The 268,528-nt window shown below is 38.6% G+C and overlaps 3 protein-coding genes, 2 long non-coding RNA genes, 1 other non-coding gene and 1 pseudogene across 8 annotated transcripts; 4 read left to right on the top strand and 3 right to left on the bottom strand.

Moving 5' to 3' along the window:
• The first annotated feature begins 3,028 nt into the window (after positions 1 to 3,028).
• On the top strand, positions 3,029 to 3,519 carry LOC110208593 (ubiquitin-conjugating enzyme E2 L3 pseudogene; annotated as a pseudogene).
• A 33,089-nt stretch (positions 3,520 to 36,608) lies between these two features.
• On the top strand, positions 36,609 to 74,051 carry CLN6 (CLN6 transmembrane ER protein). Its single transcript, XM_020982513.2, is given in 8 exon segments — positions 36,609 to 36,891; positions 55,505 to 55,619; positions 58,914 to 58,949; positions 58,951 to 59,013; positions 62,945 to 63,133; positions 64,107 to 64,162; positions 69,357 to 69,479; positions 71,306 to 74,051. Coding segments are annotated over 8 exon segments (921 nt in total). The 5' UTR covers positions 36,609 to 36,823; the 3' UTR covers positions 71,577 to 74,051.
• Positions 74,052 to 76,795: 2,744 nt separating this feature from the next.
• LOC144456313 (uncharacterized) lies at positions 76,796 to 82,858 on the bottom strand. Of its 2 annotated transcripts, XR_013485343.1 has the most exons (4): positions 82,690 to 82,858; positions 82,108 to 82,242; positions 80,395 to 80,480; positions 76,796 to 78,533 (listed from the first exon to the last, which is right to left on the bottom strand). It is a non-coding gene; the product is annotated as an uncharacterized LOC144456313 (long non-coding RNA). The 2 variants fall into 2 exon arrangements; XR_013485342.1 differs by having other exon boundaries at positions 76,796 to 80,480.
• Positions 81,170 to 96,625, top strand: CALML4 (calmodulin like 4). 2 transcript variants are annotated; one of them, XM_020982538.2, is made up of 5 exons: positions 81,181 to 81,386; positions 81,535 to 81,565; positions 84,248 to 84,388; positions 88,783 to 88,971; positions 96,333 to 96,625. In XM_020982538.2, the coding sequence occupies exons 1-5, from the start codon at positions 81,384 to 81,386 to the stop codon at positions 96,428 to 96,430; spliced, it is 462 nt and encodes a 153-aa protein (XP_020838197.1). In that variant the 5' UTR covers positions 81,181 to 81,383; the 3' UTR covers positions 96,431 to 96,625. The 2 variants fall into 2 exon arrangements, with proteins under 2 accessions (XP_020838227.1, XP_020838197.1); XM_020982568.2 differs by lacking the exon at positions 84,248 to 84,388 and having other exon boundaries at positions 81,170 to 81,386.
• Positions 96,626 to 99,441: 2,816 nt separating this feature from the next.
• On the bottom strand, positions 99,442 to 253,272 carry PIAS1 (protein inhibitor of activated STAT 1). The gene is made up of 14 exons (XM_020982527.1): positions 253,178 to 253,272; positions 202,184 to 202,628; positions 164,407 to 164,491; positions 164,099 to 164,146; positions 160,935 to 161,025; positions 159,826 to 159,960; positions 146,370 to 146,475; positions 129,891 to 129,964; positions 120,590 to 120,750; positions 118,450 to 118,580; positions 117,472 to 117,652; positions 105,965 to 106,107; positions 104,138 to 104,175; positions 99,442 to 103,533 (listed from the first exon to the last, which is right to left on the bottom strand). Exons 1-14 carry the CDS (start codon positions 253,199 to 253,201, stop codon positions 103,240 to 103,242), a joined length of 1,956 nt encoding a protein of 651 aa, XP_020838186.1. The 5' UTR covers positions 253,202 to 253,272; the 3' UTR covers positions 99,442 to 103,239.
• Positions 231,073 to 231,175, bottom strand: LOC144456470 (U6 spliceosomal RNA). Its single transcript, XR_013485558.1, has one exon. It is a non-coding gene; the product is annotated as a U6 spliceosomal RNA (small nuclear RNA).
• Positions 252,789 to 259,734, top strand: LOC110205785 (uncharacterized). The gene is made up of 2 exons (XR_002323694.2): positions 252,789 to 253,118; positions 259,383 to 259,734. It is a non-coding gene; the product is annotated as an uncharacterized LOC110205785 (long non-coding RNA).
• Positions 259,735 to 268,528: the final 8,794 nt, after the last annotated feature.

Here is a 268,528-nt window from a genome sequence, read left to right as displayed (position 1 = left end):
CATAGCGCTTGGCATATAGTTAACACAAACGCTTTTTCATTCATTCATTCATTCATTCATTCATTCATACCAGGCAGGACATTGCAGTTTAACCATAATAATGGAAACACCGCAGTTCAGAGATACCCCTTGCCCCTTCCCCACCCCCCAAAATAGCAAAGTTCTCACATGTCTTCCCTTTTACTAGCCCCAGACCCCAGTGTTCTATGATTAGGGCAGGATCCAACAAGGCAAATTTTGTGGCCCCACTACTCACTTTTACACCTTGTCCAGACCTCTGTACAAAGAGAATAGGGAATATTTTCCTGCTTATAAAAATAGAAAGAGAAGTGATGGTCAGTGACTCCTAATCTAAAAATAAAAGGTTGGTGTTGCTGAATAGACCTAGTAGACAAGAGGGGAGACTGGGTGAGTTGAGGACTTGGGTTCATGAGGTTAAGATAGAACTGTTTTTGACCAGGGAAATTTGTTTGTCCCATGGCCCTAAAAGCCACACTTTTGCCCAGTACTTGTCTTTTGGATGGACTTTACTGGATTGTTTCCATAGCAACAACCCAAGCTTAGAGGCTTTCACCCTGTTTTCTAAGTTTGGGTCAGTTTTGACTTCCTCAACAAGAATTGACAACCATAGACCTCTTAGATGCAAGGATCTCAACCCTCTTCTGGAAAACTGACCAATGGAACAAGGTACAAGGTTCATCCCTATATTCATTCCTAAAGGAAACTGATTCAACAAGATACCTAGTCTTCTCTTCCTCTTGCCCTTCCTCTTCCTATTTAGTGGTATAACTATGCAGGTGCATGAAGAGGTAGTTGTACCAGGCACACAACAAAATGGGTCTTCTCACCTCAGCCCAATTCCCTTTCCCAGATGTGAACGTGCCTTAAAGCTTCAAGCTACCTAAGGGTAGTCAATTCTGTTTCATTTGTATCTGGTCCCTGGGTGATACTGAGTAAATGCAAATAAACTGGAAATTTGGTCATTGTATTTTAGTCTTGGGGAAACAGTTGTTTTCCAGGCATCTGGGTTCTCTAAATTCAGATAAATATGGAAGCAGAGGACAGGGCAAAAAGCAGCTCAACTTTTACTAGATAAAGAAATACTTCTAATTTTGCCTAAGGTCCCATCCCTCCCTTCATTCCCTTCAAATTTCAGGCCTGACCTGATACACAGAAACTAAGTCTTAGCAATTGAACCCTGCTCAAGCCCTGTAAAAGTAAAATGCATACCACAGCTTGGATAAATGGATGGAGTGTGACAGGTTAGTGGCCTCAGCTGTGACAGCCCAGTCCATTGTAAAGAGGAATATTGCTTCCCAGGTGCTTCCCTGCCTGACCACAGGAGGCAGAAGTTGAAGGTACCTAGGAGAGGCATTCATTATCCATGAGGTATGAGGCATAGTTTGCCCCAGTTTACAGAAAATAGGTAAATGTCCACAGTAAAGGACTATATGAGTGCTTTTGAATTGTAAATTAAGTATGGCTACATTATGCAAATGATATGCAAATTATTTGACAGAACAACAAATCAGACTTTTTTTGTAACTAAAACTGTTTACAACATTCCCAAACCATCCCCTACTACTAATCATCCCTATCCTTTTTGTTTTCCCACCATACTATAAGGTTTTTTTTAATAGGAAAAAAGCTTTTTCCAAGCTTCCTCACTTGGGAGGTTCATAATGGATGGATATAAATATATACATATATATGCATATATACATATGTATGTATTAGCAGTAGTTGGAGACAAAAGGGATCAGGAATGAGGATTCAGAAGTTCCAACAAAGACCCAGAAACAAAGACAATCTAGAATTGAGGTGGCTGCCTAGATGCAGGTATCTCTTACCAGGGATGTGGAGGGGAGGGTAAAGATAGATAGGAGCTGATAGAAATTTGCCTGCCCTGTATTTCATCCCCTTTGGGCCAGCCTTTGGGTGCCTTTCAAGATGGTAATTAGCTAATCTCATCAACTAGCCTATGCTAATGAGAGGGGTTTAATGGAGATTCCCCCTCCTTCCTCTACCTCTACCCCCCAAAGGATCTCCCTCTCTAGTTACCTCTCTACAGTCCCTAGTACCCGCCCCCCCCCACACACATCCTTTGTTGTGTGACACAAAGGAGTGACTTTCCCTTGTGGGTATTTCTGGTGAGGTACTGGAGAGCATGACTCCCAGGGAAAGCCAGAAATTAGATTATTTGGGTCAGGAAGGGGGCTGTGGCACTCCTTAAATCATATTATGTAAATATCATCGTTTAGGGCCAGCACAAAATTTAATTTTACATGCTACTTCTGGAGATAAGGTCATGCCCAAGATGCCCATAAATTGCAGGCCACTCCTCATCTCTCCTGTAACCCTGAGTTTACCAACTTCTAAAGCGTTTATTATTAGTACCGACGGAGTAGGCAATATTTGACTCAGAGCTTTCCAACTTGGTAGAGAAAGACAGGCCCTACCCTTCAGAAATGCATGATTCATTCTGAGGAACATGACCAGACAAACCAGAAAAAGAAGAAGAAAGGGTTGGGTGGTAGAGACAGGAGAAGGAGAACAAATAAATGAGTAGTTTACCTATGACTGATACACAAGCTTCACATTCCTGAATAACAGGAAGCAAGAGGGGCTAAGGTGTGACTGGGAAGTAGCTTTAATTTGGGGGATGCCCCTTTTTTATTTTGCTACCTATGGCCTAACTTATTTTAGCCCAGTTTAATGTATTAATTTAAATGGGAATCTGATAGTGTTTGCATTCAAATTTAAATTCTGATAGAATGTAAGCTTATTGAGGAGTAGCCAGGTGGAACAATGCCAGGCCTGAAGTCTGGAAGACTCATCTTCATGAGTTCAGATCTGGCCTCAGAGACCTACTAGTTGTGTGACCCTGGGCAAGTCATGTTACCCTGTTTGCTTCAGTTTCCTCATCTGTAAAATGAGCTGGAGAAGGAGATAGCAAATCATTCCAGTGATCTCTGCCAAGAAAGCCTCAAATGGGGTCACAAAGAGTCAGACACAGGGACTGCAGCAGCACCAGACCCAAGATGGCAGCCAGCAGGAGGCTGATGAAGGAGCTGGAAGAAATCTACAAGTGTGGGATGAAAAACTTCCATAACATCCAGGTTGATGAAGCTAATTTATTGACTTGGCAAGGGCTCATCATTCCTGACAACCCTCCATATGACAAGGGAGCCTTCAGAATGGAAATCAACTTCCCAGCAGAGTATCCATTCAAACCACCTAAGATCACTTTTAAAACAAAATTCCACCTTAACATTGATGAAAAAAAGGCAGGTCTGCCTGCCAGTAATTAGTGCTGAAAACTGGAAGCCAGCAACCAAAACTGACCGAGTCATCCAGTCCCTCATAGCACTGGTGAATAACCCCCAGCCTGAGCACCCCTTTCAGGCTGACCTAGCTGAAGAGTACTCTAAGGACAGTAAAAAATTCCATAAGAATGCTGAAAAGTGTACAAAGAAATATGGGGAAAAGCGACCTGTGGACTAAATCTTCTGTGATTGATTCCAGCCAGGGCGAGTGGAGACCTGAAGCAGTGCATTTCCAACACCAGGCAACCAGGACTCTTTGGGAAATTGACAGAGGCCACTTCCTGGCGTTAACTTGTGGCCGTTAATAACTTTCTACAGTTTTCTTAATCAAAAGTGGTCTAGGTAAACCTGAAAAGAAAGGATTAAAAATTTAAGATGTTCTAGTTCTGATTTCTTGGTTTTAAAAATCACTGCTTCAATCTATCTTAAAGGATGGTGTGTTCTTTTCTTGCGCAAATCTATCCCAAATCTTCAGTTTCTCTTCAGGTTTAAAACGGAAAGTTAGTGAGTGGTACACACTCCTGATCCCTGCCTTCCCCTTTGTAGGTCTTATTTTATTGAGTTTATTTTAATCACACTCCCAGTCCCCAGAACAATGCCTTGGAAACCCCCTTCCATTCAACCTCTTCCCTCCCCCTCACCCCAAGCCCTGAAAGAGAATGGCCTAAAACCCAGCAGTCCTATTGCCCTCCCTCCCTGTGGCTCTGTGCTTTGTGAGTTTGTAACATCTCCGAAACCCAAATGAGGCCAAACCCCAGGGTGAAGTCTGTGATGAGGATTGAGCCTGGCTGTTGTGTAAACCTGGCTGATGTTACCAAAATGATGTCGATTAAATGGGCAAACCCCCCCCTCCCAAAAAAAGAGTCAGACAACTGAACAACAACAAACTTATTGAGGACAGGGTCCTCTTATTTATCTCTGTATCCCCCTCAGAGCATCACATACTTAAGAAATGTTGGATGAATTGAGGTGGTTTTTTTAATGTATTTCTAAAGCAAAGAGCAACAGGAAGAATAAAAGGAATACTGGGTAGCCATCCCTTTCATTCTGATGCAGTAAAGCCTTGATTTATTAGAATGTTTAGGAAATGAAGGGGTCAAGGGAAGAGGGTTTTCTGGCTACCTAAAAATCAAACAGAAACCCTTTGGGTTTAATTCCTATTGGGGAAAATCTATCTAAAATGTTTATCCTTCAGTTTCCTGTCTTACTAAGTCAAGAAACTAGTTCTTTGCTGATTGAGAAACCCTAAGGATCTTAAGGTAACACTATTCTAAGTATCATTTTTTTCTACTGTACAGGATACCAGATCAAGGTTTTTAACCTGGGCTTCAAGGACCCTCCTGTGGTTATCGGGGTAATTGAACTTCGATGGGGGGAGGAGGGGAATGACATCTTTATTTTCACTAACCTTGATCTCCTTTATGTTGGGGTGTATTTATTTTGTGCATTTGAAAACTTTATTTTTAGAAGGTGTCCTAAGTTTGATATTGCCAGAGGGGTCCATGATACACAAAAGGTCAAGAACTCCCCATGTGGAGATTTCTAAGATGGAGGACATTTGCTTTATATTCAGTGGACCCCAAGCCATATGCTCTAGAAGCCATTTTCTCAAATAATAAAATTCCTATTATAACCTCAATTTTTTTTCCTTTTCAGATCAATAATTCCTTGAGGGCAAGTACTGTGTCCTTTGTATCCCCTACAACACTTGCTATAATACTTTACATAATAAACATTAGTTGAATGAATGAAAACCAACAAATTTCAGTTATCTGAAGTACTGATTAGTTGAAGTTTTAATAAATATCAGTAACCTGGGTTGGAGAAACGAAGTGGGAAGGTAGTAAATAAAATATGATCCAGCAGGTGCAGTACTATTTTTTAACTTAAAAAGAGTTTGCCCTCCTTCCCTGACCACTCCCAACTTTTTGGGATCTCTCTCAGGACACTAATTAATTGTCTGTGCCACTTATTTTGGCTTTTAGCTCAGTCTCGTATTGGGAGTTATCTTTTCATATGCAAATTTCACCAGAGTGTAACCTTAAGATCAACACCTGTGTATCACCTAGTACAACGTCTCCTGCATTCTAGGCGCTTGGTAAATGTACTTACCCACAAAGTCACTTGGTAGTGGTGGTGAGTAGGGGAGGGAGGGGTTGGTATGTTTGTTTGCTATTTGCTTGTTTTAAGACTGGGTCTCCCTATCCTAACCAGGCTAGAAATGCAGGGGCTACTCACAGGCCTGATCCCACTACTGATTGGCTCAGGAACTTTAACCTTGCTCTATGCCACTCCTTGGGCAGCCTGAAGCCCACTGCCCCCATCCCCAGTTCCAAGGCTCACCAGATTTAGTGTGGACCCCGTATTAGCTTAGCCATTGTAGCTCAGAACTCCTTGGTTCAAGAGATCCAGCAGCCTCAGCCTCCCTGAGAGCTGGCTCACTTTTTAAAAATTAGTATTGGAAGGATTTGAAATTATAGGGAAGGGAGATGGGATTTATTTTGTTTCAATTGCATAAATAAAGCGAGATAGTTCATTTCAACAAGTATGGCCCAAAGAACAAAGGGTGCGGGGTCCAACAACCCAGCTTCAAATCCCACCTCTAACACACTATCTCTGAAACATTGGAAAAATTACTTTCCCTTCCTCAATTTTCTCAAGTGTAAAATGGGAGAATAGGAAAGGCACCATTATAGATTAGGCAGTCTTTAACATCCTTTCCAATCCTAAAATCCTTTGAGTTTCAGTATTTACTGAGCACTTACTATGCCCTTTTGTCCTAGGTGCTACGAAGGACACAGAAGTATAACATATGGCCCCTCCCTGAAAAAAGGTTACAATCTCATTGAAGACTCAAGCAATACATTCAATTCAAGACAACCAGCATTCATTAATTGTCTACAACATGCCACTCGAGGTGCTAGTCACTGTAAGATTAAATGCTATTGCTGGAAATTGCCTGCATTGCTACATTATATGCTTTCCCAGTTTAGAACAAGAAAGATCACTGTAAACCTAGAAAGATGCTGAGCAAAATGAGCAGAGCCAGGAGAACATTGTACACAGTAACAGCCACATTGTTCAGTGACTAATATTGATAGACTTAGCCCTTCTCAGCAATACAAGGATCTAAGACATCTCCAAAGGCTTCATGATGGAAAATGCTATCCACATCCAAAGAAAGATATGGAGTTTGAACGCAGATTGAAGCATACTATTTGCTATTTTTTTTCTTCTGTTGTGTTTTGTTTCCTCTTTCTGGTGGTTCCTCCTATTGGTTCTAATTCTTACAACATCACTAATGTGAGAATATGTTTAATAGGAATGTATATGTATAGCCTATATCAGATGGCACACCATCTTGGGGAGAGAGGGGGAAAGGGAGGGGAAGAAAAATTTAAAACTCAAAAGCTTATGGAAGTGGTTGTTGATAATTCAAAATAAATTAATTTTTTAAAAAAAGATATTTAAAAAAGAGAAAAATCACTGTAGGTAGAAGTGGTCAGTGAAGTGATCAACTTCTTTATGGAAGAAGTAGAAGTTTTAAAGGACAGATTGTATTTGGTGGTGAGAAGAAGGAATGGCAAGACTAAGGCCAGAAGCCAAGTGTCCAGGAGGCCAGCCATGGAACCAGAAGGTAACTTAGAAGATAATTCCCAGGACTCAGAAGAATTAGCTTGTAACTACCCAACAGAGAAACCAAACCTACTAGGACAGTGCTGTGAGTTCACCCAAGAGATTGTAACAGTGGCACTGCTATCTGGCGTTACAAATTCCTGGGTAGATGTAGGCACAGAGATTAGTACACACTCTTTAAAGCCTAGGACAATCCCAGAAAAGGGCTGACAAGGGAAGTCCAGAAGATCTTAGATAAAGGTCCTCAGAAGAATGTAAACTCCTCCCAAGATCTCTGCAAGACTGGACCTCAGCCTGTCCTACCCAACTAATCCAGTGGTGATACCTATTTGTGACCAAATGGCCTGATCTGATTCCACAACCCACCCTATAAAAACCCTGCCTGTGTTCACAGGTAGTCTGTAGTTCTTATGACCTTGGACAAGCCTCTTAACCTCTGTTTGCCTGCAGTCAGGAAGACCTGATTTCAAATCCACCCTCAAATACTAACCAGCTGTGTGACCCTGGGCAAGTCACTTAACCTTCAAGGCAGCTAGGCGGCACATTGGTTAGAGTGCTGGACCTGAAGTCAGGAAAGACTCATCTTTCTGAGTTCAAATCTGGCTTCAGACACTTACTAGCTGCCCCTGGACAAGTCAATTAACCCTATTTGCCTCAATCCCTCATCTATAAAATGGAGAAGGAGAAGGCAAACCACTCAAGTATCTTTGCCAAGAAAACTCCAAATGGACTCATGAAGAGTCAGACACTACTGAAGAAGTGGTGTTCAATTCTGCCTGTGATTTTAATGATCTCAATCCTTGCCCCATCTATCAGACCTGACACTTGACATGCCAAGTTCTGCTCCCTCTACACCTCAACTCCAATCTGCCCCATGTTTCCTTCTCAACTCAAATCAGAGGATCGCAGAAATGTTGGTTAGCAGGGATTTTAGACTAACCCCCTTCACTTTAAAGGCAAAGGCAAAGAAACTCAGTCCCAGAGGGAAAAAGTGATGAGATAAGGGAATTTCAAAGTTCATGAACTTGTAAGTGGTACACTTGTGTGTCATAACAAGATCAAGAGTATGGCCATCTTTGTGTATAGCTAAGGTGGGAAGAAGAAGGGATTAAGAAACTGGGAGGTCAAGGTGTTTGAGGGAGTATCAATGTGTAGATTGAAGTCCCCTAATATGAGAGCAAGAAAGCTAGGTGGTACAATGGATCCTGGGTGGTACTGGGCCTGGAGTCAGAAAGACCAGAGTTCAAATTTGACCGCAGACACTTACTGGTTGTGTGATCCTCAGTAATTCACTTAATACCTGCCTACACAAAACTAGAGAAGGAAATAGCAAACCACTCCAATATCTTTGCCAAGAAAATCCCGTGGACAGTTGGTCCAGAGTCACAGAGTCAGACACAAATGAACAACACATATGATGGCAAGAGTTGGACAAAACAGAAAAACTGTGAGCCACTAAACTCATTGAGAAAGGACAATGTCCTGACGTCAGTAGAAAATAGCTATCGGAATCTTGATTGGGTAGTAAATACGAAAAGTGCCTATACTTTGTCTTCTTATTTTTTCGCCCTACATTTGCTCCCTTGAAAATCTCACTTACTCTTCTTTTTTCTTTTCTTTTTTTGGGGGAGGCACTTGGGGTTAAGTGACTTGCCCAGGGTCACACAGCTAGTAAGTGTCTGAGGTCAAATTTGAACTCAGGTCCTCCTGACTCCAAGGTTGGTGCTCTACCCACTGCCCCACCATTCACTCTTACGGCTTAAAATACCACCTCTCTGCAGATGATTCTCAAATCTCTAGCTTGTAGACCAGATGTGGTTCCAGGCCTGCATCTCCAACTTCCCTCAGAACATCCCCACCTGGATGTCTCACTGGCACCTGTAATTCACCATGTCCAACACCAAGCTTATCTTCTCCCCTAAACCTGTTCCTCCCTTTGACTTCACATCTATCTGTGGTATCACTCTTCACCCAGGCTCCCATGTCCAAAGTGTTGGGGCTATCTTTGTCTCTCTCTTTCCCTTGTCATATCTAATTCTCTATTAATCCATTTCAACTCTGTAACATCTCTCACTTCTGTTTCCTCTCTGTTCCCAGTACCTCCACCCTAATATAGATGTCAGGGTATGTCAGTTTCTGATTTCTAGGAAGCTGAAGGTCTGGGAGGTATGGGCATTGAGATGTAAAGCTGGATGCCTTTCAGATCGGAAGGAAACATTCCACACCAAGAAAAAGGTCTGAGACTTGACTAGTAAAACTGCTTATGGAAGAAGCCAGGGAGACAAAGAATTTGCCTTAGGGCTAAGTAACCCCTTCAGTAACTTTGTCCCCATCTATCCATATGCATAAGACCCATCTAGGGTCCTGGTAGGGACACTGGACTGAAAAACTTAAGTTAAGGTGAGGTCTTTTCCTCAGGGAAAGCCACCCGTGAACCTGGAAGGTTTGTCCATAAGGAGAGGCTAGACTTCTGTCTCCACCTGGAGGTGGCAAACCACTCTCTGAAGGAGTCAGGAGAGGAGAGGTTGTTGTTGTTTTTTACAAACCTAGGCTAGGGACCATTGCCCTTACTGAAAAGGCCATTGTAATACTCCACCTGGAAAGAGAGTTGTAATGCTTTGCAAAGCCAAAGGCTGATGTGATGAAGACTGCAGCTGCCCATCAAAAAAAATGAGATCAGGGTATGCAGCAGATCATTGTATCCAGCAGACACCATGCCCTGTGAAAAGACTAGTAGTCTTTTCAGTGTATGGATTGGTGGTGCTACTTTTTTTTCCCTCTTCTTTTTTCCTTTCTTTATTCTTCAAAAGTTTTTGTTATATGGAATAACTCTCTGAGAGGGGCAGGGGAAAGATAAAAAGGGAAAATTTAGTTGATATAAAAACGAAAGATGCCAATAATAATTTATTGGAAAAAGTGAAAGTCTAGCAGTGATTTGTGGTAGTCCAGGTTGACAGCCATAGCCCAGTTGCCAAATGACTTGCTCATCCCAACAGCAGTCAATACTGCTGAAGAGTTATCATTGTACTCAAGTGATCTTTTTGACCCAGCCCCTGAGAAGATTGATCCATTCAGCTGAAACTCTGCACCCTGCAAGAAGTCAGCACAGCCTAGTTGAAAGCAGGTTATCTGTCATTGAAGCCATGCCTAGGAGCAGAGTTCATGAGGATCCACTAGAGAAAGAAAAGGCATCAAAGTTTTGTTCCGTAGTTGTGAATTTCCTTTGCCACATATGTTCCCTACACATATATTTCAGTGCCATTGTACTTGGTAAATGGTGCCCTATCTATACCTATACCTCACTAAACAGTTTACTTAGAAGTTGTACTTTTAAATGCATATTCTTCTACCTACAGATTCTGTGTGTATTTGAGGGAGAGTGCACACAATGTTTGGGGGGAAATACTCTGTAATTCTTGCTATGCCATTTGAGTAAATGACTTTGATGAAAACAAAAATAAAATCAAACTACTACTGAGTGATTATTAAGAGGAATCACACCAGCAAGGCTCCTGAACTATAGTGTTTGGACAGCCACCCACAGGATTATCCCCAGAACCCGAAGTAGAAGCTATCCTTCTCACTTGCCAGATTGGGTAAATGAGACCAGAAAGGGTGTTAATTATCAATTGCCTAAACTACTGTATAATTTTCTAGGGACATGAATCATCAGCTTTGCAGCAGGGTTGTCTCTCTCAGCTACCAGCTATCCCTCTTATTCTTCTCAGAGACCTTTGGAGAAGCAGCTTAGTCTACTCTATATCACCTGGTCTGCTACCTTGGAAGAAGATGGCAGGCAGAAAAGAAAATAGAGGGGGGAAATGTATTTCAGAATTATCATCATTATCATGGCCTAGCATTGATAGAGCACTTTATGGTTTGCAAAATGCTTTACAAAAATTATCTCATTTTATCCTCTTAACAACCCTGGGAGGTAAGTGCTATTATTATCCCTATTTTATAGATGAGAGAGCTGAGGCCAACAGAAGTTAAACTTGCCCGGGTCACACAACCAGCAAGTGTCTGAGCCTGTATTTGAATTTGGTCTTCCTGACTCCAGGTCCAATGCTCTATCCACTTTGCCCCTAGTTGCCACATAATAGCTAGCATTTAAATAGTGCTTTAAGGTTTGTAAAGTGCTTTACAAATGTTATCTTACCCTCACAACAACTCAAAAAAAAGCTCCCAAGAGAAGAAAGCTCCTAAAAGAATTTGAAAGTGGAATGCTGATGGGAAGCCCATTGTCTGGGCCTTAGGAAAGAGAGGTTATAAATAGGAGAGATCCACCTTTTTTGGAGCAAATTAGCAAAATCAGTTCCCACAGCTCCCTTAAGAGATATTTTGTGTGGTAGGGGATATAGATGAAAAGAACAGACTTAAAACAGGCATTCTGGGACATTCTGACCCTACACTGGAAAGAACCCAGCTAGTACTTCAATAGTAAGCATTCCTTGGGGGCAGCTAGGTGGCGAAGTGGATAGGGCGCTGGCCCTGGAGTCAGGAGGACCTGAGTTCAAATGCAGCCTCAGACACTTGACACTTACTAGCTGTGTGACCCTGGGCAAGCCAGTTAACCCTCATTGCCTAGCCAAAAAAAAAAAAGCCCAAAAACTAAGCATTCCTGGCAATTAATCCAAATCCATAAACATTAAACACCTACTATGTGCCAGGCAATGTGCTAAGTGATGAGGATATAATTAATAAAAAGAAAGGATATAATTAATAAAAAGAAAGACAGTCCCTGCCCTCAAGGAGTTTACAGTCTAATGGGGGACACACACAAGAGGAAGCAGGAAAGAAGGTGAGGGGTACCAGTGGTACTGACCTTGTTCTGTTGCCCTACCTGGTATCAATTCCACAGAACAAGGCTTAAATACAGAATAGAGAAAAGAAAAAGAAACATATATCATAAACTTAAATATATAGTAAGAAAAGAAGGGGGGGAAAGCATGTCATGTGCACAGCAGATCATGAGAGGATTCAAAATATGTAATGATAAATTTTCATTTCAAGAAAGCCTGTATGATAAATACGAAACATTGTGTTGAGAGCTGTCCATCTCTTCTTTGCTTCCTTGTGAATTTTCTTTTGTTCTCTGCTGTGCACTTTTTGTTCTTTTTTTTCCCCCTTCTTTTCCCCCCTCCCTAAGGCTACAATTGGATATATTTATATATAGACATAGATATATACATATTCATATACATATATACACCTGCATGTATGCATGCATGCATACATACATGCATAGACATATACTTTCCCTAACAAATTCTACTATTGATCTTTGTTTCTATGTTTGCAAGTATCTCTTATTTCCTATTCCTCCTCACTCCTCTACTTTGCTTCTACCCGCTATCTTGCCCTCCTATTACTTCGCCTACCCCCCTCCAAAGATCCCTTTCCTATCCTTCCATTCCCATAAATCTAAACACCCTTCTATACTCCCATAACCAATTCCCTCACCTTTCCCTCTAGTGATCCCTCCCTTATTCTTCCCCCCTCCCTATCCCCTTACCATTTTATTTCTTCTGAATTTAGAATACTTTTATACTCTTTCAGATATATATGTATTGTTCCCTCTTGAAAACATTCTTGATGAAAGTAGGTTATGAGAAATACCAGCCCTCCTCCCCCATCTGATTCCTCTGTCAGTTCTTCTTCTTGCACCTCATTTGTATAAGATAATTATTCTTTTTAGCTGTTTCTAAAGGGTTTTACTTTTTGAAGTCATATCATACTCAGGTCTACCCCAATTTTTCTTATGGATGACCCAATTACTAATGACAATCTTAGACATATGTTTTACATTTTACATATATAAAAGGTAATCATTCTGTCCTTATTGAATCCCTTGTGATCAGTCTTTGGGATGTACCTTATGCTTCTCTTTGGCTCTTGTATGTCAAGTCTTCTATTAAGCTCAGGTTTGTTTTGTTTTGTTTTTTTAAACAAAGTCCTGAAAGTCTGACAATTGATCAAATGTCAGTTTTTTAAATTTGGGATTATGCTTAACTTTGCTGGGTATGAAATATTCAGCTGGAACCCCAGTTCTTTTGCTCTTCAATATACAGTGTTCCAAGACCTGTGGTTCTTTCTTGTCTCTGCTGCTAGGTCTTGTGTGATTCTAATTGTGGCACCATCATATTTTTTTTTCTTGTTGCTCTTAATATTTTATCCTTGATTTGGGGGTTTCAGAATTTGACTACAATATTATTATGAGTTTTCCTCATAGGCTCTCTTCCAAGTGGTGATCAATGGATTTTTTTCTATTTCTACTTTCCCCCCTTGTTCTAATGTTTCAGGACAATTTTTAAAAACTATTTCTTGTATTATTATATCAATATTCTTTTCTTTTTATCATAGCTTTTAGGTAGTCCAATTATTATTATGTTTTCTCTTCTTGTTCTGTTCTCCAGATCAGTTGTTTTTCTTATAAGATATTTCACTTTCTTCTATTTTTTCATTCTTTATATTTTGTTTTATTATTTCTTGATCTCTTAAAACTTCACTAGCTTCCCCTTGCCCAATTCCAATTTTCAAGGTTTCATTTTTTTCCTTAAGATTCTGGATCTCTTTTCCTAATTGGTTGACTTTCTTTTTGTAATTTTTTCATTTTTCTTGGATTCTTTTTTTTTTTACTTTTTCTTCAATCTCTCTCATTTGATTATTAAAGTCTTTTTTAAGTTCTATAAATTCTTTTTGGGCAGGTGACCATTTGACATTACTCTTTGGGGTAGAAGAGGGTTTCTTTGCTTCAATATCCTGATGAAAGTGAACCCCAGTCTTCTCTATTCCCATAATAACATTCTATGGTTGGATTCTTTCTCTTTTGCCTGTGCATTTTTTTGTAGTAATAACTTAATTTTTCTAATCACCTCTAGTCCTGGGGTATGGAAGATGATGCCTCTTGCCCAGATCTTCAGGTCTCCCCTCTAGGCTGTGTGAGAGATGATCTCTCAGAAGCAAAGCCTCCTCAAAGGGTCAATAGTTCTTGTTAATACTTCTTGATTGTTGCTTTCAAAACCCTCCCCTGCTCAGACTCTGTTTTTAAGTACTTAGCAGAAAGAATAGCCTTGCCCCCAACCTGAGCTGCTTGCCTTTGAAAAACTTCCCTCCTTTTCTTGTCTCTGGGCAAACTTGTGTCTCCGTGAATAGATTGTACCCCCTGAAAGCCCAGCCAGTGGGATAAGGGGAAGGGGGTTAGGGAGGAGGAACTCTAGTTAGGGTATAAATAAGCCTCCATTTCTGTAACGGACTCATACTCTCCTGGCCGGCAATGGCAAGCAGGGGTGGTACCCTTCCTTTCTACTTTCAAGGTATCTAAGTCTTTGTTTTTATTTTTGAGTAAGTGGTCTCTGTCCCACACAGCTGGAACCAAAGCCAGACCTCCAGCCTCCCGTAAGTGCCCACAGCCTGGGGCATCTCTGTCCCTCTGCTTCTTCACTTACCCAGCATGTACTGGCTCCTTCTCACCCCCAGCACCTCTCTGAAGCACAGCTAGGTCTGGCATTCCTTGTCAACAGAGGTTCCCTTGATCTTCCCAGGCTTAGCTGCCCAACTGTTCTCAGTATCTCAGGGTAAAAGTTCCTGTGGCTGGGGCCCAGGCAGCCTCCCAATCCAGCTAACCCCAGGACTTGGTGCTTGTAGTTAAAGTAGACCCTAGCCTGGAGGTATTTACTCTTCACCAGGACCAAACCTAGTGCTGGGATTTTTCATCTGATCTTCTCAGATTGTCCAGGGAGGACCCAGGTTGTGCCTCTATTCTCATGTTTTCACCTGGACTTTGTTCTCCTTGAGGCATTATTTTCTCTCTTTTGTGAGGGAAAATCTTGAGGGCCTAGAATTTTCTGACCTGCTCCACCCTTTGATACATACTCACTTTTAAGTGCATTGGGGGTGGGGGGAGGTGGGAAGGCTGAATTTGCATAGCATAGTTATTCCCTTTTCTATAGGACCTGAGATTTTACTATTTTAAATTATTTCAAAGATTTTACCTAGCATGTCATTGAACAGCAAACAAGGGATACCAGGGAGACATATGTCCCCTAAGGAAGGGCTACTTAACTTGGGTTCAGGAACTTGGTTTTGTTTTTGTTTTTTAATGTTTTGATTACTGATTTCCTTTGCAATTGTATTTTGCTTTATGCATTTAAAGGCATTATTCTGAGCATGGTTCCATAGGTTCTACCAGACTGCCCATAGCACACAAAAATGTTAAGAAGTCCTGGCCTAAGATAAGGCTTGCCATTGTTATGAAGTATGTCCCTTGTAGGATCCAAATGAAAAAAGAATTCCCTGTTGATGACAAGGCTCTACAAAAGTTCTGCAATATCATCAACGACATTCTCCTTATCATGTCAACGCCCTAGACTCCTCATTGAAAATCTTTTTTTTTGGGGGGAGGCTAGGCAATGGGGTGAAGTGACTTACCTAGGAGTCACACAGCTAGTAAATGTCAAGTATCTGAGGCTAGATTTGAACTCAGGTCCTCCTGACTCCAGGGCCAGTGCTCTATCCACTGTACCTAGCTGCCCCTTATAAGAGAACCGGGGGTTTTTTTGGGGGGGGAGTGTTGTTTGTTTTTTGGTGAGGCATTTGGGATTAAGTGACTTGCCCCAAGTCACAGAGCTAGTGAGTGCTCTGGGTCTGAGGCCGAATTTGAACTCAGGTCCTGCTGATTCCAGGGCTGGTGGTCTATCCATTGTGCCACCAGCTGCCCCAAAATTCTAAATAATTCAAAAGAAACAACTATCCACACTGGAAAACCAAAGTGGATAAAAGATGTTATTCCCCAGATTATAAGGACATGCACTGTGACAGCTAATTTAATTATTCCATTGAAAGAAGGAAGAAGAAAGCTTCAGTTATAGTGGATAGAAAGAGCTGGCCACAGAGCCAGGAAGCCCAGGGTTCATATTTTGCCTCTGACACATGCTGGCTGTGTGACCCTGGACAAGGTGTTTAACCCCTCGGTAACTCAGGCAAAGCTTTAATACTGTACGTTGCAGTTTAGTCGCTGATCTGTATCGGTAGAAGGAGTTTCTTCACAAAGATTTCCCCATAGCATGAAATTATGAATCTGAAGTGAGTCAGATGAAGCCAAGTGACAAGATGGATCACATTTGGGCCTCCCCCACCAAAGCTGCCTTGTACCTTGTTTATATATGTCTTCTTTATACCTACATATGTGCATGTTGGGTCCCCCATCAGACTGTAAGCTCCTTAAGTGCAGGGACTATTTTACTTTTGTCCTGGTAAACAGAGCCCTTTAGCACAGTGCCCGGTACTTAGAAAGTCCTTAATAAATGCTTGTTGATTTATTGACTCATTGATTGGGCAAATATGCAATGCTTTCAATGATAACCTTAGTGATACAAAAATCTACCTCTTTAACCCCAATCATCTGCCAGTGATGCTATCTGCCTGGAACTTATGGTACACTATGATTTCAGAAAAATCAAAATTGTAGATGACTTCAAGAACATTGGAATGATTTATGGGTGGCATAAGCAGACTGGCTAATATAACTAATGATGATCTGAACATAAGAAATGGTGTAAAAGAGGCTAAAATTGGACATGTAAACCCAGAAAAAGAATTGGACTAGTCATGTAGCAAAAATGAGAGAAAATTGGTAGACAACCCAAGCACTGCAATGATACCCTCGAGATATTAAAAAGAAGTAGAGGAAAGCCTTCAATGCATTGCCTGGATCTTCTATGAAAGAATTATGGAAAACTGGATGAAAATTACATAGGATGGGAAGCCAGTGAAGGGTTTCAATATATACAAGTGAAAGATGTGCTCCTATGGACAAAATCACAGATTCTGTAAGTACATAAGTATGGAGGCAGCTAGGTGGCGCAGTGGATAGAGCACCGGCCCTGAGTTCAAATCCAGACTCAGACCAAATACTTGACACTTACTAGCTGTGTGACCCTGGGCAAGTCATTTAACCCCAATTGCCTAAAACAAAACAAAACAAAAAACTAAGTACATAAGTAAACAATTACAGAAGTTTATATTTTGAGTGTCTTTTCTTTTTGACATGTTATTTATGACTAGTAATGTCTATGAGTTATATGATTATAAGTCCTTGGTCAAGAATAAAACCCCTTATATTGCTTCTATGGGGAAATATGATTCATTCTACAGTGATCCACTTCAGAGGACTGATTTCAGGATTCCATTTTGACCTGAAGTACTGGGATTATCTTGTTATTTAATTGGGTATGCTCATAAATGTTTAATAACTGACTTTTTAGCAGAAAAAAAAAAGCAAATGTGATACACTTTTAAGTGTAACTTGCATCATTAACATTTCCTCTGATGTAGGTACAGCATATGGTATCCTAGGGGTTAAAGAGAATATTAAGGGCTGTTTTTCCTATACTTTGTGAGATCCCTCCTGAGGTGGGGCTCATTCTGTAACTTGAAAGCATCCTAAAGTTCTTTTCCCCTTATCTTGAAACATCATAAAACTTCTTCTTATCTTGTACCATAAAATTACCAAAAAAAAAATTCCTTCTGTCTCCTTTATCCTGGATCATAAAATTCCTTCTACCTCTCTCATTCTGTGTCATAAAATTCCCCCTATCTTCTTTATCCTGTCCTTATCTTTAACTACCATCATCCTACCATTTAACTATATCATCATCCTGAACATTTACAGGCTGTATGTATAGCTTTCTGTCAGAATTTTGTTGTATAAGCCTAGCTCCCCAAATACCAGTCGCCTTTACTCAGCGCTGTTGCTACAGTCTAAGTCTGTGTGCTTTCACTTAATAAAGCTCCCAATGGCTAAAGAGAATGTGTAAGTGAATTCTTTCATGCCCAAACAGCTCTCCCAAATCTGACCTCAACACCTCCATCACTTTCTTAAGTCTAAACAATCAGTAAAACAATAAATCAAACTTGGATTTGTAGGGTTTGCCAATTTCCAAGGTATAAATGACCATGTTGAAAACTTAACAATCCAGCTCTCTCTTGAGCTGACATGAGCTGGTTCCAGCATCCCTCTGCATATGTCTTATCTCCCCAACTATTTTGTAATCTACTTGATTGCAAGGAAGACCTCCTGAAAGAGGTCACATTTGGTCCAGACTTTTAAAAATGACAATTTCGTGTATTGGGGCTGAGGGGAAGTGGCAGTAGGAAAAGATGAGAATGTGGGAGGTGGAAGGGGGAGGTTGGAGGAAGGAAGGAAATTCCAGGCATAGGCAACAGTATGAAAAGCTGCACAGGTAGGAAAGCAGGGGTCATTGAACCAAGGGTGGGAAACCTGTGGCCTCAAGGCCACACGTGGCCCTCTAGGTCCTCAGGTGTGGCCCTTTGACTGGATCCAAACTTCACAGAACAAATCTCCTTAATAAAAGGATTTTGGACCATCCAAAATGCTGAAATACAGATGGGGATGATGTGAAATAAAGATTGAGAGGTTTGATGATACCAGACTGTGGAAGACTTTGAATGCCAGAATAATGAGTCAGAACTTTATTCAGTACCCAACAGAGAGCCACCAAAGAATTTGGAGCATACGTACCCAAGGTGTCCCAAAAATCTTAGTGCAATTTTAACCTATTCAGGCTTAAAAGTAAGACTTTTGGGACATCCAGTAGAAGGAAGAAAAATCTAGCTGTTGTATGGAGGAGCTTAGAGGAGAACATGGAAGAGAAAAGACAGAAGACTCCTGAAGTATGGTTGGAAGGTGATTGCAGAGGGCGAATGTGCAGGAATTTGTAACCAACTGAATATGAGAGCTAAGGGAGAAAAAAGGGTCAAAGCTGATACCAACTTTGAACGAGACCATCCAACCAGGTCTTGTTTGCAGGTAATGTTTAAAATGTTCATTTGTCCCTCACTCTATGGCAGATTCAGTACAATGGCAAGGCAAAAGAAGGGATGATTTAAAGACAGACAACTGAAACCTTGACTGTATGGAAACTTGACTGGAAGACAATACATACATTATGTATAGAGTTTATTGGCCTGATTCTCCTATTGGTATTCATGGATGTGGTTCCAGTATTGGAAAGACAGCACAAAATGTGGAAGGGTTAGGAGGAGGTAGAAGCGGGGGGGATGGGATGACCCATTTTATGATTATCTTTCTTATCTCACAGAAATGAAGAACCTGTAGGCTATGGGATGGATCTGGCTTGTGGACTGATTTCATCTGGACTACCAAGGTAATAATCCCTCCATCTTGCTTGGTAGTTATTATCTCATTGAGGACAGGGCTTCTGAAAGTTTAAGAATAACTAGAAAGTGGGGCAGCTAGGTGGCGCAGAGGATAGAGCACCAGCCCTGGAGTCAGGAGGACCTGAGTTCAAATCTCGTCTCAGACCAAACACTTGACACTTACTAGCTGTGTGATCCTGGGCAGGTCACTTAACCCCAATTGCCTAAAAAAAACACCAAAGAATGTAAAAGAATAACTAGAAAGTGAAGAGTCAAAACTGTTGACTATTGAATTTATTCTCATTTCAACTCCAGTGATCATACTAGAATGGGATCAGACCTGTGTGTTCATTAATACCAGAAACTCCCCATGAGGAAACTACTGTTGGCACTTTCTCTGCAATTTATGAGGCCATTCTTTGCTTGCCTCATGGAGGAGAAAGTGAGGCTGGTGACTTTGCACAGCTCTCCCTCACTTAAATCCAATTCATTTGCATGTCATGGCATCACCTCCATGATGTCATGGTCCTCTTCGATAAGAAGGACAAACAGCAACCTTTGTGAGTAGAGAAAGAGCTGCCCACTAGAGACCAAGCTTCTAGTTGGGCAACACAGCTTCCTTCCTTCCTTTCTTTTCTCTTAAAGACCAGCCTTAACCCCAAATCACTCTAGTCTCAGACCAAGCCCTACTTGGTCACTGTTTGGGCCCTGATTGCCTCAGAATGAATTATAAATAATAATTGTTTCTGTTTTGGCCAGAAACCCTGAGGGTCTTCCTCTCCCAGATCTATTTTTTTCTAAAAAGCCCATTCTTTGGGGCAAGCGGAAGCTAATGACTCTAAGAGAGAGCAAGAATCAGTCAAACAGAAACAAAAAAATGAAAAAACATAAGAAAATATAAAATACCTCATTGGTAAAACAACTGACCTGGAAAATAGATCCAGAGAGACAACTTAAAAATTATTGCTCTACCTGAAAACCATGATGAAAAAAAGAGATTGGACAACATCCTTCAGGAAATCATCAAAGAAAACTTCCCTAAGGTCCTAGAACCAGAAGGTAAATTAGTCATTGAAACAATCCACCGTTCACCTACTAAAAGAGATCCCAAATTGAAAATGCCAAGGAATATCATAGCCAAATTCCAAAATTACCAGATCAAAGAGAAAATACTTCAAGCAGCCAGAAAGGCACAATTTAAATATCATGGAATCACAGTCAGGATTAAGCAGGACCTTGCAGCTTCTACATGAAGAGATCAGAGGGCATGGAAAACAATATTCTGCATGACAAAGGAGCTTGGTTTACCAAGGATCAACTATCCAGTGAAACCGAGCATAATCTTTCAGGGGAGAGATGGAAATTCAATGAAATAAGGGATTTCCAAACCTTCCTGACGAAAAGACCAGAGCTTAACAGAAAATTTGGCCTTAAATTCAAGACTCAAGAGAGGCATAAAAAGGTAAATAGGAAAGAAAAAAATGTTATTAATAGGGGCAAACTGTTTACATCCCTACAAGGGAAGATGACACTTGTAACTCTTGAGAACTGTAACATTATTATGACATTTAAAAGGGGTATACTTAGATAGTGGGCATGGATATAATTTGACTTTGATGTGACTGGTAAAATATCTAATTAAGTGGTGAAAAGGGATTGGACTGGGAGAAGAGGAAAGGAGGAAGCAGACAAGGGTAAAGTACATCACATGAAAAGGCACAAAAACCTAATACAGTAGAGGGGAAGAAGGGAGGGAGATAAGCATTGTTTGGTTCAAAGAAGGAATAACATAATCGGTTAGGTATAGAAATCTAACTTACCATATAGGAAGTAGGAGGGGAAAGGGAAAAGAAAACGGAGATGGCAAATAAAAGCGAGGGAAGAAATAGAAAGGATAAAGAGGAAGAAAAGGGAGGTGGCTAATAGAAGGAAGGAGAGATCGAGGGAGGCAGTGGTTGAAAGCAAAACTTTACCGAGGAGGGAAAGGAAGAAAGGAGAGAGAAAAGCATAAAAGGGAGGGAGGGGATAGGATGGAGAGGAAGACACAGATAGTAATCATAACTGTGAATGTGAAAGGGATGAACACTCCCATAAAATAGAAACAGAGAGCAGAGTGGATTAAGAACTATAATCCTACAATATGTTATTTACAAGAAACACATTTGAAGCAGAGGGATACACATAGAGTAAAGGTAAAAGGCTGGAACAGAATATATTATGCTTCAGCTGAAGTAAAAAAAAAGCAGGGGTAGCAATCCTGATCTCAGACAAAGCAAAAGCAAAAATAGATCTAATTAAAAGAGATAAGGAAGGAAACTACATCCTGCTAAAAGACACCATAGACAATGAAGTAATGCCATTACTAAACATATATGCACCAAGTATTATAGCATCCAGATTCTTAAAGGAGAAGTTAAGGGAGATACAGGAAGAAATAGACAGCAAAACTATACTAGTGCGGGACCTCAACCTCCCCCCTCTCAGAACTAAATAAATCTAACCGCAAAATAAACAAGAAAGAAGTTAAGGAGATGAATAGAATTTTAGAAAAGTTTAATATGGCTGACCTCTGGAGAAAACTGAATAGGGACAGAAAGGAACATACCCTTTTCCCTATGGTACATGGCACCTACACAAAAACTGACAGTGTATTGGGGCATAAAAACCTCACAGCCCAATGCAGAAAGGCAAAAATATTAAATGCATCTTTTCAGATCGTGATGCAATAAAAATTACATGTAATAAAGGGCCATAGAAAGATAGTGTAAAAATTAATTGGAAACTAAGTAATCTAATCCTAAAGAATGAGTGAGTCAAACAACAAATCATAGAAACAATCAATAACTTTATCCAAGAGAATGACAACAATGAGACAACATGTCAAAACTTATGGGTTGCAGCGAAAGTGGTCTTTAGGGGAAGTTTTATATCTCTAAATGCTTATATGAATAAAATAAAGAAGAGATCAATGAATTGGGCATGCAACTAAAAAAGCTAGAAAAAGAACAAATTAAAAATCCTCAATTAAATACCAAATTGGAAATTCTGAAAACCAAAGGAGAGATTAATAAAATTGAAATTAAGAAAATTATTGAACTAATAAATAAAACTAAGAGCTGGTTTTATGAAAAAAGCAATGAAATATGTAGACCTTTGGTTAATTTGATTTAAAAAAATAAAGAAGAAAACCAAATTCACAGCATCAAAAATGAAAAGGGTGAATTCACCACCAATGAAGAGGAAATCAAAATAATAATTATGAGCTATTTTGCCTAACTGTATGCCAATAAATTTGACAATCTTAGTGAAATTGATGAATATTTACAAAAATAAAAATTGTCCAGATTAATGGAAGAGGAAATAAAATACTTAAACAACCCCATCTCTGAAAAAGAAATTGAACAAACCATCAATGAACTTCCTCAGAAAAAATCTCCAGAGCCAGATGGATTTACAAGTGAATTATCAAACATTTAAATTATTAAATTTAAATTTGTTACTTAAATTTATTTAAATATATCCACTCCATAATTATTAAATTTAATAATGTTTGTATAGCATTTTAAAGTTTACAAAGAACTTTATGTATATTAATCTCATTTGATGCTCATGACAGTTCTGTGAAGTATTTCTATTTATAACCCCCATTTTTACAGATAAAGAAAATGAGGCATCACAGGGTTACACAGCTAGTGTCTGAGGGATTATTAGAACTCATATCTTCTATGAACAGACAGTTCTCAGGTGAAGAAATTAAAGCCATCTATAGTCATATGAAAAAATGCTCTAAATCATTATTGATTAGAGAAATGCAAATCAAAACAACTCTGAAGTACCACATCAACCTATCATATTAGCCAACATGACAAAACAGGAAAATGATAAATGTTGGAGAAGATGTGGGAAAATTGGTGGAGTTGTGAAATGATCCTACCATTTTGGAGACCAATTTGGAACTATGCCCAAAGAGCTACAAAAATGTGCATACCCTTTGACCCAGCAATACCACTTCTAGGGCTATATCCCAAAGACATCATACAAATGGGAAAAGGACCCACATGTACAAAAATATTCATAGCAGCTCTTTTTGTGGTGGCAAAGAATTGGAAATTTAGAGGATGCCCATCCATTGGGGAATGGCTGAGCAAGTTGTGGTATATGAATGTAATGGGATACTATTGTGCTAAAAGAAATGATGAACAGGCTGACTTCAGAAAAACCTGGAAAGAATTATATGGTCTGATGCTGAGTGAAGTGAGCAGAACCAAGAGGACTTTGTACACAATAATAGCCACGCTATGCGATGACTAATATTGTTAAACTGAGCCCTTCTCAGCATTACAAGGATCTAAGACATCTCCAGAGGCCTCGGGATGGAAAATGCTGTCCACATCCAAAGAAAGAACTGTGGAAGTCGAATCACTATCACTTATTTTTACCTTCTATTGAGTTTTGTTTCCTCTTTCTGATGGTTCCTTCTATTGGTTTTAATTTTTACTTACAACTTTAGTAATGTGAAAATATGTTTAATAGGAATGTAAATGTAAAGCCTATATCAGATTGTGCGCTGTCTTGGGGAAGGTGGGGGGGAGGAAGGGGGAGAAAAATTTTCAATTCAAAAGCACATAGAAGTGATTGTTGATAAATCAAAATAAATTAATAAAATTTAAAAGAAAAAAAGAAATGTGGAAAAAAAAGAACTCATATCTTCCTGACTTCAAGTCCAGTGCTCTATGCACTCTATCATCTAACATCCATTATGCTATTCTGTTACTGTTGTCATCATTATAATCATAATCATCATCACTATCATAGTTCTTTTTATGTTGCTTGAAGGTCTACAAAGCACCTTCCTCATAACAATCCTGTGAAGTTAGTAATGAAAGTATTATTATCCTCATTTTACAAATCATACAATCATAGAATTTGAAACCAGCAGAGACCTAGGCATCATCTAGTCTAAAACCCTCATTGTAGAGATAAAGATGTCAAATCCCAGGGAGAGGAAGTGATCTATTCAAGGTCTCACAGGTAGGAATTAGCAGAATTTTGTTCTGAATCTAAGTCTTCTGACTCTTAAATGAGGAAACAGACTCAAAGGTTAAGTGACTTGCTCAAAATTGTTGCTGTTTAGTTGTTTTGCTCATGTCCAACTCTTCATGACCATATTTGGGATTTTCTTGGCAAAGATACTACAGTGGCTTGCCATTCTTTTTCTGGCTGGTTAGGACAGATGAAGAAACTGAGGCAAACAGGGTTAAATGGCTTCCTGATTTTGGTCTTGGCCCTCTATCCACTGTGCCACCTAGGCAATAAGTACAGAACCAGGTTTCAAACTCAGGTCCTCTGACTCCAGGTAAGGAAACTGAGGCTCAGAGAGAAATCATGTGGCTTGCCCAAAGTCACACAGGTAGTAAAGACCAGATCCAGGTTCTCTGAATCCAAATAAGGAAATCAAGGCCCAGAGAGTTTAAATAGTTTGCTCTTCACACAGCTAGCAATTATCCTAACTGAGAAAGTCCAGTCATCTTCCATGCTATAATATAACTCATTTTAAGTGATAACAAGTAAAGCCCACAGCCAAAGTGAAAAAGAGAGCATGAAGGAAACCAAGATAGTAGGGAACAAAAGCCATGCCATGCCATGCCATGCCATGCCATACCATTTGAGAATTAGTCAAAGGAGTAGGAGGTAGTTAGTACAGAAAAAAGACAATGGTGATGAGGACAATCAGATATATGTCTTTAAGTGTCTTAAGGGCTATCATATGAAAGATGTAAATAGGTAGAAGCTGCCAAGTAGCAGATTTCAGTATAGAATTCCTAAAAATTAGGGCTGTTCTAAAGTGGAATGAACTGCTTGGGGATGTCTAAAGTTCCTCATCACTAGAAATCTCCAAGTGGAGACTAAATGCTTATGTATTGGAAAAGGGAATACTCTTTAGCTAGAGGTTGAACTAGATAACCTCAGAGGTTCTTTTCAATGCTGACATTCTATGAACTTTATTTGACAACTAATAGGGAGGTATTTGAGAAGGGTGGGAGTCAAGGGGAGAAGAGAAGAAGTATGATAGGATAGAGAAAATACATAATTATCAATCAAAACTGTAAGCATGAATTGGGTCTACTCACTCTAAAATCAAAAGAAGTTAACAGAATAGATAAGAAAAGGGGCAGCTAGGTAGCACAGTGGATAGAGCTTTGGAGTCAAGAGGACCTGAGTTCAAATCTAGCCTCAGACACTTACTATCTGTGTGACCCTGGGCAAGTCACTTAACCCCAATTGTCTAACAATAAAAAATTAAAATTAAAAAAAGAATAGATAAGAAAGAAGAATCCAATATGTTATTTACAAGATACGCATTTGAAACATAAAGATATATATATAGTTAAAATAAGGGCCTGGAACAAAATCTAAAATGCTTTAAGTGAACTCAAAAAAAGCAGGGATATTAATTGTCATCTCAGACAACATAACAATAAAAAAGATTTGTTTAAAATAAGGTTAAATGACGTTATACTCAAAGGTATATGAGTTAATATTGACGAAGACAATGAATTAACATCAGTACTTAATACATATGTACTGAATTATATAGCATCTACATTCTCAAAAGAAAAGTTAAATTATTCACAAGAAGATACAGTAAAACTGTAATGGGAAGACACAATGTATCCCTTTCAGACCTAGACAAATCTAAACACACACACACACACACACACACACACACACACACACACACACACACAGAGTAAAGAAGCTAAGTACCTGAACAGAATCTTAGAAAAATTAGCTATGATAGACATCCTACAGCTACTAAATGGAAATAGAAAAGAGTATACATATATAACAGAAGTTCATGGCACATTTATAAAAATTGACCACATACTGGGGTATAAGAACCTCACAAAATGAAGAAAAGCAGAAGTATTAAACACATCCTTATTAACCATAAACATTTAAAGAAAGTAGTAAAGTTATTTGGAGACCACATCACACCTATCAGATTGGCTAACATGACAAAACAGGACAATGATAAATGGAGAAGATGTGGGAAAATTGGAATACTAATGCATTATTGGTGGAGTTATGAAATGATCTAACCATTCTGGAGAGCAATTTGGAACTATGTCCAAAGGCTATAAAATTTTGCATACTCTTTGACCCAGCAATGCCACTTTTAGGTCTGTATCTCAAAGAGATCATAAAAATGGGGAAAGGACTCACGTGTACAAAAATATTTATAGCAGCTCTTTTTGTGGTGGCAAAGAATTGGAAATTGAGGGGACATCCATCAATTAGGGAATGGCTGAACAAACTGTGGTATATGAATGTAATGGAGTACTGTTGTGCTGTAAGAAATGATGAGCAGGTAGACTTCAGAAAAACCTGGAAAGACTCATATGAACTGATGCTGAGTGAAATGAGCAGAACCAGGAGAACATTGTACACAGTAACAGCCACACTGTGCAATGATTGACTGTGATAGACTTGGCTCTTCTCAGCAATGCTGAGGATCTAAGACAACTCCAAAAGATTCACAATGGAAAATGCTATCCACATCCAGAGAAAGAACTGTGGAGTCTGAATGCAGATGGAAGCATACTATTTGCTCTCCTTTTCCTTTGTTGTTTTGTTTTATTGCTTCATTCTCATGGTTCCTCCCATTAGTTCTAATTGTTCTTTCCATCATGACTAATGGGAAAATATGCTTACCATGAATGTATATGTCGAACCTTTATCAGACTGGACACTGATGGGTGGGGGGGGGAAGAAATAGGAGGAGGAGAAAATTTAAAACTCAAAATCTTATGGAACTGAATGTTGAAAACTAAAAATAAATTAATTCTAAAAAAAATTACATGGGAAAAAAAATAAAGATCCGATACTGCTAAAAAAAAATATACAAGAGTGAATAAGATCTTTCCTGAGAGCAAGATGAAATCTCAGCCCAAACCAAGAGAGAGGGCCCAATTTCACCTAAAGGGAAAGTCTCTGAAGTCTCTAGCCAGGTGAGCTGGAAATCAGGGACATATTGAGGAGTCAGCTTCCCTTACATGTATGTAGCTGCCAAAGTCTTTCTACTCATCTCGTGAAGAATGTCTCTCTTCCAATAAGTTCCCATGTCCTCTTCACCCTTTTTGCAGGTACTCAGCATTATATCATGCTTATGTGTGTTCTCTCCACCAGTATGAAGTCATGTCTTATATGAATTAGTACAACAAACAGCACAGACTTAGATGAGAGCCCGGTTACATAGACACATGGAGCAACAATGGAATGGGATGAAAAATTATTGATAGAATATAATCTGTACCACTGGGGGAAGTACCAATAAAATTCCCAGTTTCCAGTGCAACAGATTTCCCATCAATGGAAAAGCCAAAAACCTTGAGCAATAAGTTAAATTCAACAAATTTTTAATAAATGTAAACTAGTATGAAACATTTTCTGGACACTGGAGATATAAAGATAGAAATAAAATAGTCTTTGCCCTCAAGGAGCTTACTTTACTTTGGGAAAGTAAGACATGAATGAATGGAAATAAGTCTAATACGAAGTAGGCACTGAAAATAGCAAGGGAGATCAAAGTGCTCTAGGAATATTCCAAGAGAGAAGGCTAACAGTTTAGGGAATTAGGAAAGGCTTCATGTAGGAAGAGATACCTGAACTGAGCCTTAAAAGAAAATGAAGAATCTGAGATGTGAATGTGAGGGAAAAGTTCATTTCATGTATGGGATGAGCAAATATAAATCGATGAGAGGTGGTCTGAAGTAGAGTTTATAGTATAGTCTGCTTAGAACATTGCAGACTTGAGAATCAGGTTGGAATTGTAGAGAGTCTGAAATGCCAGCTGAAGCACTTTGTATTTTATACTAAATATGATTGTAGAGTTAGGGGAACACTAATGGTTTTGGTGAAAGTAAATTACCTGGTCAGACCTATTGCTTAGGAAGATTATTTTGGCAGCTATGTGAAAGATGATATGGAGAATCTGTTTGGCATCTAAAGCCCCTCATAACATAGTTCCCTCTTACTTTTCTGATCTTCTTACATATCCCCTCTGTGCTTTGTGATCTAGTGACTCTGGCCTCCTTGCTATTCTTCAAACAAGACACTCCTCACTTAGAGCATTTTCACTGCCTGTCCCTCACACCTATAATGCTCTCCCTCCCCATTTTTGTTTCCTGGCTTCCTCCAAGTTCTCAGCTAAAGTCTCACCTTCTGCAAGAAGGCCCTCCTAGCCATCCTTATTCTTAGTGTCCTTAGTCTCAGGCTACTTCCAATTTATCCTACATAGATCTTATTTGTACATAGTTGTTTGCATGTTGTCTCTGCCATTTGATTGTGATTTCCTGTAATATAAGGTCCATTCACAAAGTAAAACTGATTTACCATTATATACGCATGATTATACTTGTACAGTTATTCTCATAAGGCATCCAATCAAACTTTATTCATTATTCAGCAATACAAATATCAGCCTCTCTAGAAACAAAGCACTGACCTGATTCCTAAAGATCCTGGTAAGCATGTCTCATGCTGACTGAGAGTCTTCCTCTCTGCCCAGCTGTAGGCCTGTCTCCTGAGGTGACTCTCAGACAAGTCTCTGTCAGTTGGGACTGCTCTTCAGAAACCCCAGGATGCTCAAAGAAGTCTGTTCTAGTGGAGACTAAGGAGCAAGCTGATGGCTGTGACCTTCTGTGGCGTTTTATGGTTCTGGTGGTTACATCTAAGTCCTGATCTGCAATTGATTACCTAAGCTTATAATGAAAGAAAACTATCAAAGTTAATGTCATTAGCAAGTATTTAATCAGTTATTTATCAGATTTGGGGGACATGGGCCTACCTTAGTAGTTAGTTTACTAATTACTAGTAAACTATTTAAGAGTTTACCAACTATTAGTATTAGAAAATAACTATTGGTAGTTATTAGCAAATCTGGGGGACACATATCATTAGTAATTGCTTATCAAATTTGGGAGACATATATCATTACCCAATTGTATTGCTCAAGTGCTTAACTTATTTCAGAAAAACAGGTTATATAACTACTACTTACAAAAATGGAGGCTAACTTAACATACTTATTCCTACCACAGCAGGGACTGTTCCTGCCTTTCTTTGTCTCCCCAGGAGTTACCACAGGGTCTGAAACATAATAGGAACTTAAATGCTAGATGACTAAGAATAGAGATACAGGAGGCAGGAAGACCAATATGGGAGAAAAACTTGACATTCTGCTCTTCAGGCAAAGGCACACACTTGTCAGGAAAGATGTTTATTAATTAAACCCAAGCATTTCTGCTGATAGAGACACAGAGACAGAAACTGAGACAGAAAGATAGGGAGAAAGTATAAGAGCAAAGTAGACAGAGTTGATCTTGTTTATGGAAAATCTTTCTGACCCAAACTATTTCTAATTACAATTTAGCCTTAAGAAACAAAGACAAAACTCTACTGAAAGAGTAAGAAATCTAGGTTAGAGTTTATGATTTGCTTAAGCAGAACAACAGTAAATTGAAATGTCAGCTCATCCTATTCCTAAAAACATTCATTCTAGTCAAGGATGAAGAAAAAGATACTGCTCTTAACAGGAGTAATGAAAGTATTGTCTTGCTCTAAATCTGGTCTGTATCCTAATCAATTACAGAGGATATGGGTTACTCCCTAAAGTGATCAGGCCTCTTCCTTTAGAAACTGATTAGGTTTTAGATAAGAATGAATCAAAAAAAAATTAGGTCTAAATATTGTTTCCTTAAAATTCAATTAAGTCAGCAGTCAACAAGCATTCACTAAGTACTCTCTTCCTGCCAGGCACTGTGAAGGACTGCAAAGAAAGGCAAAAAGAGGGTTCCTGCCCTTAAGAAGCTCATATTTAAATAGTAGTGACAATGTGCAAATAATTCAGTAAATGTATATATACATATACACACATATACAGATAGATAGGTAGATAGATAGATAGATAGACAGAGATAGATAGATAGATAGAGAGAGAGAGAGAGAGAGAGAGAGAGAGAGAGAGAGAAGATAGATAGATAGATAGATAGATAGATAGATAGATAGATAGATAGATAGATAGATGATAGTAACTGGAAGATTATCTCAAAGGGAAGGCACTAACAGAGGGGGTCAGGAAGACCTAGAAAGGACATGGCCATTGAGCTGAATCTGGAAGGAAGTCAAAGAAGCTAGGAAGCAGAAATGAGGATGAAAACCATTCCAGGTATGGGGAACAGACAGCTAGGGAAAAGGAATGCAGTCAAGGGAGAGATTTAAACAAGGGTAGGGAACCTTTGGACTCCAGGCCATGTGCTGCTTTCTGTGTCCTTAGGTATGGCCTTTTGACTGAGCCCAAGTTTTACAGAACAAATTATTTTAAGGGAATTTGTTCTGTGAAGTTTGGATTCAGTCAAAGGGCTGCATTTGAATTAGGTATTCACATCCCTACCCCTGGATAGAATGTTGTGTGTGAAAAACAGCAAAAATGCCAGTTATCAATGGATCAGAGAGTACATAGAAGTGTAAGACTGGACACGTAGGGAGCTGGACGTGTTGTGAAGTGCTTTAAAAAATCAAACTTTTTTTGATAGCTAATGATTTCCCTTCTAATCTTAGTTGTATTGGATTTTTTGTGCAAACCTTTTAAATTTCATGTAATCAAATTCATCCATTTCATCTTCTTTCTATCCCTTGTTGGGTAATGAACTGTATTCCTATTCACAATCTCCTTTCTCATTTCTCTTATTTATGAGTCAACCTTTTAAATCTAGATCACCTATCCACTTGGAGCTTATCTTGGTATAAGGTATGAGGTGTTAGTCTAAACCTAATTTCTTCCATATTGTATCTAAGTTTCCCAGCAATTTTAATCAAATGGTATTTGATTACCTCAGTAGCTGGGATCTGTATGTTTATCCAACACTAGATCACTACATTCTTTTTCTTCTGAATGCTGTGTACGTAATTTAACTACTGATAAATCTATTTTTCAACCAGCACCAAATTGTTTTTAAGAATTAATACTTTGTCATACAGCTGGAGATCTGGCACTTCTGGGTTCTCTTTATTTTCTATTATTTCCCTTGAGATTCTTGACCTTTTGTTATTCCATATACATTTTATCATTTTTTTCCCCTAGTTCTATAAAGTAATCCTTTGGTGGTTTGATTGAGATGACACTGAATAAGTAAAGCCATTTATATAGTATTGTCATTTTTATTTTATTGGCTCAGCCTACTTGTGAGCAATTAATATTTCTTTTATTATATAGATCTCTTTGCTTCTGCAAACAATGTTTTATAGATGTATTTATATGTTTTTTTGTTTGTATCATGGTAAGTAGACTTTCAAATATGTTATACATTCTACAGTTATTTTAAATGAAGTTTCTTTTTCTATCTTTCCCTGCTGGGTTTTATTGGCATTATACAGAAATGCTAATGAATTGTGTGTTTCTATGTCCTGCCACTTTGCTTAAGTTATTTCAATTAATCTTTTAGTTGACTCTCTAGTGTTCTCTAAGAACATTTTATCTATCATATTATCTTCTTTACCTATATTATTCCCTCAAATTCTTTCTTATTGCTTCTTGGTATAGCCAGCATTTCTAGTCCTATGTCAAAATGAAGTGATGATGATAGACATCCCTATTCTATCCCATTCTTTTTGGAAAGAACTCCAGTTTATCCTTGTCTCATGTGATGCTGGCTCTTGGTTTTAGATATATTTGTTGTCATTCAGTTGTTTTCAGTTATGTCTGACTCTTCATGACCCCATTTGAGTGTTCTCGGCAAAGATACTTAAAAGTGGTTTGCTATTTCCTTCTCCAGATCATTTTACAGATGAAGAAACTAAGGCAAACAGGGTTAAGTGATTTGCCCAGGGTCACAGAGATAGTGCCTGAGGCCAGATTTGAACTCAGGAATGACTCTTCCTGACAGTAGGTCTGGCACTCTATCCACTGTGCCACCTAGCTGCCCTCAAAAATGAAATGACCCATATGAACAAACTTGGGACCTTGGCGTTATTAACCACACGCACACATAATCATGTTAAAAAAGGGCTCATTTACATGTTTTCTAGTGTTTTTTTAACAGAAACTGATGTTGTGTTGCTATTTTTTGTTATAAATATGCTTAAGTTTATAGTTTTCCTAATATTAAGCCATCCCTGTTGTAAATCCAACTTAGTATCATGAATAATCTTTGTGATACATTGTTGTAACTTCTCTGCTAATATTTAGGTTTTTTTGTATCAATGCTCAGTAGGGATATTTGATCCTGCACATAATAAGGAACCACTGCAGTTTATTGATTAGGAAAGTGACATGATTAAATCTGAGCTTTAGGAAGATCCCTTTGGTAGCTGAATGAAGGTTGAATTGGAATAAGGAGATACTTGAGGAAGGACATCAACCTGGAACCCACTGGAAGTCTAGGTATGAGGTGATGAGGCCCTGCACCACGGGAGTGGCTGTGTGAGTGGAGAGAAAGGGACATACATAAAAGATTTGAAGGCAGAAATGACAGGCCTTGGCAAAAGAGCAGATATGTAAGGCAAATGCAAATGAGGAGGTGAGAATGACACTAAGGTTTCAATTCTAGGTGACTGAAAGGATGGTGATACCCTTGACAATAATAGGGAAGTTGGGAAGGGAGGGTACGTTTAGGGTGAAAATGAGTTTTGTTTTAAATACATTGAGTTTAAGATGTGGCATCCTGTTAAGAGATGTACAAGAGGCAACTGGTGATCTGGGATTTCCAGTGTTCAGGAAAGTGACTTTATTTGGATAAATATATCTGGTAATCATCTGCATATAGATGATAGTTGAATTCATGGGAGCTGCTGAGATCAAGTGAAAAAGTATATAGAGAGAAGAAGGCCCAGCACTAAAAGCAAAGTCCAGCAAAGAAAACCGAAGTAGTAGTCAGATGAGTAGGAGGAGAAGTAGGAGAGCAGCATCAGGAAAATATAGAATGAGGCAAGTATCCAAGAAATAAGGGTGATCAACAGTGTTATAGGTTGTAGAGAGGTCAAGAAGGATAGGGACTGAGAAAAGGCCATTAAGAGATGACTGATAACTTTGGAGAAAGCAGCTTCAGTCGAATAATTTTTTTTTGAGAGGGATCAGGGAGTTTTATTTTTACTTTGTTCCAAATTCTCTCCCTCTCTACCCCCTCCCCCACCCATTAAGAAGGTAAGAAATATACCTGTTATACATATGAAAGTCATGCAAAACATATTTCCATATTAGACAATGTTGCAAGAAACAAAGCAACAAAAATAAAGTAAAAGAAAAATACTTCAATCTGCACTCAGAGTCCATCAGTCCTCTCTGGAAGTAGGTGGCACTTTCTTCATGAGTCTTCAGGAACTGTTGTAAATCACTGAATTGATCAGTGGCTAAGTTTTTCACAGTTGCTCATTCTTACAGTATCGCTGTTACTGTATTCAATGTTGTCCTGGTTCTGCTCATTTCACTTTGCATCAGTTCATATAAGTCAGTTGAATAATTTCAGTGAAATCACAGGTCCAGTCCCTGTCCCTACCCTTTGATCCTGAGATCCCACTGCTATGTATATATCCCAAGAAAACAAAAAATTCAAAGTAATTGAAAAATACACAAAAATATTTATTGTATCATTGTTTTTGTAGTAATTAAGAACTGGAAATAGTTGTCCATTGATAGGTAATAGTTAAATAAATTCCAACATATGAATAAAGTATAATATTACTGTGTTGGGCAGCTAGGTGGCAAGGTGAATAGAGTGTTAGGCCTGAAGTCGTGGAGACTGAGTTCTAATCCAGCCTGAGACCCTTACTAGCTGTGTGACCCTGGGCAAGTTACTTAACTCTGTTTGCTTCGACGGTAAAATGAGCTAGAGAAGCAAATGGCAAACCACTCCACTATCTTTACCAAGGAAACCCTCAAAACGAGATTGTAAAGAATAGAACTGAAACGACTGAAAGGACTTAACTTTTTCGAGGAACTGCTCTATCAGATGAGGCCCTCCCTTCAAAGAGTTTACAGTCTATTGGAGCCTAGATAAATAAGCACAAATAGACATACAATAAGTGCAGTGATTCAGGGAGGGGCACTAATAACTGGGGAATCCAGTTTCTTCAAAGATATGACACTTGAGCTGAAGGAAGCTAAGGATTTCAAAAAGCAAAGGTGAGCACTCTAGGTATGGAAAAGCCAATGCAAAGAACAAAGGCAGATGAAATCATGTCCCAGGAATAGAAAGTAGGCTTTATCTATCAGTTTCTCTGAAGGGCAGAATGCATGACGGGGAGTAACATATAATCAGATTGGTTTATTATGTTGCCTCATAGACTGGTGCAAAAGGACACCCACCGAGACAAGAGTCCATTCTCCTGCAACACTGCAGCAGTCTTACAGTTAGAAGCTACTCTTCAGGAGTAGTCAATTGTTCTCTTAACAATACTCCAAACCACATGTTTATATTCAATGCTGGGAATGTGTCCCTAACCTCAAAGACTCTAGCTCCTCTTAATACATATCAAATAGATTCTAGGGTTCAAGAAATTTCCCATACTCCCCTGATCAACCCCCCTTACACTACTAAAAAAAATAATTGTTTCAGGGGCAGCTAGGTGGCGCATCAGCCCTGAATTCAAGATGACCTGGGTTCAAATTCGGCCTCGGACACATAACACTTATTAGAGATGTGACCCTGGGCAATGTGTGACCCATTGCCTAGCCAAAAAAAGAAAAGAAAAATAACTGTTGAGTGTGGGAGTGGCATGCAATTAAATTAAAAACCCTAATTTCTGATTTCCCCCCCTATTTTATCTGGAAATCCTTCTTTTCCTCCTTCTCCTATCTCCTTTAGCTTTTCCCACCCTCTAATCTCAACACCTCCTCCTCCTCCCTCAAAGAGATCTAGGAAGAGTTCTTCAGTCATCAAATGCTATTTTGTGATTACTTAGGAGGTCAAGTAACCCCAGCTACTGCTTTAAATCCCCAAATGCTCAGTATGGTACACACCTGCAGCATTTCAAAACCAAACCCTAATCATTTTTATTGGATCATTCCCCACTACGCCCTCTCCTCTGGGCCCCTTTCTAGCCTTTCCTCCCTCATCCCTCACCCCGCTATCCTCTATTGTTTCTTCCTTCCTCCTTCCCTTTATCTGGCTCCTCTTACCCCACTCCCTACTTCCCTCCTCCCTCAGCTCCTTTTCCCTCCCCTCTATCTCCTCCTTCCTTCTCTCCCCCCCTTGACCTCCTCTTCCTCCCTCATTCCGTTTTTCCCTTCCTTTCCCCTCTGCCTTCTCTCCTTTATCTCACCCCTTTCCCCCTTCTCCTCTGCCTCCCTTTTACCTCACTTCTCTTCCTCTGTCCCCTAAGCCTAGATCCTCCCTCCCTCCTCTTCTCCCTTTTCTCTAGCTCCTCTCTCCCCCCTCCCTTCTCGTTTATCTCATTCCTCTTCCCCTCTCCCTTCTTTCCCCTCAGGTCCTCCCTCCCTCTCCCCTCCTCCGTCTCCTTCCCTTCATCTCGATTTTCTCCCCTCCCCCTCCTCTTCTCCAGTTAATCCCGCTTTTCCCCCTCCTTTCTCCCACTCTACATCCTCCCTCCTCTCCTGCGTATCCTCCCGTTTATCTCTCTTCTCTTCTCCCCTCTTCTCCAGTTCTCCTCTTCCCATCTTCCCTCCCTTTCCCTTCCTCCTCCCCTTTATCTCGCTTCTCTTCTCCCCTCCCTTCTTCCTCCTCCCTCCTCTCCTGAGTCTCCTCCCCTTTATCTCGCTTCTCTTCTCCCCTCTTCTCCAGTTCTCCTCTTCCCATCTTCCCTCCCTTTCCCTTCCTCCTCCCCTTTATCTCGCTTCTCTTCTCCCCTCTTCTTCCTCCCTCTCCCCTCCTTTTCTCCAGTTCTCCTTTTCCCCCCATCCTCCCTCCCTCTCCCCTCCTCCGTCCCCTTCCCTTTATCTCGCTTTTCTCCCCTCCCCCTCCTCTTCTCCAGTTAATCTCGCTTTTCCCCCTCCTTTCTCCCACTCTACATCCTCCCTCCTCTCCTGCGATTCCTCCCTCTCCCCTCTTCTCCAGTTCTCCTTTTCCCCCATCCTCCCTCCCTTTCCTTTCCTCCTCCCGTTTATCTCGCTTCTCTTCTCCCCTCCCTTCTTCCTCCTCCCTCCTCTCCTGAGTCTCCTCCCCTTTATCTCGCTTCTCCCCTCTCTTCTTCCTCCCTCTCCCCTCCTCTTTTCCAGTTCTCCTCTTCCCCCATCCTCCCTCCCTTTCCCTTCCTCCTCCCCTTTATCTCGCTTCTCTTCTCCCCTCCCTTCTTCCTCCCCCTCCTCTCCTGCGTCTCCTCCCGTTTATCTCTCCTCGTCTGCTTCCCTTTATCTCGCTCCTCTTCCCCCTCCCTTCCCCCCAGATCCTCCCTCCCCGGCCCCCCCTCCGCCTCCTCCCCTTTTTCTCGCTCCTTCCTCCCTCCCTCCCATTGTCCGCGCAGCTGCCGGGCCCTCGGCGGAGCGCGGACTCTCCGCTCTCCCCTCCCCCTCCGACCCGCGGGATCGCGCTCCCAGACCAGGCTCGGCTGGGGTCCAGCTCGCCGCTTGCCGCTTCCCGGCTCTGCAGGCCGCGGAGCGGGAGAGGGAGAGGCCGCGGGCGGGGCGGGGAGCGAGTTAGTGAGGGCCCGAGGCGGGCCCGCAGGCCATGGAGCCGTCGGCGCGGAGGAGGCCGCACGCGGGCGCGAGCTCCTCAGGAGGCGGCCACCCGGGCAGGTAGGAGGCGGCCGCGGCGGCCGGGGAGCGTGGGCGGGGCGCGCGGGACGGGGCGCGTGGCCGGGGGTGGGGCCGCGGGGCGGGGGCTGGGGGCTGGCGGCTGGCGGCTGGGGGAGAAGAGAGGGAGAGGCCGGGCTGCAGAAGCGGGGAGCGCCGAGTCCGGGATAGGAACGACTGCCCCCAAAACAAAACAAAACAAAAACGCGTGAGCCAAGCCTGACCGTGGGTGTGGAGCGAGCTGGGGAGAGAACAGGACCCCCAAGGTCCGGGGGTCCTCCGGCGTGGGGGAGGGGAGCCGGGGGTCAGTCAGACCATTCATCGCCCATTGACCACGTCCAGCCCTTGCTGGCTGGGAGAATGGAGTGGCGGACGACTCTGACGTTTTCCATTTAATAGGGGCCAGGGCCGGTTTAGGCAGGCTTTTTTTTTTTTAAACTGGCCTTGTGATTTCATTAGCATAGGAACCTTCTCCTACTCACGTAGATCGTCGCCTTTGGTGCATCTTCCAGTCTTAGAAGGAGCCTAGACCCAGAGGTCAAGTAGGAAGGAAACATTCGTTAAGCTCCCACAGAGTGCCGGGCAATGTCCAGTCTGGGAGGTAGTTGCTATTCTTATATCCCTTTTGGGTTGAGGAAACTGAGGAGGGGAGGTTAAGTGAGTTGCCCTCTGGGTCACACAGCTAGTAAGTGTCACAAGGGCAGATTTGAACTTGGGTCTTTCTGATTCCAGACCCAGCACTCTGTCAGTTGTGCCATCAACGTCCTTAGGTCATTTAGACAAGTGGGGCTTGAACCCGTGTCTTCCTGACTTCTGTCTGTCCCCCCTCTCTTAGGCAAAACAAGGGACAAAAATAACCTTTTCACCCTTTTCTACATCTAAGTCCCTTAACAGATGAGACCAGGAGGGATGTTCCACTTTACCCCAAACCCTTACATACGTCTTGGGGAAGTCTTCGTCTCCTTGCCTCAGACCGAAGGTCTAGGCCTCTCTTCTCTTACAGTGTCATCTTCACCTTCTTTCCCTGACATGGTTGTTGCAACAGAAATGCTTTGTAAATCTTAAAACACCATGGAAATATGTTTTTGTTGTCATACATATAATTCTGGCCTAGACAATGAATGCAATCATATTGACAAACAAGAGACCATCTGGAATATAGCAGGTCCCAAGCAGTGATTACTAGATGTCTGACAAGTCAAAGTATATCAAGCATTGGCATTTTGTCATTATATTCAACAGATAGTCATGGTACATCAGTATTATGTGTGGTTTTAACTCTAAAATCGACCTTTATACTAGAAAAAGATAAGAGCCACTGGTTTGTAATGGAAGACCCCTGCCTTGGCTAAGAATCTATGGAGCAACTGTGATTCCATGAATTAACCATAAACCTTATACAAATATGTGTCTCTTCCTGTCCCCATTTGGGATTTTCTTGGCAGAGATATTGGAGTGGTTTGCCATTTCCTTCCCCAGCTCGTTTTACAGATGAGGAAACTGAGGTAAATGGTGAAATGACTTGCCCAGGGTCACTTGCCCAGCTAGCAAGTGTATGAGGCCAGATTTGAACTTAGGAAGAGATGAGTCTTCCTGACTTCAGGCCTGGTGAGCTATCCTGTGTAATACTTGGCTTCCCTCAAGAAGCCTCTCCTGTTAGAATAAAAATAGAATGGATATAGAATAGGTATTTATTTCTCAAAAATGAAAGGAGCGAGGAGAGGTACTTCTATGTAGGCATTTAAATGTGTTTTTGATGTGGCCTTAGAATTTGAGGGCATTTTTGTTTCTGTTCATAGAGAGAAGCAGTTTTTAAAATGAGAGAGCTAGAGTCAGGGAGGTTTCAGCAAAGCTATCTTTTTTCCTCCCAGCTAGTTTTTAAAATTAAGGAGGAATGAATATGACACTGAAGTAAGCATTGTTATTCCCATCTTATTTCTTCACTGACCCTTTCACTGGCTACAGACTGTTGCTCAGTCTTGCCTGTCACGTATTTCTATTTCTCCTGTCAGATGGCTGTTAGAGAACCTGCCCATCCTCTGCTAGCTAGGGATGTGAGAAAGATTGAATCTCTCTTAGGCAGCCTGACCAAGTGTTAAGAACATTTAACTTGGAGCTCAAAGCTTTGGGTTCTGTTCTTGACCCTACAACCTAACAAGATGAGACTGCTTATCTAAATAATTTTAACTTTTTGCTTGACTTCCACATCTACAAAATGCCTCACAGGGTCATTTTGAAGAAGTACATTTTTGGGAAAGAGTGCTGGATTTGGAATCAGAGGACCTGAGTTCAAATTCTGACTGTCTCTTCTTCCTGAGTAATTTTGGACAGTCACATAGCCTCCATGGACCTTAGTTCGTCTTCTGTAAAATGAAGACTAGATGCTTCTCAAAGGTTACTTGCTTTAAATCTTTACTCCTTTGAACAATGCTAAAGTTTTTCTGGCTCAGAGGTGAACCTAGGTCCTAATAAGCTAGAAAGGCTTGAAGCAAAGCCCAGTGGGTAAAGATATCTCTTTGTCTGATGACTGAACTTTTAACTTATCACCAGGTTGGTTACTGGGTGATGAGGTTATCTATTAAATGAGTAAGATCTAGTGTGTAAAGGTCTAGAGAGTACCCACCCTGCTTCTTGACCAATTGGAAAAGAAGTATCATGAATGACAAACATTTATTAAGTGCTTAAGTATCTGGAACTGTGTTAAGCTTGAGGATTTAAAGAAATAAGGCCAGGAACAATCCCTGCCCTTGAAGAGCTTAACTCTAAAGAAATGCTTGAGGCTCAAGGAAGTCTTCCTTCAGTAGCCTGGCCTGATAGCAGTCTGTAGCCTTGGTTTGCCCAGGTTTAAATGTTACCAAAGTCTTCTCTGTTCCCAACTTTTATCCTAGACTGATCCTAGAGTTCCCTGAGGTAAGGAACCGCTCTCTCAGTCCCTCGTTTTCTTCCCACACCTGCCAGGACTAAGCTATCTGTCCTCCACACAGTGGACACACATCTGAGTAAATCTTTCGTTTTTATGGTGAATTATACCCACCTGACTTGAGTAATATCAGTTTTCCCTTGGTGGCCAAGGAGCCTTTTTAGATCTTCCATGGAGTGGAAAGGATTGTTTCATATCAACTAACAAATTGTCATTGCCTTCCTTTGTTCACTGCCACAGTCACAAGCTACTGAGCTGCTGTAAAAAGAAGATACCAATGACCTCATGGGGAACACAATCCTGTTTCCTATTGTTTAAAAGTTCAAACTCCTTTGGCATTCAAGGCCTTTCAGAATTTGGTCACACTGTAACTCACCACTAGCCTTAATACAAACTGCTTCCCCTTGTGTGGCCACATTCTAGCTCATCTAGTTGGTTTACTTTCCTCTGTATGTATACCACAGTAGCCTCCTTTTCCACAGGCTTTTCTCTATATATTCTTCCCTCAAAAGCCAAAATTTTGGCATAGAGGAAAAGAGCCCTGGTTTAGAGTCAGAGGATCTAGGTTTACTTCTCACTGCATCCCAGTTTCCTTATCTGTAAGTTTTTTCACAACTCTGTTGAAAGTCTACCATTCCTTTAAAGCCCACATCAAATGATACATCTAGAGATCACTCTGATTCCACTCAGTCAGTAATGATCCCCCCTTCCCTACCTTTCATATATGTGTGTGTGTGTGTGTGTGTGTGTGTGTGTATGTATATGTGTGTGTATATATATATATAAATATAAATAAAACATATATATATATAAAAATCCTTTGGTTTACACACTATGAGCTTATGGTTCATCTTGTGTATGTTATGTCTCCCAACTGGATGGTAACCTTCACAAGGACACGTTATTCAATCTTTATCTCTCCTAACACACCTCACATAGTACTCTGCACATAGCCCCTAATAAATTGTTGGTGGTTGAATGAATTGCCTGTCCAGGTTTGCTCAATTGTTAGGCTGTGATGATTATGCTCATATTTGGAGTTCTAGAGCTCAGTTGGGTTAATTAGTTTCACATCACAGCTACAGATTGCCTCCTAGCCAGTTAGCCGTCTTGCAAATGTGTGCCAGTGATTTCAGGGGTGACCAGATGAAGGAACATGGGTCAGGAAATGCAGCCCATCCTTATTAGATTCACAACTTATATTAGGCCAGAAGTATATTTTCAATATACAGAAGGCAGCACATAGATGGCATATCCTTCTGTAGACTCGCTGAATGTTAGAACTTGTATGTTAAAATTTCTCTAGTTCAACACCCTAATTTTACAGATGTGGAAGCTGATGCCCAGAGAGGTTAAGTAATTTTCCTCAAGCCAGAACCCAGATCTCTTGACTATCAGTCTAGGTTCTGCTGCACTGTAGAAGCTCCTGAGAATCAGTCAAATTTACAAGCATTTATTAAACACTTAATACATGCCAGCTACTGGGCTAGGCTCTGGAGATACACATAGAACCGAAAAGAAAGATGGCCCCTGTCCTTAAGGAACTTACTTTCTAATGGGGAAAAAAATAACACATGGAAGGAGGCTGAAAGAATTGAAGAGAGGGTGCCCGGGAGAAAGAAGTTCTGAGAATCATTAGCAGGGCCTAGAAAGGAAAGAAGGAAACAGTGTGGCTGCTCTGGGGGACCCTTCCTTGAAGTGAACTGACAAATGAGAAAGTTCAGTCCGTAGTGGAGCCTGGAGAGGAATGAAGACAAGGCTGGCCCAGACACTTTCCTTAAAATGGAGCTTCTAGGAAGAGCCAGCTTCTTAGAAGAAGGGGCTGTAGGGGCAGAGGATACTTCCAGGATGAGCAGGCTTCTGTGGCCTGGCAGAGAGCCAGGGGCCTGGAAAGGAATGAAGATGTGGCTGGCTTGGGCCCTTTGAAAAAAAAGGAAAGGGAGGTGCATATTCTTATCTTTTCTTCAGGGTCATACCTGGTCATTAAAATTATAAAGTATTTAGTTTGGGTTGTTATTGTCCTTTCCATCTAGACTGTTGTAGTCATTGTATATATTGTTTTCCTGGTTCTGCTTATTTCACATTGCATCATTACATGTCTTATTTCTACCCGCAGATGATCTCTCTCCAGTCTTACCACTCCATAGCACCCTCAGCATATGCCCTCATTCTTGCCAGGCTGCTCATCTCACTGCCTCTGCAGCTGGCTGTTCAATTAAACTCATTCCAATAAACATTTATTAAACAGCTCCCATATACTAAGGACTGAGGATACAAAAACAAATGAAACGTTCCTCGCTTACATTCTGCTAGTGGAGTATCACGTGTATACAGATTAGTAAAGTAAATGCAAAGGGGCATGGTCCAGTGGAAGAGAGAGATCAGATCAAAATGTTCCAGGAGGATGAGGCCCACGTGCCTGATGGATCATGGAATGCTTCCCAGGGTAAAGGAAGACTTTTGGACTTGAAGTAGGTCTCTGTCACAAGGAGAGGGACAAGGTAGGATGAGAACTCAGGTCTTTTCTTCACCAGTTATTTGTGGCCTACTCTAATTTTTCACATTTCTCAACTCCTATTAAATTTCAAGTAGGTAACATAAGTTAGCAGTTTTAAAAAGTAGTATTATTGGTGCTTTGTGTTTCCTACATCATAGTTATTTCCCAACCTACTCCTACCCCACAGAATCATAACCATTCATTTTATGTGGAAGAAAAGAGTTAATCTTATAACACCAACCAACCAGTCAGCAGAATTGTTATTTAGTGATTTTGTAATGTCTTTGCCTCACTAAATAGACTGGAAGCCTGCCTCAGGCAGCATCGTGTCTTCTTGCTCTTCCTATTTCCCTAGCCCAGGACTGGGCTTGTGGTAGGCACTAAAGCATACTTGCTTTTAGTAGATTCCAGTGATTGGAGAAGGGTGAGAAAGAAGAGGAGGAGGCAGAAGAATAGTCAAATACAGCATGGTTTTGGTAATTCAGGGTTAGAGGATGGTGGCATCTTTAGAAATCAGTCAGTTCCTGCACCCTTGGTTTGGAGCCAAGGCTATAACAGCACCCCATGGGCAGTGTTATTCATAGGTGGGGGCTGTTGGAAGGCTAGAGGCTGAGTCTGAAAGACTAAAGGTGTGTTGATTCTTTGAAGAAAATGGGTAACATCCTTATGGTTGTATATGTGTGGGGGTTTAAAAAAAATCAAGTCATGATTATAATTTGCCTACAAGAGTCTCAGATAATTTACTGGTATAAGGAATTCCAGTCAAGGAAGCTCACTACCTGTGCAGGGTTGTGGCTTTGACAGGGGAAGTGACTTGCTTACCAGCACCATCCTTGTGTCAGAGACAGGATAGTCTTTTTGACATGGAAGTTGGTTCCCTCCCCACTATACCAGGCTTCATCTTAACCTTCTGCAGAGCAAATGTTTATTGAAAATGAATATCTTCAGTGCTCGAGTCTGTCTGGCATGTGAATTTCTAGTTCAGTTCATGTTTTCTTGAAAAGCAGGGCCTAAGAGTGGGAATTCATTTTGCTCTAATGTTTCTATTTGTTACAAAGGTTTTATGCTCCCCACACATAACTCCACCAATGGTGGGGGGAGTGGAAGGGAAAGAAAATAAATTTTTGTTAATTGAAAAAAATAAAATTCTTTTAAAACTGAAAAAAGCCAGGCCTGTTCTGGATAGCAAGTGGATCTCTCCTGGCCAACCTCCCACCTTCCTGACCCCTCCATACCCACACTTTTTTCTCTTGCTTACATTAACCTTCATTAGGTATCAGGTGACTTTTTCTTCTGCCTTTGTGACCCTGAGAAACTCTCTTAACCTCTCAGTGCCCTAAGCCAATCCCCAAGATATGGTTTGTAGAGAAGGTACATTCCTAAAGTGAGTACTGGAACACCCTACTTGTATCAGTGACCCACAGATCTGAGTCACATACCGACATACAGACATAGGTAGCATGTTGTCACTGTCTCGCCCTCTCCTCCCCTCCTGCTTTCCCCATTTGTCTTTTGATCTCATTCTCTGTCTCTCACATTCTCTCTCTTTAGCTATAATTAAGTGAAATAATATGTAAAGTTCTTTGCAAACCTAAAAGCACTGCATAAGTGCTATTTTACTCTTTATTTGAAAGCAGCATGGTATAGTGCACAGTTGTCAAACCTGGCACATTCCAGATTGTGATAGAACCAGATTAAAGTGTTAATTGGGAAAAATTTAAGTAACAACAAAAATAAAACATAGAAAACATTGATATGTGGTTTTTAAGTCAGTATATGGCTCACAGAGATCTTACCTATGGTTTAGTGGCTCTCATTTCTACCTGACTTTGACACCTCTGGGGTTGTAGATGGAGGGTTGGCCTTTGCATCAGAAGATCTGGGTTCAGCTGTGACCTTTAATCCTCACTAGTTGTGTGACCCTGGGCAAGTCACTAAGTAACCAACCTCTCAGTGCCCCCCCAGGCAATTTCCTAAGAGAAAGTCATCTGAAAGATGGGCTGCATATCTGAATTGGTGGAATCTCTGGCTTCCTTCTAGTCTTCCCTCAAGGGCCACTTCCCATAGGAAGCCCATCCTGTTCTTTTCCCCCAGTAGAATATAAGCTCCATGAGGGAAGGGGCTGTTTTGGTTTTTTGTCTTTGTATCTCTTGTACCAAGCAAAATACCTGGCACACAGTAGGCATGTGACAAATTCTTTTTGTTGTGAAGGGAGAAGGCTCCCATACCTATAAAATCACAAGTCTAACCCCCCCCCAAAAAAAAAAGCAGGTATGCTTTGCCACATTATACCTTTTCTGCCCCTGTGGAGGTATAGAAGTATGTAATAGTCTCTGCCTTTAAGGAGTTTCAATCTGACCAACTTAAAAACCAGGCCACTCTCACAGTAAAACTTATTATGTTTTTACTTTATTTTTTTTTGTTTGTTTTTTAGGCAGTTGGGGTTAAGTGACTTGCCCAGGGTCACACAGCTAGTAAGTATCAAGTGTTTGGTCTGAGGCCGGATTTGAACTAAGGGCCAGTGCTCTATCCGCTGCGCCCTAAACCTTATTATTTGTGAAACTACAATTTACAGAGAAATCACCACGGTCATTGATTAATTCGTCTTCCCAGCAACCTTGTAGTTAGGAAGGGCAGGTCTTACCCCCATTTCAAGGATGTGGAAACCAAGGTCCAGAAGAATTAAGCACCTTGCCCAGATGGCTCCCAATCTAAGGCTATATAACATGATGAGGATGGGGAGGGACTGTGGTTTTTATGGTAGCAGGACAGGCCAGCACCTTCCCTACAGCTTGTTGAATGAGAGCTACCTCAGGGTCACACAGCTCAGGTGTGGCAAAAACAGGACCTGAACCCAAACCTTCCTGGCTCTTGCCCTTTCTCCTGGGCATCCATTAGGTTCTGTTGTTTCCTCTAATATTACCTAACTGATATAATCAGTTGTACAGTACAGACTAGTGTTAATTATTCTTTGCAGATGAAAAATGATTTAGAGAAACAGGTGCTAGCAAAACAGGAGGGGGCTTTCCTGAGGAACTAGAACCATGTCTTGAAAGTTGTTTGGTTTCCCTAAGGTGATAAAAGCTAGATTTATATAGAGTGCTTTAAAGTTTACAAAGCACTTTACATGGATTACCTCATTTGATCCTCACTAAATAACTTTTGAGATAGATGCTGTTATCTCATTTTAACAGATGAGCAAGCTGAGCTTGAGGTTTGTTAAGTGACTCATCCAGGGTCAAACAGCTAGTTAATGTCTGGGCAGTCTTTAAACTTAGGTATTCCTGACTCCAAGCCCCATGTTCTATCTGCTGTTCTTCCTAGCTCCCTTAAGCTAAAGTTGTCATGTGATAATAGTTGAAGGAAGGATGTAGTTTTTCAACCCAGGCTTTTAGTGTTGGCAGAATGTTCTTGGGTTAAATCTAGGGAGCAGGGTTGCAGCGTTAGGGATTTAAGAGGAAGCTTGGGAAGGCCAGAAGTGGAAGAAAAGCCCCTTGATGTAGAGAGAAAAACTTTCCAGCTTTTATTTTGTTTGAAGCTCCTTGGAAGGGGATGGGAGTGCTTTGATATGGCTGAGGCAAATGTGTATAGCTGCTCTTCCTTGGTAAATGTATTTTCTTTTCCTTGGTATCTCTTTCACTTCCATAGCTTTAGGCTTCGAGCATCACCTCTCTGAAGATTACTCCAAATGTCAATCTCCAATCCCAATCTGTCCCTGGAACTTTGGGCCCACATCTTCAGCTAATAGAAGAAATACCCATCTAGATGTTCCTTTCACTAGTACCTCAGCCTCAGCATGTCCTAAACCAAGCTTCTTGTCTTTCCCCAAAAACTGGAGCTAGTTTTTAACTTTCTTTTTCTGTCATTGGTACCACCATTCACCACTCAAGGTTGAAACATTGGTGTTCTCTTTATTTTTTCCTCTCACTTCCCAACTTGCAGTAAGTCACCAAGTCTTTATTGAGTCTTCCTTTTCAACCTCTCTCACATCCTTTCCTTCCTATCTATCCACATCATCACTATTCTAGGACAGTTACTCTTTATTATTCCTACCAGATTTTCTACCTCCATCCTCTCCCCCTCCAATCCATTCATCCTAATAGCTTCAAGCTTAATGTTTCTTTTTTTAATCTTTCATTTTTCAATTAGCAGGCATTTATTTTTCTTCCTTCCCAGCCTCTCCCCTTCCAATTTAAAAGAAAAAAAAATCTGGTAACAAATATACATAGTTGAACAATACAAATTCCCCCCGGTGTTCGTGTCCCCAAATGTACGTCGTATTCTACACCTTGATTCCATCACTTCTCTCTCTGGAGGTGAATAAACGTGTTCATCATCAGTTGTCTGGAATCATGGCTGGTCATTGCATCAGTCAGAGTTCTTAAATTTAGCAGCGTCCTTTCTCTTTACAGTGTTGCTATTTTGCAAGTTGTTCTCTTGGTTCTGCTCACTTCACTTTTCATCAGTTTGTACAATTCTTCCCAAGTTTTTCTGAATCTGCGCTTTTCATCATTTCTTTCATGACAGTAGTATTGTATCACATCATCTACCATTCTTTTTTCAGCCATTCCCCAGTTGATGGGCACCCTCTTATTTTCCAGTTCTTTGCCACTACAAAAAGAACTGCTCTAAATATTTTTGTACGTCTGAGTCCTTTTTTCTCTGACCTAAGATGAATGTTTTCTTATGCATAGTTCTGATCTTGTCCCTGCCTTCTAATTGGCTACCAAAGTAAGTTCAGACACCTTAGTTTGGCACTCAGTGCTTTGCACAATTTGGCACCAGTCTACATTTCCAGTCTTAAGCTATGTATGAGTGAATGAATAAACTATTTACTGAGCAGCCTACTTTGTGCCAGGCACTGTGGTAAGAACCAGGGAGTACAAGTATAAGAGAAGCTGTCCCTGCTCGTGGTGAAGTGGATAGAGCACCGGCCCTGAAGTCAGGAGGACCTGAGTTCAAATCCAGCCTCAGACCAAACACTTGATACTTACTAGCAGTGTGACCCTGGTCAAGTCACTTAACCCCAGTTGCCTTAAAAAAAAATAAAGTTTATGTTGTCATGAGGGAGACAACACATAGGGGAGTAGTGGCCAGGGAAGGGTATTTTGGTCTGGACAGTTAAAGGGATGGTGAGTAGAGCTGTACAGCAAATTATTTGACCTGCCTTTCCAGAAGCAACGTTAGTGTTGATTTGATTATTGTTGTCAAAGCAATAGGTGGAGAAGGGGCTGTGGATATAGGAGTGTGCACACAGGAGCTGGCGGCCTGGGCTGGTGACACGTAGTGAACTCTATCCCATCAGGACACCAGGACGCTTTACACTCCTGCCCCCACATGCATCATCCCATGCAGTAAAATGTAGAGGGCAGTGCCTTTGTATTCAGACTGCCTCTGTCACTTAGCAACTACCTTTTGGCCTTGGGCAAATCACTCACCTCCCAGGGCCTTAGTTTCCTCCATCTGCAAAATAAAGATAATAACAGCACCCACCTCACAAAAATGTTCTTGAAAATCAAGTGAGATGATACATGCAAAGCACTTGGCAGACTTTAAAGAGCTGTATAAATTGTTATTGTTGATGATGATGGTATATAGAATGCCTGTCTCTATGTCCCTCTCGATGAAATCTTACCTATCCCTTAAACTCATCCCAGATGCCATCTCCATGAAGTCTTCACTCATCTCTGAGAGGCAGGAAGGTAGAGTGTTGGACTTGGAATAAGGAGACCTGCATTCAAATCTTGCCTCACACATTTACTAGCTGCATCATTCAACTAAGCTCTCAGTCTTTGTTTTGTTGTCTGCAAAATGGAGATAATACTTATTATACTGTCTACTTTACAGGATAGCTGTAAGAAAAGGGCTTTACAAGCCTTAGAGCCCTATATAGATGTGAGTTATTACATTGCCAGTTAATCATGATGGCACATTATTTTTTTCTTGTGTACTTATGTACTGTTATTATTTGGGTACGTGACATCTCTTCCTACTAGACCTGATCTTGTTTAACTTTGTATTCCCCAGAACCTAGCCCAGGAGTTTATATGCAGGAGGAGTTTACTGAATATTTATTGAATAGATGGGTGGATGGATGGCTTCAGGTTGCACAAACCAAACGGATGTGAGAATCGAGGATCAGCTGGGTAGAGGGAAGAAGAGAAACTCTTTGATTGTGTTGGCATTTCTACAAGACATAGTAGAGAATCTCAGAAAATATCAATTTGTTATATATTGTACAGCAGAGATAAGAATTCCAGAAATTTGGAACACAGCCCCAAAACTTCTAGGTAAGAATGGCCACTGAAATCACTGTTTCTTCTTTGTACTTTCTCTTTGGAAGAAGCCCTTACTCTGAACCTTTTGGCTGTTTGTTAAAACACATTTCTAACAAGCTTAGTTTTCTGGTTTTCTAGACCTTGGAAGATTACTAGTTGCAAATTAGAAGGGGATGAGGAGCCTGTAAAAGTCAAATACACCAGTAGCAGTAAGAGGTGGTTACATTTGAATGTAAAGGGAGAGACAAAGAAAGAAAAAAAAGAAACAGACACCAGAACTAACAAAATAGAGCAGTTAGTAGCCATTTGGTGTTCAAATAAATAGATGTCAAGGAAAGGTTCTCCTTTAAGAAGATGGGAAAAATGCAATATATTTTAGAATGATTTCTGTCCCAGATAGTTAAAATTTTAAGTCAAAAAGCTTTAGTACCAAGTGGGATTAGTTTTGAATATCTGGAAAATCTGCTATTCCAGGAATAACTCCCTATCCAACTGAGTGAGATAAGTGAGGTGTTAATGATATTATTATCCCTGTTACCTCCACATCCCTCTTACCTTGGCTGATATGACAGATGGAGAAGTGTGAAGATGCATATGTGTATGTGTTCACATGATCACAGATCTAGAACTGGAAGACATCGCAGAGGTCATCTAGTCTAACCTCTTCGTTTATAGGAATGAGATGAGGAAGTTCAGACAGATTTCAGCCAACATCCTCTGAGTTCCTGCTGCCATTTATTGTCAGTTAGGGAGGCATCGTGGTGAAATAGAAGGACCTTAGGACTGGACATAAGGATAAAGTGGGGGGTCTAGTGCTGGTTTGGTCACTAACACTGTGTAACTTAAGGCAGTAAATGTTACTGCCTAGCATTCCTATAGCAATTTATGGCTTATAAAGCACTTTTGCATCCCTTGTCTCATTTGATCCTACCTGGATATCCATGAAGGAGACAGGCCAAGTATCTTACTTTGCAAATGAGAAAACTTGAGTCTCAAGAGAAGTGACTTACCCAAGGCCACTTACTACTGTGGTCTTCTGAATAGTCCAGTGCCCTCAGTTTTTATAGACTCTGGTTTCTTCATCTATGAAAATAGTAAACCCACACAAATCAGTGGCATTTCCGTATATTACTAACAAAGCTCAGCAGCAAGATATAGAAAGAGAAATTCTGTTTAAGATTACTGTAGACATTATAAAATATTGGAGAGTCTACCTGCCAAAACAAAACCAGGAACTATATGAACACAATTACAAAACACTTTTCATACAAAGTCAGATCTAAATAATTGGAAAAATATCAGTTGGTCATGGGTAGACTGAGCTAGTATAATAAAAATGACAATTATACCTAAATTAATTTACTTATTCAGTGCCATACCAGTCAAACTACCAAAAATTATTTTATAGAGCTAGAAAAAATATAACAAAATTCATCTGGAAGAACAAAAAGTTCAGAATATCGAGGAAACTAATGAAAGAAATGCAAGGGAAGGTCATCAATCTGTACCAGATCTTAAATTGTATTATAAAGCAGCAGTCATCAAAATTACTTGGTACTGGCTAAGAAATAGAGTGGTGGATCAGTGGAATAGATTAGGTATGCAAGACACAGCAGTCAATGACTGTACTAATCTGTTTGATAAATCCAAAGACTCTAGCTTCTGGGATAAGAACTCACTATTTAACCAAAACTGCTGGGAAAATAGTAAAAGAGTATGGCAGAAACTGGGCATAAACAAACATCTTATACCCTATACTAAGATAAAGTCAAAATGAGTATAGGATTTAGATATAAAGACTGATGCTATAAGCAAACTAGATGAGCAAGGAATAGTTTACCTTTCAGATCTATGGAGAAGGAAGGAATTTATGACCAAACAAGAGATAGAGAACATTATGAAATGCAAAATGAATAATTTTTATTACATTAAATTGAAAAGATTTTGCACAAACAAAGCCAAAGTATCCAAGATTAGGAGGGAAGCAGAAAACTGGGAAATAATTTTTATAACCAGTGTCTCTGATGAAGGCCTCATTTCTAACAACTGAGTCAAATTTATAAGAATACAAGTCATTCCCCAGTTGGTAAATGGTCAAAGGATATGAACAGGCAGTTTTCAGAGGAAGAAACTAAAGCTATCTATAGTCATATGAAAAAATATTCTAAATCACTATTGATTAAAAATGCAAATCAAAACAACTCTGAGGTACCACATCACACCTATCAGATTGGCTAACATGACAAAACAGGAAAATGATAAATGTTGGAGAAGATGTGGGAAAATTGGAACACTAATGCATTGTTGATGGAGTTGTGAAATGATCCAGTCATTCTGGACAGCAATTTGGAACTATGCCCAAAGGGCTATAAAACTGTGCATACCCTTTGACTCAGCAATACCACTTCTAGGTCTGTGTCCTAAAGAGATTATAAAAACGGGAAAAGGACCCACATGTACAGAAACATTTATAGCAGCTCTTTTTGTGGTGGCAAAAAATTGGAAATTAAGGGGATGCCTATCAGTTGGGGAGTGGCTGAACAAGTTGTAATATATGAATGTAGTAGAATATTGTTGTGCTGTAAGAAATGATGAACAGGTGAACTTAAAAAAAAAAAAGCCTGGAAAGACTTACATGCATTGATGCAGAGTGAAATGAGCAGAACCAGGAGAACATTGTACACAGTAATAGCAATGACTGACTTTGATAGACTTGGCTCTTTACAGCAATGCAAGAATCTAAGACAACTCCAAAAGACTTACAGTGGAAATTGCTATCCACATCCAGAGAAAGAACTTCAAAGTCTGAATACAGATGGAACCATACTATTTACTCTCCTTTTCCTTTGTTGTTTTGTTTTATTTCTTCATTCTCATGGTTCCTCTCATTAGTTCTAATTGTTTTTTATGTCATGACCAATGGGAAACTATCCTAAATATGAATGTAAAAAAAGAAAAGAAAATAGTAATAGCTAACAGAGTCTTTAAGGTTAGTGAAAAATATTTTACATACTGTATCACCTTTTATCATTACTGCATCCCTTGAAACTAGGTACTCTAGTTATTCCTATTTTACAGATCAAACAACCTAAGAGAGGTTAAATGACTTGCCCATAGTCAAATTGTCAGAGGTGGGATTTGAACCTATGTCTCTCTGGATTGCAAGTCTAGCTCTTCTTCCACCCAATCATACTACCTTTCCAAAATGAAGAGGCTGGATTAGATGAACTAAAATTTGTTCTTGTGTATTGGGGATAAGAAAAGGACCAACAAAGAGATTGGTGTAAGTTCAGTACTTGGGATGGATGGGATGGATGATAAAGAACTCCCAAACACATTATTTTGCTTTTGTTTTTTTGTTTGATTGCCAAGGAAAATTGTCTTGATTTTGTAAATAACAGAATAAAAGGCAAATGGAGAAAATGAAGAAGGCTAATTAGGGGGCTAATAAGAGAACACTTAGGCACCCTTAATGAATTTAAGTCACCAGGCTAGATGAACTATATCCCAGGGTGCCAAAAGAATGGGCAGATGTGATTGAGAATAGGAGAGAACCTATACAATTGGGGAAGTAGATACGTCCCAGTTTTCAAAAAGGGAAGAGAATGGAGAATGCAAACTTCAGGCTAGTAAGCTCCATTTCTCTTCCTGGCAAAATTCCAGATTCTAGAACATATTATTAAAGTGATAGTTAATGAACTTCTAGAAAAGGACGATGCGATCCCCAAGAACCAGAATGATTTCTTAAGAACAGATAATTCCAGATTAACCTAATTTCTTTTTTCTTTTTTTGGACATGGATGCTAAAACATATCAGGGGATGCTGTAGATATAATTACCTAGATTTTAGCAAAACATTTGTCAAAATCTCTCATGCTCCTTATGGAAAAGATGGAAAGGTGGGCAAGACAGTAGTTAGGTAGTAAGGAGTTCATTAGGTATCAGGTAGGTGGATTGGGAGTGGGCTGAAGGGCTATTTCTAAAGATTAGTCTTTAAGGATTCCATGTCAACTTGGAAGGAGAACTTGATTAGAGTATCTTGTGGATCCAGGCTTAGCCATGGTTTTTTCCATTGAACTTCTCAGGTTGCGGGGATATTTATAAATTATTTGGATAAATGAATGACTGAAAAAGCATTTATTAAGCATGTACTATGCATAATCACTGGGAACACACATCAAAAATCAAGACAGTCCTTGCTCACAAGAAACTAATTAATACTCTTAACTGAGAGACAACACATAAAAGAACTAGGAGTAATGAATACAAGGTTTAGGGAATCAGGTTTTTAAGTGAGGTCTTCTGCCTCCAGAGCCAGGCTCTTTCCACTATATCACATTGCCTCTCAATTTCAGCATCTTGGTAAAGGGAAAGTAATGCTGGATTGAGTATCAAGATGTTTGGGTTTGCTTAATGTTGGAGAAAATAACCTAATTGTTCCAGAGCTGTGCCAGAGTAGAATGAGCTTTCCCCAAAGAGCCTGGGTTTCCCTTTTAGAGAGGTCTTCAGTGTTGGCTATGACAAGATTCTTTTTCAGGCGTGAGTTGAACCAGATGACCTTTCAGGTCTTCTAACTGTGACAGTCTGTGATTCAGTGATTTCTTAGGTCTTTTCATTTTGAACATTATACTGCTTCATATTTATCTTTCCATAAATACATGCCTTGTCTTCCCAACTAAGGTGTAAACTCATATATCCTATTTCTTTGTATTCCTCATAGCACACTCAGTTCAGGGCTTTGCCTGTGGCTAACACTCAATAAGGCTTCTTAATAGTAGTTGACAAACAACTTTGAAAGAATTAGGGACTCTGACCAAGGTAATGACTAATCACTATTTCAGAGGACTAATGATGAAACAGGCAGCCCACCCCCTGACTGAGAAGTGAAGACCTCAAGAATGCAGAATGAAACCTGTTTTTTTGGGGCGTAGCCAATGTAGAAATTTGTTTTCTTAGCTATGCATATTTGTTATAAAAGTTTGTTTCCTTACCCTCTTTCTCTTGTAGCAGGGATTTTTAAAAAATTCTCAATAGAGTTGGGGTAAGTGAGCAGTAAAAGAGAGAATAGGAAGAATTTTTTGCTGATTAAAATATATATGTATATGTGTATATGTATATATATATATAATTTTTATAAATAACAGCTGACATGTATGTAACTCTTAAACTTTACAAAGTTATTTATATACCTAATTTGATGATTTAACAATGATAATAATAAATAGCAGCTAGTATTTATACAGAACTTTATTGAATCCTTACAACAACCCTATGAGGTAAGTACTATAATTATCTCCATTTTACAGATGAAGAAACTGAGGCAGATAGCCGTTAAATAACTTTCATAGGATCACATAGCTAATAAGTATCTAAGGTAGAATTTGAACTCAGATTTTCTTAATTCTAGGTCCAGTGCTTTAGCCAAGGAGTGAGGGTGGAGGGTAACTCAGCAGCATGAAATCCGCCTGTTACATATATCCTCTGCTTCCTTATGTTCAAGTTTATCTTTCCCCATTTGATTGGTTTCATCTAAGTTATGATGCAAATAGATCTATCCTGTATACGTCTGATCTTACCAAGGAATACCTGGCATAGAGATGAGACATGCTTAGTGGGACCATACCACCTGTGTGACCTTGGACAAGTCATGGTAGACTAATTTTTCTGGGCTTCAGTTTTCTTCATATTATCTAAAATGGAGGGGGTGGACCAGATGGCGTTTAAGTCCTTTCTAGATCTAAAATCTTATGATCCTAAAACAGTGTTTTAATTACTAGCCAGTCTATAGACTCCAAAATTTATTTTATTTCTATGATAAATTTTATTGAAATGTCATGATCATTTCTGACTATGCTCCTTCTTCCTCTCCTCTCCCACACACAAAAGAAATCTGCCTTCTAACAAAGAAAAACAAACAACTAAGCAAAACCAACCAATTTAGTGACATAATATGACAGTACATACTGCATTCCCATGCATGGAGTTCCCCCTGCCTACCTCTGCCTAAAGGAAGAATGTGTTTCCTCATCTCTTCTCCAGAGCCAAGATAACAGTTACTCAATTTTCAGCTTTGTTTACGTTATTGTAGTCACTGTGGATATTGTTCTTCTGGTCTTGCTTACTTCAGTCTGCTTCCGTCATACAAGTCTTCTCATTTTCCTCTGAAATCCTTACAATCATCATTCCTCAAGGTGTATTAATGCTCTATTATATTTATGGATATATGAATGTTTATGAATATAGTGATTTAGTGAACCATTCCCTAAATCTGTGGTCATCTTCTTTATTACCAATTTTTCTGTGCTTTTTTTTTGCAATGTTTTACACGAAACATGCTACTATGAATATTTTTAGGGGTGTGTGTATGAGAAAGAGAAAAGAGAGAGAGAGAGAGAGAAAGAGAATCCTCACATTATCTTCATATGAGCCCTGTGATGTGAGTCATGGAGGGTATAGATTATCATCACCATTTTGACAGATGAGAAATTTGAAACCCAAAACCATATGGTGAATTAGTGGCAGGACTAGAACTAAAGTGTTTTTCCTCTCAGGTTAGTGCTACTAAGTTGTACAGCAAAAATCTCCCCCCACCCAAATTTAAAAGACCTATATCTTTTTGTGTGTCTTTTGTCCCTTTGAGAATGAAGGGGGGTTGGGATCCAGATCTAGTATTTCATTGATGTGAAGAGCTCCTAGAGTGTAAATTCCTTTCATCAATGTAGTTCAGCAACTCTTAGGGATTTATCTTGGGGCACTAAGAGGGTATGTATCAGAGGCAAGGCTTGAGCCCAGGTCTCCCTACCTCCAAGGCTTAGGTTTCTGTCCACCATACTAGGCTGCCTGTAAAAGTCAGCTAGGTGGAAGGGGAGGCAAGAAAGAGAAGGATGATGATTTAATAACCCCTCTTCCATTTCTCCCCAGGCATCCCACAGGCAAAGCTGAAGATGGGTCTCGAACCTCTCCTTTCCATCTTGACCTGTGGTTCTACCTGACATTACAGAACTGGATTCTGGATTTTGGCCGCCCCATTGCCATGGTGAGTAGGAAACTATGGAAGTTTGTATGGAACAAATTGTCTGCTGTCAGTGTCAGAAAAAAGAGACATTAGCTATGACTGCTTATAGAATTGTCTCATTTTGCTTCTTGGCTTGGTAAGTTGGGTTAAGGAGAATGTGTGTGTGCAGGGGTATGTATGGGTGAGTATGAATGTCTCTGGTCATGTGATTGAAGTTAGATAGTGATGCCAGTAACACTAACAACAGGTGAGTGGAGAAGGGGGGAGGATTGGATATTTGGATGGGTGGGGGTGGGGGGATGATGAGCTCAGTTCTGATGAGTAAGAGCTGCATGTCTAGAGGACTAGAATTTGAGGTGAGGTAGGGAAGACCTTCGCCATGGGTTGGGGACTCCCCCCTAAACCAGAGCTTCTTAACCTTTTTTGTGTCATGGCCCCTTTGGCAATCTGGTAAAGCCTTTGTACTCCTTCTCAGAATAATTCATGAAATAAAATATATAGGATTATGAAGGAGACCAATTATACTGAAATAGAGTTATCAGAATAATTAAAGAAAAAGACAAAGACAGCTCCAGGGATCCCATGGTAAGAGTCCTTGCCTAAACCTCGGTTGCCCTTGCTGTCATTGGGAGCTGGGGGAGAACACCAGACTGGCAGTCATCATCAGTAGACATTCACCAAGCAGGCGTCGCTTGCTAGGGTTGATGGATGTGCAGAGAAGGGACAAGGCAACTTTATTCTTCTCTGCTGGGCAGCAGGTAAGGCTCTATGGCCCTACACAGTGTGCCCACCTATGTGCCACACTCGCCAGTGGAGACTCTGGGGGCTTCACATATGCCATGGAAAACTTAAAACCTTGTGTTTATAAAATGTGTTCTTTATAAGAGGCATCTTGGAATAGTGGATAGAGCGCTGGCCTTGCCCCCAGACCTTTACTGCCTGCAAAATTCCCATATGCCTGAACCAGATTAAAATGTAATTGGGAAATATCTAATAAAATAATGAAAAGTAGAGCACAATGTAGATAATGTTGATTTGTGGTTTTCTAAGTGAATGTGCAGCACGGGGATCCATTTCCTAGGTAGTTCTGTAAGACTCTTAGGTTGTAGCTGAGGCGCTAACCTGCTTTGGTAGAGGGAGTTCCCTCATCTGGGAGTTCTCTCTCTGTCGGTGAAATCACATGTCTTCTCTCTGTTCCCCTTCTTCCTAATATTTAAAAAGTGTTTCCTACTCTGCTCCCAATATTGTGAGCCCCAGGCCACTGCCTGCCTTGCCTTCCCCTGCCCTGTACTGTGCTTTGAGACGTGCTAGGCTTTAGTCTGTTCTTATCCGCTACTGACTGACCTCGGCCAGGTCAGTGTCTGAGAGGCAATAGTCACTCAGCAAGTAGTTATGAAGGACCTGCTGTATGCCAGGCACTTTTGATAGGCGCCCAGGATCTACAAGTTAAGGGGACAAAACTTGCTTTCCATTCAGAGAAACAATACATACACAGATAGGGAAAATGCAAAATATATATAATGTATTGTGGAATAAGGGCAAAAGCACTAACAGCTGGAGAATCCAGAAGAGACTCATGTAGAAAGTGACCCTTAAAAGCTGAGCCTTCCAGGAAGCTAAGGAGTATAAGACGTGAACCGAGGAAGCCCTGCATGCCGGCTATCAGGGACAGCCTGTGCCAAAGCAGAGACAGGAGACCCAAAATGTCACATTTCAGTCAAGTCGGCCACTTTGGCTGGATACAATGTAGATAATAATAACTGTTCCCACCAACCTCACAAGATTGTTGTGGTTTTTTTAAATTATTGATATCTTTTGTCTTTTACAGAGCCTAAATTCTTCCCTATCCCTCTTCCTCCCCCTCTCAGAGAACCATCTCATATAATAAAGAATTTTTTTTTACAGAAAACAAGAAAGTAGAGGAAAAATTCAGCAAAACTAATTGATTCACTAAAAAAATGACAATGTATGTAATGTTCCTTACCACTGGAACTGGAAATTACCTCTGCAAAGGAGGGGGTTCACATCTCTTTTTTTGTGGCTATCCTTGTTCTTTGTCATTTTGCAACATTCACCTTTTTTTAAAGAATAAATTTTATTGGTATCTTTTATTTTACATTGCCGACATTTTTCTGTGTCCTTCTCTGTCCCAGAGAGTCATCATATAACAAAGAATATATTTTTAAGGTGGGGAAAAAAAGAGTAAGGAGAGGAAAAAAAAATCAGGAAAATCAATGTAATGCATTACCCCCCCAAAAAAATCTGCCAATATGCAGAGTTCCACACCTGTGAACCCCTTGCCTCTATAAAGGAGTAGAGGGAGGTACCATCTTCTATCTCTTCTTGGGAGCCAAACTTGTTTTTTTTCCCCCCCCAAGGCAGTCAGGGTTAGGTGACTTGCCCAAGGTCACACAACTAGTAAGTGTTAAGTGTACAAGGCTGGATTTGAACCCAGGTCCTCTAGGGCTGGTGCTTTATCCATTTCGCCACCTAGCTGCCCCCCAAGCTATTTTTGTAATTTTTCAGCATTCATTCCTCTTTTTTAGTAGTAGTAGTAGTAGTAGTGGTTCTTTCCATTTACACTGTGGTGTACTCATTGTATATATTGTATTTTTGCTGTTCTGGCTTCCTCCATTCTGCATTCGTGTGCCTTGTCCCATCCTTCATCGTATCCATCATATTCACAGTTTCTTACAGCACTCTAGCATACCATGACCTTCATGTACCACCGTTTGCTTAACCATTCCCCAGCAGATTGGCATCTCCATTGTTTCCACTTCTTTGCTACTATACATATTGGAGTGTATATGAGACTTTTACTCACAAGGTATACGTGTGAGCACTTCGGAAAGTCAATAGCAGCTCTGTTTACTCTTGCCCTTCCTTAGGCCCATAGTGTCCTTCTCCACCATTGCTTATTGAAAGGAGAAGACCATCCTACAAACAGTGGCATGATGTACAACAGAGCAAGTTGGGTTAAAGGAACCGACTCGGAGCTCCAGCACTGACATTTATGAACTCTGAGCAAGGCACAAACTTTCTAAGCCTCAATTTCCTCATCCATAAAACAAGGATTCGTCCTACCTCCTTCATGGGGCTATTGTTGTACTTTATAAACTCTAATGTGGCACCAAAATGGGATTCAGTAATAACTTAAGTAATCTTATTTGTTTCCTGCTCATTGGGTGGGGGGGTGGGGCAGTTTGGCCTGGAGCAGAGAAGCATTAATGAGATCTTTGACAAGCTTTGTGCATCCTGTTGCTTGACTTAACAGAGAAAACTCAGAAGTCTTATGGACTCTTTTCTTCCCTGCAGATAATTTTCCCTCTAGAGTGGTTTCCACTGAACAAGCCCCAGCGTGGGAGACTACTTTCATATGGCTTACAATGTCATCACACCATTTCTCTTACTCAAGGTAAAACCTAGAGACACAAAGTTAGTCTCCCCCTTGGAACAGCTCCCAGGCTCCTCCCTCAACTGCTGAGCCCTCTCTGTGGGCACAGTACCAATATGGAAGCTTGGAAGGAATGATGGAACTGTCTAATGCCCGCTGCCTGGAAGGTTCCCTGGTATTGTAGGCAGAGTTCTGGGTGTGGAGGGCTCTGCTGGGTTTTGGTTTTTGGTTCTGCCGCTGACGCTATGTAATATTAGGGAGGTCACTTCACCGTTCTGATCCTCATATTGTTCACCTTCCAAATGGAGATGATGCCCTGTGTAGTTCACAGGAATGTTTCACACACGGTGGGTGTGAAAGCACTTTGAAAAGCTAAAAATGTTATGCAGAGACAATGAGATTATTCCTGTTAGGTGGAGGGAGAAAACACATAGGGAGGAACATAAAAACAGTAAGCTTGTTCTTTAACACAGTCTTATTTATTATTTTGCATACTATACCAGGAAGTCCAGAGTTTTACACACAGCTCCAAAGACCAAGCTAACTCTTTTGTTTGCATATATTGCTTGACTTTTGGTGCAGAGAGCAGAAGTGCTGAGGGAGATGTAAAGGAGCAAACAGGTCTGGATGGATCGGACAAGAGAGATTTAAAAAGATTTTCCCAAAGAAGGGCCCCTGGAGCCTCGATTTGGACTGAGAGGACCTGATTTGAATCCCAGTCCTGCTCCTTACCACCCAGGCAAGTCATATAGCCTCTCCAATCCTCATTTTCCTGTAAACTGAGGGGCTAGACTAGATGATTCCTAAGGTCCTTTTCGGCTTTAGATCCGATACTCCTGGACTCCCAGAATCTCACACTTGGAGGGACCTTGGACCATTTAGTCCAACCCTTACTGACTATGAATCCCCCTGCCACTTTCCTGGCAAATGGTGGTCTAGTCTTCAGTTACAGACCTTTGGGGAAGGCAGGCTACCCATTCCATCCTAGGACAGTTTTCATTGTTGGGACAATTTTCTTTACATCAAACCTGCATCTAGCTTCTCTGGAACTTCCACATATTGCTTCTAGTTCTGTCTCGGGGGCTGAGCAGAGCAAGCCAATCTTGCCTACACCCAGCAGCCCTTTGGATCTCATTTTGTCCTGTCATTCCATTCCCTGCACTGCTCCTCACATCCTCCAAGCCGCCCTCAGACAAGTCCTTTTTCCAGATGAAACACCTCCGGTTTCTAAATCAGTCCTCATGTGGCATGGTCTCAGGTGCCCTTACTATCCTCTGCAACCTCCTTTGGACACATTCTAGGTTATCAGTCCCCTTCCCAAAATGTGGCATCTAGGACCACACACAATACTGTGTCAGACAGTAAACCTTTGTTAAGAACTTACTGTGTGCTAGGCAAAAACTCAGAAGACAGTGACCCTGCCCTCAAGGAGCTCACAAACCCCTCATTAAGGGGGAGAGAGCAAGCAAACAGATATGTACAAGCAAGTCATATACAGGATACATAGGAAATAATTAGGAGAGGGAAGACACTAGAATTAAGAGGGGTTGGGAGAACATTGTTCTGAATACTATACCCTTTTAGCAGAGGAGAAGATAAATGGCATTAATTTTTTTTGCCACCATGTCACACTTTTTATTAAGTGCCTGCTGTGTGCCAGGCAGTGTTCTAAGCACTGGGGATACAAAAAGATACAAGACAATTCCTGCCCTCAAGGTGTTTACACTCTAGTGAGCTTGTGGTCCACTAAAACCTCCAAATCTTTTTCACAGATCTTTTTCCATGCCTGCTGTATCCTATACTTCTGAAGTTGCTCCTATTTCTGTTCTAGTTAACATAGAACTCAGAACCCTGGTTTGAATTCTTATCTCCATGGCAAACAAGTAATACTTGGGATCTACTCCCAGTGAGTAGAGGGGAGGGCCAGCTTCAGTGGCCCAAGTTTCAGACGGACTCTCCTGGCGACAGATGTCCCTGGGGAGGACCAATAGAGGAGGCTGATGTAGCAGGTTAGACACTGACCTAAGTGCAGGCTGGGTCTCTTAGTCATGAGGTGTACCAGGGAGGCTGTCACCTCAGCAGATGATCCAGGTTGAGTCAGGTTCTAGGCCCCAGGGACAGAGTGACCAAACAGCCCCTGCCTTCCCTGTGCACATGCTTGGGAGGAAATATAAACATGAGATGCAAAGTGGCAGCCGCCCCACCCGCAGACAGCCAAGGGAATGGCTCCCTCCCTGCTCACTGCTGGGGAAGCTTCTCAGTGCAGTCATCTCAGAGTGCTTGCTTGTGCTGTGTGGTCTCTGTCACATTTGGTGGTTGGCTTTCCCTCAGGCTGAGAACTCCTTGAGATCAGGGACTGGGGGGGAGGGGGAGTCGGTTGGCTTGGTTTTGAGGGATGTTTTTCCCCTCTCTTTGTGTGCCCACCACTTAGCACAGTTTCTCACACAGAGTAGGCAGAAGGTGAGGGAAGGGCTGTAATGCTGCAGATTGACATTTAGAAGCATAGGTTTGGGGGAGGAAAAAGGGTTTGGCGTGTGGTCTAGGAGCCCCACTGCTTAATCACTGAGAGAGAGTTGGTCTAGACAACTTCCCCAGGAAATCGGGCCCCAGGGCAGAAGATTTGACCTTCACTTCCCTCACTTGTCCTAGAAAGGGTTCAGCAGAGGAAAGGGTCTGTACCAAGACCCTGTTATGAACCCATACTCTATTCACAGGCTCATTCAAGGTACTCAGTGGGTACGGATGTACACACACACACACACACACACACACACACACACACTGCGCGTGCGCGCTTCTGGGTCACGTGCCTTATTAAGAGTACAACCCATCCTGGAACATGGGGTTAGAGGAGATGAAGAGAGAGAGAGAGAGAGCACCCACTTCCTCCTTACTCTTAATGCCATCTCAGCCTGAAATTTAGTTAAATTGCCTTTCATATCTGTCTTTGAACCTGTTGTCAAAAGTAATATATAGTCCTTGCTTTCCAGAAACTAGAAGGGAAAACAAGATACAAATACACATATCTGTTTACTTGAAGAATTATTAGTGAACCACACAAGACAATACAGAATCAGTCGTAAAACTGAATGTGATGGAGGTAGGCAGTTATTCTGGTTAAGTGGAAAGAATGGGAGATTTGGGACTGGAGGAGCAGGAATCAAATTCTAGCTGTGCTGTTTACTGCCTGTATGACTTTGAGCAAATCCTTTCACTTCTTGCCTCAGTTTCCACATCTGTGAAACAAGGGGTGGGGTTGTTGATTTATTTTCTTGTTTGTTTTTTTAAAATTAGGTTTTTTTCTCCATTAACAAGCATTTTTTTCTTATCCTCCCACTTTATCTCCTCACATTGATAAGGAAAAGAAAGAAAAACAAAACCTTGTCTTGTAACAAATTTGCAGTCAGGTAAAAAAGGGCTCGATTTCAGAAGTCCTTTCCAAAGGGGGACCTAAGAAGGGAGAGTTAAGGGTAAGTTGAAGCCTTCAGGAAAGGCTTCATGGAAAGGGACTCAAGCTCTGTCCTGAAGAATGTGAAGGGTTTGGACAGGCAGAGGCCATTTGGGTGGTAGGGTAACCCCATGAAACATGGTTTAGAGGTAGAGATGAGCATGGCATGTGCTAGGGACGTATACTTTGGGATTTTAGAGTTTTGGGTATTTTTTGTTGTTCAACTTTAAAAAAGAATCCATTTTTCTCCCTCCTACTTTCCTCCCTTTGAAAAAGAAACAAAAACCAAACCCATGTATGTTATGCATAGTAAAGCAAAAAGAAAAATTCCCACGTTGTTCATAGCCAAAAAACAAAAGAAATGTTACTTTGGAAAGATGGGAGGTTTTTGAGCTTTGAGTGAGAGGGGAGTAAGAAGATCAAGGCCATCCGTCAGAGGCCAGAGCCGGCTCTTGGAGGGTGTTTTGGGTCAGGGTGTGCTGAGTGCCTGGTTCTAAATTGCAGCTCATTGAAAGGTCCCCCAAGACCCTGCCTCGATCCATTGTGTATGTCAGCATCATCACCTTCATCATGGGCTCCAGCATTCACCTGGTGGGAGACTCTGTGAACCACCGTCTGATCTTCAGTGGCTATCAGCACCACCTCTCTGTCCGAGAGAACCCTATCATCAAGAACCTGAAGCCAAAGACCCTGGTAAGGAGGGCTGCCCTCTGCCCAGGTCAAGGCTTTCCCCATTGCAAGAAATTACCTCATGTACTATTCAGTATTTCCTCATCAGAAGTACTTTCACACACAACATGTGGATGGAAGTATGCTTTATTTCCTTTACTTTGCTCCAAAGTCACCCTGATGGTCCTTTGTCCTAAATGGTACACCATACCCCTAGACCGCCTTCCAGACAACCGTTTGTGCTATGTTTCAAGCAGCTAGAGGGGGTGGCACAGGCCTTTTAGTCCCTGCTTCTGGGGGTGCTGAGGCTGGTGGATCACTTGAGCTTAGGGGTTCCAGACTGCCATAGAGCTCAAGCTGATGGGATGCCCTCACTAAGTCTAATGCCAATATAGTGATCCCTGGTAGTGGAGGGCCACCAGGCCGCCTAAGGAGGATAGAACCAGCCTATGTCAGAAAAATGGAGCAGGTTAAACTTTTGTACCAATCGTTATGAGGATTGGGCCCATGAGTGACCACTATACCTTCAGCCTGGGCAAGGTAAAGAGCACCAATCTTAAAAAACAAGAAACTCCAACAGCACAACATAAGAGAGAGATATGTGCATGCATTTTGAGCCCCAAAACATTCTGTAGCCAAATTGACATTCAGTCTCCATAAATCCTTTAGAATTATGTTTTAGGAAAAGAAGCCATCATCTCCAAATTATCACACTTGACCACAAATGGGCTTATCAGATTAGAGGAGAGTGGGCCCTGAGAAGATGGAAAGTTCAGAAAGGTAAGGTTCCCCAGAGGGAAGCTGGAAGGAAGAAAAGATTCATAGTCATGCATGGTATAAGGCTGTTGGGTCTTTTGGAGTAGGAGGAAGAGATGGACACTAAAAGGCACAGAGGTACTCCAGAAACCCATCATGCTCAGCTTCCCCATTTTGCCAAAGAATGAGCCTTTAGGGGGCCTGACTGTGTTAAACAGGATTTATTTCCTTTCCCTTGCAGATTGATTCCTTCGAGCTACTCTACTACTATGATGAATATTTAGGGCACTGCTTGTGGTGAGTGATTATAGCTTTGTGGTTTGGGGGAGAAGATGGGGTTCACAGTATGTAGGTAGCACAGAACCCCCAGAAATGTCCCCATCCCTCAGAAAGGTCCTTCACTTCTGAAAAGGTATTCTCGATGCTGCTCCCTCAGTACCTATGGGTGGTCACTAGAGGGCAGCAAGAGGCTTTCTTGGCTGTCCCAGGATTGGGGCTGGTGACTGCCTCTCCGTGTATGTTGGGGGGGAGGGGATTTCATGTGCCTCACTAAAGCGCTGCTGTCTCCCTCCCACCATCAGCTTTAAGATTTGTTCTTTCATAACATTTCACAGAACATTTGAGTGTTCTTTGATAACATTCCACAGAAAATCTCCTGCCCTGTTGGACTAGGGACGGTGATGGTGAATAAGGGTTATTTGACTATAACTTTATGTGTGTGGTGGGTGAGTCTAGCCTGGGCCGTGCTGTGTAGTGAGAATACACAGAACCAGATTCAGCAGCCAGGAAGGCTGGGGCCCACAGCTAAGTAGTGAAGGCCGAGGTGGGGCAGAAGGCTCCTTTCTGCTGTTTAGAGCTGATTATCTATGACAGAGGTTTCAGACTCAGAGGGCCACAAGAGGGCAACTCTCCCACCTGTGGCCTGAACAGATTAAAATGTAATTGGGAAATGATTAACAAAATAAATTAAAAAGCAATATGAGACAGGTAATGCGAATTTATGGTTTTCTAAGTCAGTGTGTGACCTACAGGGATCCATTTCTATTTAAGTTTGACACCATTAGTCTATGCTATATAACACCCACTGGATCTTCCTCCCCTGCTGGCTTAGCAGTCCTTTTACTCAGCTGTCCTTGATTTCCTATGTCATCCCCCAAAAGCACCACACTCCTCAACCTTCTACATCTTTCTACACCCACCACAGGTAATTTGGTTTTCTACTGCTGATAAGATTGTTGTTATCCATTATAAGCATCAGCTCCTCCATACCACAGACTTCAGCCACAAAGAGGCATCACTGCTCTACCTCTCCATCTGTGTTCTTGATCCTCATCCCTCTTTGCTCTGTTAGTCATTCTCTTGCAAACATATTCAGTCTTTCCATTTTCAGCGGATCCTTCACATCTTTGTACAAATATACTTAGGTCTTATTCCTAATCCTTAAAAAAAAATTTCCCCGAACCCTTCTATCCTTTCAAATTATCATTTTCTTTCTCTCTTGTGAGGCAATTGGGGTTAAGTGACTTACCCAGGGTCACACAGCTAGTGAGTGTTATGTGTCTGAGGCTGGATTTGAACTCAGGTCCTCAGGACTCCAGGGCCGGTGCTCTATCCACTGTGCCACCTAGCTGCCCCTCTTTCTCTTCCCTTTTACCCCTAAAGTTTTTGAAGGACTAGTTTCCATCTGATGCAGAGACTTCTTCACTGCCATTTCATTTTTCTGTGCCTTGCATTCAGACTTCTTTTGCTACTAGTCTCCAGAAACTTCTGACTGCAGTCAATAGTGTCCTCTTTATCACTGGATCCAATGGCTTTTCTCAGCTCTCACCTTCTTTGACCTGACTATGGTGTTTTAGCTCTTTATTACCCATCACTCTCAATACTCTCTTTCCTTTGCTTTCCTGACTCCTCAGACTCACTTGTTTCTCCTCCTACCTCTTTAGGTCTCCTTATGCCCACTTTTCCTGGCCCTCTAATATAGGCGTTCCATGGTTCTCAGCCCTCTTTCTTCCTTCTCTGTATTCTGTTCTTGGCAGTCTCATCCACTTTCACAACTTCAGTTGCCAACTATATATGGATACCTCCCTTAACCTTGCTCTCTCTTTGGAGTTCCCATACATGAATTTCTTGCTTCTGCACTTGAATCTCCAATTGGTACCTCAAACCCAACAGCTCTAAAACAGAATCTGATATTTTCCCATATCAAGACCTAAACCTTTCTGACTTCTCTATTTTGGTTGATTGAACCCAAGCTCCAGTGTTCCAAACCTCAGTATTATCTGTAAGCTGTCCTTCAGATCCCTCAAATCAATGGCTAAGTTGTGTTAACCTTACTTCTCAAAAACCCCTTTCTCTCCCTAACACCACCACTGCAGTGCATTCTTCATTATGCCCAACTTGAACTGTTTCAGGGATGTACAGACCCCTCACCCAAATCCGTCCTTCAAGTGGCTGGCAGATTAGCCTGACATGCTGCTGGTCATCTCGCTCATCTGCTCAAACCTCATTGCCTACTGAATATAATCCAGGGTAATCTGGCATTTAAGGCTCTCCACAATCTCGTATCCCCTCACTTTTTGCATTATCTCTCACTTTTGTTCAACCCAACTGGGTTACTCTCGCCATCCCTCATAAAGGTCTTGTATGCCTTTGCACATACTGTCATGTATGCCTGTGATGCCCTCCACCCAGCCTCTATCTGTTGAAGCCTACTTTTCATTTAAAAGAGTTCTTAATGTGGTGTCTGTGATTTTGTTTTTTAAAATATTTTGGTAAAGTGTATTTCTATATAATTGGTTTCCTTTGTTATCCTATGTATTTTATTTTCTGCATTTAAAAACATTCTGAAAAGGCATTTTAGGCTTCACTAGACTGCTAGAGGGATCTGTGCCACAAGAAAGGTTAAGAACCCCTGCTCTGAAGACTAATACCTTTTCTACCTCCTCCATGATGCCTTCTGATTCCCCTTGGCTTGGCACTGGCTAGCTCTCTCTTGTAGTACAGTTACTTGTCTGTGCTCAGTACATCTCCCTCCTGGCTTGTAAGCACCATTGAGATCAGGCACCATCTCTTGTGGACTTGATGCATGTGCTGTGCTACCTCTAGTGGGCGCTTAATAAATGTCTCTTTAAATTGAGTGGCCAGCAGACCTCCCTCTGAGTCCCACCCCACCCCAGAAGCACAGTCACAGGATGCCATTGCTCAGTGGGTCACTGGTGAGTGGTGCCAGAGCCAGAACTGGACTTCTGAGGTGCCCAGCTCCCCTCCAGTATTCTTTCAACTGGGGAAGCTAAGATAAATAAGTCTTGTGGTACTTCTGAGCTAGTAGGGGATGCAGAGCACAAACAGAAGTCATCATTGGTTCAATTGTACAAGTGCACAGCTGTTTTGAGTGCTGTGCATTTGTTACAGGAACTAGGGAGCACAGGAAGGTGTTGGGATTTTTGTTGCTCCCAGCTAGGGGTCACATCTTTGTATTCCCTGATGCCTATGGGTTTACAGATTCTCTGCACATACCACCATGTGTTTCTGGAGGCCTGTTTTGGGGACATTTTGTGTAAATGCCTTTAACTCCAGAGCCGCAGCAGGACGTTGAGTAGGCATCCTCCCCTCTCCCCTGCCTTGCTGGGGCTTTCAGCAGTGTGTTCTGGAAGGATACAGAAAGAGACAGCATGAGAGGGGGAGGGAGGGAAGAGAAAAGTCGGGGGAGACAGAGCCAGAGGCCAACCATGTGAGAGGAGGAGATCGAAAGGAAGTGTGACACACTGCATGAAACAGGGAGATGAAACTAGAACATGTGTGATTGTGGGTGTGTGAGGGAGAGGTTGTGTGGGTGTGCTAAAAAGGAGAGATTGTAGATCACAGATTTCCGTACTGGTCCAAATATAGGCTACACCCCTGACGTAAATGGCTTCAAAAGGAATAGATAGATATAGATACATAGATAAAAACACCCATACACATGTATACATTGAAAAATGATTGCACCAAGTTACTGTTTTGTTTTTTTATCACATCAGTATATTGGAACGGAAAGCAGGGAGATACTAGGACCCTGGAAGCAGGAAAGATCTGCTTTCTCCATCCTGGAACACTAGCAGCAAGGGGGACATAATGAATGACAGGTTGCACTTAGGTTTTATATAAGCCAGATTGAGAGAGAGAGAGAGAGAGAGAGAGAGAGAGTGTGTGTGTGTGTGTGTGTGTGTGTGTGTGTGTGTAAGAGAGAGAAGGAGAAAGTGAAAATGGGGGAAGGGAAAAGCAGGGAACGGGGAGGGTATTAGAGAAGAGACTACATGTGAACAGGCACAGCATCAGTTGGAGGCTGCCCACAGATCTTGCTCCTCCTTTCAGTTTGTTTTTGCCCTGGTCACGGCCCTGCATGGCCCAGATCCCCTTTCTTCTTCCCACTGTGGGCCCCTGTCTTTCCAGTCAATTTTCCTTGCCAACATAGGGCCAGGGATCATTGTTGGGGGGAGGGGGGCAGGGAGTAGGGGAGAGGAGAAAGGGGGAAAGGAAGAGAGGGACAGAATGTGTGCGTTTGTGTTTGATGTATGTATATATTTATGCTTGGTTTGAAAGAGAAATATATGAGGCACTATTCAAAGATGAGGTATTGTGCTACCTTTTCTGAGCTGTATAGGGCTTCCCCAAACTTGTCTGGACCCTTTCTTATAAGGCCAGGTCATTTAAGTAGTGGTCTCCAAAATGGCCGTGTATCACAGCCAGTTATGATCACATTCCCTTCAACATTTCCTCATTGTTTTCCCTTCCACTTCTGGCCTCCTGTGTGGCTGCCCTCAGACTGGAAAATCTCCAGAGGTTCAGACCTGCTGAGACCCAAGTACCCACAGCTGTCTGTGCACAGGGCCCACTGTCCTAGTGACAGGATCTTTTTGGATACTGATTCTGCCATCCATTATATTAGCTCTCCCTCCCAGGCCTTTGTTATCTGGAAATCTGGATAAAAAAGCCGGTCACATTTTCATCCAAGTCACTGATAAAAATAGTGAACAGACCAGGGCCAAGGACAGAGCTGTGTTCCTCACTATTAGAGACTTTTGGTCAGCAATCTTTGAGCCCAGTCATTCAGCCAGCTTTGATTCCATTTAACTAATATGTCTGCCCATCTTATCCACAAGGATATCGTAAGAGACTTTGTCTTATGCTTTGCCTGATCCAGGTATCTCATTTCTAGGGCAGTTTCCTGAAGGGGAGGGGAACTTAGAATCCTACCCTATGTGTTAGGCCCAAGAGAAAGGAAGTGGCTTGATTTTCTGTTAAAGGGAAAGGGAAACCTTTCTTAGCTCTCCATACTGGAAGAAGCCAAAGACATTCAGAGCCTGACACCCCCCCTCCCACCTCCCACTGTATTCCTGGGCCTTCTTCATGCTTGAGCATATGCAGGGGCTGGGGTTGAGGAGTAGAGGCCCAGGGGGGAACAGATCTGGCCCAGTGTGGGGAAGGCTCTAAGGCTCTGTGTCTCTTCCAGGTACATACCCTTCTTCCTCATCCTTTTCATGTACTTCAGCGGCTGCTTCACCACTGCAAAGAAGGAGAGCAGGATGCCTCGGTCAGCTCTGCTCTTACTGGGGCCCAGCAGCTTGTACTATTGGTGAGTAGGGCAGCTGGTCTGCTGGTGATGAGTGGGGACATGCAGGGAAGAGACTTGGGAACGTGGGCAGAGTTGGTTCAGAGGGGGCTGGCTAACGTGCACACCTGTCCAAAGGCATGGACCAAATGACCTCTCAGTACCCCGAGTCAGTGAAGTTATCATGTGTCTAGCTCTGTGCTGGGGTCTTGGGGGGTTATTGAGGAAACACAGGGACTGGTCCCTGCCTTCAGGCAGCTTAATCACTTATGAAAATAACATAAATGGAACAGTTAAGCAATAAAGCTTAATGCAGCACTGGCCATAAGTGTAACACGTTCAGGGCTTGTGGTGGTGGAAACTGGTGCCCAGGGGAGAAGCCATGGTCAGTGGCATCTCATGTACTTTGGTGGTGTGAGGGTGGGGGCTTCCAGGAGCTGGCGTGGTCTGAGGAGCCTTCCTACAACAGCTGGGGCTTGAGCTGGGCCTTCATCCCTCAGTGAGGATTTAGGGTCACAGAACTCTAGAGTCTGCCCAATTTTTTTTTTTTTGGTTGGGCAGTGGGGGTTAAGTAACTTGCCCAGGGTCATACAGCTAGTAAGTGTTATGTGTCTGAGGCTGGATTTGAACTCAGGTCCTCAGGACTCCAGGGCTGGTACTCTACTGCATCACCTAGGTGCCCAATTTGCTGCCTGTGTGACCTTGGATTGGTCACTTAACTGCCCTAAGCACATTTCCCTGTATCTGTAAAATGTGGGATTGTCTTCAATCTCTAAAATCCCTTTAGCTCTAAATCTGTGAGCCTCTAATTAGAATTTAGATAAACAGAGAAGGAGGAGGAGAAAACCCTCTGCTCAGGGACACAGCCAAGGAATTGTGGTGGGAATGAGTGGGGTTCTCCAAGAGCCTAGCTGGGGAGGGGAGAAGGACGGCTTGGCTAGAGCAGAAATTGGACAGAAATTAGGAAAGAGGCAGATGGGATTGGAGAGAGGGTGGAGGCCTCTGGAAGCCAGGCAGAAGAGAGCAGACTTGGTGCAGTGGGGCTACCTCCACTCTGTAGTCCGGTCCTTTACAGTTTACAAAGTCTGACACGTACACAAGATTCTTTTTGACACCACAACTCTGTAAAGAAGGTGGGGCAGGTTGGGGCCCGAACAGGTAAAGTAACTTGCCTAGCATCACACAGCTAGTGAGTAGCAGAGCCAGGACCTCATGTTGTCTTGATGCCAGTTGAGAGATACCCTAAGTTCTTTTCTTTTCTTTTCTATTCTTTTTTTTTTAGGCAGTTGGGGTTAAGTGACTTGCCCACAGTCACACAGCTAGCAAGTCAGTGTTTGGTCTGAGGCTGGATTTGAACTCAAATCCTTCAGACTTCAGGGCCAGTGCTCTATCCACTGTACCACTTAGCTGCCCCTACAACCTAGGTTCTTGAGGAAGGGAGAAGGTTGAGTGAGCTCTGAAGTGTTCTAGAGCAGAGGGGTCAAACTCAAGGCCCTGTGCCATCCCCATCCCCAAATGCTTGTGAATCAGATTGAAATGTTTAACAAACTAAATACAAATACAGTGCAGCATAGATAATGTTAGTTTGTGGTTTCCTAAGTGGCTGCAGGATTCTTTTCTCTTTGAGTTTGACACTACTGCTTTAGAGCATCACCTCCTGAGTTCCAATCTCCAAGGGCCTGTAGGCAAGTCTTAGCTCCCTGGCCTGAGTTTGCTTTTCGGAAAATGTGGGGGACTAGATGCTTCTGAGGTTGCCCTGACTCTAGAGCCATGATCCTGGCGGGGGGGGGGGCGCGGGTACAAAGGGAATAGCCTTCTGACTTCCTGTCTGTCTTCCTGGGAAACCTAAGGTACCTGGTCACTGAAGGGCAGATCTTCATCCTCTTCATCTTCACCTATTTTGCCATGATGGCGTTTGTGATGCATCAGAAACGGAAGCGCCTCTACCTAGACAGCAACGGACTCTTCCTCTTCTACACCTTCTTCTTCACACTCCTGTTTGTGGCCCTGTGGGTGCTGTGGCTGTGGAATGATCACACCCTCAGGAAGAAATACCCCGGGGTCATCTACATTCCAGAACCATGGGCCTTCTACACCCTCCATATCAGCAGGCGCCCCTGAGTTCCTCAGGGCCCACAGCTAAGAGGGTTTTCTTGGGAGGGATTTTGTGTGAGCATTATGTGGGGAAGAAGCCATCCTCTTCCCAGTCTGTCCCCAACAAAGCAAAACATGCTTCCCTCTGCCCCCCCCCAGTTAAGTGGGCTTGTGGTGTATGTGTGTATTGTTAGGTATCCACATTTTGTTTTGGTCTTTTCAGGCTTGGGTTTAGTTTTAGGAAACACAACATCACAGGGCTGAGAATAGGCCTTGTGCAACCGTCTGCCTTGTACAGAAAGCCTTCCCAGGCCCCATGGGTTTGCTGTGTTTGTGTTATGTGTTGTGATTGTAAAACCAGCCAACAAGAGGCTCCTGGGTAGGGACGCATGGCCACTGGCATCTCGGGTGGCCTGATGTAAAGGGACTGGAGGAACCTCAGCTGCAGAGCCATTCTCCTTCTGCCATGCCCCATCAGACCTGGCCCGAGGAGCTCCAGGACATCTTCTCCATAGGCTCATTTCCCCTACTCATAGGATGGTAGAGAAGGACTGGCCAAAGCTGAGGTGGTGCCTTGGATTAGCTCAGCCCTGGTGGTAGAAGTCCTTGGGCCTGAGGGAGCTGGAAATGCATAGACAGGGTGGAAGCTGGGTGGGCACAGATAAGTAAAGAGGAGGGATGAGGTCCCATCCTCAGAGATTGCTTAGACCATTTCCAGGATTCTTGTCCTGGTCTCTTATGACAGGAACTGGGCAGTCTGCCAGCTCCAGATGACCCATGAACCAGTTCCCTCCAAGGGGCCAGCTCTTCCTTGGTTGGGAGTAGGGTAGGGGGTGGATAGTAGGGGTGAAGAGGACACTGTAGAGTTGCTCCCCAACCCCATGGGCATCTTGGTCCTGTAATATATTTCTTTTTAACCATCATGGTCTTTTGAGTTGGCAGAAGAAGAGAATTCCAGTGCCTCATTACTAGTATGGAGGTGACCCTGGGTTCTTGATGACTCCAACAGGTTCTACCACACCAGAAAGGTAATGAGCTGTGCCGCCAAGTCTGAGGACCAGCATAGAGAGGGGCTCATGACCAGAAAGCCACTCACCAGGTGGTTAATTGGCTTTGGCCACAGCTCCTAGTAAATATAGTCTGCTAAGGGGTGAAGGGGGTGGAATGTGGTAATGCTGATGACATTTCACATCTTTGAAAGTAAATGCTCTTGAGTTCCAGGAAAACAAGTGAGCCTTGCCTTTGCTCCTCCTGCTGGGGGAAGCTTGGGAGGCTCTGGGGGCTGTCCCTGAAGCTTAGAGACTGCTGATACCTGAAGGCCTCTGGTCCACCCTAGAGCCAGGGCAAGCAGGGATAATTAACCCTTCTTTCCCCCTCTGTTCTGTGGAAGCCATTATTTTTTTTAATATCTTTTTATTTGATTTGATTTGATTTATTAACAATCACTTCCATGTGCTTTTGAGTTGAAAATTTTTCTCACCCTTCCTCCCCCCCACCTTCCCCAAACGGTGCACAATCTGATATAGGCTTTACATTTACATACCCATTAAACATATTTTCACATTAGTGAAGGTGTAAGTAAAAATTAAAACCAATAGGAGGAACCATCAGAAAGATGAAACAAAACTCAACAGAAGGTAAAAAATAAGTGATAGTGATTTGACTTCCATAGTTCTTTCTTTGGATGTGGACAGCATTTTCCATCCCGAGGCCTCTGGAGATGTCTTAATCCTCGTAATGCTGAGAAAGGTTCAGTTTAACAATATTAGTCATTATATAACATGGCTGTTATTGTGTACAGAGTCCTCTTGGTTCTGCTCACTTCACTCAGCATGTGGAAGCCATTCTTGATTCTTTTACTTGAGAAAAGTGGTGTAAACCCTCTTCAACCTCAACCAAACTTGAAGATATGGAATGTCTAGTCTAAAGACTCAGTGCTCACTCTTATGGGAAAGTTGGAGTAGAGAAACCTTCATCATTCATCCTGACTCTCTTCCAGGACGTATTTAGGCAGCTACATATCATGCTGAGAAATGGTAGAGAGGGAATGGGGGGTGGAGAAGGGACTTGATTCTCAGAAGGGTGGCTTTTCAGCTAAGATGAGGATTCTCCCCCTCCCCCACTACTCATAGCCTTGGCCCATCCTCTGTGCTGTGCACCCCGTGATCAACTCAGTGGCCTCAGGCTTCCTCCCTGGGAATCACATCCCATTCTGAAGGCAGAATCCGTCCTTGGCTTGTTGGTCAGTCAGGCTCTGCCACACCTTGTTCTTCTCGCTCAAGGCAAAGGCCTGTCCCAGGTGCTGCAAGGGCTCCCCCTCACACTCCTAGTCTACTCAGGTGATCATGCCCTGTCAGGGTTCCCCTTATCTAATGGCACATCTGGGCCCCAAGACTGGATGATTCCTCCCCTATATATAGACTCACTACTCCTGTCCCTAACTAAATATCTTGGCAGCCATGGCTGTGGTTAATGGGAGTCTAAATAAATGTGTGTACTTGAGTGAGGCCTGGGAAGACTGGTTTTTCTTTCTGTGAGATCTCAGAAGTGGTGGGGAAGGGCTTCCTGCCTGTGGGACCCTTCCTCCCACCCCCCACCCCCAAAAAAGAAAATTGACAATGGATTACTGAGACAAATTCCTTTTGTGAGGAACATACTTCATTCTACAATCCTAAAATAGATTCTTTCCTGGGAGGAATGATTCCCATGAGTCCTCCAGGGTGAGATCCCAGGATTCTCCCTGGTTCTGCTGCAAACCAGAGAACCCAAGACCAGATATAAAAGCTTGTACTGGAGAAGTAGAGTCGATGCCAGTTTTGCAGAAGGGGCTTGTATGGTTTCTGTGCTGCTGAAATAATGAGGGTCCTGTCTGCGCCCTCCCCCTTCTGGCCTCACTGAGGGCTCACGAAAGCTCTGGACTGGGAGGAGGCTCATCTCAGCCTGGAGGGCTCAAGTTATCAGCTATGGAGAAAGAGCAGTGCTTCCCCAAGGGCCTCAAAGCCAAACGCTGATATCGAGGCTGAGGAGAAGCACCATCACAGAGCAAAGCCAAGAATGCCCAGCTATGTGACGCAGAGTAAGTCAAGACCTCTTCAGACTCTAGGCAGAATTGCAGGGAGGGTACCAGCTTTAATGGGTTGCAGCAGTTCCCTCACCTACACTACAGAGCATTTAATTCTGGAAAGGACCTTAGGTTCTCATACTCTGAATCTCTCATCCTATGGTCATCTAGTCCAACCCCTTCATCACAGATGGAGAAACTGAGGCACAAGTCCTGAACCTGGAAGTGAGAAGACCAGGGTTCCAAATCTTGGTTCTGACACAGGAGTCACACGAACAAGTCACTTGTCTGAGCTTAATGATTTCTTACCTTTAAAATTGGATTGTTTTGAACAAAATTCTTTTTCATATACAACAGCAAAGTGCTGTTGTAAATGTGAGGCATTAAGGTTTGTAAAATGCTTTACTATTCAATAACACAATCCTCACAACCACCCTATGAGCTAAGTGATATTTCTAATCCATTTTGCAGATAAGGCTCAAGTACTTATTGCCAGACATCACAAAGCTAGGACTAGAGTTCAGGTCTTAGTGATGTGAGTGTAGGTATATGGGGGGGTGGGGCAGGGGGAGGAGTGAAGGGATAGGCCCTCTACAGAAACCACTTCCATTCTTCCAACAATCATCTGACTAGGCTGACCTCATGGTCTCCCATCCGTCCTAGCAACTCCTGGTTCACTTTGCTAATAGCTAGCTGGTCATTGAAAAACAATTTTCTCAAGAAAAAAACCAGTGGGGTCATGGCCTGACCTCAAGAAGTGTGTGATCAACAATCGCAGGAAGTGAAGATGTGTGTGGTGTCAGAGGCGGGCTGCTTTCTGCTCCAGGTGATGATCAGCTAGTAAAAGCCCAGCCCGCCTCCATTCTGTTTGGGACAGAGTGAACAGTGATATCTTCATCCTAGATCACATTACATCATCTGTTATCCTACCTGTGCCTCTTCCAAGTTTCCCTTTACTGTTAGGGACACCACCATCCTTTTAGTCACCAAGTTACAACGTGAGCATCATCCTCAACTCTTTTCTGTCCCTCACCCCACGTATCCACCCAGTTGTCAGATCCTGTCATTTCTAGCATCTCTGCCCTCCTTTTCTCTATTCTCACAGCCGCCTTCAGGCCCTGATCGCCTGTGCACACACTAGCCTTCTAAGTGGCCTCTGCTTCAAGGCTCTCCTGATTCCAATCTATGCTCCACACAATTGCTAAATTGATTTTTCTAAAGCACAGATCTGACCATGTTATCTGTTGATTTTAGAACCAAATACATTTTTATCTTAGTCTTTTAAATTTTCTAATTTTGCATAAGGTCTACAACATATATAAATGTTTATGTGATTTGTAAGTAAGCACGCACACATGATTGGGGGAGGGGAGAAGGTGCTCACCTTTTACTAATAAAGGTATGGGTTGAAAAACTTCGGAGACCACTGTTCAAGGGTAATAGAACCCCCTCCAAACACCAAAGATCATTGGACAAGGAGGCACAAGTGACAGACAGCTTCTACACAACCCAACACTGACCGTAGCCTTGGGAAGAGTCCCTGAGACCTGTCCTACATTACAAGCAAAGACACAGAACTGGGAAAAGTAAATCGATACTGATGCTGACCATTGGAAAGAGGTTGGATTCAACCCTTAGGTGAATGGAATCAGACTGAAGCATGCCTTGGGATGACCATTCATGAACTGTGCACAAATAGAGTCTTTCCAGTGGTGGATAACTGACCTTAATACCTTATCCCATTTGAGCCTCGTGGCAATCCCTGGATTCTTTCAGTCCTTTTACAGGAAGCCGTTCCCAACCCCTCTTCCTTGTGGTACCTTCCACTGGCTAATTATTTTCCGTTTATCCTGTACATAGCTTGTACATATTTGTTTCTAGTCTCAGTAGCAGAGAACGGGGACCAGCTTTGCCTTTCTTTGTATCTCCAGTGTTCAGCATGGTACCTGGCACACAGTAGGTGCTTAATAAATACTGAATGACTGACAAGAAAACAGACTCAGTGGTTCAATGACTTGCCCAGGGTCGCAAATACAGTAACTGTCAGACACTGTAATTAAATTTGAGGCATTACTACCCCAAATTCTCGAAATCCAGATTACTAATGAGCTCAATGCTTCTCAAACACTCGTATCCATTAGCTCATTTCAGTAAGCGCTGTTGAAGACCATAAACAGCTGGCATCTACTGTATGCAAAGCTTTATTTTGGAGAGGAATAAGTCTTAACACTTTTTCCCAGGTTTCATGGAGCTTACAGGCTACTAGGAAGGAAAGCAGTAATAGACATCAATATACAATAAATGCATCAGAGAGGAGCTAAGTACCACGTAGGGTCCAAGGAGGATGGAGGAAAGCTTTTGTGGTAGAAGCAATGGCCTAATCCTGCCCACTGTGCAGGTTAGTCTAGTTTTTCCTTAGAAGGTATTGAGACATTCCAAGACAATAATAAAAGCTAGCATTTACACTGCATCTACAATGCACTTTACAAATATTACCTTACTTGATCCTCACAACAACCCTAAGAGGTAGATGCTATTTTTACAGATGAGGAAACTGAGGCAAACAAGCTTAGTGACTTGCCCAAAGTCACGTAGCTAGCACCTGTCTGGGGCTAGATTTGAACTCAGGTCTTCCTGACTCCAGGCCCTCTATCCACTGCATTGCTTAGCACATAGTAGGTGCTTAATAAATGTGTATAAAAATGTAGAAAATGTAAATATATACTATAAATATAACATGATAGCTTTATATGTATACATTCATGTATATACAAATATGTACATACACATACATGGGTATATACACATTGCATATATGTATTTTTGCGTGTATGCTCAGTTTCTTGCTCAGGATCACAAAACTTGCATCATAAATGGGCTTTGCACCCTGTTGTGTGCCCAAACTCATCCATCATTCTATCCACTGTAACTTTTATAAATGTGCATTTATTTAAATTTTTTAAAGCATACCCTCCTATCTCAGGGTACTCACCTGCCTGAGGTGGTAAGGTGGTGTGGTGGAGGGAGTGCTGGCCTTGGACTTAGGAAGATCTGGGTTCAAATCCTGCTCAGGCATTAACTTTGTGACTCTGGGCAAGTCACTTGTCTCAGTCTTAGTTTCCTTATCTGTAAAATGGGGATAATAACGGCACCGACTTCATAGGGCTGTTGTGGGGATCAAATGAAATACGTACAACGCACTTTGAAAAACTTACAGCACTATTTAAAGCTTGATCTATTATTATTATTATTATTATTATTATTATTATTTTGCTCTCTAAGTGGATGCCTATAAGAATATAAACTCCGTGATAGGACTAATTCATGTCTGATTTTCTATCTCTAGTTTCTCACATCACTATGTTAGAGCCCTCTCTGTATATAGTAAGTGCTTAATAAGTGTTTGTGGAAGTGATGCATACTTTGGCCAGTACCTAGTTCCTTCTCTGATCCCCATACCCAAATAGAAACAGCAGTAACATTTTCCCACTGGGGAGCCTCCTTTTTCTTTTGGGCTCGTGGTCATGATGGGTAAAATAAGCCCCCTAGATGTTGTGCTTCCTCGATTTATAAACCACGACTGTACCGAGTGTAGCCCCGGGATGGGGATGGGCCACCGCCTATAATTTCACTGGTACAAGGAATTCCCCAACCCCCTTTACTGGTGCAGATCTGCTTCTTCCACTTCGTCTTAGAAAACCGCCCCGGGAGACTGAAGGGTTAAGTAACTTACCCTGGATGACACAGCCAGTATATTTCAGAGAGTGAGACTTGAACCATACCTTACTGCACTATGCCACGCAGCCCCTCTACGGCTTATCATGATAACAGCAAATGATGAAATGTAAGTTAGTGGGCTGTTGTTTCTTCTGCTGCCTTTTGCTGTGTGCCCAGAAACGGCAAACTCCTGATACTCACCTGTGCTGAACAAAATTAGATTTACCTGTTGCTATAAGAGAAAACTTAATTAGAAGGCTTCCGGCTTCTCTTCTAGATCACCCACACCCCATTTTCTTTACTAGTCTAAATAGAGAGCTGACAGTTTACTGATAGTCCCTGTTAACACGCCCAGTCCCTCTTAGTGAACAATGATCTGGTTCGCCTCTGGGCTTCCCTGGCTTCCTTCAGGTCCTAGCTAAAAAAATCCCTTCTGTGGGAAGTTTTAACCCATCCCCCTAAATTCTAATCTCATGCCTTCCTTCTGTTATTTCCTATTTATCTTTTTGAAAAAAAAATTATTAATTATTTTAATTACACAAAATTATTATTTATTTTACTTTTAACTTATGGAATAAAACAAGCATTTCCATAACATATTATGTATAATTAAAAAAAGATGGTTGCGCATGAAATTGCAAATCTACTATGCACAACTTGCTATTCCTTTCAAATATACAACAAAGTTATCGTGTACATTTCTTTTTTTTCTTCACTACCCTATCATGTATATAGTTTTTTACCTGTTGTATCCCCTCTCAGACTATAAACTAATGAGAGCAAGGTCTGTCTTTCTCTTCTCTTTGTATTCCCAGGGCTTAGCACAGTACCTGGCACGTAGTAGGCACTTAAGAAATGTTTGATTGACTGACTGACTCTAGACTTGGGCCAAAGCTCAGACCCCCATGCTAAACTGCTGCCCTCTAGTAAGGAAGGCTCCTTGGGATGACACAGGGAAGTGAGGGGAACCCAGTGGAAGGGCCTGGATGACAGGTCGTAGGGCCAGGAGAGCTGGGGAGCAGGGCAATCAGATGAGACATCAACAATTCAAGTTTGGGCTAGTTTACAGGAAGATGGTTCCTTCCCAGCCGGTGGGGCTACTTAGGTAGTAGCTCCCTCTGGGTTCTGAGGACCAGGTAGAAAGAATAGATCCTGAGGAAGAGCTTGCTGGCATTGAATCTGATCCATCCTGACCTGATGGCAGGGTCAGGATGTATAGCAAGTGCTGTGTCTACTATTTCCTTCATGAAGGTATCAGCCCCCAGCTCCACAGCATTGCTTCAATTCACCACTCTAGGCCAGAATACATTGAACTGAGTAACCCAGATCACATCCTTTCAAGCGGCTGTATTTTCTGAGCCCCAAATTAGGTCGGATGATCTTTTTTCTAATTTGTGAAAAGCACAGACTATCTGAAATCAGAACTGAGAAATTTGTTCCAGGGAAATTCAAGATGTATAATCTGCTTATACATATCTCCACCTATTCTTAATCCCATCCCTGGAGATTCCATCTTAGATACAAACTCCTTTAAGGGGCCAGTGAGTTTAGACAGGACAGTATAAGCCTTCCCCTGTTTTTTCCATTCATGGCCTTCTTACCAATACACTAAACCTAACTAATTAGTCCTTACTTGTTAGTCTCTGGGCAGCTAGGTGGCCAGAGGACAGAGCACCAGGCCTAGAGCCAGAAAAGTTCAAATCTGGCCACAGACACTAGCTGTGTGACTCTGGAAAAGTCACTTAACCCTGTTTGCCTCAGTTTCCTTATCTGTAAAATGCACTGGAAAAAGAAATAGCAAACCACTGCAGTATCTTTCTCAAGAAAACTCCAAATGGAGTCATGAAGAATTGGACACAACCAAAAAATGACTGAACAATAGGTTAGTTTTAATTAACTTAGCCTTTGTCCCATCCTGCTGTCTCCCCCTCCACCCACCCAAGGATCCCCATGTCTGAACCAAGTAGAGGAATTAATCACACAATGTGAAAGCTAGAAGGGAGCATCTAGCCCAACCCCCTCATTTTACAGATGGAGAATGAAGCCCAGAGAGGTCAAGTAACTCACTTAAGGTCACAGAGTAAATGACAGCCAGGGCTGGAGCCTCTGCCTCCAGGTTCATTGCTCTTCGGTGTGGCACATTGCCTCCCTTCCTAGCAAGGATACAAGGAAAGAGAGTCAAGTGTTGATCATTTGGGAGCTATTAGCCAGTTTGGAGCTGATCCAGATCATTTCGTTTCTCCGAGCAAATGAAGGAATCCCTCCTGTCTTCCTGTCCTTCACTGCCTGTTTTGCTGTTAATGGGCATGTCCTAAGAAGGGTGGTTTTGGATTATTTGTGGACTTTTTCCATTTATTCTGACCCTCTGTACCTACCCTCTGCCCACTAACTATTGGAGAGTTATATAACCTAGATGAAGAATGAAAACAAAAGGAGAATTTAATATGAAACAGCCTCATACAGCCCCAGTCAAAGGGTGAATTTCTCTGGCTAAAAAAGCAAGTCTCTGACCATTACTTGCATTATGTAAAAAATAACTCCTGTCATGAGATGACAGCACCTCATGGGCTAGGCTGTTTGGCAGTGGCATACAAGCCCAACATGAGACCCCATTGGTCTTAGGGGCATCAACCTCTTAGACCAAGTTATTCCATTATTAGGGCTCACCTTGGGGTTCTGGAGACCTCAGTGATCAATAGACCTCTTAGGAACTCCTTGCCGCTCCTGTGACTGCTCCTTGCCCGAACCCACCCAGGAGTGGCAGGACCACTCCACAGCCAAGCTCCCCCATTCTCAGCCATTTTCCTGGAAAACTTTATTTTAATTTGTGGCCCCTTACTAGGCAGACATGGCAGCTGCTGCTGAAAGTTGGAATCCGACCCCGCTGTACAGATGGAGCCTGGTTGCTATGGCAGCTGGGTATTTATTACCATCCCTCTCCACCCCAAGTTGGCATTGGCTGGACTTTAGCACTGAATCAACAAGAAAGGAAGTAACAAAGAAAAAGGAATCTTGAGAGTCCAGGTAGCCGGCTCCAGACCCAAACAGTGGAAATAATGGTGAGTGAACTGAGGGCTTTAGTTGGGATCAGCATGAAACTAGAAAGGGTAGCTATGGATAATTTCTTCTTGTTAACTTTTCTCTCTCTCTCTCTCTCTCTCTCTCTCTCTCTCTCTCTCTCTCTCTCTCTCTCTCTCTCTGCTACAGGCAAAATTTCTGTCCCAGGATCAAATTAATGGTATGTACAGTTTGCTTTTTAATTAGCAGGATCAAACACATTTACCAGTTTGAAGCAGTTATTGTAAAAATAAGCCTCATTCTGAGGAGTTTAGCTGTATTGATTATAGCTGCTCTTGTCCTGGGGTTGGGGTGGGGGTGGTAGCGGCAGCTAAGGGGGATGGTGGTCCACAATCTGGGCTGGGAGTGTAGCAGGCCCGGGCATCGGCCCCTGAATGACCTCCTGGTCTCTCCTGGGACAGTCGCTCAAACCCTGGAAGGAATGTTGAGTTCGTTGAGGAAGGCAAGACTGGAAAAAGTATGGAGAGTCAAGAAAGGGAGTTGTTTGATTTGGAAAACAAAGGAGGAAGAAGAAGGGGAAGAAGAGAAAAAAGAGGAAGAGGAGGAGGCAGAGAAGGGGAAAAGGAAGGGAAGGAAGAAAGACAAATGTCCTTAGATTTTACTCGGACTTCTTCTAAAGTACTTCCTACCTAACCTGCCAAGGAGATTTGAGAGGAGAATGTTGAAAGATGCTTTATTGGGTTTATATTCTTTTTAACGAACCAGGTGGATACACGGTACAGCCGAGATGAAGGAGGTTGAGAGTCCAAGTGAAGTTTGATGCCTGCGGTTCCTTCTTTCTATTTGGTCTCTCATGAGGTCCAATTCTCTTTCTTTTAAAGATGAGGAAATTGAGGCCTAGAATGGAAGTGACAAGTCCAAGGTCACAGAGCAACCACTGGTCTAATTCTTTGTGGTAGGATCTGTCTCTCAAACGGGCTTACCCCCTCAGCAAATGAAATGAGGAACAAATGTACGTTTCCTGCCTCTCTCATCTTGGCAAAGCGGGGGAGGGTGCAAGGGAGAAATGGATGGAAGAGAATCAGAGGCTCTTTGCCACATCCCTCCAAGAGGTCATCCTGCTCCCCAGCCCGGGGTCGCTCATCCCCTCCCCTCCCCAAACACCAAAGCTGTAAAGGAGGCTGAGTAAATGGACAGCTCCTCCCTCCGTCACCCACCGACTGGGGAAAGGTTCGTGTGTCTGCTCCGACCTCTCCACGCTCTGCTCCCCACCCCCACCAGGCTGCCTGCCCATCTCCCTCCTCATCCCAACCAAACATGACAGCGGGCGACAGGAATTCAGACCGTTAATTCTTGCTCCCTGAGCCGAGCGTCCTCAGACCGAATTAGGCTCTGGCAGGAAATGAAGATGTCACGTCCGATTTCGTTAAGTTCCACTTAAAATCTTCAGTCCCATCCCCCTGCTCCCCAAGAGGCGTCTCCTCTAATTAGCCTTCTGTTGATCCCAAGTGGTACCCGGCCCTCTCTCCCTCACCCTCGCCGACTCCTCCCCCGCGATCCGGAGCCAAAAGCCTGCGCAATGGGGGTAGTCTGTGGACAGAGCAGCAGCTCCCCACCCCTAACCCCAACTTTCCTCTGTTTACAGAAAAGGCAGCTAATTGACTTTGAACACCGCCCACCCTGCCTTTCATTAGTATTCTGGACTGTAACCCTACGCACATAAATGTTTCAAAAGCTTTTTCCCCCAGTAGAGATCCTTTGGCTCTCTGATGGATGTTCCGACGCTGAGGAACTCCATAGTTCATTAATTAGGAAACATTAAGAGGCCTCCGGCTCCCTCGTAGCCACCACGCTCGGTTCTCTTTTCCCTGCCTCCCCCCCAAACCCACCCACAGCCTGTTGCTTGCTCCCCGCAGGGCCAGGCTCTGTCAGAGGATGGACCTGGGCTGGGCCGGACCTCCGAGGGACAGTTAAGCTTGGATCCCTAAGATTATTGTGGAACAGCCGGAGGAAAGAGTCCAGGGACTAAGAGATCTTGGGAGCAAAGATTCGGGGATTTGGAATTGGCCTGCTCTGGGGAAGAGAAGACAAAGGAAATCTATCGCCGTCATCAAGTCTATAGGAGACAATGTGAAGCAAGAATTTCTCTCCTCAGTGAGAGCAAGTGGACTCCAAGCTCAAAAAGGAACCTCATAAAATGTTAGATCTGGAAGGCCAGGGAGAGTGCCAGGCCTGGATTCAAGAGGACTTGAGTTCAGATACTTACTGCCCTCACATACTTACTAGCTGTGAGACCTTAGCCAAGTCACTTAACTGCTGTCTGCCTTGGTTTCCTCAACTACAAGATGGTGATAATAACAGCACTCACCTCCCCAGGGTTGTTGTGAGGAGCAGATGAAAACGAATACCATTTTGGTTTTTTCCTAGGCAATGGTGTTAAGTGACTTGCCCAGGGTCACACAGGCAGTAAATGTCCAGTGCCTAGTCTCAGGCCGGATTTGAACTTACATCCTCCTGACTTTAGGGCCTGTGTTCTAGCCACTGCTCCACCAAGCTGTCCCCAAAAACAAATATTGTAGTTACTTAGCACAGTAACCCCTAGTAGGTGCTACCTAAATGCTATTGTTAGTATTTCAGTCTCAGCCCCTCATTACGAGCCGAGGAAGCAGGGATGTGGACCCTGCAGTTGCCAGATAGCAAATTGAGTCCAAGTTCTTCCCAGGAAGCAGATGTCATTTTCCTTTAGGAAAGCTGTGGTTTTTAGGGGGTTGTATTTCATCATCCGGGTTGCATCAGCTCCCATTTTGTGGGCATGATGGGATAAATCCTGTTTGCTTTTTTCCCCCATCCCCTGCTAAGGATGAAGGAATCCTTCCTTTGTTTTTCTCCTTTCCTGAAACAGAGTTCAAGGAATGCTTCTCCCTCTATGACAAGGAACAAAGGGGGAGAATAAAAGCTAACGACCTAATTGTGGTGATGCGATGCCTGGGGGCCAGCCCGACCCCTGGAGAAGTCGGAAGACACCTGCAGGATCATAAACTAGGTAAGTCAGCTGGAGCCAGGAAGCTCAGGAGGGAGCTGAGCAGAGGTTATTAAGTAAGAAGCAGGATCAGGCCTGCATCCACAGCTGTCAGCCTGGTGGGGAAGCTGAGTCAGTGCAGTGGGAGGACCACGGAGGTGGCAGAATGTAGGCCACCAGGACCAGCCTGCGAAGGAGGAAAACTAGAAACAGAGGCTGGGGAAGGGGGGGCTCGACTCCAGGCCTGAGCAACGCCCTTCCTTCCTCCCACTATGTCCCCCTCACAACTCCCTCTCTCTGCCGCCCGCCCCAGCGCAAAAGTCCTACGGGGAAACAGGAAGAGAGCGATATAAAAGAAACAGCAAACCCGCGCGCCCATGACAGAGAACGGCAGTGGGAGAAATGATAGAAGCCATGTACTGCTGAACATCTGTACTCAAGCTTCATGGGGAAAGGGTTAGACCTTAGGAGATCAGGGCACAGCAGTCAGATGAAGACTGGAGCCAGAAGCCAAACCAGGAGGAAAAAACCCCTGTGGCCAAGCTTCTCTTTTCTTTTTAAAGTATTCTTACTTAGAAATTTAACAATTAAGGACAAATATAAACATTTCTATATACGAAGAACAAAAAAGAGGATTGTATATGAAACCATGACCTTCTCTTAGTTTAATTTGTAATTAAATTTTTTCAATTAACAAAAATTTAATTTTCTCTTCTTCCTACCTTCACTCCCCCCTCCCAATCAAAGAAAACAAAAACAAAAACCCTTGATGTTCTTTGTTATGAACTTAACAATTATGGACAAATATAAACATTTCTATATACAAAGAGCAAAAAAGAGGATTGTATATGAAACCATGACCTTCTGTTAGTTTATTCGTATTCACATTTTTTTCAATTAATAAAATTTAATTTTCTCTCCTTCCCATTTCTACTCCACCCACCCACTCCCCATCAAAATAAAAACAGAGACTCTTGACTCTGCATAGTCAAGCAGAAAAAAATTCCTGTATCAGCTGCATCCAATAATGGATGTTTCTTTCTGCATATTGAATCCATTTCCTCTATGTTCAGAGGTGGGAAACATGTTTCCCCATAGGTCCTCTGGAATCATGGATGGTCACTGCATTGATCAGAGTTTTGAAGTTATTCAAAGTTGTTTGTCTTTTCCAGGTTGTTTGTTATTGTATACATAGTTCTCCTGATTCTGCTCACTTCATTTTGCCTCAGTTCATACAAGTCTTCCCAGGTTTCTCTGAAACCAACCCTTTCATTATTTCTTACAAGAGCTTCTTTCTTTTCTTATACTGCCCCCCCCCATCCCAGGCAATTGGGGTTAAGTGATTTGCCTAGGGTCACACAGCTAGAAAGTGTCTGAGGTTGGACTTGAACTTAGGTCCTCCTGACACCAGGGCCACTGCCGTAGCTGTCCCAGGGGCCTCTTTCCAAAGCATATCCATGAAATGCTTGCATTTAGAAGGAGTTAAGCACAGCACATAGACAATCCTATAAAAACTGGAGGGAAGGATGTGTATGTGTGACTGGGGTGAGGGAGGCAGGAAGGTATTAATTCTTCAGTCAGTATATGTGCCTTGGGGCAGCTAGGTGGCGCAGTGGATAGGACTCTGTGTCTGATGCTAGAAAAGACCTGAGTTCAAATGTGACATCAGACACTAGCTGTGTGACCCTTGGCAAGTCACTTTACCTTCTGTTTGCCTCAACTTCCTCACCTGTAAAATGGGGATAATAATGAGATAATATAGGGGGCAGCTAGGTGGCACAGTGGATAGAGCACTGGCCCTGAAGTCAGGAGGACCTGAGTTCAAATCTGGCCTCAGACCAAACACTTGACCCTGGGCAAGTCACTTAACCCCAATTGCCTAAAAAATAAATAAATAAAAATAATGAGATAATATTTATTTAAAAACCGCTTAGCACATAATAGGCAGTATATAAATGTTTCCTTCTTTCCCCCATTAAAGTCTGCAGTGTGTGTGCTTTTCACACTTTATCTCATTTGAGCCTCATATAACAGCCTGGAAAAAAGGTACTCTGCATATTATCTTCATTTTATAGATGAGATGGTAAATAACTTGCCCGTGGTCAAACATCTACTAAGTTGCAGATTTAGTCCTAAAAGGGATCTTGCGTGTTATCAGTTCTCCAAATTTTACAAGTGAGGAAGATGGAATGACATGCCCAATGTCACAAAAGTAGTGTATGTTAGAGGTGGGATTCAAACCCAGGCCCTCTGACTCCAAATGCTTTAGCTTCTTGGGAAGGGAAGGAAGAATATTATGTAGGCCTAGATTCCCTCTGTCTCAGATGCAGAATTTGAGCCCAGGGCATTCCTGACTCCAAGTTCTGTAACTGGCTCTCCGAAAAGGAAACTATGCCTCAAAACTGCAACTCAGGAGTGATGTATATGACCAAAATAAGAGAAAGAGAGAGAGAGAGACAGAAAGGAAGAGACACAGAGAGACACAGAGATAAACACAGAGATAGAAAGAAAGACAGAAACAGAGAGACAGAGAAGAGACAAAAAGAGACAGAGAGAAACAGAGAGAGAGAGAAGGAGAGAGAGAGAGGAGAGAGAGAAACAGAGAGAAGAGAGAAGAGAGACAGAGAAAAACAGAGAGAGAGAGAGAGAGAGAGAGAGAGAGAGAGAAGAGAGACAGAGGAGAGAAACAGAGAGAGAGAGAGGAGAGAGAGGAAAGAGAAACAGAGAGAAGAGAGACAGAAGAGAGAGAAGGAGAGAGAGGAGACAGAGAAAAACAGAGACAGAGAGAGAGAGAGAGAGAGAGAGAGAGAGAGAGAGAGAGAGAGAAGAAGAGAGAGAAGAGAGAGAAAGGAGACAGAAGAGAGACAGAGAGAAAGAGAGAGAGAGAGAGAAGGAGAGGAGAGAGAGAGAGAGATCCAAGTCACCAGTCACTGGCCCTGAACTGAAAGCTTGCTTTTGGTGCCTGGGGACCACAGGCAAGGTCAGAGATAAAGGAAAGTGTTTTATCCCAAACCCCCAAATGCTGGGAGGAGTGGTTCTAAATTTTGGCTTTTGTTTTGGGGTTTCTGGTTCCAAGAGATGGTTGGTTATGTCCTTGTTGTTTTCCAGAGTTTTGTCTTCTTTTCACAGGAAATCAAAGTTTGCCGAACATTCAGTTTTCATTCATCACGCCTCAGGGTCTCTGATGATCCCGGAGCCCTCACAGCTCTCTCACGTGCTCCCTTCTGAGCCCACTGCCTAATGAGTTAGTAGCTCTCATACATAAAAGCTGAGAATGAAATGGAAGGACTCTTGAGGCAAATCTTAGAGTCACAGAATGTTAGTGTGGGAAGCGACCCTTAGGATGACATCATGTAGTAGAAGTAACACTGCATTTGAAGAAGGTTTGGGTTCTGGTCTAGGCAGTAACTAGGGTGGAGCAACTAGAGCTTTGCTTCAAGGCATCAGAATTTAGATACCATGAACTGTACTTGCAATCTCTTAGCATCAGTTTCCTGGAGTCTTATGATGTGCTTCCTTTTTTTTTTTTGGCGAGGCCACTGGGGTAAGTGACTTGCCCAGCGTCACACTGCTAGTAAGTGTTATGTGTCTGGGGTCAGATTTGAATTTAGGTTCTCCTGACTCCAGGCGCGGTGCCACCTAGCTGTCCCTGTGCCTCCTTTCCCAGGCATATCCCTGGAGACATCTCCCTTCCCACCAACCTTTATACCCTTTGCTCTAGGCACTAAAATTGCTAGTTACAGCTCTGAGTTCTGGCTCATTCATTACCTAGATGACTTTGGAGAATCATTTAATACATCTGGGAAATTGCTTCTCCACGTGTAAAGTAAGGACATTGGACTTGTTCTCTACAAGTCCTTTCTGGCTCTATGTACTATGGATCCCCTCATTTTGCGACGAGGAATCCCAATTGCAGAGAAATGACTTGCCCAAAGTCTCATAGTTAGGAAGTAGAAAGTCCTGGGTTGCCCTGCTGTGCTATGTTTCCTTCGATTTATGTTGTTAAGTTGTTTTAGTCACATCCGACTCGTTGTGACCCCATTTGGGGTTTTCTTGGCAAAGATATTGGAGTGGTTTGCCGTTTCCTTCTCTGGCACATTTTACACCTGAGGAATCTAAAGCGAGCAGGGGTAAGTGACTTGCCCAGGGTCACACAGCCAGTAGGTGTCTGAGGCCGGACCTAAACTCAGGTTTTGCTGACTCTGGGCCTGACACTTTATCCATTGTGCCACCTAATCGCCCCCTCCTCCAATCCATAGGGAAAGCAATTGTAGAAAGATTAAAAAGGCAGGTCCCCCTCGTTTTAATCTTTTTTTGTCCTGAGCTCACATGGATTTGATGAGTAAATCCCCATTAGCCACTCTAAGGTCTCTTGGAGAAAACTCTGCTCCTTATCGCTTGTGCTTTGGCCTTTGCAGACAGACGCGCAGAGCTGGATTTCTCCACCTTCCTCACCATCATGCACAAACAAATGCAGCAGGAAGCGCCGCAGAAAGAGATTCTGTTGGCCATGTTGATGACTGATAAAGAGAAGAAGGGCTACATCACTGCGGAAGAGCTGAGACCCAAGCTCACCAGACTGGGAGAGCGGCTGACCGACAAGGAAGGTAAGGGGCCTCTGCGGCAGCCGAAGGCGAGTGACCCGCCCAAGGTCACACGGGCTGAAGAGGACAAGGGCTCCTTTCTGCCGCTCCATTAGCTGCTAAGCCAGGTGAGAGGATCGGCCTGCTGCTAGGCACGCCTTGAAGTCCTCCCCGCATCTTCTCCGTGCCTCAGCCATGATCTCCTTAGAATAGGAGCGCAGATTCACAGCGAAAAGGGCTCTTGAGAGTCCGTGTTGGGTAGCCCCCTCATTTTTTTTTAAAAACAGATATAGAAGCTGAGGTCCAGAGATTTTAAGGTACTTACCTCAGGTAAGTACTACACAGGTAGGAAGTTTTAGAGGGAGAATTTGAACCCAGGTCCTCTTAGCTCCCAAACCATCCCACTTTCCACCATTGTTCATGTCCAACGCTTGGTGACCCCGTTTGAGGTTTTCTTGGCAAAGATACTGGAGCGGTTTGCCATTTCCTTCTCTAGCTCCTTTTACAGATGAAGAAACTCATTTTCCTCAACAGGGTGAAGTGACTTGCCCACTTTCACACAGCTAGGCAGTACCTGAGGCTAGATTTGAACTCAGGAAGATGAGCCTTCCTGACTCCAGGCCAACCTGTATCCACTTCACCACCTAGCTGCCCTTAAGGCAGTTGGATTAGATCGGGGGTGGGGAACCTGCAGCCTTGAGGCCACACGTGGCCCTCCAGGTCCTCAAGTGCCACCCTTTGACTGAATTCAAATTTCACAAAACAAATCCCCTTGATAAAAGGAATTCCCCAAGATCTCTGAGGTACCTTTCTACCTCTAAAATTCTATGAATTTAAAACACAACTTTTTTTTAAGTGCTGATTTTGGATAAGAAATTTAACTTATTCCAAGCAGGGGCAAAAATTTAGGGGTTTCCTTGAAATGTTTTAAATCCATCAGTCAGACTCAGTGGCCCTGTCAGTATTTAAGGAAAATCTGCTCTTCCAAGAATGTCAGCCAGCCTTCAAAGGAAGGTAGTTTCCAAACCTACCAAGGACTTTTCCTTGGGCCCCTCCTTGTTCTGACCTTTGTCCTTGAAAACTAGAAAAGCAAATATCTAGAAGTAATCTGGTTCTGACACCCACACAATTTCCAGGGAAATACAGTATGTCAGGAATGCACAGGAGGATTGGACTCCAGTTGAAACCCTTCCAAATCAACAGAATCACGGCCAACCTTTCCGCCTCCTAAGAACTTGTCTTTTTATTTGAGAAACCAGATCCTCTCGGGCCCGACTCCAACACGATGCCTCTACGCAGACAAAGACTTTGCTCCAGAATGAACCACTTTTGAGTTCTGTCCTTAGAATCTCCCCACCCCCCCCCACTCCCTCCAGCATGGTGGTCAGGCCATTTGTCCTCCCTCCCCCTCGGATGATCTGGACGCTGGGGAACTGTGGGGTATGTAACTCAAGGATACAGCTTCCTTTCAGTCTGTTTTAGCTTGGGTTTCCCTTCATAGCATTACCTGACCACATCACTCTCAACATTTCATATTTCTTCGTAGGTAACAACCAAATTCCAGAGCCTGAGGCCAGAAATCTGGGAGTAATTTTCCTTCTGGTTAATTGGTTAATTCCTTTTCTTTCAGACCCCTACAGAAAATTCAGCTGATATTTAATGAAAGCCCAATCTAGGCAACAGAAAAGGGTGGGTGGGTGGGAAATCTACTGGCTACCCAAAATAGATCCTGCTTTTTTTTCCTTAAAAAAAAAAATTAAACTAGACCCTTTTTGGGGGGGAGTGGGAAGGGGGCTTTCTTTATATCCTCAGTACTTAGCACAATGTTTGGCAAATAACAGATGCTTAATAAATAATTGTGGATTTGACTTGACTTGTCAGAGAGACCTCAACAGTAAAAACATTCAATTTAAGTCAAAGACCTTTTTTTTTTAAAGTACCTACTTTTTAGCTATTGGGTGAGAGGCAGGCAGCCTCAGTGAATCTAGAAGTCTTAGGTCAAATCTTGCCTCTGAAGCAAACTAGCTGTGTGATTTTGAGCAGATTACTTAACCTCTCTGTGTCCCAGGCCCCCATGACTATGAACTGCAGAGCAATTGAGGATCTGAACTTGGGAGAGGGGGTTTTCTCATCCAGTGTTTCCTACACTGAGGAAATTATATGTCCAGACAATCAAGAAAATGTATGAGGCCCAGTGTGAGATGCTTGAAATGAAAGAATATTTAAAAAAAAAAAGTATCAAAATGAAAGAATAACAGGATCCCTCCCCTCAAGCAGTTTACATTCTAGAAGGGGAAATAAGACATATGCACTAGTGGTTATGATAAAATTGCTATGTATGTAGGAGTGGTTGAACAGAAGAATATGACAGATTTGTTAGAAGGAAGGAAACACTCATATGTAAGGCATCAGGAAAGGCTTCATGCAGGGAGTGGGGTGGTCCTTCAGCTGGGCTTGGAAGAAAAAGGTTTTTAATAAGCAATGGTCTACAATGAGACAGTTCCAGGGACAGGTGATGGTATCCAAGAGTGGGGGGCCTTGAGGCCTCATGTGGCCCTCTAGGTCCTCAAATGCAACCCTTTGACTAAATCCAAACTTCAGAGAACAGGTTCCCTACTCCTGGCACACAAATTGATTAAGGCAAGAGAGGATGGGATGAGGTTACTCCGAATTAGCTGGAACATAGTTATTATTGTTGTTCAGTTGTTTCAGACTCTTTATGACCCCATTTGGGGTTTTCTTGGCAGAGATACTGGAGTGCTTTGCCATTTCCTTCTCCAGCTCATTTGACAGATGAAGAAACTGAGGCAAACAGGGTTCAGTGACTTACACAGCTAGTAAGTGTCTATCTCTAGATTTGAATTCAGGTCTTCGACTCCAGGCTCAACACTCTATCTGCTTTAGCTGGAACATAGCAGAGAAGGAAAATAGTATGAATAAGGCTAAGAATAGCAGGTTGGAGCTTCTAATTCCTGCAGGCAATGAAGAACCATGGGAGATTTTTGAGCAAGGGGATTTTCTGCTCAGACCTGCATTAGAAAGATAATTTGGGCAGTGTTCTGAAGGCTGAATTGGAGAGGGGATAGACATGTTTGTCATTTAGATTGGGATCTACAAATTTTTCAGGGAGGGATTCCTATATCTTCATGAATCCCCCATGAAATATAAAAAAATACTTCTAGGTAGGCTCACACTTTAAAATTTTTATCACTTTTCCAGGGACTGGATTTGAGAATTTTGTGGGGTTTTTTGTTTTGTTTTGTTTTGCGTTTGGATATGGGCAAGTAAAACGGAATAAAAATTAATAGAATCTCAGAGTTGGAAGGGACCTCTGATGTCATCTATTCCCACCAAGCCATTTAGGAGTAGAATCACCTCTACAATATTGCTAAAGAGTAGTCACCCACGTTCTGCTCAAAGACTTCTAGTGATGGAAAGGAAGAAGGATGAGGAAGAAGAATGGACCCGGCGACAAACCTCTCCCTGTCCAGATGTTGCCTAAGACTCATTCCATCTCCAATGCTTACCTGTGCCACGGTATCATAAACAAACATCCTTGTGAATGTCTCTTAACACTGAGGTCTGCAAACGAAAGATCTTCCTTGACATGAAAAGCCTTTTCTAGAACATTTCCTAACTTGGGAACCAGAAGACCTATCCTTGCCAAATATGATCTGACACTTGAAGGAAATATCCCTATGGTATTTTTCTCCAAGTTTGGGCTTTGTATACCACAGAATATCAGGGTTGGAAGGAACCTCAGAGGTTCCTGGGTTAGAAAGTCCCTCTGTCCTCTCCTTGCAATCTTCTAGCGAGGGGAGAACCCACTACCTTTCTAATTCACCTTTGCAAGGTGACTGTAAGTTTTTCCTTATATGAAGCCTCTTGGGAGCTTCCACCCCCTACTCACAGGTTTTGTCTTCTGGGACCAAATGAGTGAGTTTGAACTCTCTTCCCTGGGCACAGACCTTCAAGTCCTTGAAGATACAAGATTATCATGTCTCCCCCTCCCAACATATGGTATAATTTTCAGACCCTTCCCTATCCTGGTTTTCCTCTTCTTGACTTGATCCACCTGGATCAATGTCCTTGGTCAACGTCCTTCCTAAAATATGGCTCTCAGAACTGAACAGTCTTCTCGATATGGCCCAACTAGGGCAGAAGTAAAATGGTCTGTGACTTCCCTGGCTCTGGACACCATATTTCTCTTCACTTTTCAATGCAATCCGTGGTCACATCAGGTTTCTTGGGCTATCCTATCACAAATAATAATTAGAGGCAGAACATTTTCTGAAAGAGTTGAGAAATGTCAAGAACACAATTAAAACCTTGGGGTCTAAATAAACTTCCCTAGGTAGTGAAATGCTCAGTTCCTTCTGCTGGAAGCATCAATCACTTAGAATTTTTGGGAGGCTCACCAAAATCAGTTCATGATGGACTTGGGAGTTAAAAAGACCTATATTCAAATCCTTCCTCAGATTCTAGCTGGGCAAGTCATAACCCGTTGTGGGCCCATTTTTCCTATTCACTAGGTGGCCTTTATGGTACCATCCAGCTCTGAATTTATGATCCTATGATTCTTTTCAATAACCAAAATGGTGGAGTGGATAGACCACTGGGCCTAGAATTAGGAAGATCTGTCACTAACCAGCTGTGTGACCTTGGAAAAGTCATTTAACTTCTGTATGCCTCATTTTCTCAACTGTAAAGCAGAGATGATAATAATAGCCCCTACCTCATAAGGTTGTTGTGAGAATCCCATGAAATAAATATTTGCAAAGTGCTTGGCACGGTGCCTGGCACATAGTAGATACTGAATATATCCTTGTTCCTTTCCTTTTCCTTTCTCTCTAGGGAATAGCCACAAACTTTTCTTTAATATTCTTTGTTGAGAAAGGAATTACCATGGTGGACTTTGGAGTCAGGAGGTCTGGATTCTAGTCCCATCTTCTGCCATTAATTAGCAAAATTCCTTTTCTCTGTTTCTCACATCTACAATAAGGTAGCTGGCTTAGATGATCTCTCATCCATCACAGCTATACCATTCTATGAATCTCCGGATCCAGTGAGTTAGGTGTGTGCTATTTTTATCCCCAAGATTGTTTAAAATCACAGTAAAGGCTTTAAGGACAAACTTTTTCAATCCAGTAACCACCAAGATAGTAACTGACACAGTGCCTAGATTTTTTTTCTCCCAGGTTCTGCAACCCTCCTAGGTCCTTTATCTGCCAACTATCGAGGCATTCTTGCGGATGGAGATCCAGTCTTGGAGTCAGGATCTGGATTCAAGTCTCACTTGCTGCATACATAAGGGCTGTGTGACTGTGGCCAAGTCAATATTCCTTCTTAGTGTTCCTAAGTGACTCTCTGAGACTTCAAGAATAATCCTACCAGTGAAATCATAGGTTGTTCCAAAATTATATGGGGAGTTAGCAAGCAGGCCGCTGTTATTCTCCTAATTCATGTGTTTAATGGTCTGTAGCTAAAGCAAACAACACATGTCACCAAACTCACAAACATCTATCACTGGTTTAGCCAGCAAAGAAAACAGTAGTGTTCCCAATGGACGGAGAGGAAGACCGATTTTATCTCCTCCTGCCTCGAGGCAGAAAGGACATCAGACCCTGGCCATCTAGGTGCAGAATGATTTTTTTTCCCCTTTTTAAATCTTGAGTAGTTAATCAGGCTTGAAGGCATTTCCAAGACCTGGCACTGGCCTACTTCAGGATCTTGGTTCTTTACCAATCTTCAGGTTAGGGACAGGAAACCATTACTGAGAGTGACCCGAATTCTACCCAGATGGTTATCGTCAGGCACTGGCACGATGCTGGAAAATCGTGTTTCCCATTAAAATGGGCATGAGGGAGTCTCCTGCTGGCAGCCTTCATCTTGCTAGAAAGTGACTCAGAGCCCCTAGCAGTAGAGGGATCTGATGTTCAGGGACGACATGCTGGGATGTTTCCAACTAGCCGGCTGTCTCATAGGAAAGTTCTTGGTGAAGAAGATAAATTACAGTTCCTCAACTTCCTAAAAATACCCAGAACTACTATTACTAGATACCAGCTTGGGTAGTGAGCATAATAATTACACTTCGGGGAAGAATGGCTGAACAGAGAATCACAGGACATTTTCTAACTGCCCTGAATAATATGTGCGTATACAGTGTCTCTGTTCCAGATAATTTAATATGGCAGGTGACAATTTTCATATCCTGATTTGACTCTCGTAAGTTGAATCCTTTGAAAAGTACAGAATAAAACCTTAAACTTTAACAACCTAGGGTGGGGACAGAGGTTGCCCTCATGTAATATTTAATATGGGATCCATGAACTTATATAATATTTTGGTAACTATATTTCAATGTAATTGATTTCCTGTCTTCTCCTACCTATTTTATGTATCTAAACATATAATTCTGAGAAGGGGGTCCATAGGTTTCACCACACTGCCAAAGGAGCTCATGACACAAAAAAAGGTTAAGAACCCCTGCCTTATAGCAAAAGCTGAAAGGATGAGGAAAAAAAGTCAAAAAAGATTAAGTTGAGTTGATATTCTAGAAGAGATGGTATTAATAGGGTGAAAAGGTATACTGGTGAGTCTGCATGGACAAAGCAATATTTTGCCCAGGCATGTAGAACCAGAAGAAACACTGGAAACAAGAATTAAAAAAAAAACCACCTTAGAACAATTAGTTTTGTGTTTGTGGCTTGTAAATAGCAGATTCATTACAGTTCCAATATTCTCATTTAAAAAAAGAGGAAAGATTATAAAAGGAAATATAACCCAGTGCTAATTCCTATTGTTATTGTGGAATAATGAGAAGAGAAAGAAGCATTTTTTTGCCCTCACACTGTCTACATCAAGGTCAATATGATTCTAGCTTAGGGACAGAGACATAGTAGGTATTTGATACATGTCTGTTAAATTAAACTCAATCCCAAAGCCAGGGAATCCTGAAGAGACTGCGCCAATCCTGAATTAAAAATGGTGGTTCAAACTGGTTTTTTCAAATAAAGGATGAAGAACATAATGGTTTCTTCCTCTTCCTTCCTCCTTATTTTCCCAAATCCTTAGAAAGTCTCAGGAAATAGTCTAAAGTCAGATTAAAACCATTTAAGGTTGGCAAAAGTCAAAGCTGTATTCAGTGAGGGCAGAGGAAGAATTGACTGAGCTCCCAGGGCGTAGGATGTGACCAAACACTCCTCTTGTCTAATTTTCTACTTAAGGTCTCGCTTCCTTCAATGTATGGAAATACTATCTGCCCATGGGTATTCTAATATAACGGAAAAGATTTTGGGGGGAATCTCAGTTTCTGAAAAGGGCATAATGTGATGCATAAAAACACCAGTGAAACTGAACTCAGAAATTAATGTGATTCATTCTAGTGGATGATCTACTGAGAGAAGCTAATATTGGACCAGACGGCAAAGTGAAATACAATGAATTTATCCAAATGATCACCCTTCCTGCACCAGATTACTGAACTGGATATCTATGGATACAAGGAAGAGTCATTTTTTAAATCTGAAAACTTCTGACACTCGATTGGATTTTTATAAAACCTATCCCTTTTACGTTAAGGGGAATGGTAGTGTCATACGTAGAGTACTACCTTATGTCCCTGCTGCAGACACAAGGACTTCTCTGTAATGATACAAATAAAATTATTTTAACTGTGCCATGACCTTGAGTCCACTTAAATGAGGCCATCTAATTAAAGACCAAAACGGGAATGAGGTGGAGAAGTTGATAGAGTGCTGGGCCTGGAAGGAAGAAGACTCTTCTCCTTGAGCTCAAATGTGGCCTTAGACATTTAATAGCTGTGTGACCTTGTTAAGCAAATCACTTAACCCTGTTTGCCTCGGTTTCCTCATCTGTAAAATGAGATGGAAAAGAAAGTGACAAATCACTCAAGTATCATTGCCAAGAAAACCCCAAGTGAAGTCATGAAGAGTCAGACACAACTGAAAAATAACTGAACAATTAAATACCAAACACTACCTTTAAAGCTCAGTGACTATCTTCTAAATGAAAAGAAAAATTCATTGCCACTGCAGCATTAAGTTAAACCTCTTGGTGAGGTTTCATGTTGCATCACAGGGTCAGTCACATATTTCCAGTCTCTATCTTTCCTATGTATCATAATTTCAGCATATTCCTCAACATACATATACACATAAAAGTAGTCACTGATGTGGAAATCTACTAGCTAAGCAGAGGAAAACAGTGTCATAATTAAGTTGATGTACTAAGGTTCCACTACAGATAGAACATGCTGAAATCCATGGACATCCTACACAAGCTTTAAAAAAACTTTTTTTCTGACACTTACAAAAACTCAAAGCACTTGACACTATCGACTATTAGAAGCATGAGCTTTGAGGGAAACTGATCATTTCACTACCTAGAGAGGTTCATCTGTAACCCCAAGAGGTTGACTGTTTTTATTTTTCATCACCCAGGATGTGGAGCTCCTTTCTCTTATATACTTCAAAGCTTGATAAGCTCTTCTCTTTGTTAACAACCCCACTAAACGTGCCTTTGATACAACCTACTTCGGGAGCTTGTGCCTTGGATCGCTTATTTCTCCAACTCTCCAATCTCTCTCTAGCTAACAGCTCCTTACCCACTAGTTATAACCTTCTCTATTAACCAAAAAAAAAAAAAAGCCTTCCCTGGACCCCAGTCATTTCAAGCTCTCTCTCCTCCCTTTCACAGACAGAACCCGTAAAGACAGTAAGGTACATGTTCTTCCTTGCCACCCACACTTCTCAACTCCTGCTATCTGGTTTCTAATACCGTAACTGTGGAAACTAGAGTACTTGGGGGCTATTAATAAACTCAGTGGTTAAACTCTGACCTTTCCTCAGTCTTCATTGTCTCTGATTTTTCTGGAGCTTCTGACACTATTTTGCCTCTTCCTGAGTACTTTTCCCCCACTTGGCATCCACAACTTGCTGTCTCCTATCTATCTGGATGCCAGATCTCTTTGTGGAGTTACCTTTTAATTTTTACTCCATAAATATGGGCATCCCAAGGCCTTGTCTTGGTGAACTCCTTTGTTCCGTGATTTCATAATCTTTGCTTTGATGAGTATTATATATCTACATTCACCCCTATGCAGAACATCCACTCAGTCCAGGGGAATTTCAAATTCAACTTGTTTAAAAATAGAACTCTTCCTCAATTTTTCCTATTTGGCTTAATTTATCTTCTCCAATCTATCCTTTGCCTATTTGCTGTAAAACAATCATCCTAAGGCATAAGCATGACCACTTCTTTCTTATATTTGGTGACTTTCTAGCCTTTTCAGGATAAAAACAAAACCAAACTTCTAGTCTGTCATTTAAATTTCTCCACAACACAGCTCCTACCTTCTCCAGACTTATCTTCTTTTCTGTATCATAGTCAAACTCTTATCACTTGTTTGTCTTTAAACTTGGCCTTGTCCTCTTGAAAGCATGTCCTCTCCAACCCCTGGGAGGTAGCCCTTCTTCCTCTCTGCCTTTGAGATTCCTTGTATGACCTTCAAGGCCCCGTTCAGGTGCCACCTGCTTTGCACAGCAATCTTTGATCCTACCCTTTTCCCCTCAAACGTTCCAAATGCGCTGTCTGGATTTCTCGTTTGCCCAATTTTAGTCTTTACTGTCTTAGAATTATTTCTGTACCATTTTATAACCTGCTTCTCTGCCTACAGTAGAATATAATCTCCTTGAACACAGCAGCTGTTTCAAGAACAGTGCCAATCACATTAAATCGCATTGAAACTTTTAGGATGCTCTAGTGTTAAACACACAGGAGATACTTAAAAGAACTTGGGTCCCTTTTTCACTAGATTATACCATACGGCCCTTAGAGTCATATGGAGCCCTGGAACCTTCTCATGTTCATACTGTTTAAGCTGTTCCCAATGGATGTACCAACTCCAGAAGATCTCTCGAAGATTCTAAGACATCAAAAACAAAAATCTCTGTCGCCTCTCTCCCCAAACAAAAAAACGTGCTACACTGCCCATATCCTATTCTTACATTAAATCACAGAACTGTATATGGGCTACTTATTTTCTTGTGTCTCTTACAGAAGAGTGGTGGTATTCTTTAACTATTCAAAATATGGGTGAAATGAGTTAAAAAAAGACTATCATGGTATTTAGAGCTGGGAGGAAGCCTGGAGTCAAGTCAAATCATTTCATTTTAAAAGATGAGAAAACTGAGGCCTTGATAGGGAAAGCAACTGGCCCAAGGTCATGTGGGTAATTAGTAGTACAGCCAGGATTTATTTACACCCAGGTCATATGGACTCCAAATCCAGGGCTCTTTCCACTGCACCACATTCTTCTTTGCCAGTCACATTACAATAACAGGGAAAAGGATGCTTGCATATTTCTTACTTACCACATAGCCATTTATGGCAAAATTGCCTTTCTTTTAAATCTCTGGTTCTTTGGAAAGATTATCACCTTATATGCCCAACAGTATATTTTACAGAAGACAATTAACTGAATGCTTTTTTTTTAATTACATCTAAAGATCTCTACATAAACAGGTAACATTCAATAGGTAAACAATTTTTTTTCCAATGCATGTAATAAATATTTTCACTTGGTACTTTTATACAAACTGACATTGGTCTACTATACATTTTTAAAAGCCATTTTACTGGTTTGGCATGCGGTATGGAAATTCTAAGAGAAATTTTTAAGGCAATGAGTCACAGATTTAAGTTCATGGAATTTATGGTAACTTTTGTATCTGTTTATATACATTTCCCTTTGTTAATTAAACAATTAACAGCAGCACACTCTGGGACCACCAGCTATTCTCCACCCCCCTTTTGCATCTAAACTGTTTATTTTTTATTTTTATTTTAAAGAATTTAACAACACTTACATTGATAAAACAAAATCTTTCCTAAAATAATTCTAAATGTGCTTTAAAACCTTGAAATGCTGAATGTATTTAAAATTGAATTTTAAAAAAATTCTTTCCACAGTTAATAATTTTAAAACTGGGCTGACTCTAACCAGTTTCAGAAATCCAATATAAAGAAGCAAATCACACTCTTAGGAGGCTTAGGAGAATCTTTGCTAAATAGGTAATGATGTAGAATTGTGATAATGCTTATAGATATATCAAGAATAATAAGAAATCTTTTAATGCTCAAAATAAATTATCAACAAGCAGCCCTGGCATGGTTAAAGTTCAGATCTGGTTTGTAAAAGATGTATCCAATAATGCCCACAAAAGCAATTAAAAGCCATTTCAACCCTGCTACTATTCAAACAACAGTTATTTACTCATATTTGTGTGCATATATACATACACACATATAGTATTTTACATAAACACATATACAGACACACAAACACACACACCTACTGTTAAAGACTCAGGCAATAGGGATGGGAGCCAAATGCCTAAAGATCAGAATTACTGAATCTGTTCAGACAGTTCACCAAAGTTGAAAGAATCAGACAAAACTTTGAATTAGTTTTTTAACCTCTTTCTGAGATAGAAATGCAGTGTGATATGACTAATACTTTTTTTTCCCACTAAATTGAAAGGGTCAGCAACATACTGAGATCTGATAGTAAATAAAAATTGCTTTCAAATGCAACATTAAAAACAATTTAACATAAGAAAAATAAAACCAAGTACAGTGGAATGAACACCAATACTCAAAGTTAAGAGAACGGTTAATTTCTTTTGTGAAACCACTGAAGGAAAGTAAAAGGTGCATGAAAATGTACTCCCCCCCCCCCATATTCTGCCCTTGTTTATTTAGGTCTGAAGCAATGTTTGGAACTGAGGGACATGGAACCTAACAGATAATCTTCCTGAATAAATGCTGAATGGTTTTCAACTCTTATTCAAAATGTTTGTAATTCAGTTCCATACACAAAGGTATTGCTGAAAACTTAAAAAAAGCCTTTAAATTTATCTTAAAAATACTTAAATTAATGGAAACATGTGCTTTATTATGATGTGAAATAAGAATTCCCCATATGTTTTGCCATCATTTCCACCCCAAGGTCAAATTTAGAAATATATTATGATTTTATTACTAAATATATTAGTCTAAATGAATAAGCCAGCAATTTTTCTAAAAAGTCTTTAAACAAACACCTCAATACCAGATTCAATTTATAACTGAAGTATTTCCCATTTTATGACGTTTTATTTTAACTGACATTTAATAGACTTTTATTATAAACGGTCATATAGTGAATATAACTCAGCCAGTTATGTGTGGAATACACATGCTCAGGGGAAGACTATTAAACTCACTTGTAGCTCACACACACTTATCTATAAATACATATATACACACACATATACATATAAACACAAACATTTTGTTTCATTTTTTTTCCCCAAATTCAAGTCAACAATTTAGTGGCAGAGGGAGGCTGTAAAAACACAAAGACTATTTTTAGATGCTACATATTCATGTGAACCAATACATTTATCATACAACTGATCATACAGCAATCTTGACTTCTACCTGAATGAAAGTAGGTCATTTTGTTATCAATGCAAGGTTTAAAAAGACAACTCCATACACAAAAGGTGGTCCTTGATCAACTGTGAAAACAACTAGCTGACATCAAGTGTTTGAACATAAAAACCCAGACTGGAAAACTGGCAAATTTAATATTCCTTATCTTTCCTGATAAACTTATTCCCTGCACTCTCAACCAGCTAGAAAAATATTTTGTACACCAGAGAATACCATATCTTCTCTGATGGTGACTTTGGGACACAAGTAGAATCGCTTTTCCCCCTTCAGTTTTTCTTTATTTCCCCCCACCCTTGCCCCTTTTCTGAAAAACAGCTTTCAATCTATTTACACATTCCACTATTTAATAAGAATGGTTCAGGCCAACTGATTCCATAGTTTTAAAAATGTCTTTCCTATGTCATGCATGTCTTGAAAAGGTGAAGAAAAATAAAGCAAAAAAAAAAAAAGAAAGAAAAAAAAAGAAAATTTAAATGGTGGGCATTAAGTTTGGCCCAAAGCTGAAGAATGGAAGCATATTGATAAGCCACAAATTAAAAGTGACAGAGTAAAAAACATTATAATCTTCAAATCCTTTATCAAATAGAGGATTTCTACAAGATGAGACATATTGAGTGTTACAGAATTATTTTCCAAAAAGCACTTACTTTTAGAATTATTTCTCTTAATTTTTGTTTTTTGATGCTGCACCATGACCTCCTCCAACTGCACAAACCAAACAACCAATGTGAGCATTTTAAATTATTTTTACTTCCTTAGCCTAGTGAAACCTTTTTACCCTTTTCACCAAAGCAGGTGTTCACAGACTACATGAGTAATACTTTTGGAAACCTCGAAGAGTTCCAACTCCTAACTTTCCAACTTAAGAGTTAGAATGAAAATATGTCAGTCCTTTTCAGGTTAAGATGTTCTTCATAGGCACACTAAAGCCTTTTTGTTTTTTTGCCCATTCAGCTTTACCCTGGTATCTTCAAAAGGAAATATTTATAGTGTGTGCAGCAGATAGAAGTATGTGATGGAATACAAGCAACTGGAATATTCTGCAAAGATTCTTAAATGTCAATTTTAAGATCTTTAACATGTTTGGGGAAATGGAAAAGTTGATATTCCAACTGAATACAAATTTGGATAAAATCAGAAGTGACAAGAACACATACTAACACTAACACTAACACACACTCCCATAAACTACATTCTGAAACACAAAAGGAATGAATGCACCAGGACAGATGAGATTTATATAACTTAAGGTTGGGTAAAATCTATGCAAAACACAGAACTCAACTCTGCCATTATCAGGAAATGGCATTTTTTAAAGGTGTTTTTTCCCCTAAAAAAACAAAAACAAAACTGTCTACAATTTAAAATTTCATACATGCAATTCCTTTTCTGTTACTGCAAAGAAAATAATGTCTTTTACGTCCAAACTACAAAAATAAAACCACAGGACAAATGTAAAATGCTGAAAACAAAATCTTCAGAATCCAGTAAAATGAATAGAAGGTGGTTTGTGGGTGGCTGTTTTTTTCTTTTTCTTTTTTTTTTTCGCGTGTTTTACCAGACAGGCAGTCTTAGGTTTATATACAAAAGTAAAACTGAAAATATAGTTTTGTTCTCTGTACATTTCTTTTAATTTTTTTCCCTAAAAAAAGGAAAAAAAACACAAACTTGTGTACGTTTCTAAACAGAATAAAGTAAAACAGAGCACAAAGTTCTCTTCTTTCTGCCAAGTTCATTGAGTCTGGGGGGTGTGAGGGAGAAGGAGAGGGGAAATCAGTCCAATGAGATAATGTCCGGTATGATGCCAAAGATTGATGCCGTGTCTGTGCCGCTTCTATTGGCAACGGCATGGCCATGACTTTCTCGCAGGCTGTTAGAAGAAACAAGACTGCTGTTACTGCCACTACTGCTTCCATTCGTGGTTGGAAGCGCAGTGCTGCCTCCTGCATTTAACTGATCAAGAAACATCTGCGAAGAGGCATATGGAAAGAAACGAGACGAGTGTAAAAGGTCTTGATCATCCGAGACAGCTGCTGCTGCAGCGGCAAGAAGGGAGGTGTTGTAATGCTAGGGGGAAAAAAAAGACAAATAATTAAAAATTATACTTCTGAATTATTAAGTTTTCTTCCCAGCAGCACAAACTTTAAGTAGGAAATTGAAATATATTGTAAATCTCTGAATGTTCCTTGGTAAGACAATTGGTACAATCAAGTGAATTTATATAGTAGTGATCATTTACCTCTGGAGAACTTGGTTTCTGAAACCACAAGAAAACTGGAAGTAAAAGCATCAGTGCTCTTTATTCCAATGCAGAAAGCAATCAAATCTCAAAAAGTCAAATTATAAAGCAGAGCATTATAGTCCTCCCTCCTTGTGAGGAGACATTCATTGGCTATGAAATTTATCAGCCACAATAATTTGCTACCTATTGGCATGACATGAAGCAGTACTGGAAAAAGGCAGCAATAAGAATTACTTTTACTACACCTTAAACACAAGTGAAACAAAAATTCTGAAGTACTGCCCTTTAAAAAATGAGGGTTGTGGTACATGGTACTACCATTTTAGAACCTTCCAAGGAAAGCCATTTTATTTCAAATGTAATAGTTATACTTTTAAAAGAAATAATTTGTAGAGAAAATGAACAGAGTAATTTCTTTCTACAACATACCTGATTGTCTCCTGATAAGAAGGGAAAGAAATCTAAACCTGTTAAGAATAAAAGTAAAATGTCACTATCTTTAAAGACAAACAAATTAAACATTTTAAAATGTCTTTAAATTAAAAAAATATTATCTCAGTATACTTAAGCTGTTTTAATAAACACCATCAAAATCATATATAGGGTGTCCCAAAGGTTTTAGTGCAGTCAGAAGATATTAAAACTGCACTAAGACTTTTGGAATACCCTGTATAAAATGTGAGCAAATACATTGTATCAGACTTTATATTCTTATTCTCTAAAAGGTTGTTCAGTGCAAATTAAAGAAATAAAAAAAAAAGCAACTTTCACCCATATACTGCTTTTCTTGATCCTTTCTGGGTACTTAAAGCAAGTATTACTCAAAGTAGTTATCCAGAGGTAAGACTCAGAGGGCTGGGAGTACAGTATCAGGGATTACATGAAAGTTTTGTACTAGAAAACTTGTGTTACACTAACTGCCTTACTCCTGTACAGGGTTCAAAATAATGGCAGGAGTAATTAGTACCTACAAAAAGTTCCCACCTGTCCACCAAGGCCTCACTCTCTCTAAACTGGCATATACTTCTCTTTATGTCTGTTCTCACCCTAATTTGGAATTCAAAAGAGAGTAGCTGAAGAAAGAGTCAATAAACATACATCAAACATAATATACTGAAATCACAATTTGGGGGAGAGGCGGGGACAGGGGCAGACCCAAGACAACTCACAAAAAGTTTTCCAGAAAACCAGGATTTTTTTAAAGTTGGTTGACAGATACGCATATGAAACACAATGCATTAATATGTAAACGTGACAAAGATACAATATACTCTAGGAAACAAAATCTCCCATTTTGTCCTCTTATATTCCCCAATTTTTCCATGCAGTCTAGGCACTATAGTAACATGTCTCTAGAGTTGATTAGTAAGAAGTTGCCTCACAAAAAGTATTAAGGACAAAATCTAACTAGGTAAAGACCCTAGTTGCACTTTGGAAGATAAAAACATTCAAAAAACCTTTCAACAAATATATTATTCTGAATTTCTTCGGCAGGTTTCAAGGCCTTCATTTTTGATTAAAAGGCATTATGAGTCTTAGAAGAAGACACTTTGGTTAAGTGGTCTGATTTTTCTTGACTTTATGAAATACATGAACCTTTCCAAAGGTAACACTAAACTAGATTGTTTTTGGTGGAATCCCAATTAATTGTGTCTTGAAATAAATCATTCAGCTTGATCTTTTCTAATATGTGGTCCTAGAAATCATAAGAACACTGTTAAATGTAGTAATCACACTCAATCACTTAACTTTAAAATGTAATCGTGGAACTACCTTAATATTTATTCAGAATAAGAGCCAGATTAGCCACATGGAATAAAATCAAGTAAAGCTAAAAACATTTATTTTAGTTACTATTTAAAATGATATTCTATACAATCAGAAAAAGATAACTACCTATAGCAACATAAACTATTTGACTGAAAATTCAGATTTATAACTTTAAATGATAAAATATTTTTTAGAAGACTCTATATACAGCTTGTTGTTTCTTTGAGGATTTGCAAATAACTGTTCCTTCTAAAAGCTGCAGCTGGTCACAATACCTATTCTGGTTATAGTGGCCATAGATGGATGGTAAAGAAATGTACACATGCCCAATTTTACAGTGGAAGTGCAGAAACTTACTGGCTCATTTGATCTAAAGCTTTAACTATTTTGCAACTTTCCAATTCTTCCTTAAGCTCATTCAGAAGAGGATTATTTGGATCTGCTTTATCCACAATGTTATTTTTGCAAATAATAGGTATAACCTACCTTGCAAGTCATAAGGCATGGGAGTCATGTGGAATGGGTGCCTGTAGTCTTGTATGAGGGATGTATTAATGTAGCTTGTGTCTACAGCAGGAAGGCTTGGGGTCCTTGACACTGGAGATGCTTGATGAGGCAGATTTAAAATGCTAAAAGAAAGAAAAGTTTCCATAGTTCAAGTCACTTAAATTTCCTGTTGATCGCGGGTAGTCTGAAATACAAGTTCCTTTTGCTTTAAAAGCTTACTCAGTAAACCCTAACGTACTTCAGAGGTTGTAGGGAGAAAGATACAGGTGTAATGGTAATAAACAGCATTGTACTTTGTGCCTGAGGCAGGAATATAAAATGGTATCCCTCTAACCTAATGGCACACCATTCTTGGGAAAATATACACTTAAGTCATGTTTTTTCTATGCCCCTTAGTTTTCTGTACCTAAGGCAAATGCCTCAATTGCCTTGCCCTTGTTATAGTTCTAATAATAAACACTCATACACATCACTAACCAGATATTAAAAGTGCAGAACCTACACTTAAGAGTAGGCAAGGGAAAATGCAGTTGTGTGATGTCTCCATGGGGTATTCAGTGAAAAACATTAAGGTTAAAAATAAGTTTTGAGAGAAAAGAAAATAGGCTTGGTGGCTAAGAAAACAGAGGTTTTCTTTCTTTCTTTCTCTTTCTTTCTTTCTTTCTTTCTTTCTTTCTTTCTTTCTTTCTTTCTTTCTTTCTTTCTTTCTTTCTTTCATTAGTTGCGTCTGATTCTTTGTGACCCCATTTGGAGTTTTCTTGGCAAAGATACTGAAGTCTGACATTTCTCTCTTCAACTCATTTTACAGAAGAGGAAACTGAGGTAAATATGATTAAGTGACTTGACCAGGGTCACAGAGCCAGTGAGTGTCTGAGGCCAGATTTAAACTTAGTTCTTCCTAACTCCAGGCCTGGTACTCTATCTACTATGCCAACTAGCTGCTCATAAGTAGAGATTATTCCTGGAATAAAGCATGCTTTTGTGAAAAAAAAACAAGACAAGAAAGTAACAAAGTGAAGGGTTAGCAGCCACAAGAGTGAAGAAATCAACAAACACTGAAAAATGATGGAAAGTCCTGAAAGGGAAAACTAAAGGTCCAACAATGGAAAACAGGAGAGAATACACTACAGGAAGATCAGAGTTTAAATGGCTGAATTATAAGAAGTCCTCCTCATCCTGTTTCCCATCCCGGTTAAGAATTAAAAAGAGGGAAGAAATGTTAGAATTTGAGATGAAAAAGACAAAACTTAACCAAAACAGTGTTGGAGCCAAAGTTATTGGAACAGGGAAAGAAAAGTACTGCCTCACTCATGCAGTCTTACTTGATGAAACAGGGATACGCAGCAATACAATTTCAGTAGTACAAGCTATTATGTAAGACCTTAAACTCTAGCCAGCTATTCTTTGTTTCCAGGAAAAGAACCTTAGTTATAAGACTTTAACCACATTTTTATGAATTGCAGATGAAGCATAAAACATTCTTTCCTCCTCTTCATAAAAACGTACGTCTAATGGGAACTTTAATTAAACCTCTTCAGTCTATCACAAGTAACATTTTCCCATTACCTAGCTCCTCTGACAGTACTTAAGGGATTAAAAGGAAAAAAAAAAGTTGAAATGCCAATCTGGTATGGTGACAGAAAGGTATTAGAAATTTCTGTAAGACATATGAAACTAGAAAAGAGTCAGTTACAAGAGATGGAAACAGAAAAGGTATTTTATTATATTCAGTTTAACGTACTTCCCTTTAATTCTTGGCAGTTTTCTTTCTTTCACAATATACGAGAATACTAGAACAATCAATACATTAGAGTGAGCTCTCCTGTTAACTGCTAATCCATTACAGTAACTTGGGTAAGCTTTAGTATGGTAACAAGGAGTTACATGACCTCTAAAGTTATCATACATTTTTATAGTTTCAAATCTGATATTAGATAGAACTGTTGTACAGACACTAATGTGGAGCCACCCAATCAATCCCTGAGCAACTAAGGAAGTGGTTCATTCATGCAGTAAATTATTTTTTCAAAGAATAAACATGATGCTTTTGGGGGAAGAAATAAAGAAAATAAAATCCTAAAAAAAAGCCTGGAAATCAAACTGCATAAATCATTTAAAGGGAAAAATAAAAAGTTCGATGACACTAATGAATATTTTGTCAAATCACTGCATGTATTTGCCCATTAACATTTTTTAAAATGGAATTTACTTCATACAACATAATACATATCTATGCACAAATATGTATATACATTTTAAAAGTCATAGTTGCTAACACTGAAGAAATAAAATGATACCCCTTTACATTCTTTCCAGACACCGTGGTTTTAGAATATGCATTTGGTTACACTATGGTTTTATATTAAATAGAAATATCCTACCATAAAAGTTTTGCAGGTTATTTGTTTAAACTATGCTAGCCTTAGGCATGTTGAAATTCAATGTTGTTTTCTTTTCCATTTATACGAATCAATAAAATAAGTTTTTCACAAGTCTTACTACCCATGAAGAAAGCAGAAACACAAAAGACTCAAAAGAAGCAAAATAATATATGTAACCACTCTGTTTAACATAGTTCTATTGCTTTAAATGTCTCTAACTTCTATTTTTTAAGGGACTGATAAGTTACTTTGGGATGAAATTGTTCTGTGTATCACATTTTGTTGTAATTATCACTGAGGTGTTGTGAAATATTCTGTATCCTTTACGACTTGGGAAATAGCACAAATTTACCCAGACCACAATATCGCTTTTTTTGTTGGTACCAATTCATCTTGATCATAAGGGAATCTTCATATGTAAGAACTGCAAATATAGTCAAATATGATTTTTTTTGAGAAATGCTGATCTTTAATATTAAACATTTCATGATAATGAAATGATTTCAATTTAGTGACACCTCATGTCACGAAATAACAAATATTTCCTTTTTTCTCTGGCAATTCCCTCTAAGTCTCCTGTCCGATAGCCAGCAAGAAGTACTGAAAACCTTTTCTGTGCCATATCATTGCTGAAGGTTGCCCCTCTGACAATACATTATCTGCCTCACCTTTCCCTCTAGGCCAGACCTCATGGCACACTTTGCTTACATCATTCTCATAATAAAATGCATTTAAAACATGTCATATATATTTTGTACTGTAGCTATTAGCAAATCAAAGGTATGCCTCACCACAGAAGCAAATGTGCTGGTTCCACAGGAAAATGGGATAGACAGCCTCAGTGGTATTACGAGGTTCTTGAAGTAGTAAAACAATGAGAGGAATGTATGACGGGATGTTTATAAGAGCAAATAATACCTAGAATTTTTTTCAAGTTTTCCAAAGTGCTTTACATTTGTTAACTCATTTGAACACTCCTGATAACAAAGGCACAGGAAGAAAGACTGCAATCTGCATTGAAGGAAAAAGTGCCCATCTGTACTGCTTCAATTATGGATACCAAAAAAGGTTAGCTGGGTCCATGTGATATCCTCCTACTAGAATGTAGGCTTCACAAGGACAGAGCCACTGTCACCCAAAACTGATAATAACCAAGTCCTAGCACAAAGGTTTGAACTTAGGAATTAATAAGTATGCTCCAGTTATTGAGAAGTGAAACTGGAGGGAAGGCTGAGGCGAGGGAGGTAAGTTTGGGCAAAGTCAAGTTTAGGTCCAAGAACAAGTCTGGCAATGAACCTGGTCGGTCAAGGGAAGCTACAGGGCCTAGATTTCTTATTCATCCCAACCTTATTTTGTATGGAATGTACCATACCTATAGCTGGGGCAGATCGATGAGGGTATCCGTTCCGGGGGGGGGCTTTCCAGAGTGAAGGTATAGGGCCCTTGGTCATGGGAGGAAGATCAGAAGCAAGCAAGATCTGTGAGGCTCCAATCCCAGGAGCAGACTGGGGTTACAGGTCTAGCAGAGGAATAAGCAGGGCAGGCATCCCAGACCAAAGGGAAGCCTACAGCTCTGTCATTCTGAACCAGCAGAGCTTTCCAATTGGTTGATAATGGCCACATCCACCAGCAGTCTATGGAAATTCCAAAGGAGGCAAGCCCAAAGACCTGGTTCTCAGATCCAAACTCAGGTCAGGAACTTGAAGAGTTCAGACTGGGGGGTGGGCGAGATGTGGGAGTAACAAGCAGACTTGGCCTTGGATCAGGCCACTGTGGGACCACTGAAAACAGAGCTGTCCCTGAGATCCTGCAATAACATGCCTTGTCAATACTCCAAGAAAACAACAGTTAGATCAGCGCAGAATTTTCTCTGGAAATGTTTACAGCCTGGCCCTAACGAAGTTCAAAGTCAGGAATTAGGTTGAAAGAATGAGCAAACAAAAAGAAGAATTTCGCTATAAAATGCTATCAAGGTGACAGAGATGTTCAAGACACAAACCTACCAGAAGAATGACTCTAAAACATCTATATAAGCAAAGCCTCAAAGAAAAACTCAGCTTGGGCACCAATTAAACTAAAATTGTTAGGAGAAATGAAGCAAGAATTTAAAAATAAAAGCACTAGAGGAAAAAACTGGAAAATAAATGAGAACCATTGAAGAAAAATTAGAAAGAGAATTAGCAGTTTAGACCAACCATAAGTCTGTAAGACTAATGATGAAACATGTTCCCCACCTCCTAACAGAGGTGAGAGTGAAAGACTGAGAGAATGGACAGATGAATACATATTCTGTATTGTTTTGCTTGACTATACACGTTTGTAACAGGGATTTTGTTTTTCATTCTTTCTCAATGAGTAGGGTGCTAGGAAGGAGAGAATATGGAATTTTGCCAATCAAAATTTTAAAAAATAAAAACAAAACCTGAACACCCTGGCTGCTCTGATTATGTTTATAGGGTTAAAAAGGCAGTTAAAAATTGCAACTGTGTGTAGTGGTAGTAACAAAATGACTGCTGAATATACACTTGAGTAAAAGGAAAAGACAACTCCAGAATTTTCAGCTAACCAAAACCTGAGTAAACATCACCATAAATACTGACAACTAATTAAAGGAAATTATGGTAAACAAATCTGGAAAACAGAAAGTGATATGTGTATCTTTACATAGTTACTGGTGTTCCTTTTGGTCATCAACTCCTAAAACAGCTGTCATCATTTTCTGTCTTATCAAACCTGCTGATCATTCGAGGCCCCCAGATGGCTAAGCTACAATTTTTTTTTAAAGTTTTATTAAATTTAGGGTCATATAAGCTTCTTGGCAAACATTACAAATTAGAGGAGATACATTAACTTTTTAGGACACTGACACAACTTTTAGTACAGTAAACCTGTAAATAGTCTTGCCCTCAAGTAGCTTACTAGTGTGATAAAACATCTAACAAATAGAATCACAGAGTTTGGAAGGGACCTCAGAGGCTATCTATTCAACCCAGACAAGAACTCCTTCTACAATATATTAGACAAATAGAACTCAAGCTTTGATTAAGACTTCAAATAAGTGTGAACTCACTAATTCTGAATGCATCTCATCCCACCTTTGGGTAGTTCTAATTGTTATCAAGTTTCTCTTTAATTCAAGCCTATGATAAACGCCACCCCCCCCCCAACAACTTCTGCTCCGAGGGCCATCCAAATAAAACAAGTCTAATGTCTCTCTAAGTGACAGCTTATCATATCTTCTCTTTCTGAAGCTAAACTTCCCCAATTCCTTCATTGATACTACTCAATGGCATGATCTTAAAGCCCTTCACTATCCTGACTGACCTCAATCGAACACTTTCCAGCTTATTAATGGCCTTCCTAAAATACAGCTCCCCAAAGGGAAGACAATATTCTAGGTATGTAGTGACCATGGCAGAGTACAGTGAGACTTCCTTTGTCCTGGCTATATATTTCAGTTGCCTACAACCATGTTAGCTTTTTTTGGCTACCATATCATATTGCTTACTCATACTGAGCTTTTACAAAAACAAACTGTACCCATGATTTTAGACATGGAACTCCTGGTAAGGAACTCTACCAATGAAGACTCATTTGTGCTCTGACATTTACAATCAAAGAATCAGAGAACTGCTTGGGGGCATTGGGAGGGTAAGTGACTTTCTCACTCCACAAGTCAGATAGGCTCAGAGGCAGGACTTAAATCTAAATGTTACTAATTCTAAGTTCACCCTTCTCTACTCAGTATGCCACAATGCCTCTTCAGGTTGAACTTTTAGTCTTCTAAAACTCCTATGCAACCATATCTCCCCTATCATATACTTGAGAAGTTAATTTTTAAACTTAATTTAACTAAATTTTATCTTGTTAGCTTCAGTGCAATATTATAACCTGTGGAGGGTCTACTGACTTTAAGTGTTCCCAAGGAGAAACAGTACTACAAGTTTCCCAAACTCAGTATTCCATCTCCTGAATGTGCCTTTGTACAAGCTGTTCCCTAAGCTAGAACTACTCCCTCCTCACCTCCACTTTTAAGTAGAACAGTTGGACTGGAATATATATAATGGGGAGGAGAGAGAGAGAGAGTGTGTGTGTGTGTGTGTGTGTGTGTGTGTGTGTGTGTGTGTGTGTGTGTGTGTGTGTGTGTGTGTGTGTGTGTGAAGCCTTGAAGGGAGGCTCCATGGAGAATGGACTAGAGAAAGGAGGACCTGAAAGCAAAGATACCACTGGTAACCTTGAGGAGAAGAGTTTTAGTTAAGCAGTAGGATTACAAGCCACACTTCAGTAAAGTTGTGAAATGAGTTAAAAGGGTAGGGGGAGATAGGAATGGAGACTACAAGTATAGATGGCTTTTTCCTAAGAATTCAGCCATGAAAGATAGAAGAGGTATTTGACTATAGCTTAAGGGAGATGAGAGTCAACTACGGTTTGTTGTTGTTGTTATTATCCTTTTTTTAAAGGTTGGGGGAATGTGGTAGTGCTTGAAAGTAGCCAAGTAGGGATGAGGAGGCGGAATGGACACAGGGTACTGAAGACTAGATAGAATGATTGAGAAAGGAAACTGCTGGAAGAGACAAGAGGGTCAAGAGCAAAAGAAGAAAGTATGGCAGTGGCAAATAAAAGGGTCATTTCTTCATTAGAGGCTAGAAAAAAGGAGAGAACAGAAAATTAGGTAGGTTTTGATGTACTGAATAGGAGAAAGTAGGAGCTTACAATGGATAGCTGCTATGAGGTAATATCCTACCATGTGCCTGGGATTCTAACAGGTCTTGTGATGGTGGGGAGTAGCATCACTTAGTTCTCTCTCTAACACCAGGGAAGAAGGAAGTACCACAGATAGTCAACTGGAGAAGAAAAAAAGAATTGCTATACAGAAGTGATGGATAAATTGGGATGAAATAAGAAATCTGTACTGACAGTTCTGAGACTTCCTCCAACATTATCTAGTAGCATATAAGTAGGAGTAAAAATGTTTGAGCCCAGTGTCAGGAGTCCTATAAGACAGGGTCCTGATGGCAGGAAGTCTAGTGTCTGAGGCTAGGTCCCGAGCAAAGTTCTGGAGTTGAATGCCTGGTGTCAGAAGTACTACCTCTACCCTGTCCTGGGTCAATGGTTCTTGAAAATGTAATACTGTTTGTTAAGTCAGGCAAAGGTCGCAGTAACTTCCAGGAGAATAGATTATGTTGGAGAGGAGGAGAATAGTGCATTCACTCAAGGTGGATGAAGCTACCTCCTTTTGTCTATCAATGGTTGTTTACAGGAATGGAGGTCTTTTATGGTCATTCTGGCTGGGTCACTTAAGAGTATAAAGTAAAATAAGTTGAGGAAGGAGAGAGCATTAACAACTAAGAAATTCAGGACAGCCTCTCAGTACACCTGAACTTAGCTTTGAAGGACATTAAAGATTTTAAACGGTAGAAGTGAGGTATGATACATTGTAGGTAACGAAGTGACAAGACTACAAAAGCACAGTATGAGAACATGGAATGCCAAGTTTGGGGAACAATAAGCAGGCCACTTTGGCTGAAAGGCAGAATTCACAAGGGGGATATATGGGAAAAAATCCAGAAAAGGAGACTGGAGCTAGATTTCAAAGGGCTTTAAATGCTAAGAGTTAGTTTGCATTTCACAGAGCCAACGGAAAGCTTCTTTTCTTGAGCAGGGGAAGAACAATGTTAAGATCTATATTTTAGTAAGATTATCTTGTTAGTTGTTTGAAGAATGGGTAGGAGATTCTAAGACAGGATAGGAGACACTAGAAGTAGGAAACAAATTTTAAAATTATTACAATAATGTAGGCCAGTGGTCTCTAAAGTTGGGTTTTAGGGGCAGCTAGGTGGCACAGTGGATAGAGCACCGGCCCCGACGTCAGGAGTATCTGAGTTCAAATCTGGCCTCAGACCAAACATCTGACACTTACTAGCTATGTGACCCTGGGCAAGTCACTTAACCCCAACTGCCTTAAGAAAAAAAAAAGTTGGGTCTTATCCCAGGGGGCCTGTGGACTATCTCCAAGGATGTATAGTCAACTAATCACAGAGCAGGAAGATGGGCTACATCATACTCCCAAAGCACTAGCCAACTACTGGACTTGTTTCTAACACAACTGCATCTACTCTTACCTCACAACACTTTGCCCTTCTCTTTGCTGGGTAAAAAACCCCCAGATTCCCTCACAGTCTAGTCACTGGACTCTCAGGGCTTCAGGGCACCCACAATGGCAGCTCAACTGGTGCCACTGAAAAAAATTCTTCCTCTTCATCAGAGTGGGAGGTGCCTCTCTAGAGAGTAGGCTCTGCCCCCAAGGAAAGTGACTAATGAGTTGAGGGTCCCATCTTCCTCTTTTTCATTTTGAGTGGGAGAATCAGTCAGTCAATAATAAACATTTATTAAATACCTATGATGTGCCGGGTACTGTGTTTAGTGCTAGAGATAGAAAGAAAGGCAAAAGACAGTCCCTGCTCTCAAGGAGGTCACAGCCTACTGGAGGAGATAAAACTCAAGCACCTATGCAGAAACAAGTCATATACAGGATAAACTGAAACCAATCAACAGAGGGAAGGCACCACAATTAAGGGGAAAAGGGAAAAGCTTCCTGTAGAAGGAAGGATTTTAGCTGGGACTTGAAGGATATACCAAGGAAGTAAGGAGGCAACGGGGAGGGAGAGGATTCTAGGTATGGGCTACAGCTAGAGAAAATGCCTGAAAAATCTTGTGCAAGAAACAACAAAGAGGCCAGATGGCGGATTACGCAATATGTGGGGGAAGTGGTGTAAGGTGAAAGAAGACTGGAAAGGTAGGGAGGGAACTTTGAATGCCAAACACATATTTGATCCTGGAATTAACAGGGAGCCACCAGAGTTTATTGAGTAGGGAGAGTGGGTGATGTGGTCATACTTGTACTTTAGAAAGATCACTTTGGCACCTGAGTGGAAGATGGACTAGAGCAGAGAGAAGCTTGAAACAGGCACACTCACCAGTGGACTATTACAGTAGTCTAGGAGTGAGGATGCTTGTAGTGTCAGAGGAGAGGAGGAGGAATATGTGGAAAAATGTTATGAAGGTAAAACTGACAGATCTTAGCAATGGAATGGATATCGGGGGTGAGAGAGAATGAGGAGTCAAGGATGATACTTAGGTTATGAGCCTGAGTGAGTAGGAGGATGGTGATACCCTCCACACTAATAAGGAAATTAGGAAGAAAAGAGTGTTTAAGGGGAGGGGAGAGATAATGAGCTCAATTTTGGACATGCTGAGTTTAAGATGTCTACAGGACATCAAGTTCAAGATGGCCAACAGGCCATGGTTATGTGAGACAGAACGTCAAGAGAGGAGTTAGGGCTAGACACACGGATCTAATAATCACCTTCAGATATAATTGAATCCATGGTAGCTGAAGAGATCACCAAGAAAAATTAGTAGAGGTGGAGAAAAGGGCTCAGGAGAGTCTAAGGGGATATCCACAGTTAATGGGTGAAGTCTAGATAAAGATCCAACAAAGGAGAATGAAAGACAGTGACTGGACAGGTAGGACAGGTTGGACAGGAGAGCAGTGTCACAAAAACCTACTGAGTGGAGAGCATCAAGGAGAAGAGAATGATCAATGATGTAAAATACTGCAAAGAGGTCAAGGAGGATGAGGATTGAGAAAAGACATTGAGATGTGGCATTAGGAACTTTGGAGGATAGTTTCAGTTGAATGATGAAGTTGAAAGTTAGACTGTACAGAGCTAAGAAGAGAGTGAGAGAGAAGAAGAGAAGTGGAGGCACCAGATGGTGATAGCCTTCTCAAGGGGTTTAGCCAAAAAAAGGAAGAAAGAAATGGGACAATATAGTGGGGATGGATGGATGGATGAAGTGAGGGTTTTTTGAGGATGGGGGAGATGGGGGCATGTTTGTAGGCAGCAGGGAAGCAGACAATAGACAAGGAGAACTGAAGGTAAATAAATGAATGGGGATGATGGGGGGGGAAGTCTGAAGAAGAAAGGACATAATTACTAGTGCACAGTAGTACATGTAAATAACTTATAAATAAGTAAATAAAAACACACTGGGGGAGCATGAGCCACCATCATTTTTAAAAAACTGACTGTGTGTTCAATCAAAAGAATTTGTAGATCACTGATATAGATGTAAGGTAATGAGTGTTTGAACTAGCATGATGGCTAACTGGAGAAAAGGGGATATTATATAGGTCAGACACTCAATAAACAAGCATTTATCAAACACCTACAACATGCTAGGCAGTGGCGGGACACTAAGACAAAAAAAGGAAACAGTTCCTGATCTTAAGGGACTTACATTCCACAAAGGAAGACAACATGTACACACATATACATAAGATATAGACAAAATAAATGGAGGACCAGGAAAGACTTCATATATGTGAAGAGTTGAGTTTGGGAGAAGGGAAAATTAATTCAGTTTTGGACATGTTGAGTTCAAGATGGCTATGGAACACCCCGTTAAATGTTTAACAGGCAATTGGCAATCAAGAACAGAAGCTAAGGAAAGAGCGAATGGGTAGATACTCAGAGTCTGCAGTTATGGGCATAGAACTAATAATAAAATCCATAGAAACACATAAGATCACCAACAGAAAAAGTGTAGAGAAAAAAAGAATAAAGGACCCAGGGCAAAGCAATGAAGATCACCCCTGATTAGGAACCAGACATAAACAATGAGAACAAGAAGTCATCGTCCTGAAAACTCAAGGAGGTCAGAGTATCCAGAAGTGGTCAATAGTGTTAAAACTATCAGAGAGGTCAGGAAGGATGAGATTTGAGAAAAGGCCATAGAACATAGGAATTAAGAGACTGTCTTTGAAGAACAAAGTTTCACTAGTGGTGAGGTCAGAAGTCAGATTTTTAAAAGCTGAGAAGAAAGTGAAAGGTAACGAAATAGAGGTTATGAATGTTGATGGTTTTTTCTAGAAGCCTGGACACAGGCCCCAAATGTGGTAGATAAATAATGTTTTAAAAAACACAAAAACCTAATGTACTTTATGAGAAAAAAATTTGAAATTTAATTCCACAGTCATTATTTGCCAGATCAATTTTAATTCTAGCTCTTGGTCCTAGAATGCTTTCTCACACTAACACTTACCCTTTGTTATTTAATGGCGATGCAGGAGATACCGAAGGGCAGGTTCGCTTGGCAGATGGTTCTTCCTCCTCTTCATCAGATGAACTGTCTATAGTGAGATCAATTACTTCTACTTTCTTATTTTTGTTTGAAGATTGGTGGTGAGAAGATACTTGGTGATCCAAGGGAGAACCCAAGCATCCTGAAGGGGAAACAGAGTGATTTAATTTAGAAAGAAAATACATTTTAACATTTTCTTTCTTTCTTTGAGAAATCTAATGAATCATCAGCTGCAGTTTGGAAAAATGAAAAGGTGAGCTGCTCCTTTTAGTTCTGAATCCTGTTTTAGTATGAGTTGCTAAACTTTTATGATTTAATTTTTTTAAGTGTGCTTCTTATTGCCCCTTTGTGATGAAACCAAGTACTTTGCCCTATACCAAATTATCTGTATAGTATTCAACATGTTTCAGGTGATTAAAAAATGTGAGTAAAGATTTTAAATCTAAGTTATGGTGGCTTCCCAGAGAAAATATAATAAAAGCCGTGCCAAAACACAAGTGAAATGAGAATACTAACCACTCCACATCAAGCCTGTCAAAAGCACAATTTCAGGGGCAGCTAGGTGGCATTGTAGATAGAGCACTGGCCCTGAAGTCAGGAGGACCTGAGTTCAAATCTGGCCTCAGACCAAACACCTGACACTTACTAGTTGTGTGACCCTGGGCAAGTCACTTAACCCCAACTGCCTAAAAATAAAAAAATAAAAATACAAAAAGCACAATTTCACCAATGAGTTATTGGATTACGTTACTTTGAAATTTTATATCAGAAAATTTGGAAAAAGTTAGGCAAAAAGTTAACCTAAAAGGAGTTTTTCTACTTCTGAATACTAAGTAATTTCTACAAATGCTTGAGACAGTCATAAACTTCAGTTTTTTAATGCAAAATTTTTTTGTTACTAAAATGCTTACATCAGCATAAAAATTTTAAAATACTCACCATCAACTCCATTATAAGAAGCAGAAACTTCCTGGACCTCCTTTTTTGATCTCATAGGAGCCCAAGATCCATCCTCCTTAAACTGTATTTCATCACAATCAGTACAGTACTTTAGGATTTCCATAAATAAACTATAAAGTGAAAATTTTCATTTATGAGTATCAAACTTTTAATGAAAATTCAGCATAAAAAGAAGAATAATAAGAATTATTACTGTTTTGAAAACTTTAAGCAAAAATGGAAAATCTGTATATTGCTGCAGTGTCTAAAAATATCCATGAGTTACAGAGAAGTAGACCAGAACTCTATTTTTTTTTTTTTGATTCTCAAAATGTAAGTGATAAATGGTCAAAGGATAGGAACAGGCAGTTTTCAGAAAAAGAAATCTAAACTATCAATAGTCATAGGAAAATATGCTCAAAATCATTATTAATTAGAGAAATGCAAATTTAAAAAACTCTGAAATACCACCTCACATCTATCAGCTTGGCTAACATGACAAAAAAGGAAAATGACAAATGCTGGAGGGGATATGAAAAAATTGGGACACTACTGCACACTGGTGGAGTTGTGAACTAGTCCAACCATTCTGGAGAACAATCTGGAACTGTGTCCAAAGGGCTATCAAATGCATACCCTCTGACCCAGCAATACCACTACCAGTTCTGTATCCCAAAGAGATCAAAAGAAAAGGGTTGGATCTATTTGTACAAAAATATTTATAATAGCTCTTTTTGTGGTAGCAAAGAATTGGAAATTGAAGGGATGCCCATCAACTAAGGAATGGCTGAATGAGTTGTAGCCTTTGATTTGTGATAGAATACTATTGTGCTAGAAGAAATGACAAGCAGGATGGTTTCAGAAAAACCTGGGAAGATGTATATGAACTAATGCAAAGTGAAGCGAGCAAAACTAGGAGGTACTGTACACAGCAACGGCAATACTGTAATAATGATCAAATGTGAAAGACTTAGCTACTCTGATAAAGACAAAGATCAATGACAATTCCGAAGGACTCATGATGAAAAATGCTACTCACTTCCAGAGAGAGAACTGATGAACGCATACTTTTTTCACTTTTTATATTTTGTTTGTGTATGTGTGTGTATGTATGTGTTTCCTTTTGCAATATGGCTAATATAGAATTATGTTTTATATGACTTTACATATATAAATCAATATCATATTGCTTGTCTTCTGAAGGGGCAGGTGGGGAGAGAATTTAGAACTCAAAAATTAAAAAAAAACACGTAATTTTTTTCTACATGTAATTGGGAAATATTTAATGAAATAAAAATATTTTAAAACTTTAAAACAACTGAATGTATCAGAATTCCAATCAATGCAATGACTAATCCAATGACTCTAGACTGGTAATGAAATATATTCCACCCCTCCTCCTGTAGAGAGGAGACAACAGGCAATGTCAGATAAGGTCAATATGTCATTTTGTTTTGCTTCGTTGTACCTATTTGTGACAGTATCTATGAATACCATCATCTTTGTCATGAACATTTCTTACACGCTTTTACTATGTGCCAGTGGGGGCAATAGTTGGGAGGTGGAGGGAAAGCAAGCGGAACACAAATTCAGAAGAAGAACCCAAAATACCAGGTAGGAGAGGAAAAAGAATATAGAAAAGGAAGAAGGAGGAACTTTAGGTATTATAGATTAAGCATGCACCTAGCACAAAGTTCATCACACAGAAGGAACTAAAAATTTAAGTTATGCTGAGGACATTGGGGTATTATGGGAAAACAATGAGGAAATATATCCAAGAAAGAGAATAATAAAAAGTGTGGGAGAAAAGGGAAGTTTCTTCAGTGAGTGGGCAACCTACAGAAATGGGTAACTGAAAGCTCAACTTCTGTCTTTTGTAGAGTTGTATGATCCTTTCTTTCCTATGGCTTCATATGTTTTGGGTAGACAGTATGATATATTGGCTAAAGACAGTAAATACACAACTGATTATAACTATTAATGAATCTAAATTACATCTTTTTATTTTTAATAACTAAGAGTAAAGATAGTAAAATGTGCACTTCCAAAGCAAGACGACATACCAAAAAAGTGAAAACTTTAAAAATTAGATGACCATCTTCAAGTTGTAAATATAAGCTTTATTTCCAAAGTGGCTTACCCATCAATAATGAGGTGTTCATATGGAGCCTTCTTATCACATACAGGACAAACCCACGTTGGCTTTTTCTCATTCATTTGAATATACAGAGTTGCATCGAAACACTGCAGGTGTGAACACGTCAGTGCCCGACATGGAATAGTTAGGCGCATTTTACCAAGCTTTAAGGAAAAACAAAACAAAACAAAAATCCAAGAGTGTTTTTTCTTCATGGTTTAAACTTCAAATAAAGTTTTCTGAAATACCACATACAGGTTATAATTTCTACTTAAACAGGCTTGGCTAAAAGCAAATGTTTCACTATGAAGAATGACACAAATACTTAGTCTGTAAAACTTAATTTAGTTTTAAATATCCTAAAGCATTCCATAACATATAAACATACTAGCTTTGGAAAGGCTGAGTGAACATTTTAAAAAATGTGATTACTATAGCAGCATATTGCAATATAATGCCATTTACTAATGGTAGTTTCAGAGAATATATAAGAAACATATCTTTCTCAACTTTTGAATAAATGGTTCCAAGAACAAGCTTCCATCTCAAGATGTCCACAGTCTCTGCCAGAAAATGTCAGGTACCAACTAGAGAGCTCCCTGCTAGGAGATGCCTTTGGACTTGTGGAAACTATAGGGTACATCTTCCTTCCCTGTTGTTGGGGCTGAAAAAAAGTGACTCTAACAGGAATTGCTGCTGCTTTTCTTCTATCACCTATTCCAGACCAATCGGTTTTTGTCTTCTCTGGGGACAAAGCTGACCTGCTACACAGATGCTCTATCTCTAAATTTCAACACATTCTGAGAATGTGGACAGAGTACAGTGTTCTCCACCTTCCACATGGCACCCAAGTTCTACTGCATTTGATTGATTGCATCATTTAGTGGCTCAAATTCCTCCTGCTTCCAAAGAAAATACTCTATAAGCCATTCAAGAGCCATTTAATCAAGTCCCTATAACGTATACCAGGTACTTAGAGAGACATAAGTCCCTGCCTTCACAGAACTTACAACTTAATAAGATACATAGAGATATGCAGTGCTAAATAATATGTTACAATAATTTATAATTATTCCCATTTAAAATTCATCTTAAGGATTACTTACAAGAGAGAACTGATATAAAAGATATTACTTGAGGACAGGAACGACCAAAAAAGGAGGTGAAATGGTCATTCAGTTAAAATGGATATTTAGAAAAGATGGATTATTCCAGTGGTATACTGGAACTTGGTATAATATTAAAAGAATAAGATGAAGGCTTTTAGCATGTTAGAACATTTGTGAAGGATTTATGAGAAAACAAAGATAATGGTATATAGCATGAGAGGGTATAGGAGATGCAAACTGTTTCTACAGAAAGTGTACCCATACAGATGAAACCATAGATCTACTAAAATATTGATATTTACAAAAAATATAGCATAGAATAGGATAACATCCCATTTGAAGTGGGAGGAAGTAAAGATAATTTCTGACCTGTGGTGGGACAATGAGGATTAAGTGTAAAGTTCTGGTTGAATTCTGAAGGATATGTACGGTTTTAAAAGATTGGGATGGGGAGGATATTTAAGGCACAATGAATGTCATGAACAGGTGTGCAGAGGCAAAAAAACACATGTAAAGGGCAGCAGTATGATGGAAAGAATACAGAATTAGGGAGTGGAAAGGCTGTAGAAGGTTTTGAATACTAGGCTAAGGAACAGGCAAAAGGAAGCTACTCAAGGAGAGGGATGCAAAAGAGGAAGAGACTGGAAGTGGAGAAATTAATGATCCAGGAGAGGTGATGATGAGGGCTTTTACTAGGATGGTATCAGAGAGAAAAGAAAGTATGATCTTGAGAAATATTGTGAAGGCAGAAATCAATAGGAGTAATAATTGAATATGTATGAAAGATGAAGTAGCAGGAAAGAAAAAGCTTTTGAGAGAGAAGAAGTCAGAAGGAAGGAATCTGCTTTGGGGAGAGAAGATGAGGCATTATTTTCAGCAGCTGACTTAGAACTTTGGTATCATATTTCAGCTATGCTCTAACTTCAAAAGAAGTTTTAGCTGTCAATACTGGAAAAAAGGTAAGAGTTCATTTAGGAAAAAGAATTAGCATGATTTCAGGCCTATAAAAGTCTCATCAGTTTCAGAGATGTATAGAATTCTCTATTTTACTAAGGATATAAACTAAAATTTAGAGCCCAAAATTATTTTGCCAATACTAATTCTTTGCTAGATATTTCCAGGCAAATCAACTAAATGCTTCTGGCCTTGAATTTCTCCCTCTGAAAAATGGCAGTAACACATTTTGCTTTTCCCCACATTACCTGAAGGATATTGTGATGTCAAATTAGACAATGTCCTTGAAAGTCGGTAAGTCTTTTACAAGAAGAAAGGATCTAAATAAGTTGCCATTCATCAAATTACATAAGCAAATATTTAGATGGAGGATTATCCTATTCATTTTATTAAATAAGTGAATTAAGATAAAGAATCACATTTGTTTTAAATCTTTTAGCAAGCTACAAGTGAAAGCAACAAGCAATATTTAATTCTATTATGCTAATAAAAGCACAGCCAAAACAAATTGTGGTATGTGATTATGATGGAATACTCCTGTGCTATAAGAAATGATGAGCAGGATGCTCTCAGAAAAACTTGGAAAGACTTACATGAGATTATGCAAAGTGAAATGTGCAGCGTACAAAGTAACAGCAATACTGTAAGATGGTCGGCTGTGAATGACTTAGCTATTCTCAGCAATACAATGATCCAAGACAATTCTGAAGGACTTATGATGAAAAATGCTATGCATCCCCCGAGAAAGAACTGATGGTGTCTGAACACAAATTGAATCATATTTTTTAAACTTTATTTTTCTTTCTTTCTTTTTTTTTCCTTGGTGAGGCAATTGGAGTTAAGTGACTTGCCTAGGGACACACAGTGTCAAGTGTCCGAGGCCAAATTTGAACTCAGGTCCTCCTGACTCCAAGGTCAGTGCTCTATCCACTGCGCCACCTAGCTGCCCCTTGGACTATGTTTTCTTTCACAACATGACTACTTACTATAGAAATGTTTTGTATAACTACACATGTATAACCTATATCAAATTGCTTACCTTCTTAATGAGGGGGATGAGGAGGGAGGAAGGGAGAGAATTTGGAACTCAAAGTTTTAAAAACGAATGTTAAGATTGTTTTTACATGTAATTGGAGAAAAATTAAAAAAAACCTAACTAAATAAAAACATAGCCATCATTGTGTATAAATTTGGCAGTAACAGGTAAGGTTCATATATGTTAAATACAGAATATTTTTGGCTCAGGAGTTAGAGGATTTTAATATGTACATACACACATACATACAAACTTGAACTCATACTATAGGTTGAGGTGACAGGGAGCAAGGGGAGATGAAGTGTTGGTTCTGGAGACACAGGAAGCGCTGATGTCACACCTATTAAATATCCCCAAATCCTATCCTTCCACCTAGGACTCATTACTGGGTGTAAGGACTAAAAGGGAGCTCAAAAAAAGAATCTCAAGTCTGTCTTGAAAGTGACTACAGCAACTCATCTTGTATGTGAGAACATAAGAGTCTTCCACGAAAAATGGGAGCTGGCTCTTACATTTTTAGGTCGAATTCACAAGTGGATTAAATAACTATGAAGTAGGATTTTTTTTGTTACTATCTTTAGTATTTGCCTAACTATTCATCAATTAATGGGCCTCAGTATGTCCAAGAGCTTTTCTTTACTTCTAATTTGCTATAAGAACAGAACACAGATATCCAGATTTGTCAAAATACTGTGTAAAGAGTTTTATCTCCTCTCTACACTAGAGAGGCAATATATAATTTCGCAGAACATGGATGCAGATATGAAGAAGAGATATGAACAGGAAGGATAAAGCAGAAATAAAAAGACACGTGGAAAAAAAAAGATACCTATCAGATCTAGTGATAGAAGAAAAGATCATGACCAAACAATTGATAGAGAAGTTCACAGAAGGTAAAACGAATAACTTTGATTACATAAATTAAAAGATTTTTGCACAAGTTCAATAAAGCCAAGATTAAAAGGAAAATAATTAACTGGGAATAATCTTTGCAGCAAGTTTCTCTGATAAAATATTATTTCCAAGATACATAAGGAACTGATTCAAATTTATAAGAATATGAGCCATTCCCCAACTGATATATGGTCTAAGGATTTGAACAGCAGTTCTCAAAGAAAGAAACCCAGGTTATCTATATAGCCATATGAAAAAAAGATGCTCCAAATCACTACAATGTAGAAAAAAGCAAATTAAAGTAATTCCAAAATTTCACTTCATATCTGTCAGATTAGAAAAGATAATAAGAAGAAAAATGATAAATGCTAGGAGGGCTATGGGAAATCATGCCCCCTGATTCACTCTTAGTGGACCTGTGAATGAGTAAAGCCATTCTGGAAAGCAATTAGGAATTACACATAAAATTTATTAAACATTACATACTTTGCGACCCAGCTATACCACTACAACAATCCCCTCCCCAATCAAAGAAATAGAAAACAGTTCTATATTTACATAAATACTTATAGCAACCCTTTTTGTGGTGATAAAAATACTTGAAACTAAAGGGATATCCAGCTCATCAAGTGAGGAATAGCTGAATAAACTGTGGCATATGAATGTGGTAGAATACTATAGTGCTATTTAAAAATAAGGAAATGGATGGTTTCAAAGAGATATGAAGAGATTTACATGAATTAATGCAAAAGTAGGTAAGCAGAACCAGAAAAGCAATTTATAATAAAAGTAATATTATAAAAACTAACAATTTTGAGGAGTTTTATAAATTGCTAAAGAATGAAATGAACAGAATCAGGAAAACAACTTACACAATAACAACACTATAAAGACAAACAATTTTGAAAGTTCTAAGAACTATAATCCATGCAATGATCAGTTATGATTCCAGAGGACTAAAGATGAAATGTATTTTTTACCTCCTGACAGAGAGGTGATAAATTGGTTCTTCTTTTCTTTTTTAATAGGGAGAGAGGTGAGAAGGAGAGAAAACATATTTCTATTGCTTTCTTAATTATAATTGTGGGGGAAAAAAGAATGGTACTTTGTTAACTACTAATTTATGAACTATGCAAAACTCAGACCAATATTTTTGTTTGTTTCCTCCCCCTCCTGAGAAAAAGCTTACTGTTCATGTTATCCAGTCTCCACTGGGCCTTCCCTGCAATAAGGTAGTTCTTTTATTCCTCCCTCATTATTTCTCTCACTCCCCAAAGACATTATTCCAAACATTTTTTTCCTTCCTCAAGTTTCCCATATGAATGCAGCAGAATATTTCTATTTCTCCTCACCCTCCTTTCTCTGAGCTCAGGACTGTTTTTTACTTTTCTGAGAAAATTGAAGCCATTTCATGAGTACCCTTTTTCCTTTTCCTATTAACCGATTCCTTCCCTACTGCCTTCAAATGTGCTCAACATTTTTGTTAGCTTCTTAATAAACAATCACTAGACCCTAGCATTCCCTCAGGCTCTCACCTTATGTCTTTTTCCCTTTTCAGGCAAACTCCTTGAAAAAGTTGTCTATACTTTGCTGCTTCTACTCTTCTCACTTTGCAACCTGGTTCCAACTGCATCACTCAATTGAAACTGAAATCTTTTTTTTTTTTTAAGGCAGTTGGGGTTAAGTGACTTGCCCAGGGTCACACAACTAGTGAGTGTCAAATGTTTGGTCCGAGACCGGATTTGAACTCAGGTCCTCCTGACGTCAGGGCCAGTGCTCAATCTGCTGCGCCACCTAACTGGACCTCCATGACCTCTTTCTTACATGACAAATCTGATTTTTTTTTTCAGTCCTCATCTTTGTTGACCTGTCTGCTACATCTGACATTACTGTCCGCCTTCTCCTTGGGGATGCTCTCCTCAACTCTGGAATTTTGTGATACTATCTTCTTCTGGTTCGAGAACCTAACTGCTCCTTTGCTGCACCATGCTCCTTAATTACTATAGGTATTCTCCAAGGTTCTGTTGTATGACCTCATCCTTTCTTCTTCAATACCAGTGGTTTTTAACCTTCTTTGGGTCATGAGGCAGTCTGGTGAAGCCTATGGATCCCTTTTCAGAATAATATACCACCAGATCTTGACATTTATACCCCAACAAAATCCCTCTCCTTTGGCCCCTTCTCTCCAGTCAGTTCAAGTTTTCACCACATCTTGCCTAAATTCTTGCAACAGCCTCCTTTCCTAATTGGTTTCCTTGTTTCGAGTCTCTCATCAGCCTAATCAATCCTATACGCTACTGCTAAAGTAACGTTCCTTAAGTGTAGATTTGACCATATGACTTCCCAACTCAATAAACTTCAGTGACTTCATGAGGGCTCTGGGATAAAATATAAACTCCTGTGTTTAGCTTTTATAGCACTCCATGACCTAGTTACAACCTTTCTTTTTAGCCTCATACGAAATTATTCCCCTTCCCACAAACTGAGATCCAGCCTCATTGGCCTCTTCTCTGTCCCACACAAACTCCCATCTCCATGCCTTAGCACCAGTCATCCCACATACTGCCTCAAAGATTCTATTTTTCTTTTCTTTTTTTTTTTTTTGCATTTTGGTGAGGCAATCAGGGTTAAGTGACTTGCCCAGGGTCACACAGCTAGTAAGTGTCAAGTGTCTGGCTATTTTTCTTTAAGATGCAGTTCAATCACTATTATCTGTATGAAGTTTATCTTGATCCCTCCAACTGCTAGTACCCTCCCTCCCAAACTGGCTAGCTGGTGTTTATATGATGCTTTGAGATTTGTAAAGCAACTCTTTTTTTTTAAACACATTATTTTACAAATACATATGTGTGTTTTTTACAAATATCTTATTTTACTTCAAAAATTTTTAGAAGTAGCTGTTATTATTATCTCATTTTACAGATGAGGAAGCTAAGGCAGACAGATGTTAAGTGACTTGCTTAGGGTCATATAGATAGTAAGTGTCTGAGGCCATACTGGAACTCAAGTCTCTCTGACTGCAGGTCAGCACTGTATTCAATGTGGCATTTAGCGGCTTACCTTGTATTTAGCTATTTTTGTATTTACTCACTACATATTTATTCCATATAAACCTTTACATATTTTTGTTGTCTTCTCCCATTAGAATGTAAATTCCTTGTGGGGCTTGTGTCATTCTTTGTACTTGTACCTCGGCACTTAACAAATGCTTGCTGACTGGTGAGAAACTTTTTTAAGCAACAGAGCAAGAGATATAAGACTAATTACACTAATTAAGGAATACATTTATTTTCCTCATAATCATAAGTTTTTCTGAGACTAGAATAACTTTTTATCTTAAAATTAATGAAGTTCCAATTTAAAGAACTTTGAACTTCAGGTCTGAGCAATCTCAAGCAGCAAACAGATGTATTCCCCCATTCTCCATCCTCCATTCCCAACTATTAAGCTAGGATTAATTTGATAATCAAATATAAGGTAAAATACTAAATTTGCTATGAACTTTTTTTTTTTGGTGAGGCAATTGGGGTTAAGTGACTTCCCAGAGTCTCACAGCTAGTTAGTGTTATATGGTCTGAGGCCACATTTGAACTCAAGTCCTCCTGACTCCAGGGCTGATGCTCTATCCACTGCACCACCTACCTGCCCCTGAAGTTTTGATACATGTGTACACAACTGAGATAAACTACTGGCATACTAAATGGCAATTATTATTACTTAAAAAATAATATTAAAGTACAAAATTATAAAAATTTAAGGCTTTTCACTATATGCCAAATTCTCCAGGTCTCATCTTTAGCCACGGACAATGACAGTTCTGTGTTTTAATTTTAACATGCTTTTAATATGGTCATTTTTTTACATTTAAAAAACAATCACTGATGGCTGAAAAAAATTCAGATTGTAATTATTAAGTCTCCAATCAGTTCATTTTCACAGTAATTTACTGCGTGTGCTAGCCATAAAAAAAATTTATTTAGGCTTCTATATGAAAAGCTACTGAAAGTGTTCTAAGTTCTCCAATGACCTATAAATGAGATTCAATGTCTTTTTCGAAGGCCTCATTCTCCTTGAGTTGTCTGACAATCACCTTATTCTTCCTACCCTCACTGTCCTCTCCTTCTCTATGACATTGAATTCTTTCTCCTACTATCTTTCTGACCATGTTCAGAATGGCTTTGTCTTCAGTCCTCTTCTCTTCTTCTAAAACCTCCCCTGGCAACTTCATTCATTTTCAAAGCTACGATTACATTCACCATGTACCCTTCTCCACACCATAAAGTCCAAAGCTATATATTTAGCCTTAATCTCTCTCCTCAGCTCCAATCCTGCGTTCACACAAATGTCTACTGAACATCTTTACCTGTATATTCAACAGTCACCTGAAACTCAACATATCAAAAACCGAACTCGCCATCGTCCTTGAAAATCATCACCTCTTTGTGGTGATGCTGCCACATCCAAGTCTGGTTATTACCTCCATATATCTTGCCACCATCCTAGCTCAGGTCCTCATTTACTTTTTTCTGGACACTGTAATAATCCTAACTGGTCTCCTTGGGCCCAGTCTCCTCTAATATAGTTTTCAAATAGCACAGGTCTGATCATGCTACTTAATCCCCTACTCAAAAACCTTCAGTAGAGCTCCCTACTACCTAAAGTAGAAAAAACAAACTTCTTAGCCTGGCATTTATGGTCTTCCACAATTTGAATAAAGCCTACTTTTCTTGCCTTACTCAACTCTACTATACTTTATAGTTCAGATAAACCCTAATACGAGGCTCTGGCCTCCATGTTCATTTGCACAGGCTACTGCATCCACATTTGCTAAATTCCTTTTCCCTGCTAGAATGCCATCACTTCCATGAAACCTACTGATTTCCCCCAGCTGAAATTTCCTTTCTTGTATTTCTTAAAGTATTGTGTCTTGACCCTCCCTTTAGCCTTTAATGGATTCTTTCAAACATTAAAAGATTTTATTGTTATCTTTTGTTTTTACCATTATTTCTGAATATCTATTTCCTCTTTCCCCTGCCTAGTGAGTCAGCCCTTGTAAGATTTAAAAAAGAAAGAAAAAAGCAGTTTAGCAGAACAGTCTGATAGTATCATTAATATTCTTTTCCTACCTCTGCAAAGAAGGTAGGAAATAGAATTCCTTGGGTTTTCTCTGGGGACATAACCTGGTCATCACAATAAACCAACATCCAATTCCAGCTCTTTGTTGTAGTCATTGTATGATTTTTGTAGTTCTGCTTATAAAATTATTTCTTAAAGAGTCCAAATAAGAAAAAAATTGCCAGTTGATACTTACTGGACAGAGTAGAGAAACCCTTAAACTGGTCGTCGCTATTTCACTGTCTGGATCCGCAGTCAATTTCTCTTTAACTGTCATTTGTTGAAGGGGTGGGGAAACATAAACAGAACAAGATACATCATCAATTTAGCATAATCAGTGAGCTTAAAAAAATCTGTTTTAGGATTTGCATTAAACATCTCAAATGAAAAGAAATAATTATATGGCCTACAAATCATATGGTAAAAGAAGGGAAAAACATTTGCGTATCTATAGCCTGACAGCATTTCCTGTGAGATTTCCTATTTTTTTACTCTGGGGAACTAAAAATTACAATGCAGCAATATAAAAAAGGAATTTACAACAGGTAATAATATGCCAAACTAATAACAGATTCCTTTTTTATTATAATTCTATAATTCTAGATATTAATAGTGACTATAAGATTGTTATTTTTAAGAGACACGGGGGGGGGAACTAATCATAACTATCTTTTAAACTATGACAAAAATCCTTTTAGTGACATATCTAAGTAAGAGATTTGTGATAAAATTATCGTATAAAAAGGTTATTCCCATTTCACATTATAAAATAATGCAAAAGTTTTATATTAAAAAACTTCAACCAATCTGAATTTATTTACAAATGTGTCAGTGACAGGGGACAAATCACTTTACCTCTTTGTTCCAGTTTCCTCACCTTTGCAATATAATTAAGCAGTTTAAAATAATGTTTAAAGGATTAAAATCTCTTAAGATATGCATCTCAAATGAGAAGATGTTGAAATAGCCACATGACCTACAAATTATATAAAAGGAAGAAAAACTCTTGCCTTATTTATATTTCCACTTCACAAATTTTCAAAACAAAAACAAAAAAAGAAAAGAAAAGGCTAGCAAAGGCTAGAAGACTATCAGGTGGGGGCTAAAGCAGAGGTACCTCTTTTTAAAGGTTGCACTAATCTGCTTTTGAGGTCCCTTATAACTTAGACATTCCTGAAAGCACAGGATCATGCCACTCCCTTACTCAATAAAATCTGGTGGTTCCCTACTATCTATAGGATCAATACAAACTCCTTTCTTTGGCATTTACAGCCTTTTACAACACGGCTCCAACCAACCTTTCTATTCTTATCGCACCTTACTCTTTTGTATACACTCTATAGTACGGTCAAACTGGTTTTCTTGCTGTTCCTAAGAAATGACAGATCTTCCATCTCTGTTTTTGCACAGGCTATCTGTGCCACGCTTGGAATGCACTACCTCCTCATCTCTACATTTTAAGAAACAGTTTCCTTCAAAGTTCAGCTGAAAGGTGGCTCGGCGGATAGAGCTCTGGTGTCAGGAGGACCTGAGTTCAAATGTGACCTCAGACACTTGACACTTACTAGCTGTGTGACCCTGGGCAAGTCACTTAACCCTGATTGCCTCACCCCCCCAAAAAAATCAAAAACCAACAAAAAAACCAACAAAAAACAAAGTTCAGCTGAAGTCCTACCACTTCATTGTCTTTCTCAAGTTAATAGTGACCATATGCAAATTACTACAATGATTTAAAAGTCAATAGCTTATATTAAAAATCTGGTGATGACTAGCCAATTATTTTTCAGCTTTTATTTTTAATTTTTAAAAGTGCAGTTTAATACAGTTCTATTTGTTTAATTTCTTACCAGAATGTCTAAATATCACAGGTCCTGAACTTTCAGAAGACCAATCTCAGACTAACACTTTCTTGTAAGGTGATTATATAATTACTTAAAGTAACTAATTATTACTTTTCATAATCAATGGTTAACTTATTAATTCATTAGTTGTTCTTCTCAGCAATCTGTCTTATGAAACAGAAGTTAAGATAAAAATACAGCACAAAAATAGGAAGATTTCCTTACAAAAGAAGAATCAGCAGGTGGGAGGAGAGACAGGAAAAGTCTCCTTAAGGGACCAGTGCTTCAGCAGTCTTGAAGGACATAAGCAGCAGCACTAGACAAGAAAGCTGACCATTCCAGAAATAGGGAACAATCAATTCTAAGGTCCAGAGATAGGGTTTGTGTGTAAGGAATGTTAAGTAGGCCAATGCAGCTGGACTGTAGAAAGTGTGAGTGGGAATAAGTGGGAATACTGCCCAGTAGACTCGAAAAAAAGAAAGAGACCAGTGTTGGGAAGAACTTTAACGCTAAAAAGGAGTTTATATTTGACCTAAGAGGTAACAAGAAGTCATCTTAGTTCATTGAATAGGAGTGATATGGTCAGTCTAATACTGCAAGAAAATCATTTTGGTAGCTATGTAGATGATGGCCTGAAGTGGGCACAGCCTTGAGGATAAGAGTTCAATTAGGTGGAAAACGCTACGGCCTCCTGGCTTTCTGAATGAAAAGAAAGAGACTTATGTGAGAGATATGGTGGAAATGCCTTTGGGACATGTGGAGTGAAATCTGTCCAGCATGACTGTAGAGACTGAGAGCTGCAAATAATAGGTGTCTCAAAAGTCTTAGTGTAGTTTAAAGCTTTAATGTTAAAATATTATAATAATGTAATATGTATAATACTATATGATACATTATTGTTACATGTAACATGTTATATAATGCATTATACAAATAATACATAAAACTTTTCTTATTTGAAATACTTTATTTTTTCCCAACTAAATACAAAAACAACTTTTAACATATATTTTTAAAAATTTTGAGCTCCAAATTCTCTTCCTCCCTTCATACCCTCCCCTCTCAATGAGGGGGCAAGCAATTTGATATAGATTATGCATGTGCAGTCATGCAAAACATATTTCCATTATTAGCCATATTGTGAAAGAAAATGCAAATTAAAAAAAAAGTAAAAAAAAGTTTGCCTGATCTGCATTCAGATTCCATCAGTTCTTTCTCTGGGGATGGATAGTATTTTTCAACATGAGTCCTTCAGAACTGTCTTGGATCATTTTATTACTGAGAGTAGTTAAGTCACTTACAGCTGATCATTGTATAATAATTGCTAATTAGCGTGTACAATATTCTTCTGGTTCTGCTCATTTCACTTTGCATCAGTTCATTTAAGTTTTTCCAGGCTTTTCTAAAACCATCCTGCTTGTCATTTCTTATAGCACAATACTATTCCATCACAACATATACCACAACTTGTTCAGCCATGCCCCAACTGACAGGCATCCTCTCAATTTCCAAGTCTTTGCCATCACACAAAAAAAGGTACTCTAAATATCTTTGTACATATAGGTCCCTTTGCTTTTTTTTTTTAATCTCTACGGTATAGATAGAGTAGTAGTGTTGCTCAGTCAAAGGGTATGCAAGGTTTTTATAGCCTTTGAACATGGTTCCAAATTGCTTTCCAGAATGATTTAATCAGTTTACAACCAACAGGGCATTAGTGCCTTAATTTTCTCACATTCCCTTCAATCTCTGTCATTTTTCCCTGTCTATTAGATAATCTGATAGGTGTAAGGTGGTACCTCAGCATTGTTTTAATTTGATTCCTCTAATCAATAGTGACTTAGAGCATTTTTTTCATATTACTACAGATAGGTTTGATTTCTTCATCTGAAAATGTGTTCATATCCTTTGACCATTTATCAACTGGGGAAAGACTTGCATTTTTATAAATGACTCTGTATGGCTGAGAAATGAGGCCTTTATCAGAGAAACTTGCTATAAAATTTTTTCCACAGTTAGAATTACCATGCATTTCCTTCCATCCTATTTTCCCCCTCATTTATCCTCTTCTCTCTCCTTTCATACTATCCCTCCTCAAAAGTGTTTCGCTTCTGAACACCACCTCCCCCAACCTACCCTCCCTGCTATCAGCCCTACCCCTCCTACTTCCCAGTAGGGTAAGAAAGATTTCTATACCCAACTGAGTGTGTACATTATTCTCTCTTTGAGCGAATTCCAATGAGAGTAAGGTTCAAGCATTATCTACTACCCTTCTCCCCATCTTCTCCACTGTAAAAGCTCTTTTGTGTGAGATCATTTACCCCACTCTACCTCTCCTTTATCTCTTCTCCCAATGTATCCCTCTTTTTCATTCACTCCTTAACTTTTTAGATACCATCCCATCACAGCCATCCCTCTTTCTCACCACTTAATTTTATTTTTTAAAGATATCACTCTATCATAGTCAACTCACACCTGTGCCTTCTATCTATATATACTGCTCCTAAATGCCCTAATAATGAGAGAGTTCTTAGGAGTTACAAGTATCATCTTTCCATGTAGGAATGTAAACAGTTCAGTCTTATTGAACCCCTTATGATTTCTCCTTCCTATTTACCTTTTTATGCTCTTCAGTCTTGTATTTGAAAGCCACATTTTCTATTCTTTTTTGTAGTGTTTTTATCAGGAATGCTTGAAAGTCCTCTATTTCATTAAATGTCCATTTCCCCCGCTGAAAGATTATAATCAGTCTTGCTGGGTAGGTGATTCTTGGTTGTAATCTTAGTTTCTTTGCCCTCTGAAATGTTATATTCCAAGCCCTCACATCCTTCAATATAGAAGTTGCTACATTTTGTGTTATCTTAATTGTGGTTCTGCAATATCTGAATTGTTTCTTTCTGGCTGCTTGCAAAATTTTCTCCTTGAGTTAGGAGCTCTGGAATTTTGGATACAATATTCTTTGGGGGATCTCTTTTAGAAGGTGATGAGTAGTTTCTTGCCATTTCTGTTCTACCCTCTGGCTCCTGGCTATCAAGGCAATTTTCCTTGATAATGCCTGGAAAGATGATGATATCTAGGCTCTTTTTTGGAGCATGGCTTTCAGGCAGTCAAATAATTCTTAAATTATCTTTCCTTGATCTATTTTCCAGGTCAGCTGTTTTTCCAATGAGCTATTTCATATTTTCTTCTATTTTGTTTTCTTTCTTTTGATTTTGTTTTATTGTTTCTTGATGTCTCATGGAGTCATTCACTTCCACTAACACAATTCTAATTTTTGAGGAATGATTTTCTTCAGTAAGCTTTTGTACTTTTCCATTTGGCCAATTCTGCTTTTTAAGGAGTCCTTTTCTTCAGTAAATTTTTGTATATTTTCTCCCATTTGGTCAATGTTGTTTTTTGAAGTGTTTTTCTTTTCAGTGGAATTTTGTGCCTCTAGTTGACATTTTATCTATTCTGTTTATTAAGGTGTTATTTTATTCAGTATTTTTTTTGTGCCTTCTTTACCAAGCTGTTGACTCTTTTTTTTCACGATTTTCTTGCATTCCTAATTTTTCCTCTATCTCTCACTTAATTTTTAAAACCCTTTTTGATTTCTTTTTTTTTTGGTGGGGGGGAGAAACGGCTCAGACCAATTCACATTTTTCTTTGAGGCTTTGGATGTAGCTGTTTTGACTTTGTCATCTTCTGAGTTTGTGTTTTGATCTTGTCACCATAGTGACCTTCTATAGTCAGGTTCTTTTTTTTTTCCTTTTTTTTCTGCTGCTCTTATTTCTAGCCTATTTCTTGATTTTTAACTTTATGTTAAAGTTGGGCTCTGTTTCCAAGGGGGAGGGTGGCACTATCACAAGCTTCAGGTTTTTGCACTGCTTTTTTCAAAGCTAGTTCTTGGGGAGGGGGAGATTCTGCAAGTTTTTAGTTCTTCCAAGGTGGTATGACTTAAGGAGAGGTGTGGTCACTGCTCTCCTGGCCTGTGAGCGACCACAAGCACTCTTCTCTGCCCTGGAACTATGACCAGGACCCCTATCCCCCTGCAGCTCTAGTGTACTAGTGCTCCTTCTCACCCTGGGACTGCAACCCAGAACCAAGTATGGGCAATCCAACAGTACTGTAGCCAGTGCCAGCAAAGGGTTCCCAGTAATCTCCTTTTGACCATTTGTCTGACTCCCCTTTATCACCACTGCCCATTTAGTTGCCCACAAGATGCACTGCTGGCTTGCTGGAGTATGGCCTATGGTAGACTACACTCTACTCTCCCTCCAGTTAGAGAGATCTTTCCTGCTAATCTTTTAAGTTGCCTTGGCTTTCTTTTGTTGCTTCTGCCACTCCAACATTTATTTTGAAGTGCTATTTTGAAATTGTTTGGAAAGGAATTTGTGAGAGCTCAGGTGAGTTCCTGCCTTTACTCTACCATCTTGGCTCCATCCTCCTACGTAGAGCTTTAATACACTAAAACTACATTAAGATTTTTGGATACGTTGCATAGAATAGGGCAGGCCTGCACAATATATGGTCTGTGGGCTGTATGTTGTGCAGACCCAGACTAGAGAATCACCTTCAGAAAACTAGCTGAACTCTTGGGAGCTGGTGAAATCTCCAAGTAAAAGAGTACAGAGAGAAAAGAGAGGAGGGCCTAGCTCTTAGACTCTAATCCTTTTATTAAGAGGATTTGTTCTGTGAAGCTTGGATCTAGTCAAAGGGCCACACTTGAGGACTTAGAGGGCCACATATGCCCTCAAGGTCACAGGTTCCCCACTCCTGGCCTTACAGTATACCCACAGTGACTGATCATAGTATGAAAATCCATCAAAGAAGACTGAAAAGGAGCAGATAGGTAAGAGAAGAAAAAGAGACAGCAAAGTTAAAAGAACACTGTCTTATTACTTAATAAATTTCATAATATAAATTTTAACTTTATATATCACAACAGGAATTTAATATGTGTACACTTTTGGCTTAGGATAGAATTAAAATTTTAAAATAAAATGCAACTATTTTACATTCAAATATTTCTAAAGTTTTAACTGACATTTTTAATTTAAAACAAAAACCCTAGGGTAGCAAAATAGGAAAATTATAACTTTAATTGCAAGGAAGCTCTGAACATAAATGAAATAAGCTATATAAAGGGATTTCATGTTCTTTGGCAAAAAGGCATTAAAATCCAAGGTAGAAGAAATAAACAGGAATGACAGAGGCCAAATTCTATTACAATAGCTTCCAAGGGAGTACACAATTTTCCTGGTTGTGATGAATATTGCTCAAGGCACATAAGCTATTACGGTTAAGGCTTGACATTGTCTCCAGCATTTCCAGTTTGGAAGAACTCTCAGAGGCTATGTAGTCCAAACCATATCTAAACAACAATTCTTTCCATAAAATATACTGGGCAAGTGTTCATCCAACTTTTGCTTGAAGACATCTAATAAGGGAGAACCCATCACTCCTTATGTAGCGCATTTACCTTTGAATAGTTCTGTTATGAAGTTTTTCCTTATGCTTAACCTAAATTTTGCAACTTATATCCACAGCAACTAGTCTTGTCTTCATGTAGAATATGTCTTAGTCCCTCTTCTACATGATAGCCCTTAAAAATAACTTGAAGACCACTTATTATGTCTTCTCTTTTCCAGGCAAACATCTCCAATTCCCTCAAGTGATTTCCATATGGCATGATCTCAAGGAACTAGACCATACTACTCTGTCTTCCTCTAGTTGTTATCCATCCTGTCAATGTTCTTACTTAAATGTGGAAGTTCTAGAAAAAGTTGTCTAGATTCATTGCCTCCATGTAGCATCCATTCACTTCTAAAAGTCATGAAATACGGCTTCTGACACCACTACTCTGAAACTGCTCTCTAAAAGATTACAAATGATGTCTTAATTATTAAATCCAATGACCTTTTCTGGCTATCCAGGTTGCCTTCTTCAGGCACTCCAAACTGAATACTCTAGGTTAGGCATGAACAAGGCAAAGATTATCACCTTTGTAGTCTTGAACACTACACTTCTCTTAATGCAGCTTTTCTGCTGACATAGCACACTCTTTGCTCTTACTAAGCTTATAGTCTACTAAAATCCTGAGGCCTTTTTCAGACTAACTGCTACCCAGTCACATCTCTCCCATGTTATACTCATGATTTTTTTTCACCCAAGCATAAGATGTTATATTTATATCTACCAAATTTTATCTTTTGGATACTAATCCTCACCTAGCTATTCCTCTTATCTTTGTATCTTCTACAAGTTTGATAAACATGCCACCTATACCTTTCCCCAAGTCACTGAATTGAATATATATGTATATACATATATACATATATACATATACATACACACACACACACACACACACACACACACACGCTTATATAAGCTCCTGCTTATAAGCAAGAGACTTCACTCTTTTCTTTTGAGAAAGCTGGGACAAATGCTCCTCTAGTGCAAAGATCATTCTTCTTTGCAGAGAAAATAAGTAAAATTAAGAATTAGGTAGCTCTGCTTTCTCTCTCTCTCTCTCTCTCTCTCCAGTTATTCCTGACACAATCATACCAAAGAGTAATCCTACTTGGCTGCTGGCTTTTTGGTTATCCTCAGTTTTCTCAGCTCTATGTTTTTTAACATTTTTTAATTTTTATAGGCATGCCTTTCTATTTACTCTCCTCTACCACCATTCTCTGCCCCTTACTTCTTCTATCTTTTAAAAAAATCTAAGCTGCACAATAACTTGCTTGTGTATCTTCAGATCATCCCTCTTTATTGGAATTGCCTTCTTACTGGCTTTCAGAATTGCACTCTTAAGTTTTCTATTTCTCCTGTACCAAGTTTCCCTGTTGAATTTTAGCTCACAGGATCCTAATTTCTCTGAACCTTTTGAGATTGCTTTCCCTAAACCCTGGATGAATGGAGGCCCATATCTGGTTTTCCTCTCCATCTCTATCACAATTTCCAAGACAAATGGTCATTTCCTGCACACGGGGTTCCTCCTCATTGTTGACAGGAAGGAAGTTACTTTATGATCTTACCATATAACCATTTTTATTTTAAAACCATTTTAGTGGGATTTTACTTAGAGTAAATATCTAATGTGTTGCAATATTAATCTAGATAATAACAGCTGTCATATGCACCATGATTCTCTTTTTTCCCATCCTTTATTTTTTTAAAAAAATCTCATTCTCTTTATCTAATTAGATTCTCAAAAATTTATATCTGGAAGGGACCCCAGAGATCATTGTATAATTCACAGATGAAGAAACTGAGGCCTAAAGAAGGAAGTGATTTGCCCCAAATCACACAGTAGACCTAGAATTAGAATCCTGACTCCCAGTCCTGGGCTTTCTATGAGCTGTTTCTAGTGCACACCAAAACGGGGACAAAACACTCTCTCTCCAAACCAATAGTCTCTTGCTAATTCAGATTAACTGAATTTTATTATCAAACTAATTTAAATTAGGGAGTATTTAAAAAGTAGCACAGCTCTTTGGTTACATGATTAAATATATGGTCAAACATAAAGGGCTCTATAGGCCTCTATCTGCTATACAGGTACACACGCAGATACATTTTTTATATTTGCTAGAAATTCTATCATTACTTTCTATTACATATGATGACTAAATTTCTTAAAAATTAATTAAATCATTCTTATCTTATCAATAAAATGCTTCAAAGAAGTTGCTTAAAGTTTCTCTTCTTAACCAAATATTCACAATCTGGTTTATAATACTGGCTTATCAAAACCTTTCCTTAAAGATAATACTAATGAAAGTTTATTTTTCTGCTTGCTTAAAGTACCATAAATTAGTACAATTCAAACGACTGACTATTCACTGTTTCTCCCACTGCAATACTGTTTATAATACATAAAATAAAATGTAAACTGCAGCATCAACATTTTCAAAGAGAAGGATTGCCTGCTACTTGACAAGAACTAAGTGGTTTGTTAGACAAAACATCCTAATTCCAAATTCACCTTTTCACTCTTCCTCGAGGTGGCATTGAGGTACATGCAGAACTGAACAACACATGATAAAAATTAGTCCTGCCCATTAATGGTGAACAACAACAATGGGTAGCTGGCAACTCAGCAAACAGCAGATGAAAATGACTGTGAATAGTTCCACTTAAGATACAGAAATGGAAGAGACTTTAGGAAATCCATATCTAGATATTTTATTCAACATTCTTAGAATTTCAATAAGGAAAATTTTGCATCCAGAAAATGGGGCATATGGTACTTAAGGTGGGTATACAAGGTCAGAAAGTGATGAGATTAAAAATTCTGAAAAACAATATGAATTCTCATCTTTCATGTTCTTGTACCAAGTCCCAATTTACCACTGAACAATTAAATGCTGAGTGCAAATAAAATAATTCTCAAGGGTCCCTTCTAAATATATTCTAATAAAGACTGAGAAGATAAAGAATACCTTCACTTCCTGGTTTCTCCAACCATAACTGTTAATTTCCTTGTAGCTTACATTAGGATGAAGCTGAAATTTTTGCTACTGAAAGCTAGAAAGAAATGTCTTCTAGAATTTTGCATACAATGTTAAAAAAACACATAGACCTCCCTAAATTCTCTTAGACTATTTTTGAAGCTACAGAATCTTAATTTAAACCCAGGTTTGTTTCATTTGAACTGAGGAGGAAATAACCCCACCAATGGATTCCAAATCTGTATTAAGAATTCTTTTCACCTTTCTCTTTTCTGCAGTGGACTCTCAGAGTTAGCTCTGCTGACTCACCACCCAAACAAAATTCTGGGCATACAACAGGCTGATTTACCAATTAAGAATGACCTCTGTTTTAGCACAATGGAAAGACGACTTTAGAGTAAGAGGACCTAAGTTTAAATCCTGCCTATTATTTTGGGATTTGGGGAAAACCATCTACCTCTCTGAGACTCAGTTTCATTTGTAAAATGAGGGGATTGGGGATTAGATTGTGGCCCATGTCCCTTCTAGCTCTAAATCAATTATCCTTTGATGCAAGTCACATGAGGATATTTTCAAAATGAGGTTATTTCTTTTCAACTAGGCCCTCGCCACTGCAAAGCAATCCTTCCTAACTGATTCCCTGCCCCCATTTCCTTTAGCAACTGCTACAAACCTGTTCTTCTCTCTTCAGGTAACCTATTACCCTTACTCTCATTCTGCAGAGTACTTACATCCCGTGTTGTGAAAAGTTACGAATTCTTTCTCTTCAATTTTACTCTTCAAAATCTCTCAAAATCAGGGCAGCTAGGTGGTGCAGCGGATAGAGCACCGGGCCCTGAATTCAGGAGGACTGAGTTCAAATCCGGCCTCAGACATATAACACTTACTAGCTGTGTGACCCTGGGCAAGTCACTTAACCCCACTGCCTAGCCAAAATAAAAAATCTCTCAAAATCATCCCAATTGCCACCCCCCCCCAATTCTCTTTTCCTTTGCTCCTGACTCAGAAGAAGTGGTCCTTTTTGCCAAGGCCAATGGCTCTATGTATGCCCGAGATCTATCTTCTTCTGTTTTCTCTGGCAGCTTGCCTTTTCAATCATCCCCTGCTTCTTTCAAATTGTTTAAATCTCTCATTATCCACTGGCTGCTGTTTGTAAATATGTCCAGATTTCACCTTAAAAAAAATCATCCCTTGCATCTCTTATGTCCTCAGGTTATTTTCCTATATCTCTCTTACTTTTATAACTCAATCTAGAAAAAGCTAACTCCTTGCTTCCCACTCCTCAATCCCTTGTCATCTCACACCATTACACTATTGAATCTGCTTTCCATAAAGTTATTAACATCTCTTAATTGCTAATCCAGTTGCCTTTTCTTAGTCTTTAACCCTTCTCCCTCATCTCTGAAGCATTTGACACTGCTGACCACCCCTTCCATCCTGGAAACTTCCTTCCTTGGGAAACTCTTTCTCTGCTGGTTTTGTCTGCTTGACTGCTCCTTCTCAGTCTCCTTTGCTGAACTGCCTGCCAGGTCAAACCCCAAAGTACAGGTGGTTCTCCAAGCCTCTTGTACTAGACCCTCTGATCTCTTCTTGCAATGATCTCATCAGTTCCTATGTGTTCAATGATCACCTATATAGAAAGCTCCCAAATCTATATATCCAACCCTCATCTCTCTTGAACTCCAGTCTCACAACTGCTGATTGGACACCTCTACCTGAATGTTCCATAGGAATCTAAAACAAAACTCAACCTACCCCCCAACACTTCTCTATCTGTCAAGGGTACCACCACTCTCCTAGTCACCCAGGTTCTCAATCTCAATCATTCTTCAGCTCTCACTGTCACCCCCTACATCTTAATGATTCTACCTCCACAATATCTCTAGCAATCTCTTCTCTCCCCTCACATAGCCATGACTCTAGTTTAGGCTATCACTTCTCACTTGGATTACTGTAATAGGTTCCTAGCAGATTTCTTTGCCTCAAGTCTCTAACATAGTCTCCACATAGCTGTCAAAATGATCTTAAAGCACAGGTCTGACCACATTGTTCTCCTACTCAAGGAAATTTTGTAGCTTCCTAATGCTTCTAGGAGATGGGTTCTTACCTGAGATCCAGGAATTTGTTTTTTTAAAAGATATTTTGATAACTGTTAATCAATGTATTTTATTTTATGCACGTAAAAACATTTTTCTGAGAAGGTTCATAGGCTTCAGACACAAAAAAAGATTAAGAACCCCTGTTGTAGGATAAAATAGGAACCTGTTTGTTTAGCATTTAAAGCCCTTAATAATCTATGTCCAGCCTATTACTTCCCTTCATGCATTCTACATTCCAGCCAAAATGACTTACTAACTATATTCCATCACTCAGTTTTGCCTTTGCATAGGCTGTCCGCTATGCGATAATATCTGTAAAAGTGCTTAGCACAGTGCCTGGCACAGAGGTAGAACTATATAAATGCTTATCTTCTTCCCAATGCCTGGAATGCTCTCCCTTCCTCATCTCAATTTCCTGAGTTTCTAGCTCTCTTCAAGGCTCAGCTCAAGGGTTGCCTTGTTGTTGTTTTTTTTGGTGAAGCAATCAGGGTTAAGTGACTTGCCCAGGGTCACACCGCTAGCAAGTATCAAGTGTCTGAAGCCAAATTTGAACTCAGGTCCTCCTGCCTCCAGGGCCAGTGCTCTATCAACTACACCACCTAGCCGCCCCCAAGTGTCACTTTCTACAAGAAAATCTTGATAGGATTCCTTGAGATTACCTTGGATTATATTTTGTATTTACTAATCTCTGTATGTGCAATTGCCTACCCCTACCCAGTAGAATGAAGGCTTTTTGAGAGCAGGGTCTATCTCATTTTTGTTTCTGTATTTTCAGCACCTGGCTCAGGGTTCTGCATATAGTAGGCACTTAATAAATGCTGAGTGAAAAAAAAGTGCTGTTATACACAGGCAGTTTTTTATTTTTGATACTCATTTTCCTACTTGAGTTCACTTAATTATAACACTGATTTTCTGCATCAGAGGATGGCAAAAGTGGCTATCTATGCTGATTTCAAGTAGCACAATCAGGGTCACCTCTAGACAAAGTTATATGGTAGGCAAGATTTGTCTTTGGTGGCCCTCCTCAGCACCCTCTATCATGGCCCCGAGATTCCTTTCTGGATCTGACACTTTCTCTATCCTTTACCCGGGCCTGTCTTATTTCTGACTCTTGTCTTTGGCTATCTGTCAATTATTTCCTGGTAAGCTGTTAACTAAAAAATTAAGGTGTTAGCTAAAAACAAGTTCAAGTGTCCATATTAAATAGACTTTCAACAAAATTACATCTTAAGAGGATGATTCCTGAAAATGAATACTTCCTCAATGCAATAGGGTAATCTATTCCAGCATAACTGGATGAAATTCTCAGATTATATTTAAAGATATGTTCTATAAGGAGACAGAGGGAAAGCCTGCTCTGTTGCCTTCATTTTTCCTACTAAATGACCACCAGCTTATTAACTCTGTTTCCACAATGTTTTTGCCAGTAGTTGTCAAACTGAGCTCTTGATAGGGTAACCTGTGGGTGATCACCATTTATATTTCTATCCCCAAAATTCTACCACCTTCCTCTAAACAATGAACTAACAACTGATATTCATACACTGCTCTGTAAAGTTTACAATGTGCTTTACTACTCTTTCCCATCATTGCCTTACTCTTCCTCTATCTTCTCTTTTTCATAGTGAGAATATAGGTAGACTTAGCATACCATCACTGCTTGCTGCTAGCCCGTTGCCTGTTAGCTCCTTTAAACACTGCAGTTAAGTGACCTAACAGCTCAATTAATAGGCATTATTACCACCACCTCAAACTCAACATAGCAAGTTAAATCAAGAAACTTCCCGGAAGGATTTTTTTCATTAAGCTCTTCATTCATGTGAGCACTTACAAGTTTCTGATACATTTATGGTGCAATTTGATAAATATTTATTAAGCACCTTCTGTGTACAGAACATGAATCTGTAGATACAAAGGTGAAACAGGTTTTGCGCTTATTTGTATTTGTTTGGAATAAGGCACACATACAACTATAATATGAATTAGAATATGTTAAGAGCATAGTGAAAATTAAAAAAGAAAGCACAGAAGATTTGAGTAGGGAGGAATCATTTCTATTTGGGGGAAAGGAGAGAAGAAAGCAAGAAAGGTTTCATGGAGTCACCTAAAACTGATACCTAAGAAAGAGAAAAGTTCAAATGGGAAAATAAAATGGGGGAAACCCATTTTAGGAAAGGACATGTGGAGGAAGGAGTTAGCCTATATAAATGTATGTAGGGCAGAGAGGGCAGGATGATAGCAAGAAATAGCTAGTAGTGTAGTCTGGCTTGACCACAGAATGCATAAAAAGAAACAGTGTGAAATAAGGCTGGGAAAGTAGGTTGGAGAAGAGGAATGGGGAATGCCTTGAATGCTAAGCTAAGGAGTTTATTTATACTTGTAGGCAATGAGAAGCCACAGAAATTTTATGAATAAGGGAGAGATCTGGTCAAGGCTGTAAAGTTTTGTTTTTATTTTTTTCAAAATTTATCTTAATTTTTTTTCAAACCACAAGCTCAAGACAATATGCATTAAAAAATTTTCATTTAACTTTAAAATTCAGGTTCCACTTTCCAAAGATAGTATCTACTTACATTTACAGAGAAATTATCCTAGTTGTCAAAGTATTTTTCAGATCAACTACTTTACTGAATCAAGAATTAAAAAGGATTCCTTTTTCACTCAACAGACTAGACATTGTTTTAGTCTTCAGGAGTTAATACATTTTTATTCTGCCCAAATCAATAAAACAACCAAACCTATGAAAATGATTATTACCTAAGTCTGTAAGAAATTTCCTATATTCCCTAGATGAGTAAGAAATTTTTTTTTTTGCTACTCTTTGGATAAAGGAGGATTCATGATCAAATTTTAAAAGTTGGAAAAACCCTTAGAAGCCACCTAATCCAAATGCTATTCATCAATCCCTGGACCCATTATTCTACTTAAATAGTGCTTAGTTCACAGTAATGCTCTATTAACTTGGGTCTTTTCATATTTTAATAACTCTATCTTAATATAATTGGTTTTCTTTATAATCCATTATTATTTTACAGTGTTTAAAAACATTACTCTAAGTAGGAGTCCGTAAGCTTCATCAAATTGCCAAATGGATCCGTGACACAAACATATGTTAAGAACCTCTGTTCTACATGGTCTTTTATAAAGACAATTTAGGTCTAAGTATCATACTTCTTTGCTACTCTTATCTGTTAATTCTGTTTTATTCTTTTCATTTTGAAAGGGATATTTCTCATTTTCAGAATTTCTCAACATTACATTTCTACAATTATTTTAATTACTTCAATGAAATCACAGGTTTTAACACAGTGACATATTTAACCCTAGTTGCTAAAACATATTCTCTTTTACTACTTACTTGCATGATTGTTTTCATATACCCCTAACTACACGCTCTCCTCCAGGACATCCCTTCACCTTAAGAGCCTCAAACTTCCTTTATTCTTCCTAGTACTTACTTATTTTTGGATGAGAACTGTGATTTCATTGGTATAGGGAACTACCAATGAGGAATTTCCTCTACCAATGCAGATTGGCCCTTCATAACTTATAGTCTTAAGGAAGATGGCTGCCTAGATCACCAGGAGATTGACTAACTTGCTTTGGGGTCACAAAGCCAGTATGTGTCAGTGGCAGGCCTTGAACCCTAACCTTCCTGCCTCAGAGGCTAACATTTTGTCCATTATGCCACATCTCTCCTTCCTAGTATTCTTAAAATAGCTATTTTATGGTACATTTTGGCAATAACATCTTTTAGTGTTTATGGTCCAACTATGTAATATGATGTCTATTTTAAGTTAAGCAAACAAAGGAAAAGAAAAAAAACTTCTTGGGTACCTTATTTTCTGATGGAAGATAAATAGAATAAATGTTTTAGGTACTCAATAGAGGGATGTTCCAGTAAAAGCTCTACTCTGATTCTTCTTCATGTATGGAGACAACCTACAGTTCTTGAAAGCCTATGCTAGCACAAAAGTTCTGGCAGATCCCATACCAAAGTACAAAGATTTCAAGTGTAGACCTGGTAACATACTGCTACCTAAGTACTAAACTAGCTATTTTCAAGGAGGTTTATCATCAGATGGCTGGCCATAGTAACTTATGCAACCATCTGCTAAGGAGGGACAGCAATCTGTATCAAATGAGCACTCATAACTGTTAAAATCACAAATCTTTTGAGAACTGAAGGATAACAATCTAATAATGTCAAACATAAATTCCTTTAGTTAAGAAAAGATAGCACTCTGACATTCATGTTTAAAATATTTCATCTTCATGAAAGAGACTGCATAATACATACTTAAAGCTCTAGAATGATCCGGATTCCTTATTCCCTTTGCTCGTAACCTCTGAAGGAGAACCGTAGAGGACAACTGTTTTACAAGATATACTGCCATAGAATAGTTCTGAAAAACACAAAATATGCAGTAATCAGAGAAATTAGACCTAAAAATAGAGGCTTCCATAGACATGTTTTTCATAAATGTACATTTAAAAATACAAGTTACCACTCAAATTCTCTGCCTGGCTATCTGTTCTGTGCATGTTTTCTTTAAAAATTAAAGCTAATTAGTTGAAAGCATCTCTATGAAATGGTTCCCTGCTAACTTCAAATGAAATCAGGCCAGTAAGAAGAGCATTGCAATGTAATTTTTTTTAAGGTAACATATATAGCTGAAAAAGATATAAAATTAGAGAGATTGGTTTCTCTTTCATCAAACTCACCTTTTCAGCTTTGAACCAGTTCTCTAAGCTCTTAGGAAGAAAGCTTCTGTGAATTAATTACAAATAGAAAAGTTCTTCAAGCAAGAAGGGATGTGAAATAGGACAGGATGCTTAGTTTGGTAGATGAATTTGGGTATATCTATCCATTACTAGCACAGGTAATATAGAGATGGATATAGGAAAAAGAAACAAAGAAAATAGTAAACAAACAAGCCTAGCCAGACTGGAAAAAGTTTAATTGGTTAAATGTAAGAAAAGAAGACAAGGATATTAGTATAGAAGAGGAAGAGACAGAACTTTCAATGTGGTACTAGATGCTAAAGAAAGGCTGAAAAGGAGCTGGCAGTTTGAGGAGTAAGAAGTTATTTTGCCTTGAATTATTTCTATTCTTGACAAAAGTAAACATCAAGAAAGGGAAGAAAACTCAAGAGTTTTTAAAGTACTCACATATATTTATACTACAAAAAATTCCTATAAAATAGGGTTGAAATTATTGTAATGTATGCAATAGTAGGTGAAGATATGAGAGGGTAAAAGATTTGCCCGTCACACAACTATTTAACAATAAATCAAGGACTAGAAATTATTATAAGAGCTTTCTTGAAAAATACACATACAAATTTGAAAATGATCTTTCTGTTAATATGTTGGTCATAGATTTAGATCTGGAAGGACCCCTGTGATCTTCTAACCCAACCCCATCATTCTACACATGAGGAAAATGAAGCCCAGACAAATTAAATGAAAGGAAAAATGTCACATGGGCTGCTAGCAAGTGGCAGAACTTACATTTGACCCAAGCATTCTAACTCCAAAAATAATATTCTTCCTACTACAAAAAGCTGCCTCTCAAGGTTAAAGTGTAGATATTCTTTTGAAGGACAATTTTCTTTCAGTTAAAAAATACTAAATCTATATTTACATGAAAAAATAACTATATACAGGTATCATATACATAGTAAGCCAAAACATTTAAGCATATTAACTTCAACGACCACATTTCACAATTTACAAATCAAAAGCAAAGTTTCCTTAAAATTTCTCCCAGTTTAGGCACGTGAACACACACACACACAATCTAATATACAATTAAAAAAGCTTCTTTTGGCATTCATTTTAACTATGTTTTTTAACGCTTCAATTGTGACAAAAGATAAAGAAATGCTAATTAATACTATAAAATTATTTACTGGCAGCTAGAATCTACAGTTAGGAACTTGCTCAAGGCAACCTTTACATAAATCTGTAAAAGTAGATGAAACAGAAACAATTACACATTCAGTAAAAAGGTATGCTTTATCTAGCTGTGACATGTAACTGCAGTGAAGGGGGAAATAAATGCTAGAGAGCAATCAAATGCCATTTGTATCCATAATATGAACCTAATTTTTATTTCCCCATTAACAGAGTTTAGTTCACCTACCTGTAAAATAATATAAAACTGTGACATCATCTTTATTATGAAGAAAAATCATGTTATTGATCCTTGATTCCCTATTAAATGTCTAATACTAATGACTTAACACAGTATTTAGAATATATTATTTATATTGATTTTTGGAACATGCTCTTTATGTTCACACATCCTGTTCTTCATTATTAGAACTTTAAAAATATTTCCACAATAATAACCTGGCTCTGGAGAAGAGAAAATGTACCCTGTTCTTTCACTGGATGGGTGAGAGAATGCTATATATGTCATCAAATTCACTAATGTTTTGATTGGTTGAACTTTTTTTTAATATTTGGTATAAAAAGAAGGTTTCTCACTTGCGTGGGTGAGAAAAGTGATAATAGTTGGAAATGAATGTGGTGATGTAAAAACAAATAAAAATTAACAGGAAATAAAAATCTCTCCCAAGAACCTAGTATATTGCCCTATGAACAAGGGATGTTTTGATACCAACTGATCATTAATGAAGATACTCTTACCCCAAATAAATTACCTTCCATGAAATAAATAATCTTCTACTTCAAAGCTGTAAGATTCTTTCAAGGTGAGGTAAAGTGTTTTTATTAACTGGAAGGGCCCCACCTTCACTTAAGCAATGGAAAAAGCAATGATGTTAGAGTAGGAAGCCTCAAGTTTGCATCTCAGCTCCAATCCTTCCTAGCTATGTCACCTTGGGCAAATCATTTACCTTCTCTGATTTCAGTAGCCTCACCTGTAAAAAGGCTATAGTACTTGAATTATCTAAACTCATTGTGCTGTGAAACTTAAAACATAAACGTGAATTATCATTTGATTCTCCTTTCCACATCTGAAAATGTATATTCATTTTTCGGTGACACTAAGAAAAAGTCCAATTAAACAAAGTATTTGTTAAAGTTGGAACTGATAAGACTTGACAACATGTAGTAGTAGACACTTTTAAAATGTCTGCTGAATTGAACTGATAGAATAAAGATGAAGGAAGATATAATAAAATTCTAAGCTTTTAAATCAGGGTGCCTAGGAGGACAGATGGTGATGGAATTTGGAATTACAGAATAAAAGTGACTAATTCCTCATGCCCTTTGACCCAGCTACTCCAAGACTAGTTTTATAACCAGGGAGGATTTTCATAGCAATAAAAAACCCATATGTGCAAAAATATTCATAGTAGCACTATTTGTAATAGCAAAAAACAAAACAAAAAACTAGAAATAAGTTATATGTACTCAGTGATTGGAGAACAGTTAGATTATAGTATATGAATGTAATGGAATATTGTTGCATATCATAAACAATTAATACAAAGAACCTGGAGAAAAAAAAGGAAGATATAATGATGTCATATAAAGGAAAAAAAGCAGAGCCAAAAAAATATACATAAGTATCAATAAAAATGAAAAAACATCAAATGGCAACACACTTCAAATCATATATGATAGCCAATGTTGGTACCAAGTTATTAAACTTAGGGTATATATCTTCCCTTCTGTTAAAAGGCAGCAAACTATTCAAGTGGAAAGTCACATGTATTACCAGTTGCTATTACTCTTTAGATAGTTTTGTTCAATTAGTGTTGAGGAAATGTACTTTGCGGGGAGGGAGGTGTTTGTGTGTTTTATCAAAACAAAATGCACATCCATTTAAAAAAATCACTTTACCACTCTGAACCTTAATTTCTTCATCTATAAAATGAAGGCACTGGGTTCTATCAATAGGCTCCTTCTAACTCTAAATCCTATCAGCGCGCCCCATAAAATGGTCAAATGTACAAAATTCAAAAATAATAAAACAGATAAATTAGGGAGCGCTGACTCATTACCACAAGTGTCTTAGTTTCACTAAAGGATTCACTCTTAAAGTTCCTCCAGTACATTTAAAATATGGTTTCATTTAAAAGAAATTTGATTTATAACTCCTCAGGATTATATCTGATATTTAAAGCAGTGTACACCGTATCACGATCGTAAAGGAAAAAGTGCACAAACTATTTATTTGATCCATGAAATAAATGGCAATGCATTCAGTGATACATCTATTTTGATATTATGTGCTTCAACAAGTGACTAGGATCTCTTTGTAAAACAATTCATGAATTTTTAAGTGACTACTTTTTAATTTCAGTTAACCAAGGGTAAATTTCAAAGTAAAAACCAAACTGGAAACAGATTTTCTGGCTTCTATAATAATAAGGTAAAGGACACACAAAATACTGACATCTCTTGTGTTCTCATAAGACTAAGACTACAAAAATAAAATCCACATAAAAATCAGAGGATGATGAGTCTCTCTGGAATAGTTAAAAGCCAATAAAAATAATATTCTCCATACTTAAGATCAATAGCTCTTTTCTTCATAGTTAATGAAAAGTAATAAAAAATAAGTCAAACCATCCTAAACCTCTCCACAAGGAAGCTATTATAAAATATTTATATGAAGGCAATGCTGAGACCCAAATAATTCAAAATACTACGACTAGAAAGAGAAACATGAAATTTATGTATCCTAATTGGAAGACTAACTTTATTGGCATCTACCTGTACATTGAAATATGAGGATCTAGATATTTATAACTCCAAGTTAAATTTTATTTTTTATTTTTTTTAATATAAATTTGTTTATTTTTAGTTTTCAACATTCACTTCCACAAGTTTTTCAGTTCCAAATTTTCACCTCATCTCCCCCCTTCCCCCACCCCAAGATGTCATGCATTCTGAATATCCCTTCCCCTAGTCTGTCCTCTCTTCTATCTCTCTCCTCACCTTCTCTTATCCCCTTCCCCTTCTACTTTCATGTAGGGCAGGACAGACTTCTGTGCCCCATTTCCTATATTTTTTATTTCCCAGTAGCATGTGAAAACATTTTTTTTAAAAACATATGTTTTTAAAACTTTAGGTTTCAAATTTTCTGTCTTCCTCCCTCCCCACCCACCCTCATTGAAAAGGCAAGCAACTCAATATAGGTTGTACATGTGCAGTTATGCAAAACACGTCCATAGTAGACATGTTGTGAAAAACTAACTCTATTTCCCTTAATCCTATCCTGCCCTCCCATTTATTCTATTCTTTCTTTTGACCCTGTCCCTCCTCAGAAGTATTTGCTTCTGATTACCCTCTTTCCCAATCTGCCCTCCTCTCTGTCATTCCCCTGTTCTCTTGTCCCCTTCCCCCCTATTTTCCTGTAGGGTAAGACAGATTTCCATACCCAATTGAATGTGTATGTTATTCCCTCCTTAAGCCAAATCCTATGAGAATAAGATTCACTCATTCCCTCTCACCTTCCCCTTTCCCCTCCACTGTAAGAGACTTTTCTTTTCTGTTTTTTTTTGTGAGATAATTTACCCCATTCTACCTCTCCCTTTCTTCTTCTCCAAGTATAATCCTCTCTCATCCCTTAATTTTATTCTCCAGATATGACCCTTAATCTTCAACTCACCCTGTGCCCTCTATCTATCTATCTACATATACATACATATAATTTTTTTCCTCCAACTACCCTGATACTGACAAAGGTCTCATGAGTTATAAATATCATCTTTCCATGCAGGAATGTAAACAGTTCAATCTTAATAAGTCTCTTATGATTTCTCTTTCCTGTTTACCTCTTCATGTTCCACTTGAGTCCTGTATTTGAAAGTCAAATTTTCTATTCAGCTCTGGTCTTTTCATCAAGAATGCTTGAAAGTCCTCTATTTCACTGAATGACCATTTTTTCCCCTGAAGGATTATACTCAGTTTTGCTGGGTAGGTGATTGGTTGTAATCCTATCTCCTTTGCCCTCTGGAATATTATATTCCATGCCCTGCAGTCCTTTAATGTAGAAGCTGCTAAATCTTGTGTTATCCTGATTGTGTTTCCACAGTACTTGAACTGTTTCCTTCTGGCAGCTTGTAATATTTTCTCCTTGACCTGGGAACTCTGGAATTTGGCTATAATATTCCTAGGAGTTTTCCTTTGGGGATCTCTTTCAGGAGGAGATCTGTGGATTCTTTCAATTTCTATTTTGCCCTCTGGTTCTACTACATCAGGGCAGTTTTCCTTGATAATTTCTTGAAAGATGATGTCTAGGCTCTTTTTTGATCATGGCTTTCAGATAGTCCAATAATTTTTAAATTCTCTCTCCTGGATCTATTTTCCAGGTCAGTTTTCCAATGAGATATTTCACATTGTTTTCTAATTTTTCATTCATTCTGGTTCGTGATTTCTCATAAAGTCACTATCTTCCAATTGCTCTATTCTAATTTTTAAGGAAGTATTTTCTTCAGTAATCTTTTGGACTTCCTTTTCCATTTGGCCAATTTTTCTTTTTAGGGCATTTTTCTCCTCATTGGCTTTTGGACCTCTTTTGCCATTTGGGTTAGGCTTTTTTAAGGTGTTATTTTCTTCAGTATTTTTTTGGGTCTCCTTTAGCAAGCTGTTGACTTGTTTTTTGTGATTTTCTTGCATCACTCTCATTTCTCTTCCCAGTTTTTCCTCTACTTCCCTTACTTGCTTCTCAAAATCCCTTTGAGCTCTTCCAAGGCCTGGGACTGATTCATATTTTTCTTGGAGGCTTTGGATGTAGGAGCTTTGACTTTGTTGTCTTCTTCTGGTTGTATATTTTGATCTTCTTTTTCACCAAAGTAAGATAATATAGTCTGACTCTTTTTGCACTGCTTGCTCATGATCCTGGCCAATTACTTGAGTTTTAAACTCTTTGTTAAGGTAAGATTCTGCTTCCAATGTGGAGAGTGTACTGTCCCAAGCTTCAGGGGTTTGTACAGCTGTTTTCAGAGATACTTGTAGGGACCTGTAAATTTTCAGTTCTTCCAAGGTGGTATGATAAGGGGTGAGGTGTTTACTCCTTTCCTGGCCTGCGACTACAAGTACTCCTTTCTGTCCTGTAACTGTGAGGAAAGGTTCCTCTCCACATCCACTACAAGCTCCTCCACGCCAGCATTCCTCCTCACCCCAGCACCGCCACCCAGAACTGTGACCCAGGTCCACACAAAGCAAGAGATTCCTGCCTCAGCACTGGTAAAGAGATCCCTGCAATCCCTCTCTGATCAGCCACTGGATTCCCCCTCAGTCTGTGGGCGGAAGCTCAGGAAGCAGCTGCCCCCCACCCCCCCGCCCAGGGCCACGCTCTTGGGGAATGGAGCTGAAACCCTGCCTTCCTTTCTCAGCACTGACAGAAACAGACTTTTCCCACTGACCTTCTAAGTTGTCTTTGGCATTGGTGGATTGAGGAGTCTGGAAACCTCCACAGCTGCCCGCGATTCAGTCCTCTGAGGCCTGCTCCAGGTTTGCGGCGGCCTGCGCGCTGCGCTCCCAGCCCAGTGCGACAACCTTTCTGATCAATCATCCAGGTTGTCTTGGGCTTGAAATTTGTTTCACTCTGTCTTTTTGTGGGTTCTGCTGCTTCAGAATTTGTTTAGAGCTATTTTTTATGAGTATTTGCAGGGGTTTGGAGGAAAGCTCAAGCAAGTCACTGTTTTCACTCTGCCATCTTGGCTCCGCCTCCTCCAAGTTAAAATTTAATTCAGTACTAAAAGCAAGTTAACTATTTTAGAAGTTGGAAATAACTATCAGATAAATAAAAATCTCAGTATTGCTAAATATTTTTCAATAGGGTTTATAAAGTTCCATAGATTATGTAAATATTGGCCCAGCCATTAGGCAACTACCAAAAGAGGAAAAAAATATGGCTTTTCTTATAAGGTATAAATTTAACATGGATTAATACTGATATGGCAATGAAAAAACCTAATGGCTTGCCCTTAAAGGCACAACTTTCAGAAATATGGAAGTGATAGTTGTTGTACTCTTCATTGCTTAGACCGTCAGTGGAATACTGTGTTTCAGTTTTAAGGAATCATATTTTATGAAAGATGTTGATAAGTTGAACAGCATTCAGAAGGGCAACCAGGATGGTGAAGACCCTTAAGTTCACACCATGAGGATCAGAAGAAGGAACTGAGATTCTGGGCTTGAGGTAATGAAAACAGAGCTCTCTTGATGTGGAATGGGCTACTTCAGCAGGTAATGGGTTATCCCCTTATTGCAGATTTTTAAGTAAAGGCTTGATGACTACTTGTTGGTTATGTTGTGGAGAGGATTTTTTACGTATGGGTTAGACTAGACAACCACTAAGTTTCCTTCCAGCTCTGAAATTCTATAATTCTGTTTTCTTAATGGAATCTCCAAGTCTCACTAAGAAGGTATGCACAATGGTGGACTCAGACCAAAAAGCAGTGTTTTTTGGTACTGGAAGCTAAGAATAGAGTAAAGGGTATTGGTCAACAGGTATAAGACAACTTCTTTGGTCATGGTCATTCTCAGCATTCTTTGACACCTGACTCTATGATCCAATCAAAATAGTTTTTTCATAGTATTCCATTTCTTGTCTCCACGCTCCTGCATTTGCTACCCCTCAGGCCTAAAATGAACATCCTCTTCATCTTCACCTCATAAAATCCCTCCCTTCAAGAAGTAACTCAAGTACCACCTTCTACATGAAGCCTTTCCTGGTTCCATCAATTCCTACTACCTTTGCACTTATTCTCTTTACACTTTTTTCTGCATATATTTATATTTTTAAAATATATTTTATTGATACTTTGTTTTTTTTTACATAATCAAAATATCCTCCATATAGTATCTTTGTCCTCCCCATTCCAGTGAGTCATCCCATATAACAAATAATATTTTAAAAAAAAAGAAAAGAAAAAAAATCAGAAAAACTGATCACATCAAAAAAAAATCTGAAAATATGTACGTTGTGCCAAACTTGTAGACCTTCTGTTTCTATGAAAGTGGGATCAGGGCATCTTCTGATATTTTTTCTGTGGAGCTATGCTAGTTTTTAAAAATAATTTTGTGTATACTGTTTTCTTGACTATTTACTATTAATCAATAAACATTTGTTTTTTTAATTTTCAGAAATTTTTAATTTTTAAATTAATTTATTTTTAGTTTATAACATTCATTTCCACAAGAAGAGTTCCAAATTTTCTCTTCATTTCATCCCTCCCCACTTCCCAAGATGGCATGCATTCTGAATACTCCACACTCTAATCCGCCCTCCCTCCTATCTCCCCCCCTTCTCTTGTCCCCTTCCCCTTCTATTTTCCTGTAGGGCAGGATAGATTTCCATACCCCATTGCCCATATATCTTATTTCCCAGTTGCATGTGAAAACAATTTTTAACATTTGTTTTTTAAAACTTTGGGTCCCAAATTTTCTCCCTTCTTCCCTCCCCACCCACACTCATTGAGAAAACAAGCAACTTGATACAGGTTATACATGTGTAGTTGTGCAAAACACTTCTATAGTAGTCATGTTGTGAAAAACTAACTATATTTCCCTTCATCCTATCCCTCCTCCCATTTATTCTATTCTCTCTTTTGACCCTGTCCCTCTTCAGAAGTGTTTGCTTTTGATTACCCCTCCCTTCTATCAACCCCCCTCCCCATCCCCTTTCCTGATATTTTCCTGTAGGGTAAGATAGATTTCAACACCCAATTTGAGTGTGTACATCAATAAACATTTATTAAGCCCCTATTAAGGTGTAGGCATTGTGCTAAGCACTGGGGATACAAAAAGAAGCAAAAGAGGTAATCCCTGTCCTCAAGGAGCTTATAGTCTAATGGGGGAGATAACATACCAACAAATATATACACACCAGTTATAAAGGATAAATAGGAAATAATTAAGAGAGGGAAGGGACTGAAATTAGGACAGTTTGAGGAAGGTTTCCTGTAGAAGGTTGGGAACTTAAGGAAGCCAAGGAGGTCAGCAGTCTGACTGGAGGAGGGAGAGAGTTCGAGGTATGGGATCAGTTCATGTAAATGAACATGAATCAGTTCACATAAATATCTCCTTGTTTCTTAATACTGATCATATTTGTCATTTCTTGTAGCACAGTAATACTCCATTACATTCATATAAAACCATTTGTTCAGCCATTAGTTAATTGATGGGCATCTACTTTACTTCTAATTCTAATTCTTTGCTTTTGCAAAACGTGTTGCTATAACTATTTTGGTGTTTATGGGAACTTTTTTTTTTTTAATCAATGGCTTCCTTGGGGAATAAATGTAGTAGTAGAATCTCCGGGTTAAAAAGTATAGATATTTTTGTCATTTTATTTGCTTAATTCCAAACTGCTTTCCAAAACTATTAATTAATAGTTCCAACAACAATGCACTATTATGCCTTTCTTTCCATAATCCCTCCAACATGAACTATTCCTGTTTTTCGTTATCTTCGCCAATCTGCAGGGTGAGAAGTGAAGCCTCAAGGTCATTTTGATTTGCATTTCTCTTGTTATTAGTAATTTGGAGTATTTTTTCTTCATATGGTTAATATTTGCCTTTCTTCTTTTGAGGACTGTTTATATCTAAGATACTAGATCCTTATCAGAGAAATTTGATACAAAGATTTTTTCCACCATTTTACCATTTTCCTTCTTATCCTTAGTACATTATTTTGTTTGTAAGAAACTTTTTGGTTTCATATAATCAGTTATCTACTTTATTTTTTGTCTATCTTGTCTGGTTAAAAATTAATTTCCTTAACACTTATATGAGCTGATACAAAGTGAAGTGAGCAGAACCAAAAGAACATTGTACACAGTAACAGCAATAGTGTAACTATGATCAACCATGAAAGACTAGGCTACTCTGAGCAGTACAATGATCCACAACAATTCCAAAGGACTCATGATGAAAATTTTATCCACCACCAAAGAGAGAACTGATGAATTCTGAGGGCAGATTGAAGCATATCATTTATTTACCTTTCTTGCTTTTTAAAAAAAACATGATTAATGTGCAAATACATTTGGCATAACTTCCTATGTATAGTGGATATCATATTTCTTGCATTCTCAATGGTTAAGAGGGGGAATTTGGAACTGAAAATAAAATTTTTTTTAAAAAAGAAAGAAATTACCTCTTACCCACAGTTGTGAAAGGGATATGATTTGTTTCTTTTCTAATTTTGTTTTTTATGGTATGATTTTTAGCATTAAAGTCACATATCCATTTAGATGAATATATACAATATGGATATACAAGATGGATATACACAACATAAAATGTTGGTTTAAGTCTAATATCTGCCACACTGCTTTCCAGTTTCTCTGTGTGTGTGTGTGTGTGTGTGTTACTGAAATAGTTCTAAGTACTGTATGCTTTTTTGGTTTATTGAATACTGAGTTACTGAATTCCATTGTTTCTGACTCTCTCTGTTCCATTGATCTATCTCCTTCTTTGTTAACCAATACAAGATGGTTTTGATGACTGGTGTTTTATTTATTCAGTATGAGAACTAGAAGTGCTATTCCCCCTTTGTCACTCTCTCTCTTTATTATTTCTCTTAATATTCTAAACCTTTTATTTTTCCAAATGAATTTTCTATATTATTTTGTTGAGTTCTGTAAAGTATTCCTTTGATAATTTGACTGGTAAAGCTTTAAAACTATAAATTAACTTTGTTATTATTTTTATTATAATGGCATAAACTAGCCACAAGTACTGAATATTTTTCCAGGTATTTAAATTGTTCTTTATTTCTTTAGGTGGTACTTTTAAATTTAATTTATACAAGTATTTCGTGTGCTTTGGCAAACAGATCCACAAATATTCGAGGCATTTCATAGTTTTTGATATGGGATATTTCCCTTTTTATTACTGCTTCTTAGATTTTATTATTGGGTACTATTATTATAAAAATGCTGTTGATTTTTAAGAATTTATTCTGTAACTTGCAACTTTGCTAAAATTATTGTCTCAATTAGTATCTCAGCTGATTCTCTGACTTTCATGTCATCAGCAAATAAGGATAACTCTATCTCTTCTTTACCTACCTTTTTTGCCTTTAATTTCTTTACTATTGCTAGCATTTCCAGAACTATATCAAATAATTTTGGGGAGAATGATCATCCTTGTTTTATTTTTGTATTTATTGGGAAAGCTTCTAGTGTATACCTATTACATATGCTATTTGCTTTTGCTTTTAGATTGATGTTGTATATGCTTATGTACTTACTGCCTCCCAGACAGTTCTTTGTATTTATATTTCTAGTGCCTAGCACACAGCAGGTGATTAATTGATTTTTGCTGACAAAGGTAGTAGGCAAGGCAGTAATTAATCAATTAATTAATTAATCAAGTAATTAAGCAAGCTTTTATTAAGCATCTACTATGTGTCAGGCTTGGTGCTAGGGATAAAAGATAAAAATGAAATAATCCCTGTATTCAAGGAGCTTACATTCTATTAAGAAAACAGTATACATATATAAACATAGAGAAATTTCAAGGACAAGGTGCATTAGAAGCTGGGATGAATAGGAAAAAGCCTCAGGTAGGAGGCAGGGTTTAAGACAAGCTTTGAAGAAAATGACGGATTTTATGAGGCAGCTATGGGAAATAGAATATCCTGTGGGAAGAAGAGGAAGAAGGCCAGTCTGGCTAGCCTGTAAAAATATATGCAGAAGAGTCATGTATAATAAGCCTAACAAGACTGGCAGGTGGGATTTGGATTCTGAAAAGTTTTCAGTGTCTTCAGGGAGGAAAAAGGGAGCCACTGGAACAAGACAATGACAGGGTCAGACCTATACTTCAGAAAATCATTTTGGTAGCTGTGTATGGACCTGAGAAGCTTGAGGCAGTGAGACTAATTAGGAGCCCACTGCAAGAGGGTAACAGGTAATGAGAGTTTGAATTAGGGTAGCAGACATATATGTAGTGATGAAAGTTAAGACTGGTGGGCAAAGTATTGATAAGATTTGGGAACTAAATGGATGTCAGCAGTGAGTAAAGGAGGATCAAGAGTCAAGGATGATGACTTCGGGGCAGCTAGGTGGCACAGTAGATAGAGCACTGGCCCCAGAGTCAGGAGGACCTGAGTTCAAATCCAGCCTCAGACACATGACACTCACTAGCTGTGTGATCCTGGGCAAGTCACTTAACCCCAACTGCCTCATTTAAAAAAAAAAAGGATGATGACTTAAACCTTTAGAAAAGAGGTGGGATTTGGGGGAAAGGTGAGTAGGTCTATTTTGGACATATGTGAGAATTTGGAGAGAAGACGGTCCAGGACAGAGTCTTCAGGGCTACGTACATTTAGAGGGGCAGGATATGGATAATGATCTAGCAAAAGAGGCAGAGGAGCAGTAACAAAAGCAGGAGGATGGCCAAAAGAGTACAGCTTCATGAAATCCCAGAGGAGAAAGTATCAAGGAGGAAAAGGTGATTAACAGTGTCATATGCATCAGAGAAGTCAAGAAGGATAATGACTGAGAAAAGACTACAGGATTTAGCAATCAAGAAATGATTAGTAACTTTGGTTCTGACATTTGCTGGCTGTGTGAGCCTGGGAAAGTCACTTATCCTTTTGAACCTTAGTTTTCTCATTTTTAAAAACAGAGATAATAATGCTTATACTAGGACTTGTACATGTGGTACCTACTACTTCTTAAGGTTATTTAGGAAAGTGCTTTGCAAACTTTAAAGCACAACATAAACTTGTGCTCCTATTGCTCAGAAATGAACTCAGCCATATCAATTAGTCCTTTTTTATTATATGCAAATTTGATAAAACCAAAAGTTACTTACTCTTCCAATTTCTGCAGTCCAGGAAACAACAATGGTGTTTGGTACAGTTGTGGACAATCGGACAAGTGAGGTGATATTAATTGGTCGGCTGGGTCGCTTTGGTTCCACACCATTTTTGGTAGGTGGAAGATAGCCCTAAGAATAAAAAGTAAAAATTTCTATTCATTCTTTCCCATAATTTCAAACATTATTCTTTTTTTAAAAATTAATTTATTTTGAATTATCAACAATCACTTCATAAGCTTTTGAGTTTTAAATTTTTCTCCCCCTCCCTCCCTCCCTACCTCTCTCCCCAAGACGGCACACAATCTGATACAGGCTATACATATACATTCCTATTAAACATATTTTCCCATTAGTGATGTTGTAAGTAAGAATTAGAACCAATAGGAGGAACCATAAGAAAAGAGGAAACAAAAGAAAACAGAAGAAAAAAATGGCAAATAGTATGTTTCGATCTGTATTCAAAATGTTATTCTTTTAATAAAAACTTTGTATACCGACTGCTACTGAATATGGTGGTTTTTTTTTCATTAAAGTCAAGAGAATAAGATTTAAAAATTTACAGCATGGTTGAATGTGAAGCCTCTGTTAAACAATTTTTATCACATCTTCATATGCAGATCTTATGCTTTTTTTTTTTTTAAAGACTAAAGGCTTGGTATGTTAAGCCTGCAGTAAAGTATTACTGACTACATTTCAAAGAAATCAGTAAGAGTTAAAGAATGAGAAGATACCATGTACCAGAATTTCAGAAGAACTGAGATAATTTTTAACAACTATATAAAACAGTTCTCTTTCCTTTAATCTAATTCTTTCACAGACACATTAATATGTATCTATACATTCATAAAAAGAAGTCTGTGGGTACATCTCATTCAATCTAACTTGAAATCACTGACCTTGGCCGTTGTCTTTTTAATGTTTTCCTTCGATCTCTGCCTTATAATAGCTTGTGTTAAATGTGTTATCTATACGTAGTCTATATAAAGGTTTCAATTTCTGACTTGGTCAAAAATTTTTATAATTAGATCATATTATTGATTAAAGCCACGATGGTTATGCTCTGACAGATAAGCTGACAACACATTTAAGAATTCTGGACTTACTGGAAGGCTACAAGTTTTCCCATTAACTTTTACACAAAGATTGGGTGGGAAATGATCTTCTTGTGGACAACTGGTTTCTGATAAACAAAACCTAAAAAACATAAGAAAAAGATTTAATCATCTTTCAAAATGATAACTTTACTAACATTTCTGTGCAATAGGTAACTTAGAAGTTTTCAGAATATGTTAATGACCCAGTAATTTGGCTAAAAATATTAAGTATTTATTATGGTTTTTCAACATCTCTCACTGATGGAAAAAAAAAAGCTTTTAAAATAATTCTATCCCCATTAGCTTCAGTAATACTACTAAGAACCTACATGGTTATCTTCACAATGATTCTCATCATCCTATACTATCAATTTCTTAAGGGAAATATTAGTGTGTGGCCTGTGCATAAAGTACTTATACAAGCTATAGCTCTAATAACCCTTCTTCAACAACGAAATCCTGTATGTGAGGGTCTTGTGCTCAGCTGCCTCTTGGGAACTGATTATAGCAGTGTTGTTTTCTCCCAAAACTCTGCCTTAGTCTTAGAAGGTAGAAGTATAATATTGCTGAGTTTCTAGTTCCCTAAGTCAATAAAGGTCTTGGTAGAAAACAAAAACAACCAAAAAACCAAAGGACCTGAGAGAATGGTTTTTACAGTGATTCTCAAAGTAGTCTCAGTCATTTAAAAAACTGGCAGTGGAAGCTGTTCTACATGACACAGTACAATTAAGCAGCTATATAATGACCTTACTTGTACTGCATTCATATCTAAATTGAAACAAAACATTTCAGAAACCCTTTACTTCTCAACTATGCACATAATCCTCTGGGGAAAAAAAAGGAAGCATAGCTACATAATGGATAAACTCTAGTTTTACTCTGTTATGTAAATTAAAGAAACGAATTATGAGGTTTACTCTTTTCAATCTACCATAAGTTACTACCTCTCTAACTATAACACAAACTTGCCTGTCATTCCATCATTACCAAATATTCACAGCACTTTATGGAACTAACAAGTTGTTTTTTTAAAGGAGATTTCTTTCTTCCCTTGCCCAGTGGTACTTAATATTGAATCTATTTGACCATTTTCATCACAAATACCCTCCCCTCAACATCGAGAGGTCTTCTGAAAGCAAGTCATGAAACTTATATAAAAAAAAACAAACCAAAAAGGTCAATAAATGTATGATCAAAGATCATACATTATCAGATCAACTCTTAACACTATGAAAACAAAGTAATTAGAAACTACTCAACTTAGGTTCAACCAGCTAATTATATAGTATTCAACCCATCACTTAAATAAATGTAAAATATGGACAACAAATCCCTTGAGGGACGAAAGTATAGTAATTTGGCTGCCAAGACAATCTACATGACTCTTCCCCAAGGAGACAACTCAAACCTTATTAAATTAGGCCAAAAACAAAAAATCAAAACCATACCAAGACGCAGGAAAGAATGAGGAAATAAAATAAGTGGAAGAATGTCTACATGCATAAATAGTTTAGAGGAAAATGATACACAGATGAAAAGAGCTGGAGTTAAACTGGGAAAACAAAGGGTTAATTTCTGGTAAAATTATTTATGTATTTGAGGTTATCTTTTATTAATGTTAGTTACATATAAGGTAACTGACTTACAAAAATAAAAAAAACCAATTCTAAAGACTAATGGGTTTATTAAAAGTCAAATGATTAGCTACTTAAAAGAATAAAATTCTGTTTTCTGGGTATAGTGCTGCATATAAGCCTTGTTTAAAAACAAAAAACAACAACAAAACCCACCTTTACTCTTGAATTGTTTATATATAAACTGATCAAGCCTAGAAAAAACATTAAAGATTTTTCTTATACCTAATATCTGGCACTGTTCTAGGAATGTTCAATACATTAACATAATCTGCTAAGAATATAAACAGAATATACCTGTTCCTTTTCCAACTAAGTAGAGATTATTAAGCTGGAAAGTAAATAGTAAGGTGATAATTATCCCTAAATATGATCAGGGTGGGGGTAGGTAGGTGAAACCTCAGTCAGTCCTTTCATTTCCTGCTCACCACCTCAGCCATACACCTTACCTATTCTTGCCTCCAAAACACACCAAGCCTACGACACTTCTCCAGTTTGGAATGCCCTCCATATTTTTCTCTGCCTCCCCAAATCCTACTCATCTCCTCCAAGGTGCAGTTCAGATTCCACCTCCTTCATGAGAATTTTCCCAACTATTTTAACTTCTAGTGATCTCAAAAATTTATAATATCTACAACATTTAACAATAGATCCTAAGCTCTTATCAGTTTTGTCTCCCTAATTAGACTGGAATAAGCTCCTTAAGGGCAAAGGGATCTCATTCTTTTCTTTTTGGTTCTCTAGAGAGCCCAGCACAATATTATAAATATAGCACTGTACTGACTTAATAAACAGTAACTGATTGACTGAAAATCTGTGGTACCAGGTGGTTTATATGGACAAGAATATTTACACCAAGACGATAAACTGCACATCACAACACAAACAAAATAATATGGGGTAAAGAAGTTAGAAAACTGGTAGTAATAGCATCAAATTTGGAAAACATACTATCAGGGTTAGCCAAAAATATCAACTGTTTCACATGGAGTCTTTTAACTGTACTGTGTTTAGTTTGCTGATTACACACTTTACAGCAAACCAAACTCAGATGATGGTCTGATTGCTGACAATAAGAGATCACTTAGATAACTAGTTTTATTCCTTTAGCTAACTGCAATATTTTTGTTATCTTAATACATAAGCCTTCTATATTTTAAAAGAGCTGACCACTGTAATATTTCAAGACTATAAACAGTAGAGTTTTCTTAATATTTATGGCAGACTTCTACAGAATCAAACTGAGAAATTCAGCTTAAGGAAACAGGAAAGAACCTGTTATGATGAAATCTGTCTTGGACATAACTTAGCATAGCTGGTATATAAATGGGAAGATTTTTCCTCATTTATACACAGCCACAAAAAAACTACAAAGAATGGGGGGAACCTGGGATACAAATAACTTCTTTTATCCTCACTTTCAGTATAATTAATAGCAGGCAGATGAATACCCTCAAAAAACCTTCATTTATACATTTTTTACTTTTACGTATTATCTTTTAAAGTATCAAAGTATTTCACACTATAATTAAGACGTACCTTAGCTGGACCTGTACTGTGAAGTCACATTTAGTTCCAGAAATATCCCTAGAAAATATAGTACAGAAATAGAAATATTATAGTATATGCATGTAAAAATGAAAATTTTTTTAAAAAAGCACTTGTTTCAGTAAAAGTTTGCTGAACAAACATAATCAGAGAAATGCCTGCTTTTACAGTCTCTACAGCACAAGTTAGGTTAAGTGTACTTGGAACTCATCCAAAATATATCTCATGCTGTAATCACATCTTATACTCAATACTAAGTTCAAACATCATACTGTAAGTTATACTGGAAGACAACTTACATGGAACTACTGATTTGTTGCACTTGTTGTGGAGTCAATGCAAATGCAAAACAGGTTTCTCGAAAACGCTGACTGTTGTCGGATGCTAAAGAAAGAAAGAATTATAGTTTTAATTACGTTCAAGTACATCAACAAAGAAGACATTAGAAAAAATAACTCTGAGGTTCCCTCAATAGATTAAAATGCTTTAGAGTTGTAAATAAAGTACTTAAAACAAAAACAATGCCCTAGCTGTATAAATGGACTAAAGTAGTAAAAGAATGTTTCTATTAGCTTTGAAAAAAATCAGAATCAAAACAAAATATTGAAATTTAAATTCAAAAAATATATTGTCAAAAACACTAACAAGACATAAAAGATGTATTCATACACATTATCACAAAATGGGGGAAAAAAACCCTGCCACTCATATTTAAATAACCTAATGGTGAATAAGAAACAGTGGATTTTTGAAGTAAACAAACATTTTAGAATAAGAAAGAAATCTTAAAATTAATTCAGCTCAGATTATATCTGTCCTTAAGACAAACATTTTATCACCTCTCCTCCTATAAAATAAAGCAAAGGCTTTTCAAAGTTTTCAAATTTTAGCCATAACCACTATCTTAAATGTAAGATGTAATACTACATCTTATGGAAGAAGACTCAGGGAAGTGACTGAAAGGCTAACTACAGGGTAAGACACAGATCATTCACCATAAAGGGATAAAGTACCATTTACAGGTAACCAGTTCCAATCCAAGCTAGGGCTATAAAAACACAAAATAGATTCTATCTCAAAGTCATTTAATAACTGGTCTTTCACGTTTTGATTTATAACAACAAAAAAGGCCACTGAACACTTTAGACTGGCAAGTTTCTTGAAGTTCACTTGTTAAAACTGCAGATTAAACAGAGAAGATAGCAAATATACAAAAGTTAAATCAGAAATTGTATCTTTCAACCTTTTTCTTTCCTTCAATACAAGTACTGAAGCGATCGTGGTGTTTTTTTATTAAGCAACTTCTTATACTATTCAGTAAACAAACATTTATACAGCATTAGTATATGTGAGGAACTGTATTAGGATACCAAGATGGGGAATAAAAAACTTCTTGCCATTAAAGTGTTTACAAGTTAATAAAGGGATTAAGGCTTGAGGACAAAATACTATTAGGTAGAATATGACACAGACAAAGTACTATAAGAAATACGAGGAAGTTAGCACTTTCACTTGGGGATGACAAATATAAGAAAGACTTCATGAAGGAAGATTGCACCTGATTTACGCTTTGAAGTAAAGGAAGGATTTCAATACATAGAGATAAGGGAGGACTGCCTTCCAGAATAAGTTACATGAATGCATGGAGTTGAATTTTAGAGGATGATATCAATAGCAGGATTGTACAAGGCATGAAGTAAAACAGTGGGAAACCAAGCTAGAAAGGTAGGTTACAGTATACTATATAAGGCTTTTAATGGCAGATGAAAGAATTTATATTGTATTCTGAAAGCAAATAAGAGTCAATAAAGATTTTTAATTGCGGAGGTGACATGGTAAAATTTATGCATTAGAAAGATTATTTTGGCAGCTGGATAAAGAATATATTTAGGGAAGGGAAGGAAAGAAAGAAGGGAGGAAAATTAATAGGTTTCACTAATTTTACTTACACTTTCTAGAATGGAAAAAAAAGTGCCTCTCTGACATAGGAAGAACTGTTTTAGACCTGTGATAGCTTGATGATTTTATAAAGAAAAAAAAAACTCCATATGTGCTCCAAACGTTTGATTCTACTCATGATCAACATTTCCCTAACAATCAGCACTACAATACATACTCACAGAAAAACAGAGGAAAAAGTGTATAAATGTGTCACTATAATGAAGTACAAAAGACCTCCAGGCTTTTATAATTCCAGTGCAGAAATATATTTTAGTGGGTCTAACAGCTGTATTTATTTTGCCATTCTCTTATAAACTAGAATTTTGTTTGGTGTTTCAGGTAGGATTTTGAGAAAATAATTGCACATGTGAATCACAGTTTATTGTTAAAGAAACAATTTTCACAACTTAACTTTCAAAAGGTCCTCTACCTAACTGAAATGCACTGTAATGTCTGGTTTCAAAGACATAAACATAGAAACAAAAGACAAGTCTGTAACAAAGCAGATCTTCTCTGTTAGCTAAAAGAAATATCAATAACTAGCCTGGCTTCTCAAAGACTCCATTTAAATTGTGTAAAGACTTCAATCTAATCTAGCAAGCCAAGCTTATTTTAGGATCTTTGGCTCCGTTCCTAGACCAGTACTAAAATAATGTCACAAGTACAAAAATTCATAGCATTTTTAGGCAAAATTTCAGAGCCCTTTCAATAGACACTAGGAAAGTATGTACATTTTATACTCTCCCACCTTGCCCCCTCAGCATGTGCACTAGATTCCATGAGTAGCTTTAAAGTATGTGTTTGAAGAATGAATGTGTCTTGACATACAAAATATTTTATATATTAGAACTAGTGCTTTGGTATAGGGGGCACAGTGCAGGTTCAAAGAAATAAGACAGTACCATTACCCTCAAAGAGATTATGATTTCCCTCTGGATTTCAATGACACCATCTTCTCTATATTGTCCTAATATCTCTAGTGACCACTCCTTTTCTTTTACTTGCTACCTTTCTTCTTGTTGCCCTTTTCCCAAGCAATCTCATTTACTCCCAGTTTCAATGACTACCTCTTAAGCCAGATTACTTTCACACTCATCTCCAAAACCAACATCTTTGTGTTCCAGGCCCACATCTCCAATAGCTCATAGGATGTTAGCGCCATTCTACCTACACCTTAAACTCATTATCTAAAAGTGAACTTACTGTCTTTTCCCCTAAACCTCTTCCCACATTCTGACTTCACTTTGTCAGTGGTAGCACCATTTATCTAGTGTTGCAAGGTCAAAATGTTGGGGTTATCTTAGACTCTTACATCAGTACTTCTCAAATCCAGCTAGTTAACACATATCGTAAATGTGATTGCTGCAACATATTTAATACCAGTCCCCTGCTCTCTAGACCTACCGATACAACTGCAGTAGGGAAAGAAAGGAACAGATACACAAAAGACTGCAGTAGCCTTCTAAAAGGTCTTATCTCCACTCCAATCCATCCTTCATATTTCTGTTAGACTAACTGTCTTGATGCAGAGAACTGGACATAGCTATCACAAGTTTAGCTATAACAGTTCTTCCCATGTCAAGAAGGTCTTAGTAGTATCAAACATTCTGTTCAAAAACATCAGAAGCTCTCTGTGGTCTCCTAAGTAAAGTTCTGTTGCCAAATATTTTAAGCCCATCCACAATTTGGTGTCATTCTACTTTTTTCCCAGCTTATCTCCTCCCACTCTCTTCCATGAATCCTATGTTCCAAGTAAGAGACATAAACCTACTCTACCTTGTATCATATTTTGTGCAACTGCTGGGGCTGTCTTGTTTTCCTGATTCAAGTTTAGTTTTCCTATAAATCACATGATTTCAGGAAAGCAATTTTTATTACTGTACCACTAGCTGTTTTACAGGATGCAGACGGATGCAACCAATCAGAACCCCTGAACTCTGGAAAGTCCCAAAATCTTAAAATAGTAACTACTAAAAACAGTAACTTTACATAAAACCCTTCTAAATCTCTCTTCAAGGTCCTGGTGCCTACTGAGGGGGCCCTGGACCCGATTTGTTCTGTAACTGCATGCCTTGCTAATAAATTGTGTGCCTCAGACTTTGTTTTCTCAGTTATTATAAAACTGCTCACAACACAAGTCAACTGGACTTGAAACCTTCACTGAGTGAAACCTACTACTATCCACCCCGATTATTTGAGCCCAAATACAGAACACAGAGAAAGTTATCCTCTATTAAATTTCATCTTATTAGATCTGGCACATCAATTCAACTTTTAAGATCTTTTTGGATTCAGGCTGTCACCTACTGTGCTAGCTCTTGCTTCCAGCACTTTGTGTCATCTGTAAATCTGACAGGCATGACTTTTATGTTTCCATTCAAATTACTAATAAAACTGTTGAAAAGCAGGAGGAAATGGATAGATTCCTACAAGACTTCACTGCAGACCTCTATCCAAGCTGACATTGACCTGCTAGCTATTATTCTTTGGGTTCAGACTGGTCCTTCAACCACTCACAAATGTACCTAATTGTGCTATAATTTAACTCACATCTCTGTTTTGTTCACAAAGACAGCATTAAAGACTATTAAATGGTCTGCTGAAATCAGAGTATTCTATATCTATAGCATTTTCCTAATCTCCCTGTCATGTTACCATGTCAACAATGTAAAAGTTAGTCTGGCATGACCTATACTTGATGAAGACAAACTGGCTCTTTGTAATCACCACTTCCCTTTAAAATGTTCACAAAGCATTCCTTTTTAATAATATGTTCTAGAATTTTTCGAGGAAAAGAAGTCAAACTCACTGGCCTGCAGATACAATTTTCTTTTATGAAAATCAGGATGTCTGACCTTCTCTACACCTGTAGCATCTTTCCTATTCACTACAATCTTTTAAAGACCACTGGCAGCAGCTTAGCAATCCACAAATGCTTATTTAAAATTTTCACTTGTTTAGTTGTTTTTCAGTGTTGGCTGACTCTCTGTGACCCCGTTTTGGGTTTTCTTGGTAAAGACACTAGAGTGATTTGCCATTTCCTTTTCCATCTCATTTTACAGATGAGGAAAATGAGGCAAACAGTTAAGTGACCTACCCATGGTCACACAGCTAATAAACGTTTGAGGCCAGATTTGAACTCAGGAAGGGGAGTCTCCTGACTCTAGGCCCAGCATTTTATCCACTGTGCCACCTGGCTGCCTCTTTAAATTTAGATGTAAGTTTTTGAAATTTAACTTAAATTTTATCTCATCAACTTAGGGCTATTTTTCTACTTGTTTATAGCATCACCGTAAAGCAATATCACAACGTAAGCTTTTGTTTTGAAGATTATGATGAAACTAGGGCATCTTTGAAATCTTGTGCTGCTTTTCCTTACTTACTCCATGTGTTAAGAAGATAAGAGTTTCTCCTTTAGGAGAGAAGCTTAAGATGGGCTATCGATTCAATTATTAAGTTCTCTGTGCTGATTACCAAAGTCAATACAAATTTTAAATAAAACAAAGTTGTATCCCATCTCTCTTTCCCTCAAGATGACAGTCTAATTGAGGGAGATGTAAAATATACAAAAAATAATTACAGACAAAAGAGGTCTAAATGTGTTATTATACAGGTCCAAAACAAAGTGCTTTGTAAAACTAGGTGGGGAGTATAGGTTGGAAGACTATCATAAGACAGGATCAGGGAAAGATTAATGTAAAAAGTAGTATCCGATTTGGAACTTAAAGGATGAAGAGAAATTTAACAGACTGAACTGGGGGAAAGAGAACATTCTAGGAACAAGGAACAGTGTGACCAAAGGCACAGATGTGGAAAAGCGCAAGGTATATATTCAGGAAACAGAGAGTTGTCCAGTTTGGTTAGAATATAAGATACGTGGAATAGAATAAAATGACAAGGCTTGCCATGCGGACATCTGGTTATGCAGAGCTTTGAATATCAGGTAAAGGTAGTGGAAAAGAAAGACTAAAAGACAACATTTCAAACATGGGAGATTGGGTAAATGGTGGTGCCACTAACAGAAATAGTGCAGGTTTAAGGGGAGAAATATGCTTAGTTTTGAACATTCTAAATTCTAAATTCAAGACGCTAATGAATCTGGATATAGCTGTCCTATAGGCAGCTGGGAGACAGAGAAAGATTTGGAAGTTATCTTTCTAGTATCAGTAATAACAACAAAAGACACTTATATAGCACTTTAAAATTTGCAAAATGCTTTATATGCATCACCTTAAGCTTCAAAACAACTTGGTGCTGTAGGTACTACTGGTATTATTCTCATTTTTATAGAAGAGCAAACTGGGGCTCACAGAGACTGATTTGTTCATGATCATACTGCTATTAAGTGTAAGATATGAGCCTGGGTCTTCAACTCCAAGCCCAGCTCTCTACTTACTTTAAGTCCATGCTGCCTCGTTGTAGAAGTTAGAGTTGAAGCCCAGATATGAATAAAGGGAAGGAAGAGTCAAGGGAATACCTACTTTATGCATTGTAGAAAATGATGAATTAACAAAGAAGAAAGAGTAGCAACAGTTAGAGATAGAAGGTAAACTCAGAGGCCAACTAGTTCAACTGTCTTATAGTTGAAGAAACTCAAGTGGGAACAATAAAAATAAAGGGATATTGGAATGACAAAGGATCCAAAAAGGAAGGGTGATTAATTAACTATCTGCAGTATGAGGATCAAGAAGTATTGAAAAAGCTAAGTGGTTCACTGATTTTATAATTACTGATGATCTTTCTTATTTCATATTCTTTTGGAAAAATATGAAACTCAGTAACATGCCTCCCCGCAGGATCTATGCCGTCCCATAGAAACCTCTTTTGTAACAAAGTAAATTTAGGCAAAATATATTGGCACAGTGAGTATTACAATGCCTCATTCTGCAGAACCCATTATCTATATCTCTTTAACAAAAGGAAGAAGGGATGTTTCATCATCAGTTCTCTGGAAACAAGATTAGTCATTACACTGATCTAAATCATGACAATTTAGGAATGGTTTCTCTTTCTTTACTGGGATTATCATATATACTACTATCTTGGTTCTGCTTACTTCACTTTGCATCAACTGAACAAGTCTTCCCAAGTTTATCTTAAGTCCTCAGATCTGTAATTTTTAATGATACAAGAATATTTCATTACATTTATATACCTCAATTTGTTTAGTCACTTCCCGATCTATGGGCAGCCATTTTGTTTTAGAGTACTTCTGTGACACAAAAAGTGTTGCTATGACTATTATGATGTATGATCAGTCGGTCATTAAACATTAAGTGCCTACTTATATGCCAGGCATTATGCTAAACACTGCGGATACAAAAAGAGGCAAAAGACAGACTGACTACAAGAAGCCTACAATGTGATGGGGGAGACAACAAATAAACATGAATATATAAGCTATATATATATATAAATAAATAAATAAATAAATAAATAAATAAACAAACAAATAAATAAATAAATATTTAATAAATAGGAAGTAAACAAAAAAGGGAGGTCACTAGAATTAAGAGGGGTTGGGAAAGTCACTTCATGTAGAAAGTGGGATTTGAGGTCGAACTTAAAAGAAGCCAGGGAAGACAGGAGGCAGGAGTGTTCCAGGCATAGGGGACAGTCAGAAGACCAGTCTCTGGATTGAAGAATGCATGCTGGGTAGTAAGGTATAAGAAGACTGGAAAAGCAGGAGAGGGCTAGGTTATGAAGGGCTTTGAATGCTAAACAGAGCATTTTGTATTTGATCCTGGAGGCAACAGAGAACCACTGCAGCTTATTAAGGAATGTGCGCGCGCGTGTGTGTGTGTGTGTGTGTGTGTGTGTGTGTGTGTGTGTGTGTGTGTGTGTAAGAGTGGGGGGTGGGGAGGATCAAACCTGTGTTTAGAAAAATCACTTTAGTGACTGAATGGAAGATGAATTAGAGTGGGTAAAGACTGAAGGCAGACCCATTAGCAAGCTATTGCAATAGTCCAAGCATGAAGTAATGAGGGCCCACAAAAAAGCAGTGGCACTGTCAGAGGAGAAAAGGGAACATATTCAAGAAATATTCAAAAGTGAAAGAAACAGGCCTGGCAACAGATTAGATGGGGAGGATAAAGGTGTGAGAAAGAGAGTAAGGATTTCAGGATGACTCTTAGATTGTGAGCCTGAGGGACCGGGAGAATGCTGTTACCCTCTACAGTAATAGTGAAGGTAGCAGGTCAGGATAGTTTAGGGGAAAAGATAATGAGTTTGGTCTTGGACATATTCAGGTTAAGATGTCTACTGGACATCCAATCTGAGGTGTCTGAAAGGCAGCTGGAGATTTGAGATTGGAGGACGGCAAGGAAGTTAGGGCAGGATAGGTAGATTTGAGAATCATCGGCATAGAGATGATAATCAACTCCATAAGAACTGATGAGGTCACCAAGTGAAGTACTATAGAGGGAGAAGAGAAAAGGGCCCAGGACAGAACCCTCTGGGACGCCTATGGATGAGGATTCAGCAAAGAAGACTGCAAAGGAGTGGTCAGTTAGGTAGGAGGGGAAACAGGAGGGAGTGGTGGTTAGGCAGGGATATTTTGATTTGGAAAGTCATAGAGAGTAGAACTGTAGGGAAGTAGATTGACATACCTTTTCTAGAGCAATTAGAGTTAATCTGATTGTTGTTCCAGAACTGGAAAACTGTAAAGAGGGTAAGGTGATAAGGTAAATGTACAAGAATGGTGAGAAATCATTCAGGTCCAGGTAGTGGATGATTGAGGTAATTACTCATCAGGGTACTGGGGCCTTACGGTGAGAATTCTAGATATGATAAGAGTTTTGGAAGCACAATAGTTGATGAAAAGTTCTTCGAGTAAAGGGTTAAACTATTTCAAAAGCATAATTAAGCATTTGCCCCAAATGCCTAGAATTTATAAGTAGTTCTGTTATGAACATAAATTCATGTTACAGAAAGTTCTGAAATATGTAGTATTTGTACTAGATAATTGTAGTCTTTGGAGTCTTTCCACTCTGTTGGGCCACAGTTCAAATCCTAATATTTTATCTTTCGTGCTTCACATAAAAAAAAAAAGGATAACACTACAAGTAGATTTGAAAATGACTGTCAAATTATGTGTAAATATCTATATGCTTAAATAACAGCATGAGACAAAATCTAACATGGCAGATTTTATATACATATATATATACACACATATACATACAAACACATATACATATATATCCTGAATCCAGGGCTGGTCCTCTATCCACTGCACCACCTAGCTGCCGCAAAAGAGCAACCAATCGGCAGGGAGAAAGGAGAAGCCCCCCCCCCCCCCCGCCATGGACCCACCGAATGCCACCTGCCTCCGGTGTCATGTCATCCTTTCTCTCTTCAGGGCTCTCTTTCCCTCTCGAATTTCTCTCTCAGGGAAGGGCCGAAGACGCCACTACCCAGCTTGGCAGATTATATTTTAAAAGTGCCAACAAGAAAGGTGGTGGCAAGTGTTTCATAGACTTGTGGCATTACTTAGCTGAATACACTAGAAACTGGGTAGTTCTCATTTTTTTTTTTTGCACCAATTTCTCCCTTTAGATTGTATCCGCAGCACTTAGCAACTTCTGACAAAAATAGAGTTAGCTGGAAAGATCAGTCCACAGCCCTCTCTAAAGTCTGAAGACTGCAAAGTTTCTAGCCCGTAGAGGTTACACTTCAACAAATTTTGGAATTACTAAAGAAAAAGAGTGTCAGTGAAAGTTAGCCTCAAGGAATAAAGAGGTGAGAGTCCCACTGTACTTTAGTCAAGTCAGTCCATCAATAAACTTTTATTAAGTACTAATCATGTGCTGGGCTTTGTGCTAGATGCTAGGAAAAGAGATACACATAACGAAGCAATTTCAAGATGCTTACATTCTAGCAATGAAGACAACATGTACACATATAAGTATATACAGTATCCATGTGGAAACACCACAGCTGCAGTACCATATTCATGTCTGAGTGCCACTAAATAAGAAGGACGCTGATGCCCTAGAAAGCATCCAGAGGACAGTTAAGGGTCATAGGAGAAGTAGCTGAAAAAAAGAGATTGTTTAGCTTAGAGGAAAAAAAAACACTGGGAGTGGAGGCAGAAGGAGGTCACAGGGTGGATCATGTCTTGATAGCTGTCTTCATATTTTTGAAGATATCTTTAGTTTGTTCCTAAAGGATAGATCTATGAAGGAGGATGTTGCAAAGAGGCAAATGTAGATAATATAACAATTAGTGCTATCTAAAAGAGAAATAGGCTGCTTTAGAAAGTAGTGAGTTCTTCTTTACCAGAAGTTTTAAGGTGAAGATTAGATAACCAATTACTTGTTGAGTATGGGTTAGACCTCATGGCTAACCTAGAGCCATAGATGAGGTTTCTTCCAAATTTGAAATTCTGTGGCTCTGTATGTTACAGATGTTGCTTCTGTCCTTAATGGCAGGAATGAATATAAAACTTGCTCACCCTAAATTATTTTTGCCAAATTTTATCTTGATACCTGCTGCTCAAAGGTTTAAAAATACCCAGAAATAAAAATTTTTTAAAGTACAAACATGCACATGTTTGGCAATATTCTATATTTAGTGTTCATTACACTACCACAATTGAAACAAATAGTTTTATCAGTCAAGACAGTGTAAAATTTTTCAGTGCTGATAAAGCCATTTTTTTGAGTTCTTGTTGAAGAAAAATAAGAGGTTTTTAAAAAACCCAAACTTTTAATCATTGGTAATCTGATTGCCTATATCAATAAAAACCACATATGACAATTTTTAAAAAAAACAGATGAATAAAGTAGTATATTAAGGATTTAAAGACTAATGTTTTTGGATGGGTACCTGAGATTCACTTTCCCCAAAACAGTAAGAAATATTCCATTACAGAAAGATGATTATTTTTAGCTGTTAGTGCTGGTGGTGAGGTAGAATGGAGAATATTTTTAGAGAAGTGTGTAACCATTTATTTTAGTACAGTGTTTATTTTACTTAGAACTTTAACCTTATTTGTCTTATACTGTATACCAATTTTTTTGCAATGACATGTTTTGAACTTTATTTCAAGTCAATAATTTCTTTACCCTTTCTCTTTTTAATCCAAGTGTACTTTGCTACGAAGCTTATGTAAAACTACTTTAAAAGGGTCCGTATAGTCAAAGCTATAGGTTTTTCCAACAGCAACGTATGCCTGTGAGAGTTGGACTATAGGGGAAGTTGAGCACCACAGAATCACCTTTCAAATTGTGGTGCTGAAGAAGACTTTTGAGAGTCCCTTGGATGGCAAATCATTGGAAGGACAAATGCTTAAGCTGAAGCTTAAATACTTTGGCCCACAAAACAAGAGGCCAGAACTCATTGAAAAAGATGCTGATGTTGGGAAAGACTGAAGGCAAAAAGAGAAGAGGATAGTAGAGGATGAGATGGACAAATAGTGTCATAGAAGCAATAAACATGAGCTTGGACAGACTTTGGGAGATAGTAGGGGATAGACTGGCCTGGTATGCTATGGTCCATGGGGTCACAAAGAATCAGACATGGTTGAATGAACAATCACTTAAAAAGACCAATGTACTGTGTTTTCTTTTACAATGTGACTAACACAGAAATATGTTTTACATGATTGCACATGTATAACATCAAACTGCTTAGCATCTTAGGGAGGGGAAAATGGAGAGGAAGTGTATTGGAATCAATTTTTTTTCTCTATTAATTTATTTATAGTTTACAACATTCACTTCCACAAGATTGAGTTCCAAATTTTCTCCCCATCTCATCACTCCCCCCACCCCAAGACGGCATGCATTCTCAATACTCCATCCCCTAATCTAACCTCCCTCCTAACTCCCCCCACTTCTCTTATCCCTTTCCCCTTCTATTTTCCTGTAGGGAAAGATAGGTTTCTATACCCCATTACCTATATATCTTATTTCCCAGTTGCATGTGAAAACAATTTTTTAACATTTGTTTCTTTAAAACTTTGGGTTCCAAATTTTCTTTCTTCCACCCACCCTCATTGAGAAGGCAAGCAACTTGATACAGGAATCAATTTTTAAAAAATGAACATTAAAAATTGTTTTTATATGTAATTGGGAAAAAACTGAATATCATTCAAAAGAAGACCAAAATACATATTTTTTCCTGCATAGTTGTATATGCAGAACTAGATTTTAACATAATTATTACAGGCATAGCCTTTTCTTATGGCTTCTGTTAGTTTTGTTGTTAACATGATCAATTATGCTGGTAGTTTTCCCAATATTGAACCAGCCCTGCATTCCTGGTATAAATCCCACCTGGTCATGGTGTATTATTCTTGTGATAAGTTGGTGTAATCTATTTGCTAATATTTATTTAAAATGCTTGCATTTATATTCATTAGGGAAATTGGTCTATAATTTTCTTTCTCGGTTTTGACTCTTTCCGGTTTAGGTAACAGCACCATATTTGTATCATAAAAAGTATTTGGTAAGATTCCTTCGCCTATTTTTCCAAATAATTCCAAATACTGTAATTAATTGTTCTTTAAATGTCTGATAGAATTCACTTGTAAATCCATCTGGCCCAGGAGATTTTTTCCTAGGGAGTTAATCAATGGCTTGTTCAATTTATTTTTCTGAGATGGGGTTATTTAAGTATTTTACTTCTTCTTCTGTTAATCTGTACAATTTATATTTTTGTAAATATTCATCCATTTCACTAAGATTGTCAAATTTATTGGCATACAGTTGGGCAAAATAGTTCCTAATTATCATTTTAATTTCCTCTTCATTGGTGGTAGATTCACCCTTTTCATTTTTGATACTGGTAATTTGGTTTTCTTCTTTTTTTTAAAATTAAACTGACCAAAGGTTTATCTATTTTATTGGTTTGTTGTTTTTTTTCCCCATAAAACCAGCTCTTAAAGTTTTATTTATTAGTTCAATAGTTTTCTTAATTTCAATTTTATTAATCTCTTCTTTGGTTATCAGTATTTCTAATTTGGTATGAGGATTTTTAATTTGTTCTTTTTCTAATTTTTTTTAGTTGCATGCCCAATTCATTGATCTCCTCTTTTTCTATTTTATTCATGTAAGCATTTAGAGATATAAAACTCCCCCTAAGAACTGCTTTTGCTGCATCCCATAAGCTTTGTCATTATTATCATTCTCTTGAATGAAGTTATGGATTGTTTCTATGATTTGTTGTTTGACTCATTTATTCTTTAGGATTAGATTATTTAGTTTCCAATTATTTTTAGTCTATCTTTCCATGGCCCTTTATCACATATAATTTTTATTGCATCACAATCTGAAAAGGATGCATTTAATATTTCTACCTTTCTGAATTGGATTGTGAGGGTTTTATGCCCTTTAGTCTTTTCTTATGGATAAAATTTAAATAACTGATATCAGTGGAAAAATGTGTCCCCTCCCTTTCCCCAAAATGACTGAGGTAAAATCTGTGTGAAGGAAAGCTATTTTTTTCTTTTGGGGAAGGACACTAGTGAAGATTAAAATCTAAATGTAGGAGCCTGAACTGCTTAGAGGCAGCTAGGTGGTATTATGGATAGAATTCTGGAATTGGAGTCCAGAATATCTTGGTTCAAATTCTGGAAGTCACGCATTGCTCAGCCTGTTTTCTCATCTGTAAAACGGGGCTGATAATAGCACCTACTTCCCAGACTTGTTGAAAGGATAGGATGAGCTAACATATATGTAAAGGGCTTTGAAAACTCCAAAGCTCTTTTACCTACTATTATTATAAAAAAATTTTAGGGTATGGCAGGATTCTCCCCTCCAGGGCCAAATGATAATTGATTCTCTAATGTACTTCAATAAATCCTTATCTCATCTCTTCAGAGGTACAGAGATTTCAATTCAACATACCTCATCCATTTGTGCTACTCTCTTATTGTCTGTCTTCTTGTAAATTCTCATCACAGGATCATAGACCTAGAATTGGAAGCGACTTTAGAGATCATCTAGGCCAACCCCCTTATTTTACAGATAAGGAAAATGAAGCTCTGGGAGGTCAGTCACATAGTATTAAGCATCTGAGCCACAAATTGAATGCAGGACTTCTAACACCAAGGCCAGTGCTCTTTCCACTGTACTATTATTGTTGTTGTTATTATTATTATTATTATTATTATTATTATTATTGTTATTACTTTGACTTTGGGCAGATCTACCCAAGGTGGTGAGAACCTTCTCCTTGATATCTCACTATTATGTGAATACAACATGGGCTATCATGTTATTATTCACTCTTGCTATGTAACTACCTTCTTTACTGCTTGCAAATCTTGTTGATAAAGACCAATTCATCATTTGTAATGTTTATACTCGCTATTTGTGTTTTCATTATCCTTTGGATGAACCCTAATTTTTATTTCTCAAGGACTGTTTTTCCATCATGTATTGATATGTAGTATTACTACAAGGGCTTTGGTATTAAAAAGATGGGTTTTGTGTTAGGTCAATGTTTCAGGTCACTGAAAACACATCAGTTTCCCAAATAAAATCCATCCTGCATTCTTCTACCTCTTCAATTCTAGACACAGAGTAGGAAGAGAGTACTATTTTCATAATATATAGTCATATGAGGAAACCCAGGAAATAGATAGAGAAGTATTTTTATAGAGCATTTGGGTCAACAGAGGCAGAAAGAAGCAATATTACCATCGACAGTAACTGTCCACTTCGACAGGAAGAGGAAATGGATGAAGATTTGGGGGAATTCTTTTACAGAATTGTGAATGGAAGTCTTCGATTCTCTGGATTTTGATAACTATTTTCTCTCTAAAACATAGCTGCTCATATTTTGACTCATTTCAATGATAATTTTATATGTTAAAAAGTGGAAAAACTAACAAGAGGAAATTTTATTCTGAACTGGATTCTCACTAACAGGGAAATGTTGCTTAATTGGAAATGGTGATAATCATGGGTGAATCTGACCATTCCAAATTTAGTGTGTTGTAACTTTCCTCTTCTTCTCTAGGAATAGTCTGATGGGCACTCTAGATTTGAAAAGAACAGATTTCAGAGGATTTAGAGGAAGGTTAGGTAGAAGCCCATATGGATTAAAATTCCAGAAGGAAAGTTGGGCCATGAGGAATGGGAAGCTTTCGAAAATGAAATTCTTAAAGAAACAGAAACAATTCTGATGATGATTTTTTTTTAAAAAGGAGAATTTTCTGAAGAGACTAATGTAAATACACAGGGAACTCACAAACAGATTAATTTTAAAAGATGGAAATAAAGACAGGCTAGGCTGTATGTAAGCATTAAATACAAAGATCAAACATGATCTTATAAGAACACCATTAGTACTAAGGCTCATAATGAATTAAGATTGAAAATGAAAACTAAAGACAAGAAAAATTATTTCCTTAGCTATATTGGAAAAAGAAGAGGATCACAGGGATGTGCCTTTGTCTAGGGTGAATAGGGCAGTAACAGATGATAGCAGACAGTGTAGCTATTTTCTTATTTTGCTTCTATTTTCTTTGACAAAGAGAATGGCCCTCTGGACTGGAAAGAACAGAATAAACATGGTCAATAGGGAGTTGATACATGGGGTAAATAAGGAGATAGTAAGAGAGTACTCAGCTACCATTGATGAGTTCAGGTCATCTGGCCCAGATGAATGAATCTGAAATAACTGAAGGAATTGGCAGTTGTTACTGAGGACCTACTCATTTGATCTTTGAAAGATCATGAGGAAGGTAAGAAATATTGTAGGGCTAGAGAAGGGCAAATATCCTTGTTTAAAAAGGGGGGGAGGGGCGCGGCGGAAATGATGAAGCCTGCAAACTTTAGGCCAGTAATCTTGGCTTTTCTTTTTAGCCAAATTCTAGAAAATAGTTAGGAAACATTTTAAAAAGGAATAAGTGATCTCAAAGGGTCATTATGGTTTCAGGAACACATTATGGCAGACACTATACAGATGAAGAGAATTTAACTTAACCTATGCATGCAAGTATTAAAACTAATTTTGTAAATAAACTGAATGAATTTTCATTATACAAAGATACAAAATAACAAAAATTATTCCCATAAAAGGGAAAATGGCAATAGGTTACATAGATAATAGATTAAGATAAATGTTGAAATATCATAGGTAAAGGGATATTACCTATGTGTTTTATTCATATTTAATTTTTGTAGTTGTTTATTAGTATTTTTGTCTTCTGTAATGTGAGCTGAATGGATAGCTATTAGTGAATTTGATCATATCCAAAGTGAACCTTTTCAGAGTGATGTTAGAAAAAATTTCCTTCTTACATCAAGCATTTCCTCAGAATTCCAACAGTGCAGTATTCGTTAATATTGATGTCATTGGTTTCTTTTATTTACAGTTAATACTGCATAGAAAGCAGGGGAAAATAATTAAAAGCATATAAGTATCATAAGAAGACTAGAATTTGATCTTCTACTTTCTTGGGAGTAAAAGCAGCATTGGGGATGTTGAAAACTGTTCATAAAAGGTAAATGTTCTCTTTAAATTCTAACCAGGAGAATTTTCTTAGATAAATACTCAAAAACTCTATTCTGGGTAGGGCAAGAGGGGAGGCCTTAAAGTATGACTCATTTCTATTCCAAAGAATATCTTTCAGATTGAAATTATATCAGGTGTTTAATGTGCTCATTATCTTTATAAGTCTTGGCAGATATGTTTTCAAGAAAGTCAATTTAAATGTGGAAAAATGGTAAGAAAACAATTAGAACAAAAGTACCTTTTGTAGAAAGCACACAGCTATATAATATGGAAACAGATTAGTGGAACCTATTCATTTATTATAATTATTATGGCTTTAATACCACTCAAAACCATTTCAAAGATAATGTGAAGTAATTTACCATTACATATATTGTTATATGTTATCAACATACTTATCGACATATGTTATCAACACATTGTCATGATGATCTTTAATAGTACGGAGACTTGTATACAACATTTACCATTTAAAAGAGAAATAAGAGCATCATTTTCTTCATCTGTAAAAATAAGAAGTGGGCTAGAAAATTTCTCAAGTCCTTTCCAGTTTTAAATATTACAGACTTAAAGAGAAGAATCAAGTCTTCTCCTAGATTATAAACTAATTGTACCAGAGATTCTCTTTTCTTTTGACCATACATAAGGAGCTTTTATTTAAAGAAATCTGCTCATTTCTGGCTAAGTCTTTCTTCTAATTTTTCCCCCCATTCTGAGTTCCTGGACTACTGGACATATAAATTTGAGCGTATTTAATTTCCTTCATATTTTTGGTACTTAAAATTTTGCTACGCCCTCACTGACTCTTAAAGAATACCTCTTATTGGCACTATCAGTTTAGACAGCTATGTGAATGATCACACAGGAGCACAACTCTGACACATATACTCCAGCAAAGATCTAAAAAGAGCATTAGGCCAAATAATTATCAAGAAATTAAGAGAAACTGTAACAAGTGCCTTTACTCAGCTGAAAATTTACAAAAAGACAGCTAGAAGCCCAAGTTCTAGAAGAGACTTCCTGACAGGAAAGTGATCAGGAGCTAGAGTGAATAGGATAGAAGTCCCAAATCTCTCTGACTGGTATGCTTTAGGAGTACAAGAAATTAGAAACACTTGGAGTTGAGATACTGCAGAGAGCTGTGAAAACCACAACATTCCTGACTACAAATGGTTAAGGGTGAGGATAGAGAGTAGAGTTATGTAGCATGGGGGGAAACCTGAAACTTACACTGTGTACAGACATACCAGAAAAAATGTCAGTAGCAGGAACTCAAGAAATTTTAGTAAAGACCAAACAGGGCTCAAGAAATCCATCCAAGAATACAATAGGATGCAGAGATTAGCTCTGGCACAAAGTCCAAATCGAGACTTGACAATGGAGATATAAGTAAATAGAGGAAGGCACCAAATGCCATCATAGTAGGTGCTTAATGAATGCTTGCTTACTTCACTTGAAAGAAGTATCATGAACCCAGAAACACAAATGAGACAAATTAAAATAGAGTAACTTCACAACAATTGTGAGCAGAGCCTCAGAGAGAAAAGAGTAAGGCAGCAATAACCCTAGGAAAGAATGCTTCAAATCACTGATAATTAAAATTTCTCTCATTGTTAGTGACTTGGAGTGTTTTTTCATATGACTGAAAACTGCCTATTCATATTTTGTGATTATTTACCTATTGGGGAGAGGTTCTTGATAAGGCCATAGGTCTTAGGAGCTAGAAACGTCATTTAGTTCAATGTCCTCCCTTTGCAGATAAGGAAATCGAAGCCTGATGAGTATGTGGCTTGACCAAGAATCACACAGGTAAGTAATAAGTAACAGAGGCAGGATTTGAACTGAATTCAGTGGTTTTCTTCCTGCTCCTTGCTTAACTTCTTCCTGGTACTCTTGTAGTCCTTGCAAATAACTTTGAGGTTTCACCTAACATTCAGACTGGTGGAACAGGCCAGTTAAGGTATTGTTGGTATAGCTGTGAAATTGGTTTAGTTGGGAAACAATTTGGAATAATAGAAAATTCACTACACTATATCTATACTTTGACCCAGCAATACTGTCCTCTCTGCTAAGAAGGTACTTTACTACACATATTTTTACAAAAATTCTGTTTTTCTTTTTTCCTCAACAAGAGGAGGCAGCCTGAGGAGAGCAAGCTGGGTAAAGGCATAAGGTTGCTAAAAAAGAAAAAGAGGGTCACTGAAACACATTTTTGAAATGCACAGAAGAGAACAGAAGGAAGGCCAGAAGGAATCACAAGACAAGCAAGACAGCTTTAAAAGTAAAATGAGTTTATTATATGTTTTAAAAGAGCTAAGATTTTTATTACCTCCTTGCAATATGTGTGCAATAGAACAAGTTCTTAAAATGACTATGCATGCTGCTAGCTGGATGCCAGTCCTCCAATTGCTTACAGTTTAAAAGTAACAGAGATACAGATATTCTATAAGGTATACAAACAACACATTAAAAGGATAATAGATATAAAGTACTTATAACTTAGGCAGACCACTGGTAAATACATTTTAAGAATGACAGTAAAAGTTAAATTTATATGATTGAATGACAACTGGAGATAATATTTGAAATGGGAAAGGGAAGGTGACAGAAGAAGAAAGAAGTGATAGAAAGTATTTTTTTTTAAATCTTATTCAAGAATGTTATTACTAAATTTTTTCAATATTACCTAGCAATAGTAATCTGAGATCATTCCTCATCTGGGAGAGTTTTACCTCTACTCCTTTGATTTAGGAGATCTGGGTAAAAGTGTGCAGATGATAAGTAAACCATTTGAACAACTTCAAAGAAAAAAAAGATTTACAATTTTAATTCGAAATTTAACTTCAAAAATGATTCTATAGACACATGCAAAATAGTTGTACTGTTTTAGGAGAAAAAAAAACATTAAGAATCTCTTAAGAACACACTGTTTACCTGTACACAGTAACAGCAACATTGTGAGATGAACCAACTTTGTTAGACACTCTTCTGAGCAATGCAATGATCTAAGACAATTCCAAAAGACTCATGGAAAATGCTATCCACATCCAGAGAAAGAACTGTAGAGACTGAACGCAGATCAAAGCATACTAATTTCTCTCTTTTTTTTTGTTTTTTTCTTTCTCATGGCTTTCCCCTTTTGTTATAATTTTTCTTTACAACATATTTAATATGGAAATATGATTAATATGATCACACACGTAGAGCCTATATCAGATTGCATGTTGTTTTGGGGAAGGGGGAGTGGAGGGAGAGGGAGAAAAATTTAGAACTCAAAATCTTATGAAAGTGAATACTGAAAACTAAAAATTAATTAATTAATTTTAAAAAACACCCATTGTTTATATATAGGCTGTCATCTATTTAAATATAATGAACTCATAGGAAGATTCAAGAAAACACCAGAAGCCTGAAGTTTAAATTCATGTTATGTCAACAATTCTTTTTTTTGGGGGGGTTGGCTAGGCAATAGGGTTAAGTGACTTGCCCAGGGTCACGCAGCTAGTAAGTGTTATGTGTCTGAGCCAGGATTTGAAGTCAGGTCCTCCTGAATCCAGGGCCGGTGCTCTATCCACTGCGCCACCTAGCTGCCCCAACAATTCTTCAATAAAGAATGTCATTCCACTGAACAGAAAGCTAACAATTTCCCCTTTGAGAAAGTATATAACAAGGAAGGTTGTGGGAGAGGAAAAACACATTGGGAAATTAAAGACACAAAACCAAAAAATATCAATAAAATTTTAAAAGATAATGATAAATAATAACAGTAGCAAAGCAACCTCTTTCACATACAAATCTAATTTCATCTTTTTTTTTTTTGACTAGGCAATGGGGTTAAGTCACTTGCCCAGGGTCACACAGCTAGTTAAGTGTCAAGTGTATGAGGTCACATTTGAACTCAGGTTCTCCTGATTCCAGGGCCAGTGATCTATCTACTGTGCCACCTAATTGCCCTTAATTTCACCTTTCTTAAAAGAAGGCACTACATTTCTATAAGCAAGACAAGAATACTACTCAAATCTTCCAAATATAGGGCAATTATATGTTTATATACTTTGCATAAAGCACTCACAGCTTGTATCACTAAAAAGCTCTATCAACACAAGAAAAAATACATTAGCTGAGTAGCAAAATGAGTGTACCAAAGAGTCTCAGAGAGTATAAAGACTAATTTATCATCAGTATGGTTATTATTGACAAGTTACTCAAAAGTACCATAACATTTATACTATCTGATAATTTTCACAAAGTTTTTGACTCAGTTCTATACTCATTATTTATTCATTAACAGATATATTAAATAGATCCAAGTATGCCAAGAAAGGTGGAATGTTTAAAGTATACATAGAAAATTGTTCTCCATTTAAAACACACTACCAATACAATAACATTAGGAAACTGACAAAAAAAGAAGTTTGGTATTTTTCAGCATGGCAATTTAAGCCCTAGTTCTACCTTGCTTTAAACCCATTATCATTTTTCCTAAAGAAAACTAAGTATGATTTCCAAATTAAAAAGGAAGTTGAACCAAAACATTTTAACATTTGATGTATTAAGATGGTATCAAGCTCTAAGACTCTACCAGAAACCACATTAAACAAATCTTTTATCTGGTAGAATCTTTCTCCAATAATGTCAAAATGTCTTTTAACCTTGATAGGTATAGAATTCTTACTGTGCACCTAGGAAGAAGAGAGTAAAAGCTTTTAGTTTAAATATACAGCACACACTAAATCAACGGATCAAAGTAATACCTACATACAAATACCTTGGTTTCTTCCATGCAAGACACAAAGAATATAAAATCATCAAGTGGCTGTGATTGAATATATTAAGACTTATTAACATCCTGAAATCAAAGCTGAATGGATTCTAACTTGTTAAAAGCAATGAACACCTATGCAATACAAATTAGTTGCATATTTCTGGAACTGTAAAATGGATCTGTAAAACAGATTTGGAAAATATCTTCACAATATCCTGTATGATAATAATGAAACACCAAATGTACCATCCTAGGGCAGCTGAGATGAACATTTCTTCACCAAACATTTCAAAAGAAGAAATCAAAACTATCAACAGTCACATAAAAAATGCTTTAAATGACTACTGGTCAGAGAAATGCAAATTAAAACAACTCTGAGTATCACCTCATACCTATCAGATTGGTTAACATGACAGAAGAGGAAAATGACAAATGCTGGAAGAGATGTGAAAAATAGGGACACTAATGCATTGTTGTTAGAGTTGTGAACTGTTCCAACCATTCTGGAGAACAGTTTGGAACTATGCCCGAAGGGCTATAAAATTATGCATATCCTTTGACCTAGCAATATCACTATTAGGTCTGTATCCCAAAGAGACCAAAGAAATGGGAAAAGGATCTGTTTGTAAAAAAAAAAAAATACACACACACACACACACACACACACACACAGTGGCTCTTTTTGTACTGGCAAAAAATTAAAGGTTGAGGAGATGCTCGTCAATTGGGGAACAGCTGACCAAGTTGTGATATGTGATTGTGATGGAATACAATCGTGCCATAAGAAAAGATGAGCAGACACACATGAACTAAAGTGAAGGGAGCAGAACGAGAACATTGTATACAGTAACTGCAACACAGTAACGATGACTAAAAGACTTAGCTACTCCGACTAATAAAATGATCTAAGATGATTCCAAATGACCTATGATGAAAAATACTATCCAACTCCAGAGAGACATCTGATGGACTCTGAGTGCAGACTGAAGCATACTTTTTTCACTTTCTTTATAGTTCTTGCTTTTGCATAGTCTCTAACATGGAAATATGTTTCACATGACTTTACATATATAATTGATCTCATGTTGCTTGCCTTCTTAATAGGTTGGTGGGAAGGAGAAAATGTGGAACTCAAAATATTTTTTAAAATGCTATAAACAAATAAATGGAGGAGGGTTTTCTAGCCAAAAAGGAAGAAAAGGATGCAGAAATATTTTTAGGGTACTTGATAAATAGAAAACATAAAGAAATACTTTTGGAATAAGCAGATATCACTTTACTATATAGTAATAAAGACTAATTAAAGTCACTGGAGGATTTGTCAAATTAACTAGAAGTTGTTTATCTCTGGACAGAACCTATAAAATAGCTAAGATCCAAGAACGGGATCAAAAGACCTTCCGTGGGCAAAATATGCATGAACTCAGCCAACAAAGAAGCTAACAAAGAAGCAATGAGTAAATGCTGAGTCACTGAGTATTTGGAGAAATGGAGGGGTTTACAATAGCAATTAAGGGCCAGATAATTGTCACTAGAAATTACAAAAGTATTATCCTTAAAGAACAGTGATCAATGAAGATTAAATAAGGAAACAGCACAAATGTTACAACACTTCAGGCTGTAAAAATTTAGCAACAACCCAAAATATAGCAAGATGCAACCTGGTGTCTAAAGTTGTGCAAGAGACGAACACCATCTTTCATAGACTGACAGACAAGGAAACACCCATCATACAGTTACAGAACTAAAAATATCCTGGAGAACTCAACCAATGAACTGTATGGGAAGTGGAATACTCTAAAAATGAACTGTTGCCCAGAATCACCTAGAAATGACACTGATCCATAAAACATAAGAACTTTTAAAAGAGATGTCACCACACCAGATATTCAAATCTCCAAGCTACATGAAAAAAGTTCTCTATCAGAGACCTACCAGAAGAAATAAAATTCATGTTGAAACAGGATGAGGACAATTACTACAGTTTCACTGACAGAATGCTTTCAGTGAGCCTGCAGAGGATAAACTTATATCCTAACACTTTTATTCAACAATAAAAAGCCGCTATTTTATCCAACTGTACAATAGTTTATACAACATAAACATAAAAGGATAATAGGATACTGACTTGTTCCATGACTATTCCATCTGAACTCCACTGAAAAACATGTAAAAGAAAAAAAACCAAATGATAATAGTGATAACAATAACAAAGAAGTCAGCTAGATGGTGTAGTAGATAGAGTATAAGACCTAAGGGTCAGGAAGACCTGAATTCAAATTTTGCCGTGACCTTGGAGGCAAGTCACGTAATCTCTCATTGTCAGCTTGCTCATCTGTAAAATGAGGATAACAACAGCATGTATCTCACAGTATTGTTCTCAGGATCAAATCAGATAACATGTAAAGAGGATTTCTAAACCTTCAAGCACTATATATGTTAACTATTATTGTCACCATAACATTGTCTATCCACCTTCCAAATCTCTCCCAGTAAGGAGGCTTAGCTCATTAAATATTGTTATAACTTGGAACTCATGTGTTGTGCTAATTAAAAAAATATTTTAAATGACTTTTATTATTTTCCCTTCAAGTTGGCCAATGCCTTATGGCTTCAAGTTTCTACATGTTAGTATGAGTTTATAATAATTCAAAGCACATATTAAAGATGTTAAATAAAGATATTAAAGTCTTCCCTTCTAAAACCTTTTCTATATGAGTTAACATTGGACAAATTAACAATCTCAGGGGTAGGGAATCTGCAGCCTCGAGGCCACACATGGCCCTCTAGGTCTACTGACTGAATCCAAACTTCAGAAGGCTGTAGGTTTCCCACCCCTAGAGCTTTTAATCTGGCAGCAGTTTTGACTGTCCTGTTGTTCTTTCTATTTAAGTACATTGTTTTATCCATTGCTTAGACTGTTTTCCTAGGTCTGCTGAAATCAGTTCATAAGTTTCTCCATGCTTCTCTGTCATCATATTTATTATTTATTAGACCCAGCAATGTTCCATTACATTCTTGTACTAAAAAGAATTTTTTTTTGTTATTCCCCAATTGGTTGGTATATATTATGTCATATCATGTTTCCATATTTTGGCTACTATTGCAATGAACTGTTAAAAATTAGGATTTTGGTATACATGGGGCATTTCTTTATATCACTGATCCCTTTGGGGTATGTGGAATAGTTAGGTGAGAGGGTATGGATATTTTAGTCCTTTCTTTGCATAATTCCAAATTGTCTTCCAGAACGACTAGAATAATTTCACATCTCTAGCAATATATTATTGTGCCTGTCTTTTGACAACTCCTTCAATACTGAACATTTCTATCTTGTCATTCTTGTAAATTTACTGGGTGAAACTTCAGAATTGTTTTGACTTGCATATCTCTTATTATTATTAATGGTTTGCAATATTCTTTCATATGGTTAATAGCTTGTAATTCTTTTGAGAACTGTTTGCTCATATTTTTTGATAGCCATTAGGGAATGGCTTTTGGTCTCATATGGAGATAGAGACTGGACTGGTAATTTCAGTGGTTTAAGGAATTCTTGAAGGGGGAAATTCTCTCTACCCAAAGCAAGTTAGTACCTTCTCTGCAACTTAAGAGTCTTAGGGTATTGCCTAGAGGCCACATGTGGCCTTCTAGGTCCTCGGGTATAGCCTTTTGACTAAGTCCAAGTTTTACAGAACAAATCCTTTTTTTTCAGGTGATCTGTTGTGTGAAGTTTGGATTCAGTCAAAGGGCCACACTTGAGGACCTAGAGGCCACATGTGGCCTTGAGGCTGCGGGTTCCCCACCACTGGTCTACAGCACTGACAGGCCATACTGTTAGTAGGATAAGATACTCCATCACCTGACTCTGGGCTATTTCTCATCTCTTTCTCTCCTTTATCTGTCTCCTGCCTTCCTGTTTTTCTTCAAGTCTCTGCTAGTCCAACCTTCCACAAGAAGCCTCTTCTAATCTCCCTTTATGCTAGTGCCTTCCCTTAGTTATCCATAATTTGTCCTGTATATATCTGTATGTTTCATTTATACATAGTTGTTTGCATGCTGTCTCCTCCATTAGGTCTTAAGCTTCATGAGAGTAGAGACAATTTTTTGTCTTCCTTCATATTCCAATGCTTAGCACACTGCCTGACATATAATAGGCACTTAGTAAATTCTAGTTGACCTACTGCTGTCTGTCTTCTATAGAAAGCCTTAGTCACAAAGCCTGGAAAGAACCTTAAAAAATCTTAGTATTATGCCCATTTTATTGGTGGGAAACTAAGGCCACAGGTTAAACTTACTTGTTCAGATTAATACAGCAAGTCAGTGCCAGAAATGGAATTAAAACCTTGGTACCTGATGGTTAGTCTTATGCTCTGACATCAGTTTCTGAAACTCCATAAAATCTCTATGTTTAGAAATTGTGTTTGGTTTTGGTTTTCCATTCTGAAAATTTTCAGATTCTATATTACAATATGCTGATATTACAGGGGACAATGTTACTTGCTTGGGCATGCATACTGTTCAAAACATTTTTTACAAGGAAAGTTTTTCAAAAACAAATATTTGTAGGCTGAAGAATCATATCTGTAGAAACATGAGATCTAGATCAGTTTGAAAAGTCTAGAGACGGCAAAGCCTACATTTTTGTTAAAATGGAATGTATTTTATATTTGATTCCCTTCATGAGACAGAAATAATCAGAAAAGAGAAACAATTTTATTTGGCATGTTAATATTTTTTAAAAATCTAACACCCAAAAATTATGCATAAGAATTTTTTGGCATCATTTATAAATTATACATATGTCCATTCTTATCTGTTAAAATGAAAGTCTGTCTTACTAACAGTTACCCACTTTTGCTCCCTGTCCTTCAAGTGGCTCAAGGATTTCTCATAGTGAAAAAAATTCAGGTTTTCTTTGCACTTGTGAAATAAGTATTATCTCAGAAAAGTCTGAAATTTCCTTATAATGAAGCCTATAACCCAATAATCCAATTATCCTTCAATAACCTCCATTACCTATTTAGGGGCAAATTCCTATAGAAAAGAAATTAGCCCAAGATCTAGGCTGTATAGTATAGTGGGAAGAACAATGAACTTGGAATCAAGTACCTGAGCTCTTGTCAGCCTCTGGCAGTTACTACCTATACAACCTCTAGGCAAATTACTTTAACTTCTGAGTCTCAGTTTCTTATTTGTAAAATGTGGATATTATCACCTGACTTACCTCTCTTCACTTGGCTTTATGGCAATTAAGAGATCACTGGTAACTATGGAGAGGATGCTTTTGGTTGAATAATAAGGTAGGAAGCCAAATTAAAGTGGATTCACAAATGAGTGAGGGAAGCAGCGGAGACAACTAGTGTAGATAGCTTTGGTCAAAGAATAGCTACATAAGGGAGAAAAGATCTAGAATGAAAACTAGTGGGTATGGTAGGAACAAATGAAGGTTTTTTTAGGATGGAGAGACATCACCATTTTTGTAGGCGTCAGGGAAGAACCCACTGGATAGGGAGATATTGTAAATTAATGAGAGTAAGGATGATAGTGGAGGCAAGGCAGTACGGGGAATAGAAAAAAGGCTGCACACAGAGGGGTTGGTCTGGCAAAAAGCTCCATCTCCTCATCACAGACAACAATAAATCTATGATTTTTTTTTTTGCTTTCTGGTGAGGCAATCGGGTTAAGTGACTTGCCTAGGGTCACACAGCTAGTAAGTGTCAAGTGTCTGAGGCCCGATTTGAGAGTCCTCTTGACTCCACGGATAGAGCTCCATCCACCGCACCACCTAACTGCCCCCAGAGATAACAATAAAGAAGGGGATGGTGGAGGAAGATGTTTGAGTGATACAAGATGAAGAGGAAAGAATAAAAGGGAATACTCTCAGTGAATGGCCTTTTTTTTGGGGGGGGTAGAGTATAAGGCAAAGTCCTTAGCTGTAGAGTATGAAGGAATACAGTAGAAAGTGAATTAATACTGAATAGATTAGGGAGAAGGTAAAGGAATACATCTTTTTATCTACATTAGAAGCAGAGAAGGTGGGTGTGGGAATAATCTTTGTTTTAAGTTTACAAAAGGAGAAGCAGTTACAGGAAAAGGAGAGAGACTCAAAAGTATAAAACTGAACTGGTTAACTACTGGGTCAAGATTCAAAAGGAGGAAAATGAAACCAGAAGATGATGTACTTGGGAAAACAGGAAGGGGAAGAATGACTCACTGGAGGATATGGTAAGAAAAAGTTTAGAAGATGTGAGGCACAGGGAGAATGGAAGTTTAAGAGGTCAGACAGATAAATATCAGAATTATGGATAGACATATTCTACTGCTCAGGAAAACTCAAACATGGTTCTAAATAAAAATTACACAATTCTTTAGATTTCCTAACCTGCTACACCCAAATATTTTCAAGAAATACAGACAACCACAAAATAGCTGTTCGTTAACTGGAGAATGGCTAAACATTCCCCAGTTTGGTAGATGGAAGGAATGGAATATTACTATGCTACAACACAGCAGGTACTTAAAAGGAGATTTTTCTGTAGGGCTATGGGAACAGAGTACACAGTTAAGGCAATCCACAGTGCTTTCAGGGGGAAAATGGTGTTTATTTTGGTCATAAATGGTTGTCACTAACATAAGAATCATTTTAAATTACTCTTGTATCAAGAGAGCAATTCTTTTAAATGGCACTGCTGCATTCATCATCATTATGTTTTCAACTAATTTTAGAGGTAAAGCAAAGAATGATGTGTAACAGACCTGACAAAGTCAACTAGAAGAAAGCCTAATTAAAGAATATGAAATGTCGCTCAACTCATAAAGTGCCGTGCTTTATGTCCATTACCATTAACTTACATTTCTAAACTGAAATGACTTCAACAAACTCAGATCTACCATCTGCTTCAGGTATCTTGGAACCTGAAGGGCTGACACTTTCCACTTGATAGGTTAAAAGCTTAACAAAACCTGAAATGGGCCACTTTCCCACATGACTGATGGAAAAGAGGATTTCACAGCGTAGCCTTTAAGAATCATATAATTTTACATGAAAGCTCCCTTTTGCTATTCTCTTCGAGCACCTTCTGCTTTAAGGGGGGAAAAAAAGGAGCAACTCAATTTTAGCATTCTATACTAATTTAGTTATTGGGCTATCCCAGGCCTAAATCAAACCACTTGCTTCCAGAGAGGAGCCATTAATTATTTTGGTTGTTATAGAGGAGGTCTTGTCTGAATTTTGTATATACCACCATGCTACTACATAAGAAAAGATAAAAGAGAGTGATGATGTCCAAGTCTAAATTACTGATAGCCTATTCATCATGAATGGAAAAAGATAAATCACGGAGGCAAAATACAATATTTTATAACCTTTGCTCATAATAGCAATGCCACTATATTCTATATGACAGGCTTAAAAGTATTTTTAAAAGGCAAGATAACAAAAGTTTTTATTGTGCCTCTTTGTATATATGCTGTAAATTACATAGCTGAGTAACACAAAAGATGACCTATGAAATAAAATATTTGGACCAAAGCACTGCTTTGAAAAAAGTTATTGTTATCTTTCATTTTGTATCACCTTCCTTTCCAAATATATTCCTCCTCCACCCTCCTATTTCCACCCTTGTCTAAGAATCCATCCCTTGTAAAAAAGGCTAAAAAACCAAAAGGACCCAATGTTCTTATTATTTCACAATATTCCACTTCACAAATCACACATTATAAAAATATAGATTATTAGCCATTACCTAAATTTGATATTCCATTTCTTTTGTACACTTGTACAAGTCTTACCCCGTACCTAGAATATACTCTCTTCATTTCTACCTCTAAGAATATTTGTCTTTCCTTCGCCACCTCCTCTATTAAGATTCCCCTAATTTATACTGTTTCTGATGCAAAGTGAAGTGGGCAGAACCAGGAGAACATTGTACATGGCAACAGCAATATTGTAACAATAATCAATGGTGAATGACTTAGCTACTCTGATCAATACAATGATTCAAGATGATTCCAAAGGATTCATGATGAAAAATGCTACACAGCTTCAGGGAGAGAATTGATGAACTCTGAGTGCAAACTGAAGCATTCTCCGCTCCCTCTGTTTTCTTTATTTTCCTTGCCTCTTTGGGGGGCAACATGATTAATATGGAAATACCTTTCGCATGACACTTCACATGTATAATGGATATCATATTGCTTGCTTTCTCAATGGGCGTGGGAGGCTTTGGAGGAAAGTTGATAATTTGGTACTCAAAAATTAAAAAAAAATAATGTTAAAATATAAAATAAATATTGAGAAAGAAAATTTTTAAAAAAGACTCCCCTTATTCCATTAGTGTTCTCTCCCCCACCTCAATCCTACCTAAACTATTAGCATCTGTCTAGACTTTTATCTCCAGTAAAACATAACTTAATAAAGGCAGGGACTTCAGTTTTGCTTTGTATCTTAACATAGTATGCTGTACACAGTAGGGACTTAAATATCTCTAATAACTCAAATCAGTTCAAACTGTTTAATAAGATGCTATGAAAATATTTCCAGTTTTGTTTTTAAAAAACTAGTTCCAGAGTCCTTATGACCAAATGAATGCTGATAGCAGCCAGAACTGTTTATTACAGGTTTCCCTGTGCCCTTAAGTTCATATAATTAATTGCCATATAGAAGTAGATCTAGACATTAGAGTGGATTCAATCCCACATATGGCAATAAGGTTGAAATGGGCTCTGAAATAAAATCTGGATTCCCACCTATAAGCCATGGAAGTAAGTGTCAAGTTATTGGCTCAAAAGAAAGCAAGAGCTTTATTTCAGAACGGCATTCATCTCTACATTTTTCAAATTTAAAAGAGCCGATGAAGGAACTTCTCATCAAAATATGATTCCAAAATATACAAGCCAGTGAATATAATCTAATATATATGCCAATGAATATAATTTATCAGTGGCAATCTGTGTTTTAACAGATGAATACAAATTACTCTAAGAAATGAATGCTGGGGGCAGCTAGGTGGCGCAGTAGATAGAGCACCGGCCCTGAAGTCAGAAGGACCTGAGTTCAAATCAAATTTGGCCTCAGACCAAACACTTAACACTTACTAGCTGTGTGACCCTGGCAAGTCACTTAACCCCACCTGCCTAAAAGCAACAAAACAAACAAACAAACAAATAAATAATAAAAAGAAATAAATGAATGCTGAACATCTTTCAAATATGTCTAAAACAGATTTCATTGTCTTTCCCAAAAAACCTTTCTTCCAGGCTTTCCTATCTCTATCTAAGCCACCAGTCATGGCAGTGGTTAGTTCAAGTAATGTTGGCTGGTAAATTATATTATCTTTACTCTCCCTCATTTCACCCCTCACATACAATCAGCTGATAAATCTTACTGATTCAACCTTTACAATATCTCTCATATCAGTTTTTTTCTCTATTACTCACAAAGCTATCACTCTAATTCAGACCCTCCTGACCTCTTGCCTGGATTACTGCAACAGGCTCCTAACTGGCCTCCTCTAACTCAAAACTGTACCCTCTCCCATCCAACCTCCACATAGCTGCCGAAGCAATATTCCTCAAGTGCAGGTCTGATTATGTTATTGCCCTGTTCAACAAACTCCAGTGGCTGCCTATTAATTCTAGAGCCAAATCTCATAGAGCCTTTTATATTCCAGCCTCAACTAAAATACCGTCCTAATCACACATCATTCTCCCCTTCATGTACTAGCCTTCATCCTCACATGATATTCCAGTTACTGTCTGACTGTGCCTTTGGGTAGTTTGTCCCTGATGGATAGAAGGTGTGGTCTCCTCACCTCCACTTCTTAGAATTAATAGTTCCCTTCAAAATTCAGCTCTAATGCTCTCCAATATTAGGTCTTTCCTGATCCCAACTAGCTTGTTTTCCTCTTCATTACCTTGTAACTATTTTGCATATACTTATATGTGTGCGTGTTATCTCCCCCAATAGAATAAATTCCTTGAAGGCAAAGAATAATTTTTTTTCTTTGTACCTTCAGTACCTAGCACAATGCCAGGCACACAATAGATGCTTAATAAATGTTTGCTGATTAACTGAAAAATGCCATAAAATATGTGATGCTATAATACCTAAAATCTGTGAACTTTAGTTTTCTCCTAGGTATAAATGACATTTAATGGTTAGAATATTCAAAAGGAATAGATTTCACAAGGAGGAAGTAGAATGGTATATTATTAGTATAGATCTGTATATATATGTATGTACATATGCCTGTATATGTAGATGTCAGACATGATACATACATATACATGTATGCTAATGCCACTCCACTTCATATATCTATGCGCGTATAAATGTATATACACACACACATGTAAACAAACACACATAGATATGTAACAATTTAGTGGGGAGGAGGCTACTCGATGAATTGGCAGATGTGATTACTGCGCTGCTGCCAACAATCTTTGAAAAATCACGGTAAATGGTGAAAGTATCACAGGACCATAAACAAAGAGTGTCTGATTTTGCTTTGTTTTTGTTTTAAAGAGTAGAGGGTAGTAGAATATTTGAACTGGTGAGATCGGATTCAATTCATGGCAAAACTGAAAGATACCACTATTAAAAGAATTTCTTGTATTTAAAAAGGAAAATGGAGATCACTAAGAATCAATAAGAGTACATGAAAAGTAAGTCAGATTACTCAAAAAGATTTCCAAAAGAATATAGCAAACTATCAGTTATATATAAAGAATCCAAATCACTAAAAATAAGAGAAATGAAAATTAAAATAATTCTGAGGTTCTTTCTTATACTCAACAAGTTAGCAAAGTTGAAAACATGATGGAAACAGTCAGTGTTGGCGGTTTGCAGGACAACAGGCACACCAATACACTGTTGGCGAAATTGAGTTGTTCTAGCAGTTTTGGAAAATAATTTGGAATTATGCAAGAAAAAATCATTAAGTTGTTAACAAATAGTACAAGTATGTAATGGAGTAGGATTCAGAAGCAGGGGAAGACGTGTATGAGCTAGTTGTGAAATAAACAGAATCAAGAGACAGATATACATGCAATGACAACAGTAATCATTCAATAAACAAGCATTTATTAACCACCTACTCTATTCTAGGCACTCTTCTGGATGCTGGGGATGGATGCAAATACAAAGAATTAAATAATCCTAACTCTGAAAGTTTACATTCTAATGTGGGAGATGACAAGTACACATATAAGCATACATATAACAAATATAAAGATAATAAAATGTAAATAAACACAAAGTAGTTTGGAAGTAGGCACTAGCAGCTGAACGGACATCAGGAAAGGCTTCATATAAAAGGTAATGGTTCAGCTACATCTTAAAGGAAGAGACACTATGAGCCAGAGGTGAGGAAGGAGTACATTCCAGATATGGAAGGACGGCCAGTACAAAGGCATTAAAAAAAAGGGAGAGAGAACGGCACATGTGAAGAAGAGAGAGAAGACCAACTAGCTAGATCACAGAGCATATGAAGGGAAGAATGAGGCTGAAAAAAGATTGCAGCCATCTTGCGAAGAGTTTTTAAAGATAAACAGAGGAATTCATATTCTATTCTGGAGGCAATAGGGAACCAGTGGAGTTTATTCAGTCAGGGAGTAACATGGTCATATCTTCACAATTAAGGGAAATCATTGTTGTAGTTTTGCAGAGGATAGACTGAAGAGAAGAAGAGATCCTTGGGAAAAGGAAACAAATGATGTAGTAGATGGAAATCCTCTTCCTTGCTTCCCCATTAACAGAGAAAAGAAGGCACCATCATCTTCCTAGTTACCCAAACTCACCATCCAGCTATCATTAATCCTCAACTCATTACACTTTCTCTCTACTCCACCATATCCAATCTGTTGCCAAGTCCTGTCTCTTCTACCTCCATGACATCTCTTACATACATCCCCTCCTCTCCTCTGACACTGCCACCATCCTAACAGGCTCTAATCACCTCATGCTTGGACTACTGCAAGAGCCAGATAGATGGTTAGCCTCCCTGCCACAAGTCCATCTTCCAATCAGCTGTTAAATTTCTCTTCCTAAAGCACAGGTCTGACCAAGTCACCTCCCTATTCAATAGACAAATACCAGCTATTCCCTATCACCTCCAGGAAAAAATGTATTTAGCTTTTAACCCGGCCCCTTCCTAGCGTTCCATTTCTCTCTGATCCAATGACACTGACCTTGTTGCTTCTTGTACACATTCATTAACACCTCCTGACTGTAGATTTTCACTGACTGTCCCCAATGCCTGGAATGTTCTCCCTCCTAGTCTCTACCACTTGGCTTTCCTAGTTTCCTTTAAAGTCTCAGCTAAAAATCTTGTCTTCTGCAAGCCTTTCTGGTCCCCTCTGAGATTACTGCCAATTTATCTTGTATATATCTTATTGTACAGAGTTGTCTCTACCAATAGACTGTGAGTTCCTTGAGAGCAGTGATTAACAATGTCTACAATACGATAAGTGCTTAATATATTATTACTGACTTTAAGTAAATGGCAGCTAAACTTTTCAACTCTAAATCTATGCTTCTAAGATATCTGGTATGCTACAAGAAAAATATCTTCCTTTCTCAAGCCAAACTCCTTGGTAGTTGTGGAGGCAATGTCTCCATTTTTCCACTTGCTATATTCTAAACCCTCTGCAATTTGGCTTCCAATCTTAGTCACTGCTATTGCTCTTTCTAAAGTTACCACAGATTTCTGAATGCCAAATCTAATGATCTTTTCTCAATTCTCATCCTTCTACACTTCTCAGTAGCATGTGACACTAACTACTCTCTACTCCTGGATATGCTCTATTTTCTGAGTTTTTGTGACATTGCTGAGATTTGACAAATGAGAAAATAATGTAAAGTGCTTAGCTCAATGGCTGGCACACAAAAGATGTTAAATAAATGCTTGTTCCCTCCCCTTCTTCCTGTTGTCTCCTAGCTTTCTTTCAAGCTACATGACCATTACTTCTCAGTCTCCTTTTCTGGGTCATCATTCCTGTCACAATCCTTAACTATGAGTGTCCCCTTACAGTTTTGTCCTAAGCCTCCTTCTCTCGACATTCTCTTTATGTCCTTTGACCTCATTAGTTCCCGTGGGTCCAAACATCATCTCTGTACAGAGCACTCCCATATCTAAATATCCAATCCTTGTCCCTCTCCTGAATTCAGTCTAGTATCACCAAACTTCAATAAAGGAAAGGATATACCACAGAGGAAAACTGATGCAAAAACAAAAAGCAACAGTAAAACAAACAATACCATGCCAGGCTACTGTCAATCAATCAATAACATTTATTAAGCATCTACTACGTGCCAGACACCATGCTAAGCACTGGGAATACAAAAAAGCGGTAAAAATAGTCCCTGTCCTCAAAGAACTTACAATCTAACAAGGGAGATAACATGCAAACAAATATAAACAAAGCAAGCTATATACAAGATAAACAGGAAACAGCAACAGAGGGAAGGCACTAGAATTAAGAGGAGTTGGGAAAAGCCTCCCCTAAAAAAGGGGGAAAAGCCATTGGATTTGGCAACTTCTTAGTCTCCTCTCTCTTGAGAGAAGTTTTGGTGGTATGATAAGGTTGAAAGCAGGACTATAAGGAGTTAAGAGAGGAAAGTGAGGGGAAGGAAAGTGGAGGCATTTTTTATAGATGGCCTTTTCAAGGAGTTTAACTACAAAAGGCAGAAGACATATAGGATGATAGTGGGTATGGAAAGATCAAGTAAGGGTTTTTTCAGGCTACCAGACACATGCAAATGTTTGTAAGCAGTAGGAAATGAATCAGTAAAGAGGCAGATATAAAAATAAGTGAAAGAGTATAGATGACAAACAGGGCAATTTGTTGGGAGGAGATGGGATGGAATGGGATCATTTCAGCAAGTAAGCATATATATTTTCTGTCTGTATACTTGGGCAACACAATCTTTTTTCCTTAAACTTTTTTCTAAGTGAGTTTTCCATTAAATCTTTTTTAAAAAAAATCTAAAATCAGAGTATTTCCAAGTATTGAAGACCTCCTAATTCCAACTTATTTCATATAACCCTCTAAAAACACCATCTTCTGGCCAAATTGGACTGCTGGTCATTTATTTCCCCCCTCTTCTACCTGCCTATATTTGTGAAAGTTATCCCATTGGAACTGTTTTCTTCTTTCAAGGTAACTTCAGGGGCCAATTCCTCCAAGAACCATCCTTAATTGTCCTAGAAGTACCTCCTCCCTTTCCAATTTCTCATTTATCACTACTTGACTTCTCCTTTATGTAAGCACATAGTACAATTAAGCTTTTATGCCTTCCTATTCATGTATGTAGCCATTTATTTGTATGTTGTCTTTCTCATTAGTTTGCAAGTTCCTAGAGGATAGAGACTGTTTTTGCCTTTCTTTTATAACCCAGTGCTTACTTAGCACAATGCCTGGCACACAGTAAGCACTTAATGCTAGATGATGAATCTGTATAAAAGCCTTTTCCCCTCCTTGACTGAAAAGTTCTCTGAGGACAAAGAACAGGTTGTTTTTCATTCCAATATCTCCAATGTCTAATATAATACATTGCAATTCAGGTCAATTCAACAAGCATGCATTAAGCCCCTATAGTATGTGGACATCTCCTCCTATGCATTGTTTTTAATCTCTCCTGATAAATAAGATTAAAAAAAGTTATTAAGTATATTAACAACTAACCAGAAGGGGACATAAGAGGATATTAAACAGAAAATTCTAACAGGAACAGAGAGTAAAAACATTTTCAGGAATCATCAAAATGGATTCTCATGAGATGTTTGCTTTAGATTTCTTAATATTATATTCTGAAGACACATTTTGTGCATTTCTATATTTTATAAGTTCAAATCAATAAAAGTAACTTGTATTATTATTTAAGCAACATAACATGACAAGATATGAATTATGATTAAGTCAGACTACGTTGGCTAATGCATGAAAATGAATGCAGAATGCCTTTAACACAACTAGACGTCACAATATGTATAATTAAAATATTTTAATATTTTAGGGATGAAGCGTATAGTACAGTGGAAAGCTCACTAGATGTGGAGTCAAGAGTACTTAGGTTTGAATTCCAGCTCTACTACTTACTACCTGTATGACCTTAGGGAAGTCACTCAGTGATTCCTAGCCTCAACTTCTTCATTTGCAATATTGAGAGGGCTGGACTAGATGATTCTAAGGTCCCTTTCAGGTCTAGATCTATGATCCTATGAATTTTAGAGAGTCAGTATGGTATAATGGAAAGAACAATAAATGTGGAGATATAAGACCTGAGTTTGAATTTCAACCCTAACCCCCACTCTCTGTGTGACCTCGAGCATCTCAGTTTCCTCATCCACAAAATATAGGGGACAGTGGAACAGACTGTCTCTGAGGTTCCTTCCAGCTCTAGACCTATAACTTTCTTAGAAATCTTTTACTTGTTTTGGGATGCGGCTCTCATTAGCTTAATAGATCTTTTAAACTGTTCAGACACTAAAGGATAATCAATATGTAACTGCAATCTTAATCCTATGATACTCCTTTCAATTCCCTTTCAGACTCTGAAAAATTGCATTTATAGTAACTTTTAAGCAAATAGGATCTATTTCATCTATTAATTAGTTTAAAAAATCTATTTCAGATTATATTTCAACTGTACAAAAATCAAATATTAGGGTCAAAGATCAACTGATTATATTGTCAACTGGTATTTATAACAACAATGAATCAGAATTTTGTTTTACAAAAAGTCCAGCAAATCATCTGAAGGTTGGGAGCTAAAGGGAAAAATAAGCACAATTATAATCAAACAAACAAACAAAAACCAAAACAAACAACACCACCACCCTCCCCCCACCGCTGTACTTGAGCAATTTTAAGATCGAGTAGGAAAGAAAGCAGAAATGCTAAAAATTGTTCGCAGAATCTTCATTTATTCAAATGAGTTATAATAACTTAAAAAAAACCCTACCCAGCTAAAATATAGCACTTTAATATTTCATAAATCCAATTATCAGTATTATAGAATAACAACTGTTTAATGATATAAAAATAAAAGTATTTTAGTAATCTACCTAGGTAAGTAAGGCAATCAAATAAAGCCAGCTATATTTAATACAGAACAGTAATATAAAAATCAAAATTCTAAATTCAGATTTTATAAACTATGACACAATGGACATAAGAAAGACTAAAAAAATTCAATGAATATGATTTCACTGTACTTGTTATATATAACTATGACTCTGTATAAGAAGCCAACATATGGCTATATCTACCTACCAATCCACACATACAATTTGAGAACTAACTTGAAATATTGTTTTTGTTAATACAGAAGCTCCAAGTTTGTTTAGATCATATATGTAAATACAATAACTTCTATTAGATGATTAAAACCATTTATCATCTGTTATAGATGTCATCAAATCTTAATAGTAAAAAAATGAATCCAGAAATTGGTATTAGCAGAAACTGATTTAAAACAACATTATTTAGTTAAACTTTTTAATCACTAAAGCTTACATACATAAATATTTTAATAAATGGTTTTAAATATTAAATTCTAGGTTGGTTTTCTTCCTGTATTTAATCTTTTTAGTGTTTTCTTTTGTCATCAACTACCACTCTTAACTATTGACCAGAAGCAGATTAAGACGTGTTTGATTACATCTTAAGTCAAACTGCCCTCCTAAAGAATAAAAATTCCTAAGAATTTTTCACACATTTATTTTTATATAAAGTTAAAAGAAGTTCTGATATTTGTGCTAAGTGTTAAAACTTAACCAAATAAGTTTTCATGGATAACTAATCATGATCACAGAATGAAGCAGTCTAAAATGAAAAAATTCCCCCAAAGAGATCAAAATAATGCAAATCATTATTAAAGATCACTGAAACCTTACCTAGACTGGTGGGTTTTATCAGTTCATCCAGCAAATCATAAAATGGTAATTTCTGAAGTTTTATATCCGGATGGACAGGGTGAAGAGCAGATGTAAGATGGGGTAATTCCAGTTCATGTTTAGGTCCCAGAAGAGAAACAGGAAGTAATGGTGATGTTGCAGGGTGACCATCATAAGTAAGTTGTGGAATGGTAGACGGAGATAAAGTTGCTGGCATGGGACTTGAGTGTACATTGGGGATAGATAAGTCAGCAGGTGTCATAATTTTCTGGGGAAATCTCCGCCTATAGAGTTCTTTAATTTTCATTTGTACAGCAGGACTGCAGCCAGCCTTTAACAAATGCAGTGCTTTTGTGAGAAGTTCGTGTTTACGCCCGTGCTTGTTCCTTCCGGCGTAGCCCAAAAGTACTTGCAGTTCAGAAACTCTAAGGCTCATAACCATTTGCTTGAAGACAAACAAAATGCAAAGAATATTAGTATTGCAATAACTTTATTTGCAACATTAAACTTTGTTTCCGATTTGGATATGTCAAACTTAAAATTCAAGTACTTAAATGTTTAAAATCTGTAATTAATATTTTTAAAGATACTGCTTCTGCCCAGAACTAGAGATTTTAAACCAAGGACTAACACAGAACAACAATCTCTCCTATATTTCCCTGCTACAATCAATTCATCAACTACTTAAGCAGACATTACTGTCCAGCACAGCGTTAGGTGCTATGGGGAATACAAAAGAGATAACCACATGTCCTCACAGAGCTTAGAAAATAATGAGAGAAAACATAAATAAAAGGTAGAGAAATATCTATCTATCCATCCATCTATCAAAGACCAAGTGCTAGATTACATGGTATAAGCCAATGACTCTCAAACTTTTTTGGGGGGGAGGGGCATGGCATGGCACTCAGTATTCTTTAATAAGAAGCACACTGAATGTTTAAGTTGGCAACACTATGGGAGAGTCGAGAGACTCACAAATGCGCAGTTTCCCTTCAGTAAGAGCAGCTGTTTTTGTTGAGTTCTTTGCAAGTTCAAGGTCTGGCATATTTTGAGGATATTGTGTACCTGTAATAGGCAAGTTTTGTTTATTTTGTGAATACTATACTTATCATACTTTGTATGCTGGACAAGTAAAATTTATATTAAACAAAATTAATTATTATAAATTTTCTTTTATCTGAAGTAATATAATATTAAAAATTTCATGGCATACCTAGAGAAACTCCCACAGAACACAATTTGAGAACCACTGGTATAGACTATAAGAGTGCTGAGAATTCACCAAGTGAAAAGTTAGAGAAAAATATACAGAACAGTTTAAACTTCAGTGGCTTTCCCATACTCTAGCCCTCAAAGTGACCAAACTTAAAAGTCAAGACTAAAGCCACAGACATAGAATCACAAACTGTAATGACACACTTTGTAGATTTTGCACACTTCGGGCTTGGCTTGAAGCTATTTCTTCCTCTCCTACCAATTCTTCCCTTGCTAACACTCTCCAAAACCCATGGCCGGGATCCTTAATAGTTCTCTCCCAGGTGGTGGCCATGATAAGTGAATGAAATAGAGCAATAACTGTAATCTTGAATACAGTACAGATACATTCAAGACAGAAGTACAGGACTCGGGTATAAGGAGGTAACAGGCATACTCAAGCATATCTTTGGCTTTGGTATTTCTGCCACGAATGATCAAGGCAAAGAGAGTAGCAGAACTTAAAAACAATGTCACCAAAAACCTATAAATCTGCCCTTCTTGGAAAATAATTTGGTCGAATATGAAATCATCTACAATTTGGAACTACCTGGAAATCAAGACTTGATACATCAATTATAAAATGTTATTTAGTTTTTTGGGGAAAAGACATGTTTGCTGAAAGCCCCAGGAAACGATTTTGAAAGAAATAAAACTTTCAGATTAGAAATAAAGGATTATTAAACTAGATAACTTAATCTTTAATGAAACAACCACACAAGATAAATTACAAAGAGCAAATAAAGGCTTAAAAATGCATTTAGATCAGCACTGGTCTAATTCATTTGGAGTAACAAGTACAATACATAGTTTGTATAGAGAGCAATTTCTTGTCATACAGCTCTGTTTTGAATTACACATAACATACAATCCAGCAATCAGAATAAACTTAAGAGTTGACATTTTTTGTTCTGTTTACCTGGGTAAAAGGAATTAAATGTAGCATGTTTATCATGCATTTTAGTGGAAATACACAACATTAAATCATATACAATCAAATTTGCTTGATAGTCAAAAACTAGCTACCATAGGTATAAACCTGACAAAACTAAAATACACTTCTAGTTGCCTTTGAAGTATGAGTTGAACAAAAACAAATAACATTTAAAATGGAGTGAAAACAACTTTTAACATAGAGTTTAATTTAATATGTAGCCCCTATTTCCAAGGCTCAACATTTTGGCTATAAGAAAACTTCGTATTATTATAAAGAAAGGGTTATATCTGGATTTCAATTAGCCACTGTATTTAGTCATAAGTGAAATAGTTCTATTTTCAAGGATGGCTCCCTCTATATTCTTCTAAAAAGACTGTAAAAAGCTAGTTTTGTTTTGTTTTTTAAATAAAAGAGGATACATCTCCTGACAAAGAAGTGCAGGTTGAGACTTTTTTTTTTGACATGGCCAATGAAGGATTTTGTTTTGCCTTTGTTACATGGGTTTTGTTTTTCTTTGTCAGTTTAATTGTTAATTGAAAACAAAAAAACCTTTTAATTAAAAAAAAAGAGGAATAGGTAGTATTAAAAATCTGTAACATTAAAACCTACAGAAAAACACAGCAGTCAGTTCACAACATAAATTGCTAAAAGAGGAAAATTAAACATTCAAGTACATTTTAGACACTGAAATGCAATGCATTTTAATGTCATGTGTTTAAAAACTCCATTTATTAGGACTACAACAAAATGAACATTTACAATTAAAGAATAACACCAACCACTACTATATTATAAATAATTACCTCAGCAACCAGTATTTCTCAGCATTCTGCTGATCAAGTGATGCAGTTCTCAGAACCCTGATGTTTGAGGTAGGGGGCTGAGGGTGGTAAATCATAATGCCTGGACAGTTTACATACCCTAAATGGAAGAGCATTTGGTGACTAAAAAGACCATCCTCTTTATATCATAGAAGTAAGAATATGCAATAAATATCTCATAACACAAGTAGGGTTGATTATGCACTGATACTTGGAGTACGGGAAAATGTGGCCACCTGCCTGCCTACTCTTTGTCTTATTCCTTCCTCTCTACCAGTCAGTGTTTTGGCAGGTTAGGAACTACAAAAAAGCCTGTGACACTTTGTTTTAGTCAAGATCGATAAGATTATCAAAAATTAGGGTTCTATAAGGTCACAGGACCACAGATCTTGAGTTAGAACGGGCAGTTTTTTACATGTGAATAAGTTGAGGTCCAAGGAGGTTAAATGATTTGCCCAAGGTCGTACAGATAGTACTATCTTCAGAGATGGATTTGAAGTCAAGTCCTCTGACTTGATAGTGCTTTTTCTCATAATTTAGGCATATGTGGTAGTGATGCCATCTGTAAATGGAACGGTAGTAGGAAGGGGCTGGATAACAGGAACTGGGGAGGAAAACTTTATTTTCTGCCAACTCATCAACAAAATACTAAATTAATAGAAGATTTTACATTTTTCAATTTAGAAAAAGCACAAAAGCTGAGCACTAATGTTTTCAGCAATAAGGTCAAGTCATTTTACATGTGTTAAGAAAGAAAGGCTGTGTACATTAATAGATGCATTATATTTTTTGGGGGGTATGTAATTTTATTCATGCAGGGAGCTCCTGGTATGGAAATTCATGGTCACACAGAGTAATGTAAAGGGGCAAGATTTTTTTCTGTCAAATTGTAAAATTCTACTAGCAAAATTTCACCTCATTTGTTACATATATGAATAGGTAGATATGTATACATAGCCGAGACCATGGCAAACCCCACTGCATTATAAATTATTATTTATTATAAGTACTGTTAACATTTCTATAGCATTTTGAGGTTTACAGAGGGCTTGCCTCAGAACTGTATGAAGTAAGTAAAGTAAGATATTATGTTTATTATATAAGTGAACCTCAGAGTAGTTCAACAACTCGCCTCAGGTCACATGGCTAATATGTGTCAAGGCTAGGGTTTGCCCAAGGTTTTCTGAACTCAAATCCAATGTTCTTTCCACTATGCCACAATACATCTAAGCATGTGCATACTTACTCCTAGCTTACAAATATAAAATCACACCAGGCTAAGATAATAAGATAAAGAGATGTAGGCAAATAGAAGTCAAAGCAAAATGCTGGCCAATACATCTGGAAAGAAAAATGCTGCTTTGCAGAAATGGTAAGAGGTGAAGGGGACACCTCTATCTCAGATGAAAAACAACAAAAGACCAGGAACCATGTTTGTGAATTTAATGGTTCTATAACTATTATGAAGATTTTTAATAAAGGCCTGATTTTATATGGATATTAGCCTATTGTAAATGGCAAAAAAGCTAAAGAAAAAAACTGGTAAGCAATCTAGCATTAGTCTAACAAAAGTAAAAACAATCCAATTCAATAAGCATTTAATAAGCAAATTCTATGTACTAGGTACTATGCTAGGTGCTAGAGACATAAAGACAACAACCAAAGAGTCCCTATCCTTAAACAAGATTACATTATATTAGGGAGAAACAACACAAACACAGATAAGAAAATGCCAAGTATGCAAAAGAGCAAATGCAATGTGATTTCTGAGGGAGAGGGAACTAGTAAATGAGAGAGTGAAAAAATCAAGACAGCCTCTTGTAGACAGGAAGCTGATTCTGGAGATGTGCCTCAAAGAATTAAAGACGTCTTCAAGGCAGAGATGAGGTGAGAACACAAAATAACACAATATTAAATCAGGAACAAGAAATACATATGAGACCAAAGATAATATACATATGTATAATAGCTGTACATTACAGTTCAGGCCTTCATCAGTTCCTGCTAGGACTACTGCAATAGACTCCTAATTGGTCTTCCTACTTCAAGTCTCTTTGTGTTCCAATCCATCTTCCACACAACTGCCAAAGGCATTTTGTGAAAGTCTGACCACACATCTCCTCTACTCAAACTATAGGGGATTCCTATTACTTCCAGGACCAAATGTTTGGCATTTTAAGCCCTTCACACAGTCAAATTGTCCTTATTTTTCTCACATGGGACACTCTTTATTTCTGTTCCTTTGTATTGGCTGTCCCCCAGACTGGGGAAGCACCTCTCTCCTCCCTGTCACTCCTTAGAATTACATGACGGTTGCCTTCAAGGCTCAGCTCAAATATCTCCTTCTATGCAAACCCTTTTTTGGTCTCGACCTCCCTCAAGTTGCTAATAAATTCCTGAAAATCTAGCTTTGTATCTATTCAGTACATACCTATATGTGTACATGTCACCCTCAATTAGACTATACTTAGTAAGGTCCATGAGAGCAGGGATTATTTTTCCTTTGTCTTTTCATTCTTTAACAGTAACAGTCCCTGGTACTTAATAACTGCTTGCTTGAAAAGACATGAATATCTAAAACCTATAATATATTAAAAATGTTTCCCTTTTTAAATAAGGCTTGATTTAAATCTATCAATCACATTCAAAAATCAGTTTCTTTACTTCATCATATCTCACACATTTTTGCTTTTCAGAAATTTGAGATATTTTTAAAATATTCACTTTACCAACCAAAACTAAAAACTAAATGTGTAAAATAAATTAACAAGCTGAGCAGACTCATGTGATGATGTAAAAATCATTTTAAAATTGAGATTCTTTTCAAGATATAATTTTTCCTATATGTGAAATTCTATTGATGAAAATTTATGAGAGGAAAGCAGTATCCCACACTAGACCAAAAGGTGAGGCAAGTTAAAGTCTCAGCAATATATAGGTTGCCCCAAAAGTCTTTGTGTAATTTTAAGCTTTAAGGGTGGTGTCATTCCATTATTAAATAGAAAATGCCAGTTTTACTGCCTCATTAGTTATGACCTTAAATATTAAATGTCAAATAAAAATTTTAAATAAAAACTAAACATTTCCTGTTGAACCACATAATCTTTCTCATTCATATACTCTTCTGAAATGGCTTATAATATTAAGCGATAAAATAGGATCAGTTTATATTTAGAACTTCACCCTAACTAGTTCTATGATCTTTAGCAAATCACTTAACTAATTGAGGCTAGGTTTCCTTCTCGCTCTAATATCCTAGGATACCATGATCTAATGCTGCCACTAAATGTATGTAAGTATTGGGAAATATAGAATGCTTATCCTGACAAACCCTTTCTGGAATAGCTGGGTTTTTCACACATTGGCAGTATAGATTAAGTAGGATACTCCATAAGATCAGGGAAGAATTTGTGGAAAGGTGAAGAAATAAGAACCAGGGACATTTTAATAACAGGTTTATTTTGCATGAAATGGGGCTGGTTCTACACTGGGGAATTAAAAGAAATGTGAAAGTGAAGAAGCAGGGGACAAGAAGGCTTTCAGTGCTACCCTACATTTTTAGATTGCACATAGCGACTAAAATATGTATTCTTTAATTTGAAGAGGCATGTGAGGAGGATTATTCTAGCAATTGTACATTAGATGCTTTAAGGCAGAGAAAAACTGAAGGTGAAGGGAATAGTTAAAAGGCTATGACAGTTTCTAGTTGTGAAATGATAAGACCCTGGAGTAGGGTTGCCATGGAAACAAAGAAGGTGGTCAAATTCAAAAGAAAATTGTTATAGGATCACAAATGCAGACCTGGAAAGGTCTTAGAGGTTATCTATAGCAACTCCCTCCTTTTATAAATGAGGAAACTGGGGCCCAGAATGGTTATGTCTTGCCCCATGATCACTGAGGATATCAGGGCCAAGATTTGAATCTCAGTCTGATCCCAAATTCATTTTTTAAAACCCAACTCAAATTACATCTCCTCCAGGTAGACTTCCTTATTAGTAATAACCTTTCCCTTCAAATTTCATTTAACACTGTTTTATCCCTAATATAACTGGGTAATATTGTGTATAAGATAGTGAGTTTTTCCCTCCCTTCTGCAGACCATAAGCTTCAATAACATGGGATAGTCTTATTTCAACTTTTGATCTCTTTCTCCCCTTCTGGGCCCAGCAACAAAAGCAATTTAACACAAGTTTACTGATATGAAGAGAAGGAAGAAACTGCAGAAATTTAGAGTTTAGCTATCACTTGGGGCTTTATAAAATTAGTTTTTAATCACAAAACGATTATTGATTTGGGAGATTCTATTTTGTCCAAATATCTTTTTGCAAAGCAGTTTTTAAAAAGTTTCATTGATGCCTTTTCTCTTTTTATCAGTTGTTATTCCCTCCTCTCATGAGACTGAACCCTCTCTAGTGACAAAAACCTTCAATATATAAACTGCACCTGTCATTATATCCAATGTCTTGCCTGAACAACGCCCCTCTCTTCTACTTCTGTGCAGTGAGGAAAGAAGGATGTTTCATCATCAGTTCTTCATGCCTTAATTAGTTTTTCCATTGGATCATTAGATCCAGCATGAGAGCTGGAAGGTAGTTCAAGTGCATTTTAGGAATCTTTTAAACATTTACAATGTTGTAGTCATTGTACATACATGAAACTGGTTCTGCTTATCTTACTCTGCATCAATACAAATCATCCCATGTTTTTCTAAATTCCTCGTATTTATCCTTTCTTATTTCACAATATTATTCAATTACATTCTTGCTACCATAAAAAGTGTTACTATGAATATTCCGGCAAAAACTTTGGTTCATTTTTTACTTTCTTGGGAAGTACTTCATAATGCTACTTTTAGTGCACACGGGCAAGAAAGGAGGAAACAGGAACTTATTAAATGCCTACTATGTGCCAGGCACTGGCTAAGTGCCACAATTATCTCTTTGGTCTTCATAACAGCCTTGGGAGGTTGGTGCTATTATTATCATCCCCTTGATGAGGAAACTAGGGCAAACAGAGGTTAAATGACTTGCCCAGAATCACACAGCTGTGGTCTGAGACCACATTTGAATTCAGGTCTTCTTGCTTAAGGTTATGCCACTATATCTGTCTTCCAGCACCCCTCCAAATTGACTTTTCCCATCTCTTCTCCATCTTTGGCAATCTGCCAGAAGTGAGGAGAAATTCAGGAGTTATTTTCATTTGCATTTCTCTTACAATTAATGACTTGGCACTGGGTAATTAAACATTTTTTTTTATTTTTTAGGTAATTGGGGTTAAGTGACTTGCCCAGGGTCACAGAGCTAGTAAGTGTCAAGTGTTTGGTCTGGGGCCACATTTGAAATCAGATCCTCCTGACTTCAGGGCCGGTGCTCTATCCACTGAGCCACCTAGCTGCCCCTGGCACCGGGTAATTTTTAAGAGGTGAGTCAGAGGTCTAAACCTGAGATTGGTGTTTTTAGGCCATCCACAGTTTGTTTTGTCATTTCAGTATTTCAATTTTTAGGTGATCAAATTTATTAGCATGCAGTAACCACTGGTTTAAACCAGTCTTTAACTTCATTTGCCTTGTGGTGACTGCTGTATTCTCATTTCTAATTCTGATGATTTGAGAGTGTTGGGGTTTTTTTTAGCTGCTTATCAAAATTGTTAGGACTTTTTAAAAGTTCCTGGATTTATTTATAGTTTCAATTATTTTCTAACATTCAATTATATTTATCCCAGACCTGATCTTGGCTATTTCTTTTTCTATTAGCTTGTTGCTTTTTCCTTGAGTTTTTTAGCTGTAGATTTATTCTAGAATGAATTCTGGAATATGAAGACAACACCCAACGCATTAAGAGATTTTTATCAACTTCTAAGGTACCAGGGTTTATTTTCCAATCTTTCACAGGCCAAGCTCAAAAGAAATCTTGGATCTGCAAATACTGAGATACCATCTAATATATGCTAAAGACAAAACAAAAGGCAGTAAAAATAAAATAGATAATGTTAGGGAGGAAAATCCTCGAAGGAGGAAGAGGCCAAGTATTTGCAAAGAAAATCATTGAGTAAAAAATAAGCTAAATTCTAAGGCTGGAAGAAGGGTCTGACACAGAGATATCTTTCGTCAGGACCACAAGAGATTAAATGAAAGAATATGTAGAAGAAATATGCCAGAAGGGTACAATTTCTGAGGTTTTTTCCCCCATTAAAACTATTAGATTTCAGAAGCAGTCTGATATATGAGGAGTTAAGAGATAGTTGGACTCAGAAAACCTGAATTCAAGAGCAAGTCCTATCATCTAAGATACCAGCCACGAGACTGCTAGGCAAATCACAGTTCCTATGAGTTTGTTTTTATAAAATGAGAATAATATTTATAACACCTCCCTACCTCACAAGGATATCTTGAGGATCAAATTAAACAATGTATATAAAGCGCTTTGTAACCATAAGGCACTACATAATACAAGCTAATATTAGGAGATTTTAAAAGAAATTTTTCAAACAACAGATTTCAAACCATAATCTGAAACTTGGAATTACAGAAGCATGGCATAATTTTAAATTATGCTATTCAGGAACAGCAGAGAAATAAACCAGATATGAAGTTTCTTTCCAGTATTCCCTTAGTTATCCAATTCTTCTACTGTTCTTATCTAATGCTTAACAATAAATTACATCTCATACGACTAATCTAAGATCTTCTGGGAGTTAGCCTCAAAAGAGCTAGAAAACATGCCCTAAAATTCAAGGAATCATATGACCTCATTCTTTCTTTTTCCACACATCTAATTATTTACCAAGTTTTATTGATATAACCTTCTCAACATCCTTTCCCCCTATTTTATCCCCTGCTCTCCACTCACACCACAACCATCCTAGTCTAATCCCTAATGACGTCAACTGGACTACTGAAATAGCTTTCTTATTGCTCTCCTTGTAACCAGTCTCTCCCCCTTTCCAATACATAATCCCAAAAAGCTGCCAAAGTGATATTCCTAAAGCACATATCTGATCATGAATGATTATGTAAGAAACCTCAGCAGCCTACCAACTCTATTTTGGCTAAAATACAAACTTCTCTGTTTTCCATTTAAAGCCCGTTACAATATGGGTTCCAGCCTATATTTTCAGGGTGACTATACATCACTGCCACTCAGCAATTCTGCATTCCTGCCTAACTGACCTATTTACTATCCCCACACACAACACCCATCTTTTCCAGAAGATTGCCTCCTGTATTATCCCAACTTTCTCACTCATCTTCAATTTCTCTTTTTCGACTACTTCCCTACTGCTTAGGGACATGCTCATGTCTCTCCCATCTTCAAGAAACTCTTACTTGTCCCACCCATCTCTAATTATAGACCTTCATCTCTCCCAATTTTCCTGGCTAATCTGGAGAAGGTTGTCTACAGTAGGTGCCTCCATTTCCTTTCCTCTCATTCTCTTAACTCTGCAGTCTAGCTTTCAACTTTATCATTCAACAGAAACTGTTCTTTCCAAAGTTGCCAATGGCTTCTTCTTAATTGCTAAATCATGGCCTCTTCTCAATTCTCATCCTTCCTGATCTCTCTGTAGCATGTAACACTATTGATCACCCTCTTCTCCTTGATACTCTCTTCTAAGTTTTTCTACAGGGCTCTGTCCTAGTTCTTCTACCTGCCTAACCACTCCCTGTCTGTCTTCTTTACCTTGACTTCTCCCCACTAACTGTGGATGTCCCCCAAAGCTGTGTCCTGGGCCTTCTCTTCTTCCTCTATACTATTTAACTTGGCAATGTCATTAGCTCCCACAGATTAAATTGTCATCTCTATGCTGATGACTCTCAGATCTATTTATCTAGCTATAACCCCTCTCCTTAGCCTCCATTTGTTGTTGTTCAATAGTTTCAGTCATGTCTGACTCTTCATGGCCCCATTTGGGGTTTTCTTGGCAAAGATACTGGGAGAGTTTGCCCATTTTACAAATAAGGAAACTGAGGCAAAGAGATTAAGGGACTTGCCCAGAGTTCCACAGCTAGTAAGTGCCTGAGGCCAGATCCGAACTCAGGAAGATGAGTCTTCCAGTGACTCCAGGCCTGGCACCCTACCCACTGCGCCACCTAGCTGCCTAATAGAGCCATGCAGGGTAGCTAAGGATAAGTAGCAGCTGCCCCTCTCTTAGCCTCCAATTCGGCACCCCAACTGCCTACTGGACATCTCAAATTGGATGTCCTATAAACATCTTAAACTTAACATGTCTAAAACTGAATTCGTTATTTCTGCCTCCCTTCCCTCTTCCTGATATTGCTATTGCTGTGAAGGATGCCAATATTCTCATGGTCACCAAAACTCACAACCTAAGTATCATTCTCCACTTTCACCTCCCCACCCTATAAGCCAATCAGTTAACATGTACTGTCCATTCTACTTTCATAACATCTCTCACATACATCTCCATCTCTCCTCTGACACTGCCTCCATACTAATGCAGGCCTTTATCGCTTCAAACCCATATTACTACAAAAGCCTTTAGTTAGCTTCCCTGCCTTAAGTCTCTCTCCACTCCAATTCATCCTCCATGCAGCTGTTCAACTGATTTACCTAAAACACAAGTCTGACTATGTTTTATACTTTCCCATCCCTCATTCAATAAACTCCAGCAGCTCCCTATTACCTCCAGGATCAAGTATAAAATTCTCTGTTTTTTTAAGTCCTTTATAACTTGGCTTCCTCTGACCTTTCCTAATTCCTCTCCACATGCTTCAGCAATTCTCAAAGTATGACCCTGGGATACTTAGGGTGCTCAAGCTCCTTTCAGGGGGTCTAGAGATCAACACTATTTTTGTAATAATACTAAGATCTTTTAATATCTATTACAGTAAATATCTATAGGTATAACCCATGGAGAAACACATAAACAAAAGCTCTTTGAGGGATACTTAAAGAGTGTAAAGGGGTCCTGAGACCACAGAATTTGAGAACCACTGACATGTTCTAAGATCTAATGACAATGGCCTCCTTGTTATTTCCCATATAAGATGTTCCATCTCTCAACTGTGTGTATTTTCATGTCCTGTCCCCCATGCCTAGAATGGTCTCTCTTCTAGTCTCAACATCTTGATTTCCCTAGTTTACATACTTCAAGTCAGATAAAAATTCTACTTTCTGCCAGAAACCTTTCACATCCCTCCTTAATGCTAGTATTTTTCCTCTGAGATTATTGGCAATTTATCCTGCATCTATTTAGTTCGTATATAGTTGTTTGCGTGTTGTCTCCCCCATTTAGATTATGAGCTCCATGAGCAGAGACTTTTTTGACTTTGATTCCCCAGCACTTAGCACAGTGTCTGGCACATAGTAGGCACTTAAAAGCTTGTTGACTGACAATATTCCATTACTTGCCTCCATGATTGTGCACAGGCCATGCCTCACGTCTAAAACACTCTCGTATCATTGCAGTCTCCTAGAGTCCTGTAGCACTCTTCAAGTATCAGGTAAAGAGCTACCTACAATAAGAGGTCTTACTACTTATTTTCCATATATCTCACATTTATAAAACTCTGAAGAAGTCATGCCTTCCTAAAGCAAAGCAAACCCTTTGAAGGCAGGGACTGTTCCACTTTTATATTCCACCTCCAGGACCTACTACAATTTGTACAGGGTAAATGCCTAATTAATAATTATAACAATAATAATACTAGTAATAGCTAGTATTTATACAACACCTTAAAATCCGCAGAGTGCTGGGGACGGAGCCAAAATGGCAGAGAAGAGGAAGCACTCAGGTGAGTTCTCCCTCCAAACAACTTTAAAATCATGCCTCAAATAAAATTCTGGAATAGAAGAGCAAAAAAATGTCAGGGTGAGCCATTCTTCCAGCCCAAGCCAACTTAAGAGGTTGGAAGGAGAGTTAGCATAGAGCCCACATGGATGCAATACCAGTGGTGAGACTAGGTGATGGTGACAGAAGCAGCAACAGCTGCAAGAACTCTCAAGCTAGAGATGGTAAGGGAACTAGCATTAGATATAGTGCCAAATGCTGTTTCACAACCCCACTGTCTATAATCACATTTCAGTCATAGTTCAAGGGCAGAAAGGAGCACTTCTGGTCACAAAGCAGCAGGTGCGCTGAGGAGCAATACTGGTTCATGTCCCAAGGGATTAGGGACCCTGAGGAGCAGCATCAATTGCAATCCAAAGAAATCGGGCTCCTTCCTGGGTAAAGACCCAAGCACAAACCAGGAGAAGAATGATCACACCTCTCCCCTGATGACATCACCTTGGAAGCACTGAAAATTTCCAAACTCCAAGAGCTAGCTGTGCAAGCAATAAAGTGCAAAAGCCTTAAGTTTGTTAGCTTTCCCTCCACCCTGCCGGGAACAGAGCATAACATTAACACAAAGTTAAAAGCCAAGAAACAGTCTAGAAAAATGAACAAACACCAAAAACAAAACAAAACAAACAGCAACAACAACAACAACAACAAACAGAACCTGGAAATAAAAAGCTACTGTGGTAACAGGGAAGATCAAAGCACAAACTCAAAAGAAGACAATGATGTCAAAACAGCTACAAGCAAAGCCTCAAAGAGGAGAGAGAAGGAAATGTGAATTGGATACAAGAACAAATAAGAATTCCTGGAAGAGATTAAAAATGATTTTCAAAATCAAATAATAGTGGTAGAGGAAAAACTGGGTAAAGAAATGAGAGCAAAGGAAAAATTATCAAAAGATAATTAACAGCTTTAGTAAAAGAGGCACAAAAAATATTAAAGAAAATAACACCTTAAAAATGAGGTACAAAACTTCACTGATGAAAATAATTTCTTAAAATGTAGAACTGGCTAAATGGAAAGAGGTACAAAAACTTACTCAATAAAGAAAACAATTCCTTAAAAATTAGAATTGGGCAAATGGAAGCTAATAACTCCGTGAGACATCAAGAAACAATAAACAAAGTCAGAAAAAAATAGAAGAAAATGTAAAATACCTCATCAGAGTTTAAAAAAGAGGCAGATCAGAATCTGCAAATGGAAGCTAATAACTCCGTGAGACATCAAGAAACAATAAACAAAGTCAGAAAAAATAGAAGAAAATGTAAAATACCTCATCAGAGTTTAAAAAAGAGGCAGATCAGAATCTATTACGCTTTGGCTGAAGTAAAAAAGACAGGGAGTAACAATCATGACCTCAGACAAAGCAAAAGCAAAAACAGACCTAATTAAAAGAGATAAGCAGGGAACCTACATCTTGCTAAAAGGCACCACAGGGAAGTAATGTAAAGACTAAATATATATGCACCAAATGGTACGGCACCCAAATTCTTAAAGGAAAAGTTAAATGAATAACAGGAGGAAATAAACAATAAAACTATACTAGTAGGAGACCTTAACTTTTCCCCTCTCAGAGCTAGATAAATCTACCATAAAATAAATAAGAAAGACGTTAAGGAGATAAATAGAAATCTCAGAAAAATTTAGATATGATAGACTTCTGGAGAAAACTGAATGGAAATAAAAAGGAATATACTTTTTTTCTTAGCTTCTACACATGGCACCTTCACAAAAACTGACCATGCATCAGGGCATAAAAACCTCACAAACAAATACAAAGAAGCAAAAATATTAAATGCATCCCTTTCAGACCATAATGCAATAAAAACTACATTCCATAAAGGGTCATGGAAGCATAGATTAAAAATTAATTGGAAACTAAATAATTTAATCCTGAAGAATGAGTGGGTTAAAGATTTATAGAGTGCTTTACATATGGTAACTCATTTGATCTTCACAAGAACTCTGTGAGGTAAGTGCTATTATTTTCCTCGTTTTACAGAGTTGGCCAGAGTGACATACCTAGAGAGCACCTGAAACAAGGTTTAAGCTCAGGTCTTTCAGATTCCAAGTCCTGCACCCTAGCTGCCTGGAATAAAGGCTTAATTTATTATAGCTAAAACACTAAACTTAATAAAACCTATCAGCATTTAGATCTGTACTACTACTAATAACCAAATTATGACAAAAGGTATAAGAAAAAAATTAATTTCTTGGTCAATTCCTTTAATAGAAGAATAAATATATTAGCAAGTGAGACCCATAAGACTAAGATCACTCTCCTTGAAATTCATGAATAGAAAGGTAAACACCAAGAGCTAAAATTCTAATGTTAAATGTCCCTCACTGAGAGAATGTTGCTATAATTTAAAAGGTAAAGGAGGCAAGCAAGAAAAGTCAAATAAACACAGCATTACTATCCATAACATTTGAAGATAACACTATTTCATCATTTCAAATATACTTTTTTCAATCAGGAAAAATCTTCCTTCTCAACTTCCAGCTGCCCCCAACCTCACCACTGAGAAAAAAAGAAAAAGAAAATTCCTGTTACAAACATGTATTCCCAAGCTAAACAAATTTCTGTGTTGGCCATGTCCAAAAAAAAAGTCTCATTCTGAATCCTTCATCTCTCTATTAGGAGGTAAGTTAGTATGTTTCCTCATTGGTTTCTGTGGAATGATGGCTGATCAGAGATCCTAATTCTTTCAAAGTTACTGTGTAAACTGTTCTCCTGGTTCTACTCACGTCACTCTGTAGCAGTTCACAGAAGTCTTCCTAGGTTTTTCCGAAATGATCTCCTTCATCATTTCTTTGTTGTGGCCATTTTCAACATTTCATTTCTTACAGCACAATATTTTAACACATTTATATACCATAATATGTTCAGTTGTTTCCCTCAGATTCCCATTATTTGCTAACTCAGAAAGAGTAATACATAGTTTTATACATCTTTATAATTAGTTTATTCAGGACTAACCCCGCCCTTATTCTACTCTCTCTCTAATTCCCCAGTCTCATTTTTCTTTCCTGTTTCCCTGTTGAATGAAATGTATTTCTTCCTCCCCCCCCCCCGGCGGGCAATTGGGATTAAATGACTTGCCCAGGGTCACACAGCTAGTAAGTGTCAAGTGTCTGGTCTGAGGCCACATTTGAACTCAGGTCCTCCTGACTTCAGGGCCAGTGCACAATCCACTGCGCCACCTAGTGGCCACTGAAATATATTTCTGAACCAAATTTCTTCGACAAGTTTAGATGAGAATGAGGTTTCAAGTGTCAGCAGCTCCCCTCACTGTCTACTTGCACACTTCAGTTATGAGATTTTTTCCCCCTTAACCTTCTTTTCTTTTTTCTACTCTCTATCTCCGGTGTATTCTTACCCCTTTGTCTTTCCATATGTGCCTTAAGATCACCAAAGCATAAGAGAACCACTCCCAAGCTCTGTGTATCTAGCCTCCCACTGTAACCCCTAACAATGATAGATATATCATCTCTCCATATTTGAATGTAAGCAATTTATCCTTTAATCCTTTTATCATTGTTCACATTTACCTTTCATGTTTCTTAACTCCTGTGTCTGAACAGCAAAGATTCTACATAGCTCTAGTCTTTTCACCAGGAACGCTTAGAAGGCCTCTATTTTCATAAAAGTACGTTCTGTCTCCTTCAGGATTATGCTCAGTTTTGCAGGTAAGTTGTACTTGGCTTTAAGTGTATATTCTTTGCCTTCTGGAATACTGTATTCTAAGATCTCTGTTCCTTTATTGTGGTAGCTGATAAATCATGTGTGATTCTGACTGTGGTTCCTCTATACTTGGATTCTTTCTTTCTAGCAGTTTGTAGTATTTTTTATCTTCGATCAGGAAGTCTTCGATTTTGGTATCGTTTTCCTGGGAGTTTTCATTTTGGGGGCTTCTTGGGATAAGTGATCAGTGGTATTCTTTCTGTTTTCACACTGTCCTATTCTAAGAGGTCTGGCAGTTTTCTCTTATGATTTCATGAAATATAGTAGCTAGGTCATTTTCTCTCCTTGATCTGTTTTCCAGGTCAGCTGCTTTTACTGTGAGATACCATATTTATACTTTTTTCTATTTTTTTCAGCCTTTTTTTTGGGGGGGGTTGTTTTAATATTATTTCTTGGCTTCTATTTAGTCTGTTCTAATTTTAGAGAGTTTGTTGTGTAGTCAAGATTTTGTACACCTTGTACATCAAACTATTAATTCTCTATTTTTTCTTCAATAAATTTATTTTCCAATTTCTTCCTTTAGCCTTACTGTTTCATTTATAAAAATGTTTTAACTCTTGCTTCATCTCTCTTAGAATTCCAGTTAATTTGTGCTCAAGCACAAGCTTGTAGATATTTTGAAGTCGTTCTCTTCCGGGTTTATTGCTTACAGGACCTTGCCTCCATTACAGCTCTTTGTGGATGAGTTTTTTTATTGCTTATTCTTCCAGCCTACTTTCTGACTTAGGATTTGATGTTAGGCTGGACTCTGTGTACTTCTGGAGGGAATGTCTGGGCTGCTCCTGTTGCTGTGTTACTTCAGGACTCCACAACTTAAGGTGGAGATGTGCAAGCTCTCAGTGCTCCCAAACTAGTCTGATCCAGGGCAAAGTCTGATTGCTGTCCCCCTGATCCGAGCAATAAAAGAAGACCGCTACCAGACTCTGCCTCTATCAGCCAACTAGGAAGGTCTGCTGGTTCAGAGGGATAGAACCGCAGGTTCCCCTTGACTGTTTAATCGTAAGAAAACTAAATCCCTCCCTGAAGTGCTCCAGAGCTTGAGGATGAACTGTTACCTATACAAAAAACGAAATAAAATAAATCTAGGGGTCAAATGGTTCAAAGAATAGGATAGAAATTAAGGAACTCTCCAGCCTAGCACTGCCACCCAGGCAGAAGGTGAGTGGAAATGAATTCTCTAAACCCTTTTGGCCTCAAGGGCATATGGCCCAGGAATAGAGAGGGATCACAGAGTAAGATTTAAGAAAGATTCCTTTACTAATTAAAATTAATCTGTATTAATGATTAATTTTTAAAAGTACACAGATGGGTGAAAAGCCCATTGCTATTTCAAAGAAGAAATACTTCAAATGTACTTTTTTTTAAAAAAATCTGTTTATTCTATAAAAAAATTCTCAATAAAAAAAGAAAATCTATTAAGTGGGAAAATGCTCAAACTTATTGATGTCTTCTGTTTAGATTTATCTAGTTTTCTAAAACCAAAGCCACACGAAAAACTGTTAAGTCAGAATGTAACCATCTTGTTTCCTATCATACCTTTTCATACCACAAATTACAAAACTACGTAAGTCAGAGGCTACACTAAAGACTTCTTTTTTTTCATGTTTTTCAAAAAAGAACACCTTTTTCTTATTAATGTCAGAGTTGCTTATATTTTAATATGTCATCTGTTTCAAGACTTAGTTTCACCATTTCAGGCCTATTAAAAAAAATGTGTTTTTAAACCGTTAATAGAGCTTTGCAATATATGCTACAGATAACACTAGCCACCAAAACCAGTTCATCACTTGCCTGATAAAATCTTTCACACTTCATTTAAAAGACATACCAAAAATTCCAACATATGAGGAAGAATTTTAATTATGACGCAATAAACATTTGCTTATTCAAAATGGCTCATTTTAATTAAGGGAGAGGTACTCAAAATACACATTGAACAATAATTTTCATAAAACAAGAACATATTTATACTAAAAACAAACTGCTAAACATAATTCAATTTTTGGTAATTCAATCAAAAGATTTCAGGATATTACAAAGCCTTCAAGGTCAGTCACTATTATCTGGATCAATAATGTTGCCATATAAAAACATACTACTATTTTTTTTTAATTCCAGTTATCTGCAGTTTCTGGTTGCGCTTTCTAGATAACTACTGAGTTTTCCAGCTTTCTTGTTTCTTCAGCACTTATTCCTAAAATATGTTACAGTAATATAGAAAAGAATACATTTTATGCTTAAGCTAAAAGAGAACATTGTATCTTGTTGGAACTCTAACATACAGCAAAATACAACCACATAATGTAGCTAAAAACCAAATAATAACTCATACCTATATCATTTATTTTTCATGTAAAAACCATAGTAGGGCAAGATTCAAACCTCTTATGGTTTTCCAAACAATCAAGAAGGCATATTCATGTGAGGAAATGGGGTTGGGGGGGAGGAGAAACAAGTGATCTTTGTTTACTTTGTCATTTGTCCCAGTGCATTATCATTATACAACAGACTACCTGGACAAAAAGAGGAAATGGATGAGGCATTTGGAAAACATCACAAGCCTGGAGCAGAGGCATAATATAATAGTGAGGTGGACTTTGAATTATCAGAATTCTGCTGGAGTTCTCTCGCCTCATCAAAAATAGAACAATTAACAACTTCTTTATTTGCCTTAGTAATTATTTCATTCAAAAGGTGGAAGACCAACAAGGAAAAATGCTATTCTGGACCTGCTTCTTACTAACAGGGAAGCACTGGTTGCTGGGTGGCAATGTTAGGAACTCTGGGGGGAAGTAATCTCCTTAAGCTTGTAACAGAGGAGAGGAAATATGAGTATAATTTGATGTGCACCTTAGATTTGGGGAAAGGAGATTTCAAAGGGCCCAATCAAACAATTAATAAACCTTTATTAAGCCCTTATTAAGAAAATCACTTTCGTGGTTGAATGGAAAATGGATTGGAGTGAAGATAAACTTGAGGCAGGCAGACCCATCAGCAGGCTATTGCAATAATCCAGGCATGAGGTAATAAAGGCCTACACTAGAGTGGTGGCAGTATCTGAGGAGAGAAGGAAAGATTGGCAGGATTACATACTTTAAATGAATAAAGCATTGGATTTGCAAATCAGGAAACCTGAGTTTGAAGTCCAAGTCAGGTGCTTACTAGCTATGAAACCATGGGCAAGTCCCTTAACTTCTCTTACCCTCAGTTTCCTTATCTGTAAAATGAGGATAATAATAGCACCTACACCACAGGGTTGTTGAGGATCAAATGAAATAATAATATATGCTTTGAAACACTTAAAGCAAGGGGCAGTGGGGTGGCGCAGTGGACAGAGCACCAGCCTTGGCAGTCAGGAGGACCTAAGTTCAAATTGTCCTCAGATACTGGACACTTACTAGCTGTGTGACCCTGGGCATGTCACTTAACCCTAACTGCATCACACAAAAAAAGAAAAACTTAAACCACCATATGCTAGCTATTGTTATTGTTGTTGTTGTTACTATACAACAAATCAATCCAAAAAGAATGGTAAATGCTCAAGACTGAAATACTGAAGACACTGAGAAAAAATTTCCAAGAGGAAGAAAAATGGCATTTATCTGAAAAGACTGATGTGGAAGCACATGAATTTCACCAACCAATTAAGTGTTTAAAAGAAACGTGTATTGAAGATGGAAGCCAGACTAGGTAATAAAGGCTGAATTTAAGAGTGTGTTAAAATAGTGTTAAGAGCAAAAGTTCAGAATGAGGGAAGGCTAAACAAAACGGGACTTTTAAGTTGTTTGGGACAAAAAGTAGGATTTAAAAAGGGGTAAGATCTTTGTGGATGGGATAAAGAGAACAGACAATAAAAAAAGACTATGACAGTCGCTCTTTTCTTTCTGTTTCTCCTGCCAAGGAAAATCGAAACTTCTTTTTTTAAAATAGAAGAAAACAGATGGAAAGTCAGAATGAAGCACAGACAAGCAGGCCAGTTTTGAAAGTAACATGTACATTTTATTACATTTTTTTAAAAAGGACGCTATGGAGATACCATTTCACACACATCAAACTGCTCAAAATGATAAAAAAAAAAGGAAAATGATAAATATTGGAGGGGATACGGGAAAACAGGTATATTAATGCACTGTTGGTAGAGCTGTGAACTAGTCCAGTCATTCTGGAGAACAATTTGGAACTATACCCAAAAAGCTATTAAACTATACATCTCCATCCTCTGACACAGTAATATCATCAGTAGATGCATATCCCAAAGAGATCAAAGAAAGGAGAAAAGGACCCATATGTATAAAAATATTTATTGCAGCTCTTTTAATGGTAGCAAAGAATTGGTAACTGATGGGATGCCCATCAATTGAGGAATGGCTGAACATGTTACGGTATAGGAATCCAAAAGAATACTATCATATTCTTGAGAAATGATAAAGGGGATGGTTTCAGAAACACCTGGTAAGAGTTGTAAGAACGGATACAATGTGAAGTAAAGAGAAACAGGAGAAGAATTTATACTGTAACAACATCATACAGAAAATCTACTTTGAAAGACTTGGAAACTCTGATCAACACAATGACCAAAGGAAACATATCATCCACTTTCTGATGGAGAACTAATGGACTTAAGAGTGCAGGGGGGTGAAGCCAATATAGCAGGGAGTTGCCTGAGCTCTCCCCCAAACCCTTCCAAATACCTTTAAAAAATGATTCTAGGGGCAGCTACGTGGCGCAGTTGATAGAGCACTGACCCTGGAGTCAGAAGGACCTGAGTTTGAATCCAGCCTCAGACACCTGACACTTACTAGCTGTGTGACCCTGGACAAGTCACTTAACCCCACTGCCTAACAAAAACAAAACAATCAAAACAAAAAATGACTCTATAGGCAGTTTTCAGATGAAGAAATTAAAGCCATCTATAGTCATATGAAAAAATGCTCTAAATCACTATTGATTAGAGAAGAGCAAATCAACTCTGAGGTACCATATCACACCTATCAGATTGGCCAACATGACAAAACATTAAAATGATAGATGTTGGAGAATATGTGGGAAAATTGGAAGAGTAATGCATTGTTGGTGGAGTTATGAAATGATTCAACCATTTTGGGGAGCAATTTGGAACTATGCCCAAAGGGCTATAAAAATGTGCATACCCTTTAACCCAGTAGTAGCACTTTTAGGGCTATATCCCAAAGACATCATACAAATGGGAAAAGGACCCACATGTACAAAAATATTTATAGCAGCTCTTTTTGTGGTAGCAAAGAATTGGAAATTGAGAGGATGCCCATCAATTGGGGAATGGCTGAACAAGTTGTGGTATATGAATGTGATAGAATATTACTGTGCTATAAGAAATGATGAACAGGCTAACTTCAGAAAAACCTGGAAAGACTTGCATGGTCTGATGCTGAGTGAAGTGAACAGAACCAGGAGAACGTTGTACACAATAACAGCCATGTTATACAACGACTAATATCAACAGACTTAACCCTTTTCAGCAATATAAGGATTTAAGACATCTCCAAAGGCCTCATGATGGAAAATGCTATCCACAAAGCAGAAAGACCTACAGAGTTTGAATGCAGATTGAAGCATAGTATTTGCCTTTTTTTTTTTCTGTTGTGTTTTGTTTCCTCTCTCTGGTAGTTCCTCCTATTGGTTCTAATTCTTTCTTACAACATCACTTATGTGAAAATATGTTTAATAGGAATGTATATGTATGGTCTATATCAGATTGCATATCGTCTTGGAGAGGGAAGTGAGGAGGGAGTGGGTGAAAAATTTAAAACTCAAAAGCTTACAGAAGTGATTGCTGATAAATCAAAATAAATTAATTTTAAAAAGAAAAGAAATTAAAGGTTTTTCATGCAAGTTTGCTTTGGAAATTAGCTTCAAAACATGTTGCAAATAAAAGGTATTTATATTGTGTTTTCAATAAAAAAAAACCCACAAATGATTCTAAACAAATTCTAGAGCAGCAGAAAGAACCCACAAAAAGGCAGAGTAAAACAAATTTTCAGCCCAAGACAACCTGGAAGGTTGGCAGGAAAGGTCTGTTGCACCAGAGTGAATGAGGGGCACAGTCCAGTGCTGGTGCAGCAGACTGGGCCCCAGCAAACTGTGAGCAGGCCTTGGGGCAACTGAATCCCTCACAGCAATGGCAGTTTCCAGACCTCTCAGCCCACAGATGCCAAAGACAACTTGGAAGGTCAGCAGGAAAGGTTTGTCACACCTGGGTGAGAGTGGAGCACAGTTCAGTGCAGGCCATGCAAGCACATCCCTGGTCCCAGCAAACCAGGAGCAGGCTTTGGGAGTGATTGAATCAGCAGGGAAGCGGCAGCAGCTCTCAGCCCACAGATAGTTAGGAGGTCAAACAACTGGTCAGAAGGAGATTACAGAGGTGTCTTTCCTAGCACTAGGGTAAGACTCTGCTGCTTTGCCTATACTTGAATCCAGGTCACAGGCCTGAGTGGCAGTCCCAGGGTTAAAGAGGAACACTAGCACAGCAGAGCTTGTGGCCACAGTTGAGGGGGACCCTCCTCACAGTCCCAGGGCAGAAAAGAGTGCTTGTGGTCGCACACACACTAGAGCACAGGCCAGGCAAGTAGTCAACACCTCTCCTTATCATACCACCTTGGAAGAACTGAAAATTTACAGGTCCCTAGAAGTATCTCGAGAAACAGCTGCACAAAACCTCTCGAGTTTCTGACAGTTCACCCTCCACCCAGGAGGAAGAGCCTCACCTTTAACAAAGAGTTAAAAAGTCAAGTAACAGGTTGGGGAAATGAGCAAACAACAGAAAAAACTCTGACTATAGAAAGTTACTATGGTGATAAGGAAGATCAAAACACATTCAGAAAAAGACAACAAAGTCAAAGTTCCTACATCCAAAGCCCCCAAGAAAAATACAAATTGGTCTCAGGCCATGGAAAAGCTCAAAAAGAATTTTGAAGGTCAAATAAGAGAAGTAGAGAAAAAACTGGGAAGGGAAATGAGAGTGATACAAGAAAATCATGAAAAATGAGTCAACAGCTTGCTAAAGGAGACCCCCCCCCAAAAAAATACTGAAGAAAATAACACCTTAAAAAACAGACTAGGCCAAATGGTAAAACAGGTCCAAAAAACCATTAAGGAGGAGAGAATGCCTAAAAAAAGCAGAATTGGCCGAATGGAAAAGGGGACCCAAAAGCTCCCTGAAGAAAATAATTCCTTAAAAATTAGAATGGAGCAAATGGAAGCTAATGACTTTATGAGAAATCAAGAAACAAACAAAAAAACCCCGTAAGAATGAAAAAATAGTAGACAGTGTGAAATATCTCATTGGAAAGACAACTAACCTGGAAAACATATCCAGGAGAGATAGCTGAAAAATTATCGGACTACCTGAAAGCCATGATCAAAAAAAGAACCTAGACATTGTCTTTCGAGAAAGTATCAAGGAAATGTGCTCTGATATTCTAGAACTAGAAGGTAAAACAGAAATTGAAAGAATCCATCAAATACCTCCTGAAGGAGATCCAAAATGAAAACTGTCAGAAATATTACAGTCAAAATTCCAGAGTTCCCAGGTCAAGGAGAAAATATTGCAAGAGCCAAAAAGAAACAATTCAAGTATCGTGGAGCCACAATCAGGATAACATAGATTTAGCAGGTTCTACATTAAAGGACTGGAGGGCTAGGAATACGATATTCTGGAGGTCAACAGAGCTAGGATTACAATCAAGCACCACCTACCCAGCAAAACTGAGTATAATCCATGAGAGAAAAGAACAAGACACTCACTGAGATAGACGAATTTCAAGAATTCTTGAGAGATCACCAGAGATGAATAGAAAATTTGACTTTCACATGCAAGACTCAAGAGAAGCATAAAAAAGAAATGAGCAGGATGTTTCAGAGAAACCTAGAAAGACTTACACAAGTTGATACAAAGTGAAATGTACTACATACAAAGTAACAGCAATATTGTAAGATGATCAGCTTTGAATGACTTAGCTATTCTCAGCAACACAATGATCCAAGACAGCTCCGAAGGATTTATGATAAAAAATGCTATCCATCCCCACACAAAGAACTAAGGATGTCAGAATGCAGACCGAAGAATACTTTTTTTTAACTTTCTTTATTTTCCTTGAGGATTTTTTTAGTCTGTTTTATTTTACAACATGACTATTATGGAAGTGTTTTGCATGACTACACATGTATAACCTATATGGAATTGCATGCCTTCTCGCTGGGGGGGGGTGAGAGAATTTTGAGCTCAAAGTTTTAAAAATTAATGTTAAAAATTGTTTTTACATGTAACTGGGGAAAAGTAAATTACTAAATCATTTTGGGGGGGAGTACAAAATGGGGTTAAATGACTTGCCCAGGGTTCACACAGCTAGTAAGCATTATGTGTCTGAGGCCAAATTTGAACTCAAGTCTTCCTGACTCCAGGGCTGGTGCTCTATCCACTGTGCCACCTAGCTGCCCCATAAATAAATTTTTAAGAAAGAAAAAAAAGAGTGGAGGCTAAAGTTTATGTTCTTTTCTTTCTTTTTCTCGCCTTTTTTGGGGTAACATGGTGAATGTGGAAATTTGTTGTTCCACTATGCTCATGGAAATCTTTTTTGCATGTTTAAGTTCAGAATAAAAATGTTTAAAATTTAAAATGTAATCATGTATTCATTCAATAAATATGCAAATTCCTATGAAGGATAAGAGGTTCCTTCTGGTGTTTCCTTACAGGTGTCATCCTCACAGGCCAACTTTTTCTCTCAATCCCTTTTTGTGTAAGGTACTCTATTAGGAGCTAAAGAGGAAACCAACGAGAATAAGACATAGTCCCTGCCTTCAAGGAACTAAGAAACAGAAAAATTCTAAACAACTGTTCTCCCTAAGAACAATCTGAAATATTTGCAGACAGGTTTACAAAATTCCAACTTTGAGATAAGGGACAGGGACTGAACCTGGGATTTCACTGATTGTGGAAAATCCCTCTACCAAGATTACTTATTTCTTTACCAAAACTGCCTATTTTTACTGCTGCTGGTTAGAGCTTGACATCATAGGCTAAATTTAATCTGGAAGACAAGCTGTCCTGAAATTAAACGGATCTCATTTGAAATATAGTAGGTTAAAACTCAAAACATACATCACAAATCATGGAAGAAATAACCTTCACTATGTGACAAATTTATCATGGACAATCACTGCTGTTTTCAGATTATTCATTTCAAACCATTTTCCTACATTTCTGAAAGGATATTTCTCTTTTAGCAGTTGTGCTCTAGGATGGTACAACATAATGCTAAATTTCGAATCAGAAAACACGGGTTCAAATTCTAGCCTGGGCAAGTAATTTAACTTTTCCTTATCTATAAAAATGAGCAAGTTAAACTAGGTGTTCTCTGAGATCTTTTACACTTCTAAATCTATGCTAAGCCCTAACCACATTAACGAAAATCCAGCATTTCTAAAAGGGAAGAAAATGCATACAAAGCATTCCTGCGCACATGCAAGTAAACCAAGGAAGTCAAAGTGTTGCCGTGCCAACTTGTCATTTGCAAATTTTAAAAAGGATTAAAGATACTGAAATGTTAATATCTGTTATTTTAAAATAAGTATAGACAGTATAGTAAAATTACTATATGGTTAAAAAAAAGAGCATTGAACTCTATGTCAAAAGACTTGGATTCAAATAAACCACTTGCCTTGAATTAGTTGCAGTTTCCTCATTTGTGAAATAGGGATTTGGTAAATGATAACACTTGAATTATTTACCTCACAATTTATTATGAAGAACTAAGCCTATAAAGCACTTTGTAACCACAAAATATTATGGAAGCCATCTCACATGCTTTGAAAACCTTAAAATACTATATTACTATAGCTCAATATTTCTTAAGTCTTTTATTTTCTGGCATGTCAATTATTTCAAACTAAATTAGGCTTGCAAACAATTTAGCATTTCAACAGACATTACTTGTTTTAGGAAACTGGAAAGTATGCTGATTTGGAGTCCGAGATCTTAGGTTTGAATTCAATCTGCTAATTAATTACTATCTGCGACCTTGAGAAAGTAATTTAACTAAACTCCAGTGATACAATTAATAAAAAGAAAAGTCTCTGCCCTCCAGGAGCTTATAATCTAATTGAAGGGAAGGTGGAACAGCATACAAAACAAAGCAAGAAAGAGGAGGTACACACAGTGTATCTTGTTCTGTGTAATAGAAACCAAGCACAGCAGCAGATGCAGAGTTGAGCGAGCTTTTTTAAAAAGTCCAGGAGGAGTTTAGTGCTCCACTCACCAGCCACTCCAATCAGAGAAGAGGAGGCTAAGGAAGGCTGAGGAGGGAGACGAGCTGGGGCTTGAGTTTGCAGCATGGTGATTAAAGGTGATAAGCTGATCCTGGGAGGGGCATCTTGTTCCTCAGAGTGGAACAAGGAAATAGCTGAGATAAGGGAAGCAAGGTAGCGCAGTAGATAGAGCGCAGGCCCTGAAGTCAGGAGGACCTGAGTTCAAATATGACCTCAGACCAAACACTTAACACATACTAGCTGTGTGACCCTGGGCAACTCACTTAACCCCAATTGCCTGAGAGAGAGAGAGAGAGAGAGAGAGAGAGAGAGAGAGAGAGAGAGAGAGAAATAGCTGAGATAAGGCTGAAAGGGAGGGTGATGTCAGCCTGTGGAGGGACTATCAGGACAAGGAGTCTGAACTTTAGTGGCCAGAGGGAGAGGCAGGAATGGAAAAGAAAGCAGTAGAGAACTGGTAAGGTTTTGGACTGAATGAAAGCCAGTCAAATAAAACCTAAGATTTTGGGTCAATAGTAGTGCTACTAAGAGAAATTGCAACACTAAAAGGAAGACCAGATTTTGTGAGAAAGATAAGTACCTTGATTTTAGACATACTGAATTGAAATACTCGTGAAAAACCTCAATGGTGATGCTTATTTAGAGATAGAGGCTTGGAAGTCATCTACCTAGATCCCTTCAAGTGAAAAATGAAATTACCAATCAATAGAGTGTGAAGTGAAAACAACAAAAAAGAATGGGTAGTACACACCTCAAAGCAAAAAGTTCTTAGCTTTTTTGTGTCACAGACCCTTTGGTCACCTGATAAAAGTTTATGGACTCCTCAAAACAATGTTTTAAAATGCACAAAACATATAAGACTACAAAGGAAACCAATTATACTGAAATACAGTTTTAAAAAAAAAGGTCACAGACCTTTTAAGCACCCCTCCTAAAGTATATGGAAGAAGGCAAAGTAACAAAGTAACAGAAAAAGCAGTTTGGAAAGGAAGGGGGAAAAAAATCAGGAAAATCTTCTGCTCGGACTCCAAGGGAGGAAAGTCAATGGAATTAAGCCATTAAATGTGATGTTTAACTGGTCACTGATAAACTGAGAAAACACTTTTGACAGAATGATGGGGGTAAAAGACAGGCTGCAAGGAGTTGAGAGAAAGGATGGTAATTTTTCCAAGAAGTCAGGCAGTTTCCAGCCTCATTATACATACTCTAAACATTATATACCATCCATATTATACAGCTCTCCTTCACATAACTCTGTATTCCAGACAAACTGTGCTACTTTCTGTTCCTCATAGATATGACATCAGTTATGCCTTGCACTAGCCACCCCATGCTTGGAAAGCACTCTCTTCTCACCTCCAACTCAAAAAATTCCCTTACCTTCAAAACTCAAGCCCCACCTCACCTTTTATTAACATCTTTCCTCAGGCCCAAAAGTCTGACCCAAAAGCAGCAAAACAAAGACGTGAACACATATGCAATGATATGCTAGGTTTCTTTCCTTTTTGGGGGGGTGGGAGGAAGAGGAGACAATCAGAGTTAAGTGATTTGCCCAGAGTCACACAGCTAATGTCTACGGCAGTATTTGAATTCAGGTCCTCCTGACTCCAGGGCCAGTGCTCTATCCTAGCTGCTTCAATATGCTAGGTTTCTGGGTTTGTTTGTTTTTTCCTCCAATTATACATTCACATAAGCCAACCTAATAAAATGTGGGAAATAGATTAAAGAGAAAATTTTAAAGCCTAGTATCTTAGTAACCCAACAATTGAATAAAATGATTCTGTGTTCACAATTAGAAAACTAATTTCCACAATCTCCTAATCTCTACATGTCAATATGATTTAATTAGTGAGTACTCCCTCCAAGCTTTTTATAATATAGAGGATTAAGTCTTAAATGCCTTAAGATATCACAGTGTTAAGTGACTTGCCCAGGGTCTCACATCTAGTAATTGTCAGGGACAGGCTAGGAACCCAAGTCTTTCTAATTTTCCAAAAAAGCATTCAATCCACCTCATCAGGCTGCCTCTCTCAAAAAGGTAACCTAGTTCAGGAACTTTCATGTCATCTTTGTGTAGGAGCCATGATAATCTTCTCTGTATGGTTCTAATTTTAAAGTACGTGCTAATGGAGCATTCTCTCTCTAAGTGCTGGATAATTCACAGATTCAATGGTCTAGGAATAGAACAAGGAGTGTTGACTCCTAGTTTCTTTCTCCAGGCAACATCACTAAAAGTAAGGCATTTTCAACTGTCTTCACCATCATTTGAAGGTTTCACCAGCACCTCAAAAATTCAAAGACTAAAACGAAATCTTTCATTCTCTTCCACATCTCCCAAACAAAATAGCTTTTCCTCCTCCTCTGTATCTCGGTTTGTGGTACCACCGTTTCCCCAAGCATTTAGGCTGTAACACTCTGCCCCCTATTCCTCACATCTATTGACTTTCACTATAGTTATGTCTCCCAGAAGCATCAAAGCAGTCCTTTCACTTGCTACAGTGTCTTACACTCACACCTTTTTTTCTCTTCCTACTGTTAATACTCTGGGTTCATGTCTCATTACCTTACATCTGAACTACTGTATCAGAAAATGCACAACTTATTCTGCAACTTGATAACAACACCCTTTTCAGGAGGTGGGCATCATGCTTGTCAGTCTTTTAGAACCACTGTTGGGTCATTGCATTCATCACAGTTTAAAGTTTTAAAGTATTTCTTTACAATGGTGTTATTGTTTTATAATGTTTTTTTCTGGTCCAGCCTACTTCACTCTGCATCAGTTTATTATCCCAGGTTTCTCTAAAACTTTCCCCATTCTTTCTCACATCACATTATTTCATTACATTAAAGAACATAATTTGGTCAACCATTCCCCAATTGATGGGCAACCCTAATTCAATTTCTAGTTCTTTGTTATAACAAAAAGCTCTGAAAATATTTTTTGTCCTATGGGTCCTTTTCCTCTCTTATCTTTTTGGGAGCAACAGACCTGGTGGTGGTAATAATGGATCCAAGGGCATGCACAGTTTACAACTCTGACTCTTTGGGTAAATCACTTGTCTTATCAAAGCCCTTCCAACAACTGTTATTTTTCTTGCCAATTTGATGGGTGTGAAGTAGAACCTCAGAGTTTTATTTATATTTACCTCATTAGTGCTTTGCAGCACCTTTATATGGTTGTTGAAAGCACAAATTTCTTCCTTTTGAAAACTGTGGGTTCATATTTTTTGACCACTGATTTGTTGAATAATAACAACGATGATGATGATGATGGCTAGGATTTATATACCAATCAAACATTTATTAAGCACTTACCATGTGCCAGACAGCAGCTAAGTAGTGAAGTAGATAGAGCACCAGACCTGGAGTCAGGAAAACCCCAGTTGAAATCTGGCCTCAGACTTGGACCAGCTGTGTGTCCTTGGGCAAGTTACTTCATCGTGTTTGCCTCAGTTTCCTCATCAATAAAATAAGCTGAAGAAGGAAACAGCAAACTACTCCACCATCTTTGCCAAGAAAACCCCAAATAGGGTCACAAAGAGTTTCCAACATAACAGAAATGTCTAAAAAACAACATGTGCCAGGCACTGTTTTAAGTATTTTACAAAGATAATCTCATTTGATCCTTACAGCAATCCTGTGAGGAGGTAGGTGCTATTATTATCCCCATTTTATAACTGAGTAAACTTAGGCAAACAAAGGCCTCATTTGAATTCAGGCCTTTCTGATTCCAGGTATAGCACTCTATTCACTGCACAATCTAGCCACCTAAAAACGGCCCTTGTCTTAAATAAGGAACACAGCTATATCCTGATTATCATACCTTTGCTGCACACACACACTTAATTGTTTCTCTCCTAATTTTAACAGGTTTGGTTTGTGCAAAAGCTTTTTATGTCATTAAAATCGTCCACTTTCTCTTTTGTGATCCTATCTACCCCTTGTTTAGTCATGACTTCTTCCCTACCCTAAGTCACAAAAAGTACGTCCTTCCTTGTGCCATTACTATATTTACGACATGATTTTTTGTATCCAAGTCACATATCTATTTAGAACTAATCTTGGAAAACGTTGTGAGGTGTTAATCTATACCTAATTTCTTCCAGATTGCTTTCCAGTTTTCCCAGTAGTTTTTTTTCCCCAAATAATGATTCCTTAATCCAGTAATAGGGAATCACATGCTACTATGTAGTTTGCTTCTGTCTGTTGAGTACTTAATGTGTTCCACTGGTCAATTTCCATTTTTTAATCAGTACCAAATAGTTTTGATGATTTGTGATGTAGTTTGAGACTTGGTAACTGCTAGGTCCCCACCCTACCTAACATTTTTTGTTATTTTCTTTGAGATTTTTGACCTTTTGTTCCTGCAGAAGAATTGTTATTATTTTGTCTGGTTCTAGTAATTCTTTGGTACTTTGATATGGCATTGAATAAGTAAATTAATTTAAGTAGTACTATCTTTTTTATTATATTAGAACAGCCTGACCATAAACAATTAATATTCTTCTAATTATCTAGATCTGTCTTTCTGTAATGAGTGTTATATAGTTGTATTCACAGTTACTGTGTGTCTTAGTAGACAGACTCCTAAACATTCTGTACATTCTTTAATTATTCTGAATGGAATTTATCATTTCCTGCTGTTTAGACATATAATTTCTAAGACTATTATACAAAGGGTACATATAACTTGCATTTACATGGGAAATATATATGTATGTATGTATGTATGTAACACCGAACTTCTTTATTTCAAAGATAGGCTTCAGTTTCCTTACTGGTAAAATCGGGGAAATTTAATTTAATTTAACAAAGCATTTAAGTGCTTGCTATACCACTACCCTACAATGTGTGAATACAAAAACCAAAACCATATAGTTCCTGCGGGCAGAGGTGAGAAGGGAGTTCATTTTATGTACAGTAGACAGGCAGTGTAAAGGCACAAACATGGGAGATAGGATGCCATGTTCAGGGAATAGCAAGAAGACCTATTTGGGTGGAATGTAGAGTGGGTGAAGAAAAAGAACTATTCCGAAATACAAGAAAGGTAGACTGCAGCAAGGATGTGAGAAGCTAGAAATGCCACTGAAGCATAAGCAGATAAGTAACACTGTCAAATCTGTGCTTTAGGCATATCAATTTGACACCTGTGTGGCAGAACTGGAGAGGGGAAAGCTTGGAGACAGAGACCATTTAGGAGGCTATCAAGATCTGAATTAGGATAGATGATGGAGACATCATGGAGGGAGAATCAACAAGACTGGCAGCTAACTGGTTATCAGGTTGGGAGAACAGACAAAGGTCAAAGACTGAGCCTATTTGTGAACCTGGCTGACTAAAAAGATGGTGGTGTCCTCAAGATCTGTGGGGCACCTTCTTAAGCATCTTTAAGCCAGAGCTAGCACCAAGAAGTTAAAATGACTAATTTGCCTTCTACCTTATTTTCCTTCTCCCAAATTTAATGGGAATTAAACTGGTAAAGTGGAAATAGTCCTGGACTTGAAGTCAGAAAAAAGGGATTCAACTTCCATTTTGACACTTAACCAGGAGAACCATCAGCAAATCTATTAACATCTCTGGACAACAATTTTTCCATTTGCAAAATGGCAATAATTTTTTTACCCCCACCCACCTCACTAAGTTAATGCAGGAAAAGCACAAAAACATTGGTGTGAATTATTATTAAAAATTAAGTCAGGTATATTTTTGAATTTATATTGATCCATGCTGTTTCATCCCTTACTAGCAAGGAAAACAAAGAATTTAATTAATTAATTTCATTCAATTTAAACATTTTTTAAAAGGTTATATATGTGCATCATGCAAAACATATCCATAACAGTCATGCTGTGAAAGAAATACCTCAAGAAAAATGAAGAAAGCAAAAAAAAAGTATGCTTCAATCTGTATTCAGACACCATCAGTTCTTTCTCCGGAGATGGACAGCATTTTTCTTAAGTCCTTCAGAGTTGTCTTGGATCACTGGATTGCTCTGAATAGCTAAGTCGCTCACAGCTGATCATCTTACAATATTGCTGTTACTTTGTACACAGTACAATCTCTTTGCAGCAGCCCATGCAAGTCTTTCCAGGTTTTTCTGAGAGCATCCTGCTCATTATTTCTTATAGTACAATAGTATTCCATCATAGTCACATACCACAACTTGTTCAGCCATTCCCCAATTGATGAGCAACCCTCAATTTCTAATTTTTTGCCCCCAGAAAAGAGCGCTATAAATATTTTTGTACATGTAGCTCCTTTTCCTTTTTGTTTGTTACCTCTTTTGGGATACAGACCTAGTACTTGTATTGCCAGGTCAAAGGGTATGAATGGTTTTATAGCCCTCTGGGTATAATTCCAAATTACTCTACAGAAGGGTCAAATCAGTTCATAACTCCACCTATACTACATTAATGTCTCATTTTTTCCCACATCCCCTCAAACATTTGTCAATTACATCTTCTGTCCTATTAGCCAATCTAATAGGTATGCAGTAGTACTTCAGAATTGTTTTAATTTGCATTTCTCCAATCACGAGTGAGTTAAGAGTATTTTTTCATATGGCTATTATCAATTTAAACATTTATGAAAAGGCAAAAAGAAATGATGAAAGAGATGGTCTCAAAGAAACTTGGGAAGATTGTTATGGGGGGTGAGGGAGAGGGAATAGGCATTATGAAGTGCCTAGTATGTGCCAGGCACTGTGCTAAGTAAGCACTTTAGAAAAAGGGTCTCTTTACTCATGACCCTGGGAGGTAGATGCTATTATTATCATCCTCATTTTATGGTTGAGGAAACTGAGGCAAACAGAGGTTAAGTGACTTGCTCCAGGATCACATAGCTAGTATCTGCAGCCCGATTTGAACTCAGATCTTCCTGACTCCAGGTCCAAGTCTCTATCCACTGTATCACCTACCAGAACAACTTTTAAAAGAATAACAATACTGTAAATACAAACAATTCTGACAATGCAATGACAATTCCAGGGGACTAATGATGATACATGCTACCTCTCTCCTGACAAGATTCAGAATGAGATCTATTTTTGGACATGGCCAAAGTAGGAATTTCTTTTGCTTGACTATGGATATTTGTTATAAGGATTTTGATTTTCTTTTTTTCCAAAGGGGAAAAGAAGGAAGGAGAGAAAATAAATGCCTGTTAATTGAAAAATAAAAGTCTTAAAACTTAAAAAAAAACCCATTAAGTGCTTACTACACCTAAGGTTCTACCACATTGGGGCCACAAAATGAAAAAAGGAAATAATTCCTACCCTTAAGTATCTTTTTTTTTAAGGCAATTAGGGTTACGTGACTTGCCCAGGGTCACACAGTTAGTAAGTATTATTTGTCTGAGGCCGCATTTGAACTCAGGTCCTCCTCAATCCAGGGCTGGTGCTTTATCCACTGCACCACCTAGCTGCCCCTACCCTTAAGTATCTTAAATATTACTGATTATACAAACACACACACACACAAAAACATCTGAACCCTCAAGGAGTATAAGGGTACAACTCAAACACACATGAACTAGATGGCACAGCAACAGAGTCAGGAAGCCTAAAGTTTCAAATCTAGTCTTAGATATTTATTAACTATGTAACCCTGGGCAAGTCATTTAACCATCTGCCCCAGTTTCCTCATTTGTAAAATGAGGATAATAGCACCCACCTCCCAGGGTTCTTGTGAAGATCAAATGAGATAATAATTGTGAAGCACTTAGCACAGTGCCTAGCACACAGTGTTATAGAAATGTTAGCTATTAATTTTTATTGTTCAGTTATTTTCATTCGTGTCCAACTCTTCATGACCTCACTCGAGGTTTTCTTGGCCAAGAGTGGTTTGCCATTTCCTTCTCTAGCTCATTTTACAGATCAGGAACTAAGGCACACCGGAGTAAGTGACTTGCCCAGGGTCACACAGCTAGTAAGTGTCCTAAGTCTGATCTGAACTCAGGAAGATTTCTTCCTGATTTGGCCCGGCACTCTATTCACTGTGCCACCTAGTTGCCCTAGCTATTATTAAGTATATAAAGTAAATTCAAGGTAACTTTTGGGGGAAAACACTAACAGCTAGTGGGGAAAGGCATCAAGAAAGATATGCACATAGGAAAGGAGCATTTGTGGTGAATTTTGAAGGAAATAGGGATTCTAAGAGGCAGAAATGAAGAGGCCATGGATTCTAGGTCTAGGGGAAAGCTTGTGCGAAGCTGGTGATGTGAAATGGCATGTCTAGTTTTGCTATACCACAGTCTGTGAAGTAATTTGTAATAAATCTGGATAGTCTGACTCCTGGTTTAGGGGGAAAGATATTTGAGTTCCCTTTCAGATGCTAATTTACAGACAGAACTAAACTTATGTCTTTCTGAATCTGACACTTGTATTCCCTTGGGCAAATCAATTTAACCTCTCCCAGCCTCAGTTTTCTCATTTCAAAAATGTGGATAATACTTGTAGTTCTTTTCTTACCAGGGTTGTAAGGATCAAATGATACTGTATGTGTAAAGTCATTAGCAAACCTTAAAATCTACCAAAAAAACCCAAAAAACCAACACAATTATTATGTTAATTGGGCTTCTTGGCTTTTACTCTTCCAGTCCATCAAACTATCACATAAACCTTAAAAACCTAAAAAGGCTGTTTTTCTCCCATGATTCTTAATACTCCAAAATTTTCAAATTTTTTCCAGGGCTGATAGGGTAAATCCTATACTCTATAATGTGGCATTTAAAGCCCTAACATTTTAACCCCATTCACCTTTCCAATTTTACCTCCCACTGTGGGAGTCAGAAAGGTGGTAAGATACTGGACTGCATCGCAATCAGAATACCTGGGTTCTCGCTCCATTTCTACCACTAATTTGGTATGTTAGTTAAATTTGCCTCTCCAGGCCTCAGTTGCTTCAATTGTATGATGAGATAGACTAAATCTCTAAAATTCTGACAACAGAGTGTAGAAAAGATTCCTAGTTCGGGTAATGGGTTAGACTAAAGGGTCTCTGATTTCCTATAATTCTAAAAGAACTATGCTGGAATGTAGTATACTTTTCAATTAGAGAACACACATGTGCAAGTTGTCTGGCACATAACAAGTGTTTAGTAAAGCTTGTTGATCCACTTGTGCATTCCTGCCACCTCACATTTACTCAAGCTGTGTCCACTTTCTGGAATATATCCTCTCCCTTTGGGCCTATTCAGATCCTACTTGTTTAAAGTTCCAATTTAAGCTTTCTCTGATCACTACAGCCACTGTGATCTGCTATAGTCCACACCATAGTTCAGCACTAGTTCCAGGCAGTAGTGATTAACTTTTATATTTAGCTAATGTGTGAGTTTTCTAATTGAAAGTTCCTCAAGCTAAAGATGTATTGCTGGCTTCTTTGCATTATTGTTTTTTGGGGGTAGAGAAGGGCCTGTTTTCTATAAGCACATGATAAGCACTTATAAATGTTTTAAATAAACTATGTGGATTTTAATTTCTTCTAGTAGTCTAAATTTTCAAAATTGAAAATAAAAATGTTCTGGGACAGTTTAAATAATCTACTGTCACCTATTACTGTGACTACATAGGAAGTTTACCTAAACCAGAATGATACTTTATTTCCAGAACAGTTTATCAAAGATTATTTTACTTCCTCAATTTTTCATTACATATGCCTGGCAACACTTAATCTTAATAAAATTGTTATATAGATACAAAATATTTAATGGGATTAACAACTGTTACCATACTTAGGGTAAACTGTATTAATGTGGTTTTCTTTAAAAACGTAACTGATAATAAAACAGTAAAGGGATAGAGCGCCTGTATGGGCAATACATAGACAATGCAGTATATATAACATTATGTATCTTTGGTTTGCTGAGTGGGAAAGCAAGAATGTTTTTAGCCTTATGGCATTGTGCTTAAAATAGGATTAAGAACTCTGATTTTATGCTTTATGATAAGTTTTAAACTTTTCAAATCAGTACAACCTTGAATCTAACATTATCAACATATTGTATGAAATGTTTCCCATGATTGTAAACTAAGTTTCTAGAAGACAGGGATAATACAATACTTACTTTGTACTGAGCACAACAATGTCATGTACATGCTAATGCCTAATTAAATAACACTTGATTAATTATGAAATTCTGATTAACAATAACAATACATGCATTCTCTTATCACATAAATTGTCTTATCTGTTCCACATAATAACCTTGAAGCAGGTAAGATAGGTATTATCATCCTTCTTTTTAGGCAAATACTTCAATTCAGGTAACATGTGAACCTAAGTCTTCTGAATCAGTCTAGTGCCTTTTCCACTGTGCCATACTGCCTTTCTATTTGTGGAGCTCAAAAAAATTATTTCAAAAGGTTTTTTTTAACTGAACAAAAGCTGTATTTTTTTTGGGTTAAGTACAGTACTGAAAACAAAATGGGTGCGAATCAACTGGGGAACAAATTGTTGCATAAGCATCTAATAGATTGTTATTACTTTGCAAGCACTATAGCCATTAGAAATGGCAAATATGACAAGTTCAATGAAAACTGGGAAGAACTGTATGAACTGATGCAGAGTGAAATGAGAAGATCTATGAGAACATTTGTGCTGATAACAAATTGCAAAGGAAAACAACTCTGGAATGTTCTAAGAATTGTAAAAAATAAAAATTAACACTGGTTAACGTAGTGATAAGTCATAACTTCAGGACTGATAAGGTCATGACACTCACCATTTTGGGGCAAAAAGTGATGGATCAGAGGTGCAGAATGAGACATTTTCACGCCAATGTGTTGAATTGCTTTGCTTGACTATATTTGTTATTGAGTGGCTACAGAAACATTAAAAATTATTTCAAAAGAGCACTGATAAAATATCTTAAGAGTACAGAAAACAAAAAAGTCAGACATGAACATGGCAATTTTGGTAAAATTGTATTTAAACTTAATTTATACTGTACAATTTCATATATAATGCTTTTTGCTCTTCTTTGAATACTGAAATGTTCACATTTGTTGATAAGTTCATAATACAAAAATACCTAATAGAATAAAAATTAAAAATGAAATAAAGCCATAAAAAAAATACAAGGCAGCTCTAACATGATGAAATTGAATAACCTACATTGTAAGGAATGAGAACCTCATAGCTTGTCTGAGATTATGTGTGGTAAAGTAATTTAATACATTTTTACTTTCTGAAGATATCATTCCAAAGCTCTCATTTTACAATTGAGAAAACTGAGGGTCAGAGAAGGGTAAGGTACCTACTCAGTTACTCATTCAGTGAGTTAACCAGACCTCAAATTAGAACTAGACCTTTCCTACAGTGACAAGGCTCTCAGCTTTCAGTCCCTCCTCTTTTCAATCTAATCTTCTATACCTGCAGCTCTCAAACTTTTTGGTTTCAGGATCCCTTTATGTTCTAAAAAATATAGTTTTTGTTTATATGGGTTATATCTAATCAATATTTAATTGTATTAGAAATTAAAGCTGATAAATTTTAAAAGTAATTTTATTAATTTAAAAATAACAATAAAACCCACTACTTGATAACAAAAATATCATTTTCATAAAAAATAACATCATTTCTGCGATAACATTTGTTTTGAAAATTCAAATTTGTTTTAACCCAACTGATATAGTAGATAGTAGGAAATAATTTGTGCATAAGTGATTTTCACATTTGCTTTCGCAGGATTTCCTCCTTCAGAAACAGCTATACCACTTTACAATAACTCACAAGGTATAATAAATACTTCCTTTGCCTACTCCCGCAAGCAAACTTTAAGTCTCTATCAAAGTAAAGTGCCATATTTAATATATATCTTCTGGTGAAGTAGGAGATGTAATGTAGGTGGGAGGAGGAGTAAGCCCAACACCTCCCCCCCACCCCCAGTCCTTTACTCTTGCTCTCAATGTTGACTTTAACCCTGCCACCACTATTATAGTAATAATGTATTTCTTAACCATTTAACATGTATAAAATTGTGTTGCCATTGTTACTAGGTTCCTCTCTTTCTTTGTCACTGATAAAGCTTTTGAGTGCTATAGTCCTAATTCCATTTTTCCCATAAACTCTGTGGTTTTTATTGCTTGATTTTGCATAGCTGCAATTTTTAACACTATGTATTATAGCATAATTGACTGTATTTTCCAAAACAAGCCAGTGAGAAGAGTGGCACTGTTTTATATATATTTGCAAATCTCTTTAATGTCTGGCTTAATAGAAGATAGCTAGATTCTCCTATCTACTTCTATATTCAATCTGTTTCAATATGTTGTTTTGAAGTATATGAAGGAAATCCAGACTCACAGATATGTAGATAAAAAAGGAAGGAGTATTTTAACAGGTAAATAACATCTTAGTATTATCATGAAAATCATTTTGACCTTAAAGACTCTTTGAAAGGGTCTCAGGGACCTGTAAGGATCTGAGGACTACACTTTGAAAATCACTACTCTATACCAATGGTCTCCAAAATGTACTTGTGTTTCAGGAAGGGAGGGGAGTGGTGACCTGACTGACTCCAAGGGGTATGTAACCAACAAACAGGAATGTGGGAATGAGGGTTGCATTCAACCCTTCCCACAACACACAAACATGGGATTTGTCTCTAATACAACGCCATTATTCTTATCCTCTAATACTCCTCTACTCTTTCCCTTTTCCCTTCCCCAGTCTCTTGCTTTTTAGCTCAGTCAACCATAGGGGGCAGTTATAACCTAGTTCTCCACCCAGGAACCCACAGCACCAGCTATGTGCCATTGAGGAAATCCCTTCCCTTTCCCAAATACACAACCTCTGTCCTCTAAATCACCGGGCTGGCTGCAGTGGGCATCCCTTGAAAAGTAGTGAACGTTGAACTATGGGGCAGTAACCAGGTTAAGAGCCTTCTCCTTTTATTTTAGGTAGAATAGAATGAGTATCATATGATGAGCAAACAGGGATGATGTGTTTGTTATAGGATCTGCATTAAAAACCTACCTTTCTTTTGAACTTCCCAATTTCTGAGCCACTATCCTATGAATTAGTCAAGTTCACAACTTTGTTGTCATCTTCCATCTCTTCAACCCACAGATTCAGTCAGTTGCTAAATCTTGTTTTTTCTATCTTCACATCCCTTCCCTCTACTTACATAGCCAGCACCTTAGTTAAGTCCTTCATTACCGCTTGTCTGGACTACTGCAATAGGCTCCCAATGCAATACATTCTCCACATGGCTGCCAAAATGAATTTCCTAAAGCAATGTTTGTTCATGTTGCTTCCCTATTAAACAAACTCCAGTGACTCCCTACTGACTCTAGTATTATCGTATATTTTAACATATATTTTTTGTGTAAGTTTCATAATACCCACAATTGTTAGTACAGTATTACATATAAATAATTTATAAATAAGTGAATGTACACATACATATTTGGGGCCAGTCAGTGCTCAAAATGTTTTACTGCTAGGAAGACACAATCAAAAACTTTGCACATAGCTGCCAAAATAATCTTCCTGTGACACAGGATTGACCATGTCACTGCTTTGGTCAAAACACTTCTAAATCCTTTTATTGCTTGCTTCCTGATTAAAATATAAATTCTCAGCCTGGTTCTTAAGGCCCTTCATAATACGGCTCCATTCTAACTTTCCATCTTTAGTTCACACTATTCCCAGTCACATACTTAAATGCACTATAGTCAAACTAGACTTGGAATTCTATGAATTGTACAAGCCTTCCTTCATCTCTGGAATATATTACCTCTCTTCACATCTCCGCCTCTCAGAATCCTTACCATCCTTCTTGGTTCATCTTAGATTCCAGCTTTTTCTGTGAAGCTCCTGATTCTATCCCTCCCCTCCCCAAAAAGAATAAAATCATCCTTCCTCTCACAGAGCTTACACTTTATCTAAGGAGACGTACATACATAAGTACGTAAAATACAAAATAAATACAAGGTAGCTAGGGAATTAAGAAAGACTAAGCGTAGATGCTGTTTGACAAGAGATAGAGGTATTATTGTTTTTTCCCATTTCTAGAGATGTTCTGCTTTCTATATTTCCTTCCCTCTCCCCCAAATAACAAGCATTTACTTTCTCTCTTCCACGCCACCTAAATAAACAAATAGATACATTGAACCCCTAGAACAAGTATGCACAGTTAAGGAAATTTCTCATTGGCTATGTATCATTCTGCCTTTAGAGTCTCTCACCTCTATGTCAGGAAGTAGGTAGCATGCTTCATCTCTGATCCTCTAGAATCAAGGCTTGGTATAGCATTGATCAGAGTTCTTAAATCTTTCAAAGTTTTTCTTTATGATAATTATGTCATTATTTACTTGGTTCTGCTCATTTCACTCTGTATCAATTCATATGAGTCTTCCCAGCTTTCTCTGAAATCATCCCTTTTGTCATTTCTTAGGACACAATAATATCCATTCCATTCACATGTGTAAGTTATTTAGCTATCCTTCAATAGGTGGGCATTCCTTTAGTTTCCTGGGGGTTTTTGCTACTATAACAAGCACTACTATAAATATAGGTCCTTTTCCTCTTTTTTTTTTTTTAATCTCTTTGGGGTATAGACCTAGTTAGTGGAAAAGTATGCATAGTTTAGTGACTTTGGGGGCATAGCTCCAAATTGCTTTTCAGAATGGCTAGATCAATTAACAGCTCTACCAACAGTGCATCAGTGTGCCTATTTTCTCAAAGACCCTACAACATTTGTCAGTTAGCAACCATTCATTAAGCACTTACTATGTGATAATAAGCACTGGGGATAAAGGTGAAGAAAAGCAAAAAAAAAAAGTCCCTGCTCTTAAGAAGCTCACAATCTAATTGGGGAAGACAACATGCAAGTAATTATGTACATACAGGATAAACTTTCAGAGGAAAGGCACTAAAATTAAGGAGGACTGGAAAAGGCTTCTTGCAGAATATGGGACTTTTGCTGAGATTTGAAGGAAGCCAAGAAAGCTGGAAGACAGTCAGTGAAAATGCAGAGGGTTAGGAGGGCAGTGTGGGGAGACAAAATATCTTATTCAAGGAAGAGCAGGAACGCCAGAGTCACTATATAAAAGAGTACACCGTCTTTGCCTCTCTGATGGGTGTGAGGCAGAACCAAAGAGCTGCTTCCCTAATTTGCATTTATCTAGTTATTAGTGATTTGGAGCATTTTTCACATGGCTATCCATAGCTTGGATTTCTTCCTTTGAAAACTGCCTTCTTATGTTCTTTTTACCATTTATCTACTGGCAAATAGCTGGAAGAGAAGAATTCTATGAGATAGAGAAGGGAGAGAATTTCAATCATGGAAAACAGCCAAGTCACAAGATGAGGTACAGAGGAACAGAGAGGTAAAAAGTGATTCTCAAATGTATATATGCAACCTTACTTAATTTCTCTACTGAACTCCAGTTCCATGTCACCAACTGCCCATTCAAGCTGATTGTCCTATAAATATCTGAAACGCCAAAGTAACCCACACCTTCTTCACATTTACACATGCCTTCAGAATCCTCGTCCAAATTTCCCTATTTCTATCAAGGGCATCACCAGTAACATCCTAGTTCACAACCCCAGAGTCATCCTTGACTCCTCATTCTCCCTGACCCCCACACATCCAATTAGTTGCCTGTCTTTTCCCAATACACCTTGGATTTAGCCAATTCTCTCATGGCCACCACCCTACCTCGGTTCGTCTCTCAGTGGGACTAGATTTGACTTCAAATTGGTTTCCCTGTTTCCAGTCTCTCTCTTTTCCAAAGAATCCTCCACACAGCTACAAAAAAAAAATTGTAATGGCTCCTTATCTTCTCTAGGACCAAATACAAACTCCTTTTGTTTGGCATTTCACAACCTGGCTCCCCTTTAACTTTCTAGATTGGCTTATTACTCTTCACCAACGAGATGGTCCACCCCAACTGGAAAGAACATTCCATCATCTCTCATCTCAATACCTGTACACAGGCAATTGTGCCCTAGGCTCCTCAGCACTGACTCTTGGAATCCTTCTTTCCACCTAGATGGACAAAAATTTTTATAGCATCTCTTGGTGGCAAAAAATTGAAATTGAGGGGATACCCATCAGCTGGAGAATGGCTGAAGAAGTTGTGGTATATGATTGTGATGGAATACTACTGTGCTAAAAGAAATGACAAAGGGATAGTCTCAGAAAAACCTGGGAAGATATATATGAACTGAGCAGAACCAGAAGAGCGCTGGACACAATAACAACAATATTGTGAAAAGACCCGGCTACCTGGATCAAGAGGATGATCCAATTCCAAAGGACCTTTGATGAAAAACTATTGATCTCCTGAGAGAAAACTGATGAACTCTGAGTGCAGACTGAAATATACTTTTTTCCACTTTACTTTTATTGCCTGTTGTTGTTGTGGGGGGAGGGGGGTCACAATATGGATAATAAGGAATTATGTTTTTAGAATCCCTTTTCTCCTTTAAAGCTTGCATCAACTGCCACTTTCCTTACAGGGAGGCATTTCCAGATACCACCCACCCTGGGGGCTAGTGCCTCCCCACTAAAATTACCTTAGATTAATTTTGTTTTGCAAATAGGTATGAATACAGGATGTGCTCAGTCAACTCTTAATGCAAAGGTTCTTAACAGGGGGTTCATCAACTCCTTTTTAAAATATACTGATCAACTGCATTTCAACATAACTGCTTTCCTTTGTAATCCTATTTCACTATATGCATTTAACAACATTATTCTGATGAGTCCACAGGTTTCAACAGACTGCCAAAGTGATCTAGGATACAAAAAAAGCCTAAGAACTTGTTATACCTCACCACCACTACCCTCCCTCGAAAAAAACACTGTCTCATTTTTAAGGTATATTTTAAAAATAAAGTTAGCTATCAATTTTCAAATGAAGTTTCATTATGCTTTAATTTCTTCCATATGATTACTAAAAAGAACATCTTTCATGACTTGAGTACTTAAATGTTTGCCTTAAAAAAAAATTCTGAGTGCATATCCTAAGAGGACCTAGAGGACATCTATTTTGTATATATATTTTATATGCACCTGTTGTCTGCTATATAGAACATAAGCTCCTTGAGGGCAAAGGCCATTTAATTTTTTTATTTTACTCCCTTAGCATGTGATATACAGTAAACGCTTACTAACCAACTGATCTAAAATACAGTAATGCTATGTCTGACTGAATTTTCCAAAGCAAACAAACTTAAAAAAGCCCATTTCATAATTTTCTTTTAATCTGTCAAGTATATCCATATGGTAACTATAAAGGAAGTTTATTTTTACCTTCTGTAATACTGCTTTTCTACGTAATTTTTAAAATCTCAGGCTTATTTAGAGGTAGTGGAAATAACAATGTAAAACCACCATATGCAAAACAAGAGCTAAGGAAAATTCTTCAGCCTCATCAAGAATATTTCATCTAATGAAAATATTCATTCACTACATTTCCCAAAAAGTCTCAAGAGTCTCCTAAAATGAGAGACACATATGTAAAAATGGAAAAATATGATTACTGGTTATAAATTTAAATGGCCTTTCTTGTGAAGACAGCTCAAGAAATGTCCATAATGACTTTAGCAATTGGAGAACACTGTTTATGCCACTTGGACCACCATTTCTATTCAGTTTTTTTGAAGCCATAAGGGCTCAGAAATAAGGCACCTTACAATATTTCTACCAAAGTACATATATTTTAAAGTCATCTTTTAAGCAATTTCAAGTCACTGGGCCCATAAAAATTCCATTTATATCACAAACTCTGAATTGGCTCCACCAACATTTTCAATTCTTTTTTTACTTCAACCCGCCCAGATATATGTGTGTACACACACACACACACACACACACACACACACACACCCCCCACACACACACCCTTCTATTAGCTTTCAACATCAGGGAAAAAACCCAAACAAACTAGAAGTACAGATTACTCACATTCCCATAAAAGTTAATCAAAAAGAAATTTTGAAAGGTAATGCATTAAATATTCTTTTTATGCAGGTTTTTTTTTTAACTTGATTTGAGTCCCTGGGCCAAGATAGGGATTTAAGGTTATTTTATTGCTATAATGAAATGAGAATAGAGCATGCCTCTCCAATGAGAAGAGTAGAAATTGTTAGGTTTTTTTTCCCCTACAGCCATTATTCAGGATCTTATTAAACACTAAAAAGTGGGATAATGAATGCCAAAGAATCCTACCTCTGCTTCTTACTACTACTGTTCCTTCTCACATACCTGGGCTTTTGTTTCTTTATTTGTAAAACAAAAGAGCTGAACAGTATCAGGGGTTCTTAGCCTTTTTTGTGTCATAGACCCCCTTTCATAATCTGGTAAACCCTTCTCAGACTAATATTTTTTAATATATAAAATAAATACAAAGGACTACAAAAGGAATCAATTAAATTGAAATAAAATTTTGTGTGTGTGTTTAAAGTTGTGTTTAAAGTCAAGAAGTCCTAGACTCAATTATCCAAAGTCCCTTTATGTCCTATGACACTATGGTTACATGGGTGTTATTTCATGGTGGAGAGGCCCACTGTTTGAAACAAGTTTTGTGTTTTGGAAAGTAGTGTGGGGTACAGTGGAAAGAGCAGAAAAGAAGCCTGGACAATCAGAAGAATCACCAACTTTTGGAGCTAAAGAAGCCTCAGCAGCCATCAAGTCCAACCCATAACTAACCCAGAATCCTTACTACAATGCCTAATAAATGGTCATGAAGACCTAGCTTTCAGATTGCAATTGAGCATCAGTTACCCCTGCCTGTTAAGGTACCCCCTTCCACTTTTGCAACTTCCACACTCATAGTTTTGCCTTCTATGGCCAAGAACAGAGGGGTCAGCAAACTACAGCCCATTTTGGCCTGCTGCCACCAATTTTGTACAGCCTAAGTGCAAAGAAAGTTTTATTGTATTTTAAAATGTAAAAACCATTCTTAACTCATAGCCCATACCAAAAAAAGGCCACATTAATTCTTTTTTACTGTCATATTACACTACTGATCTACCTGGAATTTCTAGCCCACTAAAATTCTCAGATTGTGAGGTAGATTGTAGGGGTCTTGAAAGTCAGCTTAAGGAATTTAGTAGACAGACTCAGTGATGCTATTTGAGCAGGTGAATGATTTGATCATAGTAGTTCATTATAAAAATTAGACCAGTATTAAGGGGAAGGGGGTGAAAAGAAGAGAAAAAGAACAAGGATTTAATATAAGCATCGTGTTAAGTGCTTTACAAGTATTATCTCACTTGATCCTAACAATAACAAGCCTGAGAAATAGGTGCTATTATTATCCCAATTTACATTTGAAGAAATGGAAGCAGAGTATCTGAGGCCAAATTTAAACTCAGGACTTCCTGACTCTAGACCTATCCCTCTACCCACTATGCCACCAATCTCCTAAGTATAGTATGAAGTAGAGGTTCCCAAACTTATTTGGCCTACGCGTCACCCCCCCCCTTGAAAAAAGATGCTCAGTAGCTCCCGAGAAATCTACTTTCTACCCTTTCATGGTTTTTTGGAAATTTGCATCATTTCAAAAAAAAATAAACATTTTTAATGATGCATCTTAAATTTAATAGTTTATTATAAATTTGTGAGGTTTTTTCTTGCATTGAAATTTTGATGACACAACATTGTGCGATATAACCACATAGCATTGCATTAAATAAGTCATCACAGGAACATATTCCTGCCAATGTATGCTAGACTTCCCCACAATGCACAACACAATCGCCTGCCAACACTTGCTTGTTAAGACCTGCCAGTGGACTTGACCACTGATCAGTTATAACTTGCATTTTGTGTGTTTATTTGGAAAATAATGTAACTACTACCACTTTAACTTTGTTACACAACAGATGAAACATGTATGAATGGTTGTTCAAAATTTTCTTTTCTTATGCTTCTACCATCCCCTTATTTTTATTCAACCCCCCACCAGAAGCTACTATTGCCCCCCCCCAGATCATTCCGGCACCTCCAAGGGGTGGTATGCCTACTTTATGAACCTCTGAAAAAGAAGTTTGGTTTAGAGGTAGAGAGACCAATTTTGGTAGATGTTGAAACAGTCCTGGAAAGGAGATGACAATCTTGGGCAAGTCACAAAACTTCCTGGGCCTCAGTTTCCTAATTTGTAATATAAGGATTAATACCTGCTCAATCATGTATCACAGGGCTGTTCTGATGATCAAAATAGGATAATACACAGGAATATAAACTACTATGATGAAGAAGCAAAATGCAGGCTTAAAAAAAAATTATATCCCACAAGACTCTCCCAAATCTGGGGTCTCAATAATTCTTTCTAATTCCTACTTCAACCAGACCCACTTTATTTTTATCCCTAGCTACCAGCAAGAAAGGGTACAATTACCCTGAACTTTCAAAAGCTTCAGCAAGAAACCCTGGAGCAGCATGTTGACGGAGTTCACCAGCAGAAACCCAAGGTTTTAATCAGCTATGGACCCAGTACTAAGCACTACTGCGATCAACAGGGATTACAAGGGTCTCACTGAAGAGAAAGACAATACAATCACCAAGGAGTAGAAAGGGGGAGGAAAGGAAAAGAGGTATTTCAAAACAATTATGTGAAATACTTGAAAAGTGAAGTGTTTTTAGAAATTGTTTTAAAATATTGTTCTTAACAAGGATGACAGAATAAAAATTATCAAAATGTGGTACTTAAAAGCAAGTTATAACAATTTAAATAAAATCCATGAAAACTGTCAGATGTAAATGTACGTTTCTAGCTAAAATAAAAGCAAATAAGTTAAAACCACAAAGATTAAAATTAAGTGGCTACTATTTTAAAAGAGTTTGAGCAACAGAATTTAATCTTACTCCTTAGAGGTCATCCTAAAAAGATTCTCACCAAATGCATACATTCTTCTATCCTTTAAAAAAATTCATTAAGCCTTGCCTTTTCCACTGCTTTTCCTGAGTTAAAGCAGCAATACTATTTGGTTTGAGTTTTAATGTTGAAAACATCTGTACAAATATTTTTAAAGTACCAAAGTAGAGATACATGAAGCTGTCAAATTATTAACTGCCAAAATAATTGGGCCCTTATAACCTCCTGATCTAAGAGCTTGTGTAATAAAATTCTCACTCCCCTCCACATTTTTGCAAGTATCTTTTATGGATGACCTCTAATGAAAGATTTTTGTTTTTTTTTTACGAACAAATGTGAAGACCAGATTCATTTTGATGTGTAGTACAATTTGCAATCTAATTTTTATTAGCAATATCCTTAAGTGTTGTAGCTTGTATAATACTGATAGCAAAGGTGATGAAGATCTCTCTGGTTTAACCATTTGATCTTTTAAGCCCATTATAAGTTAAAAAGAGGTCACTGAAAAGAGAAAGGTGAAAAAATAATCATGACTATAGTCAACAGCAAAATCTACTGTGGGTTTGTGGGCTAAGGAATTGGGCTCAAAACCTCAGGATCTGAACTGTTAAGAAAGTATTTTTGCCCAGCATTCCAAAAAAGCCCCTTAACTTATCACAGAAAGCCTTAAGTTTACTTGCACCTTCTTAAAAAAAAAAAAAAACAGAATATCAGAAATTTTCTTAAAACTTGAGCATTAAAAAGAAATCAAGATTTCTGCTAAAAGTAGTTTAGATCTCAATGCATAGAAATCTTTCAGTTAAAGGAACACCACGTTTGGACCATCCCTAAAATGTCGACAAATTAAACTACAATCAAATATTAACATGATTTGTCTGTGTGATTTACATCAATCAAGCACTTACAAGTTTTAAGCCTCCTGTATTTCTCACAACGTCAAATAGTTTATTTAACAATTAATTCCTTAAAATTAAACAATAGAGGAACATCATGGCACCAACAATTCCTTTGCACAAAATGAATGTGAAATTTATATCTGAGATTGTAGAGAGATTTTATACCTTTCTTTTGGGTGTGGAAATGACAATTCCTTTTCAGATATTTAGCTTCAATCTAATACTGGTTCATTTTTGTAAATAGAGATTTACCTAACAGAAATCACACCAGGGATCAGCTCTATCCCCAAAGGCATTTTCTTAAAATGTGAAAGAACAAAGAAGGAAACCTCCCCAGCATGTGCTTTGCATACTAGCTTCTTAGGACAGCATCAAGGGTGACAATATAGGGAGCACAAGCTTTCCTGCTTTATTCTGTGATCCATGTATAAAAGAACTCATTAGCCAACATTCAAAAGAGTTCCCAAATGATGAATAGAAGGCAAAGATCACAGCAATCTATTGACTATATTTGCAAGTATGTAAACCTACAGAAAAATTTCTGAGAATTTGGTCTCAAGTACTTTTTACAGTTAAAGTTCTCCAAACATTCAAATTCCCAAGACTTCCTGATTAGTCTTTTTAGATGTTCCCATTACACAAATCCCCCCCCCGTTTGAAAGCATAGAACATTCTCTAATTCAGATGTTTTCAAATAAATGTAAGATCAGAAATAAACTAAAGGATGTAATGACAACTGAAAGCTAATGTATCAACATATACTAGGAAGTTTTATACTGACAAGTAATTTGGGGAAGGGGGACGGAATTATTTTCTAGCAAGGTTTTGCTGAGAGGGAAAAAACACCCAAATACAGGACACTTTTTTAAGCTTAATTTTATAAGAAAAACATAAGTAACACACCTTAGTCTTTCACCTCAGACTGGAATTCCCCTTATCAATTATTCTAAATAAGGCTTCCGCCAAAGATTTTACGATTATACATCCCAATTTTAAGTCTCTGACAGAAATTGTCAGCCCCCTCCCCGAGCCGGGAGAGTGCCGGCTACTTGGTTTGCATACGTAAGGCCACTTATGAAAAGGGAGTATCCGGTTCGACGCCTCAAAATACAGCTCGGTAACTTAAACACGTAGCAACTAAAACACAATTACTGAAGCAGAACCGCATATATCCAAATCCAATGAGGAGCCGGTTCCTCACCACCTACCTAGGCTACCCCCTCCCACCCCCCTCGTGCAGCACTGCACTCGCTCCGGTGCAGAAGTAATCATCAGGTAAAGAAGTAGAAGAGTGGGGAGGTCTATCGGGAAAATAATGACGTGAAAAAGTCAAGCTTTTGCCTTTCATTTCGCGCAGCTGGAGGAATTGACACAGGTGGGAGGGGGAGCGCGGAGGAGGCGCTGTTGACGAGGGGGCTGGAGAGGGGAGGAGGAGAGGAGCTCGTTCCAACCAACATGGCCAGCAAGATGTCCCCAACAAACAAAAGGCAACCGGGGATATAAACACCGACCATTCACCTCCATCAAGGAAGAGCATCGCCATCATGGTGGGCACAGACCCCACGCCCCAAAGGCTGACCTCGCCCTGAGGACCACGCGTGGGACTGGGGGGGGTGGAGAAGGAGGAGGTCGAGGAGGATGGGGGTGTCGCGTCGCCTCCCCCCAGCCCCGGGGAGACAGGCACCCTTGACGGGGGGCTCGCCCACAGCAGGCAGAAATCCCTGGCCAGGGGGACGAAGGGAAGGGGCGGGCGGCGCGGGCCCTGGCGCTCGCTAAACTTTGCTGGAGGATCTCCTTTTCCCCCACGCACCGCGCTTCCCCGCATCCGAGGGGGCAGAGCGAGGCGCCTCCTCCGGCAGCGGGCGGGCCGGGGAGAGCCGCGTCCCGGGCTGAGGGGGAGGCCAGGAGAGGGGCGGGGCGGCCGGAGACAAGTTCCCCGGGGGAGGGGAGAGGGGGCCGCAGCCGAGCTCCTGACAGGAGCCCGGGGCAGGGAAGGAGGAAGAGGAAGCGGCGGGGAGCTTCCCCAAACCCGCACCCACCCCCGCCGCCCCCGAGCCCCGGCCGCCCGGGAGCTGGGGGAGAGAGGGCCGGCAGCGCCGCGGCCGAGCTCCCCGCCTCCGCACCCCCGCTCTCCGACTGCCCGCCTCCTTCCCCGGCCACCCCCGCCCGAGGCGCCCACAACAATAACACGCCGGGGACCGGACCCGTCAGCGCCCCCGAGCCGCCCGGGGCCCGCGGCCCGCCGCTGCCCGGCCCCCTCCGCCAGACCCAAGCCCGCCCCGCTCCCCCTCTCCAGCCTCAGGTGTGCCGGATCCGGACGGGCCCCGGGGCTTAGCCCCATTCCCCCAGGTACACGCAGCGCCGTCTCCGCGGCCGAATATTAGAAGTGAATTCGAGCTGCGCTTTACCTTTAGTTCCGCACTGTCCGCCATCTTGCGACTGTCAGCGCAGGCGCAATGAACCCCGCCGGGGGCCGCGGCTAGTCCCGCTCCCTCCCCTAGCCTGGCCCCGCCCTCGTCACCGCCCCTTCTCTTTCCCTCCACCTCCCGGACCCTCCCAATGCGTTCGGAGCCCCGCCCCCGGCACGCACAGCAACGAGTGTGGCACGTACTATTTAAATAATGGCGCCAAGAGGACTGGTTTGACAGTTACTCCCCCCTCCCCTCTCCGCCCCGCCCCCCCGGTAATCCATCTGTTGAGCGGGGGAGTGAGTGTAGGTCCTGAGCGCAACTCCCCCCCACCTCCTCTGCCGGACGTGAACCCTAATGCGGATTTCTGGGGCTCACAGGTCATCATCCAAGGAATCCTATTAAAATAGCAATAATGTCAGGAAGAAAGCATCAATGACTCCCTCGGTAGCAGAAACACCAGGACTTGGGTGGCCGGGAGTGGGGAAGACTTTGTGCACATCAGTGGCATCCCCACTCTTGATCACTCCCACTGTGAGGGGGCCACGCACTTCCACTTTCAAGGAAGGCTCCCAAAGGAACTCCCCCACGGTCACTCAGCCAACAGGTTCAGAGGCAAGACTCGAACCTGCGTTTTGGGGGCTCACAGTTTTTTATCCATAGCTGCTCAGAGGAGCTTTGTACACCTTAAAGGACTAGGGACCTGGTAGTTTTCAATTATCTTAAATTTCAGGGCCTAACTAGCATAATGCCTCTGCTTTGTTTGTAGAATTGAATACAGAATAGACCATCACAGAATCTGAGTGGGAAGGGTTAGTCAGAACACAGATTAAAGATGTAAGATGGAAATGAGGTCCTTGTATTAACAGAAGAGCTTTGATTATGGTTTCCTAAGTAAAGGCTTCCCTCCTAGGATATGAATCAATCTGGATTCAAATTCAGGTCTTCTGACTCCAAATCCTTTTTGGCATACCTCACTGCCTCCGACTACATTAACTGTTTTCCGCTTTAGTGTCTGTGTGCTTCTCTATTTCTCCTTTAATTACATGGCACCATACTGCTTTCTGGGGCAGCTAGGTGGTAACAGTGGCTAGATCACCAGACCTGTCAGAAAGAATGGAGTTCAAATCCAGCCTTAGGTGCTAGCTTTGTGATCCTGAGCAAGTCACTTAATCCTGTTTGCCTCAGTTTCTCATCTGTAAAATGAGCTGGAGAAGAAAATGTCAAATCATTACAGTATCTTTGCCAAGAAGATGCCCAATGGAGTGCCAAAGAGTCCAAAGGACTGAGCAACAATAGACTGCTTTCTATTGTTATTAAAAATTTTTTGGCTGTGTCTGGTCAGACCAAAGAGATAAGTTTTAGGGGAACAAGAATGTTGTCTGATATTCCTTTTCTATGTATCCACCTTTTTGGTTCTCCACAATCCTGGAAATGGGCTCATGCAGTTAGTCAATAAGCATTTATTAAGCTGATTATATTTATCAAGCTTATATATGTACCAGACACTGTGCTAAGAGCTGAGAATACAAAGAAAGACAAAAAATTCCTGCTTTTGAGGAGCTAGCAGTCTAATTGGGGAGATAACATGAAAATAATTATGTACAAATGAGGAATATACAGAACAAATTGTAGATAATCAATAGAGGGAAGGCACCAGCATTAAAGAGGATCAGGTAATGCTTCCTACTGTAGAACTTGGGATTTTAGCTAGGACTTGAAGGAAGCCAGGGAAGTTGTTTCTTTACAAATATTTCTGAAGTTCTGAAGTGAAGACTTTGGTCTTGTGGTCAGTAAGTTTTTCTCCAAGTTTTCCCTACATTACCCCTTCCTCTTTCTCTGCTCTTCACCTTCTTCTGCCAGCGCCCCACTTCTGCTCTTCCTTAATCTTTCTGTGCCAATTTTTTGCCTCGGAGCCGATATCATTCAACAATTCAATACGTATTTATTAGGTATCTAATATACAAGGCATTGTGTTCCACGGTGGGGGTACAAAGCATGAATGAATAAAAAAAACCTGTGCTAAGTCCTAGGGATAAACAAAACGAAACAAAAAAACCAACTACTTCTGCAAGGAGCTTACGATCTTACTAGAGATAGCATACTGGGGAGTTGGTGACTAGGCAGGTGCACTTTGATTCATAAAGCTACTGGGATGGTAAGGGAACTAGATTGACATACATAAAGAAAGACTGACACCAACATGTCACACCATTACCAAGATAAGGTCAAAATGGGTATATGATTTAGACGTAAAAGGTAATATTATATGGGAGCATGGAATAATTTATCTGTCAGATCTATGGATAAGGGAAGAATTTATGACCAAACAAGAGATAGAGAGCATTATGGGTTATTAAATAGATAATTTTGATTATATTAAATTTAAAAGTTTTTGAATGTAGCCAAGATTAGAAGGAAAGCAGACAACTTGGGGGAAAATGTTTAGCAAGTTTCTCTGATAAAGGCCTCATTTCTCAAATAGATAGGGAACCAAATCAAATTTTTAAGAATACAAGTCATTCCCCAATTGAAAAATAGTATCCACCTCCAAAGGATGAACTGATGGAGTCTGAACACAATAGAAGCATACTTTTTTCCAACTCTATTTTTCTTTGGTTTGGTTTGGGTTTGGGTTGGCTTTTTTTTGTCTGTGTTTTCTTTCACAACATGTCTAATATGGAAATGTTTTGCGTGGCTGCACATGTATAACCTATATCAAATTGCTTGCCTTCTCAATGAGGGGGATGGGGAGTGATGGAGAGAATTTGGATCTCAAGATTTTAAAAAAGAAGTGTTAAAAACTTTTACATGTAATTAAATATTAAAAAAAGTTTTTAAAAAGATAGATTGACAGATATATTCTATTGACACAATAGAATAATAGATTGACACAGTCCACATAGGAAAAATGGCAGAGTTGATTTGACCACATGGTTCAAGATTCCAGAACTGGACAGAGGAGGGAAGGGTGTAAATGCTAAGGATCAGGAGGCTATGGAGTAACTGGCAGGAGAGAAGCGTGAAGTGAATCATAGCTAGGACTTTGCTGAAATACTCACTAGTCAGACAGGCGATAAGGAGAACCACTGGGCAGAATTTCCTCTGGGCCAGAGGTTCTTAACATTTTTGGTGTTATCGACCCTTTTGGCAGTCTTGTGAAGCCTATATAAACCCTGTCTTATGATAATGTTTTGTTGCCTATATTAATAATTGATTGTTCAGTCGTGTCCAATTCTTGTGACCCCATTTTGGGGTTTTCTTGGGAAAGATACTAAAATGGTTTGCCATTTCCTTCTCCAGCTCATTTTACAGAAGAGGAAACTGAGGTCAACAAGGTTAAGTGACTTGCCCAGGGTCACACAGCTGGATCTGAACTCATAAATGTGAGCCTTCTTGATTCCAAGCCCAGTGCACTGTGCCACCTAGCTGCCCATTAATAATTAGAAGAAATGCTAGATTTCAGTTAGAAGTTAATGAAAATAAAGGTGTATTTTCCCCCTCTAAGTTCACAGACCCCCTAACATCTGTGCATGGATCCCACATTATAAACCCCTTCATCAAGAGCATCTCTGAGGTGGGCAAGAGGTGGTGATCCAGGAGGCTGTGGAGATGGTCCTCTAAAGATGCAAGGATACAAAACAATTCCTACTTTTAAGAAGTTTATGTTCTATTCTAACAAATATATGGGTAAACAAATGCAAATTATGTACAAAGTTGCATAAAAATTAGTTTAGTAAAAAGAGAGCATTAATAGTTGAAGAGATATCAATCATATACATATGTTTAAGCAAAATGCTATCTTTTCAGCAGCGCTGGCATTTTAAGCCTTATTTCTAATTATGGAATGAAAAGCTTTGTTCCAAGTTAAAACAATGTAGGGCATGTTGATTGATTGATTGAGAAGGAAATGTAAGCCTGGTTCTTTCTGTTATCCCTGAAATCACAACAGAGCAGATAGACGTGTCGCCTGCCCTGCCACGTGCAAGGCCCCCTTGCTCTTGACATATTGAATCATGTCCTTATTTATCCATAGTGAATGTCCAAACACAGCTGATGCACAGTTCTTCTGAAGGCTTGACCTCATAGTTGGCTTCTCGCTTCAATAACTGAATTGAATTGAATCAGATGTACACTCTTGGAGCCCCTCTCTCCATGACATCATTCCCTTAGATATAGGGCCAATAGTAAGAAGGTGGATCTAACAATTTCAGATAACCCCCACATTCACAGCAATGGGGAGCTTGTAGAGTGACCTGTGGTGGTGTCTGCATGTTCTGTAATTTTTTTTAAGGTCACAAAACAAGTGCAAGAAACAGCTGTGGTCTGCAGCCCTCAGAAAGTCTACCTAGTGTCCTGATATCAGAGGGATTTATGTGGTTGGCTTCACGGAAGGATCTGATCATGGAACAGACTTTTGAAAGAGTTCAAAAGCAAAAATACTCCTAGGATTTTTTTTCTTAAGGTAAAATTATGGCAAAGTCTCTCTAAAATTGATAAACATCCCTGTGCCATAGTGAAAGTTAAGGTTCATTTAAATAAGGGTATTTGAGAAATTCAGAACTATGCAAGCTCAGAATACAGCTACTAAAACTCAGATAATCTAAATTTTTCAGAATATAAAAAGTAAAGATCACCCCTTGGAGGATTTTAAATAGTTCGAATAATTCAATTCAATTCCACTAAAATTTAATAGGAATCTATCATGTCCTTCCTATTTCTACACATTTCTTCCATATTTCCTGCCCTCCCACCATCATCTTCAACCCTCTCCCTATTCCAAATCCCTCTTTTGGAACAAAGCTCAGAAGGAATCTAGGGGTTCTGAGAGGTATGAGGAGTATATTCCAGACATGAGGGACCACTTGGATGTACAAAAGGCGTGGCAGAGAGAGATGGAATGTTGTTTACCAGGAACAGCTGGGAGACCAGTGTGAGGGAAAGTAATATAAAATAACACTGGAAATGGAGGTGTGAGCCATATTGCTATGAGCTTTAGATGTTGGGTTGAGGATTTTATATGTTGACTGGAGCTATTCAAGATTTCTGAGAAGAGGAGAGAATGGGAGACATCTACATTATAGAAACATTACCCTGGCAGCTTTATGGAGGGCAGATTGGAGAGGGAAGAGGCTAGAAGCAGATCAATTAGGAGATCCAGGAAAGAGGTATGAAATTGATTTTAATTTATTTTGTTAATCAAGCTAACATAGATTTAATATTCTCCCTCATCATATATGCCTAAATTCCCCACTCTTTCAAGTTCACTCAGGTTACCTCAAGTCACTTGGGTCATGATTCTACTCTTGTGACTTGTACCCCCACCCTTACATTATGACTTGTACCCCTACTATTAGTGGCAGCAAGGTGGCACAGTGGATAGAGCACCAGGCTTGGAATCAGGAACATCTGAGTTCAAATATAGCCTCAGACACTTACTAGCTGTGTGACTCTGGGCAAGTCATTTTACCCTGTTTGCCTCAGTTTCCTCATCTGTAATGGAGAAGGAAATGGAAAACTACTCCAGTATCTTTGCCAAGAAGAGTCAGATAAGTCTGAAACAAATGAACAACAACAACAAACCACTATTCCTGTAACTTCACCCATCACCCACTTTCCAGAGAAACTTGATTAACCTAAAGGTCAGTCTCATCAATTTAAAACTGTGGTAGCAATTCCCATTGCCTGTAGATCAGAGGTTCCCAAACTTATTTGGCCTACCACTCCCTTTTCAAAAAAAATTGCTCAGTGTTCCCCCTGGAAACCTTTAACCCTTTAATGTTTTGTTTTTTTAATTTGCATCATTTCAAAAAATATATTTTTTTTAAAAATGATCTTAAATTTAATAATTTATTATAAATTTGTGGGGTTTTTCCTACATTGAAATTTGATGATGCAATATTGCATCATGTAACTGTATAGTATCATATTGTAAACAAGTCATTACACGCACATATTCCTGCCTATGCATGCTGTACTTTCTGACAATGCATGACATGCTGGCCTGCCAACATTTGCTTGTTAAGACTTGTCAGGGGATTTCACCACTGATTAGTTATAACTTGTATCTTGTGTGTTTATTTGGAAAATAATGTAATCTAATTGTTACATAACAGATGAAACATGTGGGAATGGTTCTTCAAAATTTTCTTCTCTTCTCTTCTTTCCTTGTGCTTCCACTGCCACCTTATTCATTGCTCTCCAGTTGCATCCTAGGCTACTACAGACCACCTGGATAATTCCAGCCACCCCCAGGAGACATTTTGGTCCACTTTGGGAACCTCTGCTAGACTAATCCCTTCACCTAAGGATCAATCTCATCTTCCAATGATGTTATGGGAAGGAGCTGAGATGACTCATCCCACTTCCTCACTGAAACATCTAGCCAATCAGAAGAAGACACACCTGTGTTGCTGGAAATTTGGCTCTGTCATCTTGTTAATCACTATAAAAGATCCTACCATCCCTAACTTGGGGTCTTTGCTCATTGAGAGACCATTTGCTCCATTTATTGGCAATTGCTAGCCTTGCTAATAAAGGATGATGCTTGGAAGTTATCTCTTGGTATTTCTTTCCCAACAGAGGTAATGAAGACTCAGAATAGGATAGTGGGAGGCTGTATGAGTGGACAGGATAACGTGAATGCTTCTCCGTGCTGAAGAAAAAACTATTCAATGAAGTATATCTGGGGAAAGGAAGGGAAAAACCTATCTGATCAGCAGACAATGTATAATGGTAGAAAAAGCAATAATCTAGGAGTCAAGAAACCTGGACTCTACTCTAAATTGAGCTACTAATTAGCTGAGACTTTTGATAAGTCACGTAACATCTCTGGTCCTCATTCTCTCATCTGTCAAGTGGGGATAATAATGGGAATAATTGCACTACCAATCAAGCAAAGTGCTTTAAATGTGGAGGTTGTGGCCAAAAGGAGCCTGGTTGACTTTTATAAGATCAATGATCTAGAGCTAGAAAGGCTTTGTAGAGGATGACTAGTTTAAACCCTCTTTGTACAAATGAGAAAACTGAGGCTCAGGGAAGATAAGGGACTTGTCCATGATCAAATAACTATTATCAGAAGCAGGATTTACATATAGATTTTTCAGATTCTCAATTCAGCACCAATCAACTTTATTCACTATGCTCTGCCTTTGTTTGAGTGTCATCTATGTGTAAAGCAAGGCACTGTGATTGATACCACATTGAAGCACTGGGGAATTAAATCCTGGCATTGGAGAAGAACAGATTGAATCATTGCCTTAGGGAATAATTGACTGAATCTGGCTAATATATACTTGAACCGCACTCTTAAACTTATACTTTAAAAGTACAGGTCCTACAGGAGAGAATAACAGCTGAGAAAGACAAAATAAGAGAAAAACATATAGACTCTGGTTTTTTTCCTTTCATGAGGTCACACGATTCCCTGAAACACATAATTCTGTGGAAGGTCATAGTGTAGTAGACTTGTAGTTAAAAAGACTTCAGTCAGCTGTGTGACCATAGAAAAGTCACTTGATCTCTTTAAGGCTTGGTTTTCTCATCTTACAAGGTTGTGAGACTCAAATAAGAAAATGCATTTAAAAGTTTTGTGCAAATTCACAAGTTCGAAGTGCAGTACAAATGTCAGTTGTTATTATTTTCTTGAGGGAAGCATAATATGTGTCTCAATGTATATCAGCAGATTTTGCCTAAAGGCCCTAGGGAACCACTGAACATTTTTGAGTATGAAAGTTGGATTTGTGTTTTAGGAATATCTGTGTTTCAGGAATATCAGTTTGGCAGGTGCATTCAAAGCTAGGTCAGAGAGGAGACCAACTAGAAGCCCGGAGACCTATTAGGAGGCTTTTATAATAATCTCTGAGAAAAAATTATGAGAATCTGAATGAGGGTAGAGGCTGTGTGAGTAGGGCAAAAAAGATGGATGATTTTCTCACCCTCATGCTGAAGAAAAAACTACAATAACCCTAGCCCAACCAAATGCTAACTAACTAACAAGTACCCAGGCTAAGTGTATTTGCAACCCTTATCAGCAGAGCTGTGCAGGAGCCAGCTTCAACCAGGGTCAGGAAATTGACAAATGTTACAAAAAGGACTTGAGTTATTGTTTTGTCATCATCTAAATTTAAGAAAGTAATAGAGAAAATGTTAATAATAACGATTAAATATAAATTGTGTCATGTTTATTTTTTCAGAGACCTAGTTGTTAAACATTTATCAGAACACTGTTGTATATACATATATGTTAATATATATGTGTAATGAGATAGATGATGGATAGTTGATAGACTGAGAATAGAATGATGGCTCAAGTGATTGCACAAGAGATGAGGGACATTTTACTTTGGAAACCTAACCATGAGTAGTCTGATAGTCCCAGGGGGGAATCTGCAAAGAAGAACAAGTCAAAGATAAGATTTGTAGGGAGCTCCCAGGATTGAACTCTGAACTTGGATAAAACCAGAGTTTGGGATCTTGGATTATGGTTATATGTATAAAACATATCATCTGCTTTTTTTTTAAAATACTGTTTTATTTTTCCCCCCAATTACATGTAAAATATCATCTGTTTTCAAGGAGTTTAGTATATGTTTGCTGAGATATGATGTTCATAAATAACCAAAATACAAGGTGCTGGAAGATGCCTGCCATTGTGAGTGGTGAAAAAGTATAGAACCTCAGTCTTCTGACTTCTTGAGCTCTGCTCACTTCCCTATGCCACTTCATATACTTTGCCTGTAGTACATGCATTATCAAGGAATTTATTTGTATGCAAGTTATTACTGTGTCAGGACTGTAGGGACATGTATAGCAATTACCTGGTTTTTTATGGCTTTTTAAATATCCCCCCCATAACATTATGTAGGTGCTTATGAAATTAATGGCTTGAGTCAGTGCCACAAAGGTCTATGAGGGATCCAGCCTAAGTTAGCAGTTCTAGCATGCAAAAACTATTTTTTCTAGGCTAAAAACTCTCTAGGAAAGCTTAGTTTTTGAATGAAGTTTCAAGAACAGTTTAATTTTTTTAAAAAAACTAATAAAAGGAACCCCCCTCCAACCCCTCTCTCCTCAAAAAAAAAGTTATGGTAGATTGAGAAACTATTAAGAGTAGACAAAATGTAAATGTGCTGTCATAGGATTTTAAAATTTATAAGAGACAGTGGTGGGTTTTTAAAAAAGAAATCATCATAATAATTTATATTTATAAAACTCTAATTCTTTTCAAAATATATCAATAATATCTAGGAACTGTGATTTTTGTCGAAAGAAAGTATCATAATAATTTATATTTATATAATGCTTTAATTCTTTAAAAATGCTTTCCTCTCAACAACCCAGTACAATAGGGTACTGAAAGTATTATTAATCCCCATTTTATGCATGAGGACACTGAGGTTCAAAGTCGTTGTGATTTGTCCATAATCACGCAGTTATTAATTAATGGAACTAGGATTTTACCTTCGTTCTCCTGATTCCAAGTTCATTGCTCTTCTTTAATGCACTCTCTATCATAAGCATAACTAATAAGCAAATAAATATTTTTAATACTAGAAAAGGGATATTGCAATAATTATCAAGGATTCAGGCTATGAGAAGCTGGGGCAAGTCATGTTCCCTGGATAGGTCTCAGCTTCATCTGTAAAAAGAGTAAGGACTAGAAATCCACCTAGGGCCCTTTCAATCCCAAATCAATAATCTTATAATCTTAAGAGTATGGGACCTCTATCTGGGGCAGGTGAGCTAATGATGAAAGGAATGGATTGGTGAAGGACAAAGAGGGGTTCTTGGGAAAATTACTTACGAGAGAGGCTAAATTGAGAAGACAAAAGGAAATGATCCAAATTATCAGAATATAGGATAAGAATAGTGGAGCCAGGAAAGCCAAAACCAAACCCCTCTTTCCCTTTAATGCTCTTCTTCTTTCTGATTCATCTGTTTTTGTTAACAGACAACATTCCTCAAGGCACCAAGGCTTTCAACATTAAAGTCTTCTTCAATAATCCCCTTTTTTGGGTTGCTATTCCTACATTGATCCCTATCCTAATCCAATAAGTAGGGAAGTCCTAGAGTCTGTCTCCAAGATATTACTGTAATCTGTTCCCTCTTCTCCTCACTGCTCTGGGTAAGGCTCTTGTTACTTTTTGTCTAGATTACTTACAGTAGCCTTCAGTTTCCCTACCTCCAATGTCTGCCCCTTCGTACACATGGCTGACAGATTAACCTTCCTAAAATACAAGGTTTCCCCTCCCCCCAGTATTTAACTTTTATAAAAATTTTTAAATTAAATTTTGGTTTTTTAATTTAACAAGCATTTATTTTCTCTCTCTCCTCCCTCCTTCCACTGTCCCCTCAGAAAAAAAAGTAATAAAAAAACCCCTTGTAACAAATATGTATAGTCAAGTATAGAAAACTCTCATATTAACTATGTTAAAAAAAATGTGTGTTTCATTCTGCATATTTAGTCAATCACCACTCTGTCAGGAGGTGTCATCACCAATGTTCTGGAATCCGGACTGATAATTGTGTTGGTCAGAGTTCTTATCTTTCAAAGTTGTATGGTTTTACAATGTTGTTGTTTTGGTATAAATTGTTTGCCTGGTTCTACTTACTTTATTCTGCATCAGTTCATATAGATCTTCTCAGGTTTCTCTGAAACTATCCCCTTCATTATTTCTTATAGCATATTAGTATTCCATCACATTCATATACCACAAATAGTTCAGCCATGCCCCAATTGATTGATAGGCCTAAAACATGGTCTGATTATGTCACTGCCGTGCTCAGAAACCTTCAATGACAAATGGGGAGTAAAGTCTAAACATTTTATTGTGTCACTCATAACATCATACATCTAGAGCCAAATGGAACCTTAGAATTCATCTAGTCTAACCATTGAAGATCCACCATAATCTAGCCCTAACCTACCTTTCCCAGTCTTAGCCCCTCAAACTTCTTTTTATGTAGCCATGTTACCACCAAATTGTTTACTCACTCTCCAAAACTTTCAGTTTCCATTCTCTGCACCTTTGCTTATACCATGTGCTCTGCAAGGAATTTTTATCTCATTCCCTTCTATCTCTGCTTTTTAAAATCCTACATATTCTTGAAATCCTAGCTCAAAGGCAGCCTCTTCCATTAGGCCTTCCTTGATACCCTGAACCAGAAGTGACTTCTCCTTTTCAAAACCTATAGAGCAAAGGTTCTTAACCTGTGGTTCATGAACTTATTTTTAAAAAATATTTTGATAACAATTTTAATACAATTGGTTTCCTTTGTAATCCTATATGTTTTATTTTATGTATTTGAAAACATTATTCTGGGAGGGGTCTATAGGTTTTATCAAACTGTCAAAGGGGCCCATGGCACAAAAAAAGGTTAAAACCCCCCCTAATACAGAGCCTCATGTATACTATTCAAATGGTGTTTAATCACATTTTCCCTTAAATTCTAGTTATTTGTGTATATGGCTCCTCTCCCCTTTAAGACTGTAAACAACTTGGCCACAGGAACTATATATTATTTAGCTTTATCCTTCAGGGTCTAGCACAACAGAAGACTATTCAACAAACAGTTGATGAATGAATGAATAAATGAGAGAGAGAGAGAGAGAGAGAGAGAGAGAGAGAGAGAGAAACACAGAGGCAGAGACAAAGAGACAGAGAGATGAGAGAGGGAGGGAGGAAGAGAGGTGACAGGAAGGATATAGCTGAAGAAAAGATCAGAACTCCTGACTTACCAGTTGAGTTATAAGGATGCCAATTAATCAAATAATAGTTCTGGTTAGAGGCTAAGGAGTATAGACCCCTTGAGGCCCAAACAGAACAGAACTTTGCTCCTCCAGAGACCAAGAGAAAGGGTTAAAGGAAATAGCTAAACCTTCAACTGGATGATATCCCTCCTTAAGGGCAGAGATTGTTCCATTTTTTTACTATATAGTCCCCATGCCTGGCACATAGTAGACCCTTAATAAAAGCTTATTGGATTGGATGGAATGGTAGACAAAGGATAGACTGACAAGATGAACAATAATTCAAAAGAACTGGGGCATAGAAAAGTGCTCTGTGAACTTCAAAAGATAGAATGGAGGAGGACAAGCTAACGGAGTTATAGGAAGCAAGGTAGCCAAGCTGCTCTCCACAAAATCTTCCTAACAGAGCAAGAAAGTACACCAGACCAAATGGCGAGGGGGAAATCCAGAAAAAGTCACCGTGAGTCATTTGTCCAACTCAGCTTGACAGAGAGAGACAGCCAGAGAGTTCTTCAGACCCTGAAGACTGAGTCAGGCCAGGAGCTCTCTGCTAGCAAAACTATACAACTCAAGGGAAGTCTGTGCATCAGGATGACAAGTCTCAGATCCATAATGGGGCACCCCAAACTCATACGAGTACCACCGGTGGGATAGGTGCCCACTGGAAGCTTTGTCACCCACTAGCCAGTCTTAGGTCGCAGATCAGGGAGAGGGTGAAGGGGAACTGTGCACAGCAGTGGTGTCTCCAGTAAGGAGGCCCTGGGCAGTATATAGAGAAAGGAAGTTCAGAAGCCAACAGCTATAGCAGCAGCAGCAGTGCTATGACTCAGACCTCAGGCCCAAAGCAGAGTCTCACTTCTAATATCTAGCCTAGCCAGCAAAGGAGTAACCTGGTTGGGAATGGCAGACCAAAGGAAAGCCTATAATTCTGCCACTCTGAATCAGCAAGCTTTCCAGTTGATAGGGGCAGAATCTAGAAGCAGTGTGAAAGACCTTAATTTAGAAAGGCGAAGGGGTGGGGAACCTGCAGCCTCAAGACCCACATGTGGCCTGTGGCCTTGAGGCCACGTGTGGCCCTCAAGGTCCTCAAGTGCAGCCCTTTGACTGAATCCAAACTTCACAGAACAAATCCCCTTCATAAAGGGATATGTTTCATAAAACTTGGACTTAGTCGAAAGGCTGCACCCAAGGACCTAGAGGACTTGTACCTCAGCGCTGCAGGTTCCCCACCTCTGGTAGGGTCATCTGCTGCATCCTGGGCCATCACCAGTCATCGTGACTTTTGTGTTGCCACTGGACTTCGACGACTCTGGAGGAGAGAGTGAGGCTGATGACTTTGTGCAACTCTGCCTCACAAATCCAATTCACTTGCAAGTCAAGATATCACCCTCCTAATGTCATTGGGCCTCTTCCAGAACAAAGGAACAACAACAACAACAACCCTGGCTCAGACCCAAACCCAACAAGAACTTGCAGAGCTCAGACCAGGGGAAGCAATCACATTTGGCCTTTTATTGGACTGCTTTGGAAGCACTAAAAACTTGCAGGACCTTATCCTGTCCCTGAGATCCTGGATTAACTCAACACTCGAAACCCAAGGAAAGGACCAACAGTATCAGTCCATTACTTCACTCCAGAAGTGCCACAGAACCCAGGCCTAACATCAAGTCTGAGGTCAGGAAGTAGTCTGGAAGAATGGGCAAGGATGCTCAAGACACAAAGGCAGAAGAGAATGACTCCAAACCATCTATAAGCAATTTCTTAGAAAAATGTGGTAGAATACAATCATACTGAATTCTGAGGGTAATGACCAACCAGAATTCCAGAGGACTAATGATAAAAGAGGCTACCTCCCTCCTGATAGAAAGGTGAAGATCTCAGGATGCAGAATGAGACAAATATTTTTTAGGACATAGCCAATGTGGAAATTTGTTTTGATTGGCTATTTATGGATGTAATGGTCTTTGTTTATCTTATGCTCTCATTCTTTCTTTTTTTTCCTTTTTGCTAGGCAATGGGGTTAAGTGACTTGCCTGGGGCACACAGCTAGTAAGTGTCAACTGTCTGAGGTCAGATTTGAACTCAGGTCCTCCTGACTCCAAGGCTGGAGCTCTATCCACTGCGCAACCTCACTGCCCCTATCTTATGTTCTCAATGAGGGGGCAGAAGGTGAATCTTGTCTAATTAAAACAAATGTGTGTATATATATATGTATATATATATATATATATATATGTATACATGTTCACACATATATAATACATATGCATATGTAACACATGTCTATCTGTCTATGTTCTATCTCTGCATTCACTTATTTAGGTACTGCATTTGTCCTGCCAATGTAATATAAACTCCTTGATGGCACGGAATATTTTCTTTTTGCCTTTGTAGCCCCCAGTGCTCAGTGCACTGCCTTACACATAGTAGGCTCTTCATAAGTATCATTGGATTATGTTATGGGATGTGGAGGCCACGGGCTAACTCAAAATCATACTCATCATTGATCTGTAAGGAATCAAGCCAATTCAAGTCAGCAAGCATCTGTTAAGCTACGTTTTGTTTTTACATGAAAGGATATGAGAACGAAGCAGTTAGTACTGGTTGTTTAATTAAGCTAGATTCTGAGTTCAAATTGTAAGTGAATATAACGCAGTGCCAAAGTGGTTAGTGTGATGCTTAGTTTTGCTAAACTGTTGTTTTTCTCTTCAGGATTCTCCAGAAAGGGTAAGGTCAGAAGTACTCTCTAAAAATTGCAAATGTAAAATTTTCTTCTGGGGAGTTTTAAGTTTGAATAATACTCTAAATCTGAATCACTTTATATACACCTATGATTGGGTGGACTCACTGGAGGATGAGGCAGTTTAATCTCTTTATTAGCCTCAAATGCGTTTTCTGTCTGGGAGGATTTCATTCCTGAAGAGTCACTAAGCCTGGAGGACTGATCCTGGGGAGGGAAAATAGGGTTCACCAAAAAGGGAAGGAGCATTTTCTTAATTATTTATGAGCTCTTGTGCATCCTTTCTTGGTGGGGGGAGGGAAGTTCATTCTTTCCATGTGATAACATAAAGACTATTCCGTATCCAATAAAGGAAGGAAGGAAGGAAACATGTATTTATTAAGTAACTATTATGCATCAGCACTTTACAAATATTATCTCATTTGATCTATACAACAATTCTGAGAGTTAGTTGCTACTATTACCATTTTGCAGTTAAGGAAACTGAGGTAGACAGAGGTTAAGTGACTTGTCCAGCATCACATAGGTAGTAAGTATCTAATATCATATTTCAACCCAAGTCTTTCTAATCCCAGGGCAGGTAGGTAGCAAAGCAAATAGAGTGCTGGGCCTGGAATCAGGAAGACTCATCTTCCTGAGTTCAAATCTGGCCTCAGACATTAGCTGTGTGACCCCGGTCAAGTCATTTACCCCTGTTTGCCTCCATTCCTCATCTGTAAAATGAGGTGGAGAAGGAAATAGCAAATTGCTCCTTTATTTTTGCCAAGAAAATCCAAAATGGGATCACAAAGAGTCAGGTGCTACTGAAAAACAACTGAACAGCTTCCTAATTCCGGGTCTAAGGATATATTCACTATGCCAT

Source organism: Phascolarctos cinereus, unplaced genomic scaffold, assembly GCF_003287225.1.
Source record: "Phascolarctos cinereus isolate Bilbo 61053 unplaced genomic scaffold, phaCin_HiC Scaffold_3;HRSCAF=262, whole genome shotgun sequence".
Lineage (NCBI taxonomy): Eukaryota > Metazoa > Chordata > Mammalia > Diprotodontia > Phascolarctidae > Phascolarctos > Phascolarctos cinereus.
Note: the sequence above shows the minus strand (reverse complement) of the source record. Positions and strands in the feature narration are given on the sequence as shown.

Coding starts and splice junctions, on each gene's coding strand:
- CALML4 (XM_020982538.2), top strand. Junction 81,566..84,247: donor GTCCCAGGATCAAATTAATG/GTATGTACAGTT, acceptor TTCCTGAAACAG/AGTTCAAGGAATGCTTCTCC. Junction 84,389..88,782: donor CCTGCAGGATCATAAACTAG/GTAAGTCAGCTG, acceptor TGGCCTTTGCAG/ACAGACGCGCAGAGCTGGAT.
- PIAS1 (XM_020982527.1), bottom strand. CDS start 253,201: ATGGCGGACAGTGCGGAACTAAAG. Junction 164,147..164,406: donor CAACAAATCAGTAGTTCCAT/GTAAGTTGTCTT, acceptor TATATTTTCTAG/GGATATTTCTGGAACTAAAT. Junction 117,653..118,449: donor TTCTTATAATGGAGTTGATG/GTGAGTATTTTA, acceptor TTTCCCCTTCAG/GATGCTTGGGTTCTCCCTTG.